Source organism: Myotis yumanensis, unplaced genomic scaffold, assembly GCF_028538775.1.
Source record: "Myotis yumanensis isolate MYYU_CA2020_CCGP unplaced genomic scaffold, mMyoYum1.0.hap1 SCAF_7, whole genome shotgun sequence".
NCBI lineage: Eukaryota > Metazoa > Chordata > Mammalia > Chiroptera > Vespertilionidae > Myotis > Myotis yumanensis.
The window spans coordinates 84,400,074-84,688,431 of record NW_027223758.1 but is presented as its reverse complement, the minus strand read 5'-3'; the positions used below and the strand labels follow the sequence as shown (position 1 = coordinate 84,688,431).

General features: G+C 46.1%; 4 protein-coding genes across 7 annotated transcripts in view; 1 reads left to right on the top strand and 3 right to left on the bottom strand.

Moving 5' to 3' along the window:
• The window catches only part of ELAC1 (elaC ribonuclease Z 1), a 23,378-nt gene extending 2,200 nt beyond the window's left edge, over positions 1 to 21,178 (bottom strand). The window contains exons 1-4 of the mRNA XM_070421165.1: positions 21,107 to 21,178; positions 14,712 to 14,876; positions 8,701 to 9,168; positions 1 to 7,316 (exon numbers count right to left, since the gene is read on the bottom strand). The exon at positions 1 to 7,316 is cut by the window's left edge and continues 2,200 nt beyond it. Of these exons, the coding sequence (XP_070277266.1) occupies positions 6,850 to 7,316; positions 8,701 to 9,168; positions 14,712 to 14,868 (1,092 nt within the window). The 5' untranslated portion in view covers positions 14,869 to 14,876; positions 21,107 to 21,178 and the 3' untranslated portion in view covers positions 1 to 6,849. The remainder of the gene's footprint in view (positions 7,317 to 8,700; positions 9,169 to 14,711; positions 14,877 to 21,106) is intronic.
• A 10,183-nt stretch (positions 21,179 to 31,361) lies between these two features.
• ME2 (malic enzyme 2) lies at positions 31,362 to 82,128 on the bottom strand. Its single transcript, XM_070421164.1, has 16 exons — positions 81,966 to 82,128; positions 66,904 to 67,023; positions 59,406 to 59,539; positions 57,200 to 57,349; positions 54,706 to 54,781; positions 53,412 to 53,573; positions 53,002 to 53,105; positions 50,276 to 50,385; positions 50,080 to 50,177; positions 49,678 to 49,791; positions 44,839 to 44,953; positions 43,469 to 43,611; positions 39,243 to 39,345; positions 34,313 to 34,383; positions 33,570 to 33,668; positions 31,362 to 31,606 (listed from the first exon to the last, which is right to left on the bottom strand). The coding sequence occupies exons 2-16, from the start codon at positions 67,009 to 67,011 to the stop codon at positions 31,439 to 31,441; spliced, it is 1,755 nt and encodes a 584-aa protein (XP_070277265.1). The 5' UTR covers positions 67,012 to 67,023; positions 81,966 to 82,128; the 3' UTR covers positions 31,362 to 31,438.
• A 38,529-nt stretch (positions 82,129 to 120,657) lies between these two features.
• MRO (maestro) lies at positions 120,658 to 137,258 on the top strand. The gene is made up of 8 exons (XM_070421630.1): positions 120,658 to 120,725; positions 121,004 to 121,107; positions 128,197 to 128,299; positions 129,944 to 130,090; positions 131,629 to 131,811; positions 134,555 to 134,710; positions 135,646 to 135,753; positions 136,115 to 137,258. Exons 3-8 carry the CDS (start codon positions 128,201 to 128,203, stop codon positions 136,166 to 136,168), a joined length of 747 nt encoding a protein of 248 aa, XP_070277731.1. The 5' UTR covers positions 120,658 to 120,725; positions 121,004 to 121,107; positions 128,197 to 128,200; the 3' UTR covers positions 136,169 to 137,258.
• Positions 137,259 to 159,928: 22,670 nt separating this feature from the next.
• MAPK4 (mitogen-activated protein kinase 4) lies at positions 159,929 to 285,352 on the bottom strand. Of its 4 annotated transcripts, none has more exons than XM_070421160.1 (6): positions 285,269 to 285,352; positions 201,790 to 203,227; positions 169,267 to 169,411; positions 168,335 to 168,496; positions 163,916 to 164,117; positions 159,929 to 162,375 (listed from the first exon to the last, which is right to left on the bottom strand). In XM_070421160.1, exons 2-6 carry the CDS (start codon positions 202,333 to 202,335, stop codon positions 161,682 to 161,684), a joined length of 1,749 nt encoding a protein of 582 aa, XP_070277261.1. In that variant the 5' UTR covers positions 202,336 to 203,227; positions 285,269 to 285,352; the 3' UTR covers positions 159,929 to 161,681. The 4 variants fall into 4 exon arrangements, with proteins under 4 accessions (XP_070277261.1, XP_070277262.1, XP_070277260.1 ...); XM_070421161.1 differs by lacking the exon at positions 285,269 to 285,352 and adding an exon at positions 285,083 to 285,116; XM_070421159.1 differs by lacking the exon at positions 285,269 to 285,352 and adding an exon at positions 284,823 to 284,937.
• Between the last annotated feature and the right edge of the window lie 3,006 nt (positions 285,353 to 288,358).

The following is a 288,358-nucleotide window of genomic DNA, read 5'->3' as shown; positions in this document are numbered from 1 at the left end:
AATATTTTGTGGTAATCTGTTATGAAGCAACAGCAGTGGCACTACTGTTGAATTCTAGATCCAAATCCTTTATCAGCTCTAGGTATTGCAAATATGTTCCACCACTCTGCGGCTTACCTACTCACTCTTTTGATAGCGTCTTCTATGAATATAAGTTCCTAATTTTAATGTCCAATTTAACAATCTGTTTTCTTTACTGTTAGCACTTGTACTATTCTGTTTAAGAAATCTTCCCCTACCCCAAGTCCAGGAGTTATTCCATCTTATCTTTACATTTACACATAAAGTCCATCTGAAAATGATTTTTGTGTATTAAGGGAGGAATCAAGGTAATTATTTTTCACTATGGACATCTGATTGACCCTCATTTATTGAAAAGACAATCCTTTCCCTATTGCATAGCAATTTCATATTTGTCATAAATAAAATACTATATATGTGTGGTGTTTTTTTTTTCAGGACTTTATTTCACTCCATTATGTCTTCCTTACAACAATAACGCATTATATCTGGTAGTGAAGTCTCCTAATGCTGTTCTTTCAAGATTTTCCTGGCTATACTTGGCCCTTTGCATGTCCATATAAACTTCAGAAACAGCTTATCAATTTCCTCATCTATATCCACATAAAAACCTGCAGAGCTTTTGATTGACATTGAAACTACAGATAAATTTAGGGAAAAAATGACATTTTTCCAATACTAAATTTTCCAAATTTATTAAGATGGTGTGCTGTTCTGTATATTTGAGTCTTCTTTAATATATCTGAATATTTTGTAATTTTCAATAGAGAGGTCTTATATATTTTTCTTTAGATTTATTCCTAAATTTTTGATGGCTTTAATGCTCCTGTAAATGGTGTCATTTAAATTTTTTCAACTTGTTTGTTGTTGGACTATAGAAACAAAATTGTTTTTCTTTATTCTAATTGAATACCCAGCATCCTTGCTAAATTCACTAGTTAATCCTAACAGGTTATCTGCTTTATTCTTTTGGATTTTCTATGTACATAATCATATCATCTGCTAACAAAGAGTTTTATTTCTTCCTTTTATTTATTTATTGATTGAATGACTTGAGAGGGAGAGAAAGAGAGAAACATCAGTTTGTTGTTCCACTTATTTATGCATTCATTGGTTGATTCTGGTATGTGCCTGGACCAGGCAATGGAACCCACAACCTTGATATATTGGGACGACGCTCTAACCAATACAGCTATCCGGCCAGGGCAGGGTCTTATTTCTTTTTAAATCCTTATACCTTTTATTCATTTTTCTTGTCTTACTACACTAAGACCTTCAAAACAAAGTTGTATAGAAGTGGTACTCAGTGGGCATCCTGTCTATTTCTGATACCAGGAGGAAAGCTTTCAATATTTTATTATTAAATATATGTAATATTTATTGTATTTTTTGCAGATATTTATCAGATTAAGGGCATTCCCTATTCTTAATATGCAAAAGTTCTTATAATGAGTAATAGGTTTTTATCAATAATGTACCTATCAAGATCATTTTACCAGTTTTCCCCCATTAATTAAATTAATGTGGCATATAATACTGATTTTCAAATGTTAAACAAACCTTCCCTTCCTGGAATAAACTCCCTTTTCCAAGATATCTTATTCTTTATACATTACTGGATTCAATTAGCTAATTACTTTCTTTAGGGTTTTTATAAGAGAAATTAGTCTGTAATTTTCCTTTCTTTTAACATCCTTAAATGTTGGCATCAAGGTTATACTGACCTCATAAAATGAGTTGGGAAGTGTTCCCTCTTTTCTATTTTCTGGAAGTGTTTGTGGAATAAAGGTATATTTCTTCCCTAATTGTTTAGAATGAGTCTCTAGCAAAACCAACTGGGCCTGGAGGTGGTTTGTTTTTGTTTTTAGAAGAGTTTTAATCACAAATTCACTTTCTTTAATAAATAGAAAATCTGAATAGTCACCATTTTTTCCTTGTGTCACTTCTGGAAAATTGTGTTTTTCTTTTAAGAAAGTTGTTTTAGTAATTTTACCTAAAATTAAAGTCACTTATAGTATCCTCTTTTAACTTATTAATAAGATCTGTAGCAATTTCTCCTTTTTCATTCCTAATGTAAGCATATTGTAAATAATCTATCATTGGATTGACGGATGAATGGATAAAAACATGTGGTATATTCATACAATGGAACATTTGGCCATAAAAAGGAATGAAGTACTGATATAAGCTACAACTTGGATACATCTTGAAAACATTATGCTAAGTGAAAGCCAGCCACACAGGACCACATATTGTATGACTCAATTGATATGAAATATCCAGAATAGGCAAATCTATAGAGACAGAGAGTAAATTAGTGGTTAGAAAGTAGATTAGTGGTAGAAAATAGCTTAGGGCTGGGAGCTTGGGAGGAAAGTGGGAGCGACTGCCAAAGGGTATGGGGTTCCTTTGGGGGATAATGAAAATGTCCTAAAACTGACAGTGGTGATGACTGCCCAGCTCTGTGAGAAGATGAAAACCCACTGAATTGTATGGTATGTGAATCACAGCTCAATAAAGATGTTTTTAAAAATCTATCTTTAGACAGATGAGATATACTCCTTGATCTGGATTTGATTAGATCCTCCTTCAATTTTGTTCAAAGCAACAAATTGGAAACTACCCAACTTGCAAAAGAATGTATCTAATCATTCAGGTTTCAACCCCAATACCAGTATTCCAGCTATCCCTTTCTTTGGTATCCCAGCTGCGTGTCATCTGGACTGGAGCACTGTGCAGTGGAACCGGCAGACCCTGTCTACGCTAGTTCCCAGGAAGATGGACTTTAGGAAATATTTCATGTGAAAGAATGCCCGTGTATCTTCAGAAAAGTCTTTGCCTAACCCCAGGGGTACAAATACCCTCGTTCAGCGGTTTTCAACCTGTGGGTCGCGACCCCTTTGGGGGTCGAATGACCCTTTCACGGGGGTCGCCTAAGACCATCGGAAAACACATATATAATTACATATTGTTTTTTTGTTTGTTTGTTTGTTTTTTTTTAAAATATATTTTATTGATTTTTTACAGAGAGGAAGGGAGAGAGATAGAGAGTCAGAAACATCGATGAGAGAGAAACATCGATCAGCTGCCTCCTGCACATCTCCCACCGGGGACGTGCCCGCAACCCAGGCACATGCCCTTGACTGGAATCGAACCTAGGACCCCTCAGTCCGCAGGCTGACGCTCTATCCGCTGAGCCAAATCGGTTTCGGCAATTACATATTGTTTTTGTGATTAATCACTATGCTTTAATTATGTTCAATTTGTAACAACGAAAATACATCCTGCATATCAGCTATTTACATTACGATTCGTAACAGTCGCAAAATTACAGTTACGAAGTAGCCACGAAAATAATTTTATGGTTGGGGGTCACCACAGCATGAGGAACTGTATTAAAGGGTCGCGGCATTAGGAAGGTTGAGAACCACTGCCCTAGTTTGAAGACCACGGCAGCAGATCATACTGCGTTTCAGCAAAGGCATATGGGGGAGGAAACCTATCGTGTTCCAGGACGCACTGGCTGTATGAAGGTGTGTTCCATGGCAAGGCTCCGGGTGAGCCAGTGAGGATCAGCGTTCGGGCTGCTCACCCAGACGTGGGTGTTTCGACAAGGTCAACCCAGTCCAGGATGTCTGACAGGGATGTGGCCTCCTGTGGACAAGCCTATGACCTCTGGAAGGCACGACAGGTAGAGAACCACCTAGACAAAATAACCTTGGTTTCATTTTGGTGACACTGAAGGACTAAAGGTGGCTCAGCTCTACCTGAGGCTGCCTGCAGTTTCTGGAAGTGGCAGGGGGATTTATTTAGCTGGGAACTTGATCCCTTGCCTTTCCCTTTTTACTTTTTTTGTGGGTGAATTTAATCTTTGTACCTGCCAAGTCTGCTGCGTATATAATTAGCACGCTGACATCTGAGCAACGGTGTTTCTCTGCTAGCTTTATTTAGGAGTCGAAATATTTTTTCTCTTTGGGTAAACTTAGGCGCCCTCCTTAACTTCCTTGTTATCCTGGATATAACAGCTTTTTAATCCGGAAAATATGTCCATCATTCTGTGTCCACATGTCACCTGGAGTTACCCTGTCCCAACACAGGAAAGCCTGGCGTTTAGTTGGTTTTCAGTGAACGGGACACCACCAAACCAGGTATTTAAACACTTTTGAACAAATACAGTAATGAAATGGACGAGGCACAGACCTTAACTTGAAACCCTAAAGTTTGCACATTCATGATATCAAGACCTCATTTCTTCCAATACACATTTCTGGGTGCTCGCTCTGGGTGGGTGTTTCTGAGAATGGAGAGGTGACTAAGATACAGTCTTTACCCTCAAGAGCTCCATGCAGCAGAGGTACCAGTATTAGCCATTCCCTGTTGTACAGGTTTGGTCACAGAGTAAGTGTCTAATAAATGCTTGTTTGAAAAGAGTTCAGGAACCAAGTTTCACTTTAAGCCTGGTCAAACTTTGGTACTCTGCCAGGCCGGCAGCCTAGAGTAGGGCAGAATCAGGCTGTTGTGAAGACGGCTTCAGAATGACTGAGATCCTGAGTTACTAGACCATCTGATCACTACGCTAGGGACTCCAGAACCATCCAGGAGTCAAAAAATTTTACTAGAGAAGCCCCAGAACTCAAAGGAATTTAATAGTATACACCATCACAATACTTTTAAATACCCTATATAATAAAAGAGTAATAGGCAAATCGACTGAACGGCGGAACTACTGGAGGGCGGGGGGAAGGTCGGGGCTGGCGAGCAGGTGGCAGCAGGCCAGCTAAGGAGCAAGCCAGCAGGCAGAGGGAAGGGACAGCCATGGGGGGCAGCAGTGACCAGCAGTGGCAGAGGTGTGATGAAGGGGGTGGGGCCGCTCAGCCAGCCAGTGCCGTCCCAATTGGCCCACCTGGTAGCCTCCCGCAGAGGCTCCCAGACTGCCAGAGGGCACAGGCCGGGCTGAGGGACTCCCCCAAGTGCATGAATTTTCGTGCATTGGGCCTCTAGTGTACTCTAAAACTCTCTGGGTTCTTGAGATGGAAATAGATAGTATGTGGTGAAATAGGACTGAGAAGGGGGTTCGATAGAGTCGACAGCCCTGTACTGCAAGACGTCTCAACACCGTGAAGCAAGGTGCTGTGCTCCTTTTACGCACTGTCTCACTTAATTTTGGCAATGATCCTGGGAGGCAAGTCTTATTTTTTCCTATTTTAGAGATGAGCAAGCGGAAGCTCAGAAGGAGTAACTAATCTGCCCCAGACCACACAGGTTCTACCGTAAGGAACAAAATGGAACCCAGAAATCAGGTCTTCTGACACCAAAACTGATCTATGACCACTCAAGCAGTACTGTTTTTAATATAGCAAAGGGCATTAGGACACTCCCACAGGAACACATAGCATAAAGGATTTCCCAAACTGATTTGATTAGGGAACCCTTTTGAATGAACCAGTACTTGAGACTAGCTTTCCATAAAAACATTTTGAGAAATATTGGGGTCTAATGAGTTAGATACCCCATGGCAGAAAGGAGGTAGAAGGCATGTGAGAAGAAAAAGCTATTCTAGAAAGGACATTTATTAAAAATGTGCTCAAAGAATTATTAATAGGAATATGTAAATTAAATGCAGTTGAATAAGTATCATTTCTTTACCTCCACATTCGTAAGTTCCAGCTCATGGCTCATTTCTGTCAAATAATATTTGATATTACATTCCAATTCACTTAGCTAGTTCTTTAGGATTTGTTGTAGAATATGCTGTCCCTAGTAGTTCAATTCATTATGTCATGAATTTTGATAAAGTATATTCATATTGGGAGCCTACATTTTAATTTGCCATGTATCTCAACAGGCCTGCAATTTGTATTTTGGGGTGAGATAATTCTTCATGGTACAGAGCTGACCCAAACTTTACAGAATCTAGCATCCCTGGCTCCTACTGCTAAATATCAGTAGTACTCTCCCCCCACCTCCCGGTCATTTCTTTGTTGTTGTTGTTAATCCTCACCTGCGGATATTTTTTTCCATTGAGAGAGTGGAAGAAAGGGAGGGGGAGAGAGAGAGGAAGAGAGAGAAACATTGATTGAGAGAGACACATCGACTGGTTACCTCCTGCACGCACCCCAACTGGGGCTGGGAATCGAACCCAAGACCCTTCGGTTTGCAGGCCAACACTCTTAACCACTGAAAAACACCGCCAGTCATTTTGACAAGAAACATCCCCACAATTTCAAAACTCCACCTAGGGGAGTGGTGTTACCTGAGCTGAGGACCACACGTTTAGAGCAAACAGGAAAGTTCAATAACACATTAATTAAAGGATAAACACCTAGTCTGACCCTGCAGTCAGCACTCCAGCCAAGAGTTCAAGATTCAACATGCCGGCTTCAATCCTGCCGTGTCCAATGTCTCCTATACGTCTCTCTATCCTGTTAATAGCATGAACAGGTTCAACACAAACTGCCAAAATACCATTTTTAGCCACGAGGGCCAAGCCCTGTGTACTTTGCCAATAACAGCAATAAAGCTGGCAGAAGCTAAGCCCAGGACTGCCTGGGGTACATCTGAGGCAGCAGCCCAAAACATAAAGTACACCTGAAGAGGCTACCATTTTGTCAAATTGGGCTTTAAAAAGGATGCTAGCTTTTGTTTTTATTTTCTGAAGTGATTTATTATAAAAACACTTGCTCCCTCTCACTGCTGGATCAGTTCAGCAATGACACTCCATCATTTTTAGGATTATGGGACCCAAATAGTTTTAGACCAAGACAACAAACTTTGTTGGTTCAGTAACATATTCGTGGACATGTCGGTATGTATCCAGGAACGCGGGCTTCACTTCTTGATTGGAATTCCAATCACCATAAAGTCCTCTGCTAGAGTCACCTCTTGGAAATCTAAGACTGATTCGGCCTGCTTTTTCAGTTCTACAGTCCCATCTGCCTCTCCTTCCCTGGCCAAGGCAACCGGTTTGTACCTCTGACTGAAGTGAGTCAGAACCAGCCTCCTTGCGCGGCACCGCTTCGCGAACGCTGCTGCCATCTGGGGCGTGCTGTGGCCGTGCTCCTTCGCCTTGTCCATCTGGGCGTCATCCAGGGTCGCTTCATGGATCAACAGGTCTGCTTCAAAGCACAGCTTCACGCCTCCATCGCCCACAACCCCGGAACAGTCACCCAAAATGCAGATTTTTCTTCCAACAATAGGCTTTTTTAAGACATCTTGGGGAGAAATTGTAACTCCATTTTCCAGAACGACAGAAATTCCGTTTTTCAGCTTCCCATAGGCAGGACCTGGCGGAACACCTAACGATGGAGGCAGATAACATCACATCAGGGGAATGGAATTTATGACTTGTTAAGAGAGTCTGTTTTAGCAGCAACGCAAATAGCAAATGGAAAAGGCATCTATTTTTTTCATAATTTGTCTAAATATTTTATTATTTGTGGAAAACTGGAATATTTACACTTTGTTAAAAGTTCTGTGTTGGCAATGCCATAGCACTTAAAACATTTCCCAAGCACATGTGTCAGATAAGTTTTAAGCTCAGTCCCACTGCAACATTATTACCGTCAAGATAACAGCCTCGATGCTCCGCTGTGCACGGGAATAACAGTTTTGGAGAGTGCTTTATTTAATAAGCTCATCTCTGGGCAAAACGTAAGAGCCCATTTAAATAATGACAAGGTACTTATACACTGAATAGCTTAATAAAATAATCTTCTTCATGTGTAGTGACGGTTCCACCTTTACCAAACAGGGCTTAAATCTCATTAATCTAGAATAGTATCTGATTATCACTGTGGATAATACCTACAAACAAATAGAAAGTGCTTACTAATCCCAACGTAGATTATGTTTAAAATTTCCCAATGTAAGAATATTTCCACAGGTTTTTAGATAGTAAAAATACTTTTGGCCTAAGTTTATCTTTCCTCATTATTTCGCATTTTGTTTTAGTTGGAAATGAAGGAAGAGGTTGAGTAAATAAAGTAACAAACAAACAAAAGACTCCATCATGCTTTGCAGAGGCTCTGCACTGGCCATGCCAAGGAAGGCGGAGATGCTGGAGGTTCAACACGCCTGGGCACCGCTTCCAGAGACGCTGCAGACCCCCAGGCATGAAGGCCTCGCATGCAGGAGGTAGAAGCCTCGGATGGGCCCCAGGCCTAGCTTTGTGTGCTTGTATTCTCCCGTGATGAACCCAGGTACATAAAAGGGTGAGGCAAAGGATACAGAACACCACACTGACTTAATCACGGCAGAAAAGGAAAACCCTGAAAGTAAGTGGTTGCAGTTGAAGATTAAGATATGGCAAAAATTCTCAAGGCGAAGATGTCATTGAAAACATCTTTTAAGAGAGACATGAAAAAACAAAAAGCCTAGACCTAAGACAACAACCACTACCCTGCCAAGCAAGCAAGTGTAAGCTGAAGATAAGCCACACTAAGAATGGGCATCAGGGGAGCAGCAGAGAGAAGGATTAACATATATATACTTGGGTTTTGCTCTGAATGGCATCTTTTGGTGCCAGGAATCTCCCTTAATAAACAAACTTTGGGCAAAGGAAATAAGTGGAGAAAAAGTCAATTTTAGGCCTGGGAGACAGGAAAGGAAGGTTGCTATAACACTTCCCAGAGCTGCAGTTACCACCAGCTTGATTGATGAGAAGAGAAGAAAAACACTTACCGAGGTCTTTCAGCTTCTGTGCATTGAGTTTACCTGGGCGCTTCTTCTCCACCACTGAAAACCCAAAGGAGGGGATTCGGTGAAAGAGGCGAAATGCTTTTACAACAAACTGTTCGTCATCGACCAGAAGGTATGAGTTTTCTTCCGAGTCCAGCAGGATAGTCCTTCCTTGTCCCTCTTTGGGAGAGCTGTCTGCTCTACCCAGGTGTGCAAATTCTTTCAGTTCTTCTGCAGGACACTGATCTGCTGTAGGCACCAGCTCATGGACCACGTACGGGAAGACCAACTCCGTGTGAGAGAGTTCCATGGTTCGCCAGATGAAGTCCCGAAGGCCTGCGGGGCCATAGATTTCAATGGGCTGTTTGGTGACCGTGGAGCCACTCTGCAGGCTGATGGTGCAGAGGAGGCCAGGAAGGCCAAAGAAATGGTCTCCATGAAGATGTGTGATGAAGATCTTGGTAATTCTCCCTTTCGATTGAGGGAAAAAAATAAAATCGGAAATTTTTCAGAAGTAAAGATCCATACAAAGGTACTTGAAAGACACATAACAACTTACATAGAAAGCAGTAAAATGAATTTAGAGCCTTACTTATCACTAAAAATTTATTTTTAAATATTTTTTCTATATGATTCCAGAAGCAAGAAAGACAGGCTTTCTTTTACTAGGTGGTTTTAGTAAGACAACTTTTTCATAAAACATCTTCAAATTACATAGTGTTACAGTTTTCAGAGTATTTTCTTATATATCCTTTTACCAGAAAAAAAAAAAAAAGTTGCAATAACAAAGTGTACCAAAATAATTCACTTAAGTAACTAGATAGGCCTCAGGTGCCAAAAGCATCTGAGTTACACTGCCCCCTACTGCTCCCCCTGAGAATAGCAAATATGTATTTCCAGCAAAACAAGTTCTCGGGCTTCGATCAACTGGACCAGTGCCTGAACCCCAAACTGTCTTTTAAGGACTCTCTACACTGGACAGAGATTAACTAACCAGGTCAGAGCCTGCTTGTCTGAGTGAGGTTGATGGGGAGGAGAAAAAGGAAGATGATGAGGGAGGCAGAGGCAAGGAGAGAGAGAGAGGGAGGTCAGAGAGCAAAGGGGTAAAGAATGAGAGGGGAGGTGGGCAACAGACACTAGAATGCAGCTCAGAGGGCAGTGCTGGTGTTACTTATGCCAAGGAACATGGGCCCATCTCTTCCCTTCACTCTGAACTAACACAACAGCTTTATCAGTGCACATTGGCTTAGGTTATAACTCGATTTACCTAAAGGTAAACTGACTTTACTGCTGGTATGTGGCAGGATGCCACATCAGCATTTTTTTGAGATGCACAAGGTATTTTAAAAGTAACAATCACAATCACCATAACACATGTTTAGGGTAACAGAGGCTCTGGTCTGAGCTCATGGCCCACCTCTTTCAAACATGTGCTGCCATCAAAGAACAGAAGCTTACTGATGCCATAGGAGAACAGGGGGAGTTTACTGCCACGTGACTGTCCTGTGAGGCCAAGGCAGAAGGGTTCTCCAAGCGAGTCCTCCCGTCCTGCACCGAGCCCGGGCCCGTGGCTAAGAACAACAGGGTGGCAGAGGCAGGTTCTGAACCTCGAGAATCCCTCCATTTGCTCCTTTTTCTTTTCTCTTTCAGTCCTGTTTTTGCTGTCTTTTTGACTTTTAGAACCCTGGCCTTTCCCCTTCCCGCTGTCCGGGATGCCAGGCACTCACAAGTGGACCTGAGGCCTCTGCAGACAAGAGAACTACTACGGTGTTGAGTCCTGATCCACGCTGACCTCGGGTTTGCCACCTCAGACGCCCTGGGCCTCTCCCTCTCTACTGCAAAACAGCGTAAACTGAGCACCAAAACCACCTGCGAACCCAAAGTGAGCGAGACAAAAGAAGTACGTAAAACACTGCTTCCCACGTCATCAGTTTCAGGGAAGACAAACATTTCATTTTTCAAGAAACTTGATTTTAGAGGGAGAAGGAATGGCAGCCACCCTTATCAAAGGTAAGAGGAAGCCATCCAATGAAGAAAGAAAAATGCATGAGTTCCCTTTTACCCAAGAACAAGAAAGTACAAGGGAATACGTCATCCACATAGGAGTGGAATACTGAGCATCCTCTCTAAGTGATGCCGCAGTTATATCTACTGCCCTTGGAAATGTCTGCAACATAGTCCTCATATACGTTGTTCAGTTGAAAAAAAAAGCAGATTACAGGAAGTATAGTGATTTCATTTATGCAAAATTATACACACAAACACACACACTATACCTATACTGTTACCTTATCTGCATGTACAGAAATTTTACTTATGAGATGCAGATTTAGGCTTTTCTTTTTTTTTGTATTTTTTAATAGTTTATTGATTTTTAGAGAGGGGAAGGGGGAGGGACAGAGAGAGCACAATATCGATCAGCTGCCTCCTATATACCTCCTGCTGGGGATCAAGCTGGTAACCTGGGCATGCGCCCTTGACCGGGAATCGAACCAGCAACCTCCTGATGCACTAGGTGACATACAACCAACTGAGCCACCCCGGCCAGGGCTAGGCTCTTCTTATTTACACTTTTCTGCTTTGTTTGAAGTTTTACAATGAGCATGTATACTTTTTATAATTATTTTTAAGGGAAAAAAAGGAAGGCTAAGCTAAGTCTTTAATGTTATGACAGAAATGGACATGGCAAACCTATACTTGTTAATCAGATGCTTGCATTATTAGGACCATGGAAGCTTGAAAGATGTATATTTAGATAAATACAAAGTACTTCCTTATGAAATTCATAAAATATTATTATCCCAGGAGGTAGTACAAACTGAAAGGGTTTCAATAAATCAAATAACAATAGGCCCGTATTGTGTTACTGAGAGAAACCAATTGTTATTGGTTGTTGTTCTGTAAGTCCCTCCCCTTGAGTGTGGGTGGGACCTATGACTGGCTTCTAACCAGTAGAATATGACCCAGAGATACAATGTGATTTCCTTCTGTTTTGAGACTCCACATACTGCTTGTAGATTTCCTCTTGAGTTTCCTTCTCCTTTGCTGGTACTACTCTAAGCTACATGAAGCACAAACCCACGTGACCAGAAGGCCTCTAGGAGCTGTGGGAAGCCTTGGTCCTACAACTGTCAGGATTCTGCCAACAGCCTGAGTGAGTTCTGAAGCAGATTCTTCCCCACTTGAGCCTCTGATAAGACCTCAGCTTCAGCCAATTACAAAACTGCAGCTTAGTGAGACCCTGAAGCAGAAAACCCAGATAAACCAGGCCCTAACTCCGTAACCCACAGAAACTATAACATAATAAATGCAAATAGGACACTAAATGTGTCATGTTTTGCAGCATTAGATAAATGATGCAGCATTAAATAAAAAGGAAAGACTTATCCCCATACCCAAACCTCTAATACCCACACTTAACAGTTTCTTCTATTTTAATCACTTTGCCACATCAACCCCTGCTCTCTGAACAGTTACATATTATAACCTCCACTCTGGTCTGTGCCTACCCGGACAGTTTTCACAAAAGAACACCTGTGAGACCCAAGGGACACAAAGCACAGTACCTGCCGTCACCTCAGGGCTGCGGTACAAGGCAATGTGTAATTGGGGCTGACCATGTCCCAGGTGAGAGTCATTAGTTCATTCCTCCAACGACTCTGTCCATGACACCCAGGTCTGAGACACAGCCATCTGTAACTTGTAATAATTCCTTACTTCTTCACACTCTACATATTTAATCAGTCACCACCTCCTGTTGGCTCTACAAGTACCTCTTAGATTACGTGTCTCTTCATTCTATTCCTGCTTCCTGCTTCAACATCCTCATCTCTCTCTTCTCTCAGATGAATGCAATTGCATTGAAACTGGTCTCTCTGATGCTATTCTCTTCCTGCCACAGGAAAACTCTGTCCTAAAACACAAATCAGACCATGTCACCCCTGCCTAAAAAGCTTTAATTCAGTGGTTCTCAACCTTCCTAATGCCGCGACCCTTTAATACAGTTCCTCATGTTGTGGTGACCCCCAACCATAAAATTATTTTCGTTGATACTTCGTAACTGTAATTTTGCTACTGTTATGAATCGTCATGTAAATATCTGATATGCAGGATGTATTTAGGCAACCCCTGTGAAAGGATCGTTTGACCCCCAAAGGGGTCGCGACCCACAGGTTGAGAACCGCTTCTTTAATTGTTCCCTTTTGCCAATGACAAGGTCCAAATACCTTAGCATACCACAGAAGACTTCACAGTCTGCCCACATTTATTTTTAGCATTCTTTTTTTAAATATATTTTAATGATTTTTCACAGAGAGGAAGGGAGAGGGATAGAGAGTTAGGAACAATGATGATGAGAAACATCAATCAGCTGCCTCCTGCACACCTCCTACTGGGGATGTGCCCACAACCAAGGTACATGCCCTTGACCGGAATCGAACCTGGGACCCTTCAGTCCGCAGGCCAATGCTCTATCCACACAGCCAAACCAGTTAGAGCTATTTTTAGCATTCTTATCTCTCTTCTATCTTAGCCAAGGACTCAATGCTCTGGATGGCTTAATATCCCCCAAACATGTTTGGAAACTTCCTTACTACTTGCTCACTTTGTTGTTTGTTCCTTAAATGTCCCGCCATACTTATCTCCCCAGGGAAACTTCTCTTAGATCCTAGCTCAACTGTTACTTCTCTGGAATGCTCCCTGAACACAGGAATACGCCAAAAGGACTTAGAAAACACCTCCATTATTCTCCTTATCACATTACATTACGACTGCTTGCATGTCAGTCTCCACTATGGATGATCCTTGGATGCTAGAACTCTCTTTCTTTTAGTCATCCAATGCCATGCACTCGCTGAGTCATAGGGAAAGTAACTTCAATAATCACCATTTGTCAAGACCTAATAAGAGGGAGGCACTGCACTAAGTACTGAACATGTTATTCATGCTTTTATTGAACAAATATTTACTGGGCGTCTACAAAGCACACAAGTGACCACTGAGCTTAGTACAGGGCGACAGTGCACATAAAACAACGATTTAAATAACATCATTTTAGATACTGATAATGCTAAGAAGTTAATAAAAATAGAACAAGCCTGTAGAATGCCTGGGGTGAGAGGAACTAATTAATTATAGAGATTCAGGAAAAGCCTCTGAGGAAATGGCATTTGAGCTAATAGTTAACTGATGAGAAGACAACCACACAGAAAAGAGATTATCACATACTAGAGGCCCGATGCACGAAATTCGTGCAAGAATAGGCCTTCCTTCCTCCAGCTGCCAGCACCGACTTCCCTTTGGCACCCGGGCTTCCCTTGCAGCCCTGCCTTCATCCGGAAGGTTGTCCAGAAAGACATCCGGTCTAATTAGCATATTACGCTTTTATTATTATAGATAATTCTCACAACATGCCTTCTTAAGTAGAAGTTTTTATCCCCATTTTCGAGATGCTGATCTGCTAAGATCACAAGCTGAGTCACAGCTGGGACTGGGACGCAGGTCTGCCTGACTCTGACTAAGGCTTTTCATCCGTTTGCCCGAGTTTCCCGGCTGCTGGGCCTTTGCTCACTCCACTCCCTCTGGCTGAAATGCCCTTCTCCTCTCCAGCCCAGGGAATCCCTCCTCTTCCTTCAACAACTCACAAGTCACCCTCCAAGCTGCTACCCTGGTAACCGAGTGGGAAGAGCGTCTCCTCCCGTTGATCATCTACTGCCCTTTGCGTTCTCTCATGAGACCTACATCTCCTGGTGGAAAGAAGTGAGTACACACACACCGTTCTTTTGCTTGGGCAGCGTCCCTCTAATAAGCTTCATGTCTCTCACTGCATCCTCTATTCTGAGCCTCTATAAATCTTTGCTCTCAAAACTTACAGGAAGAATGACAAGTAAATAAATAAATGAAGAACGTTCAGTGGGTGTACCAGATGCCTGAGGGCTTTCCAAGGCCCAAGGAAGGCCAGGAAGATGCAGCAGAACAAGAGATGCTCTTACTGAGATAGCTGGATGCACACTGACCTGCTTTAAGCTGGCTTTTCATAAGCTGCGTCTGGGTTCCCTCCCCACAGTCAAAGAGCCAGCACTCGCCCTCACACCGCAGAACCAGAGCAGAGGCACCCCGGGTTGGGGATGGGTATGCCGCGCCTGTCCCCAGAAACGTCACATCCATGGACATCTTCTACCCTGCAATGGAAAGATCACCTAGGGGTTATTGCACATCACTGCTCAAAATCACCAAAAACGGGTTCCCCAGGGACTAACTGTTAGTTAGGGCAGTGAAACTATTCTACTGCGTGATGCAGTAGAGACAGACATCATCGTTATACATTGGTCAAAACCCACAGAATGCACAGCTCAGAGTGAATGAACCCTGATGTAAACTTCAGTCAGTAATAATGTGTCAATGTTGGCTCATCAACTGGAACAAACATACCACACTACTGCAAGATGTTAACAACAGGGGAGAGGAGTAGGGAATATAGAGGAACTCTGTACTTCCCAAGCATTACTTTTTTTTTAAGTCCTTCTAGTAAGCAATAAACAGCAATCACCACTCTATTTGAGGTTCTGACATGGGATTTAGTTACATTTACTAAGTGGTATGCCTGGTGCCCACCATGATGAGCCCTTTCTCTGAATGATCATAAATAGAGCAATGCTCTACAGCATTTTCAACCAGTGCGCCGTGGCACACTGGTGTGCCGCAAGAATTTTTAAAAAATGCAATACCTATTTAGTCAGGGGTATTGGCCTCTTCCCCCTTAGATTGTAAAAAAAAAAAAATGACAACAACCAACCCAACAATAGCCATCCAGTGTGAATGAATCAAAATTATACCTATTTTTTATTAAATCAGCAAAAGATATATTTTTTGGTGTGCCGTAGGGTTTTAGTAATTAGTCTGTAAACCACGAGATGAAAAAGGTTGTAATCGCTGCTCCGCAGCACTATAGCAACGCCGAGTGAAGGCCTCACTCCTCTAAGTAACAGGGTCCATACTGGTCAGGATCTGGGTTGCTGCTCTAAGTGATCAGCAATAACCTGCTGAGTGTGTAGGTTTCTGCCAACTCCTGGCATCTCTTGTTCTTTTCACTGTTTCTGGGCACATCTGCCATCGCTGCTATACTTCTGTGATGGGAGATGTGCATCAAATAGAATAAATGAGAATAAGCTCAAACTTGTACATAAACAATCATAGATCATCCATACTGAGGGCTGGGAACAAAAAAAAATACATCATTTTAAGAAAAAATACTAAGATAAGAACATCTGATAGAGAGCTGGATAAATATACAAAATTGTCAATAAACTTCTCTCAGTCTTAGCAATAACCAGATAAAAATAGAAACGGGAAAGATCTCATTCACAAGAGAGAAAAAACTTATAGAATCACTATAAATAACAGGAAATAAACAGGCTCTAAAAGACCCAGATGCACGTTAAATCTCTTAATAAGACTTAGTATTACAGAAATGTTCATTTTTTCACAATTCGTATAGATATACTTAATGCAAATTCTGTCAGACTTCAGTGACAGTAATCTTGGAACAAAAAACAATCAAAAGATGGGAGAAAATAATGTCTGAGAATGGGCAAGAAAATTACATAAAACAGTAAGTAGAGAATCACCTTTCTAGATATTATACTCACTATACTAGGTAAGTGGATATAATTAAGAGAATAATATTGGCACAAAAAATAGAGGTGAAAGAGAAGGAATAGTCTAAAATAAATCTGGGAATTTATGGGAATCAATATGTAACAAAAGTATAAAAAGGGTGACATTTAATAAGCAGCACTGATATAAATGGCTATTTTTGCAGAAAAAAAGTAAAGCAAGATACTCACTTTGCACTGCATATAAAAATATATTCCATGAGGTTTAGAAATTTAATTGTAAGAGGTCCAATAAAATATGTTTAAAAATATTAGGAGAACATGTATATAATTTGGGGATTGGAAAAGCCCTTTTTAGCAAGACAGAAAATTCAGAAAATTTTTAAAAAAACAGACGTTTTCACTATATATAAACTTTCATATATCAAGACTCAGAGTCAAAGGACAAAAAAAAAAAAAAAAAAAAGGCACCTGGAGAAAACTATTTACACTGTATGATAAAGAGTTAATGCCCCTTGAAACAAATTCAAAATATCAGACATCTGATAGACAAAATACACAAACAAAAACCCAAACCAAAAAACTGATACAATAGATAAATGGGTATATACAGGAAATTCACAGAAGAAATCTAAACAACCAATAAGCATGAAAAGTGTTCAATCTCCAGGTAGAGGAAATGCAAATTAAAGAAATGAACACCATTTTCCCCACATCCACTGGCAAATATTAATGCTAGCCAGTGCTAACCAGAACAAGATTGGCATTCATATGTTACGAGTGGACTGCTATTATGTTTGGGAGAGTAATCTGGCAATATATATTACCAATAATAATGATGCTGTTAACGACACACTAACCCAACACTCCCATTTTTGAGACTCTACCCTACAGAAATAAAGGACTTATGTGTAATGGTGTTTATTGTGGTACGTTAAAGGTGGCTAAAATTTGGAAGCAAGCTGAAAAAAAAATCAATAGGGAAACAATTGAGTATTTTATTATACAGTCATGCCATGAACTATTTGTTCTGCAGCTAAGTCAGGTCTATAACTCTTGTCCTGAAGGGATGACAGTGAGAAAATTTACAGATGGCTATGGTATGATCTCATTTTCATAACAATGTCCAAAACCCCCACATTTATATGACAGAGAAGGTCTGGTGTGGAGGATACACACCATATTGTTAATACCAGGGGTGACTAAAATGGAGAGGGGAAGAGATTATTTTTTCTTTTAAATCTTTGAATTTTTAGTTGCAATAAACAGCATTTATTTAATTTTAATTTATTTTATATATAACTAGAGGCCCACTGCACAAAATTCGAGCACGGGTAGGGTCCCTAGCAGCTGTCAGCTGCTGGCTGGGGCCTCCCTTTGTTCCGTGATGGCCCCTGGTGGTCAGTGCAGGTCATAGCAAGCGATCGAAATCCTGGTTGGTCAAACTCCCGAGGGGACGCTTTGCATATATATATATAAAGATTTCTTTAAAAGTGATTATTTTTTTAAAAAATGTGTCATATGGCTGAACATGCTTTTCAAACTACAATTCACCTAATCTTCCTTTCCATTGGGGATACAGTCTACTCCCCCGACTTCCCCCCACCCCCCTCACACACACACCTTACACACACAGATGGTACATCCCTCTACCCCACACACAAGCCTTTAGGTTACTGCTAGTGTCTCTTCCATATGCTACTCCACACTTTCACTTTCAAGATCAAACCTTCCACTGATAATTAAGTAGTTTAATCTGCAGAGGTTTCCTATTGGATTGCAGCTTGCAAGACAGATAAGAATAAACAAAAAGAAAATTAAAAAAATTAAAAGCTAATAAATACAGGAGGAATAATCTATATATATAAAAGCCTAAGCAACCATCATAACCAAACGGACGACTGAACAGGCTGCGTGGGGCGACCAGGCCAGCAGGGGGGTTAGTGAGGGACGACCAAATGACTAAGCAGCAGGTTGCAAAGATGGCGGGGCCCACAGCCAATAAGGAGGGGATATGCTAATTACTGCCACGCCCTCAAAGATGGTGGCGCCCACAGCCACAAGATGGAGGCACCCAGTCCCCTCAGCCCTGCTAGGGCGGAAGGCGGGGGCAAGGCCAGGCCCGCCCCCAGGAAGGCCTGGCCACTCTGCGCGCCTGCCTCCGGAGTCCCCCAGTCCCCTCAGCCCCCCGGCTGCCCAGGGCTGGCCCGAGGCACAGGTAACCAGGGCCAGCTGAGGCTTGCGCTGCTGGCAGTGGCAGAGCAGAGGTGTGATGGGGCATCGCCTTCCCCTGATCACCGGGTCGCCTCCCACCCCTGAGGGCTCCAGGACTGTGAGAGGGGGCAGGCCGGGCTGAGGGACCCCCCTCCAGGGCATGGGTTTTCATGCACCGGGCCTCTAGTAGAATATAATCACTTTGCAATCCCTAAAAATAATGGATCTAGGCCAGTGGTATATAACCCCAGAGCGTATTAGAATCAGCTTTTAAAACATCAATGATTGGGCTCCATCCCAGAACACTTAAACAGGAAATTCTGAAAGTGAGATATGTGTTTTAGTATAAAAAAATGCTTCCCCCGAGATTCTAATGTGCAGTCATATTTGAGAACCACTTAATGAGAAGATAATGAAGAACAGAACTATAATGGATGGATCAGCCAACTTGAACTCATGCACTAGTCAATTTTTTAAAAACTTTTTATGAAAAAATGTCAGCCACACACAGAAGTAGACATTAGTGTACTGCATTGCCATACACCCATCACCGAGCTTCAGTAATTATCAACTAATTCGTGGGCAATCTTATTTCATCGGTATCCCCTACCCATCATCCAAGATCTGGTAAGTGTATTGGGCACTCCCATCAGGAAATACACACTGGCTGGCTGTCTCTCTTTTTCTGATGTGAACAGGCCCTGGTGAGCACTGCCAGAATCCATTATTTCATTCGGGGTTGCCAAAAGGTGGTGTTCTCTCATGCCTTCGGCAGTTATTAGCTGGCATCCTTCTGTAACTCCCTGGCCAATTATTTAGTTGCCCTGTGGTGCAATTTGTTATTTTATTTTATCCTCACCGAGGATATGCTTATTGATTTAGAGAGGATCGAATCCACACCCTTTTGGTGTATGGGACGCTGCTCCAACCAACCGAGCCACCCAGCCAGGGCACCCTGTTGTGCAATTTGTACAGTGTCCACTAGTCAATCTTAACACCAAAAGACAGACAAGACCTTATCTAACTCCTGACGCGATGCCATATGAAGGACATAGAAACCCGACCAGGTTTTCTTGCCAAAAAGTAGAACCTGAATCCTCTACGTCTGTCATCGAAATACCAGTTTACTAAAGGATCCCACAGGGAGGGAAAAAGCCAAATCCGGAATATAGGAAACTTTACAGGACAAATGATTTGACTTCTTCAACAAGTAAAATCTGTGTGTGTGTGTGTGTGTGTGTGTGTGTGTGTGTGTAGGAAGGTGTAATAAGGATGGACGAGATAAAGAAATTAAAACAGAGATGTGTGGATGGTGATTTGGAGCAACTGATAATGGGTGGGGAAAAGAAGAATTGGGAAAATGTGAATACTGACTGGTTAGGTGATCATATGAAATGCTTATTAGATTAATAATGGCTTTGTGTTTTTTAAAAGGAATTGAACCCAGCCAGTGTGGCTCAGTGGTTGAGCCTCCAGGGAAGAACCAGGTCAGTTCCATTCCCAGCAGGGCACATGCCCGGGTTGCGGGCTCCATCCCCAGCAGGGGGCGTGCAGGAGGCAGCCCATCAATGATTCTCTCTCATCACTGATGTTTCTCTCTCTCCCTCTCCCTTCCTCTCTGAAATCAATAAAAACATATTTAAAACAAATAAAAAAGGAGTTGTTTTATAAACAAAAACAAGTATTTAACGGACGCAACCGCGCCTTCAGATTTGCTTTAAATAACCCACTGGGGTGAGGGTAATAGATAAAACCAGGTTGGCCATGAGTAGGGAATTCAGTACACGATCTTATTTTCGTATGTTTGAAAGTTTCCATAATAACAAGTCACACACCAGCGAACAACAAACCAACTCATCACAACCCCTCTCCTGGGTCGGGAAGCCATCAGATTTGTATTTACTGAATGGCGCGTTTTGTGACATGTGCCATTCATTCTAGACACGCGGCATTAAAAGGCACCAAACCCGGTTTGGGCCCCATCTTCTTGGACAAAAAGCCCCAGCCGCCCGCTCTCTCCCGACTAGACGCTCCCGGACCAAGCGCACAGCCGCCGGGAACGCACCGGGACGGCGCCTCGCTCCGGGCCGGCGGCTCTCATCCGGCCGCCCACACGGCCACCCGGCGCTTCCGGGGCCGGAGCAGGTGGGAGGTTCCCGGGCAACCCCACGGGCTGCAGGCTGAGACCCCGGGCGACCCCACGGGCTGCAGGCTGAGACCCCGGGCGACCCCGGGCTGCGGGCTGAGACCCCGGGCGACCCCACGGGCTGCGGGCTGAGACCCGCGGCGCAGGCGGGGCAGACGCGCCATCCTCTATTTTAGGGGAGAAGGAGCCGGGCCAGGGGCCGGGGGCCAGACGCCCTCCGAGTCGGTGTCGGGGTCCCCCAAGGACCGGTGGGCGGCGGCAGGAGCGCGGGCAGAGGCGGCTCCCGGCCCCGGCGCTGGACGAGGCGCGCTCGCTCCCGGGCCTGGCGCGGGGCCCGGGCCGCGAGGCGGGAGGAAGCGCGCGCGCCTGGCCGCGCTGGGGGCCGCGGCGGCGCAGACCCTGCCCGCCCCCCGCCGGTGCGCGCGGCCCCACTCACCCAGCCCGGCCCGGGGCAGCCGCGGGAGGCGCACCCGCAGCGAGGCCGGCGGTCCGCGGGCGGCGACGGCGCGGGCGGAAGTGCGCCGCCGGCTGGTCCGCGCGGCCGCTCTAGGACGCGCCGGAGGTCCGCGCTCGGTGGCGTCCACCCGGCCCCTCCGCGGGGGAGGCTCGGGACCCCTCCCCTGGCCCGCCCGGGGGGCCCGCACCGGTGAGCTGGGCAGGATGGTGGCGGAACCCGTGCGGACCGGGGCACCACGAGTGCAGACGTTTACTGTTCTGTTTTTTTGTGTGTTTTTTTTTTTGTTTGTTTTCTGTGTCATATTTTCAAACAGGAGCCTTGTCCCCGATGCTTTGCTCATGCACTGGTTTGTATGATTTCCCTTATTTCCTTGGGACGAATCTTTCAGCCACCAAACCTAAAACGTTCAGCTGGAGGCGCCCGAAGAGGAAAAAGCAGTGCGCTTTGAACCCGAGTTCACATCGCATTACCGTGGATCGTGAGCCCCGGCTCTTTCTCCACCTGCCGGTCCCGGAACGCACGGGAGGGCCTGCTTAGAACCTGCAGCCGCCGTGCTGCACCCGCCACCAGCATTGCGGGCGTGTTCTCTTAGGTGTCACACGGCCTGCGGAAGTCCAGGGTGGTGCAAACCGCTAGGAGTCAGATCTCATTCTGGTTAAATTCTAGCATTTGGAAAAAGTATTTCAAACTCCCAGGCAGTGCCAGATTCGCTGATTTTTGCTCGACATACTCGAGGTGGTCAAAGTATGCAGTAGCCAAATATAAGCAATAGGGGAGCTATGTATGCGGGGTGTTTTGAAAGTATCAGGGAGCGGAATCAAGAACACTGGCCTCTCCCCCACCTCACCCCACCCCATTGCTTTGCTCAACAAGCCATTAAGTAATCCACTTTTTGGCCTCTTCAAAGCCTTTGTTTCTTCGAGTAATAATTGAGCTCCGACTTTGTGGATAGTATTATTTTGATACTGAGAGCATTTTAAAAATATGTCATAGCCCCTGGTTTCAGGAGCATACACTGAGATTGGGAAAAACTGTTATCAGGAAACAACTAACAATATCAGGGAACAAATGACAAGCCAAAGGAGTGGTAAGAATATGGAAAAAGGAGGATCACTAGCCATGAGATCAGTTAAGAAAGGTAGGACTTGAGCTGGGTCTTGTAGAATGGTTGAGACTGAATGTTGTAGTAATGGAAAAATAATGCGGATTGGTCACATTGAGACTGATTTCGCATAGTATTAAACATGGAACGTAGCAGAAAACTTGAACTGTAGTTATCCTGATCTTTGCTTAGCTAAGAAATGCTCAAAAGGACTAGATCATTCTCCAGCTAGCTCTTGATCGAAGCTTAGTTAGGGTCCCCCGCAGCAGTGCCTTCCATAAACCTGTCCATTCTAGAGGTTCATGGTCTGTTCCTGTCCACCTATCAAAGCTTCCTACAACTCCTTAGAAGTTATTACATTTTTAGAAAATAGTGGATAGAAATTTTGTTCACTTTTAAAATTTTCCATTATGGGAAATTTTATACATACACAAAAGTTGAGAAAATGTTGTGTGAACCGTTTAGGTATAACCATCACTCGCCTTCAATAGTTAGTAACATCTGGTCCATCTTTTTTTAGCTAAAACCCGTGCACCTCCAAAAGCAACAAAACCCTGGAATATTTTAAAGCAAATTCCAGGTACAATATCCTTTTATCCATAAATAATTCTGTAAGTATTTAAGGATCCTTTTTTAAAATTTCATCACTACATAATGATGGCAGGCAGTCCAGTGCATAAGTAGAAAAGATAGGACTTAAAAAATACAACTATAATATCATTATCATAAAAATACAATAATTTAATAGCATCAAATCCAGTTACTGTTCAAATTTGCCTGATCAACTCATAACTTTATTGGTTTTAGAGAGAGCCAAAGGGAGAGGGAGAGAAAGAGAAACATCGATCGGTTGCTTTCCACTGACCCACTCTGGCCAGGGCTCTCAACTCATAACTTTTTTTGAATATATTTTATTGATTTTTTTACAGGGAAAGGGATAGAGAGTTAGAAACATCATTTGAGAGAGAAACATCGATCAGCTGCCTCCTGCATACCCCCCACTGGGGATGCCCGCAACCAAGGTACATGCTCTTGACCAGAATCGAACCTGGGACCCTTCAGTCCACAGGCTGACGCTTTATCCACTGAGCCAAACTGGTTAGGGCTCAACTCATAACTTTTGAAGCCTATTTATTCAAGTCAGAAAATTAAAATATAAATTTTAAAAAACTAAAAAGCTCTTTAAAAAACGTAATTACAATGTTATCTCACCTGAAAGTTAATAATTCTTTTTAAAAAAATTTTTTAAGATATTTCTTTTTTGACTTCAGAGAGGAAGGGAGGAGAGAGAGATAGAAAAATCAATGATGAGAGAGAATCATTGGCCGCCTCCTGCACAACCCCCACTGGGGAACAAGCCCGCAACCCAGGCATGTGCCCTTGGCCTGAATCGAACCTGGGACCCCTCAGTCGGCAGGCAGACGCTCTATCCACTGAGCCAAGCCGGCTAGGGCAACAATAATTCTTTAATACCTAATTTATTATGACATTCTTATCTATATTAATAATACAGAAACATGCAAATTGGTGTCACTCCGCTACGCCCACCAGCCAGAGTGACTATGCAAATTAACCCAACAAAGATGGCAGTTAGTTTGCATACGCAGGCACGGAGTGAAGACTGAAGGCTCTGGCCAGAGTGAAGACTGAAGACTGAAGAAGACTGAAGACTGAAGAGGCTCGCTGTGGCCGGAGGGCAGAGCCAAGCCTCATTGCGGCCAGACCAAAGGCCTGGGTCCTGGTGCCGGAGGAAAACCGGTGCCCGCAGCCAGGGGAAGGAAGACCTATTGCACGACTCTCTTCGTGCAACAGGCCTCTAGTTTATTAATATCATGTTCAAATTTCCCTAATTATCCCCAAATATCTCATATGTAATTGGTTTGAATCAGGATTCAAAGGATTGCACATTGCATTTGGCTGAAGTCTCTTAAGTCTCTTTTTCAGCTTAATAGTTTTTTTCTTCCTCTTTTTTCTTGCCATTTATTTGTGGAAGAAACTGGGTCATTCATTTGTTCTGTAGAATTTCCCAAACTGGCTGATGGTACCTCCACAGTATCATTTAACATGTTCCTCTGTCCTCTGTGTTTCTACCACATGGGACTTAGATGTAGAGGCCTGTTCAGATTCAGGGTCTATTTTTTGCCAGGTCGGCTTCATAGGTGATGCTGAGTACTTTCTGATTTAGTCTTCTAATAATTAGGGTCTTGGAATATATATGTGCTGGGGGTGAGAAATAATTCCTTTACTGCTATGATTAAATAAGGAGAGAAATAGAGTAGGAAGCTGAACAAAAGGAAATAAAAAGATGAGGAACTCGACTAGTGCTCCACTTACGAATTTAAGTCGAACAATATATTCCCATGGGGTCAAATAGTCTGGGAGGTGTGTGTGTGTGTTTGTGTGTGTGTGTGTGTGTGTGTGTGTGTTTTAAGGTTTAATAATACCAAGTTTTAAAAGTGCCTTATATACAGGAGCCTTTAAAATCAGGGTCATGGGGTGGTGAACACATAATACAACATACAGATGATGTATTATAGAATTGTACACCCGAAATCTATATAACTTTATTAACCAATGTCACCCCAGTAAATTCAATAACAAGCAAAAAAAAAAATCAGTCACATTTTAAACAGTTGAAAACATAAAAGCAAAGTCATAATGCATTTTTTATGTATAGGAAAATTTTATTAAGAAAATACACACATCTCATTACAATATCACAAAAGGGAAAAAACAATTCACATCTTTATGAAGTTTTTAGACTGATTCCTGGAACCACATGTCACAAGTCGATCTGGTATAATATACTACTCTACACAAGGCATTCCCCTTAACTAGCATTCCCATAAGCAATTACTGCAAGACTATCCCATCTCTTTATCTTTTTTAAAAAAATATTTTTTTATTGATTTCAGAGAGGAAGGGAGAGGGATAGAAACATCAATGATGAGAGAGAATCATTGATCAGCTGCCTCCTGCACACCCCCCCCGCACTGGGGATTGAGCAGAAACTCAGGCCTGTGCCCTTGACCAGGAATCCTGAACTGTGACCTCCTGGTTCAGAGGTCACTGCTCAACCACTGAACCACACCGGCTGGGCTCTTTATCTTAAATATAAAGGTGAGAAAGGCTAAGCCGTGACTTTTGCAACTTGTGGTTTCCTTGAAGTCAATAATTAAAGCTGGGTAAGTTAACACAATATCAATTGCAAAAATATGGTTTTAATTTCAGTTAGTTTTAAAGGTCATTAGATAATAAATCCTTAGGCAAAAATTTTACCTGGTCAAATATTTAGCTAAAATTGGTCTCTTCAGAAATTCTTTATTCCACACATACATATTAGTACTTTCTAACTGTCCTCACCTTTTAATAAATAAGTTATATATGTGCATATAATACAATAGATATCATTTAAAATAAACTTTACAATTCAAATTCACATTGACTTTGGCAGATTCCTGAAACCAATTTGCCCCAAAGTGATAGCAGTTGGTGGTTCTGTGAAGATGACCAAATCAAAAGATGTTAGAGAACTGGCTACTGAGAATGTTGTAATTTATCATATTCAAAACCACATCTTTTATGTTACTATGCAATACCTAAAGTGCTGAAGACTAATGTTTACATTGTATTTGAGTTATAAATGGGAACAAAGTAAAAATCAAATGAACTGGTAAAGTGCATTAAAAAGGACCTAAGACTAATCTTATAAGAATAGGCTGGTTGCACAGTGGTTAGTGTTGGCCCTCAGACTGAAGGGTTGTAGGTTTGATCCCGGATCCTGGTCAGGATGTGTGTGGGAGGCAACCAGACACATCAATGTTTCTCTCTCTCTGTCTCTCCCCCTCCCTTCCACTCTCTCTGAAAATCAATGGGATAAAATATCTTCGGGTGAGGATTAACAATAAAATAAAACACATAAAAAGAATAGGTGACGATTGTCATCTGAAATAACAATTCTTGAAGATAAGGTATTTAAGATTCAGATAATATCATCTAGCACAGAGGCCCTTCTTCCCTGAGAGGGGCTAAGGCTCAGAGCCTGTGCTCTGAGCGCCTGGCCTGGAGGCCTTCTCTCTAGAACAGGTGGGGTGACAAAAGTGATTGTAAAGATTAAACATAAGGACGCATGTAGGATACTTAGAACAATGCCCGGCACAGAGTAGGTGCTATTCATAAAATGTGTTTATCGTTATTCACTAACTGCTTACCTAACATGTTGGTGATATTTCAATGATTACGTAGGAATCAATGATTTGCTAGAATAACAACTTAAAATTAGGAAAGGGAAAACAATTTTTCTGCAACATACTGAAAACTGGGGAATAGATTTCTCCTTAGTCTTAAAACTTTAAACAGTATGTTGAATGTGGGGATAACTTCCCCAACAGCAAAGTGGCAAGTAAGTATTTATTTGAAAAAAGCAAGATTAAATAACCATATGAAAGTTTATTGGCAAAAGATGCAAAGCATGCCGAAACCGGTTTGGCTCAGTGGATAGAGCGTCGGCCTGCGGACTGAAAGGTCCCAGGTTCGATTCCGGTCAAGGGCATGTACCTGGGTTGCGGGCACATCCCCAGTAGGAGATGTGCAGGAGGCAGCTGATCCATGTTTCTCTCTCATCGATGTTTCTAACTCTCTGTCTCTCTCCCTTCCTCTCTGTAAAAAATCAATAAAATATATTAAAAAAAAAAAATGCAAAGCATCCAAAAGTCATTTACCTTCATTTGTATATTTTATGCAATTGAACTAGGAACACCTTTTGTATCATACACTGGCTTACTTTTCTCTTTGAGAAGCATAATTTTCCTTGTCCAAGAAAGGAAAAGTTATTATTTTAAAATCTAATCACTAATTTATCTGAGTAACTCCTGGCAAGGATTAAAGGAATTAGGCACCGAGAGTCATGTCCTAATTAGTCCCAGTTGAATTTATTAAAATTTTGAAACAAAAGCATTTTTTTTCTTTGTTTAATGGAAACATCTTATGCTCATGTCTGATGAGCAGTAAATTTTCTGCAGTTGAATTATCTTGACTGTTTTAAATATTAAGGATGTTACTTTATTTAGCTTGTCTGTAGAGGATTTCGTTCATTTTAATGTTTAGTTGCACATCAAATTGCAAATCACAAATCAGTGGAGAGCCGGATAGAATGTGACTTTCTATGGAGTCACAATGTGCCTGCACCGGAACAGGTGTGATCCTGCCTGGGAAGGAAATATGACATTGGTTCTACTTCATTCATTAGGGCAGTCCCTTTATCAGCGGTTCTCAACCTGTGGGTCGCGACTGCTTTGGCGGTCGAATGACCCTTTCACAGGGGTCGCTTAAGACCATCCTGCACATCAGATATTTACATTACGATTCATAACAGTAGCAACATTACAGTTATGAAGTAGCAACGAAAATAATTTTATGGTTGGGTCACAACATGAGGAACTATATTTAAAGGGACAGAAGGTTGAGAACCACTGCTTTAAATGGAACCCTAATAGAGAGCATTGGGATTTATATTAATGTTCTCATGTATTATGTATGCTCAACAGAGATGATTCCACTTTGGTGAATTCAACAGAACACTAGAGCTGTTCAACTGTATGAAGAAATTATCTTTGAGGGATACTGAATGGGTTTAGGAAAACCCATGCTAGAGAAGCATTTGGATGAAGTATTTTTTTTCTAAAGAAAGGCTTTTCCTATTCCCCTATCATCCCCTTTGGGCTTTCTTAGTTATCTCTCAGCAGTAAATAATGCCCCACACCCCTTAATAATGATTATGCATTGGTATTAATTTGCTAGTAACTCCTTTGCAAAGGAGAATGCAAAATCTTATTTCTCCAGATGCTGATAATTTAGAGAAAGAAAAGACAAAGGATAGGGTTAAGTCATAGCATGAGACAACCAAAAATAGAGAATAAACGAAGATTCATTTGATGGCTAATCTTTTATAAATGAAAACTGGTTGCTAGGTTTTAATAAGTACATGTAAAATCAATAATTTGGAATTAAACAGTATTCAAGTTATGCCTTTTCAGGAAAATGTTTAAAAGTTCTGTATTAATTTTTGCTCTTATAAACATCCTTTAAAAACTATACGTAACAGAAATAGGTGGACCCAATTCTTTGTAAGAACATAATTTGTCATTTTTTTCATGTGCAGTACATACTCTATGAGCACTGAACTCAAAATGCACACCACCTAGGACTCTGGAGCAATGCCATTTGGACCTTCTCTGTACCAGCAGCACGGGCATCACGGGGCATCACCAGGGAGCTCGTCAGAAGTGCAGAATCTTGGGCCCCACCCCAGACCCAGGGCATCCACAGGAGGAATGGGCCAGCTCTCCAGGAGACTCAGACAACCTGCTTTAAGGCAGTGACAGGGAGGGCAGGGGAAGTGTGCGCTGAGAACACACCTGCCACGACTCTGCCTAGGGGGTCCCGGGGCCCAGAGGAGGGGACAGAGGCCTCCGCATTTTAAAGAAGCTTCTTAAAGAAGCCTCGCAGTGATTCTGAGGCAACTTTCTGGGTAAGAATCTATCCTTTAGAAAGGTTTTAACCAAAATCTTTAACACTTTCCCCATTATCGTCAATAAACCTTACTCTCACTATTTATCCAATTTGTTTCACACCACAGGTGGTACTGCCAGATTAGAAAAATGTGTCATCACTTTTTCCTATTTAATCATTTCTGACAGGCTAATCTACAGAATTTCTTTACTCAAAAGAATTAAAATGACTCTCCATTCCTGTTTTTCAAAACAATTACCTCCTTTCTAGGTAAATGTTTCCATAGAAACAGCTTATTTTCTAACTTGATGCCATTATGCCACCCCCCTCCCACCATGATGAGAATTCTTGCCTGTATTTTCTTAGCTTTAATATTAAAAATGGTTTCATTACTTTACATCCAACACTTATTAAAAAATACTGGTTGGTAAATAATACATAATGAGAATTAAGTAGCTTAGAAACATATACATATAAGATTTCTTATTTAAAAAAGCAATATGCTATTTGGCCTTGTTTTTTTTCCCTTGAAATACTGATAATTCCCATGAGACCTGTACTAGAGATATTAATAAGTGAACATCTTAGTCAAATTACTAAGTAAAATTCAGCATGTGTTCCTACCTTTAGCAAGCACAAATCAGGTTTGTAATATTTATAATGTTAAACTAAAATCAAGATTTCAGAGAATATTTTTGGGAGTGATTGTGTTTTGACAAAGGTAGTATGAAAAACATAAACCTTTCATATTTAATTAAAAGAAACAAATTGTGACCTAGTTGCTTATTTTATGAAACAGATTTATGTAACAGACTTCTGACTGTTAAACAAATGAACAGATTTGCATTTCCCCATATTTTAAATGGCGATGACATTTTGAGCATTCTTAAAATGAAGAATTTACTCAAAATTATTGTGAATTAATCTCTGGCTATAGGTAGAGGAAAATATGAAAATAAATACAAAGCCCTTTTTTCTCTACAGAACGTTATATTTACCATTTCAAGGACTGTGGGGAGAAATGTCAATTAATGTGCATGCTAAGTAGTTGTGAATACTTTTTTGTAGTAATATTGTAGAATGAGCATTTAAAAATTTAGTTCCTTCCAAGCAACTGTGTTAGGCACATATATAGCCATACTACTACTTCTTAAAATGATTCTGGATTTTTCTTTAGAACTCTCCAGTTTGTAAGCCACACAAAAAACTAGTCTCACTAGTCAATTATTATCCATTTTACTGGGTTGAAAATGGCATGAAAATGGACTATTAAAAACGGTCTGAACACCTACCTTATTTATCCCACTTGGCTCTAAATTAATTTTGATGGCTTAAAAAAATTAAATTCATTTTTAATGGAGAAAGAATTGTCACTAATGATATTCAAAGGAATGTCTCGTAGGAATGAATATTCCAAAATTATCTCAAGTAGAGCATCACTATTGGGAGAGGGGTATGACTTCTTCAGTTAAATATGACTCAATTTAGATGTGAAACATCTGACTAATTTGTTAAAAGTCATGATGTTAATCATAATTTATGCATCTTATACCCCCCTCCTTAGAATCATCTCAAAATTAAGATGATGAAAATATGTGTTTTTCATAATACGCAAAGCTAAATTTCTACCTGAGCAATAAAATAGCATAATTGAAGCAATTAAATTGAAGTTATTATCTTTATTAAATAAAAAAGTTACACTATGATTTTTATACACTGTTAAAAACAATGACTTTTTAAGTGTTTTAATGTTGACGTTATTACAGGCTCAATGACTATTTTTTTTATTTGTCTAAAGGCAGCAGTAGTTTCCATTTCTCTCTTACAATGTTATAGTAAAGCCTTAATTTAGTTTTAGGAAATAAATAATAGGGTATATTTTTCATATTTCTCTAACTCTATATACTGGAGAGGAATTTCAGAGCATGAGGAAGAAATAAATAAAAACATTTTAGATAGACAATTTATCCTTAGAATTTGGTTAAATTTGGCTTTTCCCTCATACTGTGTGCTCATCTCCACAGAAGTCAGTTAGTATATTAGTAGCCCTCAAAAGAGCTCAGTGAAAGATTATTACCTACTAGAGGCCCAGCGCACAAATTCATGGACAGGTGGGGTCCCTTGGCCTGGCTGGCGATTGAGGCCTATCGGGCTGTAGGAGGTTGGCCGGAGGGAGGGGCTGAGGGAGGTTGGCCGGCCAAGGGGAGGGGCCATGGGATGTTGGCTGGCTGCAGGAGATTGGCTGTGGGAGTGCACTGATGACCAGGGGGCAGCTCCTGTGCTGAGCATCTGCCCCCTGGTGGTCAGTGCACATCATAGCAACCGGTCAAGTTGTCATTCGGTCGCTTAGGCTTTTATATATATAGATAATAGTAAATAGCAAATTCTTGGGCAAGTGTGATCAAGAGCACAGGTGAAGACATTCAAAATATATTTTTAACATCTCTTTGATGTGGTATAAACTACAAATCAGAATGAACGCATTATGGCTATTTGGTGGCAGGGTGCCAGTGGGCATTAACAATGTAGTCGACACATCTACCCACACAGAAGTGTAGATTCATGGGAAAAATAAGTCTGGCAAAGCAGTGGGGGACAATAAAACACAGAAAAAAAAACCCATAAATTTGAGAACATTATATTTTTGTCTGAAAAGAGGGGTTCCCTGAAGCATGGACAATATTTATTTGTGGGCGCTTCTATTCTGGTAGCACAGGAGGGTTTTGTCCAGATTCTGGCCATTCATACATATCTGGCAGCATGGAGTCATATTCACTTCGCCATATTCTTTCTCTAACATACTTGGCCTTGTCCTCAGGTTCTGGGTATCGGAAAGCCATTTTATTAGCATACAGGTATTCTGTAACCTGAAAAGTAAATAAGATTATATAACAGAAATGACCAGCGAGGAATCTTATTTAGAAAAAAATGTAAATATCTAGGAAAATAATAAGAGACATGCCACATTTAGGTGAAGAAAACAACAGAATTATATTGAAAGACTTAAACCCCAAAAACCTTGAGTGGAGAGAGAGACTGAATGGGGATTTGTCAATACTGAAAGACTCAATTTTACCTATTTAATTTATAAATATGACATAGTTGTATACATAGTTGCAGGGTTTTCTTTAAACTCAAAGAACTGATATAAAAATTCATCCAAAAGAATAAACAGTTGAGAACAGACAATACTGAAAAACCATAATGTCAGAAAATATATAGTATCAAATAATATACTCTATACATATTATAATAATTAAAACAGTGCATAATGATAGATAAATATGGTTAGGAACAGATTCCTAGTAACAGATTAAAAAATTTTATACTAATAAAAGCAGTAGTCTTGATCAACTGGTGGTGAAACAACTGGTTACCTACTCAAAGAAAAAGTTTCTGTCTCACAACATACACTAAAATAAACCTGTGTGATTAAAAAGTTTCATGTTATTAGAAAACACAGGTAGATATTTATATAATTTTGGAGTGGGAGAAGGCATTAACACTCACAAAAGATGAGAAACAACCTATAAATTAACAGATAATTTCATGAAAAAGCTTTTGAAAAATGGTACATAAAACAATTCTAAGTTTAGAATAATGACAATGGACAACACCTGCACCACAGCAAACAGAAGGATCACTATCCTATATAATAAAGAGCTAATATGCTAATTAAACAAACAGCGGAATGACCATCCAGAAGACCTTCCGGACGAAGCTGGGGCTGCGAGAGCTGGCCGGGGCAGCTGGGACTGTGAGGGCTGAGCCCCTTGCCTGAATTTCATGCATCCGACCTTTAGTCCTTAACAAAGAGCTCTCATAAGTCAGTATCAGAAAGTGGAAAGAGCTGGGTGGCATGGCTCAATGGTGAGTGTAGACCTAAGAAGCAGGAGGTCATGATTTGATTCCCAGTCAGGGCAGGTGCCTGGGTTTTGGGCTTGATCCTCAGTGTGGGGCGTGCAGGAGGCAGCCGATCAATGATTCTCTCTCATCATTGATATTTCTATCTCTCTCTCTCTCTCTCTCTCCTCCTTCCTTCCTCTCTGAAATAAATAAAAATATATTTTTAAAAAAGGAAGAAAGACATATAACATACAAACAAGCACAGGCCATGAATAGGCAGTTCACAAAAAAGTATGATTGCTCAATAAACACAAAATATTCTTCAATCTAATAATAAAATAGTGCTTTAAATAAAAATAAGATAATTTTCATCTATTAAATATATAAGATTTAAAAATAATAATTCTAAGTATGGGCAAAGGTGTGGGAAAACAAATACACTCATATCTAATAGGTACTATGTAAATCAGTACTTTTTTCTGAAGAAATATTTGGCAATATGAATCAGTAGCCTTAGTGTGTTAACACTGTTCATCCTTATGATTAGAAATTTATCTCAAGGAAAAACAATCACAAATGCACATAAAGACTTATCTGAGGATGTTCACTACCATATTATTTCTACCAAAATGAAAAACACTTAAGTGTCCAAAGAGAAATGGTTAAACTAATTATGACATAATAACAAAAAGAGAATTATTATTGATTAACAAGGGGAAAGACTTATAATACATTAAGTGGGAAAAAGTGCAGTGACAACCCAATTATAAAAATAGGTACTGGTGACTGGGCATGTGTGTGCTTAAAAAGACTAGAAGGCAACAAACTCAAAATAACAATGTGGGTTATATTCTGGTAGAATATGGGCGAACTAAAATTTCTTCTTTGCACTAAATGTTTCAAACTTTTCTTTAATAAACTTGTGTTACTTACATAAGAAAGTTCTATTAAAATTTATGTGAAGAGGTATAAACTATTACTTACTTTAATAGCAATGTTAATGGAAACTTCCTGAATATTGGAAAAAGGGGGATAAAGTCTCCCTTGAGCTAGCTCTTTATCCGTCAATTGACTTGTCAGTGCCTAAAGAGAAAAAGAGAACTTTATGTTTGTTTGTTTAAATAACACAGACTAATAAAGACCTACTGAAACAGAAAGGGTTGAGGAGCAGAAATACAGATAATATAATTCTCCTATTTCTAGCAGGAATACACTTAAACTACTGCAGAAATTAAAACTGTTCACTACTAAACAATAAAGAAATAACCAGATTTAAAGACTTAATATATTCTACTTAACATACAGAGTTTAATTACAACAGCTACTATGAAAATAGACATTAATATTTGTATTAATGTGAGTTCTTCAAAACTCATACTGCCAAGTTTGGAATTGCAATTATTCCAAATAAATCTGTAATTGTCATTAAAAACTCACAAGGAGTTATATTTTATCTATGCTGTCACAATATGTTACTTTCAGATATATATAATACAGGTATAGATGTGTTATAAATACAAAAGGATTCATAGCTTACCATCACACATTTGAAAAATCATGCTAAAAATAATTTTATGCAAAAGTAGATGGGCAAATCAAAAGAGCAATGGGTGAGTAACTTCCTTTACATTCATAAGGCAGATTTAACCCCTTCTCTTTTCCTTTATGCTTTTAATCTTTATAATTTATCCTTTATAAAATAACTATACAATATTAAAAATAATTACCTTTGCAGCTTCTAGGAAAACATGGTCACTAATATGCCGGGTGTGACAGAGAATAACAGCTAAAGCCACTCCTAGAATACAGTTTAAACAGTTTATTTAGTAAGGTCACTTTTCAAATTGTGAAAGGAGCCAAATAAATTCCCAGATTTAAAGCAAGTGAATGGCAAGCCATCCCCACTCCGAATACCCTCTCCAAAAAAAACCCCAAGCAGCCAAGAAAATAAACACAAAAATCTGAGAGTTAAAATCCAATGATCGTTATTAACCACTATAATTCTTATTTACTAGAAAAAATATTTTAGAAAATATCAAATAGCTTTCCCCAATATTGTTTTTACATTTACCAAAATTACAAATGCATACAGTTTATCGACACTTTTTACAGTAAACACTATTCCCACACACCTCCAACCCTCTGTTTCTTGCTCTACAGAGACAACTACTTGCAATTCTTTTAGCTGATTGTTTCAATATTCATTTCTCACTCTTACACAGCTTGCTTAGAGTTCTGACTGACTTCTGAGTTTTAAATATCACTGCTTCCTTCCTGTGGGAAATAAGCAGTTAGCTTTCGGTCACATTCCCAGCCTTTTTTCTTCTTCCCATCATTTTGATTGAATGAACATTCAGTGTTTATTATGACTTCATAAATGCTATTCACAGCTGAGCTATCAACTAACACTGTATCATGACTTTTCCTCTTCTGTATAACTTTGTTTTCCCTAAAGTTACTATCCTATTTTTTTCTTGACTTTAGTGGTTTTTTGGAATTTGAAATAACTTCATGACAAAACATTCATTCACTTGTCTAATTTTCTTCTAATATTTCAGCTACCTCACGTAGTCTCTCATTTCATCCTCTAGAATAAATGTGATCTGGCTGCAATCCACTTCAGATATGGAGTTGTCATGCTGGAAAATCCCCCTATCATCGGGATTCCCTTTGCTTCTAAGTTGAGTTTATTTCCTAAATCCCACTTCTTCCTAGTTTTTGTTACTACCTCTTCCTGTTAGCATATGTTCTCCTGTAGTTTTCTGAAAAACAGTACGTGGGAGGTATATTTTTTGAAATCTTACATTCCTCAACCATCTTTTTCTTCTTTTCCTACTTTCCATTTTGATAGTTTGAGTTTAGAATTCTAGTTTAGAAATAAGCTTCCAGCATTATTGGTGATGATCCAGTGCCAATGTGATCCCAGGTACTTTTTCAGTGATTATTTTTAGTTCCTCTCTGGAGGTATGTAGGCTATGTTTGTGTGTGTGGCTAATGTTCTGTAATTTCATGATCTGCCCTGAGATGCATCATTTTCACTGAGGTGTTTGGCACACAGTGGGCAGGCCTTTCCTATCTGGAAACTTGAGTCTTTCCGTTTGGGGAAATGTTCATAAAGCTTTTGATAATGCCGTTCATAAAGCTTTTGATAATGCCCTTCTGCTCTCTTCCTGACATTTCTATTTCCTGCTATTGTACCTCGTGGACTATTCCTCTAATCCTCTCCTCTATTTCTATCTCTGTTCTTTGCTCTATTTCTAGGTGACTTCCTCAACTTTTTCATCTAATCCTTCTGCTACTAAAATTTTTTTTTTTAAATATATTTTATTGATTTTTTACAGAGAGGAAGGGAGAGGGATAGAGAGTCAGAAACATCGATGAGAGAGAAACATCGATCAGCTGCCTCCTGCACACTCCCCACTGGGGATGTGCCCGCAACCAAGGTACATGCCCTTGACCAGAATCGAACCCGGGACCCTTGAGTCCGCAGGCTGATGCTCTATCCACTGAGCCAAACCGGCCAGGGCATGCTACTAAAATTTTCATTTTCAAAACTTTATTTTTGTTTTATAACTTTAAAAAATAAGTCTTGTTTCAGAGATGCAATCATTTGTCTCCATGATAATATTGATAGTTTTTAATTTTCCTTCTTCCCACATAGGACTAGTAATCTTTTAAAATATATTTTTTATTGATTTCATAGAGAGGAAGGGAGAGGGAGAGAAATAGAAACATCAATGATGAGAATCACTGACTGGTTGCCTCCTGCATGCCCTGACTGGGGATAGAGCCCACAACCTGGGCATGTGCCCTGATCAGGAATTGAACCATGACCTCCGGGTTCATAGGTCGATGCTCAATCACTGAGCCACGCCAGCTGGGCAGTAATCTTTGACCGTATCTCATATGCAAGGGTTCGGAACTAAAAAATGATTGGTAGTTATGAACACAAGGATGGGGCTTGCCTACTCTGTCACTATTGAGTGATCTGGCTTTTAATCTCCCACTTTCTGGCACCTCTGTCCTCAACTATGTCTGTTGTCTCAAAATTTAGAAATTTTGTTTTAAACTATCCCAATAGAGTGGGGAGGACGGGAAGATCAGATGGTTAATAGCTTCCTTATTTTAATCCAGCCTCTGGAAAATATAGAAAATTTTAAAGAAGAGTAACTGGTCCATCTACATTTAATGCAATTATTTAAATGTCTGGGGCAAAAATGACTGTCTTCTTACACGGGTGGGACAAAAGTAGGTTTACAGTTGCTTATATGAAAAATAAGAAAATAATTAAATAATAATACAAGAATAAACTATGTTTTTCATACTCACAACTGTAATTGTTGAATTATTTATCTGTTAAATTACAACTGGAAACCTACTTTTGCCCACCCCTGTATGAATAAATACATTTTCAGAGGAAATAGAACAAGTTGGATCTGCTAAATTTCTTTTTTTAAAAAAATATATTTTGAGGAGACCAAGATGGCGGCGTAGGTAAACACCGGAGACCGCTGCCGCAAACAACCATTTCAAAAATACAACTAAAAGACTGAACGGACATCACCCAGAACCACAGGAAGGCTGGCTGAAGAGAGACTCTACAACTAGAAGGAAAGAGAACAGCAAATCGAGGCTCAGAGGCGGCGCAGTGTGGAAAATACAAAGGTACCGAGGTGCGCGCGCAAAGCGGGCTGGTGGCTGAGGGCGCGGTTGTCGTTTTCTGTCGGGAGTGAGTCTCAGACTCTGGGCTCCAGATCCGGGCGAGTCTCTAGGGACCCAGACTCAAACGGGAGAAGCGGGATTATCCGACATCAGTTGGAACCTGAGGGCAGCTTTCTCTCCGAAGTTTGCAGCGGCTGCCGGGGTTCTGAGAAGCAGAGCCTCTGGGAACGGGACTGAGCGTGGCCATAACTGCTCCCTCCGCCCGCCCTGTTGATCCCGCCCCGCCCAAACCCTGTGCACAGCCATTTGCCGATCGCCTCAGGCAAAGGCTGGATTAGCGCCTCCCTAGAAGGCAGACGTTTTCCATACAGCTGATTCCTATAGCCAGTCGGCCTGGTGGTCAAACCCCTCTAGTGTTAACTACAACAATTAAGGCTTGGCTAGAACAAGACTGCGCACAGAGACCACAAGGGGGTGCACCAAGAAAGCATAAAAGATGCGGAGACAAAAAAACATGACAGAAATGGAGGATATGGAGCTAAGAATCGCAATTTTGAGGGCTTGCCATAAATTTGTGCAGAACCTCACGAAAACTAATGAGACCCTCGATGCTACGATAAAGAAATTAGAAAGTAAGCATACACGGACTGAAATAAAGAATATTATACCCAATAGCAGACCAGAGGAGCACAATAATCAAACAAAAGATTCGACAAAAAACACCCAATTGGAAAAGCAAAATGAAAAAAGAATCCGAAAGTGTGAAGATAGTGTAAGGAGCCTCTGGGACAGCTTTAAGCGGTCTAATATCAGAATTATTGGAGTGCCAGAAGATGAGAGACAGCAAGATATTGAAAACCTATTTCAAGAAATAATGGCAGAAAACTTCCCCCATCTGGAGAAAGAAATGGACTTACAGGTCCAAGAAGCGCAGAGAACCCCAAACAAAAGGAATCCAAAGAGGACCACACCAAGACACATCATCATTAAAATGCCAAGAGCAAAAGACAAAGAGAAAATCTTAAAAGCAGCAAGAGAAAGAGGCTCAATTACCTACAAGGGAATACCCATACGACTGTCAGCTGATTTCTCAACAGAAACTTTGCAGGCCAGAAGGGAATGGCAAGAAATATTCAAAGTGCTGAATACCAAGAACCTACAACCAAGATTACTTTATCCAGCAAAGCTATCTTTCAGAATTGAAGGTCAGATAAAGAGCTTCACAGATAAGGAAAAGCTAAAGGAGTTCATCACCGCCAAACCAGTATTATATGAAATGCTGAAAGGTATCCTTTAAGAAGAGGAAGAAGAAGAAAAAGGTAAAGATACAAATTATGAACAACAAACATGCATCTATCAACAAATGAATCTAAGAATCAAGTGAATAAATAACCTGATGTACAGAATGAACTGGTGATTATAATAGAATCAGGGACATAGAAAGGGAATAGACTGACTATTCTTGGGGGGAAAAGGGGTGTGGGAGATGCGGGAAGTGACTGGACAAAAATCATGCACCTATGGATGAACACAGTGGGTGGGGAGTGAGGGTGGAGGGTGGGGTGGGAGCTGGAAGGAGGGGAGTTATGGGGGGAAAAAAGAGGAACAATTGTAATAATCTGAACAATAAAGATTTAATTAAAAAATATATATATATATATTTTATTGATTTTTTACAGAGAGGAAGGGAGAGGGATAGAGAGCCAGAAACAACGATGAGAGAGAAATATTGATCAGCTGCCTCCTGCACACTCCCCACATGGGATGTGCCCGCAACCAAGGTACATGCCCTTGACTGGAATCGAACCCGGGACCCTTGAGTCTGCAGGCCGATGCTCTATCCACTGAGCCAAACCAGTTCTGGCCTGCTAAATTTCTTGAGTTTCCCTGTGCATTCATACCAAAATCCTGTAAATTCCATCGTTCATTTTAATCTTAAACTCTAAAGAATTTCATTAATGATTACTCTGAAACATACATGATGGTGACATTTACCTGGGAAAATATATGCATTGTTGCCTTGGCCTGGCGTGAACACTCGCCCATCACTTAGTTTCACCGGCTCGAATGGACTGCCACTGGCAAACAAACACCTTCCCTGCGAAGAAATGAAATGGCCTTGATTCTGTTACTTGATGTGGCTTAGAAAATCGAGGTAATCTCAAACAAGATTAAATCCTATAGGAAAGCAGACCAACATATTATTTGCAAACAGGAATAATTTACTATATAACATAATCCTGTCACTTAATTTTTATTGGAATAAAGTTTGTTTTATGCATACATTCTAAAGTTGAAAAATGCCCATTAATCATTTTTCAAAAACCTTACACCTTCCATTTCCTTTGAAAATTTTTAAAGATGTAGATGGCCAATAAATACCATCCTAAAATATTAAAGATTGATGTAAACATCTGTGAATGAAGGGGAAAACATCAAAAATTAAACTGCTACCATTTACTGTACATCTGCTGTCTCAGTACCAGGGGCTCTCTGTGTTAACTCAGTGAACTTAGCCTGCATGAAAACCTTAGAGGTTGTCACTATCTTGATTTCACTGATAAAATAAAATGAGAAAACTAAGGCTTAGATATTCCCAAGTACTCTGTAAAACAAGCTTGTCAAACTTGCGGCCCGCAGACCGCATGTGGCCCACAACGAATATTTTTGCGGCCCAGCCAATATAATGATACGTAAGAAATTTTGATAAAAATGTTGTAACTGAAGTTTTACAATATCCTGTTATACATAATTATTAATAACGAACTACAACGTTCTCTAATGACTGATGACTATAATCATGTTGCATTCATTTCCCTTACGCGCCTTATGTGCAGGCGCACCATTCTCTCCACTAAAACTAGCAGCGAATATTTTAGCAGCCGATCATCACATCATTAGTCTTGGATTGACTTGTTTGGTGTGTGCAACAGGAAATATATCACTTTCAGAACAAGAAAAATAGGTTTATTTGAGTTACGCTTATTAATTTGTGTAATTATTCAGTGTCTGATAAGTTAATGTTCAAGAAAAAATATTAAATTTTATTAAAATGTTCTATTATTTTATGTTAACAATTACTCATTTATTTCAGCCCTTTGTATTCAGCATGTCTCTATAGAAATAAGCCGATGTTTCTAAGAAAATTGAAGCTTTTGTTTTTTTGCGGTCCACATAAACTTAAACCTTGTTTATTTGGCCCGTGTTAGCCTTTGAGTTTGACAAGCTTGCTGTAAAAGGTCAACTGGAATCCAGATATTTAAAACTCTGAAGCCCACGGTCTCTTTCTGTTATGCCATAATGCCCCCTAGCGAGGCAGTTTAGAAAAGAGGCATCGATACAACCACACTATCAATCCCAGAAAAAAATGGCATGTTGCCTTGTTAAAAAAAAGTCTCCAAATTTGTCGTAGTCATCCAGCCTAGTACTATGCTCTATAATAGCACATAACAAATGTTACTGGTACATTCTGTATTTCTAAGAGAAGTAAATGCCTGTGAAATTGAAAAATATCTGAACATTAATTTATAAAATGAAGTCCTTTATGTATAAAATCCCTCAACAAATACTACCACCCCCACCTTTCCCTGGAAAAAAAATAAGACAAAGAGCAAGAAGAAAACAATGGTTCTCTAGCAGGATAACCTATCCTGCAATAATCAAGGCATAACATATATATGTCCTGTTTTAAACAGCTCCTTGGATTAAGTTAAAAAGTGATTTACAGAAAACTGAACTATGTCCACATGGTAGGATGGACAAACTGCCACGAATACTTGAACATTCAAAAGAATTATGTCTAATAACCTAAAATCCCAATTGTAACAAGAGTGTAATATCCAAGTGTTATTCTTTGAAGTAGAGCAGATCTTTGGCATTAGTGGTTTAAACACTCAAGAATTTGACCTGAAGGTCCATGAAGTACAGTAATTACTACTTTTACAAGATATACTTTCAATTTCAAAAATGATACAAGGTTTATGGTAAGTGTTGAAGCAAGTCAGCGACAGGCTTAGTGGTAGGCTTGGGTGACTAGCTTGGACCTACAACTACCTACAACATTTTCTACAGATAGCTCTTATCATTCTCAACCTATTTTAGGCATAACTACGTGTAACAAAAGTTGTGTTTGTTTGAACATTAACATTAGTTCCTAGCTAATGCCATACATGTTACCATAATAATAATAATTTATACTAATAATAGAGGAATATGCAAATTGTCTGGGACACTGTCACAGTAACAGTAATGACCAAAAGCAGGCTGCGTGGGGCGACCAGGCTGGCAGGGGGGGTTAATGAGGGATGACCAAACAACTGAACAGCAGGCTGCATGGGGTGACCAGATCGGCAAGGGGGGCAGTTGGGGGTGACCAGGCAGGCAGGGGGGCAGTTGGGGGCGACCAGGCCAGCAGGGGGGCAGTTAGGGACAATCAGGCTGGCAAGCAGAGGTGGTTAGGGGTGATCAGGCTGGCAGGGGGAGCAGTTAGGGGCGATAAGGCAGGCAGGTAGGTGAGCAGTTAGGAGCCAGCAGTCCCAGGGATTGGGCCTAAACCTGCAGTCGGACATCCCCCGAGGGGGTCCCGGATTGGAGAGGGTGCAGCCTGGGCTGAGGGGACCCCCCTCTCATGTACTAATTTGGTGCACCAAGCCTCTAGTCTATATATATATAAAAAGCCTGTGGCCGTAATGCCCAAAGATCGGTCACCAGGAGGTGCATGGAGCACCTCTCGTTCCCGCGGCCCACAGGCTCCGGCCCACAGGCTCCAATCGCAGCAAGGTGGTGGTGGGGGGGGGGGGGACAGCCGCGGTGAAGAGGGCGAGGGGGATGGGCGCCGGGCAGGTGGGGGCAGGGAGTGTGGCATGGGTCCCCAGGTGGTGAGCGGAGGTGCTCCTGCTGTGGGGGCGGGGCGGGGGCATACGTGGTTGGCAGTGCGCGGGGGGAAGGGCGCAAGCTGGGAGAGGAATTGAGGCAGAAGGTAAAAGCTGTTACTAAGGGAAAGAGCCAAACAGTTCAGAGCAGCCAATGGCTCAGACACTCAACACTGGGGAGAGAGAAATGGGGACTAGCAAGGCACAAATGAGCTCTCGAGGCCCATGGTGGTGGCGGTGGCAGGGTCTGGGGTCCTGCCAGTGCAGCAGGTCTGGGGTCCTGCCAGCACGTGCAGCGGAGGGAGTCTGGGTCCCACGGTGCGAGGAGGTCTGGGTCCAGTGGCACAGGGGTCTGGGTCTTGCGCGATTTCGCGCGCTGGGCCTCTAGTGTGTATAATAATAAATATTATGGGGGCACTATTAATTTCAATAGCTCCATAAAGTAGATTATACAATATAGTTCTTTATGGGGAATGTGTTACATTCACATGATACCAGTAAATCTGGAGATTTAGAAAGATCTTGGGAATGTTCTCTAGAATGGTGAGATTCTACAGCAGTTCATCTTTTCCAAACCATCTGTTCTTCCCCCGTCATATTCCACCTATTGCTTAAGTGTGGCCAGATCTTAATGGTAACAGTACTGTCACATTCTGAGGCCCAAGCTGGCCTATTCTCTGTTCTACAAGAAACCGCTGCTTTCTCACTAAGCATCGAGGGTGTTAGAGTAACACTAAGACATCTCTCCACTAAAAACAAAGGAACTAAAAATTTAAGAGGTGACTGCAAATACATAAATATGTCATTATTTTATGTAACAATAAGAAATTATATAAAATTAAACTATAATGAAATTCTTTTTAAAAAATCATTTAAAAAAAAGAGATAGCAGTTTCAAAGTTATAAAAATTGTGAAAAATGTTCTATCTCATCTGGCTGGTGGGTGAGCATAGATCTATGAACCAGGAGGTTATAGTTCAATTCCCGGTCAGGGCAACATGGCCGAGTTGCAGGCTCATGGGTACGTGCAGAAGGCAGCTGATCAATGATTCGCTCTCAATGATGTTTTTATCTCTCTCTCCTTCTCCCTTCCTCTCTGAAATCAATAAAAATATATTTAAAAAAATGTAAAACAGCACAAATGGCATAAAGGTATTAAAAAATAGAATTATGAGGTAATTACTTTCCAGAATTGTTACAAGCAATAATTAATACCAGAATTTGATGATCCATGGACAAATGTTGTAATCTCCAGAGTAACCATGAAAATTATGCAAGAATGTATAACCAACAGGCTAACAGAGGGAAAATAAGACATAACTAATTCATTAAATTATTATTGATTAATACCTCTGTAAGTGTATATGCTTCTTCAGCTGTACACTCAGCCATTGCTGTAGGATTACTTAATGCAAAGATTATAGGCCTTTCGTTGATATCAGCCATGGTTTTGATTACACCAGGAGTGAAAAGTCGGCCAGCTCCTGCAACTCCTGAAATAAATAAGGGGAAAAACAGCCAACTTCATTACAAGTAAAATAAAGCAATTCTTTTTTTAAAAAAAATATTTTCATTGATTTGAAAGAGAGAAAGGGAGAGGGAGAGAAAGAAACATGAGTGATGAGAGAGAATCACTGATTGGCTGCCTCCTGCATGCCCCACACTGGGGATGAACCCACAACCCGGGCACATGGCCTGACCGGGAATCGAACAGTGACCTCCCAGTTCATAGGTCGATGCTCAACTGCTAAGCCACACTGGCTGGGCTAAAAGCAATTCTTATAAACAGCATTTCTACAACAGGTTTAACATAACAAAAGCGTAGGTGAACTCTATTACAAAGATGGATTTTGCACTGCTGAAATAATGTTATATGAACATAATTTCAAATGTGAAAAGAAAAACAATAAAATGCTAAGTTTTCACTTAAAATATTTATTGTCCCCCACCCCAGACATAGTAAATTGTGGGGGGTAAGGAGGAGAAGAGTATAAGATTATCTATATCACTATGTCTAATTAAAATTGCTACAACATGGATGAATCTTGAGGATATTATGCTAAGTGAAATAAACCAGTCACAAAAAGACATACTATATGATTTCACTTATATGAGTTCTAATCAATGAAGAAGCTAAAAAGATGTACTTTTCCTGATCATAGACACTTACTGTTTGTGACTATTTTGCTATTTGGCATTCAATAGGGCTTGTACATGAAACAGATACAATTAAAAGAAAATGATAGATTAAAAATCTTATAGCTACATTGGAAAGAAAATAGCTCCCCTTTTAAAGACTGTTACATTTTCTGCTGTGAACTTAATGCCATGTTGTCATAGTCTCATGTCAGCTATGCAATACCTGACTCAAAAGGTACCAAACACTTTCAGCTTTGTTGCCAATGAAAATCTTGGACTCTGCATAGGATGTTCCTGGGACAGTGTGTCAAATGACCTTGGTCTTTTTAGGTTTTGAGCCCAACAGTCATACCAACTCTAAAAATAAAATGTGATAAATCCCACAGCTTCTACACTTAAAAATACAAGCAATATACATTAACTGAACTTTCACTGCACTCTGTAATAAAAAAGCTATTATGAAAAATATCCTATATGCTGAAAGCTAGTTAAAATCTACCATTTCTTTTTTAGTAATCCTGATGTAAGTTATGATTGGCAAGATACAGTAAAGTAAGAGAATAATCTGCAACTTTACTTACCAATTATAGCTGAAGGTTTAAGTATCTTTACTGCATCTTCAAAAGTACCAGGTATACTCTCTGGGGCTGAGTGAGCAAATGATTCCTGATGACTGTCTATTTTAGCTTCCCGCCCCTGAATTATTACATAAAAATACAGTATTTTGGTAAATGCTTATTGAGGATTAAGTGAAAAGACATCATTGAGTCACATATTGTTTCTACAATAGGAATGTATTTTCATTTACTTTTCTCTTCAATCCTTATCTTCTAATTCTATCTTCATAGTGTCTATAAACCCCAATATAAAACATAAATCAACCTTATAACCAGAAACTGTAATCCCTCTCAAAAACTCATTTACTCTGTGAAGTCCTCCTAAATTCAATATGGTACAAGTCCTACAATCCCTTTTCTGGGCTAGATGCAGTTTGGAAATCAGAATTTTTCATATTTTAGAAATATATTATGGCAATATGTAAAATATTACAAATGCCTCCCAATGGGTACTACACAACTGAACAAAATTTATGACCAGTGTGGTTTTGCAGGTTCGATTCCCAGTCAAGGGCACATACATGGATTGCAGGTTCGATCCCCACCCCTGGCTGGGGCAGTGTGGGAGACAACCAATCCATGTGTCTCTCTCACATCGATGTTTCGCTCTGTCGCTCCTTCCCCGGCTCCCTTCCTTCTACTCCCTCTAAAAGTCAATGGAAAAAATACCCTCACTCCTTGGGTGAGGATTAAAAAAGAAAAGTCACACCAACACAAAAGGTGAAGACTACAAATGACCTCTCTGGTTTTGTTACCAGAGACGTTCAGGTCAGTCAGATGCGTCACTAACTGGATGCAGAACTTTTAGAATTACAGAATTGTACCTGGACCCCCAAGACTTCAGAAACAAGAGGAACAGAGACTTCTGGCTCAACTTGGTTGACTGAAGAAACGTGCTTTCCTCCCCAAGTCCCCAGTCAAAACGCTTAGGAGTGTCAAATTCTTAGTGTCACAAAGCCAGGAGAGGCACCAGTGACAAAGGAAAACAATGAAACGTTTCTCAATGATTTAAAGCTGGCAAAACATGGATGAAAATTTAACCAGGCTGAGAAATCCACACCTTGACTTTGGCAAAAGAGAAGACATCCCCTGCAAATGTTTCCATCAGAGCTCCAGAATAACCCAGATAAAAACCAGCAGGGCTGGGAAAATCTGCACAGCACCACTGGCTGGCTGGGAAGTGAACTAAAGGACTAAGATACAGCCTCACCAGGTGGAGGCTCTCAGAATAATGGCTTCGTATGCTATGTTTGTCTCCAAGAGAAACACAGCTCTCCACTACGATGGTTCAACAGGGCAGTCTCAAAAAGGAGGGCAGCATTAGGGACACCAGGAGAGACTGGAAGCCTAAAATCATTAGGCCAAGCTACTTAGACTAAAAGGAAAATACACTCAGAAGCTGCAGATGAACAGGGAGGGGCTTCTCACTGTGCTAACCAATACTATATGCATTCTAGAGCTGACTTATCCTATATAATAAAAGCCTAATATGCTAAGTATCTAGTTGACCACTTGGCCATTCAACCAATCAAAACGTAATATGCTAATGATATGCTAAGGCCACTCAACCACTCAGTATGATGTGCACTGATCACCAGATGCTCCAACCAGTAGGTTAGCTTGCTGCTGGGATCCAGCCAATTGGGACTGAGCAAGATGGGCCAGACATGCCCTGGAGCCCTCCTGCGGTCCCTCCTTGGCTGGTCAACCTCCCCTGTCCCTCCCCGGCCCCGATCATGCACCAGTGGGGTCCCTCAGCCTGAACTGTACCCTCTCGAAATCCGGGACCCCTCAGGTGATGTTAGAGAGCTGGTTTCAGCCCGATCCCGCAGGCCAGGCTGAGGGACCCCACTGGTGCACAAATTCGTGCACTGGGACTCTAGTCTATATATAAGGGCTAACATGCCAAGTGTCTGTCCAGGTAATGATGTCACGGAGCAATGCTCAGCTTCCTCTCCCTAGCGACTAGCCTCTTTGCAGTTTCTTTAGCCCAGGAACATGACTTGCTTTATAGCCAGATGCAAACATTTCACACTTTAACCAAATGCCTGTGAGGAGTTTTCCCATGCCTCATCTCATTTGATCCTCACAGAAGTCCTGGAGTAGGTAGAGAGGAGACTTGGTGGAATCCTATTTTCATTAGCCAGAAAATGGAGATTTAGAAAGTTTACAAACCTGACCTGACTGAAAAGAAGAAATGGTGGACCTTGAAAATGACTTTAGGTTTTTTCACTGTGCAGAATATAGTCAAACACTGCTGCAGCTAAATATTTTACCCTTTGTTCTCCCTGCATGATCTACAATAACAATCTGCTTCGTGTTGATATTTACTGCTGTGCTGCTGACAATTACCTGAAAGAGAAGTTGGGGTGCTTCACTGGGCTGGAAAAAGTTTAGCTACATCAGAAAGCAGGTCTAATTAAGCAAGTTTATTCTATATCTATAAAAGGCTAAAAGTTGACTTGCACATGCGAGATACACATAAAGTTCCCGCTGGTGCCAATTGCACTCCTCGGTTTGATCTGTCATTGTCAATCGTGAATTTGGTTGACACTTCTATTATAGAGAAAGGATGAATAGCAATACTAAAATATTCTTCTAATTAATTTCCTTTCAACAAGGGCCACTAGTTACAAATATGATAAAGAATCACATTTGTAAAAACCAATATCACAAAAAGAAACACCCATCTACTGTGTACCAGTAAAACTACATATCCTCCCAATAGCTTTCCAAAAGTATGTCTTATAATCCTTGCATCTAATATACAAGTTAATACAGCAGTTATAGTTTACTTGAGAGGGAACTTAGTTGAATGGTTAAGGGCACAGGCTTCATAGGCTACTTGGGTATGAATCCTAACTCTATCACTTATAAGCTGATGTCCTTGAAAAAGTCACCTGACCTTTCTAACCCTCAGTTTCCTCATTTGTAAAATTCCATAGGTTTGTGTGTTTTTTGTTTTGTTAATTCTCACTGGAGGATATTTTTCCATTGATTTCTAGAGAGACAGGGAGGGGGAGAGACAGAGATAAACATCGGTGTGAGAGAGACGCATCGATTGGTTGCCACTCACACACACCCTGAAGAAGGCCAGGAATCAAGCTTGCAACCGAGGTACATGCCCTTGACTGAAAAAAAAGCCAGGGATCCTTCAGTCCGTGGGCCAATGCTTTATCCACTGAACCAAACTGGCTAGGGCAGTGTTGTTGTTTTTGTTTGTTTTTATTTTTTTATTATTATTTTTTAATATTTTATTGATTTTTTACAGAGAGGAAGGGAGAGAGATAGAGAGTTAGAAACATCGATGAAAGAGAAACATCCATCAGCTGCCTCCTGCACATCTCCCAGTGGGGATGTGCCCGCAACCCAGGTACATGCCCTTGACCAGAATCGAACCTGGGACCCTTCAGTCCGCAGGCCGACGCTCTATCCACTGAGCCAAACCGGTTTCGGCTGTTTTTTTTTGTTTTTAAATATATAGTTTTATTCATTTCAGAGAGGAAGAGAATGGGAGAGATAGAAACATCAATAATGAGAGAGAATCATCAATCAGCTGCCTCACTCACAGCCCCCACTGGGGACTGAGCCGCAACCGGGCATGTGCCCTGACCGTGACCTCCTGGTTCATAGGTCGATGCTCAACCACTGAGCCACATAGGCTGGGCTCCATACAGTTTTTGAGATTAAATAAAATAATAAATGTAAAGTTTTAGCACAATGTCTAGTATATTTTTAAACAACTATTATTTTATTATGTATAATTAAACCACTCATGACTTTTTACTCACACATTTTTTCATTTTATCTTTTGATAAAATGTACTAATAGAATATTGGTACTAGTTAAGAAGAAAAGATTACAGAATTGGAGCAAAGTACATTGAGATAAGCTTGCTCCAAAGATGTAAATGACAAGTAACTGCTATATCATTATACAAGGCAAAAGTACAACACTGTGTAGGGATAGGTTCAATTATGATATAGTTTACCTACATTTCAATGTGTTACAGATCTAAGCTATAAGGCATTTCTTAAACTAATAAAATGACAATCAACGCTAGGAAGGCAGGCATGTCAAAGGACACTAAGTCAATCTCAGATAGAAGCTCTTTATTATCCATGAATTGGCCTTAAGAATATATATGCCTTGCCCTGTCTGAGTAGCCAGTTGGTTAGAGCGTCATCCTGACATGCCAAGATTATGTGCGGGTTGGATCCCCAGTCAGGGCACATATAAGAAACAACCAATGAATGCATTAATAAGTGGAACAACAAATTGATGCCCCCCCCACCCCCCCAAAAAAAACAATTAAAAATTACTTTTTTTTTTAAGTAGTAAAAAAAAAATGTGCCTTTTTCTGGGGAGAGGATCCATAGATTTCTATTAGATTGCTAAGAGGATTATGACCACCAAAGGGTTAACGAATTTTGTTCAAATATCAGATGTTCTAACAATTTAATTAGAATAGTCTGAGTTCCAATTAAAAACCTAGTCTTAGAGGGGTCAAGTACAATATTATTTGCATGATTATCTGATCTCTTAAGAGTCTGGAAATCGAGGAAGGAGTAAGTCTGATGCCAACACAGACACTATGATCTGAATACAAAGCAAGAGTCTTTATAAAAGACGAAAGTTTTAGACTGGAGGATTTCTGTTGAGAACATACTGTAAGATCCCCAACTAGTACAATTTGGATAGTCGAGTGAGATATAAATTTTTAAAAATTGATGTTTTAAAAATCAAACTAAAAATATCATTATAACAACATCGTTTTGCTTCTCCAAGTTTTAAATACCTTACCTTATATAATAAACCAAACTTGTCAACCATCCAAATTTTCTTTTGTGCCTCTTCTTCTGGGAGGCCACTTTCTACCATAGCCATAACTATAAGATTTGCAATTCCAAGAGCAGCCTGTCAAACAGAACAAAAATTTAAAAAGTAAACATAAGAATATGATGCAATGCTTGAATTATAATGTTTTGTTATGAGGAATATTTGGTTTATTCTTCCCTTACAAATCACACACAAGCTGATTCTTTGTAATATTCTCTAAGCATATTTTAAATTATCTACTTTACAACAGAAATTTTAAATTACAAAGATCTTATCTATCTCAAAATTATAAGCTCATTATGTCCCATTTTCCAATTCTAAAGATGAGTGTTGGTTTTAAATTCAAAACAGCTTATAGAAACTTACCTCTCCTGCTCCAAGAAATAAGATTTTGTGTTCTGAGAGTGATTTACCAACAACTTTTTGTGCTGCAAGAAGACCTGCGAGAGCTACTGAAGCTGTCCCTACAAGAAAAATAAAGATTTTTAAAAATAAAAAAGTGGTCACATAAAAGGGTTTAAGAAATAGAAATTAAAATCCTGAAGTTCTCTTTTTGCTTTACCTTGAATATCATCATTGAAGGTACAGTATTTTTCTCGATATTTTCTCAAGAACCTGAATGCATTATGATTTCCAAAGTCTTCAAACTGAATAAGTGTGTTCCGTCCATACCTAAAAAAGAGCAAAACCCATAATGGTTGTGTTGAAAAGCCACTACTAAACAGCTTTCCTGTCTAATATTCCTTACGATAGCATTACAAAATATGTTGTTAGTTCATTTAATGCCATGTTGCAATTTTCAGAGTCTGTGAAAGACTAGACTCAAAATGTAGAAATCTATCTCTCATTCAGAAAATTTACAGGGTGCTTCAAATGAATGTAGTACCAGGGTGAGCCTATGGAATATCAATCTGCATAAACTATTTCCAAGTGCCTATAAGGGTGCCCAGTACATAAATGCACCAAATAACTTCTTAAAAAAAGAGAGATTTTGTTTCTGAATCTCAAAGGTATAATATTAGCTATGTATACTCATTACATTAACAGTTAAACAGCAACACAGGAAGTATATACATAAAAGGTTAAAAAATAATCGAGAAGATTAAATGAAATAACAAATGTAAAGTTTTAGCAAAATGTCTGCTATATTTTAAACAACTGTTATTTTAAATTATGTATAATAGAGGCACTCAAGATTCGGAGGCTATTATAGCATGAGTTCATGAGCATTCAGAAAAAGACGTCAATCATCTTGGTGAGATGGGGTAATAAGGGAAGGTTTACAAAGGAGGTGGGACTTTATTTGGGCCCTGAAAGAAGAACAGAAAGTCAAAAGGTAGGAAGAAAAGCAAGATATATTTTGGTGACTCTAAATTTTCAACAGTCTGACTTTATATGAAAAGATAAGGGAGAAATTGGTTAAGGTGAGTTGGGCCGGATAAAGGAGGATCTTGCATGGCAATTAGGGAATGGGGACTTCATTCTGTATCTGGTGCAGAATCAATGAAGGCTTCAGGGAAGGAAAGAATTCATGTACAACTCCCTTTAGGAATGATGCACCTGCCATTAATGTGCCGCACAGATTGGTGTGGGGAGAAAGGAGAAAGCCAGGAGACGCAGCTAGGAGGCTGCTCTAGCACGAGGACCAAAAGATCGGAAGCAGAAGCCATAGGAAGTAAAAAGGACGATTATGAGACATTAGAATAAACAAACAGAACTTGATGAGGAGGCGAATTGGGAAGTAAGGAGGAAGTCTGTTAAAATACCAAGGCAACCTGGATCACTAAGAAGCTACCATTTGATTGTCTAAGATAGAAAAGTAGGGAAGATGGCAATTTCTAGGATAATGAAAAGTTTAGTTTTTTTAGATGTGTCAACTTTGACTGAAAAATTTTTAATTTTTAAATATCTTCTATGTACCAGTAATTTAAAAGGCAGGGCAAGGGCAGGGCTAGGTCATAAATGTAAAGAATTTGGACTTTGTCATAAAAGTAAAGAGTTCAGACTTTACCCTATGTCAATAGAAAACCAATTAGAGATTTCAAGCAAAAGAATGACATAATGATGTACAAGTTTTAAAAAAATTTAATCTGGTGGTAACGTGGAGAAGAGCTGGAAAGGAGAGAAATTGGAAAATGGTTTAGAAAAATCCAGAAGAGAGATGAGAATCTGCAGAAAGACTGTAGCAATGGGAGAGAGGAGATCTATTTCTGAGGCATTTGAGTGGTACCACCAACTGGATTTGAGGATTGGAGAAGGAGAAGAGTCAAAGATAACACCAAGTTTAAAGGTTTGGCAATAGAGTGAAGGTTACTGCCATTAATAGAGACTGAATACACAGAAGATAATGAGCAGTTTGGAATGGGAAGGAGTTGATTTGCACATGAATATGAAAGAGCAACAGAATGGCTGGTGGAGAATTCCAGGTGTTAGAAATACAGGCCTCAGAGGGAGGTGGGACTGCATAGATGGGTTTTCATGGGGGGAGGAGTCACATGCATAAAGGTTATAGCTTACGATGTACTCATTCACATGTAATAAAAATGAGCAAGAACCAATGAAGATAACTAAAGAAAGAAAAAGGTGGGTGAAAGACCAAGTTAGGAAAATCTTGGTAGTCAAGAGAAGAGGGAATTTTGAGGATTGCAAAACCTGGTGAGATGCTGCAGACAGATGGAAAGAGAAGAGGACCAAATGGTTGGGAATTTAAAACATGAAAGCGGCACAAGAGTCTCACCAGAATGGGGAAATGAGCGTGATGCCAAGGGCTGAAAGAACTGGATAGTGAGGTTCTGACAGGAGCAGTGAGTACAGACTTCCCTCAAGATGTCAGACAACTTGCCCTGGCCAATGTTGCTAAGTGGTTAGAGTACCGGCCTGCACAACGAAGGGTCACGGGTTCGATTCCCAGTCAAGGGGTCATACCTGGATTGTAGGTTCAATCCCAGGCCCCAGTTGGCCGTGTGTGAGTCTCTCTCACACCGATGTTTCTCTCTCCCCCATCTCTTTTCCCCTCCCTCCCTCTCTTCCACTCTCTAAAAATTAATGGAAAAATATTCTCAAGTGAGGATTAACAACAACAACAAAATATATTGGACAACTCAGGGAAAGCAAGGCAGAGTGGGTAGGTTATCACCATGTATCAGCACATCTGATCTGCAGGAAAGAACCAAAGTTCTCAAAATTTAATCTCCTACCTACTTTTATAAGAGGTGAACAAAACAAAACAAAACTGTGATTTTTTTCTTTAATTAAAGATGCTTTTATATACTCAAACGTAAAAAATACCTGTCAGTAATGGCCTTCATAAACTCATCGATTAGATCATCATAACGTTGTGATCGATCTCGTTTCTGATATAAGCCCATGTAAAATGGATCTTTTAACAGTGCCTATAAAATAGACCAAATGTAAAAATAAAATTACTTTGTTACATAACCAGTTTAAACATATTTTTAAAACAATAATCACAAAATAATTAATATAGTTTTTTAAACCTTACTGCCCTGCCCTACTTCAAGATACTTTTAATAGGCTAATTTACTAGTATTTGCATAGATATTAAAAGCGGAGTTTGAGACAAAGACTAACATCTAATCACAAAATTTCCCTTCTTATATTATCTTCAAAAGAGGAACGTAACAAAAGTATTTTTTAATATGGAAGGAGGGTCAGAGGGGGGAAATGGTTTTACTCACTGGGTTATCAGTCCCTACATCAATGCACACAGGCAGGCACTTGTCAGGCCGTATCCCTGCACAAGCTGTATACAAGCAAAGTTTTCCTACTGGAATTCCCATTCCATAGACGCCCAGATCGCCAAGACCCAGAATTCTCTCGCCATCAGTCACCACAACAGCCTTAATTATAAAAAATAATAATAATTAATTAAAAGTGGTAAAAAAAAGAAAGGTACATTACAGAAAAGCATTTTAAAAAAAGTTCTTGATATTTGTACACTCACTTTAAAAAATAAAATTGCTTCTTAACTATCTTCCAAAGTAAACCAACCAAGCATACTTAAAATTCTAGTATTTCTAGAATGTAGACGTCAAAAAGAGCACTAACTAGATTTGACTTCCTAGCTTTAGTTTAGGAACATAATGCTTCTGCCTGGAGGATCAACCAAATGCCTCACAAAGACTAAACAGGGAAAGAGAACAAACTTCTGGTAAAGAGATTAACCATAACAGAAAAATTAGAGTTTAGAAATAAGCAACATGCTACTCCAATAAAATAATCTAGACCAAACAAGAAAAACCTTAGCCATGATGAAAGAGAAAAAGATCTAGAGTAAAAAATATACCTACCTACAAGATTTTAAGATAATATAGTGAATTTAATGATCTGACCAAATTTTCTTTAGATCATTAGAACTAATGATTATTCATCAAAGGTTATTTTGGTGAAGAAAAGGTACTAAAGGCAAGTAAGATTATTGCATGTAGTAAATACTAAAACCTAACAGAAGATCTAAGTCATTAGATTTTATTATTTTATGAAAGGCAGCCAGATTGATCAACACATTTGCTAAATTTGAAACTTTAAGAGTTTTATATTTGCTTAAGGATCTAAATCTACCTTAGATTTAGAAGAAAAAAGGCATAATGAATCCTCCCCACTACTCACCAAATAAAAGTTTCATGTTATTTTCATAATATGGCATTATTACGTGGTTAATATTAAATAAAATAGGAAACATTAATACTAATTGAAATAGAAAAGAAATAAAGAGAAGGCAGGAGACCAGTGGTATCGACAGTGAGCAAGCTCACCTTGTATACCAGCTCCAATTTCTTTCCCAAAGGCTGAGTTTACACCAGTTACCCATTTTGTAGCTATTACTATCATGATCTCCTCAGAGCACTAAATCTGCATGTATATAAGTGCAAAATAAATCAGAGCAACAATGAAAAACTGTTCTTGGAAATTTAGAGGTAAGTTACAAGGAAAGAAATAACATTGTGAAAAGGAAGGTTGTGCTATTAGTACCTTAACATGATTTTCTGGCCAGTTATCCACAATTGATCTAACATGACCTCTGTCTGAGATTGAAATAAATAATCCCCTGCAACAGAACAAAAACACCTTTGCATTTCACAACAGTTTTTTGTTTTTTTCTAAGTCTTTGTTCATAACTGGAATATTTATGTATTTTAATAAAACATCAAGACACAGTATAATTTCCAAGCAGAATTAGCTAAATCACACTGGTTTATTTTCAAACATTTTCAACTACATCTTCAAACATCTTCAAACTGTAATTACATTGCTCACATAGTAGTTGCCACAAAGATTATTATTAAATGATGTGATCATTTTACACAAGAAGAAATGCATCCACATATCATTTTCAAATAAACCCAATATACCTCCAGTAAAAAGCAATTTAAAAATAAACCACCAATTCAGAAGAGCATAATATACTACTGCTAAAACTCACTGAACTGAAAAAATTGAAATATGAAGAACAGGAAGGAAGAGAAGAAAAGTACAGTAGTTTCATATAAAAGACATTACCTTGAGGCATTAGGAAAAAGTGAAATTATTTTAAACACACAGTATACTGCTATCCAACTGAGATAATGAATCCAGACTTCAAAAAAGGAAGAGGGGAGGGAAGGGGCGAAGAGGAGGGGATGGGAAGGAAAGGAAGGAAACCAAAACCAAAACACAGGTTCTAGAAAACTGGGCAGGCAGAGATGAGGTCCAACAGGTATCAAGTGACCTTAAACCAGTGGTTCTCAACCTTCTGGCCCTTTAAATACAGTTCCTCATGTTGTGACCCAACCATAAAATTATTTTTGTTGCTACTTCATAACTGTAATGTTGCTACTGTTATGAATCGTAATGTAAATATCTGATATGCAGGATGGTCTTAGGCGACCCCTGTGAAAGGGTCGTTCGACCGCCAAAGGGGTCACGACCCACAGGTTGAGAACCGCTGCCTTAAACTGCTTCTTATAACTAACTTTCTCATTGGTATCTTAACTTTGGCTTTACTATCCTAGCTCAAATCAGTTTAGTTCAAGCGTTTCTCAACCATAACTGCATAATAGAATCATTTGATGAGCTTTTTAAAAATGCCCCAGGAATTCTGATTTAACTGGCTTGGAGTTTAGATCAGATTTACTGACCATCCTTTATGTAAAAAGCAAACAAAAAACCACCGCAGCAGTACACCACATAAATGACACAGTATCTGCCCTCATCCAGAAGCCATGTTCCTTATGTTTCACATCAGCTCTCATCTCTGGTGCTCATTAGAATCACACCAGGAGCTTTTATGAAACACCAACACTTGGGTCCAACTCTAGACTAAATGAATCAGGATCTCCACAAGGGGAGCCCAAGAATCAGTATTTTTTATGTTTCCCTTTGTTCTTTAATCTGGATTGAGAACCACTGTTCTACATGAAAAAGAAACTATAAAAGAGCTGAAAAGCTGGGTAATATCACAGAAATGTTTCAGACCCACTAACTGATGGCAGCACACAGAACAGTGTTCTCAAAGAGTCTTCCAGTGATACCTGACCACCACCACCCATGATGCTCATTAAATTCACACTTCCAGACCTTTCTCTTTGTCTTCAGACTCTTGGGAATTAAAAGGAGAAGAGTTGGCAGGGATCAACATTTCAAGTGAGTCCCACAGGTGTGTCATGCACATGAATGCTGAAAGCCACTAGACTAGATGAGGGGAGATTGAAGAGAAATGCTATCACATTTTGTTTGAATTTCTACATTTGTGTCAATATGCAAGTAAGACATGAGAAACATACAAGGATTGAGGAAAATAATAGGTAGAAGAACAAGACAAGAAAACTCAAATTAAGTAAAAATAGCATTTATATAATGCTTAGAAGTTTACAAACAACTGGCAGTCACACCAGTTTCCTCATCTGACCTTCTCAGCAGCTCTCTGGTAGGTACTGGTATCACTATTTTATGATGAGAAAACAGATTGAGAGGGATAAGGTCACTTATTCAAAGACCTGAGTCAAGACCCATTCCAGTCTTTTTCCACTTAAAATAACTGGAAGTGCTGGAACTATGTGAAATTAAAACTTTATAACACCCATAAAAACAACAAATGACAAAAATGAATGCTGACAAAAAAATGAGAATCAATTTTTTAATTTGGCCAGATTGTCAAAAACATTAATGATAATTCTGGAGAATCTGCTACCATGAAAAAAAAAAAAAAGAGCACCTTTTCTTTTGGTACGAAAATGCACAGTTCTTCTAACAATAATAATTTAAAGAAAGTTAAGAAAGAATGATACTATTTCTACAAAAATGAAAGAAACGAATGTGTTGGGTTTTTACTAATCCCTTTTTGTCCAAATTAAGCTTTTGTGAGGTGAGAAATGTGGATGAGATAAGACTGCAACAAATAAAACAGAAATGTAACAAGTGTCACGGAGTGATATTTCTCCTACATAATAATCATTTTCAAATATATATATTTAAAAATAAGCCTTACTTAGGTCTTCTAAAGATGTGTCCATATTGGGAGCAGGCAAGACCAACTGTTGGTGTATATACAATTGGCAACAGATTTTCGATATCATCTTGCAGTATTCTATAAAACAACTTTTCATTTCTTTCTTGTATTCCCATTATATAGATGTATCTGAAATTAAGCACAGTAAATAATATCTACATCAGCCAGTAATACATTCCAAGTTTTGTCCTCTGAAAGGTAAATGTAACCATCTAAAATAGAGGGCCAATTCCCTCCCAGAAAGCAAATCCCTAAATTATCATTATTTAACACCCAGGAGTAAAAATCAACAAAAATTAAATAGGCTTAAGCTCCAAAAATAGTTATCAAGACCTCTAACTACTTCTCACCCTTCATAATGAATTTACTTCAGTTCCTCAATGCATCACAACTCTTACCTTGGAGTTGCTACTTACGGGGAACCCTTTGCCTGGAAAACCCTATACTCATGCACAGTCCTATACTCATGCTCTCCGAAAGCAGCTCAGGGTGGAAGGCTCTCTCGGTTCCTTTTCTGCCTCTTCCCAATCCCCATGACACATATAGTCACATTAGGTTTCCTGTTTTTAGGTCCCAAAACAACCTACTTTTCTTCTGTAACTCACTCCACTTTCTGTCTCCCCTCCAGCCTATATGAGATAATGAGTTAGGGACTATCACCTTATAAACTTCCACAATTCCAGGAACTAGCAAAGTATGTGGAATATAACTGATGTGCTAATTTTCAGTGAATAAATAGGCAGGACAGATTTCATTTAGAAGAGGAAAAATTGCCCTAACCGGTTTGGCTCAGTGGATAGAGCATCGGCCTGCGGACTCAAGGGTCCCAGGTTCGATTCTGGTCAAGGGCATGTATCTTGGTTGCGGGCACATCCCCAGTGGGGAGTGTGCAGGAGGCAGCTGATCGATGTTTCTCTCTCATCGATGTTTCTAACTCTCTATCCCTCTCTCCCTTCCTCTCTGTAAAAAAATCAATAAAATATATTTTAAAAAATAAGAAAAATAAACATGCTCTTTCTCTCTCTCTCTCTTGAGCAAGCCCATGCCTTTCCCCACCCTCTTCTTTCCCAGGGCAAGCTCTCTCTCTTTGGAGTACACCCACCCCCTCTCCTCTTCTTCCCCCAGGCATATTCTCTCTGCCTTTCCTTTTCCTAAGCTCCAAGGGCCCATTTTTCGTTTCTGTAAATCCTTTTTGAGCCCACGCAGCCCAGCTGGCTCACCTTTTTTTTTTTTTTTTTTTTTAACCTCTGTGACTTTCTAAATAAACTTTCTCTTATAATTTGAGTTCCTTGCAGACAAGGCAAAGAAAAAAAAAAGAAGAGGAGTAATATTTTCGATATAGTTACCATGGGCAGAAATAATACCAATAGGTAGATATTAAAGGGAAGGAGATTTCTTCTCAACACAGGGAAGAAAACAAATAATTGGGCTATAATGACTGAATAGCTTTATGAAATAAAAGGCAGAAATGTTGCCCGTCTGGCGTGGTTCAGACATAAACACAACTATCTACTGATGAGCTCCTAGAAGGAAGGGTTGTGCATTATTGTAGAGGACATACATTTCGTTTGCCTCAGCCAGGTTCAGTTACTCCTCTTTTTCACTCCCTAAAGTGTCCTGGATTGAATATTACCAACTTTATATCCTCAGTGGCCAGTAGAGTGGCACACACAAAGTAGATGATCAATAAAAGTTATTGAACAGACTGGATAAAAATTAGATGATAGCTTTGCTTCTAATATTCCATTCGAACTTGAAATGCTCTGTGATTCTGAGCATAAAAAACTGATTTCTGCTACTTTTTAAAAAAGGATATTTCATTGGGGGTTATTTATTTTTTATTAAATTTATTGGGGTGACATTGGTTAACATAAACATATAGGTTTCAGGTGTGGGTTTCTATGTTACAAGATTTGTATATTGCACCGTGTGCCCACCACCCAAAATCAAATCTTCTCCTGCCACCATATATTAGGATCCCCTTCTCCCTAAATTTTACAATAGGGAAAACAAGTGAAGCATTCACTGCAATGAAAAATACATTATCATTATAAAAATAACAGGAATGGACTACAACACAAACTTCATTATGAGACTGTATGTTTCTCATGCCATAATAACCACAATACTCCCAATTTTTTTGGTCATAACATCAATAAAAACTAAACATCTAAGCAATTCTTACTTTTCCAAAGGGCAATTTAATTTTTTCACATTTCTATGGAATCGTAAGGCTTGAATATCTTGTGTCTCTATTTTGGGAGGTAGAAGTCCTTGAAGACCAAGCATTTGTCGTTCTCGTAATGTAAATGCCATTCCCTAAAAAAAAGGAGTAAAAAAATATTAAAAATTATTACTTACTGAGGTAGCAGTAGTGATGTCCCAGAATATATAATTTAAACATATATATATATATATTTTTTAAATAAGTGAGATATTTTTGCCCAGATTGTCAAAAATGTGTAAGATTGGTCATATCTAGTATTGGAGACGGTGTGATAAAACAGTTACTCTCACATACATGCTGGAAATGTAAACTCATTTAGGCTTTTGGGAAGACAATTATAAAGTAATCTTAACATTTTAAATACACATACTCTACAATAATGCAATTCTACTTCTGGACAGCCATCCTAGATAAATATTCATACATAAAGAGGCATATACAAAGAGATTTGTTCTAGCACTATTTCAAGCTCTCTTGTCTATTACAAACTAAAACACCATCAATTATGGAACAGTTAGGGAACCCATGGTATTTCGATATCATGAAATACCATCACACTTAAATGTATATCTCTGTGTGTCATAGAAAGATCTCCCAGACACGCAGTTAAGAGGAAAAAAAAAAGGCAAGTCGAACATCAAAACACACTTACTGTAAACTGTAATGTTTAGAAAACCCCCATAAAGTACATACACACAGATGCATCATACATTAGAAATGAAATCAATAAAATATGGTTTGAAAGAACATAAAACAAGCTGGTAAGATAGGCTACCCCAACTAGAAAGGAGTGAGGCTGAGTAGAAGGAGGAAGAAAGAAATGATACTTAAGAAAAAAATTAACCCATGTTCTAAGAAAATCTTTTGCAATTTCTGGAATTCAGGTATGGGTTAAATTCTTTGAATCAAAGTGATGCCAGTGAAAACGCCAGACTAAGGACTTCCAAAAATCATTTCCTCCATAAAAAGCAATAAGAACACTGGCCAACTGATCAGAATAAACTTTTTCAGAATTGTAGAAATAAACCAAAGACTTTAACAATAGGGAGCATTTATTCAAGAAAAACTGCTGAATTTCATCAAGAATAGCAAGCTTTGTGCCTTTTTAACTTGCCTCATTCACTCTCTCCTCACCAACTCCACAGCAGCCTTGGAAATAGCAATCACCGTCTGGCCAGTGTGGCTCAGTGGTTGAGCACCGACCCAGGAACCAAGAGGTCACCAGCTGGACTCCCAATCAGGGCTCATGCCCCGGTTGCAGGCTCCATCCCCAGCAGGGGGTGTGCAGGAGGCAGCCGATCAATGATGTTTCTCATCGATGTTTCTATCTCTCTCCCTTCCCCTCTCTCTAAAAATCAATAAAAACATATATATTTTTAAAAGAAATAATCTTTAAAAAAAGAAAATAGCAATCACTGTGTAATAATCACTTTGAAAACTAGAGCCTGACAGCCACTGGAGAGGGTGGAAGGGGTTAGAGATTCTTCTAAAACTCCAGGGCTCTGTCATTCTTTGACCTGTTGGATGGTTCCCTGGAAGAACCCTTTTGCAAGACTGTCTTTATTTGACTTGATTTGGAGCTCACCCAGAGTGAATAGCCTTTTCCTCAGAAGAGCTTGTTAAAAACAATAAGAGGCAATTATATAACATGGCAACTCCCTACCTTGGGGAGTAACAAATGAAGCAAACAACAGACTAACCAAAAAGTGGAAAAGGAAAAGCTGAGGAGCTAGATGTCTATGGAGGAGCTTTGAAAACCTTGGACTTATTCCTGAGAATCTAGAAGTCATGTGCATGAACTGTTTTCATACCCAGCAAAGACTTAAGAAGGCTCTAAACTCCACCTCTGGCTAACCTTGAGGCTCTGCATACACAGAAAGTGAGGGCTGAGACATAGTTGTAAACTACTTGGCTAAGTACTGAAGCCAATGTCCCAACATGTACACAGAGCCACTTGGCAAATAATGGAAGACTTATTGAGAATGTCAGTAAAGAGACAAAAAATATAAAAAAGGAACTAAACAGAAATTCTGGAGTTGAAAGTACAATAACTGAAATTTAAAAATTCACTAGAGGGCCCAGCCGGTATGGCTCAGTGGTTGAGCATCGACCTCTGAACCAGGTGGTCATGGTTAGATTTCCAGTCAGGGCACATGCCCAGGTTGCGGCTCGATCCCCAGTAGGGGGCACACAGGAGGCAGCCGATCAATGATTCTCTCTCATATTGATTGGTTTTTTATCTCTCTCTTCTCTCCCTTCCTCTCTGAAATCAATAAAAAATATATTTTTTAATTCACTAGAGGGGCTAGATTCTAACAGATGAAAGAATCAACAAATTTTAAGATAGATCTGAGATTATCCAGTCTGAGAAAAAACACACACAATGATTAAATACGAACAAAGCCTCAGAGACCTGTGGGATACTATCAAGAGCACTAACATTTGAAAAACACGAGTCCCAGAAAGCCAGGGGAGAAAAAGAATATCTAAGAAATAATGGGCTAAAAACTTTTCAAATCTGATCAGAAACATTAACCCCCACACCCAAGAAGTGCAACATCTCCAATGAGAAAAAAATTCAGAGATCTACACCTAGACACATCAAACTGTCAAAAGACAAACACAAAAGGAGAAAATTGAAAGCAGAAAAGACTCAATAGGCAAACAGGAAATTCCTAGGAAGAGAAACAGCTAGTTTCTTTTTTTTTCTTTATTAAGGTGTTACATATGTGTCCTTATCCCCCCATTGCCTGCCCCCCTACTCATGCCCTCACCCCACTGGTGTCTGTGTCCTTTGGTTAGGCTTATATGCATGCATACAAGCTAGTTTCTTACCAGAAATTATGACAGCCATAAGGCAGTGGGCAGACCTGTTCAAAGTGCTGGAAAATGGCCTGTAAAACTGCAAACTACAGTTTTCAAAGCAATTTTAAGAGGATCATGGCAAAATAAAAAAAGGTGATATATTAGCATGGTAAAATATGATTTTCCTTTTTTTATTTGTCATAACATTATTTGTGTAAATAGTAAGAATCACAAGAAATATTTAGTTTTTCTCAGAGAACTAGCTTGGGAAATTAAAAACAAACAAAAATCCTCAAAACTGAGAACCATAAAACCAGAGCTCCAGAAACAAATTAGGAAGTGAAAACTTCCCACAGGAAAAGATGAAGAGTTCAATTTCAAAAAAATAATAGGAAGGTCAGTCAAATGAGCACGGGGAGAGAAGGAGAAATCCAACCGTACACTTGTACAGCCCTTTAAATGTTTCAAAATGCTATTATTACTACATTATTTAGGTGAGAAAACTGAAACTTAGGTTTAAATGACTTTCCTAAGTTTCTTGGCTAGTAAATGGCAGAGCTCAAATTAGCATCTAGTCTGCACCATAAAGATGTCCAATCCTTTAAAGTAGAAGGACTTCTAAAAAATATTAAAAATTTCATATTCAAATTCATACAAAAAGAAAATAAGCAGTGGTTGCCAGAGCTAAGGAGGGAAGGGGGGAGTGGGGGAGAGACTGCTTAATGTGTACTGGGTTTCCATTTCGGTAGTAAAAAGTTTTGGAAATTGATAGTGGCAACATATGCACAATACTGAATGTACTTAATGTCACTGAATTGCATATTTTTAAATCATGTTCAATTTACCATAATAAAAAAGTTTTATAGAAATAATAACAGGTATACCTTAAGTAGACAGTGATTGCAGATATACATTTGGTGGAGGGGGGCAAAAAAGGGAGAAAACAGGGGACATCTGTAATACTCTCAACAACAATATAATAATAAAAAGGATTAAGAATTCAGTATTAAAACAATCCCATTTACCATCGCACCAAAAAAATTAAGCTACCTAGGAATAAACTTAACTAAAGAGGTAAAAGACCTCTACTCAGAAAACTAGAGGATGTTGAAAAAAGAGATAGAGGAAGACATAAACAGATGGAAGAACATACCGTGTTCATGGATTGGTAGAATCAACATCATTAAAATGTCCATACTACCCAAAGCAATCTATAAATTCAACACACTTCCCATTAAAATACCAATGGCATACTTCACAGATCTAGAACAAACTCTCCAAAAATTCATCTGGAATAAAAAAAGACCCCGAATAGCTGCAGCAATCCTGAGAAAGAACAAAGTTGGTGGGATCTCAATACCAGATATCAAGCTGTATTACAAAGCCACTGTTCTCAAAACTGCCTGGTACTGGCACAAGAACAGACGTACAGATCAATGCAATAGAATAGAGAGCTCAGAAATCGGCCCGAACCAATATGCTCAATTAATATTTGACAAAGGAGGCAAGAACATACAATGGAGCCAAGATAGTCTCTTCAATAAATGGTGTTGGGAAAATTGGACAGATATATGCAAGAAAATGAAACTAGACCACCAACTTACACCGTACACAAAAATAAACTCAAAATGGATAAAGGACTTAAATGTACGACAGGAAACCATAAAAATTCTAGAAGAATCCAAAGGCAACAAAATCTCAGATATATGCCGAAGCAATTTCTTCACTGATACAGCTCCTAGGGCACTTGAAACTAAAGAGAAAATGAACAAATGGGACTACATCAAAATAAAAAGCTTCTGCACAGCAAAAGAAACCATCAACAAAACAACAAGAAAACCCACTGCATGGGAAAACATATTTGCCAATGTCATATCTGATAAGGGCCTAATCTCCAAAATTTATAGGGAACTCATACAACTTAACAAAAGGAAGATAAACAATCCAATCAAAAAATGGGCAAAGGACCTAAATAGACACCTTTCAAAAGAGGACATTCAGAAAGCCAAGAGGCATATGAAAACATGCTCAAAGTCACTATTCATCCGAGAGATGCAAATCAAAACAACAATGAGGTACCATCTCACACCTGTCAGGCTGGCTATCATCAACAAATCAACAAACGACAAGTGCTGGAGAGGATGTGGAGAAAAAGGAACACTCGTACACTGCTGGTGGGAATGCAGACTGGTGCAGCCACTATGGAAGACAGTATGGAGTTTCCTCAAAAAACTAAAAATGGAACTCCCATTTGACCCTCTGATCCCACTTCTAGGAATATATCCCAAGAAACCAGAAACACCAATCAGAAAGGATATATGCACCCATATGTTCATAGCAGCACAATTCACCATAGCTAAGATCTGGAAACAGCCTAAGTGCCCATCAGTAGATGAATGGATTAGAAAACTGTGGTACATCTACACGATGGAATACTATGCTGCTGTAAAAAAGAAGGAACTCTTACCATTTGCAACGGCATGGATGGAACTGGAGAACATTATGCTAAGTGAAATAAGCCAGTCAATGAAGGAAAAATACCACATGATCTCACTCATTCATGGATAATAGAGACCATTATAAACTTTTGAACAATAATAGATACAGAGGCAGAGCTGCCTCAAACTGATTGTCAAACTGCAGCAGGAAGGCCGGGGAGGGTTGGGGGGCAGGAGGGAGGGGGGTAAGAGATCAACCGAAGGACTTGTATGCATGCATATAAGCATAACCAATGGACATAAGACACTGGGGGGTAGGGGAGGCCAGGGGATTGTCAAAGGCGGGGAAAAAAAAAAGGACACATATGTAATACCCTTTGTAATACTTTAAGCAATTAAAAAAATATATATATAAAAAAGAAAAAAAGAAAAGAAAGAATTCAGTATTGCCTTTAATTACTAGCTTATTAATCACAGCAGCAACATACTCTTAAAACAGTACTTATAAACATTTAAAAAGTCATTTAGTCTACAAGGTTTGACGCACGAACCTGCCTTCTTTAGGTGGTTAAGTCCCCAAGGAGCTCATGACCCTCAAAATGGGAATCACTAGTCTATGTTCCTCCTTAAATATACAACCACAACAAAAAACTCTTCCTGATGCTTAAGAGATTTCCAGAAGTGGTCCTTCACTGAGGTAACCGTATAGATGCTATTCCACCGCAGAGGTTTCAGAAGGCCAGAGTATTAGAATTTCTTTTCTTTATAGAGGTACTGTAATGCATTTAGACTATCTTCCTCCTTAAAATTCATTCCCTGCAACATACTTTATAAATTTCTTAAAACCCCCACAAAGTAGGTTTATATAGTTTCTATAATAAAAGAAAACCAACGTATTTATCAAATGTTTACTATGCCCATGGAGTTATAAAAGATATGAAGAAATTTTGAATGGTCCCTGCTCAAAGAAGAACCTGGAATATAGTTAAAAAATACAAAGTCATGAAAATGTAAATACTATCAATTATTTCAACAGCAGCTTATGACATGAAAAGAAGCACAAAGCCAACATCCAGATGACGTGCCACAGAAGAGGAAGATAGGCACTGCTACAGGGTTTAGAGAAGGGAGCAGTTATCCCAGTCTACGGGGTGTGCAAAGGCTCTACAGAGCTGGATTCTCAATGAGTTGCATCTTGAAGAGCAAGTAAGATGTGTGGAGAGGCGGCAGAAACAAGAGAGGATTAGAATATGCCTCATTAAGCTTCATTTACTTCACTAACTGCTTGCTCAATTTTCATTCTAGCCAGGTACCAAAAATGCAGAGATAAAGTGCTCTGTGTGACCCTTAGTCAAATTTCCCTTTGTAGACCCCAAACCCCTCAAAACATATACTATCCAATTATTGTCCCCCCAACCCATAAGAGAAAACATATGGGACTGGCAAATTTCTTACTGTTGTTTTAAAATAAACCACACCTTAATACGAATGCACCATTCTCAAAAGGTAAATTTCATATACTGTAATAAACCTATGTATCCTCTTGCAAGCTTCCTGTAAAAAATCTCATTCCAGAATTATTTACTTACTATTTCATTTACTTACAATTGTTCCTGAAATATGGAGAGGGAATGCCCACTGAACCCAGCATGGATAAGGAATAAAGTCACAACTAGATCTCAATATTGCCCATCATCTCTTCCCCAAGAATGTAAAGAGAGTGAGATGTCTCTGTCTTTTGAAGCAAGAGTGTGATTAATGGGCACAATCACTTGCTTGTAATGATTTGTGTGCAAAAAGCTATGCGAAGGTGGGGCAGATGCTACATAAAATTTCATTTTACAATTCTGACCCCATCTTACAAGGACCCAACTGATTGGTCCAGGATGAGTGCTTGATCTAAATTGGGTAAATCTAAATATCCCACATCAAAAGTCCTGGCCAGACTGCTATTCTGTGGGTTTTTCTGAGCTAGGACTAGGAAATAGTCAGTCTTTCCTGGTGGTAGAAGTTGTGAGTTGAGAGATATAAAGCAGCCATGATTCTTGCCATATGGAGAAACATGAAAAGTTCATGCAGAAAAAGCAAATACCTCCGAATAGTTTTATTGTAAAGCTACAAAATAGAAAAGTTTCACTTTATCAGTCTAAAATATATAAATCAAACTGTCATTGGGACAAGAGAAAATGTACGTCACTAGTCACGTTACTAACCTTGTTTGTTCTTGGGTTCAACATGAGGGGCTTGCCTTTCTCTTTTGTGTGTACATACCGGCATGCCAGAGAACAAGGAGTGGCAACTACTCTTAACCGGGACAACATCTTTTCTTTCACCTGAGAAAAACAAAGCAAATACAGTCAGACTTCAGTTCTCAGACATCTCCCATCTCAAATAATTCAGTTCTCGACCAATTTGTTCATGGAAAAAAATGTCTCAGTTGTCAAACAAAACTTCGGTTCTCAACTTAATAACCTGTAATAACCTTTAATATTCCTGCTGATAAGTCACGCATCACGCCGGTGACAAAGGAGATAATTCAAGAATATGAATCAGTTTACCGCTAAACCTTGGCATTGTTAGCATCTCAGGGAATTGTGCTGTGAATATTTTCTAATGGAGAAAATGATTCGGTTTTCAAACAAATTGCTTCTCAAGCAGCATTCTGGAACGAATTAAGTTTGAGAACTGAGGTTCCACTATACACCGTGGCTGAGACATATTATAGAACTGCATGTACATCAGGCTTCAGTTTTCAAAAACAGATTTAGAAAGCTTAACTTTATCCGTGTGAAAAATATTTTTCAAAATACATTTATGTTTCTATAGACTGTAATGGTTGCAAAAGAGTAACATTATAGTAAGCCAAGACTTACTTTTCCTGACAATACTCTTAAATCCTTGGATAATCATCATTGCTACGCTTAGGTATCTATTATAGTGTGCTAAACATTTGCCCGTCTTCTAATCCACACAAGTGTATGGCAAGGTATGTATCTCCCATTTATGAGAGAAAGGAATTGAGAGGTTAAGAAACAAGGTAGCACTGGCCAGGTGGCTCAGTTGGTTGCAGCATCATCTGTATACAAAATGGTTGTTAGATTCCTGGTCAGAGCACATACCTAGGTTGCGGGTTTGATCCCCAGTTGGGGCACGTACAGGAGGTAACCAATTGAGGTTTCTTTCTCACATTGATTCTTTCTCTTTCTTTTTCTTTCTTTCTTTCTTTCTTTCTTTCTTTCTTTCTTTCTTTCTTTCTTTCTTTCTTTCTTTCTTTCTTTCTTCTCTCTTCTTTCTCTCTCTCTCTCTCTCTCTCTCTCTCTCTCTCTCTCTCTCTCTCTCATCAATAAAAATACATCCTCAGGTGAGAATTAAAAATGAACTTTTTTTAAAAAAGGAAAGAAACAAGGTCACATCTAGTAAACAGTGAAGTGAGTTCCATGTGGGAGTTTAGCTTGAAGGTAAAAAGTAAATAATAGGAAAACCTGGACTATACACATTCAGGGGAAGAGAAGCGATCCAGATTCTTACCTCGACTTAGAATTTTAACCTACTGTAGCTAATGTTTAAATGTAATGAACTAATTTTTTTGTTCTTAGAAAAACTGTTATTTAATACTAAAAATTCATTCAAATTGGATTTTTGTCTTTTCACATCCATCCCAAACATGGGAATTTTTCAAAGTGCAAAACTGTACATAATACATTAAACTTTAAATATTTAATGATGGGAATATAATAGATTCTTCTGCATATCAATTCTGCCACCAAAAATCATTTTGCAATTCCTATTTATTATTTTAATCATTAGAAATCACTGCAATTGTCATGCAATTTATTTTTTAATGGAATTTCTATTTGCTGAGAAATCTGTGGTCTGTATATGGGAATGTAGCAAAATCATTTACACACTGGGATTTTTTAAAGTTAATTTTTAGGTGAAATTCACATAATATAAAAATAACCATTTTGAAGTGAACGATTCAAAGGGATCTAGAAAATCTATAAGGTTGTGCAACCACCACCTCTATCTAGTTCCAAAACATTTTCGTCAATCATTCCAGAAGGAAACACATAGCCATTTACGCAGTTTTCCCCCCTCCTCCAGTGCCTGCAACACCAATCTGCTTTCTGTCTTCATGGACTTAACTATTCTGCATACTTCACATAAATGTGGTACCTAAATAAGGCCACAAAAACAAGAAATCATAAGCACATCAAGAATCACAAGAAACAGGGATGGGGGTGAGGTTTAAGGGTACAAACTTGCAACAAGTAGCAAGTAAGTCATAGAGATCTAGCACAGAGTATAGTGAATATAGCAATAATATTGTAGTACAATCGTCAAACTTGCTGAGACTACAATTTAATTATGCCAACCACCAAAATGAAATGATTATTATGCAATGACAGAGGAGCTAATTATTGCTACAATGGCAATCATATTATATGTAAGTGTATTAAATTAACATGTACACCATAAATGTACAGTGTTATATGTCAAATATATTTCATGAGACATAACTGCTTTTCTTAAAAAAATGTTAATGTCATGAAGGACATGTTAAAAAAACAAAAATTCAACAGAGTAAATTTGAAGACTCTAATTGACTTTATTAAATGATTCACCAATCAGGCAGCATCCCACCCAGCAAACAGAAAAGATCTCTGAGGAGCTGTGGGAAGCACAAAGTTTCTAAAGGCTAGAAGGGGGTGGGACAAGCAAGTCACCTTCCTGTGGGGAAAGGGCAGGGAGTCTATCATGCAGATCACTTCAGTAGTGCTAATCAGGAAATGCCATATTGATTGGTTAAAGGCCACAAACCTGGGAGAGATGGAAACTACAATAAAATCCTGATTTGCTGTTCAGGGACAAGTGACTCTATTTTGTGTCTGTTTGTTTGTTTATTTATTTATTTAAACAATTTCGCCCATTTTGCTCAGAGTCTCAGCCTGAGAGATGTGATTAAAACTTAAGGCATTTGCACACTCTCAGCGACCACTATTCTGTAGTTCTCACAGCTTTTACTGATCCTCTGTGTGATTTTTTTTCTTCTGATTCTCTTTGGTATTCGCAGATCATGACTTCAGGTTCATTTTTGTTTGTTTGTTTGTTTTGTTTTTGTTTCTGTTTTATTCTTCAATGGATTCCCATTAGTCAGATTTATTCCAATGGATACAGATCAAGATCTCAAACAAGGCCCACAAAAACCTTTTGTGACCTAGCTCTGACCTACATCTCTAGCCTTATATAGTAACATAATTGGATGCCATATTATCATTGTTTCAGTTCCTTTACTTAATCTTCAAACCAGCCAAAGGCCTTTTCATGTCTTTTATTTGCAGGGAACACCCCTTAACCCTCTCCTCTTCCTCTCCACCCACCTAATCTTTAAATCTTGCTTCTGCTTTCACTTCTCCAGGACACCTTACCTAACCGCCTACTTTAAATTTTCATAGAAAACTATTTTATTATAAATAATTATACTTTTTATATTTTGTATCATTACTTAATATCTGGCTTTAAAATTAGACTACACTTCATAAAGATAGGAATTTGTCTATTTTTGTTTTTCAGTACATCCCTTGCTTTTCTTTTTTTTTTCAGGTTCATTTTTAAGTTGGTTATTCTCTTCATTTCTTTTTTGATGTTCCAGGCTTAGGAAGATCATCTGCTTGGTGGTGAGCCACTGAGAACATGCATTTAAAGCCTTTGAGAGACTACAGTGTGCTAGGATGATTACTATGATTACTGGGAGCAAGATAATTCCACTGTCTGGAGTGCACTTGGGAGCCAGTCATAGCCAGATATTTGAGGAGAGGAGAAGTCAGGATCCAGTCCAGGTTACAGTATATGACAAAACCTCAAAGACAATCAATAGGACTAGAAACTAGTATCTACAAAGGTACCAACATTATTTTTTTCTCCACAATTCTTTTTTTTTTTAAAACCAAAGATCATCACAGTAAAACTAATTTGTTTGCATTAAACTTGGCTTCATTCGTTAATATAAGTGCAGCAAAAATAGAGACTGATCATATCATCTCTTTCTAACACTGCTTTCTGGACCCTTTCATGAGGAATCTCAGATTAAACTCTCAAAGCCAATGACTGGCCATCAGATTGGACCTGCAATACCATTTCAGTCAAAGCCTTGGTAATACAGCTATTCTTTTGGACTTCAAGTAAATGTTGATGCTCAGAACTAGTTTTCTTGAATTTTTTGGTGACTTGAGACTTTTAAAAAAATGTTATTGTTGAAAGTATTACAGAGGCAACCAATGCATGGATCTCTCTTACATCAATGTTTCTCTTCCCCCCATCCCCCATTCTCTCTCTCTCTCTCTCTCTCTCTCTCTCTCAAAAATAAATAAATAAATAAATAAATAAATGAATGAAAAAAATATCCTCGGGTGAGGTTAAAAAATGCTACTAATAATAAGGGAAAGTAGAATACATATTTTCAGTTATAGAAGGTAAATATGGAAATGCATATATAGGGAATCATGAGGAAAGTTGTAAGTAGGTGAAAAGAAATCTTTTTTTTTTTTTAAATATATTTTATTGATTTTTTACAGAGAGGAAGGGAGAGAGATAGAGAGTTAGAAACATCGATGAGAGAAAAACATCGATCAGCTGCCTCCTGCACATCCCACACTGGGGATGTGCCCGCAACCCAGGTACATGCCCTTGGCCGGAACCGAACCTGGGACCCCTCAGTCCGCAGGCCAACGCTCTATCCACTGAGCCAAACCGGTTTCGGCAAAATCTTTTTTTTTTTTTTTTTTTTTTAAAAAGCCTTGACCAGCCAGGGTTGATTTCAGAGAGGAAGGAAGAGGGAGAGAGAGATAGAAACATCCATGATGAGAGGGAATCATGGATTGGCTGCCTCCTGCAAGTCCCCCATTGTGGGGAGGGATTGAGCCCACAACCCAGGCATGTGCCCTTGACCTGAATCGAACCTGGAACCTTTCAGTTCACAGGCCGATGCTCTATCCACTGAGCCAAACCAGCTAGGGCTGTGAAAAGAAATCTTGAGAAAGAAAATTTTGTGTATGATCAAGCTGGAATGTATTATAAGCTTTAATATCAACTGTGTACTTACATAAAATTAAAACTCAATGTTATTTCATCTGCTAAAAAGACAAAGTCTTCCTGTACAACTAGTATGTTATTGCTATCATCAGAACTTCGATTGCTTAGGTAAACCAAGTCTTAATATTAAAAAAGCAAAATTTGCCCTAGCTGGTTTAGCTCAATGGATAGAGGATTGGCTCATGGACTAAAGAGTCCTGGGTTCCATTCCAGTCAAGGGCATGTTCCTTGATTGTGGGCTCGATCCCCAGTAGAGGGCGTGCAGGAGGCAGCCGATTGATGATTCTCATTATTGATGTTTCTCTTTCTCTCCGCCCCCCCCCCCCCCCCCGCCTTCCTCTCTGAAATCAATAAAAATATATTTTTTAAAAAAGAAAAATTTTGCTAACAACTATTTAACTTTCTGTATTGTCTGTAGTCTTTGCCATCATGATAATTATTATTTCACAGTAACCTATGATCCTACTTGACCAAATGTTTTAAAACTTGTATGTTTAACAAATTCAAGAATTAAAGTCTTTTTCTTAACTAGAACAAACTTTTTCAGAAGGATCCCTGCGCCATTTCAAAGAAGATCTAACTGTCTCCCTCTCCCCACTCTCTCCCCCTGTCCTTCCCTCCCTCCCTCCCTCCCTGTTTTTTACTAAGGGGAAATTATTGTTATTGTTATTAAAATAAATGTTATGTTCTAGAAATTATACAAAATGTCTAAAAATCCAAAATGTCCTGATACAACTTTTTCATTTATAATTCTAGCTGGTATCTTATATGGTGTATTGCAGAGAAAAGCAAATTGTTTTGTCAATTCAGATCATACTTTCAAACTGGGTGAGGACTGTAGAACACTAAGGAAAAACTGGATTCGTAAAACTGCTAATAAAAAGATCAAGATCAATAAGAATATGGGACTGAATGAACTTAAGGATAATTAAAATATCCATGACTTTATTTGAAATTATTACTGTTTTTTTAAATCTTTGTTTTCAAGATATAAATAAATTTATTTTCTCCTAAACTACCTAAGACATACAGCAATTTAGTAAATTATATTTTACTAGAGGCCCAGTGCACAAATTCATGCACCAATGGGGTCCCTCGGCCTGGCCTGCAGGATCAGGCTGAAACTAGCTCTCCGACATCCCCCAAGGGGTCCTGGATTGCGAGAGGGCACAGGCCAGGCTGAGGGACCCCACCAGTGCACGATCGGGGCCGGAGAGGGATGCAGGAGGTTGGCCAGCTAGGGAGGGACTGTGGGAGGGCTCCAGGGTGTGTCCAGCCTGTCTCACTCAGTCCCAATCGGCCGGACCCCAGCAGCAAGCTAACCTACCGGTCAGAGAGTCTGCCCCCTGGTGGTCAGTGCACGTCATAGCGAGTGGTTGAACAGCCTTAGTATATCATTAGCATATTATGCTTTGATTGGTTGAACAGACGACTGGTTGACTGGACACTTAGCATACTAGGCTTTTACTATATAGGATAAGCAGAATTAAAACATTTTTCTTTTCCTCCCTACCTGATCCCTCCAATATTGGGAAATTCTTCATAAATGTGTATTCCCACTGTCATAGTTCAATACATAAGCTCATAAGCTCATTAAGAATCTGTTCTCCTTGCAACAGGACACAATTGGAAACAATGGATATATTACCAAGGCTCATGGTATTTTTTTTTAGAAAAACATGAATATTTCCAGACATGATTAGACAGCCTTAAGGAACAAAGACTGACTTAGGGAAGCCTAATTGGGAAAAACCGGTCTAGTACCTTATTTACAGAATTCACAAAAACCTTACCACATCAACTTTTGCATTCAGCATTCTCTGCTTGTGATATGAAGGAAATGAAATTAAACACGATATTTTACAACTGGAAAAGACACCTTCATAGGACTCTACCAGCAAGATGGAAAGGACCACATTAGGTGCTCTCCTACCTACTCTGTGTGAGGCCAGGTCTGCAGGTGTTGACTCTTGGATTCACATTTCCCATGTAAAGAAAGCCCTTGCAGCCCAACCAGTTGTTTGAGCACACCCTACACACTCAAATGGCTGCTGGTTCAATTCCCCGTCAGGGCACATACCCGGTCAGAGTAACGTATGGAAGGCAACCGATCAATGTTTCTCTCTCCCTTCTAAGTATGTCCTTGGGTGAGGATTAAAAACAAACAAAAGAAAGCCCTTGTACCTAACTGGACTGTTGAACCAACAGAAGATTTGAAATTAAAAATTACTAAGAAGTGAAGGAGACAGTATCTGTTGTGGCAGCTAACCCCAAATTCTGGATCTATACCTTCATTTTTCCTTACTTTAGTTCCTCTCTATCTTACAAATAATACGAGAGGCAAAGCATACTAGTATACTATAATAGTTATTATTTCCCTTTTTCCCTTATATTTCTGCCTGCAAAGATAACTCAACATTGGACATTACCTTTAAAGCTAGTTAACAAGTAAAAACATGCAGAGGTGGTAAACATTGTCAAGGGTGTTCAATGGCTGGCAGTGTCAATCCCAGGAAGGGTGCCAGACTGGGAAGAAAAATTTTTTCTTTAAGCAAGCATTGCAATAAATGAGTACATAATTAGAAACTTTATCATAAACCTTAGGGGAAATTGCTGGAGCTACCACCAAAGTAAAAGCCAACTAGAAATATCATTAAATTCTCTTACAACAACTTGTGTTAGATAACAGAATTGCTCTTGACCATATCCCAGCTGAACAAGGTGGGGTTTGCTTTGTTGTTAATACCTCTTAGAGTACTTGGATAAACATCTGATGAAATACAGATGGAACTAGATAAAATCCGGCACAAGTCAAATGATAAATACAGAACCTCATGATCTTTTGATATCCTTAGCTAGCTGCCTTTAGGTATTGCCTCCTGGCCTAACATTTCATTTGTCATTATAGGAATTTTTTTTTGTTATAACACTTTGTTTTGTATAGCTCGATGCACCACTCAGATAATGGTTTGCTCAACATTTTGAGATGATCACTAAGACCTATGAGACATTATATGAGAAACCTCAAGAAATGATAGATATTTGGCCTGAAGGGAACATGACAGTAAAGCCTTCAGTTCTGGTGCTCTGACTGCTCAGATGTGGCCCCAGGCTCCTAAGAAAACCACTTTCCCTCCTATGTGGAACATGACATACTAGGAATGAGCCTTCCTGGCCATGAGGGACCAACAATGCTTTTAATAACTAATCAGTGTTGTTTTCCAATGACTGATCAATGATGCTTTCAAGGAAAGAACTGATCAAAAGGGGAAAATGTGAAAAATATAAATGGAACCACTTTAAAAATGGAGTCAGTGCTGCCACCCCAGAGGAACTGCTTTCCATGTCCTACTCCTCAAACCATCAGAGTGTTAAAACTGGGCAAATAACCTTTGGACTGAGCCTAAAGCAGCACTGTATCCCAAACAACTGTTTGTAAAGATAACAAGAGCCTACTTTATGACCAATGGACTGAAAACTAAAGACATTCTTTAGGATTAGCGTCACTATGTTAGCTTACCTGCATCAATAGAAAGTCCTTCCTTCTTTATGTAATCGTTGCCCTTCCCTTTCTCACAAATACCCCTTGCCTTCACCTCCTAATTGGAACACTATTTTGGTTTCTACCTGAATCAGTGCTTTCTAAATAACTAGTCTTTTGGATCTCAAATAAATGTTTGTTGCCTTTCACTTTGGCCTTTTGTTTTTAGGTTAACAGTTATACCCTTTTATAATAAACTGGTAAACATAAGTAAAGTATATCCCTGAGTTCTGTGAGCCATTTTAGCAAATTATCCAATCTGAGGAGGGGGTTGTGGGAAGTCCTGGTTTATAATAGTGGCTGGTCAGAAGTATAGATCACAACCTGGGACTTGGGAATGGCATCTGCACTGTGGGCAATCTTTTGGGACTGAGCCCTTAACCTGTAGAATGTGAGGCTATCTCCAGACAGACAGTGTCAGAAAGCAGTTAAATGCAGCACACCCTGTCAGTGTCTGCTGAGAACTGGAGAATTGCTGGATGTGGGAAAAACAAATTTGGTGGCCAGAAGAATTAAATTTGTGAGTAGGGAAAAGCAGTTTTTTCTCTAAGTAGTTAAAATCAACATTCTGATATATGAAATCTTCTATTTTCAGCTCTGCTTAAAAATTTGCTTCTATCAAATACTGAATTTAGCCTGTATGATAAAGATAACACTACCTGTCAAATCTACCTCATAACTGTAATGGTCAAATGAAAGATATGCAAAAAAGTATTATAAAGACTTAAAGAGTAGTGTTATATCACTCAAATTATTCTTTTATTACTAAGTGATAGACAGTAAAATATAAAAGTATAGTTGATGATTGAACAATGCACCTAAATCCTCAATGGATTTAAATCTGTGTATAAGTGGACCCACATAGTTCAAACCTACATTGTTCAAGGGTCAACTATATTTCTGACTAATGGCTGAGAACCTGTTTATGTAGAGGGCCGACTTGAGTTATAGGTGGATATTGACTGTGTGGCTAGGCAGCTCCCTTAACCCTCAAGTTATTCAAGGATCATCTATAAGTTTAATAGTGCCTTTAGAACAAGCAGGCATAAAAATAAATAAATAAGTAACTTAAGGAAAAAAACCTGCCAAAATTCGATCCAAGGACTGAAAGACAGACAGGTGGGCTTAGGACCAGCTGGAGACAAGATAAAATGAGAGAGAGGGCAATCACACCTAACTCTTATGTTTATATAGATACTAGTGGCCCAGTGCACGAATTTGTGCACATTGAAAGGAAATTAATTAGAAGAAATATTTTACTATCGCTATTTGCCCTTTCTTTATAATAGAAGTGTCAACCAAATCACGATAGACAATGACAGATGGAAACACATGTGTGCGATTGGCACCAGCGAGAGCTTTATATGTACTGCGCATGCGCGAGTCAACTTAGCCTTCTATAGATATAGAATAAATTTGCTTAATTAGACCTGCTTTCTGATGTAGCTAACTTTTTCTAGCCTAGTGAAGCACTCCAACTTCTCTTTCAGGTAATTATCAACAACACAGCAGTAAATATCAACACGAAGCAGATTATTATTGTAGATCATGCAGGGAGAACAAAGGGTAAAATATTTAGCTGTGGCAGTGTTTAACTATATTCTGTGCAGTGAGAAAACCTGAAGTAATTTTCAAAGTCTACCATTTCTTACTTCTTTTCAGTTGGGTCAAGTTTCTAAGCTTTCTAAATCTCCATTTTCTGGCTAATGAAAAGAAAACAGAATTCCATCTAGTTTCCTATCTACCTACTCCAAGACTTCTGTGAAGATCAAATGAGATGAGGCACGGGAAAACGCTTCACAGACATTTGGTTAAAGTGTAAAATGTTTGCACCTGGCTCTAAAGCAAGTCATGTTCCTGGGCTGAAGAAACTGCAAGGAGGCTAGTCTCTAGGGAGAGGAAGCTGGGTGTTGCTCTGTGATGTCATTACCCAGACAGACACTTAGCATATTAGCCTTTTATATACAGTGGGGCCTTGACTTACGAGTGTCCCGACTAACGAGTTTTTTGAGATACCAGCTATCTCTCAGCTGATTTTTTGCATTGAGTTGATAGAGTAATTTGAGTTAACAAGCTCCTTAATGAGCTCCTTAACAAGCTTGGTCTCGGAACGAATTAAACTCGTAAGTCAAGGCCCCACTGTATATAGATAGATGATGGAGAGAGAACTGTAAAAATGAGTGAAGTAAAAACGAAACCAAAAAAAGGTGGAACTTCTCATTCTGAATAAATATGTAAAATCAAGCTGCTTACTTGAGAATTTCTTGGATATTGAGATATACCTGTAGTTTCTCCCCTGATGTGTCATTCCCAGTGCCTTGCCCTGGGAGCAGTAGAACTCACTCTCTGAGTGCTGTTTATAAATTGGACTGGGACCGAAACTGCTAGGCCACTGGCTGCTGGAGACTACTCCACTGGCCCCCTCCCTACCTGAGGGGAGAAAGGAGAAGGTCAATGCACTGGAGATGCAAATTAGAGAGAGGTCATGAATTGCTGCAGTGAGCACAAACTCTGCAGTCAGACAGAGCTGAATCTGAATCTGGACTCAGCAAATAACCAGTTTGGAATCAGCTGTGTCACTCAGGCAATCCCAGATGCTCTTTGAATTGGTCTGTGACCAAATAAGAAAAACTAGGGCAATATAATATAGTTTTTCATAACACTAAATTTGTCTTTGTTTTCATGCTGTAATTATGATGTTCCTACTTTTTTTGGTGGTAACAATGTCCTTTATTTTATGAAAGGATGGGGATGATAGCTTGTAGTAGTATTTAAATAGGTTCTTACCCTTAACAGAATTAGGTTTGCAATCTTTTTTTTTTTTTTAATAATTTTTATTTCTTAAAGTATTACAAAGAGTATTACATATGTCTCCTTTTTCCCCCCCTTGACATTCCCCCGACCCCTACCCCCCCGCCCCCCCCCCCGCCCCGTGTCTTGTGTCCATTGGTTAATCTTATATGCATGCATATAAGTCCTTCAGTTGGTCTCTTAATCCCCCCCCAACCCTCCCCAGGCTTCTCAATGTAGTTTAACATTCTGTTCAATGTTGCTCTGCTTCTGTATCTACCCCTGTACATCAGTCCATACTGGTCCCCTTTATTTGTCCCAACCTCACTGGAGTAGTCTCAACCTCACCAGGGCCGTCTGAGCCTCACCAGGGCCGTTTCAACCTCACCGGGGCCGTCCCTACCTCACGGGGGGCCGTTTCACCCTCACCGGGGTCGTCCCTACCTCACGGGGGCCGTTTCAACCTCACCGGGGTCGTCCCTACCTCACGGGGGCCGTTTCAACCTCACCGGGGTCGTCCCTACCACACCGGGGCCATTTCAACCTGACCGGGGTTGTCTCTACCACACCGGGGCCGTTTCGACCTGACCTGGGTTGTCCCTACCAGACCGGGGTCGTCCCTACCTCACGGGGGCTGTTTCAACCTCACCGGGGTCGTTCCTACCTCACGGGGGCCGTTTCAACCTCACCGGGGTTGTCCCTACCACACCGGGGCCGTTTCGACCTGACCGGGGTTGTCCCTACCACACCGGGGCCGTTTCGACCTGACCAGGGTCGTCCCTACCTCACGGGGGCCGTTTCATAGGTTTGCAATCTTATGTCTGGTCCTAATAGCCCCCTATACAGACTTTCCTTTTTTTTTTTTTTGACTTGCCCACAAAGTCCAAAAGTCTGGGAACTACTGACTTAGAAGTCTCACTTTCTCATCAATAAAATAGGAGATGGAAAACTCTTTTGCAGAGTTGGTGTGCAGTGATGATGACATATATAAAGCGTCATCAGATAATAAAAGCACCTTCAGAGCTTTACTATCATAAAAAGCTTGACTACTTGACCTGAAGGTTTATTCAATAATATCCATATCCAGGCAGTGTAGCACAATCATCAAAAGCAAGCTCTGGGATCAAACAGCTGGATTTAAATCCTGGCTTTGCCACTGCTAGCTCTGTGATCTTGAGGAAGTCAGAGTAAGTTACAATCTCATCACTCAAGTGGGGTTGATAAACAACAGGACCTACCAAATAGGGCTTTTATAAGATTTAAATTAGATAATCCATGTAATATGCTTATCACAGTGCCCTCTAAGTGCTCTATACTTCTTAACTAAGCATCATTGTTAATATTTACTAATAGGTGGCCAGAAGTGCTTTCTAAATGCTTGTTAGCTTCTGCATCAACATATTCTAATGTGATGTTTTTATTAAGAGGCTATAAGGATAATCAGGGTTAATATTTATTTAAACTATTTCAAACTAAATCTCCAGGTCAAGAATGAGAATTTGGATGACATACAGATGCAAGCATCATCAAATGTCATCCTAAACAATATCTAGAAAATCAGTATTTTCATTGCTTTTGAAATTTGTTTATATTGATCAAAGGAGATATAATATAGTCATATAATGAAAATGGTGATTTTCAAATAAAATAGCTTTTAATAAATAGTTACCTTTTAATAAAATCAAATGTAATTTTTATATTTAGTATGAATTTATTCCTCTAATATCTTTAGTAAACTATAGGTTTTAGTGTTATTTATATTTTAAAATATGGCTAAGTTTTTCTGAAATTCACCAACATAAATTAGAATTTATTTTAGTTTATATAAGAGTTAATTTATAAAAGAAATTCTGAAATGATACATGGGTTTTTTCCTTTATGAAATTTTAATGTGTTTTCTTATATTTAAAAAGACAAAAACATTATACACAAACACCTTCTAAGGGAGAAATCCATTAGCAGTTCTTTCACAGGGGTAACTATTGAGTGAGAGTATGTTTTAATTCTCAAGAGAATGAAGAATGTCAACAAAAGCATGGCCCAACATTTCCTATTAATGCATGGTAAACGTTATAACAGAATTTCTGGTCTCTATGTCTAACTTTAAGTCTTTATAACTACCATAAAAATGTCAGATATAGGTTACAAAATTAGAGCTCACAGTTGATTATTTAAATGTCCAATGTTAGAAGATACAGTTAAACTGTTTTTTTTTCTGTATTTCTGCAAACCATGTAACATAGCAACATGTAACAACTAGTTATAGTAGTTATACAATAGATTATATATTTATCTATCTTTTAAAAAATATATAGATTTTTTTACAGAGAAGAAGGGAGAGGGATAGAGAGTTAGAAACATCGATGAGAGAAACATCGATCAGCTGCCTTCTGCACACCCCCTACTGGGGATGTGCCCGCAATCAAGGTACATGCCCTTGATTGGAGTAGAACCTGGGACCCTTCTGTCCGCAGGCTGACGCTCTATCCACTGAGCCAAACCAGTTAGGGTTATCTATCTTATGTGTCACTACTATATCTAGCATGTGTATATATGTATGTATATGTACATACGTAATTACACAATAGATTAAATATTTATATTTTGTGTAACTACTATTACTGACATGTGTGTGTAGATGTATGAGTGTATTTATATATATACATACAAGAAACTCTCTCTCTCTCTCTCTCTCTCTCTCTATATATATATATATATATGAAACAACTGTATCTTCTCTAACTTCCAGAACGCTTGGCAACTGAAGAGAAAAACTTTTGAGTAAAACATTGCCATTAGCTTTACAGGGTTATGAAGGGACTGGAGCTATTATGTTAGATTACTGGGTTTGAATGCAGGTTTTGCCCTTTAAAACCTGTAATCTTTGTAAACTGGACAGAATAACAGTACTATTTCAAAGTGCAATTTGGAGACAATTCGTGTAGAAAACAATACTTGCTTCTACCATCATCAATTGCAAAACTGAAAGAAACAATGCTATGAAATGCTTTGCTTAGAAGTGATTGCCGCAAGTGTTAGGAAGGTAAGTCAGATATGAAATAGCTTCAGTAGGGAAGCACTTTTGTTGCGATTTATTATTTTGGTTAGCCTCTCCTGAAAGGGCAACACATATTTCCTAGAATTATCTTCGGAATCAAGGAAGTCAAATCCAAGACCACGAGTGGAACCACACACAAGCAGCGATGGTTATCACCGGCTTGAGTCAAACACCTGCCAATCCTGGTCCACAGATGCGATTTCCCATGAATGGGCGGAACCGGCCCGATCTTAGAACTTTCTAGCCCGCAGCAAACTTCCTTCCAGCGAAGAACGAACGAACACACACACACACACACACACACACACACACACGCACCCGCCGAACTCATCATGAACTCACCCCTGCAGAAAAAGAGGCCAAGTTGCCAAAGAGGCTCGGAGCCTCAAAATCGGTCTGTAAAGGGCGCGGGAGGAGAGAGGGATGCTCGCGCTTGGGAGGCCACAGGGCCTCACCCCGCGCGGGAAAAGGGTCGCCCTGGGACCAGCGAGTCGAGAAACGGGGAAGTCACGCCCCCAAACCGGGCGCCGGGGAAGAGCGGTGGCCGGCCGAACTGGGGTTCCGCGACCTGGCCGCTCCCCCCCGCCCTCAGCGAACCCCTTCCTTTCACCCCGCCGCCCCAACCGCCGAGCGGGGACCTCGCCGGCCGCACGCGCGGAAGCCGGCGGCGGGTCAGGCTCGGCTTCCCGGGCCAGGCGGCAGGAGGCCGACGCCCGCTCGCCTCCCGGAGCCCCCGCCCGGCCCCGCCGCGCCGCGCCAGGCCGCCCGCAGCCGCGTGCCGCAGGGAGCCTTACCCGACGTCTCGCTCCGCGACAGGTGGTGCTGCCGGCAAAGAAGCCGCGGCCCTGCCCCCGCCCGGGCGATGATCAGCTCCGGCCCGGCCCTCCCCTTCGCCGGGTCTCCCCGAGGCAGTGCCAGCTCAGGTGCGCGGCGGCGGAGCGGCGAGCCCAGGAGCCGGCTGGCACTGAAGTAACGTAGAGAGAGGGCGGGATCCGGGAGCAGGGGGACCCGGAGGAGGGCCGGCGCCCCATGGGCGGAGACTGACGGGCACGCGGGCCAATGCGGAGGCAGGAAGTCGGCCCCGGGGGGCGGGGCTCCGCTCGGGGCGCGGCGGCCGCGCGTTCTGTTCCTGCCCCGCAGCACCTTCCTGCGTGGGGACCCTCCAAGTTACTGTTTTGAGGCCGAGCGCGCGCCCTGTGGACTCGGTCCCGAGGAATGTGAGGGGGGTCGTGTAGAGTCGGAGGAGTCCGGAGATAGTGGCGACGCCCGTCGCTCGACCACAGAGTCCGAGGCTGGCTGGCTGCGAACCTCGCATCCCTGGGCGGGCGGGGTGGGGTTGTCGCTGGTGCTGGCTGCGCGGTCGCGCGAGAAGAGGCTCTGCGCGTGCGCGGGCGGGGCCGGCGTGGTCAGTGGGTACCAGCCTCCCAGCCCCGCTACCGGAGGCGAGAGGAAGGCTGGGAGCTCGGGGCACCCTGGGCAGCCGGTGGAGGTTGGGCGAGGAGGGAGGATGGAGGAGGTGGACACAGGTCAGGGTTGGAGAGGCGCAGGAGAGGGGGCCCGGGAAATGCGGAGCCTTCGCCCTGTAGGAAGCTGTCTGTTCCTGAGCGGTTTTTGTGGGTCTAGGTAGGACTCACTCTTCGCCAGACGCCACTGCTGCTGGCACCGTTATTGGCCGGTAGGGAATTTACAAATGATCCCTAGCATCACCGTCACCATAACAGATAGTCACTGTTCTCGCTCAGGACAGCAACAGAACACTAAATTGCCATCTTGAAATGGGCCCTGGCCAGGTAGCTCAATTGGTTGGAGCACCCCCCCCCCCCCCATATGCCAGGGTTGTGGGTTGCCAGTCAGGGCACATACAAGAATCCACCAATGAATGCATATATAAGTAGAACAATAAGAGTCTCTCTCTCTCTCTCTCTCTCTCTCTCTCTCTCTCTCTCTCTCTCAATTAAAATGAAAAAAGAAGCAGGGACCATAACTTAATACACCTATACCCAACCACGGTTATGATATTGGAAGATATTTCTATACTCTTCACTCCTTTTTTCAGAAAATGTTATCATCAAAAATTCTTTGAATTTGTGTACTCTTAAAGTATAGTGATGATAATTTAAAAATAAACATGTAAAGGATAAACAAAGAGGCAAGGCAAATGGAATAAGAAAATTGGAAGTGATGGAAATGTAAAACAAAATTGAGTGGCGTTAGAGAAAAATGACTTGTCCCATCCTGAAGACTTTTGCAGTTATGTACATCTGCAGCAGCACTGCCAGTCGGAGGATGGAAGGGTGGGGCACGTTTGTGAACACTGTAGTTAGATGATAAATGATAGGTATGGCTGCTATAACCACTGCAGTTGAAGAGGGACTATAAATTAGCATGACCTACAATAACCTTGCATGCCAGAAATGGTCAAGATGCAGCAAGCTGAATGAGGGAACTTCAAATATTACATCATAAAGGCTTCATTGGTAGAGGTACAAGTATGTTGTCTTTCAAAGACAGTTTGTTCTACTTTAGAATAATTCCAAGTTGAAGGGTTGTAGAGAGCTATCATGGATGGGAATTATTTTGGTTAAATTGAGGTCAGTTCCTTCCTTAAATGAAATACCTGTTAATGTCAAGGAGGCAGACACTGCTATTTGCTATTTGGCTGGTCCACCCCATTCACTTATTTTTTTTTAAATATATTTTTATTGATTTCAGAGAGGAAGGGAAAGATAGAAACATCAATAATGAGGGGGAATCATTAATTGGCTGCCTCCTGCATGCCCCCCACTGGGGACCCAGCTGGAAACCCAGGCATGGGCATGTGCCCTTGACTGGAATCGAACCTGGGAGCCTTCAGTCCGCAGGCCGACGCTCTATCCACTGAGCCAAACTAGCTAGGGTTCACTTGTTATTCTTAGTCACTTTGGTGGTTGGTCTGATGTGTTCAGTGTCCAAGCCTGGTACATGTTTCCTACCCCCAGTTCTCTGTTGATTTGGACCTTGGTACCTTGTTTTACATGACCCCATTTTTTACGAACATCCTTTCAGGAAGAGCCCGTGTCTTCTTTCTGGCTCAGTATTGTCTGCATAGCTGTTTTGACAACTCAACAAGGCCCAGCGAGCTACATTCTGGGCACAGAGGAGGCACCAAGGAAGAAGCCTATAAGGAAGTCATTGGATCCACAGCTATTTCAGGGGCATTTACTGCAAAAGAAACAGCAATGCACAATGCAAATGGATCCTTGTATGTATTAATTCATGCAGTGAGGTGTGTAAAGTACCTCGCTCTAGCTTAATGAAGTTTTACATATGTAAACACCTGTGTAGACATGGTTCAAATTGAGATATAGAAAATTCCTTGTGCCTCTTTTTATCGCCTCCTCCCCCCTTAAAGCTAACGCCTTTTCTGACTAATACTGGAAGCTCTAGGGGAAGGACATGGGTGTGGGTCAGTTTGTATGAGTCCTGCATCACTGGGAGTTGAGGCTGCTATCTCAGGCTTTGTCTACAGTTTGGCTGGTTCATCTGTGAAGTGGGAGGGGCCTTGAAGGGCAGGCTGCTGAGGCATACCTGGCCACGTGACTTCCCTGTAAAACTCTTTAATGAGCAGAGTTTAAAGTGGCATATATGCCAGTTATCTCAAGATGGGAACACATTCACTTACCTTTCTCAAACTCAAAGGAAGATGTGTGGAAACCTTCCATATAAATTACCATAAAAATAGAGCAGTGTTTTGTTTTGTTTTGTTTTGTTTTGTTTTGTTTTGTTTTAATCCAAACATCACAGTGTGTTTCCTTGAGGAAAATCCATATTATTGAGTTTCAGAGAATTACAGAAGGTCATTCTTTTTGTGAGGAGAGTGTATATGAATAGGACTGTTGGCTTTAGGTTGACACATCATTTATAGCAAAAACAGAGTGTGCTAATCACATGTTTAGATTTACACAACTCCATCTGCCTTAGAATAGAAAACATTAATAATGAATGCTGACTGCGCCATGGGGAAATGTCCTCCAATAAACTAGAGCCATTAAAAATGCAAACTCTTTAAAAATACAAGAGAAAGTAAACAGTATATCTAAAGGCATTTGTGCTAAATACTGCAGAAGCAAAACTCCTGTCCGCCTAGTGTGGAAGTGAGACATAAAAGCATTTGGTGTAGGTTAGTACTGTCATTAAAAAACAATAATGTTTTTGTTATTCCCAAAATGCAATGAAGTGTTAATGATGATAATTGCCTCCAAAAAGTACTAAAAATTCTTTATATAATTAAATATAACTTCTCAGGCTATCTAAAAGTGTAAACTAATACCATAATAAGCAGTGTCTTCCTTAACAAAACATTTTAAGGAAAGTCCTATTTTTGTGAAGAACAAAGAATTTAATATCATAGGTTTATTAATAATAGAACTTTAACTCCTCAAGGAGAAATAACACTTTGATATTTATAGATAATGCTAGAGGCCCAGTGCACGAAAATTCGTGCACTGGGGGAGTCCCTCAGCCTGGCCTGCCCCCTCACAGTCTGGGAGGCCTCAGGGGATGTCCTACTGACGGCTTAGGCCCAGGAGAGCAGGCCTAAGCCACAGTCTGGCCTCCCTCTGCAGGAGGCAACCGGCCAATCAGGGGAAGGCGCTGCCCCCATCATGCCTCTGCTGCTGCCACTGCTGGCCGCCAAGGCTGCCTGAACCTCGGCCCTTGCAGCCACTGTGGCTTCCCTGAGCCTCAACCCAGCTCTCATTGCCTGAGCCTTGGGCCCTCGCAGTGACAGCTGCCATCCACAGCTTGCCTGAGCCTCAGGCCCTCCCAGCGGCAGCCGCCATCGGCAGCCTGCCTGAGCCTCAGGCAGCTGCTGCGACTTTGTCCAGAAGGACATCTGGAAGACGTCCGCCTTAATTAGCATATTACCCTTTTATCAGTATAGATTGTACCACACTTGATTTTTCTCTAGGACTTTTAGGTAACCTGGAAAGAGTAAGGCAAAAATTTACTAGCATCATGTCATTGTAGAAATAATATTTTTTACTTATGAAAGTGACATGGTCTTGCTAAGGAAAGCCTAGGCTGCTTGGTGTTATTTATAACCAAATCCTAGTCCTGGCTCCGTTATTGTCTATAAGCCCTTAAAAGAAGATTCAAGGAACAGCAACATTGGTATTGTTAACTAGAGGCCCAGCACACGAAATTCATGCGTGGGTACGGTCCCTAGGACTGACCTGCGATCAGGGCCATCTTCCCTGGCTGTGGGCCCACCACCCACCCTCGGTTCCCCTTTTTCCATTGGCTGATCGGTGCCTGATGGATGGGGGAAGGGACTGAGAGGTCAGCTGTTTCTGCCCGCTCGCAGGCCCCACCCCTGCTATGGGTCGCCCTCTGTGTGTGGGGTGACCAATGGGGTAAGGGCCTTGGCCTGGCACTGCCCACATCCCCTGCCATCCATCCCCATTCCCCGTTCACCATCAGGCAATCAGAGCCTGCTGGCTGGGGAAAGGGACCGAGAGGTGGCCAGTGCGCCTCATAGTGACTGGTCCAGCGGTCGTTATGGTCATTCCACCTTTAGGGTCAATTTGCATATTACCCTTTTATTATATAGGAATAGAGGCCTGGTGCATGGGTGGGGACCAGCTGGCCTGCCCTGATGGGGGTCCCAGATCAGGGTGGGGGTCCCTGCTGCAGGGCGAGGCCGGCCTGGGCGAGGTGTTCTGGTCTCTGGTCATTCTAGTCGTGACGGCGTTAAGGTTGCTGGCTTTTTATATATATAGATGGTGATGATGTACCTCGGTTCTTAGGTTCGGCAAAGAAAGAAAGAATTCAGAGCCCAGAACTCTAGTGCAAGAGGAAGCTTATTTAGCTAGCAAAGCAAAGTACACTCGAAGAGAAGACTCAAGTAGATTGCTTAGAGGACTGCCTTGGCCTTTTACAAAGAAAGTCACAGAGCCAGAAGTGAGCCATCTGGGCTGCATGGGCTCAGGGAATAAGTTACAGAGACAAAAGAAGGGACCTTGGAGACAGGTTCAGGAGGTTAGCCTGAAATGAGCTGCTCTCCTGATTGTAAGTCTCCTGGGAACCTTTAAAGCTTAGGAGAAAACAAAGCAAAAATTCGTGCCAAGGAAAGAATGGCTGGGGGCTGGGGGGGGGGGGGTGCAAGGAGGGATGGGGGGAGCAAGGACATGTTCCAGGGAGAGCACACACTGGGTCCTTTGTCTTAAGGGTTTTTATCTGTTTTCTAAAAACAGGAATTTTAGGGGTGAATCTCAATAGAATATTCATCAACCGTCCAGATGTGACCTTTCTGGGCCATGGCGCTAGATTAGGGGGTCATTAGTCATTGAGTCTGGTCCTGATATCAGCTATGGCAACACTCTGACTGGTTTTGCCACTTTTCTAGGCCTAGAGCTGAAATACAACTGAGGCCTCGATGTTATTGTAGTTTGACCAAGACTCTGTCTCTGTGGTCAACAGACCTGAGGCTTTGTTCCTAAGATTATTTGAAGTTGATCTGAATCTGATTGTCTTAATGCTTCAGGGAGTAGTTGTGTAAGGGAGAAGGAGGCAGGCGAGTCAGGGTGCTGGATGGGGCCCGTTTGAATCAGCTATCTGCCTATTTCCCCATTCCACTTGCCAAGGAATTTGTCAGAAAAATAAAATCTGGGCCCTGGCCGGGTAGCTTAGTTAATGAGAGCATCTCCTAATACACCAAGGTTATAGGTTTGATCCCTGGTCAGGACACATACAAGAATCAACCAATGACTCTGACCATTGTGGCTCAGTTGTGGCTCAGTTGGTTGGAGTGTCATCTCATACACTGAAAGGTCACTGGCTCAATTCCTTGTCAGGGCACATACCTAAGGTACCGATTCAGTCCCTGGTTGGGGCACGTATGAGAAGCAACCAATTGATGTTTCTCTCTCTCATCGATGTTTCTCCCTCCTCTCTCTAAAATCAAAATATAAAAAATAAGATCAGCCAATGAATGCATAAATAAATGGAACAACAAATCCATGTCTTTCTATTTTCCTCAAAGATTTAAAATAAAAATTTAAAAAAAAGAAAGAAAAATGAAATCTGAGTCCCCACCCCAGAGCTACTGCATCGGAATCCACCATGCCCAGGTGTTCCGTGCACATAAATTTTGAGAAGCATGGAGGAACCCTGAAGTTCTAGATGCTGTGAACTCGTGCTGCTGTGATTGGATTCTTATTTACATACTTTCTTTACCTTCACAAAGTTCTGTGCCAAGGCAAACATAGTTCTTTTTTCTTTCCCTCTCTGAGAATGTTATGCTTAAACCATGACCAATACAATTAAAAAAAAAAATCTTTAAATTCTTTATTAGTTAAGGAATTAAAAATGTGTCCTCATTCCCCCCCATTAACCCCCAACCCTCCCCCCCCCACTCATGTTCTCATCCCCCTGTTGTCCATGTCCATTGGTTTGGTTTATATGCATGCATACAAGTCCTTTGGTTGATCTCTTCCCCTTACCCCCAATTTTATTGTTCATTCACCAGATGTGTAGTTATGAACTAGGCACTGGACAGAACGTTTCACCAAAATCTCTGGCTGATGCCTGGAAAAAAAATAAACCCCAGGAATATTTGCCTTGGTCACTCAACTAGTGTTCCTGGTATCTTGAGCATAACTCTACATACGGGTCCTTAAATAGATTCTACAGGATCCATAGTTCTCAGACTACATAAGCTACCTCTTTGATTCTATCTCTTGGGGGCAGTACAGGGACATTTTTCTATGAAATGTTCAAGATTTCTTTGCCAAGAGAGTAGCTATAACAGATACAGTAATTTATGGGAGGCTGAATAGATAAATTGGCTTTGATTATCCAACATATTTTCCTAGTGAGCAATAAATGAGGGGTTCTTTGGGACATGAGCTATCAGAACTCTAAAAACAGCTTTGACATTTTTAAGGAAAATTTAGGATCTTTTAAGTCAACAAGATGTGGTCTAACCACAAAAGAAGTCTTCCAGATGTTCCTTTCCTCCCCAAGCTGTTTCACTGTGGACTTGCTAGCGTTCTGAAGTGCTTCCCCAAGTGCCTCACCTCCCACACCGAGCTGCACTTCTAGGCTGGGAATTTGTCCAGATGTTCTTTCCAGGGCCATTGGTTGCAGTAGGAATGTCTGGGGACCCCAGCATCTCCCTGGAGGTTTGACTCAAATCCCATGGTTCACATGGAGACTTGGCCACCTTGGAGTCTGTGCCAGCTACAACCATCAATCGGGAGCATTCTGATCTAACAGCCCTCCAATGGGAAGTAAAATATCTTTCCTTCCTTACACTGGAACCAAAATTATATTGCATAGACAAACATGGAATAAATGATTTGCCCTAAACAACACAATCTTGCAAAAATTATATGTGGATTCCAACTTACTAAGGACACCAAACGGTGCAAACAGAGTCTGTTGTTCATATTGTCATGCCTGCAAATAGAAATGATGAACCATAAGCTTTGTTTATAAAATACCAGGTCGGGGCTTCTTAATCTTTCTGTGCAATGAACCCCATTGGCAGTCCAGTAAAGACTACAGAATGGGTTTTTAAGTGCATAAAACAGAATACATAGACTAACCGAATAATCCAATTATGACATAAAGTTATCAAAAATATGTTTAAGCCCCAAATTTCTGGTGTAATAATGCATGTGCTTCTTTATAATGTATGTAATCAAATTCTAATGGCATATATAATAACTAGTAGTGATGAGTATAAAGGCAGTTTCAAAGTTTCTGCAACCACTATAAAGTGATATGAAAAATCCGTGATTTCAGTTAATTCTAGAGGTTTGTTGCCTAAATTCATAATGGAAGAAAAATACTAAATTCCAGCTAGAGATCAATGAATATAAATATACGTTTCTCGATCCAAGTTCACATACTCCCTGTACTAGGCTATCTGTTTTTATCTAAGTTCAAATAAGAACCTAGATCTATCTAGTGGCAGGTCCAACTTTTGATACTGAAAATTTTTGTTAGATCTTCAATTTCAAGGCTATGTGGAGACCTTCTCTGTCAATAGGTCTTTGTGGCTTTCGGTAGAGTCTACTGCATTTCAACTTACTAACTTTTGCTTGGGCCAGTGTTACCTGGGCTTTTCTGTCACCTGGTGACTCAGCTTTCTGACACAAATGCAAGTTTGCCTCATTAGCATTGCAGTGGTTGCTTTCAAGTTGAAAATGGGCCAAATTTCCAAACCTCCAAGGTTTACAACTTAGAAAAGTTCTCTTAGTCATCTCTGTTCCTTGTTAAGAGGAATTTGTTCATGATCTCCTTGTGCCAGGGGCAAATGCTGTTAGGTGAGTTAACAAAAACAACTTATTATAGCACTAGAGGCCCGGGGCACAACATTCATGCACTGAGGTAGGTGGGGGTGTTCCCTCAGCTTGGCCTGCACCCTTTAGCAGTCTGGGAGCCCCTGGGGGGAGCGGGCCTAAGCCATGAGTCGGACATCCTTAGTGCTGCCATGGAGGCAGGAGAGGCTCCCGCCACCACAGCTGCACTCGCCCGCCATCAGTCCAGCTTGTGGCTGAGCAGCGCTCCCCTTGTGGGAGCACACTGACAACCAGGGGGTAGCTCCTGCATTGAGCGTCTTCCCCCTGGTGGTCAGTGCGCATCATAGTGACTGATCATTCCACTATTTGGTCATTACCCTTTTATTATATAGGATTCTTATTCTCGGAGTATTTGTTCTAGAATACATTTTTGAAAGCCTAGCATGAGGATTTTTAAAAAAGCATTTTATATCTTTTCTTGGTAGAACAATGTATTTTAACTCAGTTAGTTGAGAACCAAAAGGTCACTGGTTTGATTCCCCATCAGGGCACACACACAGGTTATGGATTCGGTCCCTGGAGTGCATACAGGAGGCAACCATCAATGTTTCTCTCTCTCTTTCTTTCTTGCTCTCTCTCTCTCTCTCAAAAATCAATACAAACATATTTTAAAAAGAAAAATTGTTGTGTATTTTTATATTTCATTCACATTATCTGAATGGGCATGAAAAGCAACAGTGATCTTTGTGTAAGTTTGGAGAAGGAATAGAATTTTACTTCATGCCAGCTGTGAAAATTACATTCAAAAGACATTATGCCAACAGGGAGAAAATGGCAGTTGAAGTGTTCTGCCACGAATCCAGCCCATTCTGATCTTATTCGGGCAGAAAGGAGAAGTGAGAAGAAAATAGGAGAAGGAACATTCTGGGGCTCTTTTTACTTTGCCCAATGGGAGGGCTTGCCTCGCCTCCATGTTGCCCTTTCAACAAAGAGCCTGCAGCTCTGCTGTCTCTTATGAAACCAGTCCCTTCTTTATCTCATACAATTTGGCTTCCATCTCCACAACTTTATTAAAATTGTGCAAAACCTCCTCTTTTTTTTTTGATGGAATTCAACGCTTTTTCCAGTCCCTAACTTCCTTATCCTTTCAATAAAATTTGGCCTAACTGACCCTTCCCTCCTTCTTGAAATGCTTCCTTCTGTTTCCCTGGCTCAGAACTTCTCTGGTCTCTGTCCTCACCTTGGATATCGCCTCTTCCTCCTGCTCCATAAAGAAGGGTGATGCTCAAAGTCCAATCCTAGACATAATCCGTTGGCTCGTTTGATAGTCTCTGCCTGTAGTATACACCCTGACAGTTGTTTTTTCTCTTTTTTGTAATGCAAGTGCCTGACTTCAGCTTTGATTGCCATTGCACTCACTCCAAGAGGCGCCCACTTCAAGGTGACTATCTGGAATACAACATCACCAGCGACACAACCAGATAAAGAGCCTCTCCCCACGGAGGCTCCTTGGTTTCAGAGATCTTGGTTGATTTCAATAACTGACCATTTGGGCCATTTATCTCCACCCACACACTTTAAATTCCCACTCTTATGTCTTAAATTCATCAATACAGACTGAGCCCAGGAAACTGTAGGCCCTCAACATCATTTTTAAAGTCTTTCTCTAGACCTCACCTCTTCCTTTGTTCCCTAGTCCTAAGGGTGGGAGAGGCTTCCTGCAGTTACTGCTCTGAGCTGCCTCAACATTCTCCTTCACATTTTTTTTTCCAGTTTTCCAATGTTTTCTGTAACCAATTATCTGTATCAAACCCTTTTCTTTGAAAGGCAGTGTCTGTTTTTTCTGGTTGGACCTTGACTGAAGCAGACCCCTAGGGCAGTCGGAGGGAGAGGAGACAAAGAAGGAGGGGTACAAAGAGAACTGGTAGTGAAAATGGGACGGTGTCTCAGGAAACAGTGTAGCGGAGAGCAGAGAAGGAGGAAAGGATAGACTTTTAAAAACTGAGCAACCCATGGCTCAGTGGTTGAGCATCAATCTATGAACCAGGAGGTCTCGGTTTGATTCCCGGTCAGGGCACATGCCCGGGTTGTGGGCTTGATCCCCAGTGTGGGAATGTAGGAAGCAGCTGATCAATGATTCTCTCTCATCATTGATGCTTCTATCTCTCTCTCCTTCTCTCTTCCTCTCTGAAATCAATTTAAAAATATTTTTAAAAAACTGAGCAGATGATACCAGCCAGTGATACTACTACTGGGTGTATATCCAAAAGAATGAAAGCAGGGTCCCAAAGAGCAACATTATTCACAATAGCGAGAGGTGGAAGCAACCCAAGTGTCCATTAACAGATGAATAGATAAACAACAGGTGGTATATACATAAAATGGAATACTATTCAGCCTTAAAAAAGAAGGGAATTCTGACATGCAACAACATAGATGAACCTTGAAATACGCAGTCCAAAAAAGATGAATACTGTATAATTTCACTTATAGGAGGTTTCTAGAGTAGTCGAACTCATAGACGCAAAGTAGAATGGTGGCTGCAGGGGCGGAGGGAAGTGGGGAGTTGTTTAATGAGAACCGAGTTTCAGTTCTGTAAGATGGTTGCACAACAGTGTGAACACACTTAACACTCTTGAACTTCACTCAAAAATGGTCAGACGGTAAATTTTGTGTGGCGTGTATTTTACTACAATTAAAAATAAAAATAGAGCAGAGAAGTCCAGGAAGATAAAAATTATCTGTGTCATTTAGGAAGGCATTTAAGATCTTAGGAACATAGTTTCGTTAGCTGGTTGGAAGTCAGACTGCAGTGGGCTGAGGGGCAAGGGCAAGGTGAGGAAGTTGAGACCAGGACTCTCTTTTGGAAGTTTGGATAAGCAGGGGAGATAAGTTGGGCAAGGGCTACGGGCCTGTGAGGTCAAGGAAGAGAGGTTGGAGCATGTTAAGAGAAAGGACATACAGTGCTAGGAAGGAACAGAGTCCTGAGGAAGCAGGGTAGGTTGGGGCCTAGCCTTGGGCAGAAGGGACAGCTGATTCTCCATCGTGGGAGGAAAAGCAGTAAGGAAGGGAGTAGGCCTTGATGGGAGGGTGATGGGGAGAGCATGATCTGGAGGATTTTTCTGTGTTATAGGAGGCAACAGAAAGGGACCCCAAGAAGGAAAGGATTGAGGGAGGTGCTGAGGAGCTAGGTGAGGTTGGAGATCATGGATAAGTGTTCTCTACAAGACTGAGAAAATTTTCTCTGGCAACTAAGTAAGTGTGAAGACAGAGTATAACACTGAGCCAAGCTTGGGGTGTTGTTTGAGAGATGCTACAGAGGGATGGGGAGCAAGGGAATCAGAGGTGCTGGTAAGAGCAGAATGTAGATGACCAGCCAAGGAGTCTAGGGTCATTCCGGGAGATGGAGAAACCTGGAAGAACTCATAAAAAATTGGAAGAAAATAAAAAGATCCAGAGACTGATATTTCAAAAAAAGTCAAAGGCATTTGTAAGGGGAACGAGACAACTGGAAACCTGGGCGGCTGGGGAGTCGTAGATAGAAAATAGGGTACTGGGTGAAGCAGTTGCCCAAGGTGGCAGGACAGTGTGTCCAGGAGGAGAAATGCACTGGAGGTCACACTGGAGGTCACAGGCTCTGTGTGAGTTGGGATGGAAAGAAGACTGAGCCAGGTCAGTACAGAATGTCCCCAATGGGATGTCCCACCATAGCTCATATCTGTGGGTCCAAAACCAAACTCAGTGTATTTCCCTATTGTGGGCCCCTCCTCCCAAATGTGCCCTTTCTGTAAATGCCACCTCTCTAGATTCATGTCATGAAGAGGACATGAGACTGGGAGGAAGGACAGCTGGATTCAAATTCTGCTCTACAATTTCCTAGCCATCAACCATGATGATTCTCTCAACATTCCCTATAACACTCATCTCTGCAGGGTTGTTCTGAAGAACAAATTAAATGAGCATCTGAAAGCACCCAAGTGTATAACCAGGAATATAATAGGTGTTCACTAGACATCGATGGAATCTGAACGTGATTTTTCCTTCACTCCCTATAATGAATTTAACACCAAGTCTCACTTTTTGTTCTTTACATGGCCAGATCCCATTGTTTATTAATCAGCACCTGGATGGGGTGACTCACCAACCACTTAGAGAACCAGCACCCCTGGGATCTCAGCACACACCCTTCTCCCAACTTTGCAATGTTCTACACCTAATCTCTGCCCTCATTTGCTGGGGACCTTGAAGCTGTTCCTTACTCATCTGGTTTCATTTCTTCCAATGACTCACAGGGAATACAAGAGTCGGTTCTTATGTAAAGTGCCAGGTAGGCACTATGCCATTATCTCATATAGAATTCGCTTGGATTTGCAATTAAAACTCATCCCTGTATAGTTTAACCTCTGGACTGAGAATGTAATTATATGATAAATGATTAACGCAATTTCCTGGAAAAATGTACCCAAATTAAAAAACTTTATAGCTTGATGTTGAATCTTTTTTTTAAAAAACAACAACAAACTTTATTGTTGAAAGTATTACATATGTCCTCTTTTTCCCCCCCATTGATGCCTTCTAGCGCCAACCCCCCCCCCCCCCCCCCCCGCCCCGCCCCGCCCGAGGTTGAAGCTCTTTAGTCAACAAAAGTTGTTGACTAAACCTACCACTAGCATATTAATAGATTTCCTAGAAGAGTTGTTAGGGGCAGGAGGAATAAGTAGAACAGTGGGACTAGCTATAGTTATAAGAAATATTAATCATGCTCTGTTAACCTTGATTGTTTTGTTTTGATTAAAGAAAGCACATTCTGACCTGGCTGGGAGTTGTACACCCTGGGACCTGGGACTTAACCTTGAAATGCTGTCCACTCTTCTGATCTGAGAACTGCCTCTCATCATGGAAAGATTAACAACCTTGTTGCCGAAACAATGGAGGAGGCACCCAGCCCTTTGCAACCTCCAGCCCCAATTGCTTGTAATCTGTAACCATTATACCCATTCTTGTTGTTTTTGCCTACTTCTCCATGCCTGTAATCTTTGCCCTTCTACCCAATATAAGCAACTTGTTTCTTGGGGGGCAGGGGGAGCAGAGCAGATTTTTGTGGATGACCTGCTCCTCTCCCATACTGCCGGCAATATTGGAAAATAAATGCTCACATACAATTCAACCCCGTCTCTGCTTAATTGGCTCAAGTAGTGACAGGCAGCCCAGACCCATTCGCTGCCTGGTTTCAGAGTGATTAAGTTCATTTCAACTTAATTTGGCTTTGGTAGCAACCCTTGGGTGAGAAGGGAAATAAGGAGGGGAACTCTGGCTTCACCCCTGGACTTTGCCACGACGGTGGGAGGAGAACCCAGCATCTGAGTTCGCCCAGGAAAGAAAGAGCCCTTGGGGCAGGGTAGGAGGAAGGTCATGTGGACTCCTGAACCTGGGAGACAGATTATGTTTATCAAGGACCGAGAAACCAGAAAGAAAAGCAGCCTTGGCGCGTGGGAAGGTGGAGGGTTCCATTCTGAGGTGCTGGCTCTTTGAAGACAGCTCTTCCATGGGGAGCCAGGTCTGGGCTGATGGGGCTCAATGGTCGAAACCAACCTAACATCCAATGAAAATAACATCTAAGTAGGGAAGGGTGGTCCGATAGGCAGTATGTGGGTGACATGACCTTTCTTCCAACGAGAGACAGAAGGTTCTGATCAATGCTCCTGCTGACTCGGGCTAAGTTACTTGTCAAGGCAGCGTCCTGGGTTGGGGAGAAACAGCCTGGCACTGTGAGCCCTGGTGTCGGCTTCTTGAAGAAATCATTTGACTGGACAAGATGTTCCGGTGATTTAGTTGTAGGACCAAATCTGCCCATTTGCAGTGGAGAAAAGTTGGTAACTTACTTATCTGATTGCTCTGAGAGAGACAGTGCTTACATTTTAGGAAGGAATGACATTGGCTTCTTGGAGTTTAACCTGCCTGTGGCTATTGCCTATGCTTAGCTCTGACTTCTTGAAGGATAGCAAGTAAATCCATTCAGCTGGCCTGGAAAAGCAAAGGTGAGAAAAAGGAAGTCGGGCTGTGAAGTAAAGTATCACCCATAAAGATCACATGATCCCAGGCCCATCCCCTTCCTCCTCTAGCTGCTTATTTGTTTAGACATAATCCCTTGGCTTTTTAAAAGATATTTTTATTGATTTTAGGGAGGAGGGGGGAGGGGGAGAGAGATAGAAGCATCAATGATGAGAGAGAATCATTGACCGGCTGCCTCCTGCACATCCCACACTGGGGATTGAGACTGCAACCCTGGCATGTGCCCTGACTGGGAATCAAACCATGACCTCATGGTTCATGGGTTGATGCTCAACCACTGGGCCACACTGGCTGGGCTCCCTTCGCTTTTAATTCACCTCTCTCTCCTCTTCTACTTCCTCACTTTCTCTTGAATACTCCCATAAAGGACTTTTCCCTGTAGGAAGGCCTCTCCTTTATGTGACAGACTCCTTTTTTTCTTCCGCCCTTGCTACATTCCACCCTCTATGTACTGAGAAGCCATTTCCTGTAGGATCCTCTGCTAAAGGTGTCTGGTTACATATGATGTCTAAAGACATAGTTCCTTTACAATCCCGTAGAAGAAATAAGATTTTTACATATTGTACCATAACCAAAAAGTGGAAGAAACTGGAAAGTGCCGTAGGCCAGGGTCAAACTGAGGAAATACAACAGAAGGCAGATTGCTTCTGACTAGGGGGGTGAAGAAGACTTCCTGGAGGAAGAGACATTTGCATTGAGCCATAATAATGGGGACCATTTAACCCGTTAACTGCCACCATATTTTGAATTTAATTAAAAAAGGTCTGCCGCTTGCGTCTATAGACGCTTATGGTGTACAGATGGTTAAACATGGAGAAACGGAGCCTTATATCAATACTACATCAAATGTATACACTAGGCTGCCTTCATGTCTCATTCCAGGGTGCATAAAGCACTGACATGGGATTTGTAAAAGGGAAGCTAGTGGGAAATAAGCATTTTTAAGCATAGCCAGCTGCTAGTGTTTGAATCCCACGTTAAGAATCAGAGATCTGCCGAAACCGGTTTGGCTCAGTGGATAGAGCGTCGGCCTGCGGACTGAAAGGTCCCAGGTTCGATTCCGGTCAAGGGCATGTACCTGGGTTGCGGGCACATCCCCGGTGGGGAGTGTGCAGGAGGCAGCTGATCGATGTCTCTCTCTCATCGATGTTTCTAACTCTCTATCTCTCTCCCTTCCTCTCTGTAAAAAATCAATAAAATATATTAAAAAAAAAAAAAAAGAATCAGAGATCTGGCCCAGCCGGTGTGGCTCAGGAGTTGAGCATCAGCCTATGAACCAAGAGGTCAGGATTCCCTGTCAGCGTTCGATTCCCGGTCAGGGCACATGCCGGAGCTTCGGGCTCAATCCCCAGCGTGGGGCATGTAGGAGGCAGCCGATCAATGACTCTCTCATCATTGATGTTTCTATCTCTCTCTCCCTCTCCCTTCCGCTCTGAAGTCAATAAAAATATGTTTTTAAAATAAGAAAAGAATCCGAGATCTGCCCGTGACAGCTGTCAGTTTGGATAACTGATGGGGTAGCAGAAAGAATGCAAACATTTTTCTGACTATCCTTACTTCTAATTTAATCTAATTCCAATGCTGAAATTTTAGATTTCATAATATTTATAGGTGATAAAAAGGTGGATTTACTTACGTCCCTGTGTTTCGGAAGGGGGAGCTGGGTCTACTCCACCCTAGTTCAAACATAGGGAAAAAGATGGTAGATCAGGATGACCACTGATATCAAGTTGTGACCAAGTTTTCACTAGTCTGGGGTAGAATGACCAAAAAAAAAAAAAGGATGGTTGCAATCTTTTTTTTTTTTTTTTTAACTAAACTAAATGTATTAAATATAAAAATTATCTTTTATCTAGAAATTAAATTTCTGGTCTTAAACTGGCTTGTTAAAATGACATGATGCCAATGGTCGGTAGTAAAAATTAAAAAAACCCTCTTTTCTTGTCAAAATAAAAGGCTGCTAACCCTATGAAGAGCCACTGGAAATAAGGGAAGTTTGCTGGTCTATGAAAGCTTAAAAGCAAATGCTCAAACTAATAAATTTTCTGGTTTTCGGAGCAGAGAGTGGATTTTTGCATACAGAATAAAATAACATCAGAAGTGAAGGGAACACAGAGCTCATTTAGTTTGTGCAACTTCCTCATTTTCAGAGGAGGAATTTGAGGCCCAGAAACATCAACTGCTTGTTCAATGTCACTGGTCCTTTTGTTTGTATATTTTTAAGTGATCCTAAATATAGTGTTTCTGATTCGTATGTAAGCACACATGATAAAAGAAAATATATCAATGAGCTCTTATGAGACAGGTATTTATCATAACCTCAAATTATGCTTAGAAAACTCTAAGGAAGTTCTATATCCAAGCCTCTAACGTCTGTGCTACTATTTCTGAGTACCCACAAAAGAATTCTTTTATTGTTTTGCACTCAAGAAGTGTGAGCCAAGATAGGGAACCAGAATGTGATTGGACCTCAGTCCAGCAGCCTTGGTACTTGAGTTTGGCAAAGAAAGAATTCAAAGCCAAGGGACTCAAATGATAAGAGAATGGTTAGGTAGACGGTCACAGTGCTAGAGACGGTGAGCCAGCTGGGCTGCGTGGGCTCAGGAAAGGAGTTACGGAGCAAAAGAAGGGCCCTTGGAGCTCAGGAAAAAGAAAGGCAGTAAGGACACCCCTTGGGAAGGAGTGGGGGAAAGGTGCTGGGTGTGAGTTCGAGCAGAGCGTGAAGACATGCACCCCGGAGAAAGAAGGGGGTTGGGGGAAAGGCACCTGTGCTCAAGAGAGAGAAAGAGCATTTGCTGAGTCCTTTGTCTGGAGGTTTTTTTTCTTTTTCTTTTTTAATCCTCACCCAAAGATATTTTCCCATTGATTTTTAGAGAGAGTGGAAGAGAGAGGGAAAGACAGAGAAATATCCATGTGAGAGAAACACATTGATTGGCTGCCTCCTGCACACACCCTGACCATGGCCAGGGCTGGGGAGGAGCCTGCAACCGAGGTACATGGTCTTGATTGGAATCAAATCTGGGACCCTTCAAGTCTGCAGGCCGACGCTCTATCCCAGGGGTCCTCAAACTACAGCCCACCCGGCCACATGCAAATACAAATATTGTATTTGTTCCCGTTTTGTTTTTTTACTTCAAAATAAGATATGTGCAGTGTGCATAGGAATTTGTTCATAGTTTTGTTTTGTTTTTTAACTATAGTCCGGCCCTCCAACGGTCTGAGGGACAGTGAACTGGCCCCCTGTTTAAAAAGTTTGAGGACCCCTGCTCTATCCACTGAACCAAACCAGCTGGGGCTGTCTTGAGGGTTTTAATCTGGAAGTCTCAGGGGAGGAGCTCAACAGAATATTCATCCCTCAGGGTTGTGGTCTCTACTGTTTGGTCAGTGCCAGGGCAGGGGGTCATTAGTCATTGCACCTGGGCCTGATGTCAGCCTTGACATTGCTCTGTCTGGTTTTGCTGCTTTTCTGGGCCTGGAGCTGAAACACAACCGAGGCCTAAATGTCACCTCTAGTTTGATCAAAACGCTGGCTCAGCCTGTGGTGACCAGACTGGAGGCTTTGGTCCTAAGGCATTTGATGTGGGCCAGAACCTCATTGTTTTGAGGGCCTAATGCTTAGGAGAGTGGTTGTGCAAGGGCTTGTACGGGAGTCATACAAGGCTACTCTCCAGCCCCCTTGTTCCTCCTCTAAGGTGCTCTATCACTGGCTAGCGACATGCCAAGGAAGGGAAGGTGGGGGGGGGGGGGGGGCGGGGGGTCTGAACTGCACGACCAGCGAAATGCTAGTAGATGAAAGGTCACCCTCAGGGGGAGGTCCATGTTTTCCCATTGCTAGGTACATGGGGCTTTCCGCCCTGGTGACATTCCATACCTGGCCTATGGTTCCTGCTCTGCTCATACCTGTCTAACTGCCGACTACGGGAGGATCTCAAGACCTTATAAGATCAAGCAAAGCACTGATCCGGCAAAATGCCCTTCCCGTGCTTTCCTACCTGCACAAAAGCAAAACATCCCTACCTCTCATTAACAACTCGGTTCCAGTGCTTATGATCAGCTGGCAATATAACCTGTTCCATGAGCTTCAAGGTTTGTTGGGTCACTTGGTGTTAATTTACTCCCTGCCCCCTCCCCGTCGCACACTATGCCGATTTACAAAGGGGATCAGCAAGACCAACCTTGCCATCCAGGAGGTGAAAGTCTAATGGAAGAATCTAAATTATGTAGGACCTTGAATTATAGTGGACTAGAGGCCCAGTGCATGAAATTCTTGCACGGTGGGGTCCGTAGGCCTGGCCAGCGATCAGGGCCGGTCAGGTTCCCCACCTCCCAACCTCCCCACCTCCCTGCCTCCTCCCCGCCTCCTTCCCTCGCCGCCCATGTACACCACCACCCATCCCGGTTCCCATTCCAGCCTGGGGCCTGGCCCTGAGCGGGTGATTGGGGCCTGCTGGCCAGGAGGAGGAATGGGGGAGGGACCCGGGAGGTTGGCTGCTGGCCCTGAGGAGGGAGTTGGTCCTTGGCCCCCCTGGTAAAGGGGCCGTGTCTGCCTCCACCCACCCTCGGTTCTCCATCCCAGCCAGGGGGCCCAGCCCCGATCAGGTGATTGGGACCTGTTGGCTGGGGGGAAGAACTGGGAGGTTGGCTGGCAGGCCCCATTGGCGATTGGGGCCTGCGGGCTGGGGGCAGCTCCTACATTGAGCTTTTGCCCCCTGGTGGTCCATGCACGTCATAGCAACCGGTTGTTTCGGTCGTTCCATCGTAACAGTCGCTTAGGCTTTTCTATATAGAGATTATAGACCGATGTTGGAAGTGCCAGTAGGAGTTGGCAGTGGCGGGGGGAGGGGAGGATTTGCTGTTCTATGTGTTTGCCCTGAGGGATGTCTCAAACAAGGTGGCATTTCAGGGATATGTGCCAAGCAGGTGAGATGGAGTAAGGGTTGTAGTAATACACAAACGTGTGATTTCGAAAGACCTGCCCTGGCTGAGAGCAGATGAAAGAAGGACCTGCGAGTGTTTAAGGAAATACTAGGACAGCCTAGAAATTGATGAATAATGGGATAAAGGAGACACAAGAGGAGAGCGGGTCAAGGATGCTGCTCCAAGTTTCAGAGTTTTAGGTGATTGAGAAATGGGTGATGGCATTAGACAAAGCTGGGGGTTGGGAGGGAAGCCTCTACCCTAAGCTGAGGGGAAGGAATTTTTTGGGTCCTGGTGCTTCTTGCTTCTTTTTCTTGTTCATAGGAATCTGTACTATCAGGATTCTATATTTCAATGAGTTCATCTGAAAGCCAGTTAATGCTGTTAGTGGTAGCTTCTTATTTCATCATTGATAGGAGTTACATCATAGAGAAACAAAACTATAATAGGTATGTAAGTTCTGGATTAGCCTTTGTGATTGCTGTCCCAGGAATAGGCAAGTCTGTGTTTGTTTGCAGGTGGGAGAGGTATACAACCTGGGCAGAGGCATGCACCGCTATAGGATCCCCATCTTTTTTTGATAGTTAATCCTCACCCAAAGCTATTTTTTTCCATTTTTTTTTTTTTTTTTTTTTTTTAGAGAGAGAATGGAAAGGAGGGGGAAAGACAGAGAGCGAGAAACATGGATGTGAGAGAGACACATGGACTGGTTGCCTCTCACATGCATCCTGACTGGGCCGGGGATTGAATCAGCAACCGAAGTATGTGCCCTTGACCTGAATCAAACCCATGACCCTTCAGTCCTCAGGCCGATGCTCTAACCACTGAGACAAACCGCCAAGGGTGAATTCCTCTTTTTCTAGAATGAGGGCGGTTCAAAGTGTAGCTATAAGCTATCTCACGGCTATGATTTGACCCTGGTAATTGGGCTATAAATTTGAGTACTGCCTTCAAACCACAGGTGATTCTAGATAATTCTGCAACCCTTGGATGTGTCTTATATGCTCTGAGATAGTTAAAGGAAGGACAAAAACACATAGCTGCATTTATAACAGTGAAGAATCGATTGTTCCTAATTTTTGAGGCCCTTAAGTTTAGTAAACTAGGTTCCACAAAAAAATACATTAGTCCAATTGACAGGTGCCTGCTTCCATTTTCACCAGCATCTAGGCCACCACAAGGAGCTGTGAACAGTGTTCTTCATCTCTTCTAACTTCTGTCTCTTACCGTGCTTCCTTTTATGGGAACCCTACCTCCCCAGAATAATTTTGCTTATCCTATATAATAAAACCCTAATGTGCAAATTGACCGAACAGTGGAACGACCCGTCGCTATGACGCGCACTGACCACCAGGGGGCAGACGCTCAATTCAGGAGCTGCCCCCTGGTGGTCAGTGCACTCCCTCCGGGCAGTGACGCTCAGCCAGAAAGTGGGCGATAAGGAGTGAGGGGTCCCCGACTGTGAGAGCCCCAGACTGCAAGAGGAATGTCTGACTGCTGCAGGTGGACATCCCCTGAGGGGTCCTGGTCTGCAAGAGGGCACAGAGGGGACCCCCCCCCCCCCCCCCAAGTGCATGAATTTTGTGCACCGGGCCTCTAGTTTGTTTTATAAAACAGTAGTATCCTGGGTGAGCATCTTCAAACTGCACAGTGACAATGCTTGAAATGTATGAGGCTAGAAGCTTGAAGGCAGCTGCTCAATGCTAGGCTTGAAGTCACGTCTGTGTCTCTAGTGCTTTGTCATGGGGACAAACAAACAAGTGGAATACATTGAAATGCAATCAATCTATTTACTTCGAGGTAAGGACCCAGCTCTATAAACGCTGTATCATTTGTCTTTGTCTTAATTACCATACTTACTTTCACCTATTCTCATCATTGCTAACAATGGTAATAGTAGCAACTTAACACTTACTGTTTCCTTTACGTCAGATACCCCATACTCGGTGCTGAATATAGGTTCTCTCAGTCAATCCTCATAACAGCCTAATGGGTTGGCTTTGGAATGATCCCCATTTTATAGACAGAGAATCGGAGGCTTAGGGAGTCGAGTGATGTGAAGTGGCAAAGCTGGGATTTGATTCCAATCTGATTCCAAAGATGAAGTTTTTAGCCAGTTTGCTACAGTGCCAAAAACCAGACAACGGACAGCCTAAAAATGCCTTGCAGGTGGCTGGGGTTTCTAACGAGAGGAAAATTCTAGAATGCAATTGATCGTTTAGATCACACAGCAGTGACCGACCATTTCTCCCTAGTTTCTGAAGAGGTGCTCCTTGGGGAGTTTCAGGGTTCCATTTCTTCTGGAATACGTCTGTGGAGCTCCACTTCTGGGACATCCACATTGAGGCCTGGAGCGCTGGTTTGCTCTGAGAGACAGACACCGGGCTGGTGGCATGTTTGGCTCTGGGACCAAGGCTACAAAATGGACCCCTTGGCAGACCGTCCGGGGAGCGTGTCCCATCCCACCAACCACTCTGGCTCTCCATGCTCATGCTCTCCCTGCAGGAATCTAGAGGCCCCTTGAAGGGCTGTAGTTTACAAAACAAACCAGGCAAGATCCACGGGAGGGAACTTGTGAGGACGGAGGAAGGACAAGCGGCGCTGCCTTAGGGGCGGTTCAGCCCTGGCTGCCTTCTGCCGACTCAGATGGGAAGGAGCTCCCAGGAGAGGCAAGCAGGCCGGCAACAGAGGTCCCTGGGGCTGCCCCAGCAGGGGCCGGGGGAGGTGTTTAGGCAGGAGAGGAGGAGGGACAACCAGCCCACACCCAAAGCTCTGGTTGCAACAAGGCTGAGAAACACCTGCAAACCCACGCGCCTTCAGTGTAAAGGATATGAGTTCAGGACAGAGGGAATGATGACTTGCAGACTGCCCGCTGCTGACAGTCTTTGCTTGTTGGCCCGTGGCCTGTTGGAGGTCAGAAAGCTCGGGAGGAAAGCAGCGGGGCAGGTCTGGAGCCTCGAAGACGCAGGCTGGACTTTCACAAGGTCACCTGGGCTTCGGAGCTCAGGGGGCTGGGACAGGGACGAGAGAAGCCCCGCTCCAGGAAGCACTGGCTCCCGCACCGTCAGACTACAAACCCTCACAGCCCTGTGTGCATTCCCTTAGAGGAGGGAGGGGAGAGAGGAGGGGTTCTGGGAGTCTTGCCCAACCCCCTGGTTGTGCATGTACCTGCTGATCATCAGGGTGTCTGACCTCCACCGGGCTGCAGGCGGCCAGGAGGTCAGGGGCAGTCTTAGTGATGCTGCAGAGTTAACCTGGTCCCCTGCCACAGCTGGGCCTCCTTGCCCACGGTGGGCGGAGAACGCAGGAATGTGGAGGGGCTGCCCCATGCAGGCAGGGGGAAGAGCAGCTGCTGGAGGCGACTTCGGGCTGGACCCAGGTCTGGTAAGATGCAGGCTCCTGGGCACAGCACAGGACCCTCAGGGGCACATCCTGGGCACGCAGAACGCGATGGCGCTGGACCGCTGAGGGACAGTGAGGATGTGCATGGCTTCCAGGGCGAGCAAAGCCCTTGGTGGCAGGGCTGGTGGGGGTGGGGTCATTGCAGCCCTAAATGAGGAGCACTAGGGGCCTGAAGCCTGTGATGTCATCTCTGCTGGAGGCAAGGACGCCATGCGGATGGGCTCTGATCCACTGTGAGGGAGGGTTTGGACCAGAACAGGACGGAAATGGGTCTGAAGGCTCTTTGCTGACCCATTGCAACTCATGCATTCATAAAATGTTTTTTTCTGGACACTGTTTAGAGACCTTAGGGTCTATTTTACACAGCGGTGGGAGTTAAGTCAGATTAAAGATTATGAAGCAGTCCTGGTAAATGGAATGATTTATCCCTAAAAAGCAACATTTCCTGAATCTGATTAAGATGTTGAGGGCCTGCTGGTGTCCTGTGTTTTCACAAAATTTACAGGAGGGGTTGCCCAGGTCACTGTTGTGTACACAGTGAGACTCAGTAAATATTTGTTGGGTAAATCCACACAAACATATCAGATCCATCCAATTCAACAAATATTTGCTTGAAGGCTGATCAGTGTCTTTTTGGGGATTAGAGTCTAGTTCAGTGGCTTAGCTTTCTCGCTGTGGCCCAGTCAGAAATAAATGTTACACTGTGACTCAACACGCACACGCACACACACACACACGGACAACTTTGGACATGTGAGCACACCGTGAGGTTACACGTGTGTGTGCACCAGCCAGAGAGGACACGTGTGTCATTTACCAAAAGCTGCTGGTGCCCATTCTGCTCAGTGTGGTAAAAAGCTGATTGAGCCTCGCTGAACTGATTTCCTGACCTGCTAATGGTCACAATCCACCGTTTGGAGAACTCTAGCTGATACATGGAGTTACTGGATTTCTAATTTCATCTTTATTGAGCTAAGAGCTGAGGGACTAAACGCAGAAGCTGGGCATCATGAGAAGATGCCCACTCACTCCCTCGAGTCTGGTACAAGTGTGGGTCAGGTGAGCCACATGGTGGCCAGGAAGCAGGAAAGTGAGTGATTTCCCATCGACCTTGAAGGAAACTGGGAAATCAGTTTTTCCCCTTTGGCTATCTTCCCACAAACGAGGGATCACCATGATGGGCAACGGTACAATCTGGCATCACTGAAAACCCAAAGGACTTCCCCTACCAACAAACCTGTAACCAAAGAGTTCCTAACGTCTGCAATTTTTAATTAAGGCAAAACACATCTGAACAAGCTCCCTGAAAATACAATCCATCCAGAAAAAGTTCTGGAGAAGGCCTCTCATGTTAAAGACTCACCCTTAGAACTCCTACTCCATTAAGAACTGACCATTCCTGCCCTTCTCTCCCGATCACCTCTACAATTTCTCTATTCCTTGTACAGTGTTAGTTTACTAACCTGTCTCTCTCCCAGAGTATAAGATGTTTGTATACAAAAAAAAAAGGGTATCTTCTCCATCTTTACATTTCCAAAGTGAGGCACTGAGTAAGCACTTTTTAAGTGTTTTTAGAATGATTGAACGAATCTAGGCTCAAATTGTTTAGAAAGGTATTGATAGAGTAAAGTACATATTAGTTAACTTATGGAGGAAAAATAAGCTGAAAAAAAAATATTGGACATTCTAAAAAAGTTCTTGACATTCTAACTGATCATAACTTGAATAAGGTCCAGGTAAGGGCATAATATGAGATATTCTCATACTCATATACACAGTAGCCCTGGCCGTGTGGCTCAGTTGGTTGGAGTGTAGGCATAGAAAATTATTTTAATAATCTCTAAATGAATAAAGTCTTTAAATGAATAATGTTTTCATTATTATGAAATGAATTCATTTGCACCAAACTGAAGGGGATCTAAATTAAAGAAAAAGTTAAATTATGTAATGAAAATGGATTTTGATTACTTTGAAATATGTATAGCATCTCAAGTTAATAATTCTAGATTACTTTTAAAATCTTGCTTTAATAAATATATAAGATTTGTTTCTAATTAGTACACCAGATGTTTTCTTTTTTGTGTAAAGAATATTCCTAAAACACTTGAAGCAGCTCAAAAAATATTTCATCTTTGGTTCTGGCCAGGTAGCTCAGTTGGTTAGAGCAGGGGTCCTCAAACTACGGCCCGCGGGCCACACGCAAATACAAATATTGTTTTTGTATTTGTTTTTGTATTTTGTTTTTTTTACTTCAAAATAAGATATGTGCAGTGTGCATAGGAATTTGTTCATAGTTTTTTTAAAACTATAGTCCGGCCCTCCAACGGTCTGAGGGACAGTGAACTGGCCCCCTGTTTAAAAAGTTTGAGGACCCCTGGGTTAGATTATTGTCCTGATACAACAAGATTGGAGATTCAATCCCCAGTCATGGTACCTGCAACAATCAACCAATGAATGCCTAAATAAGTGGAACAACAAATCAATGTTTCTCTCTAAAATCAACTAAAAGTATTTGGTCTTTTAAGATATTTAAACCTTTCCCCCACTAAATTTGCTTTTATATTAATTGCTGTGATTTGTCAGTTAGAAAAGTCAAACTTCAAATTAACCCTTGTCTGCATATGTTCCAAATGATAAGAATCAATTAAGTTTTACTACTGTCAACGTAAGAAATGTCCAAACCTATAGAGAATTTTTATGGAAGTTTATTTGAGCCATACTGATGACATATGCCAGGGAGCAAGATCTCAAGTGCTCCAGAGAATAACAGTTTTGCAGCTTCTTTTATGCATTTGAAATCAAGGAGGGACTGTTAGGAAGGTCATGTGGAGTTGGGAGGAAGCAAGCATCGATCAGACCGTCAAACCTCAGAGGGAAGGTAGGGGAAGGTGGGGGTAAGGGGGAGAGATCAACCAAAGGACTTATATGCAAGCATATAGGCCTAACCAATGGACACAGACAACAGGGGGGTGAGGGCATGCATGGGAGGGATGGGGGGTAATGTGGGGGTAAGGACACATATGTAATAACTTAATCAATAAAGAAAAGATTATGTGTTCTCTTGAGGGGTTTAAAAGCGGGTATTTCAAAGGTGCATTAACCTAGATGCACAGACACAATGGATAGGGCTTCTTTAAGGCAAAGATAAGCCTTTTACTAACAGTTATATGTCTGGGGCATGTCTACCTACTATGACCTGCCCCGACAGGAATTTATGATAAGATCACCTTGTGAGGTTACTTTCCATAGAACACCCCCCCCCCCCCGCTTTTTTGGTCCACACTACGTATAAAAGGTTATTATTTGCATAAAGATGGGTCAATTTAAAGTGAGGAGATGGAAGCTAATTAGCTCAGATCCCGCAGGAGGTTTTTTAAAAAGGTGTTCATTCTCTAGAATAGCGATTTTCAACCTTTTTCATCTCATGGCACGCATAAACTAATTATTACAAGTCTAGAGCACAGCAAAAAGTATATGTTTCGTCAATCTGACAAAAAATAGGTATGATTTTGATTCATTTACACTGGATGGCTATTGATGCGTTGGCTGTCGTCATTTTTTAATTTGACAATCTAAGGGGAAAGAGGTCAGTGCCCCTGACTAAATCGTCAGGTAGTGCATGTTTCAAGAATTGTTGCTGCACGCCAGTTGAAAATCGCTTGCTCTAGAATCATGTCTTAAATAAAGCCTTTGTTGGCTAGTAGCAATCTTTGATGAGCAAAGACTGGGAGGCTGGACCAAACGTGATACTGTGGAGGTCTGGGCTACCTGGAGCGAGGGTGGGTCTGGGGGAGATGGAATGTGGGTCAAACTTGACTCAGACCAGGGGAGATACGGTTGGGGAGGTGAAATGGGGCAGAGCCTGGGAAGCTTTGAGGAGCCATATGAAGTCCTTGAAAGTTTTCGAAGATCAGGTGGGAGATTAGAAGACCCTGGCACCCTAGTTTAGAAGATTGTGGGCTCATGTGAGCTGCACAAAGACTGAAGTCAGGGAAATTTGTTTTGATTCTTTAATTCATCGATGAACTTCTTAAGGGCAGAGGCTTCATCTTTCATCTATTTGGTATTGTGCATATGCACCACCTTATAGTCAGGTTATGTATCCAAAAAGATTTCACAGAATTGGTTTTTTAAAAAAACCAATTGATTTCAGAGAAGAAGGGAAAGAGAGATAGAAACATCAGTGATGAGAGACAATCATTGATTGGCTGCCTCCTGCACGCCCCCTACTGGAGATTGAGCCCCAAACCCAGGCATGTGCCCTTGGCCAGAATCGAACCCAGGGCCCTTCAGTCCGAAGGCCAATGCTCTATCCACTGAGCCAAACTGGCTGGGACCACATAATTGTTTACACAACCTCAAACCAATGCAATGACATTACCAAGAAACATGCTCAAGTTTGAAGCAATGAGACTGGAGTTTTTGCAATTCTTTCTAGGACGTCTCCGAGGACAGACGAACAACAATTGGGATGAGTTCGTTGGTGTTAGTTTGTTTGTTCCCAACAGACACTCTCAATTTGGTGATTTCATGATAATGCTAATCTTGGTTTCTGAATCCGCTGAGGCAAAGAGAAACAGAAGGTGTGATCACAGAGACAAAAGCCAAGACAGAGGTGAGAGCATTCTTCCTTTCTCCCATTCCCACTTCAAATGAACGGTATGATCCCATAGTACTTGGCACTGAGTGACTTATGTGTAGATTCCCCTTCATCACTTTCTCTGTGGATCAAGTCTGTGTTCGTGGAACCTGGGCCTCAAAGAACTGGGTGGCTACTTTTATGTATGTACTAGAGGCTCAATGCATGAAATTCGTGCAAGAATAGGCCTTTGCAGTCGAGGCGGCTGCCTGGATCCCACAGCTACAGCCCTGGCTTCGTCTGGAAGGTCGATTGGAAGAATGTTTGGTCTAATTAGCATAATATGCTTTTATTATTATAGATGTTCCAATTAAACTTTATTTATGGACACTGCCATTTGAATTTCATATCATTTCCATGAATCACAAAATATTCTTCTTTCCCATTTTTTTTAAACTGTCTTCACCATTTACCCCAGCCCCTGCTCCTTGCCTCTGGCAACCATCAATCTGTTATCTGTTTCTTGAGTTCATTTTTTTTTTTTTTTTTTTTAGATTTCATATATAAGTGAGATCATACAGTATTTATCTTTCTCTGCCTGACTTATTTAGCTTAACATAAGCCTCAAGGTCCATCCATGTAATTGCAAATGGTAGGATTTGTCTTCGTTTTTTATGGCTGAATAATATTTTATGTTATACAAATATAGCTATACACACCCATCACCTTTTCTTTATCCATTCACCCATGGATAGACACTTAGGTTGTTTCCATGCCTGGCCTAATGTGAATAATGCTGCAATAAATATGAGGGTGAAGTTACCACTTCAAACAGTGATTTTGTTTCCTTCTGATAAACTCCAGAAGTGGAATTGCTGGATCATAAGGTGGCTCTAATTTTAATACTTTGAGGAACCTCCATACTTTTAGAAAGCCCTAAAGTTAAAGCTTGGAAGCAGATAAAATTGGTTCTTCATTCATATTTCCTTTAAAACAACCAACTCCCAATTAATGAATTTTAAAGTCTCATTGATTTTACAGAATTTCAGTCTTTACACACCTTTCCAGAATCACATTTACCGAACAATGTTTCTCTTTATTTGCTCCTACGCTGCAAACTTGCTATATTTTAAGGCACATCTGAGTGAGATGGTATTGGGAGGTGGGCCTTTGGGCAGTGATTAGGTCATGGGGTGGGTCCCTCAGGAATGAAATTAGTGCCCTTATATGAAGAGACAGGACAGGGTTTGTGTCCTATCCCTGCTTTCTGCCATATGAGGACTCAGTGAGAAGGCAGAAGTCTGCAAACCAGGAAATCTGTCTCTCACCAGACACTGCTATTGCTGGCACCTTGATCTTGGGCTTCCCAGCCTCTAGAACTGTGAGAAATAAATGTTTACTGTTAAGGCACCCTGCCTATGGCAGCCTGAAAGACGAAGACACCCACCATACACAAAGCACTGTGCTGGATGTCGTGGGTTTGGAGTAAGGTCCCGTAGAAACTGAACACAGCAGTGCCTTTCACAGGCTCACGGCCTCGGGTTGGGGGCATAGCTTCCTATGTAATCATAAGAGTGCCAAGTGCAAGGGGAGACACTGATAAGGCCGTTAGGTCTAAGGAGACCTTTCAGTGGGGGGGGTTGAACAAGGCCTGGAAGAAGTGCTTACAAGGAGGGTTATGTACTCCCAGGCATGAGAAGTAGATGCTGGGTGCAGACATTTTTGGAGAAGTGGAAGATGAGGTGAGATTGGGTGTGTCTGTGAGATGAGAGAAAGGCAGCAGAAGGGAAGAGGAGGCCATGCGGAGAGGCTGGGCCGCAAGGTGGCAGGTTAGAGTACTGGCCAGCCAGGAAGAGGGTGAAGCCAGGAGCCACAGAGCTCGACATTCACCTGGGCCCTCACGCCCAGGGGCCCACCTGCACGGGCGTCACCGAGCGTGGGTGCCTCTGGCCTAGAGCACATTGATTCTGTTAGTGATGAGAAGCCATACGATGGTCGTGGCCCTCCTGAAAGGCAGCCCCAGTGACATGAGGGGGGGCTCAGGAAAAGATATCGGTTAGGAAGCTTCCACGGGCATCACACAAGAGCCAGCACTGGAGCAGAGGTGGGGAGGGGAACAGACTCAAGTCAAGATGGAAGAGGAAAAATGAAAAACCGCAGGCAAAGGTGAACAATTAAGAACCACTGTCCCCCAATGCACCTGATGGGGATGCTCATGCATTTTGTACTGTGATGGCTAATTTCATGTGTCAACTCGGCTGGGCCAGGGTGCCCAGGTGTGTGGTCAGACATGATCCTGACGCTTCTGTGAAGGTGTGTTTTGCATGGGATTGCACTTTGAGTCAGTGCCCTTGGAATAAGACTGATTACCCTCCCAAATGTGGGTGGGCCTCATGCAAGCAGTTGAAGGCCTTAATAGAACAAGGACTGACCTCCCTGAGCAAGAAGGGATGCTGCTAGAAGATTGTCTTTGGCCTTTAACTCTCCCCTTGGCCTTAAGTCTGCCAGATGACACAGATGACACATCAGATTTTGGATTCACCGGCCTTTCTCTCTTTCTCTCCTTCTCCTTCTCTCCTTCTCCTTCTCTCCTTCTCCTTCTCTCCTTCTCCTTCTCTCCTTCTCCTTCTCTCCTTCTCCTTCTCTCCTTCTCCTTCTCCTTCTCCTTCTCCTCCTCCTCCTCCTCCTCCTCCTCCTCCTCCTCCTCCTTCTTCTTCTTCTTTCTCTCTCCTCTCCTCTCCTCTCCTCTCCTCTCCTCTCCTCTCCTCTCCTCTCCTCTCCTCTCTCCCTCCCCTCCCCTCCCCTCCCCTCCCCTCCCCCTCCCCTCCCCTCCCCTCCCCTCCCCTTCTCTTCTCTCTTCTCTTCTCTTCTCTTCTCTTCTCTTCTCTTCTCTTCTCTTCTCTTCCTCTTCTCTTCTCTTCTCTTCTCTTCTCTCTCTCTCTCTCTCTCTCATCTCTCTCTCTCCTCTCTCTCTCTCTCTCTCTTCTCTGGGAACCCTGACTAATACATATAGCATCACTAAGGAAGCTGGGAGCCAGAGTCTTCGTGTCCAGCTTCTGCCACTTAATATCCATTGTAGTCCCAGTTACGTCTCTCTGAGTCTCTGTTCTGTCCCATGTAAAATGACACAAAATGATCTTGCTTTGCCTGTTGATGAAACTACTGCATCCAGGGCTGGGGTGAGGGCAAAGCTAGGAGCCTCAGAGCTCAGCATTTCCTGAGACGCTCTCCCTCCGGTGCCCCCCACACCCCTGAGCTATCTCCTGGAATTTTGACCTGGGTGTCTCTCTGGCCTTGGCCCTGATTGTGCAGAGGACACAGAGTGGACATTGGACGGAAGAGCCCATGGCCTCCCCAGCTTGTGCCCTCTCTGAGGGCAGGGCAGGGAGCATACAGATTTTATCCATATGTTTATCTTTATATGCCCCATACCCTCACGCTGGGTAAAGAGCCTGGCACCGAGGAGAGGCAATAAATGTTTATTGAATAGTATTTGTCTAATGACACAGTCAGGGCAACCAAGGCAAATGGGGTAAGCAAATAAATACTGGAGGCGCCAAACTGAGATCAGCAAGGTCTAAAGAGCATTTGTTACATTGATATGTTGCGAGAAGAATGAGTTCAGTATTTAAGCCCATTTGCAATGTGTAGCAGGAATGGAGGGCATGTAACACAATCAAAATGTGTATAACTTGTCATCAAAATCAAGGTCTGATGCCTCGACCTAGAACAAAGGCATGATTCAAAATGTAAAACTCCAAGAAGAAACACATTTTGTAAAATTTATGACATTTAGAATACTCTGCTCCTACATCCTTTCCTGAAGAGAATGTTTTTAAAAGTACATTTTTAAATTTTTTTTAAAAAAATATATTTTTATTGATTTCAGAGAGAAAGGGAGAAGGAGAGAGAGATAGAAACATCAATGATGAGAGAGAATCATTGATCAGCTGCCTCCTGCACGCCCCACACTGGGGATCAAGCCTGCAACCCGGGCATGTGTCCTGACTGGGAATCGAACCGTGACCTCCTGGTTTGTAGGTCAACACTCAACCATTGAGCCATGCCAGCTGGATATATATATATATTAAAGATACAACTGTCACTCTATTTCTAGATTTGGGGTTGCTATGTCACTTAATTATATTAAACTAGAGGCCCGATGCACAAAATTTATGCAAGGGCCTTGGCCCCAGCCTCCGCCCATCCCTGCCGCAGCTGGGGTGGGGGGCTCTGCCGCCTCTGCCTCAGCCCCCCCCTGCTGCGGCTTTGTCCAGAAGGAAGGACATCTGGTCTAATTAGCATATTATGCTTTTATTATTATAGATGTCATTTCTGCTCATCCAAGAAAAATCTTTCTTTTTCATCAACTCTTTTTTGGAATAGTGTATGTGTAACCTAAATAAATGTTCATTTGGGGAAGTGAATTATTGTAACAATGGATTTAGTTGTACTTTTATTCTTACAGAGGCTTAAATTGCAGGAACAAATAGAAAGCTAGATTTCTCTTTTCTCTAGAGACCAAAATCAGAGAGAGAACGCCAGCTAATCTCTTTCTTCTGCACCCACTTAGACCCATAAAGTGAAGTAACCACACAATTAGTAGCTTTCTAACAGGTCCCTGAGTTTTTATTTTTATTAATAATTCTTTATTGTTGAAACTATTACATGTCTCCCCTTTTCCCCCATTGAACCCCTCCAGCCTGTCCCTGTCCCCCACTCCAGGTCTTCAGCACTCTATTGTCTGTGTCCATGGGCCATACATATATGCATACAAGGTCTTGGTTGATTACCTCCCACCCATCTAGCCTCTCCCTTCTTTCTTCCCTCTCAGATTCCGCACTCTGTTCCATGCTTCCATGTCTCTGGATCCACTCTGTTCATCAGTTTATTGTGTTCATTAGATTTCACATATGAGTGCGATCATGTGATACTTGTCTTTCTCTGACTTATTTCGCTTAGCATCATACTCTCCAGGTCTCTCTGTGCAGTGGTTCTCAACCTTCTGGCCCTTTAAATACAGTTCCTCATGTTGTGACCCCACCATAAAATTATTTTCGTTGCTACTTCATAACTGTAATGTTGCTACTGTTATGAATCATAATGTAAACATCTGATATGCAGGATGGTCTTAGGCGACCCCTGTGAAAGGGTCATTCAACCGCCAAAGGGGTTGCGAGCCACAGGTTGAGAACCACTGCTCTATGCTGTCTCAAAGGGTAAGAGATTCTTCTTTTTTACTGCTGCATAGTATTCCATGGTATAAATGTACCACAGCTTTTTTTATCCACTCATCTCCTGATGGGTACTTGGGCTGTTTCCAGATCTTAGCTATTGTAAATTGTGCTGCTATGAACACAGGGGAACATATATTCTTTCTGATGGGTGTTTCGGGTTTCTTAGGCTATATGCCTAGAAGTGGGGTCACTGGGTCAAATTGCAGTCCCATATTTAATTTTTTGAGGAAACACCATACTAACAGGTCCCTGAGTTTTTTAAATGATGGCAACTTTGGGGGCACTGATTTCACACTCACCTAGAACTGATTCATAAAAGAAAGAGAAGTTGCTGATACTCATGTTCTATGATTAAATGGATTTGTTGCCTAGTAGATAAGTGAATGCGGTATTTGTTTGATATCAGAAGCAAGAACTGAGAGGTGAAATGCCTGAGAGAACAGGGGCAGAGAGATCTCCACCTCCCTGCTTCATCACCACCCGCCTCCCCCTCCCTCCTCCGCCCCATCGCCCCATCGCTATCACACTCAACACAGCACAGAACCCCCCTCCAGTCTGTTTGTTAAATGTATTTTTTAAATGTGTTTTGTGGGGGGGGGGGGGGGGATGTTCACAGCAATTAAAAAACATTTTGATTTTCTTTTATGTCAGCAAGTGTAAGAAAAGCAAAGACCTATAACTCTCTATTCTGGCAATCCCTGTTGATTTTTAAAGTTGAAAGCAATAAATACTTTTGGTAAGAAAATTCAAACAATACATAAATATATACTTTTAGAGCTGAACGCTTTCTCTTTCACCTAATTATTCTCCTCAGAGGAAACTCCTTTTAATGATTTCTTGAGTGTCTTTTCAGAAAAAAATAACTTGCTATCCCCACATATATTTCTTTTAAAAAATGTACATACACTGAATTAGACTATATTCCCCTCTGCACTTGCTGTTTTTTCACTTAGTAATAGACCTTGAACTTCTCTGTATCACACATCGACTGTATTCTCTCCATACTGCGCCCCTAGTACTCAGTGCAGGACGGTGCCCAATGCGTTTATTCAGCCTGTCCCCTGCTGGCTGCATGGCCACGAAGGAACAGCCACAGCGAACTTAGCCAGAGAGGAGGGCGGTGGGGGGAGAGGGGGCAGAGAGGAGACCAGGTGAGCCGGGAGGAAAGGGCGGGAGAAAGGAGGGCCACAGAGAGTAAGTGTGGCCTTGGAGGTGAGGGCAGGCTCCACAGAACCACCCTGGCCGGTCCAAGGAGGTCAAAGCAGGCGGGGATGCAGACCGCTGGGACCCCAGTCCATCACCTCATGTGAGACTCTAGGCAACTGCCCCCTCACGCTGCCGGCCTCAGTTTCCCTCCCTATCAGAGGCCTGAGAGCCACCCCCTCCTCAGATGGGAAGGACAAAGTGAACAAACAGCATACGAGTGCTTTGGGGTGCCGTTAAAAACAGGGACACAATGACCCGGGTCAGCCAGTGGGGCTGGTCCAGGTCTCCTCAACAGGAGAGCACGCGGGGCTCCCTCCCGGCCCCGGCCCCGGGAGAAGGAGGAAACCCACGCGGGCAGCCTCCGCGTGGGCAGTGGCCTGGTCTGCGATGTGTCTCTAGCTCTTATCAGGGGCGGGGGGGGCCTGAAAGGCCTCATTGTGCGTTTCCTCTCACAGGCGCTCGCCTGTTCTCTGTCTCATCCTCAAGGACAAGCGCAGCTTCCGTGTGTCAAGGACGGCGATGTTCCAGGGATGAGTCCCGGCGCCCTGGTGGACGCGTCAGGGTGAGCCCCGAGGGCCGGCGCGGGTAAGACAGCACAGGCCTCTCCTAACCGTGTGGCCACGCAGCTCCTGCCTTGCCGTAGACTCACCGTGGGGCTGCAGGTGTCTGCATGAGTTCCGATTGCTCTTGGCAGGAGGGGTTGGTGATGGCGCGGGAGTAACTCCTGTCTCCGACAGGCCAGGTGTTTCAGCTGGAACATCTTTTTTTTTCTTAACTTTTACTTGCATTTATTTTATGCTGGATCTATTCCCGGGCCAGATGCCTTTGTTTCTTCGGGGATAGCTTTTTCTTCCGGGAGCAATCTGCTCTCCCTCGGTAAGTACCGGCTCGCTGGGCGGGAGGGCGCAGGGGGGCGCAGGGGGCCGCGGGAGGGCTTCTCTGAGCCTGGAGTGCAGTGTAGGGGTGTGCACCCGGCCGGCTCCGTGGCCTGAGAACTGACATGGAAACTCTGAAGCTCAGCATTCCTCTGCACTTTAAACTCGGGCAGCAAGGACTCGGCGCTCTTTAGGGGCCATCGACCTTGCGCCCTGCCCCCCTGTTGGGCTCGGGCACCCCACCACCCACCCCGCCACCGGATCATGGAGGGGCGCCCGCTGCTGTAAAGTGACATGTTTCAGAGACACGGTGGCTTTTCAGATTAGCGCACCCGTGATGGGCTGGCAGCGTCAGGGTGTCCCAAGGTGAACATGGAGATGTGAACCTCTCCATTTGTGTGTGTGTGTGTGTGTGTGTGTGTGTGTGTTTTCTGGGTCAAGTGAGTAGCAACCCACTTTCAGAGGTCAGTTCAGGCTGCTTGCGAAAGCACGTGCTCTCGTTCCTGCATTGCGGGCTCATCATGACCATCAAGTAATACAGTCAGGAAGCTGGAAGGCAGGTGGGCAAGATGGTGGGCTGGGCCAGGGCACGGCTGAGAGTTTTGCTCATGGAGTTTGCGGAACCGGGCACCTTCGGTCCACCCCCCATGGGGCGTCAGGAGGCGAGTCCGCAGGAGGCTCCGGCCTCCCTGAGCCAGAGGCTGTTTGAAGCCACGGGGTAAACCGGGTGCTTCTCCATGTGGCATCGACTGTAGCCAAAGACCACGGTTTTAGATGCAAACAATCCAGATGTCTAGTCGAGTGGGAAACAAGGAGGCCTGCAGTCTGTGAAGAGGGCTGTCCGCTCCGCAGGCAGCACTGGGCTCTCCCATGGGGCAGGTGCCTCCTGGAGGCTTGGGGAGCCTGAGGTTACCTGGCTCATCTGGGCCAGCTGGCTGGGCCTCACATCTGTCCTGTGCTGCCTCCTCCAATACCTTCTCTTCTCTCCCGGCTCAGCTCTGTCCCTGGGAAGCCCAGGTCCTGCTGACCCCACACTCCATTGACTCCTCTCTATGCTACACCTTGATTCCTATGGACACGCGAGACCATGTCCCAGCTCCTCTGCCCGCCAGTCCTCTGGAGTCAGTGTGTGCCGGCTGGCGAGCCCTCCGCCTTGCTGAAAGCTGGATCTCAAAAAACATGTGAAGACTGCAGGGTGAATGAATGAGGAATTGGTATTCCTAAGTCGTGGCTGAGGAAGTGGCCGATTTTATTTCTTTTTAAAAGAAAAAAATCAAGAGAGGGTTTGGTCTGGCTGGGAGTATATCCAGAAAGGAGATGAGAGGGAGAAACTAAAGACCATCGGTCTTAGATAAGTTTCCTGATTAGACAATGTACAATCACAGAAGGAGGGTCTGAACGTCCTGACCCTGGACAGAAACGGGTTTGATGGGTGACGGTCATTTGTCTTCCTTTCCCAAGTCTGAATTGAGAGAGAATTACTGATTGGTTGACGTTTGCCATTTTCATCAGGGAAGCAGACTAAAGAATTACCCGGTATGCCTTTTCCGGTGGCATCAGCCCCAGTGCTGACCATAGGGAAATACTAATTGGGGATAAAAAGAGTCATTAAACAACAAAATGCATAATCAGGGTGTGTGAAGGATGCCATGTCATCGGTCTATGGATATGTTGCAATCAAATCATCCCGGAAGAATTCCCTAAGGCCACGTGAGGAGAATTCTTGTTCTCTGGACCATTGTGTCCTGGTCTGGATGCTCCCCAAGTGTGTGCTGCGTCTGGGCCTCTCTGGGGCCATTCGCTACATCCATGGTGTTAATGGAGGTGATGTTGAGTCGGAAAGGCTTCTGGGTCCCAATTCTGGTTTTCTTTGTAGCTTTAAGCCGAACAGGAAAACTTTGGTTTTCCCAAACGAGAAAAACACTGTTTCTCTGGCAAATATCTCAACCCCGGAATACAAAGAAACTTCAGACAGAGGGGCCATTCATCGTGAAAGTGTTATTCCCCCTCTTGGCAGGCAACTCACCTCTGGTTTTACTGGAAGGAGTAAGGCTAATGTGATAACTTGAACTTGCTCATCCTTCTCATTTCTATTGACATATCTCTGTCTCTGTGGGTGGCTTCCAATTTCAGACAGAAAGGAAGGCGCCTCTCCCTCCTACCAGTGCTAACTCTTTCCCCGGCCCCCTGCCCCTGCCCTCGGCCTCTCCCTATGTCACTCTTCACTACTTGCACCAACCATCACACCTTAGGTCTCCCTTGCAACCGTTTTTGTTTGTTTGTGTTGTTAATCCTCACCCGAGGATATTTTTTCCATTGATTTTTTTAGGGAGAGTGGAAGACCGAGAGAAACATCGATGTGAGAGAAACACATCGATTGATTGCCTCCTGCACAAGCCCTCACCAGGGCCCAGGCCGGGGAGGAGCCTGCAACCAAGGTACGTGCCCTTGACCGGAATTGAACCCAGGATCCTTCGGTCTGCAGGCCGATGCTCTATCCATTGAGCCAAACCAGCTAGGGCTTCCCGCCCCCCCCCCCCCCCCCCCCCCCGCAACGGTTTTCTAATACACCCAAGCTTTATTCTACTGGAAAAAGCCCACAAGAAAACCAAAGTGTTTTTGCTTGACCTTGCTGTCACTTCCAGTCTATTTATTGCTTTCCCTTTGCAGCAAGACATCTCAATTTCCTCTTTTCACTTAGCCCCTTAGATTTGTTAGCTTCCTTTCCCCCCGGCTGTTGAAACTGCACTCACAGAGGTCACCTGTGGTGCCCTGGTGGACCCAGTCCAAAGAGGGTACTGTTTAGCCTCATTCTTGTTTTCTCAGAAGCATCTTTCTGTCCACATTTTTCTGTCAGCCTCCCCTTCTGATGTACTTGTCTGCTGACCTCCTGGTTAGATTTCCCAGACGTGCCCACTGCATAGCACTGTGGCTGGGAGCCTAGGCTCTGACCTCAGCCGGCCTGTGGGTGAATTCTAACTCTGCCACTAATTAAATGCACGGCCTTTAGCGAGGTCATCTCTCTGTGTCTCAGTTTCCCCATTTTTAAAATGGGGGTCAAGCTCTAGCCAGTTTGGCTCACTGGGTAGAGCGTTGGCCTGCAGACTGAAGGGTCCCAGATTCGATTCCGGTCAAGGGCACATGCCCGGGTTGCAGGCTTGATCCTCAGTAGGGGGTGTGTAGGAGGCAGCCGACCAATGATTCTCTCTCATCATTGATGTTTCTGTCTGTCTCTCCCTCTTTCTTCTCTGAAATCAATAAACATATGTATTTTTTAAAAAAGTAATAAAATAAAATGGGGATCACAGTAAGAGTGCTGGCCTCAGGTTTGCTGTAAGAATCAATCGGATAGTCTATGTCATATATACTCCAACGTTTGGCACCTAGAAATATGTAAGATGTATCATCTATTAGCATAACCATCTGCTTCTAGAACTTTGAATATGTAACCCCCCCACCCCCCTTCTAGGACATATTGCCCACTTTATCCAAAACGGGGCCAGACAATAAGTAATTATTGATGAATGGATGTATGCAGTGGTTGGAGAGTCCAGAGAAGGAGGAATGATGGGGTGAGGGAGGCTCCCAAATTCTGCCCGTTACATCCAGGTTTTTGGGTTGGTTTGTTCTAGCAATAAGTCATTTAAATTGTTGGGACTTTAAATCAGTCCTTTCGGGACCTGCAGTGTTTGTTGAGCAGGAAGGGGCAGCAGCAGTTAAAGCTCCAGTTGCTGGTGCAGCCATCAGTCACGAGGAGGCCGCTCGGCCTGGAACAAGGCGTCCAGTCCTCAGATTAAACGCTGCTCCAACAGGATTAGGGCGGGAAGCGGCGCAGCTGCGGCGCTGGCCCAGGCTGTCGGGAACTCTCCACTGAGCGATGCCGCCATCTAGCGGCGGCGCGGGGGACGGCACTGGGCAGAGCTGTTCCATTCGGTGCAGAAGAGCCTCAGAACTGCAGTCCTTTCTTTAGAAAGTGCGGGTGAGACCCGGCACGAGGGGGGGATTGGGGGGAAAGCACAGCCAGGCGGCGGCGGAGAAAGACCTCAGCACAGTTTGGGGAAGTAAAAGGCGCAAGTGATGCTCGTGCCCACCTAGAACAACTCGTCCGTATCAGAGGACAATTCCCTCCCCCTCCCCCAGACCATCTACACTTTGACCCCCCCCCCCCCCACGTCCCCCTTCACTTTCCAACACTCTGTGCTGACCCTTTATCCTGATCAGACCCTGCTTCACCTTCTCATTTCCCTTCTGTGCTAGGCATTCGGGGCTGGGAAAATTGAGCCGAGTCATCCCATTTGGCTACCGTCCCAGAGCCGCAGTCCCCGGACCCGCGCACGCCAACACCTCCGCACGCGCCGCAGGTAAGGGGCTGGGGCTCCCCAGTCCCCTCTGCACTGTCATTCTGGTCACTGATATCATATCTGAGCGGGTTGATGTTCTCTTTGCAAAACTGAAGTGGGTGATGTGGACCATGATAAATGGATCACAAGCTCTGCCAATCCAATCATTATCGATCCACCTATGATCAATACATGGGTTGTAGATCATTATGTTCCATCAGCTAAGAGCTTCAGGATGAAGGGAGCTGAAGGGAAGATACTGGTGCTTCAAACGCGAGTGTTTCCGTAGTGTGTCAGCACAAGGCACCATCTAAGAGCTGGACCTGTCCCAGAATATAGTGATGGACAGTACCAAGCCAGGGGCTGCTTAGCAAGAGGCATGGGGCTTGTTTGAGAGAGTTTAGGAAAGTCTGAGGCATGAGCCAAGACAGGCCATTTGCATGAAAAAATTGCTGGACGTGGGCAGGCAAGTTGCATGGGCCAGGGTCTCAGGGAATCACCAGGGCAGGGTGAGCGGTGATAGCTGGTTGATGGAGATAGATATGGTGCCCGCCAGCCAGCTCTCTGGAGGGTGCAGCAAAGGAACAGTGGCTCTGCGGGCACTTCTGTCTGGGAGAAAGCTGCCTCCGGCTCTCTCCCTGAAGCCAGGCAATTCAGTTTCTCCCTTCCGTCCTGGTGCCTTTCCAGCTGCTGCCCCGATACTGGAGCTCAGAGCTAGTGAGTCTGAGTGAGTGGTGCAAGGGCCCTTTAAGAGGAACGCCTGGGCCTCCAATAGCCCTGTGTCTTTCTCAGTCACACTTCCTGCTGGTTTTTTACAGCCAAAAGTTATGGGGACTTCTCTTCCTGGCACTGGAACCTGGGCTGGGGGCCTGGTGTGGGGCTGAGACCTGCGCTCCCCAGGGGTACCTCCGCCGCCGAGATATCCCTGCTGATTTTCATCTGCCTCACGTGGGTGTGGGAAAGGCCCATTTATGTGTCTACCAGTCTCCACGTGGCCTCTTTTGTCCTTTGTTGTAGGAATTCTGTCCAGCTAGATTTCAGGTGGTCCTGAATGATGGTTGTTCTGTAGGTTATTTGTGATTTTGATGTGGTTTGGGAGGATGTTAGTGCCACGTGTACTTACGCCATTATCTTTAAAAAAAAATTATATATTGACTTCAGAGAGGAAGGGAGAGGGAGAGAAAGATAGAAACATCAATGACGAGAGAGAATAATTGACTGGCTGCCTCCTGCAGGCCCCACACAGGGGTTCAAGCCCACAACCTAGGCATGTGCCCTGAGTGTTACCAAATCACCTGGGGGGAGGGGGGGAGCAAAGATGGTGGAGCAACCCAATCCCCACGCACCTCCAGGTCAATCGGCGTCAAATGTCCCAAAGCATTTACCAGCTCCTGCATTTAAATACATTCAAGACTCAGGAGTAATCAGTAGGGTGGCCAGCTGATTCCGGTTTGTCCAGGACGTTCCTGGCCTTAGCCCTGGAAGTCCCATGTTCCAGGGAACCCCTCAGGCTCAGGTAAACCAAGGTCACCAGTTACCCTAGCTCAGTGACTGCCCATTAGAATTTCACAGTAAGCTTTAAAAATTCCTGCTGCTGGGCCCGCCTCCAGAGGTGATGTTAGACTGGGGCTGGGAGCAGCCAGGGCATGAGGAGGTTGAAAAGTTCCTCTGAATTCTAATGCTGCCAGGGTAGAGAACCACTGAAGCTCCTTGCCTGCCATTGCTCCTACTAAAAATATTTCTAAACCCAAACAAAGTCAATGATTCTAATGAAGTTGGACCCATACCACACACCATATACAAAAATGGACTCAAAATGGGTCAACAGTCTAAATATAACTAAAACTATAAAAATCTTAGAAGAAAACATAGGGATAAATCTGTTTGACCTTGGATTTGGCGATGGATTTTTAGATAGAACACTAAAAGCATGAATAACAACACTGAAAATAGATAAATTAGACGTTGTCAAAATTAAAGACTATTGTGTATCAAAAAACATTAATTTTTTTAAGTTATTGATTTTAGAGAGAGAAAGAAAGGGATGGAGAGAGAGAGAGAGAAACATTGATTTGTCGTTTCACTTATTTATGCATTCATTGGTTGATTCTTGTATGCGCCCTGACTGGGGATTGAGCCTGTAACCTTGATGTATCAGGACAACGCTCTAACCAACTGTGCTACCTGGCCAGGCCCAAAAGACATTATTAAGAAAGTAAAAAGCCAATCTACAAAGGGAAAAGTATTTGTAAATCTTATATCTGATAAGGGTCTTCTATCCAGAATATATAAAGAACTCTACGACTCAAAAGAAAAAGATAACCCACTAAAAAATGGGCAAAGGATATGAATAGACATTTCTTTGAAAAAGATACACAATCACCAACAAGCGCACAAAAAATGCCATTAGTCACCAGGGAAGTGCAAATCAAATCCACAGTGACATAACACGGCATGCCCACTAGGATGGCTATCAGAATAATTTGAAAAGCTGGAAAATAACAACTGTTGGTGATGTGGAGAAATTGGAATCTTCGCACATTGCTGGTGGAAATGTAAAATGGTACAGCCACTATGGAAAGCAGTTTGGTGGTTCCTCAGAAAGATAAACATAGAGCTATCTTCTGACTCAGCAATTCCACTCCTAGGTACGTACCCCAAAGAATTAAAAGTAGATACTCAAACAAATGCCAGTGTTCATAGCAGCACTCCTCACAGACTGTGAAAGCAAACCAGAAGGTGGAAACAACCCTAGTGTCTGTCAGCAGATGAATGGATAAACAAAATGTGGTATATCCATGTAACGGAATATTACCCAGGCATGAAAAGGAATGAAGTAGCAATATGAACTCCACCATGGATGAACCTCAAAAACATGTGAAGAGAAAGAATCCAGCTCAAAAGGTCACAGTATTGGATGAATCCACCTATATAGAATATCCAGAACACGGTAAATTAATAGAGATAGAAAGCAGATTAATGGTTGCCAGGGGCTGGAGAGGGCAGAATGGGGAGTGACTTCTTAACTTGTAGGGTGATGGAAAAGTTTAGGACTAAATAGAAGTGGTAGTTATACCACACTGTTAAAATAGTTGGTGGTATCCACTCCTGTTCAACATAGTACTGGAAGTATTAGCCATTGCAATTAGGCAAGAAGAAGAAATAAAAGGCATCCAAATTGGAAAAGAGGAAGTAAAACTGTCCTTATTTGCAGATGACATGATATTATACATACAAAACCCTAGAGACTCCATCAAAAAGCTACTAGACTTAATACATGAATTTGGCAATGTAGCAGGATACAAAATTAACCCCAAGAAATCTGAGGCATTTCTATACACCAATAGTGAACTTTCAGAAAGAGAGATTAGAAAAACAATCCCATTTACCATCGCACCAAAAAAATTAAGATACCTAGGAATAAACTTAACTAAAGAGGTTAAAGACCTCTACTCAGAAAACTACAGGACGTTGAAAAAAGAGATAGAGGAAGACATAAACAGATGGAAGAACATACCATGTTCTTGGATTGGTAGAATCAACATCATTAAAATGTCCATACTACCCAAAGCAATCTATAAATTCAACGCACTTCCCATTAAAATACCAATGGCCTTCTTCAAAGATCTAGAACGAACTCTCCAAAAATTCATCTGGAATAAAAAAAGACCCCGAATAGCTGCAGCGATCCTGAGAAAGAACAAAGTAGGTGGGATCTCAATGCCAGATATCAAACTGTATTACAAAGTCACTGTTCTCAAAACTGCCTGGTACTGGCACAAGAACAGACATATAGACCAGTGGAATAGAATAGAGAGTCCAGAAATTAGCCCGAACCAATATGCTCAATTAATTTTTGACAAAGGAGGCATGAACATACAATGGAGCCAAGATAGTCTCTTCAATAAATGGTGTTGGGAAAATTGGACAGATATATGCAAGAAAATGAAACTAGACCACCAACTTACACCATACACAAGAATAAACTCAAAATGGATAAAGGACTTAAATGTACGACAGGAAACCATAAAAATCCTAGAAGAATACAAAGGCAACAAAATCTCAGACTTAAACCAAAACAATTTCTTCACTGATACAGCTCCTAGGGCAGTTGAAACTAAAGAGAAACTGAACAAATGGGACTACATCAAAATAAAAAGCTTCTGCACAGCAAAAGAAACCATCAACAAAACAACAAGAAAACCCACCTCTTGGGAAAACATATTTGCCAACGTCATATCTGATAAGGGCTTAATCTCCAAAATTTATAGGGAACTCATACAACTTAACAAAAAGAAGATAAACAATCCAATCAAAAAATGGGCAAAGGATCTAAATAGACACCTTTCAAAAGAGGACATTCAGAAAGCCAAGAGGCATATGAAAACATGCTCAAAGTCACTAATCATCCGAGAGATGCAAATCAAAACAACAATGAGGTACCATCTCACACCTGTCAGAATGGCCATCATCAACAAATCAACAAACGACAAGTGCTGGAGAGGATGTGGAGAAAAAGGAACACTTGTGCACTGCTGGTGGGAATGCAGACTGGTGCAGCCACTATGGAAGGCAGTATGGAGGTTCCTCAAAAAATTGGAAATGGAACTCCCATTTGACCCTGTGATCCCACTACTAGGAATATATCCCAAGAAACCAGAAACACCTATCAGAAAGGATATATGTAACCAGATGTTCATAGCAGCACAATTCACCATAGCTAAGATCTGGAAACAGCCTAAGTGCCCATCAGTAGATGAATGGATTAGAAAACTGTGGTACATCTACACGATGGAATACTATGCTGCTGTTAAAAAGAAGGAACTCCTACCATTTGCAACATCATGGATGGAACTGGAGAGCATTATGCTAAGTGAAACAAGCCAGTCAATGAAGGAAAAATACCACATGATCTCACTCATTCATGGATAATAAAGACCATTACAAACTTTTGAACAATAATAGATACAGAGGCAGAGCTGCCTCAAACTGATTGTCAAACTGCAGTGGGAAGGCCAGAGAGAGTTGGGGGGCAGGAGGGAGGGGAGTAAGAGATCAACCAAAGGACTTGTATGCATGCATATAAGCATAACTAATGGACATAAGACACTGGGGGGTAAGGGAGGGTAGGGGTTTGTCAAGGGCGGGGGGGAAAAAAGGACACTTATGTAATACCCTTTGTAATACTTTAAGCGAAAAAAAAAAATAGTTGGTGGTATGTTATCTGAATTTCACCTCAATAAAAAAATTAATGGTTTACTCTTATCTACAAAATACAATTGAGACTAAACTCTTTAGCGGTCAAAGTCCTCCACAGCTGATCTTTACTTCCTGTAGCCTTATCTTTTATCACTCCCATGATGCTAACTGCCTGTTCATGGCATTCCACTGAAATCCCAGCGTGTCAAATACACTCTGCCTCGCCTTGAAAGCTCACCCACATGGCGAGGGAGGTCTCTACCAGCAGTTCCAGCCACAGTCCTCTCTTGATTCTTGTAGCTCTTAACTTTACACCCTTGCACTCAAAGCCTGGTCCTGGGACCAGAAGCATTGCTGTCCCCTGGGAGCTTATCAGAGGGGCAGAACCTGGTGCCCAACCCCAGACCCACTGAGTCCAAATCTGCATTTTAACATGATCCTCTGGTGGTTAAGTCTGAGAAGCACAGGCTTATACTAGTGGGCCTCAAATTAGTGTAGATCAGCATCACTTTGTGAGCTGTATTTATTTATAATATACTAGAGGCCCAGTGCACGGATTCATGCACCAGCGAGGTCCCTCAGCCTGGCCTGTGCCCTCTCACAATCCAGGACTCCTCAGGGGATGTCGGACTACCAGGGATTGGGCCGAAACTGGCAGTCCGACATCCCCCGAGAAATGTAGTAGTGCACAAAGTAGCAGGTAGCTGGGGAGGAGCCCAAGCCTTGGCCGGGCACTGCGCTACTCCCGCTCATCCGGGCCCCACTTCACCTGCTGCCGCTGCCACCGCCTAGAGGCTCTCACCGCAGCAGCTCCGTTTGACAGCTGTGAGCCCGGCTTCTGGCTGAGCAGTGCTCCCACTGTGGCAGTGCACTGACCACCAGGGAGTAACTCCTGGGTTGAGTGTCTGCCCCCTAGTGGTTAGTGTGCATCATAGCTACTGGTCGACCGGTCGCTTAGGCTTTTATACACATAAACATTTTAAACAATATATACACATGGTTAAATGACAAATTATATATATATATATATATATATATATATATATATATATATATATTTTTTAAGTAGTGAAAAAAGTCTCCCTCCTACCTCAGTTGCTCAGATTTCTACCCGGATGCAATTTTTGTTCAAGTCTCTTGGATATTCTCCCCTGCTCTATGCATATGCAAGCATACATGTCCATATTGGTTTCCTCCCTCATTTTGTGATTACACAGAGGTTAGCCCACTTACACACTGATTTTCACTTTTCACTCAACAGTATATGTTGAAGATCACTTAAGCACACGTAGACTGCACAATATTGTTTTAATGGCTGCATAGGAGCCATCCTATAGTTGTATAGTTGTAGTATATATGTGTAATTTCTTTCTAGTACTATTAAGGACATTATAGTATGTTGTTCATTACAAAGCTCCGTTCCCTATCCTTTGTGAATATCTTTGAGTGTATGATGTGTCAGTGATGAAAGATTTGCAGAAAGATAGGTACAGTTTAAACATTGTAAGAGATATTAAAATCTCCCCTAAAAAGCAGAACCAATTTACATTCTTGGGAAGCCTTAAAGAATTTTTCAGGCTACTTTTCACTTCAACTCCATGGGTGGGGCCCAGAATCTGTATTTTATTTCTTTGGTGATTCTGATACTACAAGACTGTGGGATGGGCCGGGAACCAGGGCAGACCATCTTGAACCCTGTACTGTGATTCCCCTTGAGCTGCCTCAGATTGCTCTTTATCATTTTATGTGACTGTTTAATCTTCTCACCAAGGTGACAGGTTCCTAAGGACGGGCCTCAGGGATGTTGCTTCTTTATATTCTTACCCGATACAGCACTATGTATGATGATGCTTGTTGATGATAAGGCTTTGAAGAATGTGAGTGGCTCATATAATGATGATTTTTTTTTAGCTCCATGGACCAAACACAGAGAAGAATCCTGGGCCAGCCCCTTTCTATGCCCACCGCACAGCCCAAGAAGAAAAGGACTTCCATGATGTCTTTCTTTTCCAAGGTCTGACACAAAATATTGTGAACGAATGTCCCTCCCAGCAGCCACTGTGTAACCTGTGTGCTGGCCTGGTCTGCACTAGTCCAGCTGGCTCCACAGAGGTTCCTTCTTCTGAAAAAATGTCTGATGATAGTTCTTTAAACACGGAGAGAATGTTTATAGAGTCACAAGATGAGTTGAGATGAATATAGCTTGCTGTGAAATTAATAACAAAAATATAGACTGAAAAATGAATATCCAGAGATAATGGCGAGACGTGGTAATCACCCAAACACCAAATAAGGCTGTTGATCCCGTGTCCAGCTCCCCACCCCAGCCCATTACTAAGGATGGTGAAGAGGTGGCTTTTTCTTGGTCTCATCTGCATCTTGCATCGTCTTGGTTCTGACTCCAGGACGTGTTGCCATGTCCTGTGTTGTGCAGAACCCAGGGCCTTCCTGGTCTCAGGGCTCAGAGGCTCACTGCAGAGGTAACCATCTCTTGATCCGCAGTCACTTCGAGTTCAGTCCTTGAAGTACAGGTTTCTGCATTGGCCACAAAGCATTGCCCAATTTTTTATTTCTCTGCACTTATTTTCCTAATTGTAAATTGCTCAGATGTGTGCATTCTGGGGTGGGACATCCTGCAGGTGCCCGGAAACGTTTGTAGATGTGCGTTGCTCTTGCATCAAAGGCTGTTGGGAAGTTGAGTAACATGAGTACTGAACATTGACCCTTGGATTTAGCCATATTGCTGCCTGGGGAAGGGAGCCCATCAACCTGACTGCAGAAGGTTCAAGGGAGAATGGAGAGGAAGTGGAGAAATCAAGTATAGGCATGATTTTCAAGGTGTTTAGCTACAAAGTAGAGCAGAAAAAATGGCGGAGGAGGCAGAAGAGTCCAGGAAGCTCTTTTTTTCTGAGATGGGAGGAATACAGAGATCCTAGTCCAGTCAAAGGGCTCCCTACTCTCAGCTCACACCAGCTCTTCCCCATCCCCTTTTCTTTACAGTTCTATCAAGCCCTCCGCTGGCCTAGAGCACCTCTGTTCTTAATTCCCCCAAGCCATCACCAACACCAGGTCTGCATTTTTTAAAAATATATTTTTATTGATTTCAGGGAGGAAGGGAGAGGTAGAGAGAGATATAAAAATCAATGATGAGAGAATCATTGATCAGTTGCCTCCTGCACGCCACCTACTGGGAATCTAGCCTGTACCCGGGCATGTGCCCTGACCGGGAATTGAACCATGACCTCCTGGTTCATAGGTCAACACTCAATCACTGAGCCACACCAGCCGGGCTGCATTATTTTTTTTTTACTCCCTTCCCCCCCCCCCCCCATCAATTTCTTCATTATGTAGATAAAACTACATAAATATAGAGCGTGGGGCAAGAGTAGGTTTAATATAGTTGTGAGTATACGAAACACAGAGTTCATTCTTGTATTGTTATTTATTCATTATTGTTATTATTTTCCATACAAACAACTATAAACTTACTTTGCTCCCACCTGTATTTCCAGCAAAAAAGTCAGGTGTCTTCAGAAGGAGAAAGAATGTGTAAAATTGAGCTGGCAACACAGGGCTTTCTCTAGAGGAAGGGATTGGGGTTGGGGTTGGGTATGACTCTGAACACTCCCAAATCGATACATTCTGACTCACTACCCAGGTCTCTTGGAAACTGAGGTTCCAGAAGAGGGAGCATTTGAAGAATGTGCTTTACATCTTGGCAGAAAGAGCCCGGGACCCCAGTGCTAAAAAGCGTCACATGGCAGTGAGAGGCCTGGGAGCCATGGCCTGTGAGAACCCCGACAAGGTAGGAAGGGACGGTGGCCTGGAGTCCCCAGGACTGGGCTGTGGTCTCTCAGATACTAGTTACTATTGCTGTGTAACAGATCACCACAGACCTAGCATTTATTAGCTTGCCGTTTCCTTGGGTCAGGAGTCCAGGTACAGCTTAGCTGGGTCCTCTGTCCAGGGTCTTGCAAGGCTGCAATCAACGTGTGGGCCAGATTACATTCCTTTCTGAAGCAGGGAGTCCTCTTCCGAGCTTATAGGGCCATTGGGAGAATTCACTTCCTTCCAGTTGTAGGACAAAGGTCCCTGCTTCTTTGCTGGCTGTCAGTTGGGGGCCACCCTTAGCTCCTAGAGGCGCCCACTCATAACATGGTAGCTTACTTCTTCAAGGTCAGCAAAGTCTCTGCTAAGAAGGAGTCTTATGTCATGTAAGTAACCATGGGAATGACATCCCATGAGTGTTATCATCTATACTAATAAAAGGGTAATATGTTAATTAGACCAGACATCTTCTGGACATCCTTCCGGACAAAGCCACGGTGGCAGGGGCCGAGGCAGAGGCGGTTAGGGGCGATCAGGTCAGCAGGGGAGGGCAGTTAGGGGTGATCAGGTCAGCAGGCAGAGGTGGTTAGGAGTGATCAGGTAGGGAGGCAGGTGAGCGGTTAGGAGCCAGCGGTCCCGGATTGCGAGAGGGATGTCCAACTGCTGGTTTAGGCCCAATCCCGCAGGTGGACATCCCCTGAGGGGTCCCGGATCAGAGAGGGTGCAGGCCGGGCTGAGGGACCCCCCATGCACAAATTTTGTTCACTGGGCCTCTAGTCCTATATAATAAAGAGCTAATATGCTAATTAGACCAGACGGCAGAACGACCTTCTGGAACAGTCTTCCGGAATGACCTTCTGGAATGACCAGTGGGTGGGGGGCGGGGCCATGAGGCAGCCGGGATTGCAAGGGCTGAGCCCCTTGCATGAATTTCATGCATCGGGCCTCTGGTATTCAATAAGAGGCTAGAAGTAACTCACCAGTTCCTCCCACACTCAGGAAGGAGATCGAACAAGGACATACTCACTGGGGTCAGAACACCTCAGTATTCTCAGCCTTGGGAAAGAGTTGCAGGCAGGATTAGCACACAGCTGGACATCACCACTTTGGTGAATTCAAATTATTTTCTAATAATTTGTTCTTGTTTATCATCTCTTCTTTTAGCATCTGTCAACTTCAGTGACCATTTCATCATGTCCCCAGTATGCCTCAGAAACCTAGATTATCCAGTCCAACCCCCTCCTTGACACGCCCTGCCTAACCTCATCCACCCATGGGCCACGCTCCAGATCACTCTGTGATCTCCTTCTAAGACTGACTTGGGCTCTTGGGTCAGATGAATGGAAGCATTTGTTATTTATTTATTTATTTTTGAAGTGTTTGTATTTTGATGAGAGTTGTTGTGGTAGATCCTGAAGAAAGTCCTAGCTTATTGTACAATTAGAAGTGGAGTTGCTTTTCAACTTACGGGGAGCAATTCCTGTGCTACTAATGCTATTAAACCTTTGATAACAGGTGAGAAAATATAAGAAAGTTGTCCTAGACATGCTGGTGCATGGATTGTATGATCCCATGAGTTCGGAAGTCATCCACGAGAGTCTGGAGACTCTGACCATCATCCTGGGCAAGATCCAAGGGAAAGGTTTGGGCTCCTTCTTCATAGACATCACTCTGCAGACCAGGACTCTACTAGATGACGTAAGTGAGATGACTCAGAAAAATTACAGGTTATGAAAACCAAATTGGGGCTTGAAATGTGAGGCCTGGGTGTTGCTCAGGGAACAAGATCTCTATTATTCACTTATTTACTAACAAATCTTTTTTTAAAATTAAATTTATTGCGGTGACACTGCTTAACAAGATTACATAGGTTTCAAGTGTACATTTCTGTATATTGCATTGTGTGCTCACCACCCAAAGTCAATTAATCTTCTGTCACCATATATTTGTCTCCCTTTACCCTTTATTACCCCTCACCCCCCTTCCCTTTAGTCACCACCAAACTGTTGTCTGTGTCTATGAGTTTCAGTTTTATATCCCACATATGAGTGAAATCATGTGGTTTTTAGTTTTTCCTGACTGACTTATTTCACTTCGCATAATATTCTCAAGGTCCATCCATGTTGTCACAAATGGCAGTATTTCATCCTTTCTTATGGCTGAGTAGTATTCCATTGTATATCAGTGATTCCCAAAGTGGGCGCTACCGCCCCCCCTGGTGGGCGCTGCAGCGATCCAGGGGGGTGGTAATGGCCACAGGTGCATTTGGGGGCGATGAGTAACTGCTATTAAAATTTTTAAAAAATTAATTTCCAGGGGCTGAGTAATATTTTTTCTGGGAAGAGGGCAGTAGGCCAAATAAGTTTGGGAACCACTGGTATATATGTATCTATCTTCTCTATCCAATTATCTGTCAAAGGACACTGGTTGTTTCCATATCTTGGCCACCATGAATAATGCTACAATGAACTTAAGGATGTATATATCTTTGGGAATAAATGTTTTCAATTTTTTTCAGGTAGATATCCAGAAGAGGGATTACTGGGTCATATGGCAACTCTATTCTTAACTTTTTTGAGGAACCTCCATACTGTTTTCCATAGTAGCTGTACCACTGTATATACTCACCAATAGTGAATGAGGGTTCCTTTTTCTCCACAACCTCCCCAACACTTGTTATTACTTGTCTTGTTGATAATAGCCATTCTAACAGTTGTGAGGTGGTATCTCATTGTGGTTTTGATCTGCATTTCCCTAATAGCTAGTGGAGTTAAGCATCATCTCTCTACATAAAAGGTTAATATGCTAAGTGTCTGACCATCTGACCGGTCTCTATGATGCGCACTGCCCACCAGGGAGCAGACACTCAACACAGGAGCTGCTGTGATGTGCACTGGCCATTTACAGAGAAATGGCACTGTGGACCTAGCGCCAACAAAGCAACACTTGGCTTCCCCAAAGTGGGACACAGCCCTGCCACCACCCTGGAGCGACACCCCACCAAATCACAGCCAACACTGCCGAGACCCCATAGCGCAAAATGTGGCCCACAACCCAGCCCAGCCCAGAAACGGTGGCTGTGGGCGCCGGATAATGACATCACGTAGCAACGCCCGCTTCCTCTCCCTAGCGACTAGCCTCCTTGCAGTTTCTTCAGCCCAGGAACACGATTTTAACCAAATGTCTGTGAAGCATTTTCCCATGCCTCATCTCATTTGATCTTCACAGAAGTCCTGGAGTAGGTAGAGAGGAGACTTGGTGGAATCCTATTTTCTCTTCATTAGTTGGAAAACAGAGATTGAGAAAGCTTAGAAACTTGACCCGACTGAAAAGAAGTAAGATATGGTAGAACTTGAAAATGACTTCAGGTTTTCTCACTGCACAGAATATAGTCAAACACTGCTGCAGTTAAATATTTTACCCTTATAGTCAAACACTACTGCAGTTAAATAATTTACCCTTTGTTCTCCCTGTGTGATCTACAATAATAATCTGCTTCATGTTGATATTTACTGCTGTGTTGCTGACAATTACCTGAAAGAGAAGTTGGGGCGCTTCACTGGGCTGGAAAAAGTTTAGCTAAATCAGAAAGCAGGTCTAATTAAGCAAATATATATATATATATATATATATATATATATATATATATATATATATATATATATATCGCTCTCGCTGGTGCCAATTGCACATGTGTGTTTCCATCTGTCATTGTCGATTGTAAATTTGGTTGACACTTCTATTATAGAGAAAGGGCAAATAGTGATATGAAAATATTTCTTCTAATTAATTTCCTTTCAATGTGCACAAATTCATGCACTGGGCCACTAGTTTCATATATCTGTTGGCCATTTGTATATTTTCTTGGGAGACGTGTCTGTTCAGGTCCTCTGCCCATTTTTAAAAAAATGATATTTAGAGAGAGAGGAAGGAAGAGAGAGAGAGAGAGAGAGATACACATCATTGTGAGAGAGAAACATTGATCAGTTGCCTCCCATAAGTGTCCTGACTGGGGATCAAGCCCATAACCTAGGTCTGAGCCCTAGCTGAGAATCCAACCTGCCACCTTTTGGCGTATGGGAGGAAGCTCCAACCAACTGAACCACCAGGCTAGGGTGAGACCTACTTTTTTAAAATAAACCTTTTTAAAAAATTTTTGAACCATGTAAATGTATTTTATCTTTGAATCAATAAGAAATGAAAAAGAAAAGTTGGGAAGCTGAGAGGAGCACTGGTGATCCCCAAGTCCAGTCCTCTTTCTTGTCTGCTGGTGAAGAGGTTCATTGAAGACTCAGGCCCTTTCTACCTCATCCCACCCCAGCCAGCCAGTGCTGCGGCCTGGATCTGACGGCACCCCTCTAACATGCTGTGGTTTTCTCGGATGCAGTTGCCTTTTCCCACTGACCTGGGTTTTGTTGTTTTGCTCACGGGGAACCCGCAGGAGAATGACAGCCTGAGATACTCGGCCTTTGTCTTGTTTGGACAATTGCCTGCCTTTGCTGGGCGGAAATGGAAGAAATTTTTCACCAATCAAGTTAAGCAGACTCAAGATTCCCTCCTGATCCATTTACAGGACAGAAATCCCCAGGTTGCCAAGGTAAGTCCGTGACTCTCCCATCGACCGCTAGGGATCTCCCTGCCTTTCCTACAGGGAGTCCTGACGCGCCAGACTCTCAGCTCCTGCCAGTTCAGTTACAAATGCTTAGCAGCCCATCCACGTGAATCCTGGGAAAAGTATCTCCTCCGCGTGTAACCTCGCTCTGAGCAAGTGTCCTTTCCCATGTGCTCCTGCCCCACTGCCCACTCCCAGCACCCGGCAGTGCGAGATGAGTTCAGGTTAATGCCGGGTGGGGCAGAGAGGCTCAGGTTTAAGCCACGGGCAGTCCCCATAATGAGACATTTATTCATGCCTGTTAGCTTCTGTCACTGCACCTAGTATAGACTTCCTACCTCTGGCTTCTCAATTCCCTGTGGAACTTGTGTCTCATTCTTGGAGAAAATGTGTCCTAACAGCTTTGGATCAGCCATGGGGATGCTCTGGAGTGGGACAGGGCGAGTGTGTCAAAACCACTGGGAGCAAAGGGTCCCACAAAACCACTTTTCTTCTGAGAGAGAGGCGGGGTGGGGGTGGGGGGGTGGGGGAGAAATATTAGGTGGGTTAAATTTAGGAATCCAGTACCACTTTTGATGGGACAATAACAAAGGCTGTGGTAACCTACAAAGCTATGTCCTTCCTATCAGCCCCAAATGATAGACATGGTCGTTTTATGAGCATAAATCCTTTAAGGCTCAAGGTTTCAAACTTCCTGGAAGTCGCTTTCATACTCTCAGGGACCACCAGGCCCGACTGGGTGCCATCCTCTTCCTTGGTCGGGATTATAGAATTCTCTAATAAAGTATAAGATTGTCTAACCACAATGCTGTAGACCTGAAACCAATACAAAATAACATTGAATGTACACAGGGATTGAAAAGATAAAAAGAATTTCCCTAATATTTTGGGCAATGAGACGGGAACCTTCTCTTTCTCAGGCTTGCAAAACCACATTCCGAGCCTGTTCTCCCTACCTGAGGCAAAGGAAGGAGCGCAGCTTCCAGAGTGAGGACGATCAAAGGAACCCCAAGCTCTGTAGGCAGCTGGTGAGTGAGGGGCTGCGGGGAGCGGGGGCAGGAGAGAAGCCTCCCACAGGTCCCTGCCGCCCAGTGTTAATGCAGAAGGTGGCCTGGCCGGGCACACCAGGAGTTTGCCCCCCATCAAGCACTCACATTCCGATTGTAATTGACCCATAATGCAATGTAAGTGACAAAACGCCTGGAAGATGATGCACAAGCTCTATTGGCAGTTCCCGTCCAGGTCATTTGATGGACACGGGCAGTGACGCCTCAGGAATCTGCAGGTCGCTTGTGCCCGTGGTCTGCACTGGACGCGGCCTGCTCATTCTGTAGTGGGGGAGGTTTGGTAACGCCCTCCCTCACGGGGACCTTTGCTGATTTCTTTCAGAGCCTCTACCATCCCGAGCTCCTGCAGTACTTCTACGCAAATAAGATTCTGTAAACACAGAGCCGCGGGGAAATGCTTCCATGTGAGCAGATTGTAGGAGGGCTGATCTCTCCCTCTCCTAGCTCTTCAGATGCTTCTGCCGGCCTCTTGCAATTGTGATAAAAAAGGGGGTGTTGGGAGAGCAGCTGATGGCAAAGAGAATACTGCGGTGTTGTATGATGATGTCCAAAGCAAAGCTGAAGGCTTTCCCATGTCCATTTTTCCCCGTGCAAATTTGATGAACAGGTCCATATTTTCTTTAATGCATTTAAGGTCTACGTTGATTCAGTGCTTATTTCTCAGCTTGTTCCTTAAGTTCAATGCTATCACATAATCTTTTTTAAAATATATTTTTATTGATTTCAGAGAGGAAGGAAGAGGGAGAGAGAGACAGAAACATTCATGATGAGAGAGAGTCATTGATCGGCTGCCTCCTGCACGCCCCACACTGGGGAGTGAGCCGCAAGCCGGGCATGTGCCCTGACTGGGAACTGAGCCGTAAGCTCCTGGTTCATAGGTCGATGCTCAACCACTGAGCCAGCTGGTCAGGCACATCATCTATTTTTAATTTTATTTCAATTTCTGAGGCTCAGAAGAATAATGATTACTTTAAGTGTTTTTAAAATCTGCTATTGATGCTTTGCTATTTGCTAATGATATCTTTTCTCGGTAAGACCTACTTAAAGTTGGTCAAAGTACCGAGAAGGTGGTTTGGAGGAGTAGCTTCAGCTTCTCCTAACCTCCAACAGCCATCGCCTCCAAGATCATTCCAAACAAGAACTAATCAAGGGAAAACAACCTATAAAGCATGTGTTGTAAAACCTCAGGCTGATGGCACAATAGGGAATACTAAGTAACATTTATTGAGAATGTTTATGCTAAATGCTGGGCAAGTACTATTTAATACAACAGCACTGTGGGGAAGGTACTCTGAGTATCCTCATTTTATAGATAGAAAAACAAGGTGGGGACATTAAGTAACTTCCCCGAGATGACCCAGTAACGATGGAGCCAGAATTCAAACGCATATGGTCTGACTTTTGGAGCCGACATTCCACCACCACGTGGTACCGCCTTGCTAGGGAATAATTGATGGATGGTAAGAAATGTGAAAAAAATAAAGTTAAAAAGAAAAACTCCTCAGCTCCTGCTCTTCTCTTTAACTCACTTAACTTTGCTTTTTTATGTACTAAGTATACATTTTTATTAATTTAATTTGTGAGCTAAGTGTGTATTTTTCATTAATTACCTATTAGCTATTATGTCAATTTTTTGGTGATCAATCCTAGTTCCATGAGAAGTCACAGCACTCTTATAAAAGGTTTCAAGAAAATTCTCTTAGTCCCTCCCCTCTCCCCTCCAACCAGATTGCTCCCAGAGCTTCTCCTATAGAAATTCTGTTATTACCATTGAACTTGGCATTCAGGGCATACCCTAGACCAGTGATGGCGAACCTTTTGAGCTCAGCGTGTCAGCATTTTGAAAAACCCTAACTTAACTCTGGTGCCGTGTCACATATAGAAATTTTTTGATATTTGCAACCATAGTAAAACAAAGACTTATATTTTTGATATTTATTTTATATATTTAAATGCCATTTAACAAAGAAAAATCAACCAAAAAAACGAGTTCGCGTGTCACCTCTGACACGCGTGTCATAGGTTCGCCATCACTGCCCTAGACTATGTCCATTTTGAAAATGGAAAACACAAGAAGGTCATAAATGCTACAGAGGGACCTTGATGTCATCCTTAGAACCAGGAACTCAATTTTCTGCCCCAGCTCTCCAGAGATAGGACCGTGTAACACAGATGAGGCGTGAGGTGTGTCCCAGGAGAGAGAAGGATAACAGAAGGGGTAGGAGGAGGCAGGTATGAATGGGTTTTCTTTCTTCTTATTTTGCAGCTGGGGGCCCCCAGGTATAAATCTGGTTCTGCCACTTACCAGTGTGACTTTGGGTAAGTTAGCCCACCAAGCCTCAGTTTGCAGATCTGTGAAATGGGCATAATAACCCATCTCATAGATTTGCTGTGCTACAAGAATTCAATTAGATAACACTGAGCTCTTGGCACAGTACTTGGCACATGGAAGGTGCTCAGGAAATGTTAATTTTGCTCCTGACCTCCAATAGGCTCTTCCAATATTGTCTCTTCTCTTCTTGTAGCTGCCCAAGTCTCCAGTGATGCCCATTCTTGCAGTCTGGGGATTTGAGTATTATCTTGGTTCTCCCCAGTGAATGATTGTAGTACTAAGGGCAGCCCTGCATCCTGCTCCTCACCAGAACCCTAAGAGTGTAGCTTTGACCTTTACCCACCATGGGTGTTTAACAAAGATTGGTTGAATTTATTGGATTGCAAGTAAATGCTGGTGCCTTGACCAAGCGTGAATCTGCCACCTCCTGGATTTTGGAATGGCTCAATACATCTAAGTAAGTATGAGGGTCATAACTGAATGAGCATAGCAGGTCGTTCTTTCCACTGCACTCTTGTAGGGGTGTTGTTAATGATCACCCTGTTTTCCATTGATTTTTGGAGAGAGTGGAAAGGAGGGGGAGAGACAGAGAAACAGCGAGACACATTGATTGGTTGCCTCTCGCATGAGCCCATGAGCCCCGACCAGGGCCAGACAGGGGTTGGAGTTTGCAACTGAGGTGCATGCCCTTGACCAGAATTGAACCTGGGACCCTTCAGTCCACAGGCTGCCGCTCTATCCACTGAGCCAAACCAGTGAGGGCAGGAGCAGTGCCTTTTATGCTCCTCAGATGGCTCATGAGCTCTACTCTGTCCTCACAGTCCCAACAGCTCCGCTAATAATTCTGTGCTCTATCTTTTCCGTGATCTTTTGTTAATAATTAATGTCCCACCTTCTGTTTTCAAGTGTGACTGCTATAATCATGTTCCTTTCAAGCTAATGAATTCCTGCAGCAATGTGCAAATGTTAACCAGGTAACGGCCCAAGGGTCCCTCTGCAAGAAGAACATGTTTCTGAGAAACGTAGATCAGACAGTTAACATGTGACTTCCTAAGTCACGCTGCTGGAGGCACATGCCTTTGCCCTAACACAAATGCCGCCCGAAATTCAAAGCTTTTCAACATCGTGCATTGACCGCATCAGCAGATGCAGCCACAGAGGGGAGAAGCCCATTCCCAACCGTGACATCACGTGTGCTGGAAGGACACACGATGTGGTGTAGAAAACCAGGCTTTGCGCCCTGGCATTAGCTCTTAACTTGCTGGTTATCTTCACAGCCTCAGTTTTTTCATCTGCAAAATGGAAGGGAGCCCCACTACACAGTATATGCTGGTGATCAAATGAGACAGACTGTGTAAACTGTAAAATGTCACCCCAAGAAATGGGGCATTCTTATTTACGTGGTAGCTACTCATTATTGGAGCCTGTTTGTACAGGCAAAGGGTGAAAAGAATGAAATGCAGTATTGATGCAGACCCCAATTAAAAGCTACGATCCATCTGTGAGAACCTTAGAAAGAGAAAGATAGCAGAATTAGGGACCACGCATTGGTTTACACCAGCTGCTTCTCTAGATAACACATAACCCGGTCACAGTGTGAACTAGGATCCAGTTTACAAGCTGAACATGCATCTACTTTGTACAATTTATTTACACCCAAACTTTCTCAATATGATGGGAAGCATAACCTTCAGAATTTGTGGAAAGCCTGGCAGCCTTCCTTTGGATTTTTCTAATATTGGAATCAAATTTAACTGAAACTGTTTATGTCTTTGTTAGGGAAAAGTGAATGTTTCGGTGTGTTTGGCTTTAAACCTGCTAGAATGACAACTTATTTACTGGACCCTTAGAAGCCCAGTGAACCGGGGAACCTGCACAATGTGCTGAATCCTGGGTTCAATTAATTCAAAGCTAGTGAGCTCACTCCACAATGTTAGCAAACAAATGCAATTTCCTAAACAAAAAGTTTATGACTTAAGAGAACAAACACAGTTTCTTGTCTTAAGCATGATTTACTTGTTTAAATGGCTAACCGACACTATTTGTGTTGCTTCTCAGTAACTATCAGTAACCAAAGAAAGGATTTGATTATGAAGACTAGAGGCCCGGTGCACGAAATTTGGATCAGTCCCTCAGCCTGGCCTGCACCCTCTCGCAGTCCGGGAGCCCTGGGGGGATGTCCCACTAAGCCATCAGTCAGACATCCTTAGCGTTGCCACGGAAGCGGGAGAGGCTCCCACCATTGCCACTGTGCTCGCCAGCCGTGAGCCCAGCTTCTGGCTGAGTGGTGCTCCCCCTCTGGGAGCACACTGACCACCAGAGGGCAGCTCCTGCATTGAGTGTCTGCCCCCTGGTGGTCAATGCACATCGTAATGACTGGTCATTCCACCATTCGGTCATTTGCATATTAGCCTTTTATTATGTAGGACAATGGAATATGCACAATTAAATCTGTTTAATCTGCAAAGACCTTTGGCCTACCTGGCTCTGTGTTTAGGCCTGGACCTAACTACATATTGATTATCCTCCTTGCTCTCACCTTTTCCAAGAAAAGGAATGGCTGGCCCAGCATGTTGGCTTTTAAATAAAGACAATTTAAACTTACATGTCAATAAATGAAGTGTGCCTGGCCGGGACAGTTGTAGTCCTGGCTTGAGGTGGCCCTCTCCGGCTGGGAGAGCAAGGACAGGCTTGCAAGGTCGATTACTTTGTCCCTCTGCCCCCAGGGAAACGGCAACTAAGTCATTCTGGTATCTGGGACGCTGAACCAGGCTAGGGCATTAGTGTCCCTGGCAACAGCTCTGTGACCTTGAAGGAGTCATTGGGCCTCATTTTGTTGATCGTAGATCAAGGGAGGTGCGCACACAGAACCCCTCTGATTTTGCACCCTTCACAAGCTTAACACCCTGGATGGGGATCCCCTCCAGGCAGAGTGACCAACCACCCCAGTCTGCTTGGGACTAGGGGGTTTCCTGGGTCATAGGACTTTCAGGGTGAAACCAGGACAGCTTGGCTCAGAAGCCAGGCAGCTACTGAAGGGCTTGCCTGGGAGAGGACTAGAGGGGGGGACACGGGCAAAGACCACCCCCTTCGTCTTCCTTCATCAGCAGCTGCCCCTTGGAAGGATTGAGGGGCCCAGGAGTGGGGAGAAGGTGTACAGATGGGGTGAGGGGGAGGGAAGGCTCTCACCAGGATGCTGAGATCTGTCGAGGTTCCCACAGCCTCCCACTCATCGGTGTGAGATCACAAGACCCTGATGTCTGCTCCTGTAACTTCTGGAATCTAAACTACTTTAGGGAAGTGTGCAAATGGCCATTATTATTGTAAAAAACATAGGAACTTCTCCCCTCCGCCTCTTCCTTAAAGAGCAATTTTTCCTTTGCTGTTTCCACAGCTCCCAGTGGGGACAGCCCCCTCGCACGTCAGTCAGTGCAGCTGGGTACAGGCTGCTCGCTGAGTTCCCGCGCCACAGGCTGGAGCCTGACCCGGTAGACGCCTCCCAGAGGCTGCTGGGTCGGGGCCAGCCGCCTAGGAGTCCCTCAGAGTGTGGCTTAAAGCGGTATATTCCTGAAAATTCTGAATGGGCAGGTCCAAGGTGGGGTGCGGGAGTCTGGGAGCATCGCAGGTGAGTCTGACACAGTCTGGTTTGAGGGCGAGCTAAGCCTGGCTGAACATTAGAATCACCTGGAGGGTCTTAAAAACCTGACATCAGCCTGCCTAGAGGTCAGGCCAGCCGTGGGCAAACTACGGCCCGCGGGCCGGATCCGGCCCGTTTGAAATGAATAAAACTAAAAAAAAAAAAAAAAAAAAGACCGTACTCTTTTATGTAATGATGTTTACTTTGAATTTATATTAGTTCACACAAACACTCCATCCATGCTTTTGTTCCGGCCCTCCGGTCTAGTTTAAGAACCCATTGTGGCCCTTGAGTCAAAAAGTTTGCCCACCCCTGGGTCAGACCCAGGTGCATTTGAAAGATATAAAAAGGAATAATGAAGACATTATGCAAAGTGATATACGCCGGAAACAAAAGGACAAATACTATATGATTCATCTTCTATAAGGTACCCAGTATAGTCAAACTCATAGGGCTGTCAGGGTCTGGGGGAGATGGCATGAGGGGGACATGGGGGGGGGACATATTTTAAGCATTTACAAAAACTTATGAATATGCGTATTTTTTTCCATTTAATGGAAACATTATACTGTTCTACATGCTACCTTTTATTTTTAGTTCTCACCTGAGGATATTTTTATTGGAGAGAGAGAGAGAGAAACATCAATAGATAGCCTCCTGTATGTAACCTAACCGGGGATTGAACCTGCAACTTAAGTATATGCCCTGACCGGGGATCGAACCTGCAACCTTTTGGTGTATGGGATGACATTCAACGAACTGAGCTACACTGGCAGGACTTGGGGATACTTTCTTATTTGAGCATATAAAACAACCTCATTTAACCCTTTGCACTCCGCTGTCCCCTCTCAGGGGACATCGGAATTCTAGCATATCACTCGGATGTCCCCTCTCAGGGGACATTGCAGTTTATTAGTGATTACGGGGAATTGAGTTATTTCAACGCAACTTTTTGAGACATGCCTGAAGTTTTATCTTGAAATGGCACAAGAAATTAAATCAAAAAATCGTAAAATTACTAAGATATATACAAGAAATGTCAGCGGGTTTTGTGTCGGATTAAACAATAAACTACATATTCCCGACGTGGGACAAAGAAAACGGGACTGCATTGTGTGTTCTAACAGGAAAACACCTGGTGGCAGGCGTCAAACCACTTATTACTGTCAAACATGCACTAATCAGCCTGCAATGCATATTGGGGAGTGTTACAAAACTTATCATACTGTACAAAATTATAAACAATAAAATATTGTTTTTCTTGCAAATATACATTCCTCGATGTCACCCAATTCATATAAGTCCAATATCATTATAATACGTTAGTTGGTTCCAAAATTATACTAAATAATACGAGGGTCTGTAAATGCACGTTTCCGCGGCAAAGTAGCGTCGAGTAGCTGGTAGCCAATGTCCAGAATGGTTCGGAGTGCAAAGGGTTAAACAACTGGGTACATGAAGGCCAAGAGATCAGCTGGTAAGGGAAGTCCCTTTGAGTGGGCAAGATCTCGACGGTCATCCTGAGTGGGCAGCTCCTTATGTGCATGAAAGGCCAAGCCAGCTCTGGTGCAGGAAGTAGGGTGGGAGTTCTGGTGGACTGGACCGCACCCCACTGAGCCTTTTTGTTTTTTTAATTTCACATCCCTTTTTTTAAATTTACCTTTAAAAAAATATATATGTATATTTATTGATTTCAAAGAGGAAGGGAGAGGGAGAGAGAGATAGAAACATCAATGATGAGAGAGAATGATTGATTGGCTACCTCCTGCACGCCCCCTACTGGGGATCGAGCCCACAACCCGAGCATGTGCCTTTGACCGGAATTGAACTGGAGACCTTTCAGTCTGCAGACCGACACTCTATCCACTAAGCCAAACCTGCTAGGGCCCCCGCTGAGTCTTCATAAATGAAATTAGACCACCTGAGACCCACCCGGACCTTTTCACTGGCCTGGGAAGAGGAGCCCTGGTGGTGAGGAGACCCTCTGGACAGGAGGAGAGGATGTTGCAAAGTTCCCTCCCCAGGAATGACAGCTGGGGCGGGAGCCCAATTTCCCCTTGAAAAGGAGGAAGTCAGACATTATCAATGGGGAGCATTCTATCTTTGTAGGTTCTGCAGGTTCTTGGGAGGGAGGGGTTATCAATGAGTCTCTTACACAGAAAGGGCATGGACTTATCGTTCAAGCAGTGAGCAGAGGGGTGTGGTGGCAGCTGGGTCCTATGGGAGAGAGGGTAGGCTGGGACCCAGGAGCTGTGTGTGTGTGTGTGTGTGTGTGTGTGAAGGGGCAGGGGACAGCAAAGGATGTGCTACCTGCATGACCCTGGGGGGGGGGGGGGGGGGGAGGCAAGAGGAGCCTGCCCAGCCAGCCCTGTTCCAGCAGGGGGTGGTATTCGCCTTAGTCAGAGGGAGAAAACCAAAGCTGCTCCGTGACCAGAGGAGGGCGACAACATCCCGTCTTTCCCCTTTGAGAGCCCTTCTCCAGGGGGAGGGCGAAGAGTGGTGGAGGGCTCCCAGGCCACACTTGGAATTCTGGCGGTGAGAAAGGCTTTATTCTTCCGCTGCAGCCTTTCAACAGAAATCTGATGAAGGCTTTTATGTGCTTAGCAGGTAATCGCCTAAGGGCCACTCTGCTTTGTTTTGTGACAGCCACAGGTGGGCCTTGGGCTGTTTAGGTGCCCCTGCCCTGCCCACCCACCTTGTCCTGGGCTGCCCCAGGGGAAGTACCTCTGGGGCTGGCTAATTCCTCCTCATGCTTCCAGAACCCCTCTCTTTTGGGGGGGAGGGGGGGCGGGGAGGGCAGGGCAAAATTCACAAAAGTCACCATTTTAATCATTTGAAAATACACATCAGAGGCATTTAGTTCATCCACAATATTATGCAATCGTCACCACTATCTAGATCCAGAACTTCATCACCTCACCAGAAAATGAACGAATAAATGAGCTGTGGTACATCCAGACAATAGAATATTAATTATTCAGAGATAAAAAGGAATGAGCGATGAAGCCACGAAAAAACATGGAGGAAACGCACATGCCTATTCCTAAGTGAGAGAAACCAATCCACAAAGCCTTGTGCCATATGATTCCAACTACAGGACACTCTGGAGAAGCACAGCTATGGAGGCAGTCGTAAGATCAGGGGGGCATGGGGGATGTTTAGGGCAGCGACGCTATTCTGTATGGAGCTGTATGGTGAGTGTGGGTCAGCATACATTTGTCAAAATCAGAGAGCTGCACCAACCAAAGGGTGAACCTCATGTAAACTATGGACTTCAGTTCATAGTACTGTATTCCTATTGGTTCGTTAATTTTAACAAATGCGCCACACCAATGCAAGATGTTAATAATAGGGGAGCCTGAGGGGGGGAAGGAGAGGGACTAAATGGGAACTTCAGTTCCCCTGTAAACTTAGAACTGCTCTAAGAAATAGTCTAGGAAATTAAACATTTAAAAACCCTCACACAGCCCCCACCCCCGCCCCCAATGTGCCGGAGTGATGTGCCTTAGCCCCCTTTGTGTTTATTTGACGCTGTTTACCTGGGTGGAAGGCTGAGAGCCACTGCATCTTCTTGGTTCCGAGAACAACACCAACACCCTGCGGGAACAGAGTAAAGGAATAAAACACAGCCCTGTCTTTGAAGACATGGAAGGGTACAATGAACGAACCCTGAAACCGCCCATCTCCAGATTTCTTGCTGTAAGAAATCGCTCGCTATTACTTCTCATTGGTCTTCATTTGCGCGCACAGTTAAAGGCATCCTGAATCATGTTTGCAGATAACCAGTCCATTTTACACGTAAGCAAACTCCATTAGGAGAGATCCAGCTACTCGCCCGAGATCACCCAGCTAGAAGTGGGTACGGCTGGGACTCAACCGGCTTTCCTAACTCTTAGGGCTCCAGAGTCTTTCCACTGAATGTCCCTGGAGTGTGGGTGGGACATGTGAGTTGTTCCCAACCAGCAGAATATGGCAAAGGGCTAGAGAGACCCTCCGTGCTGGCTTGAGGACATAAGTGGCCCTGTGGGAGAAGCAGGGAACTGCAGGAGGTCTCTTAGACCCCAGGGTGGCCTCCAGCATATAGCAGGCAAAAACGGGGTGCGGAAGGGGGCTTCAGGCATAGAGCTCAAGGAAACGAATTCTGCCAACAACCCAATGAACTTGGAAATAAATCCCTCCCCACTCAAGCCTCTCTGAGAATGCAGCCCAGTTATCACGCCGATGACAGCTTTGTGACCCTAGGCAGGGGACCAACTTAGCTGGGCCTGACTCCCGACTCCTCACCCAGAGAGACTGAGATGATAGAGGGATGGTTTTTAAGCGATTAAGTTTGTAGTAATTCGTTAAATGGAAAACTAATGCTCTAGCCCAGAGGTTCTCAACCTGTGGCTCTCGACCCCTTTGGCGGTCGAACGACCCTTTCACAGGGGTCGCCTAAGACCATCCTGCATATCAGATATTTACATGACAATTCATAACAGTAGCGACATTACAGTTATGAAGTAGCAACGAAAATAATTTTATGGTTGGGTCACAACATGAGGAACTGTATTTAAAGGGCCAGAAGGTTGAGAACCACTGCTCTAGCCCCTGCATGAGCCAGGGTTTGATTGTCCACTATTATCTAAATTGTGTTTTCTAAATCTTGACATTGCTACAAATTTAGACGTATATTTCAGATGGGGAAACACCGATTCTGGAATGAAACAAGCTGCTAGCCAGCGTTCTTATCTTTTTGTCTTGAATTGCAGGAAAACACAACAGAAGTGCGTGTGGTTGGAAACAGCGTAATTAGATTGTCTTTCTGGAAACCTCGTGTCAATCCAATTAGCAAGCAACGTACTTTTCCTTTTGGCTCCCTGGGTTGCAAATATTCTCTAGCCTCTCAGTCCTTTTTCCAGAAGGGATTTATGACATTAAGTAACGGAGTGCTTTCGGGCCAAATGATTTGCTTCCTAGTCTCTCTTTCAATGAAAAGCTTATCTCATTTTAAAAAGACCCATGCATCTGACTTTATATTTCTCTTTCGAAAATAGGGACTTAGATACTCAAACTACATAGCTCTCATGTAAGTGATGTCTGTGAATGGCTCTCCACCAGGCGAAGGAGGACGTCTCTTTGCTCATGAACATGTGTGAGCTGCAGCCTCGAAGGGAGAATCATCATTTCCCAGCCTGGTCACCCAGGTTACAGGTTTGACTTACAAAGTGGGGTGCCGTTAGACTGAGGGACAGCAGGGTAGACAGAGCTCCAAGGCCAAGGCCAAGCCTTGGGAGGGAACCCATCTCTCAGAAATTCTAGACCACAATACTAAAACGAGCCAAGGCCTGGCCGGGCATGGCTCAGTCGTTGAGTATTGACCTATGAACCAAGAGGTCACAGTTCGATTCCCAGTCAGGGCACATGCCTGTGTTGTGGGCTCACGCCCTGATGCAGGGCGTGCAGGAGGCAGCAATCAATGATTCTCTCTCATCGTTGATGTTTCTATCTCTCTCTCTCCCTTCCTCTTTGAAATCAATAAAAATATATATTAAAAAACAAAAAACGAGGCAAGGACTCTAGTTTTGAGTTGCAAGCATGTGGGATTGACTGGAAGTCTATATCAGATTAAAGATGCTCTATTGCCACAGAAACCCCAGAGCTGGCGGACAGTCCGCAGGCCAATCCTCAAGCTGCGCACAGAGAACGGGCTGCTGAGCCTGAGGGATCCCCAGGAAAGACGTGCGTTGCGATGCCCAGCTGGGAAGTGGTGTGGAGGACGAGCTTCATGGAGATCCCTTTAGGCATCAAAACGGCGGGCAGCCCCCGGGCCGGGCTGACACCAGGGTAGCGAATCCTTGCTGTTTCTGTCCCAGGGGCCCCCATGCGTGGTTAACCACCGTCCCTTTTTCCAAATGGGGGTTTGCATCGCCGTTGTTCTCGCCACCACGGTCTTTCGGGCGTGCTGGAGCGTCTGCTTTAGCCTTAGGCCGTTGACCTGTGTCACCAAGGCCTTGGGAGGGAGCCCCTCTCTCAGAAATCCCCGTCTTGGAGGTGGATGAGCTAACAAGTTAGGCCTTGACTTGCTCGAGGGCTGTCGTGTTAATGGGTTTCCCCCGCCCCGGCCCAGACCCGGGGGTCGAGTCCCCCTCACTCCGTGCTGGCTCACTGAGGGACTGACTGACGCAATGTTTATTGTCCGGGTTTTGCAGGCAGGACACCGAGGCACGGGAGGATGAGAGGCCAGAGCTCTGGGTGACGGAATGTTTCCGACCGACGCCTGCCGATCGCCCTGGTCTCAGCCTCCGGATGTCCTCATGTCTTACTATCCGCGTCAGCTGGACAATGAGGCCCACAGGTCACATCCAAACCATGGCAGCAACAGAGTGCAACCGTATACACCAGCCTTCTCATTCTCTCTCTCCTCTCCTCTCTTCTCCTCTCCTCTCCTCTCCTCTCCTCTCCTCTCCTCTCCTCTCCTCTCCTCTCCTCTCCTCTCCTCTCCTCTCCTCAACCCAGTTGGTTCCTGCTCGTTTATACACCAGCTTTCTCTCTCTCTCTCTCTCTCTCTCTCTCTCTCTCTCTCTTTCCTCAACCCAGTTGGTTCCTGCTCGTTTATACACCAGCTTTCTCTCTCTCTCTCTCTCTCTCTCTCTCTCTCTCTCTCTCTCTCTCCTAAACCCAGTTGGTTCCTGCTCATTTATACACCACCTTTCTTTCTTTCTCTCTCTCTCTCTCTCTCTCTCTCTCTCTCTCTCTCTCTCTCTCTCTCCTCTCCCTCTCCCTCTCCTAAACCCAGTTGGTTCCTGCTCATTTAATTTCTTCCCTGATTCTGATGGGAGTTTGGCTCTGGAGCTGGGTCTGCACGTCGGGGTCTTGCAGGCGGAGTGGGTGTTTCTGGCCTGACTGCGCAGGAAAGAGCCGACACCCGCCTGCTGGGCGATGATGGGCAGGCTTCCCCCGGCAGGGGCCTCCTGCCCAGGGCAGGAAAGGGTCGCTCCCCATCTCTCTCATGCCCCCCGGGTTTCCCCCTTGCTGGGGGCCTTCTGCATGTGTCCAGATAAGTGCCGGCTCTTGGCCTCCAGCAGGACGGGCTGTGAGCGAGGGGAGCTGGTGGGGTATGAGCTGTTAGGGACACGCATTAGAACAAATAGTTCATGAGGGTAAATATACAAAAACCCAACTGAGCACCATTCTAATCCATATGAAAACAAGCCCCGGGAGCTGGTGCCAGATGAGGAAAGTGGAAAACATGATGTCACGGTTCAGGCAGGAGCCTCTCCCTCGCCCCTTCCTCGCCCCCCTCTTCTCGCTGTCTCTTCTCTCTGTCACCTGCTCTTGCCTCTCTCTCTCTCTCCCCACCCCTTTAATCTCAGAGCAAGCTTCCTTCTTGCTCCCTCTCTCTATCACTTGGGGACATCTTATCTCCTTTCCCTGAGATAGGACCCATGCGGGCTCTCTCCCCTCCTTGAGATGAACCCTTTAACAGTGAGGTGCCAATGATGGATCAGGCATGAAAGCTGCTGGTTTGCAAGGGTTCTAGGTTGGCCTTTTGACAGGTGACAAGCATCACAAAACGCCCTCCCCAAGGAGGAAGGGGTCTCTAATAGAGGAACGTCCTCCCTCACCCCATGGGGTGCCTTTTGTGTTTGGGCCAACTTTGGAGGCCTTGAAGTCACATCATAGACCTACAGGCTAGCAGATTCTGAATTCAGCTCAGTAGAAGCCCTGGGAGAGGGGACAGGAAGGGACAAGGTTAGCTGGGTCCGGAGCCAGTCTGGCTGGTGCTGTGGGCCTGTGGGACCCTTGCTGTCCCCTTCCAGCCGGGAGCAGGTGGCCAATAGACCCCGGACGCAGGGGCATCAGATCTCATTCTCTTCTCCTCCAGCCCCTGCAGCTGCCGCCACCGGCTGCATGCTCCTCAACTCTCTCCCTTCCCTTCTGCTGCCTGCGTTTCTCCCCCTCCCAGTGCCCCCAGGACTTGATGCTCCTGGCACTTCCTGGTAATTCCATCACCAGCATTTGATCCAATTTTGGGTCCACAGCTTCCTGGCAGTGGCAGATGGACGGTATGAGTCCCCAAGTGAAAAGTCAGCCTGGGACTTTGCCTGAGTCAGATGGGAGATGCTAGAAGCATAGAAGCAGCCGTAAATCTCTGCCTGCCCTTGCCTGGCTGTGAGGCCCTTCCAGCAGGAGTGGGTCGGTTTTGTTCATGCTGCCTCCCCAGCCCTCAGCACCTGGTGTTGGGCTGACCATGGCGGGTCACAACATGCTGGGGGCTCTTGTAGCCGTGGAGTCTTGCCCAAAGGCCTGCTCTTGTGGGAGCTAGAGCCATCCATCCAGGTGTGTGTGCCCCTTCTCTCCTCCTTTGAAGCCATCCTTCCGCCTATAGTCTGTGCGTGCAGGACTCCCAGCGCCATCATCTATCTCAGTGGTTCTCAACCTTCCTAATGCCACGACCCTTTAATACAGTTCCTCATGTTGTGGTGACCCCCAACCATAAAATTATTTTCGTGGCTACTTCATAACTGTAATTTTGCTACTGTTATGAATCCTAATGTAAATATCTGATATGCAGGATGTATTTTCATTGTTACAAATTGGACATAATTAAAACATAGTGATTAATCACAAAAACAATATGTAATTCTATATGTGTTTTCCGATGGTCTTAGGCGACCCCTGTGAAAGGGTCGTTCGACCCCCAAAGGGGTCTCGACCCACAGGTTGGCGACCCACAGGTTGAGAACCGCTGATCTATCTCCTTGATCATCTCCATTGTGTGATGCAGGCGGGACAGGGTCCACACTCCCCAAGATGCAGGTGGGCAGACCCTGGCCCGGAGGTCTAACCCCCCCACCCCCCGCCCCCCGCCTCCAGGCTGGTTAGGAACAGACAGCAGCTAAGGTGGAGGTTTGTGGTTCCTATAACAGTGGTCATTGTTTCTTCCACTCCCCTCCCCTCCCACCACAGCAGAAGGGAACTGGGAGTCTTGTGGGGGGAGGGGGCAGGTTACAGGCAGGTCAAGGGTGCTCTGGGCAGGAGGGTGCACAGTGGGACAAGGGGCTCCTGGTAGAAACCTGGAGTGACCGCTCTTGAGGCAGCTTCTCCTGGGACTGTTTGCTGAAAACTGGCCTCTCTCATTTGCGAAGGAGACATGAATATGCCATCCTAAAACGCTCCACTTTGGCATAAAGATGAATTGGGGCTGAAGGCAATTGAGAATCAAATGATGCAGAAAGGAACCTGCTTGGGGTTTTCCTTATCTGACTAAAAGCAGCAAATTCTGGGAAATGAGGCTGCCGTAAATTCCTTCTTCAGGGAAGACTTGGCCCCGAAGGGAGGATGTGAACAAAGCCTCTCCCCATTCCCTCCTCCAGGGCCCGAAGGAGATGGAAAGTTGGCTCATACTTGTATTGACAAACGTTGTCACAAGATTTATTTCTTGATTGTTAGAAAAAACCCACTTATTTTTCCTAAAGCTCATAAGAGCATTTTATTTTCTCTCCCTCCCTTCCCCGTACTAAGTTAGGAATATAATCTTCTAACTGCCATTATTTAACAAGCCAGCGACTTCTTTTGTTGGCTTCCATGTGCATACAAGTAAACCTTCTCTCCCATCAATCTGTCATTTGTCAGTTTAATTCACAGCCCCCAGGTACAGAACCTAAGAGAGGAGAGGAAAAGCTTTTCCTCCCCAGCAGTTGCATGTCATCATGTGGAGAGTGACAGCCAGTGGCCTGGACTCTGGTATCAGCTGTTATGTCTTTGGTAGTGGGAGTCCTTTTCCAAACCCCCACCTTCCTGTAGAGACCACCGCCCCCCCCCCCCCCTTACATTTTCTGGACTACTGTGATGACTTTAACTTAGAAGAGCACACTTTTCCTCTGCCAATTATCTCAGCTCCCAAAGTGAATGTATTTCTCTTTCATCTTCAGAAATACAGAAGTGGATTCACACGTAATACAGACAGTCTTTCTGCTTTATAATCGTCTCACACACCAGTCCATACGCACAATCATTATTTTCCCCAGCGTCCCTGACCTGGAAGGACAGCTATTAAAATGGAGGCCTCCGACACGTGTGGGTTTGTCTCCAAATCCCACCTTGATTGTTTTTAACCCACCAAGTGTGCGGTTCTCATTAAACGCCTGTAGTGCTGCGAGTCGTGTGAACAGACAGATGAAAAGAAGCATCACACTTCGTGTGCGGAAGGTCAAGGGCTGGCCTCTGCACAGTGCGGGGGGGGGGGGTGGGGGGGTGGTGGCCTGCGGAGGGTGAGATGCTGGGGCAGGGGGCAGTCTCTGGCTTCCCAGTCTCTCCTCTGTCACCATCATTCTTGCCTTTGGTTTAAGAAAGACCATTCACGGTGCAAATCAGGGGCCCAGGAAGAGGAACTGTGTGGTGGGGTTACTCCTAGTCATGAATCCTCTCAGATGGAAATCCCTTCAGATGCCTGGATTCTGATCTCCCCACTCGCACACGTCCCTACGACAGCCCCCCTCGGTCCTTTACCTGGTTGATACCTGGTACGAAGCCAGCACTGGCGGCCTGAGCACTCTTGGGCAAGTCGGCCACACCTGGGCAGCAGCCAGGACTGGCAGGTGAGGCCCGTTTGACAGAGATGGGTCTGAGTCAGCACTTCTGAGCATGGTTCTCACCTGTCAGCCCCGCCCACCCAGGAATCATCCCCTAGAACAGGGGTCCTCAAACTATGGCCCGTGGGCCACATGCAAATACAAATATTGTATTTGTTCCCGTTTTGCTTTTTTACTTCAAAATAAGATATGTGCAGTGTGCATAGGAATTTGTTCATAGGTTTTTTTTAAAACTATAGTCCGGCCCTCCAACGGTCTGAGGGACAGTGAACTGGCCCCCTGTTTAAAAAGTTTGAGGACCCCTGCCCTAGAACTAGAAGAGTCAATTCCTGAGCTTCCGGACCAAGACTATTGGTGGCGGAGCTGCCATCCCTGCTGGTTTGTACAAACAAAACGTTTCCCCCAGGCTGGGCTGAAGCAGGTGAGAGAGTCAGTGATGGGAAGAAACGCAGGTGACTGATTTGGGCCAGTGGCTCCTCGGAGGGTGTGAAAGGGGAAGGGAAAACAAAAACCCACACAAAGCAACCGGGAGGTGTTACCTGGGAGCGTTCTCGCTGGGGACCGCTCTGGGCATGGAGGCCGGACTCCTGCTGGTCTGTCCGAAGCGAAGTGGCGTGGGGGAGGCTGGGGGAGGCTGGAGCTGATGGGGGAACAGCAGGTGGGCTGCGGGTCATGGACCTCACAGCCAGGCCATGTTCATAAAACTTTAACGGTAGCTGCACAGAGCCTACTTCTATGACTTAGTAGGCGTCCCCCCTCCCTCTTACAAGTCATCAGACTTTCTTTGCAGAGGAGAGGAGCCTGGAGTGACCTGTTGGTCCTGCACAGCAGAGACTCTGGCGAGAGCCTGAGAGAGGTCTGCGCCTGCTCAGAGGCGGGTGGGAGGGCCCTGCTAGGAGCCGTTGCTTCAGGGGACTCATTAAACCTCTGTAGTGCTCCCCAGTTCTCCTCCCTCCCTCTAAGGCAGGGGTGGGGAACCTTTTTCCTGCCAAGGGCCGTTTGGATATTTATAACATCATTCGAGGGCCATACAAAATGATCAACTTAAACATTAGCTGCTATATTTGGTCAAACATTTAATTAACTCACCTCTAATCAGGGCCAGACCAAATGGTTTCGAGGGCCTTATATGCCTGTGGACTGGACCCCCCCCACCCCCGCCACTCCTGCTCTAAAGGAAGGAGTCTTGGAGTCGTAGGAAGAGGCAGGAAAGGGTAAAATGGCCATATTTTTGGGATTTCTGAGCGCCCTCTGAAGCCACAGGAAGGGGCTTTACCATAACTTCCCCGGAGCTTCTGCTGCCCTGGCAGCTGCCCGTGGACATTAGGTCCCTTTGGTCTTAACAGTAAACTTGGCCTTTCGGAGCCTGAGCTGAGGAGGGGACGTGGTAGGTGTCACAGTGGCCAAGGTGGTGTGGTCAGTGCCCGCGTGGAGAAGAAATTGGCTAAGGCTGGAAGTGCCGCACTATCAGGCCAGAGAAGAGACAAGAAATGCCGTCCCTGTTGTTCTTGCAACCACAAGGCTGGCTTAGCTCTCAGGCTACTGGGGCTGGGAAATGTGCTGCTATAGTTTTTAGGAGAACAATCAACTCAGGTTTCACTAAAGATCCAGGACAGGGCTTCAGATTAGTAACCAGGCCAACCTAGGGAGACCGCCCCAGGCCAGCCAAGGCGGGTGCTAGCGGCCCCCTTCCCCCCCAATTTCCCCGGTGGTCACCCCGCAGAGGGAGGCAACCAGCAGTGGTGGTGGAGGGCGGGGCTGGCCGGCAAGTGGGCAGTGGTGGGGGTTGGGGCCGGCCGGCAAGTGGGCCAGTGCAGCCCCCTGATCGCCCTGCCAGTCACCTCGTGCAGAGCATGGTGCCAAGGCAGGTGCCAGTGGGGGCCCCCTGATTGCCCCGCCGGTCGCCCCACAGATTGGCCCTCATAGCCAACCCGGCCTAGGGACCCTACCCATGCACGAATTTCGTGCACCAGGCCTCTAGTTTCATATAAACTACTATGACTTCTGTCCCTTTCTCTTGGGCCTTGCTCTCAATCTAGCTAAGCTGGTGAGGGATCTCATGCTTGTGCAAGGGGTTGTTCCTTCCAGGCCGCATGCAATAATGGAATGGCTGTGATGGGAGAGACGCTGGCACTCTGGGACAGACTGGAGTAGGATGGACAGGAGAGTGGGTGAGGGGTCTTCTCTGTGGAGCTTTGTTCACCCCATTTGGGAACCCTGCCACTGTCGTGAGAGGTCTAGCCGTGGCTGCATTTTTATCTGACCAGGTCATGTTAGGTTTTTAAGGGGTGAAGTTTTATTTCCACAATCCTCCATATATGTAGATCTTTGCAATTATGAGTTGCCATACGGGTGTTCCATCTGTTTTGACCCAATTTTGCAAGCAGAAAGCTGAGCTCCCTGAGTGTGAGGAGGCTCGCCTCCCATTAAATCAGTGGCCATCCTTGGAAGCAGCTCCTTGCACCTTCAGGCTCAGACGGAAATTTCCTCTGCATGCACAAGGCAGACTCATCTCATTGTCAAGTCTAATAAATAAATCACAGCTCAGAGCCACGGGACCCAAATGAAAATGCACCGTCTGGCAGCAGGGGAGATAAAATAAATTACCTGTAATCTGGTGAGCAGGTCATCTTGATCCTCTACTCCGTGCTGGTGACTTCAGTGATTGATTTTGCTAAACTCAGATGAAGTAGAAGGATGTTCAGGTTCAGGCCTTCACGTGAAATGAAAGCGGATGGGCCAAGCTGAGGTAACAAAACCATTTGCAAAGGGAGGAACCTTGACTCGTGGCTTCTCACGGGCTTATGTTTAGTCCCTCAAGAGGCTCCGGTCTGCTTCTTGCCTTCAGATCGAGAAACACTATTGTATCTGTTTGATAAATACTTCTCTTTGTTTGTTTAGGGCAGTTTAGGTGGGTTTGCAAACAGTCTTTAAGACAAGAGGCCAATGCTTTTATGCTTTGATTGGATTTGGAAGAGACCAAAGACTGTGTGGGGCTTGGAGTTCTCCTGTGAGGGTTCCTCCTTTAGTGTGAGAAGATGAAGACTTTGCTGAAATGAAATATCACCGTAAAAGGATTAAAGGCTTAATCGGCTCATAGCATTCTGTGCTGTCAAATAGAAGTGCATGGGAGTCACCTATGTAATTTAAAACTTTTGTGTTAGCCAGCCACACTAAAAAACGCCAAAAGAGACCAGTGAAGTTAGTATTAACACATTTAATTTAATAGACGATATCAAAATATTATTGTTTGAATATGTAATCGATAGAAATAATTATGAATAAGATATTTTACACTCTTTGGGGGATACTAAGTCTTTGCAATCTGGTGTGTATTTGAGACTTATAGACATCTCAATTCTGACCGGCTGCATTTCAAGTTCTCAGGGAGGGAGATGGATAAGGTGAAAAGGGTGTTGGGAATGCTTTTGAATAGCCAACCACAGTGAATGCCTTGTGTCCCAAGCTAAGGCATCCCAAGGAGAAGCAGTAGATTATGAGCCAGGAGCCACCAGCGTGGTATGTGACCTTGACCTTGACATTGTCCCTGTCACCGGCCTCTCTGACAGGGTGACTTTCTAGGGTGAGGGGTTGGATACATTAGAATGTTTCTGCTCGAACACCTCTGATTTTATTTAAACTCCCCGAGGGCATTGGATGAGCTGTCCGGTGTAATGCAATTAATTTAGTGTGATCCATTGGGTACAAACAGCTGTGGCTCCTCTCCTTCCTGTGGTCAGGGGACATTTGTTGGCCGGATAAACTCTCATGCTCACAGATTTTGATGGAAGTTTAATTACACCAATAACCTGATGTCCTTGGTGTCTGTTCCCAGGGGGAATGTCAGACGCTGTGTATGTGCTTAGCTAAAGGGACTCCTCTTGGCGCTGACTGACCTCTGCCCTGCTCAGGTCCAGTCAGCCCCAGGCAGGACTGGGGAGGAGATGAGGCTGGCCTCTGAGGTCCCTCCACATCGTCCCCTCCCACCTGGCATTCATTACTCTCCCATGTTTGGGTTCATCCAACTCTGGTCCATGTGGCCTTTCTCTAAAGCAGGGGTGGGCAAACTTTTTGACTCGAGGGCCACAATGGGTTCTTAAACTGGACCAGAGGGCCGGAACAAAAGCATGGATGGAGTGTTTGTGTGAACTAATATAAATTCAAAGTAAACATCATTACATAAAAGGGTAAGGTCTTTTTTTTTTTTTTTAGTTTTATTCATTTCAAACGGGCCGGATCCGGCCCGCGGGCCGTAGTTTGCCCACGGCTGGTCTAAAGCCTTATGAGAGCCCTTCACCTCAAGGAACAACTCAGCTTCCTCCCTTTTCTCAAAGTGCTGCTCACGGGGGGCTGTGGTGATGAGCTCCCTATGCCAAGTGTTCATGAATGCTGGGGGATAAAGCTGCCCCCACAACCAGGTCAGGTGTGGGTGCTCAGCACGGGCTCCTGCCGGCCAGGCAGCCAGAGGAAGGCAGCTGAGTCAAGTCTCTTCTCAGAGTCCACTCAAGCGAGATGCACACAAAGGGGAGTTATATCAAGGTCATGGGATGTCTATCTATCTATCTATCGAGAGATTTATTTTATTTTTATTTTATTTTTTGTTAATCCTCACCCAAGTATATTTTTTCCATTGATTTTTTTTTAAAGAGAGTGGAAGTGGGGGTCGGAGAGAAGCATTGATGTGAGAGACACATCAATTGATTGCCTCCTACATGCGCCCCAGCTGGGGCTGGGGATCAAACCTGCAACCCAGATACATGCCCTTGACCAGGAATCAAACCCATGACCCTTCAGTGTGCGGCACCAGCCAGGGTGAGAGAGATTTATTTTAAGGAAATGGATCACACAATATGGAGGCTGGTAAACTTGAAATCTGTAGAATAGGAGAGAAGAGCTGATGTTGCAGTTGAAGTCCAAAGGTCATCTGCTGGCAGAATTCCTTCTTGCTCAGGGGAGGTCAGTCTTTTGTTCTATTCAGGACTTCAACTGATGGGATGAGGCCCGCCCATATTATGGAAGGCAATCTGCTTTCAATGTTAAGCTCATCCAAAGACAGTCTCACGGAAACATCCAGAATAACATTTGACTAAATATCCAGGCACCATGGCCCAATCAAGTTGGCACATAAAATTAACCATCACACCTTCTAATCATAACTGGTTGGAGCCCATAAGTGAGGATCTGATATCTTCCTTCCTTCTCACCTCCAGAGCCCCCAGAGAACCATCTTCCGAGGGTTGGGGCAGGGCATGGCTCAGCCTGAGGTTGACACCCTCAGGTCTCAGTCTTGCCTCTTGGTTAGCATGGCCATCCCTCGGTGGGCTGCACCGCCAGAGAGCTCCCTCGGCCGCAGAACTGTGAAGCCCTCAGCTTGGTGTTGAGGACAGCTCGGAGGTAAGTGGAAATGAAGCTTCCTAAAGCAATCCATCATGCATGTGCCATTATTGCCCCAGTGGTAATAACCATGACAGAATGAGCAGGGAGCTAGCTTGCAAATCTGTTGACAAGCTTGGCTTCCATGGGCAACCATGATTCAATAAGAAAAGGCATCTCAGGTGTTAGATTGCCTAACACCTGCTTCAGCATGCGTGTTGTTATTATTATTATATTTTTTGTTAACCCTCACCCGAGGATATTTTTTCCATTGATTTTCAGAGAGAGTAGAAGGGAGGGGGAGAGAGAGAGAGAAAAAACAACAACAACCATTGATGTGAGAGAGACACAGCAATTGGTTGCCTCTTGCACATGCCCCAACCAGGGCCCAAGCCTATAACTGAGGTATGTGCCCTCCTTTGATGGGAATCAAAACTAGCATCCTTCAGTCTACAGGCCTACACTCTAACCACTGAGCCAAACCGGCTTGGGCTTATTATATTTTAATAATGCTGCATGCTGTTAAAAATATGTAGGCATATTCTACCAAACAAGATAGCTGTGTTGCCTCAGCTTTGCTGTAATGTTCACATGAGACACACTCTCACACAACTTTAGAAGTACAGGAGACACAACTGTATTCAAAGTCAGTAGAGGTTAACTCAGCAGGCCCTCATTTCTCAAACCTTGTATATTGTAAAGCAGGGGCCCATGAAATCATTTGGTTGGGCCCTGCCAAGGCATTAGGGGTGAGTTAATTAAATGTTTGACCAAATGTAGCAGGCTAATTTTTAAGTTGATAATGTTGTATGGCCCGTGAATGATGTTACAAATACCCAAATGGCCCTTGGCAGAAAAAAGGTTCCCTACCCCTGCTGTAAAGGAAGGCAGATCTTCAGAGGACTGGCCCTTCACTAGCTCCCAGGCCATAACCTCTGAGCCCCTGAGATACCCTGCCTGTAAGAGTGTTTTTGCAAGTTGGAGGTCCTAAGCCATCCTGCATCAGTTTGATCTCTGAGGGACTGAAGACTGAGTAACTCAGATCAGTCACAGAGTCCTACACGAATGATCTCCAATAAAAACTCTGGACACCTGAACCTCAGCACTCAGGTGAGGTTCCCTGGTTGATAGTACTTAACATGTGTTGTCACATATTGCTGCTGGGAGAATTAAGTATGTCCCCCTGCAATTCCTGTGGGAGGGGACACATTAAAAACATTTTTTTAATTGATTTCAGAGATGAAGGGAGAAAAAGAGAGAAATAGAAACATCAATGATGAGAGAGAATCATTGATAGGCTGCCTCCTACACACCCCACACTGGGGGTTGAGCCCACAACCTGGGCATGTGCCCTGACCAGGAATTGAACCGTGACCTCCAGGTTCATAGGTTGACACTCAACCACTGAGCCATGCTGGCCGGGCAGGAGGGGATACTTTTTAGTGCTGTTTGCTATTAGGGATTCTCAATTCCTTCTGCCTCAAACCCCATTTTCTACATTCTAGCAGCCCCAGGACTCAAGGCTTCTCAAATACAAAATTTCAATCAGGACTCTGCCCTGGCTCTGGGCCACTCTCTTCATTTGCATCTGCCCAGCTGGGAGATAGTTACTCTCCACTGACACTTTGGAGAGAATCCCAGTTGACTTAACAGGATGCTCCTCTTGGCTCAGATGCATTTCAACAGCAGAAAGTTCCTTTAATCAAAAGGTCTTTCAGGGAAATCAAAATAAACAGAAGCCAATTATTAAAACCCTCTCTACTGTCTACTTGTGGAATAAGGAATGAAGTTTGGGCTAATGCTTTGACACAGGTATTACAAAAGGGTGAACTTCAGATGGGTGGGTTCTCAGGCCTCTGTAAGGTGTGGCTCAGGCTGGTATTTCTGGGTGGTTGGCTCCCCCAGATCTCATGATGTTGGCACCTTTTGTCACTGGAGGAAAGGATGAGTCTTGGTCTGAAGGTTTGGAATTGGCTCCTAGATTTGGTTTGAAATCTACAATATAAACACCAGGCCAGACCCAGATGATTCTGGAATCACTTTCCTGACTACCAATCTGTGTAGGTTCTCATCTCTCCTCCAACTGCAATCCCTCCAAACACCAGCCTTCACGGGTGCAGAGAGAAGCCAGCCAGGCCCGATGGATCACCCACAGCTAGCTAAAGACAAGATCAGATAACATACATGAGTGAGATAATATGCAAATGAACAAATGAATCCATGTTCCAATATAACTTTATTTGGCCCATCCTGATCAAGTTTAATAATGCTTAATAGATTTTTTTAAAAAATTTGAGTAGTAATAACAATTCCTCTGTAATAACAATTATATATGAACTTCTGGTCAAGGTCAGCAGCTTGTTCCTTTACCAAAAATGTAAAGCCGCCCTCTGAGGACAAATGGCACATGAGGAGCAGTGTACATTTCCTTATCTTTAAAATAAAACAAACACAAAACCAAATACTTCATATTTACATATTTTCCATTTAAAAATCGGTCAGTATGATTAATTCTGTTTTTAAATATAAGTTTCTAGTATGTTGCAGGTTTCAATGTACAAATCCTAGTTAGCAGATTAGATTTAAGGTGCTGTTAAGGTGAGGGTGAACACAGCCAAGACCAAGACGAGGGGACCTTCCGCTTAGAGTGTCCAGACTTCCTGTGGGTATCTTTGGGCGTGTTGGGGGTGGGGGAGGGGTGGAGCTGGACACCAGTGATGGAAATGCTTCTGCAGAGGGTCTGCTGTGCCCACACACCATCACCCCAGGCTCTGGGTACGAGGGCACCTCTGGGTTTGTAAGTTCCGAACTCATCTTGACCTGAACTAGGAGGTGGCTTGAAATCCCTTCCTTTGGGGTCCTCATGGTTGGCACCCCCCTTTCACACATTGCTACCTCCCTGGATTCCTTGTCCCCAGGCCACTTGCTCTCCAATGCACTTCTTCAGGGCCTGCTCTTTGCTGGGGCTAATGGATGATCAGAACCAAGGGCAGAATGAGTGAAGCCTGATAAGGATGAATTAATCCGAAATCTCGCCTAACATTTGCTCTATGGTGAGCCCCTCATTGGGTATGGGGGTGGGGGGCCTTGGAGGGATTCATGGACTTGCTATCTTCACACTCACCCATGTGACAGCCCTTGGGAACGAGAGCTGTGTCTGTGTCTGTGTGCGTGTCAGGAAAGTGCATGAGGAGTTCTGGAAGAGGTGCGTGCCCAGGCCTGGGAGAATGAGTTCTGTTACCCACAGACCCCAACCCAATCTGATCTAAACAAGGATTTCAGATCATTCAGGAGCGAGGCAAAGACAGGGGCCTGGCAAGTGAGAAGTGATGTATTTGAGGCACCAGAATCATATGCTTGATTAGGGAAAAGAAACTGGCTCAGTTTCCCATTCTGGAACACGAGACACATAGCCCGGAAGAAAAGAACATGGTGATGGACAGGGAAGGTGCATCTTGGACTAACTTTTCTGACTGAAAAGCCCGCGGGACCCCAGCAGAGGAAGACATTGTGTAGTGGACGGACACTGGCCTGGGGCCGGGAGACGGGGACTCGGGGCTTGCCCGGACCCTGGCTGGACGCTGCTTCTCTGGTTCTCGCTGTCTTTCCGTGTCTGTCCGTTGAGGCTCTCTGGCCAGTGGGTGTCTACAACAGCCTGCAAGATTCCGCGGCCTCACCCCACGCGGCGGGGCCTGCGGACTGCTTCCTAAGACTCGCTTCTTCCACTTACAAGACGCAAGGGCCTCCTCTTCGCTGGGAAGGTGATCAACCCCCAAACTAGGTTCCTGCTGAAACCCGCTCCCAGAGGTTAAAGGCTAGTTATTAAGGCAGTTTAAGAAATGGACATTCCTCTCGCTCCTCGGATCCTTCCTGTGTCCTGCTAACCCCCAGGTGGCGGAGGGGCCAGGCCCGCCTTTCCCGGGTGGCCTCCCGCGGAGGGTGCAGGGGCCTGCAGCGCCCCCCTCTGGCCTCACCAGCGTTCTTTGGAGAAGGTGTCTGTCTGCACGAGATCAGCGGGGCACTCGGGGATGCACGTGCCGTTGAGGTCGCCCAGCGTGTTGTCCGGCAGGTCCTCGGGCTTGGTGCAGAGTTTCAGGGCGCGTGAGATGAACACGTCCAGGTCGAACTGGGGGCTGGCACCGCCGTCCAGGGTGGCAGGGCGGCCGGGCGGGGAGGCGGACAGGCGGCGCTCGGGCCCCTCGCGGGGCGGGCTGGCCGGCTCCGGGCCGCCCTGGGTGCTCTGGACCCACTGCGCGATCTCCAGGAAGAGGCTGGCCGGCTCGTCCTCGCGGCGCGCTCCGGCGTCCAGGGCCCCGGCGTCCGCGGCCCCGGCGGTGGAGGCGGCGGGGGGCGCGCCGGCCGCCTGCTTCCAGTGCGACAGGTCCAGGATGAGCTTGGGCTCGGAGTAGTGGTGCGGCTTGTTGTCGCGCCACAGCAGCTTGTCCAGGTAGGACGGCGACCCTACCTTGTAGTCGCAGGAGCGCTCCATGGACGAGTGCGACTGCTCCAGGAAGCGCTCGGAGCTGCTCTGCGAGTCCTTGCGCGGGTCCACCTGCACGTCCTCCGCTGGCGCCGAGCCCGCGCGCGGGTCCCGCTGCACCTCGCTGGCGTCCGGGCACCGGTCGGGCCGCCACTCCAGGTCGGATGACAGGCTCACGGGGTACCTGCAAGGGTGCAGACGGACCGGGGATTGGGTCCCCAGCCCAGCCCTCCGGCTCCGGTCCCCACCGCGCCGCAAGCGGGGAGGGTGATGGGACATGGCAATGGCGAGGCTCCAGGGCTCGGGGTGAGGGGCTGTTCTCTTACCCCTGATATTCTTGGTATCCATTCACTACCCTACGCGTTATTTCCTGAGCACCGACTCTGTACCGGGCCCTGCTCTAGGCGTTACCAGACACAGCCGCGAACAAAACAACACAATCTCTGTCCTCACGAACTAACTTTCCAGTAAGTTTCTAAATTTGGGGGGGTGGGGGGGGGAGGTTGCGGCGGGGAGGGGCTGCAGGGACCACAGTCAAGGGCAGGCCACACACAGCGGGCAGCAGAGGAGAGTCTGCCTTATTCTCCAGTTGCTGGCAACGCTTGATACCAACCATCCACGTGGACAACCCAATAACCTGTCCAAACTAGCGATGGGGCATGGCCTTCCCTCGCTGCCTCCCTCATCTGAAACCCATCCACTGTCACATGACTGAAAAGGAGGAATCGCTCCTCGGTCACTTATGTAGCTGCTGTCACACCCCCACCACAGCGGGGCTCCCACTGGGGCCCTCGGAGTCGGAGTCTTCCCTGCCAAGCCCTGGACTTTGTTACTAGATTGAGCAGCCATCTGCTGTCGCTCCCAGGAATGCACACGGGGATGCCCGCACGTTTGTTTAGCTGCGCGATCTAAGACCACCAGGCCAGGAAGGGACCTAGGAGGTCACTAGATGCCTTACCGACATGGAGATTGCTTAAAGTACCTGTTTTTAAAAGCGTCTTCCTTAATCAGGAACTTCCATCCAACTCTGATTCGTTGGTAGTGACGCCAGGGCACACTGCTGAGAAGGACTCTCATCCCCAGCCCAGTTTAGCAGGAGAGAGTCCTGTGATGCTCAGCAGTGTCTGACAGGGATGCAGATTGGGGAGAACCCCAGGTGGGCCAAATACCAGCTGTGTGACACGATGCCCATCTCTACCCTCTCTGCGCTGTAGCTTCCTCATGTGCCAACGGGCAATGCCAATAACGGTGCCCGCCTCATGGCACTCTGCAGAGGTGCAAAGGAGGTGAACACAGGGACGTGCTGTGTGGCGGTAAATTCCACACTGTTCTCTGGCTTTGCGTGGCTGCAGTTTGCTTTTCCAGGGCAAATTCCCAGCCCGCCACAAGGCAGCTCCTGCAGGGGCCCTCATTCAATGCTAGCGGAACACTGCACTGAGCCTGGTACATGCGGGGCAGGAGGGGGGGGCCGCGAGATGGGGGGGGGGGGGGATGCTGGTGGTGCCAAAGGAAGGGCCCTGGCCCACATGTAAGACAGGCTGCTCCTATACTGAGCGCCAGGGGATGGGAGAGGGAAAGGCCGGCAGGTAAGTTGGGGAAGGCGCCCCAGGGCTATACAGCGTGGGAGACAGAGGGAAAGGTCACACAGAATCAGAGGCAAATAGCAATGGGAGGACAGGAACGTGGGCTCTGGACTCCAGGGCTGGACACGTCTGGAACCACACCTGTCCCAGGTGGAGAGCTGGCTCTGGCTGGCGGCCATCAGCAGGATGTCGTCAATCTCATCCTCAATGCGGAAGGGGTGCTGGGAGGTAGGCTCGTCCTCGGGGCATGAGTACGGGCTCATGTAGGGGTGCTGCAGCCCCATCTCGGCTGTGAGGCGATCCATGGGGTTAAAGGTCAGGATCTTCTCCAGAAAGTCGATGGCTGTGGAGCAGAGCCAGACAGGAAGGTCATTGGTTGCCGCTGCCACCCTGAGAAGGAGGCCCCTCAGCGTGGCGACGATCCTGTGTACTTTTCCGTTTGTAAAAAGGTGTTTAGTCATTTTCTTTCTCATGATTCTCACCACAATCCAGCGATAAATTCGGGGCTGATGCTGCTTTTTGACTCACAAATCTAAGTAAGAGAGGCCCCGAGGGGGAAAGGGACATGCTCAAGGTCATGGCTGGTGACAGGAGGTCCAGGGCTAGAACTCTGCCTTAGGCCTGTTTCTCCAGAGATAAGGATTGAGGGGTAAGTCATGACCTGACGGTGATCCCCAAAGTGCATTGGGAGGGGTGGGGGGAAGAAGCCAGTAGAGCAGTGGTTCTCAACCTTCCTAATGCCACGACCCTTTAATACAGTTCCTCATGTTGTGGTGACCCCCAACCATAAAATTATTTTCGTTGCTACTTCATAACTGTAATTTTGCTACTGTTATGAATTGTAATGTAATTATATATGTGTTTTCCGATGGTCTTAGGTAACCCCTGTGAAAGGGTCGTTCGACCCCCCCAAGGGGTCGTGACCCACAGGTTGAGAACCGCTGCAGTAGAGGATGTATCTGTGAGCAGGTTCCCCTGTGGGCACCTAGGGCTCATGTCCACTGGGGTCTCCTAGGAGACAGCGTGGGGCCTGCAAGGGGCTTCACTTAGGGGTGCTGGGGTATCTCTACACCTGCTCCTCGTGTTGGGTTGAGTGCTGCTGGGGTGGCTGGGGACCCCCTGAGAGGAAGGTCACGGAAGTGAGGCGGGTGGGACAGGGCCTGACAGGCCAGAGCTTCTAGTTTACATCCAGAGCGCCTCCCACCAGATGTTGCCCGGGGAGATCTAACACATAAAGGTAGGCTGGATCGTCCTCTCTGAAATCAATAAAAATATGCATGTATTTTCAGAAGTGCTAACATGCACGCAGGTGGCATGGCCTAGACCCCAGAAAGGATGCCTATTTGTAAAGTGAGGGCTGCACCAGGCCCAGGCGTGGCCTCCGTGGACCTCCGCTGGGCACGTGCACATGGGGCCACTCGGGTTTTTGGCTGTTCTGCTCTGCACGTGTCAGCAAATAGCAGTGGAAGCGCGATGGGAATTGATTTGGGGGATTGAAAATAAATATCAGTGGGCAGGCACATTGGCAAATACAGACGGAACCCGTGGATCATGAGGATTGCCTGTACTCTGTTCCAGAAGGGCTGTGAGGAGGCACTCGGTCCATGTCTGTGGAATTGAATTGAAACTCGAAGATGGGGGAGAAAATGAATGTGGGTTGACGAGGCGAGGGTGAGACGCTGGCTCTGTGTGAGAGGGATGGGAGGGGGAGGGACAGCGAGGAAGGTGTGGTCGGATGGGGGAGGGCTGTGAACACCAGGATATTTCACCACCAGGCTGAAGACCCCGCCGTGCCAGGCAGAAACCCTTTAGAGGCTGGACCAAGGGGAGGTCCTGGCATCTGGAACCTGGGATGGGGAGGGTCAGGCGGAAGCCTTGAGCAGTCAGTAGTCATTTGCCAACCAGCATGACAGTATGTTAGGGTCTCAGGGCGTTCTGGGTGCACACTGCTGGACATCGGCTCTGGGCCCAGGCACTGACGCTGTTTCCTAAGTAGGTAGGGGTCCCCATTGCCCCGTGAGCTTGGTGCTGCATTATCTGGGCAAGGTCAAGCTTGGGCGGGGGGTGGGCATTACTTCTCAGGGCTGGAGGTCCTGCTGGAATCCTGACCTGGCTGATGATGGGACAGCCCAGGTGCAGAGGGAGGAGGCAGCTGAGCTCAAGGCCCAGGCCGCTGTCCCCTTGGAGGGGCTCCTGTGGGGCCTCAGCCTCACCGCTACCCTGCCCCTCCCGCAGCCCTGGAGCTCCTTGCAGGGAGATTCATCAATGATTCAGGAAATGGATGGGTCACTGGCCTCCTAGAGGAACTTAGTGCTGCTCTGTAACCTTAGAACAGACCAGTGAAGCAGCAGCCACTCTGGTTACCCCCAAATGCTCTGGGGCCCAGGGGCTGCTTCTGGGCCAGGGCTGCAGACCTGAAAGAGGATCAGCCTTCCAGGTGCCCAGGACTGGGAAGGATTGGCACTGCCACTGGGCTGCAGGCTGGGCAAGCCTGCCCCTCTTTGGGCCTCTGGCCCTCCCTCAGCTCCACCCTATGACACTGGACCTTTTGACACGGAAATGGAGAGTTAAAGCTTTAAGGTATCATCACCATTGTCGTCATTACTAAGAAAGACCCAGCGAACCCTGAAGTCGGACAGTGCCTACCTGAAGGCCACTCCACTGACTAGTAAGCGTCTCCTCTTTCCTCTCCATGTCCTCTAACAGGTGCCCAGACACTCCTGGGAAGCCCTAACATTAAAAAACCCTTTCTCTGTCCAACCTACATCTGTCCCTTTACCTTCCACCCCTGAGCCTAGCTCCGCCCTCTGTGGTCCCCCCACCTCAGCTGTTCTCTCTGCCCCACACCTGCCCCTCTAGCGCTTCAAGGTGGCAGTCATGCCCTTGTAAGCCCCTCTCCACCTGCCTCACACTGGCCCGTCTCTCAATTGTCCCTGTGGTTCGACGAGGCTGTGACGGAGGCCGTGGAATGGGGGTCAAAGTGATGTGTGTACCCCATTTCCAGGCCTGAGCCATGAAAACCTCCTGCAAAAGTCTCTGCAGAACAAGACAGAAGGACCTTGGGCCCCTGGACAGCTGTAGATCAGGTCCACCATGTTGGCCTTGGATTGCCTGGTTTTGGATTATTATATAAAAGAGAAATAAACTTTTTTTGTGTTACTCCTCACCCGTGGATATTTTTTCTATTGATTTTTTAGAGAGAGAGTGGAAGAGAAAGAGAGTGAGAAACATCAACTTGAGAGAGACACATTGATTGGTTGCCTCCTGCACATGCCTTGACCGGGGCTGAGAGATGAACCTGCAACACAGGTACCGGCCCTTGGCTGGGAATCAATCCCATGACCCTTCAGTCCATGGACAGATGCTCTGACCACTTAGCAACACTGGCCAGGGTGAGAAATAAACTTAATTTCTTTTTTCTTAAGAATTAAATCTTATTTGAGCCTGAAGAATTTTGGTCTCTCTCACAATCGGCTGTAGAAGCTTCCTGGCAGGTATGAGGCCCAATGATAATGTAACATCTAAGATGACAGAGCAACCCTCCTATGCCCGGGCCTACAGATCCTACTTACTTATCCGTCATAACGACCGTATGTGATATGTATTATTATGCCCATTTTATAGTCACGGAAACTGAGATGCAGAGAAGTTAAGAAACTTGTCCAAGGCCAAATGCTGGAAGCCAATTCCAGCATGCCATAATTGCAAGAGTTTCATCAAGAGGTTGATGGAACTTGGGGACTCAGTAAGGGCTGAGTCACATCTGTTATTGCCTGTTGGGAATGGCTAAAGGCATTTCCCCAAACCTTACTGCCAAACAGCTAAGGGCATCTCAGTCTACATGTTATTGCCTCCTACTGGCCAAACACCTGAACAGCCGTAGGCAGTTTCACCAATCTGACAGTGGACCCTGTAGACTAAACCCTGACCTTTGAAGTGTATATCTACCTTGCCTTAGGACAATTTGTGTTAATAAATAGCAAGGGGTCCTGAGACAAAGGAAGAACTTGGTTTCTTTAGCCAAGCTTCTCTGGCCCCCAAATGCCTTTCAAAATTATGTTTCGTCTCTGGACTCTTATTTAATTACACACAACACTTCTCCAGATTCCTGAAACCTTCTAGATGCTGGATTAAGACCGCCGGCATTAGCCAAACGGCTAGGCACTCATTGGTAGAACTAGGAATTGCGCCTGGCTTTGGCTCTCAAGCTGATAAAGCCCATGTTCTCTGCACCACACCACACCATGCCTTCCAAGGAGGAAAAAGTAAAGGGGGTGAAGGAGGAGAAGGAGGAAGCAAGTGAGAAAGACAAGAAAGAAAAGGAGGCAAATCAGGGGTGGAATATGGAGGACCCCTAATGACTGCCTTGAGGTTGCCTGCTGGCCACATTCCAGGGGCTCATCATCTGGAAGTAGCCCCAGCAAATGCTGGCTGCCAGGGGTCCTCACTTCTATGCTAAGGACTATGCTTGGTCCTTCTGGAAGGACGCTACCTGGCCCCGCCCCCAAGGGGACGCAGAGTGCAGCCTGCAGACGCGGGCCTGGCTGTGGGCGCAGGTACCTTCACTGTTCACTTCAGGGAGCAGCTTGCGCAGGGGCCTCTTCACCTCCCAGGTGCTGTTGACGAAGGAAGGCATCACCTTGAGCAGCTCGTCCTTGTCCTCCTCCCGGATCACAGGGATGGTGTCCAGTATGAGCTGCATCTGCTCCAGCTCGTGAGCCCCTGGGGAGGCAAATGCCAGGTGGGTAAGTGTGCTGCCCAGGTGACTGGTGTGTGGAAGCCCCACAGCAGTTCCAGGAGGCCTGGGAGGGGCCACACAGGGCAGTGGGGACAGCCCTGGCCCTGGCTCTGGTCTTCCTTCTGCTGCTAACTTGCTAGGTGACTATGAGCAGATGGCTTGCCGTCTCTGGGTCTGGCTTTGTCAAATGCCTCTGCCTCTGGGATGAACAGTCTGATACAGACTGGCAGCCAGCACCAAAGTGATGGGGACAGCCTGGCCCCACGCTTTCCAAGGGCCCCCTCCCATAGGCCCCTCTGCATGTTCTTTGCCAGGCTGGGGAAGCAAGTGATTTCAAGGCCAGGAATGAGTCTGACGCTTTGGTTTCCAATGAGGAGGATTCCGATGAGGAGAGGAAATATTAGGAATAACAAATGGGGTTTGGAATGTGTCCTGAGCGCACTGCCTCTGTGCTCCGTTGGGCAGAGGGAGGAAGACAGGCCATGCCCAGGGTGTGGATCAGGATGGAGGCAGGCACTCATTCATTCGGCAAGTAATTATTTATTGAGCACCATCTCCCTGCCAGGCATCATGCTGGATGCTGGGAACGAACACCTCTCTCATCTGTAAACGCATATATGACCTCCAAGCAGTGCCATAAAAGCCACAGAGGTTACTTCAAAGGGAAAGGCTGGCATGTTCTGTGCACCCAGTTCTCCCTTGGTCTAGAAGAATGACACCAGAGGAGAAGGAAGGCGAGTGATTAGCAGCTTACCTGCAAAGAGCATTCTCCCTGTGAGCATCTCCGCCAGGATGCAGCCGGCCGCCCACATGTCGATGGCTTTGGTGTAGTTGTTAGGGGAGAGGAGCAGGCGTGGTGAGCGGTACCACTTCGTTACCAAGCCTTCTGACAGATAACCCTGAAAGGCAAAATCCCGCTCCATCCGTCCGTCATGCAGATGCCCTCCCTCCCACGCCTCTTCTCCTTTCTCTTCACCTGGAGACAGGGCCCCTTTCAGGATTCCTTCACCCTTGGTCCTTTCCTGTTGGTCTGGGAGGAGCATTATGGAACAGAAGTCTGACTGTAGGGATTCAGACTAGTTTGTGGGGTTCAAAGGCTTTGGGGGGGCATCTCAGGAGGCCCTGGTGTTCTCCTGTGTAGAAAGGATACCAATCTTTTAGAAGAAATGATATCCTGCCCCAGCTTGATGCAAGTATGCAAAACAAATCTGTCCTCGTCTAGTAAGAAGATGGATAAGTAAGAGCCATACTCCAGTTCATTATGGCCGTCAACAGAATAACAATGAGACACTGGAATTTCGTTTATCCAGTGGCTGGATCTCACACACAGCCATACCTTTGAAATCAAGCCAGTTGCTTTGGCGTTAATGGTTAGAATTAATGCAGCTACAACGCCAGGGCCAAGCCCCTGATGCAAATGGCTAAGGCTAGCTTCATAATGGATACAGGCCAAGGGCATATGACAGCAGATCTAATGGCCAAGTGGACACAGCTTTTGCTCCAGGGATTCTGGGAGTTCTACACTGTGTTTTTTGGGGGGATAGATGTTCTAGCTGATTTCAGCCATTGCTCAATGATTTCTGGGCTGGGCTGGAATCCCTCCCCACAAGATACAGTGATGGCCTAGGTGTTTTAGCACAGAAAAGAAAACATAGCCAGGCAATTCGGAAGTTATTCTCTATATAATTCAGAAAGCTAGCCCAACAGTGAAACCCAGGAAATTTGGATCAACTGAACAATCTCTCTACAGTGAGAAAATAGACCCTTTGGGGTTCAGGGTAAGATGATTCCGATCGGGGGGCTCTAATGTGAGGCTCTAGGGATGGTCTTGGTACTTGCTGTAATCGCTCGTTTGGCATTTGAATTTGCCTTTTTACTGATGTAGAAAGTATATCACAGACTCATGTTAAAATATATGAAAAGTTCAGAAGCCCAAGTACCCAGGAGCTTTTTATCAGTTAATCTGACATCTTTTCATTTGTTGAGCAAAGATTTATTGTTTAAAGCTTCTGAGAGCCCTGAATTAGGACAGCAGTTTTCTCTCCTCTGTGACACAACTTTTTTTCAGGGTAGGGCCTCAAACTGGTGGAACAAGGAGGAAAAGAGACACCCCCTCCCCCAGCGGGAAATGGCTCCAGCAAAGCCATTCTCCGGCCTCAAAGCTCTCACCAACATGAACTCCTTACAGTTTTTTAATGTGTCCCTCTTTCTCTCTCCTTTGGGCATCTACACATGTGCATCCCATGGACGGAGGTCCTCACACCTGCTGCCTCCCTGGCTGACACACACTCAGGCCGGCTTCCTCTCAGGAGCTTCCCCATTTGCTGGGATGAGATTGGATGCCCCTCCGGGAGTCCATGGCCCCTGTTTGCTACTGTTTCTTTACTTCTATGAAGTTGCCCACTCTCCAGTCCCCTAGATTCTACGCCCCTCACAGGAAGCAGCTGGTATAGGTTCACAGTCATGTCCAAATTGCCTAGTCCCAAGTCTGCCTCTTAGGATGTGTTCAATAAACACTGTTGAATGAGTGAATGAATGAATAAATTAATGAATAAACAAGGAATGTCTCCTGTGGTCTAAACCCCTTCCAAAATGAGGCACGTTTGCAGGGACCACTGACCCTCTTCTTTGACATACTTGACTTTCCAGAGAGTTCCAGTTGCCACTTTCAAAGGTGGGTGGGAAATTCACAGCAATTGACAGCCATTGATACCTTGCCTTGTTCCAAAAAGGATTGGCAAATGGAAGTCATTTTTAAAAGGTCAGGCGTGTTGAGGTATAATTTACACACAATACAATTTGCCCCTTTTTGGGTACAGTTCCATGAGCCTTGACAAAAGCAGAGAATTGCATAACCACCATCACCATCAAGATAATACACCAATTCCGTCTCCTCCAACAGTTCCGTGTCCCCTTCTTGTCACTCGTTTTGCCCTGCTCAGAATGTCTTGTAAATGGAATCACAGCAGGAAGCTTTTGGAATCTAATTGCTTCTCTTAGCATAATGCATGTAGACTCACCCATGTTGTATGTACAGTAGTGTGTTAGGGGCTGAAGTCTGATCCTAAAAATGACAGAGACAAGCCAAGCGGTCTGCGGAAGGAAGGTCACTTCTGGGTGGGCGGGCTATACACCAAGGCTGTCTGATTTCATCTTCCAGTCAGAGGAAGACTAAAGCAGAGATCACCCAGAGGGGAGGGGACTTAAGGAAAGTTTCCCTTGATATGTAAATAAACAGTCTTTTAAGGAATGGAATTCCCTATAATTAACATAATTCACACCTGCAGCTTTGGGGCTGAGAAGTGGGACCTGGGAGGGGTGCGGGGTGGGTGGGCGGGGTTTCCTTTGGCAACACCTGCTCTGAAAGTGAAAGATGTTCTTTGGGGCAAGGCTGCCCCTGGGTCAGAATTATGGGCCAGACCTTGACAGTAGTTGAGGAAGTTAACTCCTGGCTCTTTCTTACCTTTGAATGAAAACCAAGAACCTGCTGGATTTCTGTTAACTACTACCAGCTACTTCCCTATGGCTACTTGTCCCTCAGTCTCCTTGTGAAAATAAAGGGGGTTTACTGATGTGTTTCAGAAGCCAGGGGACAGAGGGGAATCTGGGAAGGTGCAGTGCCTTCTGCCTGACCCTGGGGAGGGGGAAGGGGACCAAAGAGTGGCTCCCTTCCTGGGTGGGGAGTCTGAGCAGGGAGGTACTGGGGTCCACAACACGCTACTGGTGACCTAAATTCAAGAGAGGTGTTTCAGTTGAGTAGATAGGGTGAAAGTCAGAATTTTCTAGAATTAAAAAGAAAAATCTTTAAAGAATACCCAGGAATAGAGACTCATTTTTTTAAATAAATATTTTTATTGAGAGGAAGGGATGGGTAGAGAGAAATAGAAACAATGTTGAGTGAGAATCATTGATCGGCTGCCTCCTGCACACCCCCATTGGGATCAAGCCTGCAACCCACGGAGGCACAGAGAGGATAAGCAACCTATCCCGGTCGGGCATGTGCCCTGACCGGGAATCAAACCGTGATCTCCTGGTTCATAGGTCGACGCTCAACCACTGACACCACACTGGCTGGGTGAGGCTCAATTTTACCAGAAGGGCTCATACATCAGTAAGTATATTGGCTCCCAGAAATCCCTAGATGGCTTTCCTGCTGAGCCTGCGGGAGGATAGTTTCAGCTCCATTTGGACGTGGAGGGCCCTGTCTTCAGTGAGCAGACCTGGTCTGCAGGGGGCTCTCCCAGGGCAGGCTGGGAGGACAGCAGGCCCACGCAGGACACACTGTCCAGTGAGCTCTAAGACATTGCGCTCTGAGAAGACACGAAGCCAACACTGCAATTCTCCACGGCCCCTCTCAGCAGACTAGAGGGAGACTGGAATTGCCCTGTCCCTTCCTTCTGTCCTGCCCCTGCCCTGTCCCTCGGTGCTCCTGGGGAGAAGCTGTCTCTTCAGGAGGCGCCACTGGGAGGCAGTCGGACAGAGTTTCCTGTCTAGACCCTGTCAGGAGCCTTCGGGGTTTCTTCAGCTATTGCTCCAGCCCCGTTAGCTGTTCTCTTAGGGCCGTGGTCGGCAAACTGCAGTTCGCGAGCCACATGCGGCTCTTTGGCCCCTTGAGTGTGGCTCTTCCTAAGCCTTAGGAGTACCCTAATTAAGTTAATAATAATGTACCTACCTATATAGTTTAAGTTTAAAAAATTTGGCTCTCAAAAGAAATTTCAATCGTTGTCCTGTTGATATTTGGCTCTGTTGACTAATGAGTTTGCCGACCACTGTTTAGGGTCCTGTACAGCCAATGGGAGGCTTTGACTTTGAAAGCTTCAAAGGTGTGTGAAATAATAATCTAGCAGCAGCTGGCCTGAGTGAGGGAATTAGGGACCCACAACAGATCCAGAGGGAAGGTGTCGGTGAAGCTCTGAGCATTCCTTTTGCTGCAGAAGAAGCAGGGGACTCCGTCCCAGATGCCTGCAGGAAATTCAGGCCAGCCTTGCTCAAACTCACCCCGAAGGTGGGCTCCCCTCTGCTGCCTCGACCAGCCAGCCCTGGTGCGTCCAGTTGTGAGGGGCTTGCCCTCTCGGTGCCTCCACTTCCTGGAGCCTGACCTCATGGATCTGGGATTGCAAGCCTCGGACGTCACCCATTAATGATAATGTACCTTCTGGCCGCTCACAGCCATGGGGGGAATTTAAATGGGGACAGGGGCTTAGAGTCAGTGGTCCCCAAAGACCCTCTGCATCAGAATCAGGGAAACTGCTTGTGAGATGTGCCAACTGCCCAAAGCTACCGATGTACATATTTTTTTTCTGTTAATCCTCACCCAAGGATATTTTTTCCATTGATTTTTATAAAGCGTGGAAGGGAGAGGGAGAGACACAGAGAGAGAAACATCAACGTGAAAGAGACATATCCATTGTTTGCCGCCCACATGAACCCCGACCAGGGCTGGGGATCGAGCCTGCAACCGGTGCTCTTGACCAGAATCGAACCCAGGACCCCTCAGTCTGTGAGCTGACCTTCCACTGAGCAAAACTGGCTCAGGCACCGATGTACATCTTCAGTAAGCGCCCTCCTCCCAGTTTGAGAACCCCAGGAAGAACAAAGGGAGATGAAGGGTTGCAGAGGGAGGAAGGAGGGACGTTGGGCAGGATGGGCGTTTCCGTGCAGGCTGTGGTAGGGCCCCTGCCCAGGCTTACAGTGGGAGGAGCGTTCATGCAGCCAGGCGGTTGCAGGCTCTGCACTCCCAGCCTGGAGAGGCTTGCCAGCGGGGCTGCTAGCAAAGATGCTGCTCTCTGGAAAGCAGGGGATTAACGGGCTCAGGGATGCCCCTGGCACCCTGCTTCTTTGGAAGGGGCTAGGAATGCATATATGCACCCCTGTCTGATCGAGGAAACTAGGTCAAGTGAAAAAGAAATCGGGCTGTGGAGAAGTCATCCTTGCAGCCTCAGGGGTGAGTGGGGCTGCTGCGTGGGGGCTGTGATTCTTGTGGAGCCAAAGGCGTGTCACACAAAGTGGTGAAGACTGGACACTTTGACCCCGGAGGACATGGGCAGGGCCAGGAGAGTTGCTTTAGACATTTGCAAGGCTGTCGTGGGGACAAGGAGTTGAGCTTATTCTTAAAGACCCTAGGGACAGGCGAAAGCTATGAGACATATCTATGTAGCGTACATAATACTAATAGCTAGCATTTACTGAACTTTTCAAACTGCTGTAACTGCTTTATATAGATTAACTCATTGCATCCTTGCAACAACCCCATGAGGTAGAGACTCGCTCATAGTCATTTTTCAGTGAGAACACGGAAGCACAGAGAGGAAAAACAACCTACCCCTGTCACACAGGGTGTAAGGGGCAGAGCCGGGGTTCAGCCCCAGGCTATGAGGATGTAGCACCTTTGTGTGAATAAGGGGCTCTACTCCCTTTCACAGAAGAGCCTTCTACAGCCATCAGAGCTGTCAAAGGCAGGGGACTGGGTCCTAGACAGGCAGAGGTCCAATCACAGAATGGACAGCCCCATGAGGAGGCGTGCCAACACCCACTCGCCTGGTGGATGCCAGAGCACAGCTGCTCAGACTTGGGGGCTGCATGCGCATACTCAGGGGCTTGGGTTACATGCAGATTCCATTTCATCCGGCGAACAAGGCGATGATCTTCAATGCCCTGGCCCAGGATTCACGATTGCCTTGCTCATGGCCGGGCAGCTCTCTGCAACCCCGTGGCAGCCTGACCTATAGCAGGGGTGGATGCTTTGTGTCACAGACACTCATCAAAATACCATTTAGGAAAACACCAGCATCCCAGAGGCCCAGTTTAGGCAGAAATAGCTGGCCTCCCTTCCCACCGTCTTCTCCCTCTGAAGGTGTAATTTTTATTTGTGCTAATATCCATATCAGGCACACGTTAGAAGCCTTTGAAAAAGGAAGAACGCCGCAGCCAGATAGCCTTTCTTCTGGCTGACTCCAAACTCACTCTATGAAACTCATTTCCATGAAAACAGGCAGCAGGGACTCAGTCTCTCAGGCGGAGGGAAGGAACACACCATCTTCACAGCCCTGCACAGTCATTTGTAAGTCACCTGGTACATTCTGTTTATGCGGCTAAAATACACAGGGGCGAGGAAACAGCCCATTAAATCAGCTGCCCCGAGTTTTCATTAACTTCCAAGGTGCCCTAGAGGCTGATCCGCTGCCTCCCTTCTCACTCCAGGCTCTGAAATTCACCGGCTCTTCCCAGGTTTCCATGGAATCAACCAAAGGCCCAGCTAAGTTCCTGCAGCCCCCAGGTGTTTATTTTACTTTTAAAAAATTACGAAAGAACTGCTTTTTACGAAGTAATTTATTTTTAAATGTGGTAGAATGCACCTAACATAATGTTTACCATCTTAACCATTTTTTGTGTTCTGTTTTGTTTGTGTTGTTAATCCTCACCTGAGGATATTTTTCATTGGTTTTTAAAGAGAGTGGAAGAGAGAGGGAAAGACAGAGAGAAACACTGATGTGAGAGAAACACATGGATTGGTTGCCTCCTGCAGGAGCCCCACCAGGGCCTGGGCCAGGGAGGAGCCTGCAACCAAGGTACGTGCCCTTGACCAGAATCGAACCCGGGACCTTTGGTCCACAGGCCGATGCTCTATCCACTGAGCCAAACTGGCTAGGGCCATCTTAACCATTTTTAAGTGTGCGATTCAGTGGCATTAAGTACATTCACATTGCTGTGCAACCATCACCACCCTCCACCTCCAGACTCCTTTCATCTCGGAAAACTGAGTCTGAAGCAACTCCCCATCCTCCTTTCCCCCGGGCCCCTGGCAAGCACCCTGCCGCTCTCTGTCTCTAGGAACTTGACTCCTCCAGGTGCCTCATGTAAGTGGAATCAGACAGCACTTGTCCTTTGGTGAGAGGCTTCTATCACTCAGCGTAGATACTTCCCCTTACTTTTAAACAGCAGGGAAGTGAGAGCAATGCAGTTGGGCTTCTTTTTATATTTTTTAAAATATATTTTTATTGATTTCAGAGAGGAAGGGAGAGGAAGAGAAAGAGAGAACATCAATGATGAGAGAGAATCATTGATCGGTTGCCTCCTGCACGCCCCCTACTGGGGATCAAGCCCAAAGCCCAGGCATGTGCTTTGGGAATTGAACCGTGACCTTCTGGTTCATAAGTTGATACTCAACTACTAAGCCAGGCCGGCCTGGTGAATTTGGCCCCTTTTCAAAAAGCACTTTCTCGAAACGCATTTGTCCTCTAATTCAACGATTGCTCACCGTCGCAGATACGACCTTGAGACCTCATCCTCATGGGGTCCAATCACGAACTCTCAATTCTATTATAGTTCAAACACAAGGCAAAATGTTTTGTGCTCGGAGCTGTGCCAGAATCGCTGTCCTCGCCAGGCCCAGCTGCTGGGTTGATTAGAGAGGGGGGTGGGGGAAAGGCTTGGTTCAGCTGCTCCAGCCTCAGTTTGCCCATCTGCTTGTGCTGCTGGTCTCCCAGCTTTCCTCTGTGGGGACTGGAGTCCCAGGAAGCTGCATCCCAGGCAACAGCCATCTGTAAGTGGTGGGCCCTGCTGGGCTGCAGTGTTTAATGTTTAGTGGGCCGGTCGGTCTGTGAGAAAATGGCTCCTTTTAGGAGGACGCATTAACTGCCATCAGCAGACATCTGTCTCCCTGACTTTTAAGGGGAAATCTGGTGGTGCTCCGGAGCCCCAGTTCTCAAACCTGCTACACCTTAGAAGCACCTGGCGAACTTAAGAAACTTCTGATGCTCAGGCCACCTGCTGTACTGCTCACATTAGAATCTCGGGAGGCACATCCAGGCATCAGTAATGTTTAAAATGCCCCAGGTGATCCCACTGTGTAGCCGTGTTTAAGAACCAGGGCCCCAGAGATCTTTACTTCACCTGCTCTGGAAGGTAAGCCGTACTTTCACGGTTCCCCAGTTAGTGGAGGCCTCTATTTCTAGCTCCATTCGAGATGAGAGAAATCCCTGAGCAGCCAGAGGTCTTCCCCAGATGGCTGACCCGCAGGAAGTAAACATTTACTGGAATATAACCACTAATAGCTATAGCTGCCATTTAACGGGCACTTACAACACACCGGGCATTGTGCCAAGTGCTGCTTTATTATTAGTGCGTTTAATTATCAAAATCACCCTGTGCAAAAAGAGAGGCGAATAGCTTGACCAAGGCCAAATTGGGTAATAATTGGCAGGCGGAGGTTTGGTCCTGGCAGTGAACAAAACAAAGTCCCCCTAGCCACAGAACATACATTTCAGTAGGACAGACAGCTGACCATGTGAATGTATCATATGTCTGGTGGAGAGAGCGCTGGGAGGAAAAATGAAGTGGGGTAAGGAGATTGATGGGGTGGGTGGTCTGGAAGGTCTTTATAGAAGGGGACACGTGAGCAGGTGAACCAAGGAGTGACCCATTCGGGGAGAACATAAGAGAAGTTCATCTCTGAGCCCCAAGCCTTCCTTTACTGCCCCCCGACTCCGTCCCCATATGAGGGCAGCACTCTCATCTTCCTCCTCCCACCAGGCAAACCCTCCTGCCAGACCCCTCGTTAACATCCAGGTGTACATAACTGGGAACAGCTTAGACTGGGGGAGGAATCTAATGATTGGTTGAGCATTCTACACAAGAGGCTTTGCCAGCATGAGCTCAGCTGACCTCATGGCAACCCGTAAGAGGTATTTATTTTTTCGTTTTAAATCTGGGGAGATTACTGCAGGCCCCTCCCCTCTGCCTGGCCTAGCTGGCGAGGGCCTTTGTGTCCCTGGACCTCTTCACCTCCACATCCAACTCTGGGGCCAGCTGCTCTATCTCTGTCTGTGGTGCCCAGGGTAGAGGCTCACTTTAAATGTGTTGCGCAAATGGAACAACAACCTTAAGCTAAGGAATGATTGATATGTCTGTGGTGGAATTTCAGGAATTGACCGCTAGTCAAGGGGAGATTATTTTGAAGTTTGTTGTTAAAATCACAGGACAGCCCTAACCGGTTTGGCTCAGTAGATAGAGCGTTGGCCTGGGGATTGAAGGGTCCCAGGTTCGATTCCGGTCAAGGGCATGTACCTTGGTTGCAGGCACATCCCCAGTGGGGAGTGTGCGGGAGGCAGCTGAATCGATGTTTCTCTCTCATCGATGTTTCTAACTCTCTATCCCTCTCCCTTCCTCTCTGTAAAAAATCAATAAAATATATATTTTTTTAAAAAATCACAGGACAGCACTGGCTGGTTTGGCTTAGTGATTGGAGTGTCTGCCCAAGGACTGAAGGGTTGTGGGTTCGATTCCCAGTCAAGGGCACGTACCTGGGTTGCAGGTTGGATCCCCATCTCTGGTTGGGGCACCTGCAAGGGGCAACCAATTGACGTGTTGTTTCTCTCTCTCCTCCTTCTCCCTCCCTCCATTCCATTCTCTCTCTCTCTCTAAAAACAAACAAACAAACAAAAAAAAACAGTGGAAAAAAATACCTCTGGTGAGGATTAACAACAAAATCACAGCACAAAGGGAGTCGCCATGTTCAAGTCCAGCCCTCAGAAATCCAGGGGCTCCTCAGGTGGGTGAGGCCGTGATTTTGATTAGACATTGTCTTGATGCTACCTAAGGTAGCTAGGCCCCTTGGGCAGCTAATCTTGCCAGGAGGGACAGCTTGGAGGTCAGACTCAGCACTTTATTGCATCCATTCCACCTCCACTCTCAAAAACAAGGAGACTGTGAACTCCCAAGCTCTTCTGAGTGGCGTGTGTAATCATAATGCATGTTTGCCAGGTGCTGACCATGTGCCGGTACCGCCCTGAGCTCACTCAGTGTTCTTCCTTTGATTCTCATGACACTCTCACAAGTGGGCACTGCTACTGCCCCTGCTCTTAGGTGGGGGGGGGGGGGGGGGGGAGCTGAGACAGGAGGTCAAGGACAGTCCCAAGGTCACCAAGTCTACCCAGCAGACAGTTCAGTCCCCCTTTCTGCTCTCCCTTCCAGCGGCTCACACACCGGCCCTCCCCAGAGGATAAGCGTGCTCCCCCCTCAGCTTGCAGAACACGCTCAGAAGACTGAGAGGAACTTCCTTGGAAGCCAGTGTAGTAGAGGCAGAGGGCTAATAGGTCAACATGGTTCTCTTCCAAGTGAACGTGTTAACAAGGACCTGGCTCGGTGTTTCCTCAGTGCTCTGAGCCTTCCTGTCTCAGAAGGCTCTGGGGTCTTCACCACCACCGTCGCTGAAGGTAACTAAGATGGAATTAATCAACTAAGAAAAGTAATGAGAGACATTGTCATGGTGTTGCTTCTCTCCGCGGACGCAGGGCCGGGGACAGGTTTCAGAGCCTCCGGGTGGCCTGCGTGTACAGATGGCTGGGGGAAGGGACTGGCCTTGGCCCCAAAGGAGCTCATCCAAGGGTGTTAGAAGCTCCTCTCCCCCAGGGTCCTGCGAAGGGAAGGGGCCGGGTCGGTGCGGGGCTCCTGCTGCCAGAAGACCCCTGGCCAGGCCCTGGTCTGGGTAGGAAGGGAGCAGCCACCTGTGGCACGTGGTAGGAGGAGCCCGAAAAGCCCGCGGCCCCTGGAGTTGACGACCTGCCTGTGCTGGTGCTGAAAGTTCCCGCTGTCTGCTAACATCACTGCTTTTAGTTAGAACAGTGTTTCCCCAAAGGGGTTCATAGCCACAGGGTGCGAAAGGGGGAAGCTAAAGTGCGGCCAGACACCTCAGGACAGGTCGGCAACATCCCATACGTTTACTGACCATCTCGGGATCTCCTCCCGGGACTCTGGGATGCAACACCCTGTCCACATAACCACACCTTCCCAGGTGCCTCGTGGGGACCAGCCTTTCTCAGGACACTCAGGAAATACCGAGGAAGGTCCTGGTGAACACGTTTACTTGGAAGAGAAGACATATTACCTCTAGCTCACTGCCCATACTCCCCTGGCCAAGACAAATGTCCCCATGGCTCCTGCTGAATGGGCTGCGAGCGAGTGGAAAACCGCACCTCCTCCCTCACTTATCTCTGAGCCCCGTGGGCAGGGCAGGGACTTGCTGTGCCTTCTGGGACCCGAAGGCAGGGTGGCTGCATGCTACAAATGCCATTGGAAGTGTGTGTGGAGGATGGGGGCCTGTTGGGTGAGAAGCACTGAGCCCCCTCCCCCTGCAGGGAGGAAGCAGAGGCTCCAGGGTGTGTGTGTGTGTGTGGGGGGGGGGGGGGGGGGTTGCTGGGTGAGAAGCACTGAGCCCCCTCCCCCTGCAGGGAGGAAGCAGAGGCTGCAGGGCACTGAAGAGGGTTGTGAAGAGGAGGGTGGGAGAGGCCCTCAGACCCACTCTAGCCCCCACTCCAACGTGGCTTCTGTCAGGGTCCCAACTCAGCTGCCTGACCCTGACCTTCACAAGGGGCTTCTCTCCGTGGTGACCAGTCAGCCTACCCAGGTCAGATCATCAACCAGGGACCACATCTTCTCTCAGGCGAAAGTCTTCTTCCTAGAAAAACGGCAGGTCCCGGGGGCAGGTCCCGCTTCTGAAGATGCCCACGTGCGGAAAGGATGCCAGGTCCTCTGCTCCACGGAACGTGGGTCCCACGTCAGAGGCTTTGCTGGCAGGTGTGTATTAAGGGTCTCCAGTGGGTCTGGCCTGTGTATGGTGCTTGGAGTTGAGGGACTGTCCCTCGGGGAGCTTACCACCTGGGCTGGGCAGTGAGCTTGCTGGCTTAACCTCCAAGTCAATCATTAAATCAGGGCAGTCAGCACTGCGGGGAGGAAGGGAGGATGGAGCAGTCATCACATGAAGACGAAGCAGAGAGAGGGCCAGGGTAGATCCAGGTTTGGGGGGGGGGGTGCTCTTAAAAAATTATGAGGTATTAAAATGATGTTTATTTTTGAATCAGAAAATTGCAGCATATTTTAAAAAGCTGGCAAACACCACAAACATCCCCAAATTTGTAAAAAGAACATTTTTTACTAATTAGCTTCTTGGCAAACTGCAGGTAGCAAACATGTGAACGCCTTGCATAATCTCGGATCATCTCTTCCATAATAATTTTGTAAAATAATTTTCAGAGACAGTGTTTAAAGCTCGTTCAGGATTTTAAAGATAATTGAAAAGATAACTTAGTCTTTCCTGTCATATGGTGGATACTTTAGTACAGTTGATATTCTAGACATTTCTCTCCCCTTCAAAACTAGTTATTGGTAATGTCATATAAATGTGTAGGATTATTGTCAAATGTGGGGAAACCCTAGTGAGTATTCTTTTGTATATGAGCTGTGAGATTTGGGGCATTTCCTGTTTCCTCACGTGGTGGATAAACGTATTCTTTGCATTGACGATACTCATTAACCAGGATGTCCCCGTGATGTCCTAGTTGTAGGCCTATGGTTGTAGGGTGGGCCACAGAAGGAAGATACTTCTACACCAAGACGACTGGTTACTGAATGTAGAAGAAACTGCAAACCGTATAAACATACCCCATTAAACCCGAACTAAATGTATCCTTAGCTCAGCTTCTGCTTAGTCAGACCCTCCCAGCCGCACCACCACCACCCAACATGAGGGGAACATGATGGAGAGCGTGTCAGGATGCAAATAGACCACTTCCTGACAAATTGCTGCCCACATATCTTACTTTGCAAATATTACAACAAGATGTGACCACATGAACATGTTGTTAGGGTCTCTCCCAGGGCCTTGGGGGAGGGGGGTCGTGCAAGCGAGAGGCCGAGCTGGGCTTCCCGAGCTACGTGGTAAACAGCTCTCTCCAGGAGTGAGGAGGCCGCAGAGGAGGCGAGGCATCCGGTCAGGGCTTTCAAAGTGGGAAAGCAGGCACATATTCTAGGAACCCTCTTGGAAGTGAAGCAGACAGGGCCTGTCTGGTTTGTGTAGTGAGGTTCTATTCTCTATAAGAGTTGGATAGGATCAGAATTATTTATTGTTTAAAAGTTTGGTTGAGCTTGCCTGTAAAGCTGTTGGGTCTGAGGTTTCCAGTGCAGGGGAATGTAGGGATCCCCCTGGCAGGAACAGCTCGGGCTGGAGAAGCAGCCCCCCGTTCAGGGGACCCTGGGTCACTCTCTAGTGACTCTGACTGGCTCCATCCTTGGCTTCCAAGGCCCAGAGGTGACCAATGCTGTCCTGCTGCCTTCTGTCCCCCTTCGTGGTCTAAATGACAGTCTGCTTCCTTTCCCGTCCATTTAGGTATATTCACAGAGGCTGTGGGTCTCAGCTTCTGTCTCCGCCTCTAAAAGAGAAGCTGTAGGTAATTGCAGTCAAGTTTCTCTTGCAGAAGAGGGACTCCTTTCATCTTTATCACCATCACCGTCACCGTCACTGTCACCATCATCAATAACAGCCGGGATTGCAAGCCCTTACCATGTGCCTCCAAGCACTCTATCAACACTTTACATAAAGAACCTCAATGCGCACTGCACAGTAGCCCCTTCAATTATTAATCTAGCAATAGCTACTGAGCTCCTACTACGTTTCTGCTACTTTCTTGGGTGCCGGGACAGCAGTGAACAAAGCCAATAAGCTCCCACCTTGAGACAGCCAGCTGGTACGCATATGGAGTAGGTGTTTTCCTTCCTATTTGACAGAGGAGTCAAGTAAGGCTTAGAAAAGGACATGGTGACCCAGCTCATGAGTTGATGAAGCTGTGAATACACCCAGGTCTTGTTTTGATCAGCTCTACTTCGCTCTACATCAGCAATTCTCACACCGAAGCCCAGCTCAGTCACCTGGGGAGCTTGTTAAAACTCACATGGCTGAGCCCCACCTTCAGTGTTTCTGATTCAGCGAGTCTGGGGTGGGGCCAGAGAATGTGCATGTCTAATGAGTTCCCAAGTGACAGTGCTGGTCTGGGGACCACACTGTTCCGTGTATAGAACCAAGTGTTAGAGCCTTGAGTAAGGCAAGTGCACCCTTCACACCCACCTCCTTCTCTCTCCATCGCGTCTCTCCTCCTTCATGGGCCAGGGAGCCCACACCAGGCCGACTCCCCGCATGATCCCAGACTCCACCCAGCCCCGCCTGCCAGCTCTGGTGTTCTCTGCCCTCACCATCGGTGTCTACACGTATAATTACCCCAATGAGACAGCTTCTCACTTACAGTCCGTGTGAACATGTTTCACTGCTGGAAGGACACCTGCTCTCTCAGGCTGTGTTATGGCCAACACACAACTCACGCCTGCGGAGGCTGCCTGCTTTGGCTCTCAGCGGATGATGGAGTTCGCTGCCAGAAAAGCCATGCTTGGACCAACGCAGTCTCCCAGGGTCAGGCCGCCGAGTCGTGTTCACTCAGATCCGCAGGTTCTGCTGTGTGACTCCTGTGTCTCCCCAGGGAAGCCCCCACCACTGCAGCCCCTCTGGTTGGATGGAGGGATTCAATGTCAGGGAGCATCGTCCCATAATGCTCTCTGGCTCTCAGCTGTTGGAGCCTCAGCCAAGACACCTCATCAGGTGTCAGGACCTCATCATCTGTGTTCCCCCACCTGCTCTGCTCAGCAGGTCCACAGACAGGCGACGCGCTTTAGAAGTCCTTAGGACTGACACCATCATGGCGCCCCCTCTCCTGTACGTAATTCAAATCAAACCCATGCAAACTACAAAATAAGTGCAAGGATGTCTGTTTTGGGTTGTATCATGTCCTACAAAATTTGTATGTTGAAGTCTTAACCCCCAGAACCTTAGAATGTGATCTTATTTGGAATTGGGTCATTGCAGATATAAAAAGTTAAGAGTAGGTCATCAGGGTGGGCCTTAACCCAGCATGACTGGTGTCTATTAAAAGGGGAAATCTGGGCACAGACACGCTCACGTAGAGAACGCCATGTGAGGATGAAGGCAGAGATCGAAGTGATGCACCTACAAGACAAGGAACGCCAAAGCTGGCCATCAAACCCCCAGAGGCCCGGAGAGAGGCAGGGAGCACATTCTTCCTCACAGCCCTCAGAAGAAACCAAACCTGGTGACACCTTGGTCCTGGGCTTCAGCCTCCAGAACGGAGAGAGCAGGTGACTAGCAGTGGTCTGTGGTTGAAGGCCCTCTGTCTGTGGTTTTGTTACAGCAGCCTCAGCCAACGAATACAAGGCCAACAAAGGTCTTCTTTTCTTCCTACAATGACTATGTTGACTTTTTTAGAATAGCAAAAGTCAAACTCTGTACAAAACTTTGGGATGTCCCTACTCTGCTGGGCCCTGGCTCTTGGGGTGCTCTGAAACACTGCTGGGTTTTCTTAGTGGGAGGGCCTGGCTCTGGTCTTACCCAGGGTAGCCTGGGCTCCCCTGCCAGACACAGAGAGCTCGGATGCTGTGTATCTGTGTTGAAAACATGTTTTGGACCTGGGTTCAAATCCTGGGCCAGCAACATACTTGCTGGTGACTTAAAGCAACTTTCCTAACCTCTCTGAGCTTCTGATTCCTCATCTGCAAAATGGAGATGATACTTCATAAGGTTGCTGCCAGGATAAAACAGAAAACAAACAAGAAGCACCTGCCCTGAGCAGAGATGCTGCCCTCCCTCCCTCTCTCCATCTCCATTTTGATGGAGACTTGAATGCTCCCCTTTGGTTAGATATTATGCCCAAACTTGGCAGCCTGATTCCTCAGGTTCTTCCTGTCCTCCTCTCCCTCCCAGCCTTCCCACGCTCTTCTATCCTGGGGCCACACTGGACTGTGTAGGACATGTCCACCACCTTTGCCTCACCTGAATATCAAGCCCCCCCCCCCCCTCCTAATTCCCAATGTCCCACAAGGCTCACTTTATGCCTCATCTCTTCGAGATGTCCTCTTTCCAAATGACCTCCAACTTAGAGGAGAAATGGCCCAGGAAGGGAGGGAAGGAAAGAAAAGGTTCTGACACAAGACCCCCTGTGTATCACTCACTCCCTCTGGGTACAGGCCAGCTTGGCTGATGTGCTAGGACTTTAGCCCATGCTCTGTCTTTCCAGTTTGATCACCCCCCACAGGCTGGGAGCACTGGAATGGTGAAAACTGCCATTTGTCAAACACCTTCGGTTCTGACGGCTTTCTTAGAGTGACAGGAGAAGGAGTACAATGTCCCTCTCACCATGCTCAGTAGAGCTTCCACCTTCAGGAGGTGTCCGCTGACAGTGGCGATGTCAGTGGCTCACATCTGGATCTTCCTCCTCTCAGGGAGGGTGCTGTGGGTGCGGAGGGCAGGAGGGAGCAGAGTCGGAGGTCGCCCATGAGGAGAGAGGGGCCAGATCTCCCTGGGTAAATCAGTGGCCACCCATGCGGTGTCACCAAAACCATCTCTGTGCAAATAACTCTTCCTGGGAGTCTATTGTGGGGCAAACATTCTCACCATCAGAATAAATGGTGTGGGGTAATGAGCTGGGTGTGCAGAAGGACACCTGTCACTCATTCAGTGAGTATGAAGTGTTCACAGTTGGGGGCACAACGCAGACATGAGCCCACTCTAACGAGTTTGCCACGGGCTCTGTTGGGTAGAGAGGACACCATGTGACATGCTGTCTTAGTTGCATATCATTTAGGAGTTAGCCAGGTGTCTGTCATTGGGACTCTGAGGACACAGAACACCAGAGGTGAGGAGGAGGAACATGCTTGGTGCAAGGGATAGAGTGTAAAAGGCATCGATGGCCCTGAGTGGCCTGAGGACCCTGGGTATACTGGGGCGGGGGGCGGGGCGGGGGGGAGAGCTCCAGAGAACACAATTTGAAGATGTCTGATGTCTGTGGTGGAAAGAACACTGGATTTCGGGTTCTGGCGTAAAGCCACTCACTAGTTACATAAGCCTCGGCAAGTCTACGAAGCCTGTTTCCTCATCTATAGAATGGAGACAATAATGCGAGCCCTCCCTATATCACAGGACTCTCCCGGGATCACATGATAATCTGTCAAATATGTGGAAGGCAAACGCGTGGAAGTACATGAACCCTTGAAAGTGCCCCTCCCCCGAGGTCCTCTTGTCGCTCACATTCTACACACAGCAGCTCCTTCACATGCACTGGCCGTGACTTCACCTCCTTCTGCAGGGCCACGATTCAGGACGCCTGATTCTGAGTCCGCACACGCAAGCGCTCAGAAATCAAAGGGAGGCAGATCCTCCTCTCAGGGGCCTGATGGCTCTGACCCCACTAATTCCACCATCCGCCCCTATAGTCTCTCTTACTTTTCAGGTTGTCACTTCTTTCTGCTCTAAGGGGGCCTGTCTCGTCGTCCCCTTGTGGATTTGACAACCAGAGAATGAAGTTTATTAGAATCGTGTGTAAAGTGGGGGTACACTGGCTCAGGCAAAACGCAGACACCCATGCCGGCGCTCCCCACCAGAGCAGCGTAGGATCTTCACTCCCCTCTGGCCTGTGGCTCCGATGGATGAGGCTCCAACGCAGAGGGCCCCGCTGTCCTATACTCGCCCTGGGAGTCGCCAGCCAACCCTACTCAGTGCTGCCCCATGCGGACAGCAGAGGAGACGCTGGGCAGCAGCTGAGCGGATAGAAACAGGGGTCCTTCCCCATGTCCTCCAGCCCCAGCTTCTAGGGGGCTCTGGGCCTTTATTCTCTCCTCCCACATGCCTGGCTGAGAGCTCTCGCCTGCTGAGAGCTTCCACCCTGCTAGGCACGGTGCCAGGCACACTGCCTTCTCCTCTGGTCCTTAGAACAACCCTATAAGGTAGACACCGTCAGTGCCTTGTTGCAGGTAAGAAAACTGAGCTCTGGGAGGAGAAGTAACTTGCTAGGTCATGTGATTTTTAAGGAACAGAATCAGGGCCTGTACCCTGACTGCTCCTCTCCAGGGTTCTTTCTCTTGGGCTCTTACTAGTGAATGCAAGGTGCTCCTGGCTGAGAACTGAGTCCAGATTCTCTCCTACAAAAGGTGCACTGGACTGTACCAGACTCACGGCACCCTTAGTCCCTGGGGAAAGATGGGAGGTTTCCTCCTGAGAGCAGAGGGGAGGCCCTGCGCTGAGGCTCCAGGTGAAATTCCCCAGACCCAGGCGACGGGTGGTGTGATTTCTGGAGCAGCAGGAAGGCTGCTTGAAAAACCCTGCCTCCGCTGCTGGCTGAAGCCTGAACTGTCCTTTCCTTGGAATTCAGCCCTAGAGAAATGAAAACCTACATCCACACAAAAACCCGTGCACGAGTGTTCATGTCAGCATCGTTCACGACAGCCAAAAAAGGAGGAGCAACCCAAATGTCCATCAGCTATGGAGCCGATGAAACAAAATGTGGTGTGCCCATAAATGGAATGTTGGTCGGCAACAGAAAGAAATATAAGTACTGGTTCCGGCCACCAGGTGGATGAGCCTTGAAAACATACCAAATAAAAGAAGTCAGTCAGGAAAGACCACACATTCTATGAGCCCATTTACATGAAATTTCCAGAATAGGCAAATAGATAGACAAATCCTATATAATAAAAGGCTAATATGCAAATCGACCAAACAGTGGAAAGACCAGTCCTATGACATGCACTGACCACCAGGGAGCAGACGTTCAATGCAGGAGCTGCTCACTAATGGTCGGTGCATTCCCACAGGGGGAGTGCAGCTGAGCCAGAAGCCAGGCTCACGGCCAGTGAGCACAGCAGTAGTGTTGGAAGCCTCTCCTGCCTCTTTGGCAGCACTAAGGATGTCCAGGAGCTGGCCTAAGCTATCAGTTGGACATCCCTCGAGGGCTCCCAGACTGTGAGAGGGCACAGGCCAGGCTGAGGGCTCCCCTTGCTCCTCTCCCCCGAGAGTGCACAAATTTCATGCACCAGGCCTCTAGTTAAGTAGATTAGTGGTTGCCTAGGATTGAAGGGGATGGAGGCTTTGGGAACTGCTGACTCAGGGGGCGGACTTTGCTCGAGGTGATGAAGACTTCTAAAGTGGTTTCTGGTGAGAGATGCACAGCTTCGAGAATGCACTAGAAGCTACAGGCTGTGCACTTTAAATAGGTAAAGTGTATTGTATGTTGATTACATCTCAATAAACTTGCTTTTGTTTTTGTTTTAAAGAGTTTTGAGGCAAATATGAACCATTATTCTATGGAAAGGAATTCCCTCATTGATAGGCTTTTCCCAATGGGCTGTACATGGTGCAGGGAGCTCTTGGTCCCTCAGCAGGAACCCGTGTCCCTAAGAAGCAGTCCCTGGGCTCAGTGAGTCTCCAGGGGGGAAAATGGAGGGAGAGAACAGCATGGGAGCGACAGAGAGGACAGCAGGAGGGACCTGGGAAGGTGGGAGTGCAGCAGGAGGGTGGGAGATGGGGCCCACAGAGAGACGGAAGGGCCCAGGACACAGGGGGACCAGGGAAGGTCACAGAATGCTCTGTTCTCCAGCGTTCCTCAGGACACTTTCCACTCCTCCTCACTGAAGGTTCCAGGGAGTCCTCCAGGCCTGGAGCCCAGCCTGGTTGCATCAGCTGCTCCAGGCCCCAGGAGGCGGCTCTGGTCTCGCTCTGCCCCTCTCATTAACAGCAGGGCCTTAGCCGAGCTCTTTAACCCCAGGGGACCCTAGTCCTCACTACCAGGTGAGGACAATAATGAACCTGCCCGACCTGCCTCCTTCCGAGGTTGGTGTGAGGATTCAGAGTTAGCATGCGTGGGAAGAACTCCCGTGGGAAGAACTCCTGGTGCAGTACCGAGAGTGGAAGGAGCAATGGCAGGGTAGATGTGATGGTGTGGATCCCCCAGCTGCAGGCTGCTCACTCTCTCACCAGCTTCTGACCCACACAGCATTTGCAAATTGCTCGGGGGCAGGGCTGAGGGCAGCTGGTGACCACAGAACAGAACTAAGACAAAAGGCCTTCAGAGAACCAGACGCAGAACTCAGTCCTCCTGTCCCGGGTTCCTCTCAGCTCAGCTTGGGCGCTGATGACCCCCTCCCCGGCCATGGTGATGCCTCAGGCCTGTGCCGCTAGGCCAGGCAGGTCATTCTGGGCTTAACCTCCTGCACAGGGAATGGTGACTCCAATCCCCAAACAAAAGGCATAGGGATTAAAAAAGGGATGAAACATTTCGCCCCCAGAAAAATGAGTCCTGCAAATCACAGCGGTTTCACTGGCTCGCTGCCGGGCGGACACGTGGTTTCTGCAGGTGGCAGCAGTTCTGCATGGAAGGTACTGCAATGAAAGCTTCACCCTAGAGTCCCCACACCCCAGAAACCTGCCGTCCAGGTCACCTGGGGACCCGGGAGGGGCCAGCAGGCTGCGGTGGGGAGAACGAGGATGGCTCCTCTTTTCCTGCTGCCTCCGACAACAAGGGTTCCTGTCAGGTGTGTGATGGACAGTTGAGGGTGACATGCTATCATGAAAAGCAAGAGCCGGAAGCAAGGATAAGAGTGTTGGGGAGCTGTGGGACAAGGGCCTAACTCTGCCCAAACGGCTGGGCCAGGCCAGGCCTCCTGGTGCTGCTCCCACACCTGGGCATGGGAGTCGCTGGTGGACGTCTAAATGAGCACCTCTGGGAGACCCGGCCCTGCTCTCTAGGGTGAAGGGGGAGCAAGAGGAGTGATGGGTGCTCACAGCAGAGATCCATTCTGATTGGTCACCGCTGGTGTCTATCCTGTGTGATTGGTCCCAAAACTTACCAATCGTTAAATACTTTGCATATCACCCCCAGTGTGTGACCTCAGTACCAGAACGAGTCTTGGGCCAATTGGCAAAAGTGTCAACATTTAGGGGCTCCCTATTTTGGTTTCCTTTGGGTTAAACACACTCCCTCCAGCCCAGTGCTTCCTGATGAATTCATTTTGACAAGTTCATTCAACTAAAGGTTTTCTCATTTGTTCCCACTCTTCTTCATCCCTTCAGTTTGTATCTTATTTATTTGTTTGTTTGTTTATCTTTTCCAAGAGAGGAAGGGAGAGGGAGAAGGAGAGGGAGAGAGAGAAACATCAATGATGAGAGAAAATCATCCATCGGCTGCCTCCTGCACTCCTCACACTGGGGACCAAGCCTGCAACCTGGGCATGTGCCCTGATCAGGAATCGAACTGTGACCACCTGGTCTATAGGTTGACACTCACCACTGAGCCATGCCAGCCGGGCTCAGTTTGTATCTTAGAAGAGAAACTACAGCATGGTCAACTGCCTCAATAAAATTTTCTGTTAGAGGTGGGATTTCAGGGTCCTGAGAACAGAAGCACTCCCCCCAGTAGTGATTAAGAATCATAGTAAAAAAAAGAACTGATATTTACATAGTGCTTCTCAGAGGCCTGACACAGTGCTAAACATTTCACACACGGCATCCACTCCTCACACAGCCCTGTGAAGTAGGACCTGTTAATGTGAGAGGAGGAGCCAGCCCAAGGCAGGTGAATAACTTCCTGGGGTCACATGACACCAGTCAGCACCTGTGTACCTCACCTGTGAAGAGGTGGCCTCACCTTGGCCTGTCCCAAGGCATCAGCCAAGACAGGAGTGCATGCTGGGTAGGAGGTAAGACTTACATGTGACACAGTGGCCACCGCGGAGAGGGGTGCAGTGAGGGTCAGCATGCACATCTCCTGGCCCAGGTGCTGGTGTGCTTGACCCTTCTCTCTCAGAAGCCGAAGAACTCAGACTTACTACATTTTTTTTTTGGTAATAAACATGTTCTTGGTAAACTTTCTCTTACAGCAACTCTCCCACCCTTCCACCTGAAAAGCTCACTGTGATAAAACTGTGCATGTCGTGTTGCACATTTTGGGGAATTATGGACAAATAAAAGGGGCAGAGGGGAAGCCATGCATTGTCCAACCATTGTTAACATTTTGGAGATTTTCCTTCTAATCTATTTTTTGTGTGTGTCCTCTTTTGCACCTTGTATTAAACTGTTATGATCCATCTATACAATTCTATATCTTGCTTTTTAAACCTAATCATTATTACATACACATTTTCTGTTATCATAAACTCTTCAAAAACACCATTGAAAATTCTATATATATATAAAAGCCTAAGCAACCGTTATGACCAGACAACCGGACAACCGGCCAGTAGCTATGACATGCACTGACCACCAGTGGGCAGACGCTCAACACAGGAGCTTGCCCCCTGGTGGTCAGTGCGTTCCCACAGCCAACCTCCTGTGGCCGGCCAACCTCCAGCGGTCCCTCCCCCCAGCCAGCTGGCTCAGGACTGGGCGAGACGGCCCCAATTGGCCCTGATCACCGGCCAGGCTGAGGGACCCCACCCATGCATGAATTCATGCACTGGGCCTCTAGTAGTTGTATAATATTCTATTTAGTAGATGAGCCATAGTTTACTTAACCATGAGGGTCTAACCTCCAACATGAATTTATTAAGTTTAGATTTTCATGTATCAGGTTTTCTCCAAGTAAATGGTAGTGTTTGCCAACATCTGAGTTCCATGTATCTAGGAATTAAGGTGTCACAGCTGGTCATGCAGTTTGAATTGTGCTTTTTCAACTTTAGGATGAGTTTAAAATTGTATTGAGGTAGAATGAGAGGATTCTATAGACAATGTCCCTGAATCTCAATACAGCACAGCATTTAGCTAAAGCTCCTCGGACATCTGTGAGGACAATGAAGAAACATGGGCCAGACAACTATATAACTATGTAAATTCACAACTGGCTAGACAACTGAACCTGAAGAATGCTAGCTTAGGGTTAGTGTCACCCTGGAGAGAGGTGTCTAATAGCCATGAGGCTAAGCCTTTCACTTAATCTCTCGCTCTCTTTTTCTTTTGAAATGTCAAATTTTATTGATTTTTTTTTTTCCAGAGAGAGGAAACAAGAGGGATAGAGAGAAATGTCGATGAGAAAGAAACATCATCAATCTGCTGCCGCCTGCATTCCTCCTACTGGGGATGGAGCCTGAAACCTGGGCATGTGACCTGACTGGAAATCAAACCAGTGACCTCTTGGTTCATGGGGTCAATGCTCAACCACTAAGCCACACCAACCTGGCTTGCTTAATCTCTTTATACAAATTTTAAATCAGTGATATGGATGAAGTCCTGGAAGGCAGGCTTAAAGTTACAGAGCTGCAAAGCATAAGATTATGTGACAGAACAAAGATCCAAAAAGATCTCATCAGGTTGGAATATTTGCCTGAAGTCGTAAGATGAAGTCTATCAGGGACAAGCATAAAGTCTTATATTTGGGCTAAAAAAAACTATCAACCAGGTAGCCCTAGTAGGGGGTGTGCAGGAGGCAGCCGATCAATGATTCTCATTATTGATATTTCTGTCTCTCTCTCTTCCTCTCTGAAATTAATAAAAATATATTTAAAAAAATAAATAAAAAGCAGAAGAGTTTTAAAAAATTCAATCATGTAAATGTAAAATAGAGAATACTGAGCTTAACAGAAGTGATTTGGCTCCAAGCACAATATGAACTACCTAGAGGTCCGGTGCATGAGATTCATGCACTTGGGGGAGGGCGTGGTCCCCTCAACCCAGCCTGGGCCCTCTCTCAGTCCAGGAGCCATCAGGGGATGTCCGATTGATGGCTTAGGCCCACTCCCCGCCTAAGCCGTCAGTTGGACATCCTTAGTGCTACTGCAGAGATGGGAGAGGCTCCCGCCACCCCCGCTGCGCTCGCCAGCCGTGAGCCCAGCTCAGGGCTTCTGGCTGAGTGGCACACCACCTGTGGGAGCATACTGGCTACCAGGGGGCAGCTCCTGCATTGAGCGTCTGCCCCCTGGTGGTTAGTGCACGTCATAGTGACCAGTTGTTCCGCTGTTTGGTCAATTTGCATATTAGCCTTTTATTATATAGCATAGTGTGACACGGTTACCAAAATACCACCTGCAGCATGAACAGCAAGTCACTTACAGAGTAGAGGTGCCACACTCCCAACCAACCCTGCTGGCTAACCCACAGAGCATCTGTTCTGAGAGACACCTTTTAAGAAATGGTCTGACAAGTAGGAGGAGCTGAATAAAAAGGCAGTCAGGATAGTGTGGGCTCTGGAAACACTGTCATCTGAAGAGCCAACAGGACAGTGTAGCATAGTGGCTAAAAGCATGGCCCCCAAAGGGACTGCTGGGCTTTGAAACCCAGCTCTGCCATTTACTAGCTGGATGAACTCGGGCAAGTTACTCTCTGTGCCTCGGTGTCTTCATCTGTAAAATGGGACAACACAGCACTCATTACATGAGGTTGTTATGAGGACTCGGTAGGTGAGTAACTCTCGAGCACTTAGAACAGTGCCTGAGCATTATTGTGTGAAGACGTGGGGTTCTGGGCTTCAGAGGTTGGAAGGGGCATGATAGATGGCTTCAAATATTTGAGAGCTTTACCCTGAGAAGTCCTTAAGGAAAACACTCTACTCAGTGTAAAGGCAGAGGCTTGGCTTTTCAGACAATAAGCATGCATTATGGGCCAGATGCTGTGCTAGGTGCTAGGAATACAGAGATAAATGAGACCTACACTCTTTCCTAAGCTCCACGGTCTATTGGGGAAGAGGCATGTGAACAGATAATCACAACAGAGTCAAGATAACGGCTTTGGGCAACCAGAGGAAGATGTAATTAATTCTCCCCTGGGGAGCTGGGTGAAGCTCTGCAGAGGTGGAGCTTTTGAGCAGGATCTGCAGGGATAAGTAGGACTTTATGTGGGAGCAATGAGAACAGTGTGTGGGACTGGAGCTGTCACCGAGTATGATGTTTTCTAGGGAACGGTGACAAGTCAGGGACTTTACAGCACAAGGTGAGTAGGGTGGCAGCACATGAAGCTGCAGCTAAGAGCTGGTCTCTCCCAGCTCAGAGAAGTGTGGTCCTGATGTGGAAGGTAGCCAGCCAAGTCAGGACAGTCAGAGCAATCTGATACTGCCCCTGAGCCTTCCATTCCTATGCTACTGTCTTCCCAACAGGCAACCGCAGCAAAGCCTGAATAAAGAAGCCATATTTCAGGAGAAAGTTGTAAAGGATTTGATTCCATTTTCTAGTCATCCTTCATCAGTATAGACACAGGAATATCTGTCTAGATAGCGAATAAGACAGCATCATGCTCCTGGGGCATTTACAACCTGGGGATGCCCAAGTGGAGAGACTGTGGAGCAAAGACTGGAGGTTGGAACTCTCTTCCCACCAAGACTGGAGATATTATCTAAAAGGGAGTTCCCTTACCAGCTTCTGTTCCAATCCCCTAGGTTGAATTTTCTCTTTTGAAAAGGGATAGCCTTTTAAAGAAATCTTTTCAGCTCCACTGACTTGGAATAACATGCTTAGTGGCCTCAGAACTTCTAGCTGAGCCCTCAGCAAGTCGTCCTTCCCCGGGTCTGTTTTCTCACGGGCTCTGAGTATGGCCGGGCCTCTCAGTGGGTTCCAGCCCTATTCTGGGATCCTAGGAAGCTCTTGCTCACTCCTTACACCTTGAGGTTTTCCACTTGCAACGTGGAGACCTTCCAAACTATAAGCACACAGAACATCAAATGGACACCCCCTTGATCACTAGCAAAGATGCTATTTCAGCCAAAGAAAAAAACAGTCCTCCCCCGGGTTCAGTTTCAAAGGAATCTGTGCTTTAGGGAAGGTTTCTGTGTGTCTTCCCAGGTGGACAGGGGAAGTTATCATGGCCTAGACCAGAGGTGGGCAACCTTTTTGTGAGTGCGTGCCAAAACAAGCAAAATCTCTGACTCAAAATTCTTCTGCGTGCCCATTTTTTGAGAACATGTTACACCTACTTGATATCTCTTAAGGTGTACGTATGTGAAGAACCCTGAAGAAATAATAAAATTCATTCGAGCGACAAAAACCAGTATATGATGATGAAAAATACATTTATTTTTTAATGTACACATGTACACTGATAGTCTGACAGAAAACTATATGACTCCGCTTGATATTATCAGTGGGACTTTTGCTGCTGCATCACTGATGACAGAGATTTTACATCAGGTTTATATTTCGTGACCTTCAGAGATATGCACAAGCTACTACTTTCATCCGTCAGGCTACTCCTATTATGAGACTTAACAAAATTCATCACTGAGAACAAAGATTCACAAGCGTATGTGGATGAAACCAAAACACTGGTCGGACCTAGGAAGGCAGGGAGAGTTAAGGCAGAGGCATAGAAATTGCTCTTCCCCTCTCTCGTCAATCCATGTCTATGGTCTTTAAGATAACTTGTTATGTAAAATTATTTATTTATCTAAGATGCACCTACACTGAATTTATCTGAAAAATAAAAAAGTCGATATTAAGAAAAAAATTGTAAATGGAAGATTATAAGAGAGGGTTTCGAGTGCCAGCAAAAGTTACTGGTGTGCCATGTTTGGCATGCGTGCCAGGGGTTACCCACCCCTGGCCTAGACAGATCTTAAGGCATCCAAGGAAGGCGGATTGACCAGGAGAGGGAGGAAGGAGGTGAGGTTGAGCAACATCATGAAAACAGCATAAATGCTGCCGACCAAAACTCCACGGCAAGCCTGTGGAAGCTGGCTGTATGTGTTCAACATCACGTACCTCTTTGCCTCCTTTGGGACCTTGAATTGAACCACAGGCCTTAACAAACTACAGTATCATCTTGCTGAGCTGTCAATCAAACACTCAGTCTCACTGAACTGTGAAAACCAGTGCCTCTGTTTTTACAGAATATCTAGCAAAGTCGTTTACACCAAAATTAATAATATATGTTTTCTAAAATCATTGTTTATATCACCTAACTATTGTTAAGATCAAACCCTAACAGAGCCAACATTCCCTTTGGTTTAGGTCAGTAATCAACAAACTGCGGCTCGGCAAACTGCGGCTCGCGAGCCACATGCGGCTCTTTGGCCCCTTGAGTGTGGCTCTTCCACAAAATACCAACTTCTGCGCATGGGCCACAATTGCACTGTACATGCACGCCCGTAAGTGGTATTTTGTGGTATTTTGTGGAGGAGCCACACTTAAGTGGCCAAAGAGCCGCATGTGGCTCACGAGCCGAAGTTTGCCAACCACGTGTTAGGTCCCTGATGTGTACAGCTTTCTGTCAAACTTGAGTGATGGTTGACCAATCAGGCAGTTTCAGTTTACAATGGGATTGAGGTCTTAACACTCAGCCTAAAACCATCTTCCCAGCTGCTTGTCCTAGTGCCTGATATCCCCACCTTTAACGGCCCTTTTTAGTTAAGGCACCTGCTTCAAATACACCTGTGTTATCGGGGAGGCGTTCTTAGCCTTCTTCTTTGGCCTGAAGTTTGAGAACCACAGCTTTAAGCATCAGCAGACACAGTAGGAGCACCAGCTTTCTGTCCACACACAAGCTACTCCACGCCTTCAGATCAATAGTTCTGAACAGTTAAGCATCAGAATCACCTGGAGGCTTGTTAGAACACAGCTTGCTGGGCCCCACCCCGAGTTCCCGATTCAGTCAGTCTGAGATGAAACCTGAGAACTTGCATGTCGAACGAGTTCCCAGGTGAAGCTGATGCCGCTGGCCCAGCACCCACTGGGAGAACCCCTGCACTGGCTGGTTCCTAAGGAGTCTCCATGAGATACAGAGGCAAAGTGGGAAAGCGTTCTGATCCTGAAGGATGTAAGAAAACAGAGGGTCCCGGAGTAGAGGGCCCAGGACCCAAAGGCAGGCCAGACGTTCTCAAATGATCCACCAAAACACAAGAGCCTTTGGTTGCCCAACTTCTGATGGGCCTCCTATCTTGCTTTCTCCCTGGGTATTTTCTGTCTTCTGCCCCGGGAAGGGCTGGCAGTCTCCTGGCCACCCCAGTGAGGATGACAGGTGGCTCCCTCCCCTGGCCAACGGTGGCCCCTCCAGGAGGGGAGTGTTCACACAGCGAGCCAGGCTGTCACGCGCTACTCAGCCCAGCACTCTGCACAGTTTCCTGGGGCCTCCTGACATGTCTTAGAATTTACACAGGGCTCAGCGAAGTCTTAAACAACATTTTTTTTTTCTCTTTTGAGATCATCTGCTTCCTAATAGAATAAATTCAAAGGAAAACATGCTCTGATCCTTCACCTGCCTCTTCTCCACATAAACACTAGTTCATGACCCACCCTAGTGCCGTGGTCGGCAAACTGCGGCTCGAGAACCACATGTGGCTCTTTGGCCCCTTGAGTGTGGCTCTTCCTAAGCCATAGGAGTACCCTAATTAAGTTAATAACAATGTACCTACCTATATAGTTTAAGTTCAAAAAATTTGGCTCTCAAAAGAAATTTCAATCGTTGTACTGTTGATATTTGGCTCTGTTGACTAACGATTTTGCCAACCACTGCCCTAGTGCTTTAGGTAAGGAACTAATCAGGACACCTGCCAAGGAGGTGGGCAGCAGGGGTTCCTCTCAGGACCACAGGCTGGGAAGCCTCAGGACTCTGGTCATCATGTGGGGAGTTGGTTCCATATTTCAGTGTGTGGAGGCAGACTGACATCTGGGTGTATGCCTGTTCCCCATCCTGTCATATGGCACTTAATGGGCAGATAGTTCTGTTAGGGATCTAGCCTACATCTGAAAGCACTTTGACTTCCACACTTTAAACTGGACTCTAACAAGAATCCTATGAAGTAATCAGAATGGGAGCAATGACCCCCTTTGGCAGAGAAGACAACTGAGAAGAGAGGCTCAGAAAAATCCGTGGGCATGGAGCGGAAGCACGGGCGTTGTGCTTCTGGCTCAGCCACTCATTGTGTGACCTTGAGCAGGTCTCTTTCCCTTTCCAGGCCTCGGTTTTATCATCTGTGAAATGAAGGGAATGAATGAGGTGACTGTGAGGTCTTCTTACAGATCTCTTCGTAAACCGCACAAGGAAAAGGCCTTGCCCGAGGTCATGCAATTAGTGAGGTGAGTAATGATGATGCAGAGACATGCTCCCCAAGCTGCCTCTGTTGAGAGACAGCCATCAGAGCACCCCCACTGCCACCACTGCCATATCCCTGACAGTGTGGGCTGCTGGAGCCTCTAGTTCCCTCTGGACATCACAAGGACCAAGACCACCAGGGGTGGGGTGGTAGGGGACATGTGCTCAGAATGCGCTCTGTGACTGGAGCCCCAGTGCTCCCAGCTGCTCATTAAAGAGAAGACAGTTTTCTCTGGCACCTCCTTCACCAGACAAACACAATGGGCACCTACCCATGCCAGACTCCATGCTAGAGGAGGGGATGTGCAGGTTCATGAGACTTACTGTCCACCCGTGAGAAAGTCATGATGAGGACAGTGAGATTCCAGCTGCTGCTTAGTGCTAGGTGGGTCGTGCTTGGCTGAGGAACCAAGTCCAGCCCCCAGTTGGATCACGAAGCCAATCACAGGCACTGAGCTGAATCAGCCTGCAAAAGGGGGCACCTTTTTTTGTAACTCACACCAAGGCACTAGCTGCAGCCCAGGTGAGCATGACCACTTCAAGGTGAGTGCAGGACCCATAAAACTTTAGGAGGGGTTACATTTAGAACAGTTCATATGTAAACATCCTCCTCCATGCACACCAGGGGGAGTCGATGCACACATCTCACCCAAACCAATCCATTGGCTGGGAGAATTATGTGCTCTCTTTTTCCCCCTCTGATAATATATATGCTTGATATATACATATATATGTGTGTGTGTGTATATATATATATATGCTTTCATTATACATGCTTACACTGCACGCTAATTTTTCATCTAGTTAAGATTTGAAGGCATATATTTTAATGCCTCTCCTTTGAATGTGCTTTCTTTCTGAGAGTCAAACCTTCTAACCACATGGAATCAATGAACTCAACTAGCTTCCCATCAGTAATGTGCTGGTAAATGACTAGTCTTCCATCTGTTCAAGGCAGCCAACCAAGTCAGCTGGCCATGTCTCAGGCACAGTGATTAGACTGCCTGGAGAAAACCAAGATGAACATGAGACGGCCCACAAGGAACCAAGGGGCTCTCAGCCTAGAAGAGCACAAAAGACACAGACACAAATAAATACCCGTAAGACAGAGCAGAGAATGGTCGTCGGTGCTAGAAGATCTGGGGTCTGGGATGGGGAGAAAGCGATATGGAAATTCAAAGGAAGGAAAGATCAATACCCACCGGGGATCCAGAAAGCCTTCATGAAGGAGATGGCTCACGGAAAGACCACCCATCAAGACACAAGAAGGCCCAAGTTCCAAAGCCCCTTCGACCACTGTTGGCCAAGGAAGCTTGAGAAAGCCAGGTCTCTGTTTTAAAATGGACCCTTTTTCCTAAGTGCCTCCCAGCAGTCTGAGGATTAGATGAGAACGGACTCACTAAATGCACTTCATGTAAATAAAAGCATCAAATGTCAAGCCTCCGTCATCACTCAGGGAAGAGAAGGGAGGAAGCTAAAAGCAGAAGGTAATGAGGGAGGAGGTGGGTGAGGGTAGGTGGCCCCTGCCAAACACAGGACTGACGTGAACACCTACTGGGCTTGCAAGTGGCTCCAGTGATTTTTTTAAAAACTCCAATAGCTGATTTGATTGAAGAGAGCCCACCAAGAGTAAGGCAGAGCATTTACACTCCCCTGCATGAGGAAAATGAAAGTCCCATTCAGAAACGCGGCTCCTTGCCCTGTGTAATGTGGTAACAGCCACTCACGGTCAGCGGGCAGTGACCCTCCCAGCTCCCAGAGCTGGGCCTGGGCCCGGTGTGCACTCAGAAAACACTCAAGAAATGAATGGATGGGGTCCTCACTACTCTCCAAGGGGCTTTACGTTTATCCTCCTCTTTTATTCATAACCACAAGCCTGTGGGACAGACAGGGCGTGTGTTATCAACCCTGTCGAGAAGGGGAAAATGAGGCTCCCAGGCGGGGAGCATCCACATCCCAACTTAACACCATCAGAAATGAGCCCAGGTATCTGCCTCCGCACATAGCGCTCCTTCCTCACACCGTGCCCCTCCCAGGAATGGTTACTACAGCCCATCTTTGCCCCAGATCACCTCCCCTGACTGTCCCTGAGGGACTGTTCTGAGCTGAAATACTTCACTTACTCAGACTCTGTAATCAAGGGAGGTCCTATTATTATTCCCAGTGTACTGGATTATTCCAATTCAGAAGGTGATTTTGTGTAACAGAAATAAGAGTGTCATGGACTCTTATTACCAAATAAAAACTAATTTGGGTTAAACTCTTTGGTTCAATTGCTTGGAGTCATTGCTCCTTAGAGGACGGAGAAGGTAGAAACAGCATCGGGCATTAGGGTGACAGGAAGATGTTTTGTTTGTTTGTTTGTTTGTTTGTTTACCATGGACACTCCTGCCTACAGAGTCGGCTGTCAGTTCTGACAGATGGCCGGGCTGTAGGAGGGGAGCACAGGGCAATCTCAGGGCTAAGGCGGCACCAAGGAGCTAGAGCCAGCTGAGCTGATTTGGGCTCTGAAATCTGGGCTGGAGCCCAAGTTCCAGCCTGTCAGGGTGGGACAGGGAGCCCTGCCTCCCTCTCCCCCAGACACCCTCCCGCTGCAGTGGCACCAGGCAGGCCAGTGCCTTTCTATGCATCTGTGACCTTCTGGCTGCAGGCAAATCGGGTGCCAAAGCATGTTCAAGGTCGGAGCTACCCTTCCCTTTCATGACCCACCCTAGCCCTTTGGCTGATAACGGTTTATGGTGCACCTACTTCCCAGAGGATGTTTTCATTCTAATAAAAATCTGTGGCACGAAGGTGTTGGCTGGAGGCTGGGAATGACACTCACCCCCCAGCTCTGGTGCGGGGAACCTGGTGACGTGCGCTCAGGCTGAGCTGCTCAGAGGCTCCCCTTAATGGCAGGAACCAAGGAGTGAGGGGAATAGAATGTCAGAGAATTTCCAGCTCCTAAAGGGAGCAGTGCATTAGGTAAGAAGAGGTCTAGAGGAGTGTCAGCTCTGATCTCTGCATTTAGCCACCCACCACATGGGGTCTCAACAGTACCACCCAGACATCCATGCTTCATCACACTCAGGGACCAGGGCATTGTGGGACCTGGGAGAGCTGAGCCATTTGTTGGATAATGGACACTGAGGATGAGTTGATCAGTTGAACTTATCCACTGACAGAGAGAATGGGACACAGAGTGGGTCAGCTTTGTTGGGGGGACGAGGAGGAGGAGGAGGAGGAGGAGGCGGCAAGATGAACCAGCGCATAAAGCTGGTGTGGTGGAAGCCTCATTAGGGGATGCTAGAGGCAAATTCACCAACTGCACAATTTTAAAGTCACAGAGTTTGCAACTGGAAGAAATCTTAGCGATAATCCAGTCCAACCCCCTCTTGCACAGCCTGGAGTTATTGGTCATGGCCACATGGCAGAGCCAAAATCAAGAACCCAAACCACCCCCTCAACAACTTTTCAGGCCAGTGATCTTTCTAGCACCCTCCAGCCTCCCCCAGACACACACCCCAGGCCGCTGATTCCCAGGGAGCTAGGGATACCCTCTGGAACACTGTGCGCTTCCTGAGGATCCCATGGGCCACCCCTATCCGCCATTCCGGCCAGACATACCTTGTGGGAATAATGCTGATCGACGATCCTCGCCAAGCCGAAGTCCCCGATCTTGAGCACGAGGTCCTCGGTGCTGATGAAGATGTTGGCGGGCTTCAGGTCCCTGTGCAGCACGTTGGCCGAGTGGATGTACTTGAGCCCGCGGAGCAGCTGGTACATGAACAGCTTGGCGTGCTCCTCCGCCAGCGTGCCCTGCTCCAGCAGGCGGGCCAGGTCGGTCTCCATGTACTCCTGCACGATGTAGGCCACGCTGAACTTGAACAGCTCGCCCTGCAGGTTGGCGCCCTTGGGCCCCAGCACCTCGTACACCTTCACGATGTTGTCGTGGTCCAGGCGCCGGATGATCTTGATCTCCCGGAGGGCGTGCTTCATGCTGCGGGCGTCGCTCAGGGTGACCTTCTTCACGGCCACCTTCCGGCAGGTCCTGCTGTCCGTGGCTGACAGCACCAGCCCATTGACGCCGAAGCCCAGGGGTCGGAAGTCAACAAAGCGCCCACCGAGGTCATAGCCGTAGACACTGGCAAAGCAGTCCCCCTTCTCGGCCATCGTTGGCTCAGTGGTGGTCAGGGGACGCCTGTGGGATGGAGGGGCCGTCGGGAAAGGCCGGGTCCCAGCTGGTGGCCTCCCCAGCACACCTCATTCTGTCAAGTCCCGAGGCTGAGGGATGCTTTTTCTCGTGGTGATGTCACTGCCACCAGCTCCCTGGAGACAAGAGTGGCACATGTCCATGCTTGCTGAGCTGCAGAAGTTGGAGGCTCATGCTGTTTTCTTAACAAGCCCTGGGAGGGCTGTCCACCCACTCCTGCGTGTCCCGAGCCCTTCCCCACGCTGAGAATGGCTCATGCTTCTTTCACAGGGAGCATCTTGGACAAATAAACCGATCGCGTTATCTATGTGAACGTCAAGTTTTCTCTCCTAAGGGACCACAAAGTAAAGATGCAGAAACTCTCCCCTGTAAGTCCTTTGTTGAAAGAAGTTCCTTCGGGCTGAAATGCTTTTGCTGCTCTGCGTTCCTTCACTGACGATGGTCCGAAGCTTGGTTGTATCACAGCCTCTGGCAGCTTCGCAGCTGCTCTCTGCTTCCCGGGCAGACTGAAGGGATCCCAACAATGGATTCTGGAGGCTCCTCGGGGCTTCTTTCTACCTCGGCCAGCTCCCCTTTCTGCCGGCTCACCTTAGATCCTGCAGCCCAAACCAGCTGGTGGGCATCGGGGAAGAAAGCCGGAGAACCCCTGCCCCTCCCATGAGCTGCACACCAAGTTACACCCCAAGTCCCAGGTCCGAGGGGAGCTCAGCTGCCAGGCCAGGCACCTCTGGAGGCTTCAGGGGGCAGCATCCTCTGTCACCCCCTCATCCATGCCTCTTCGAACGAGACTGTGCTCTGCTGGACTCCGAGAGGCTGCGGGAACCCGGCATCTTTCACACGGAGTCTCCTTCCCTGTCAAAGAAATAACGTTGGTAAATTTCCACACTCGGCTCCCAACACCTTCCCACCAGCGCATTTTGTTAACCAGCCCTGGTGTTATTTGATCTGTCCAGCCAGCCACTGAAACACTGCTTGCTCAGGGGATTCCGGGCTCAGGCGCCCAGCCCCCGCCTGCTGTGTGCAGCTCCCCTGGAAGAGAGAAGATGGACTGATTTGATAAGATCATCAAGCGGTGTGCCTTTTATGTAAATGCCTGCTCCCCGAAGGTTAACACTCACAGATTGTAGGAGGGAATGATCAGCTCTGACCTTTGAGAAATTCATTCTTTAAGCCCTCGGAACACACATATCAGCACTAGCCGGGGAGGGTAAGAGTGGACAGTAACCAGTAGCAGGCAAAGAAATAAAGGATCAATCATCTTGTTCTTCCACTTGGACCCCTTTTCTTCCCACTTCTGCAAATGTCTTTGAATATTTTAATAACTTAATGTGCAAATGAGCAATGTAATTAAATGGCGTCGCTTGCTTTCCATGTAGATGACATAAGCACACATACCAAATTGCAAGGAAATTGTATTGCTGCCCCAGTAAAGGGACTCTCTGTCCAGCTGAGCATCTCAGCATGACACCAGGGCTGGCATGGTGGACTGTATTCTCTTGGAGGATGGGGACCTAGCTCTTCAAAGCAATGGGTCAAATCCAATCCTAACTGCTCCCCGGTGGCTGCTGACTCCAATTACAGGCATAGGACCCCAGGGGGGAGAAAAAAACTGCAAAACTAGGGATATAAATTCAGCCTGAGGAAGTCACAGGTTTTATAAGTTTATTAAGTCCACAGACTCACAAAGAACAAACACCGTGTCCAGAACAGAGGTGTGAATCTAGCCAGGGCTGCTTCTGCGTTCCCATCCCACGGCAGGGTGCCCTGTGGGGATACTTTCAGGTCTGAACCCCGCACAACTCTGCAAATGATAACTGAAGCAAAACAATGGCCAGTGCTCTGAAACTAAGCAGGCAAATTAGGGGACACAGATGATACGAAGTAGTAAATAATCAGATCACCTCTAAAAACTGATGAAAGAAATTTGCCACGGGTCTGGGACACAGTCCTTGCTCAATAGATGCTGCCTATTGTTGCTGTTGTTGAAAATCCCCTTACACTTAAATAGGAAGTAGCTCCAACTATTCTGGTATCTCAGCAAACCTGCTCTGCATGTTTTTATTGGGCCCCGCAGCAAAATAACCATCGACTTGCAGAATTTCAGACTGGGAGGCAATGTAGCAGACAAGTTTCGGGTCCTTAGCAGGGGTGGTCCTGCCCTCCTGGGCTCATTTGAGGAGGAGCCACTACTGGCCTTTAGCAGGCAGGGCCCGATTCGCTAACCATCCTGCAGAGCATCTCCATCAGTGAGGAACCTGAACCCACCCCAAGGCCAGCCCCTCCACTGAGAGGCAAGTCCTCATCTGCCCATGAGGGCACCGAGGCTCCGAGAATACCAGCTCAGTGCGTCTACAGAGAGAGGGTCAATAAACATGGGATGACATGATAAATGAATACCATTCACCCTGAGGACTCCCAGCCAATTGGAGTCAGCGCTGGGACCACCCACTGAGCTACGGCCTAACATCTGTGCTAGTGAAGTCCACCTGGATGTCTGATTCAGGGGAACAAGAGAGGCGCCCCAGTGCCCCACTCCGTGCCTCCTCTGACCCTGCTGCCCAAGGCAGGTAACAGAACCTAAATTGGAGCTTCTTTCACTTTCTCCCCATTTGCCTGGTGTGGTTCCCAAGGGCACAGCAAACAGAAGCATTCATATTTACATATTTTGCTTTCTGAGGAGAGTCTTAAGCCTTCTTTCCATTCCAGCCCTCGCAGGGCTGTAAACAGAGACGGGAATGGGCACCTAAGCAGAGAGATGACATCCCCAGCAAGCCCACAGCAGGATTTGGATCAGCTGTGTGAGATCAGCTGCAATGCAGATAATCTGTGAATAATTAAGAGGTGCTTTATTTATGTTTCAAAACTCTTTCCTTTTCCTCTCACAGGGGCGGAGGGACTGTCTCCCGTGTGTGTGTGTGTGTGTGTGTGTGTGTGTGTGTGTGTGTGTGTGTGTCTCAGTGGATTCCCAGCACACTGTCAGCTTCAGCGGGCAGGTACCAGGTTACCTTGCACACCCTCTCCACCTTCCTCGTGGGCCTCTTAGTTTACTCTTTCAGCTCCTGCCTGGCCTCTCTGCTTGCACCTTCCTGGTTCCTGAAATGTTCTCCTGCTTCCTCCCCAAGTGTTGAAACCCTGCCCATCACTCAGAATTCAGGCAAAGTCCCACTTCCTCTGTGATGCATCCATCCGGTCCTCAGTGACACTTCTCCCCTTTCCAAACTCCTGTGGCGTTCCTGTGTATACTGTACTTGACACTTGCCATATCCTCATTTGGGCTATTATTTAACTTTTGATACATGTCCACCTCCCAACTAGACTTTAAGCTTAAGTCCAGGGTTCAAAGTAGCACTCGGAAAATAACTGGATTGGAAGTGCCGAGGAACATCGGTATGTCTCCACTACTGTGATGCCCACATTCCCTAGGCTTCCCCTTCCTGTGCTTGCCGCTCCAATGCAACATGCTCAACAGGACCCTTCTCACAATTAGCCCCAGCCACTCAGACAAACCAGCATTTCTGAACTTCAACTCCTTTAGCATCATCTTCGGCTTCGATGCTGCCTCTCTTAGAATGTCAACACTGACCAGGCAGTCTTCATCTGACCATTTTTCTGTTCCCATTTGAGTTTGTTACTATTCATTTCTTCTCAAAACTCTTAATTTTCTAAGCTTCTTTCTATCATCTATATATATAAAAGGCTAAGTGACCGACCATCCGTCCGTCCCACTGTTCGACTGACCAACTGGCCAGTACATATGACACGCACTGGCAATTTAAAAATAAATGTTGACTTGCCCATGTGTGATACATATAAAGCTCTCTCTGGTACCAATTGCATGTGTGTGTTTCAATCTGTCATTGTCAATAGTGAATTTGGTTTTTTTGACATTCTGAAGCTGAAAGAAAGTGGTGTCGTGGACAGAATATGCGAATAGTGATATTAAAATATTTCTTCTAATTAATTTTCTCTCAATGTGCATGAATCCGTGCACTGGGCCACTGGTTCTTCTATAATTTCTACTGTCAACCCTTTGATTTTTCCACATATGGACTGATTACAGAACACCTATCACCTAAGAAGTCTTGGGTTAGTGTTCATTGCTTGTGTGATATACCAAGAGGTGTGGGCCCATCCATCCTGGTGAGGGGTAGACCTGGCATCTGTGTGTGCCCGCCTGGGCAGAGGATTGAGTATGGCAGCCCTTGGCATGATGAGCTTCAGGGAGAAGCAGCATCAGTCTCCACTTGGAGCTGGTGGCTCAGAGCTGCTCTGAATCACAGTGTGACTTTCAACCAGGGACTTGGCATTCACCTTGAGAGAAAGAAAGGTCATCGGTTCAGCTGTGCTCAAATAACACCCAGCAAGGAGAAGGCAGACTAGGCTCCCTGGAGTTCATGGGGAACAAACACAGGAGTAGAAATATCTACCCCAGCACTTCACCTCTCCACTGATTTCTCACTGGTTCTCCAGAAATATCTTATTTGAGGCCAATTAATTATCCTCTCATGCATCCAACCTTCTAACATGTGGAGGCAAACCAGAGACGAGGTGGTGTGTGCCAACTGTCCTTTCTGGGATTCCTGAGGCTCTGGTTTACAAAGCAGCTTCGGAAAGTCTAAATTTAGACTCACCTCCTCGCCTGCTCAGAGCCTCCCAAGCCTCATGCTGTTGACTTTCAGCAGGAACTACGGCCCCCAGTGAGGTGCTGACATTTCCCAGACGCTGCTTTCTTCCCTCTCCTGAGCCCCCAAAACGTGCAGGAAATCCTTCTCATACAGGGATCATGTTCATTTACAGGTGAACCGGCAGGACACTCCCAATTCTATGTGGTACCGTTCCCATCACAGCCAGGTCTGTGTGACTCTAAGGTTTGTGATCCCAGTCACTGTGGTCTATGTGAATGAAGTCCTCTAGGCCAGAGACCAGCAAATTCTTCTATGAAGGACCAGAGGATAAATATCTTAGCCTCTGCAGGACATACAGTCTCTTCTTCAACCACTCAACCCTGCCTTTGCAGCAAAGAAGCAGCCACAGACAATACCCAAATGAAGGGCATGACTGCATTTTAATAAAACTTTATTTAGGAAGATAGTAGAGAGCTGGATTTGGCCTGGGGACTGTAGTTTGCCAACCCCTGCTCTAGACAGTGTAGGAACTCCCTCTAGCTTGTTCCTGAGTGGGCACCGAAGTGTGTTGTAATCCAGGCTCCTTTCCAGCTCTTGTTGCACCGCCTCCTCCCTCTTGGACTCAGTCCTCCTTTTGTCCTTCATGGTGGCACTATTCCAGGACTGCCCTCCCTCCAAGGAGGTACCCTGAGCTTGGGACCCCAGGTTTAGTTAAGCTCACCCATAAGTTGCATGGGCTCAGGGCCCAGCTCTCTGCTCTCCACAGGCTACCTTCTAGTTCTGCAATTCTATGTCCTGTGGATGCACCTCACTCCTAAGCTGCACTTGGATTTTAACATAGGCTTTCTGGAGAGGTGGCGAAGACGACACACTGAAGATGTAAGTACACTATTCAGGGCTTACTGGGGACCAAGGGCTTTGCCTGACTACTTCAGTTGGGTCTCCCAAGAACCTTATGAGGTTGTTATTCTCCCATGAAGTCTTCAATGAGAAGTGATTTGCCCAAAGTCACACCACTAGCTGGGATGTAAACGCAGGTCTGTCTGACTCCAAAGCCCATACTTCTCATCATCATAACACATGATCTGGTTCTCACCATGAACCATCTAGGCCCAGGGTGACTTCCCAGGCCTACCAAAGGACAAGCTTGGGGTAGGCACATCTTGTGGTGCTTCCCAAATTAAAGCGAGAAGCAGCCCCCTTTCTGCCTGTATCCAGTCCAGTGTGGAGGCCATGGTGAATAAGCTCACTTTATGGAAAGACACTGAGAAATGGGCATTGAGATGAGAGTATGAGTTGAGAAAAAACAACAACACAAAACTGATAACACCAAGTTCAAACAACCATAACCCTGCCTTCTAAGCATTTCTCGATTTCTTCTTCAACTGTAAACCTCAAATCCACAGGAGTCTGTGGCTGCCGGGACTGGCCATTCTAGAGGGGAGCTGAGCTGAGCATTCGCCCAGCTGGCTGATTGGCAGAGGCCCTCTAGTTGACACTAGCCACCAACCCAGAAACCACTCCCGCTTCCCCTGAGTGAACAAAACACCAGCTCTGGGACAGGCATGGAGCTGCTGAGCCCAACTCAGGGATGACTCATGATGGGGCTAACCCAGGGTTTCAACCTCAGCACAACTGACATTTTGAGCAAGATCATTCTTAGCAGGAGAATGTTTAGCAGCCTCCCTGGCCTCTGCCTACTAAATGCCAGTAGCAACCCCTAGGGTGACACCAAAAATATCTCTAATCTTTAGAAACTACCACCAGTGGAGGAGGACGAAACCACCCTTGGTTGGGAACACTGATCTAAATCAGCAGCTTCCAGCAGAGACAGTATTGGCACCTGAGCAGAGGAGCCATTGGTTTGGGGGAGCTGTGCAGTGCCCTGGGAAAGTTTAAGCAGCCCTGGTCCCGACCCACTAAGGGCCAACAGCACTTCCTGGGTGCTGTGCCAGCCTCACACATTTCCAAAATCCTAGAGGCCAGTGGTATCTCCCACACCCATCTCTGTTGAGGGCCATGAGTCTAAGCCAATCGTGGTAATTCAATTCCCCTTTGGCAGTGGCTGGTTTAGGGGTGGTCACATGATCCAGTTCTGGACAATAGGCCTCAAAGGAATGTCCCCTGGGAGGCCTCAAGGGAAAGTTTTCTTCCTCTACTCCCCATCTTTGAATGCTGTTTTGGGAGAAAGTTGTGTTGGTGCTGCAGCCGCCACCTTGAGACCATGTGGGGACAAACCTGGGGACAAAGGCCAGCATGGAGTTGGCAGGTGAGCCGGGCCCTTGTTGACATCGTTGAGTAGCTGAGCCAAGCCTGGAAATGCCTACCTCCAGCTTTCTTGCCAAGTGAGGTCCTCAAGCCCAATTGTTAAGACATTTTCACTGTCTTTTTTTTTTTTTTTTTTTAACTTGAGGCTGACAAAATAAGTCCAGAGACATGGAGGCATGGAACAGACTGACAGATCTCAGAGGGAAGGGGAGAGGGGGAGTGAGACTCGATTAACCAGAGGCTGAATTATCTAATGATAGTACCAGCAAGGGTACACGGTCCGTCTAATAGAAAGATGTAGAGCACAAGGCTCCTGACCGCCAGGAGCTTACATCCCCACAGGGAGAGAAGAACCACAACAATCACAATCACAGAGGCAGGAATCTTCAGCTACAACATGATCCCCCTGCATGTGGAGTAGGAGTTAGGACAGGCGAGTCAGAGAAGACGCCTGGAGGACGAGGAAGGCAGCGTCTAAGGCAGTGATGGCAAACCTATGACACGCGTGTCAGAGGTGACACACGAACTCATTTTTTGGTTGATTTTTCTTTGTTAAATGGCATTTAAATATATAAAATAAATATCAAAAATATACATCTTTGTTTTACTATGGCTGAAAATATCAAAAAATTTCTATATGTGACACAGCACCAGAGTTAAGTTAGGGTTTTTCAAAATGCTGACACACCGAGCTCAAAAGGTTTGCCATCACCGGTCTAAGGTGCCACCAATGATCGCCCCTCCTGGCTTTGGCCATGTGTAAGCTCCTCCCCTTAACAGTATGCTGGACTTATTGACTCACTTCTAAGGGACAGAATATGGCAGAAGTAATGGGATTTTCCTACTGAAATAGGTTATTGAAAGACCGTGGCTTCCATCTTGGGTGCTCACTCCTTGGGAAGCTGGTACCACGTCAAGAAGCAGCCCTTCAGGTGGACCCAGGCGAGGGAACCTAGAGGCAGATCTTCCCTGAGGGGAGCTCGAGAGGCCTACGACCCTGGCCACAGCCCTGCTAAAGTCTCACAGAGACCTTACCTCACAGGCACCTGGCTAAGTTGTGCCCGGATGCCTGACCCACAGAAACTACGTGACAATAATGCTGTCTAAGCTGCTAAATTGGGGGTGTTTGTTACACAGCAGTAGATAGCTCCTGGGGAGGAGGGGCTCGGACATTTGCAGTTCTTGCTTGTTCCAGGATGACGAAGTGGCAGGCTTGCACTGAGACCTTGGGAAGTTATTGGGCTGGGGTCCTGGGTCTTACCTGGCTTGGATCTCATCAGATTCCAGAGCCAGACAGAACCTCAGGGAGGGGAAGGGAGGGGAGGTACCTTCCTGCTCTTTCTCACAGATGCAGCCCCAGGGTCTGGGATCGAGGATCTCAATAAATAAATTCCAGTGGACACAGAGTGGCTACATGTTTGCAGTAAGAGTTTGGTTATGACAAAATATGACCCAAATGGAAAGAGAAATTAAAATGTGTCCCTGCTGTCCAGAAATAAAAGCTTTCGACTCTCCTAGGGTGGTGGGAGCTCCAGCAAGGATGGCACACAGGCCCCAAAAGAGCAGAGGAAGTGGAAGGCAACTCCTCACCAGTGAAGGAACTGCTGGCCCCAAGGTCATTGTCATTGTGTTATGTCATATTTTTAAAATATACACTGAGTGGCCAGATTATTTTGACCACCCCATCAGTACTTCATTGACACTTCCAAAAATACTGAATATCGAAAACTTCCTAAGTAAATACTCTCAAGGTTTTATTATTATTATTATTTGCATAACTAATTCACTTCATTGTACTGATGGGGTGGTCATAATAATCTGGCCACTCAGTGTATATTTTTATTGATTTCAGAGAGTAAGAAAGAGAAACATCAATTATGTGAGAGAATCATTGATCAGCTGCCTCCTTCACATCCCCCACTGGGGATCAAGCCCGCAACCTGGGCACATGGCATGTGCCTCAACCGGGAATCAAGCCGTGACCGCCTGGTTCATAGGTTAAAGCTCAACCACTGAGCCTCGCCGGCTGGGCTTATGTCTGATTTTTAACAGTGACTCAGCTGGGTTTACCATGCGACGGTGGTGCTCCCAGGAATTAGGAGAACAACTCTTCTGGTCTGCCAGCTTTTAAAAGAAGTACCATCCCCTCCACCCAGGAGGGGAGCGGGCTGGAGTTCATATGAAGTAACCTGCCCGGAAGGCCTTTCTGTTTGGGAAAACCCAGGTGCACGGGCAGATGGCTGCCCCTCAGGTGCTCAGGTGGCACTTCCTGTGCTCCGTGCCTCCATGCTCAGGACCTCTCCCAGCTGAGGTCTAACCCTTCACACACCAGCCACAGGACAGCCGGTGACCAGAGCCCGAAGCCTGCTTAGGCTAAAATAAATGTCTCACTGCCGGCCCTGAGCCCCAGGCCCCATGGGTACCCTCCCTGGGACGCATGAACATCTCAGCGTCCCTGCGGGCAGTGATGCCGCCCACACGGGCTTGTTTGCCTCCAGAACATGCTGGTGGGGGTGCTGCCAAGGAAGAGACAGGAGGGAACCCTGCTGCTTTGATCTCACTGGGAGGGGATGAGAGGAGGTACCGAAGGTGGGAAGAAAAAGTGAGCAAAAGAAATATCAGGCCCGGAGAGGGGGTGTAACTCTGGGAGCGTTCTGTTCAGTCTTTGCTCGGCCTTTTTCCTTGAAAATTACATAACCAGCCGGGGGGAACAGAGGCTGCCCAGGCCTCCCAACAGCACTGAAATAGCAGAGCAATCCCGGCAGCCCCATTGGAGCTCCAGGCTGACGTCACGCAAAGCCGGGGAGACAGGGCAGCCTGAGTCCCGCAGGTGAAGTGTAGATGCTGGTCACCATGGAAACGGCACAGCTGTCGAGGCTACACCTGCATGCAGGTCACAAGTGTGTGAAGGAGCGTGTGTGTGCCAGCATTTTGGTCCATCTGGGTTCAGACAACTCCGACGTTTGACCTTTGTAGGTTCAAGGGGAAACTTCTCACTCCCTCTTTTAAGGAAATAAACCTGGGATCGCCGAGGACCTTGGCTTCTTTCGAAATCTAAATCAGGACAGTGTGACTTTAGCGGCTAACTAAGGGGAGGCCCCATTTGGGACTTGCTTGGCTTGGACTGGGATCTAAGGGCAGAGATCCCAGCCAGGGGCTAAGCTTCTCCAAAGCAGAGCCGCATCTTTAATTTCTCCCCCCTACCCCCACCCCGTGACCTGTGCCCATGGACCCCGTGCCTTCCCTGAATTCGGAGATTCCTCGCTCTGAGCCCAGATTTATTTTTTTAAATATATTTTATTGATTTTTTTATAGAGAGGAAGGGCGAGGGATAGAGAGTTAGAAACATCGATGAGAGAGAAACATCGATCAGCTGCTTCCTGCACACTCCCTACTGGGGATGTGCCCGCAACCAAGGTACATGCCCTTGACCGGAATCGAACCTGGGATCCCTGAGTCCGCAGGCTGACGCTCTATCCACTGAGCCAAACTGGTTAGGGCCTGAGCCCAGATTTAATCAGCCATCGTGGGAAAGCACAGCCACTGACCCTTTAGGAGTCAGTGTTCAGACCTGACCTCTCCTGCCGAACGCTGGGACCTCTTCATGGGACCCCTTACTCCCTGTGCCATCTCCTGTGGGCTTCCGGTTGCAGACCCCCAGCCTGGCTCTCTCACACTTGAGTGTCTGCTTTTGCTTTCTTAGTTTTCCCAGTTCCTTGGAGGAGGATTTACTCTGCTCCCTTAAGTCATCTTGGGAATGGACTTCCTTTCTAAACTTCTCCAGCCTCTGATCTCCTGGTTTGCTCGACTCTCCTCACCAGCCATACAGAACGTCTTTCCTTCACTGAAAGTGTCCTGTCCTCCCCGCCTCTGGGCCTCCACACAGGCTGTTCCCGCTCATCCTGCCCTGGCTAATTCTTACTTATCCTTTAGGCCTAAGTTTAAATGCCCCTTCGCCCAGGAAGCCTTCCTTGATGCTCCGTTCCGTCTCCAAACTATCTTATCTGTGTCTCCCTGTCCTGCCCAGCTCATGTCGCTCTTTGTTTCAGCTTTAATTGCTTGAATTCAGTGTTTGACTTGGAAAGGACAGGATACCCTCATCGTCTGCATCACGATTGGGCCCTGCACCCAAGGCCCAATTCCTAACCTACTCCATCATAAAGAATAATATTTGGGCAGAACAAACACATTCTGAGAAGTGCCCCATTCCAGACCATTGTGCACAAGTTCAAGTTTGTTAACAGACTGTACTGTTTCTTTCCTCCCTTTGAGAGATGCCAACCAGATGTGAGAATTTCACAGATCTTGTCTGATTCGAATCCTGCATTCTCTTTAAATTTCAGAGTCCTTGACTGCCTTTCACCAGCCCTGCTTCTCACCCAGTCACCTGGCCCATTATCCAGGGAGCGTGCGCATCGCGACCTCCTACTCTTCCCATGGAGGCTAATCATTTACAGGGGCTGTGCTCCGAGGTAGAAAGAAATCATTTGTAGGGCAGAAAAAATGTCCCTCAGCAATTCCATCTCCCTGCTCATAAATGATAGAAGTGGTCTTTCCACAGCACAGATGATAGCAACAATCCCTGGGCCCCAAGGGGCTGACACAGCCAAGGAGAAAAGCCATGGGATGGGAGCCACGAGGTCTGGGTTCTAGTCCTATGAGCCCTCGGGCAAGAAGTTTCAAATCTGGGAAGTGGGAATCACCACACTGTCCCAATGACCCACGGGGGTATGGGGACACTTTCAAAAGTATAAAGCTCAGATGGGAGGAAAGTCATGACCACAACTCAATTATACTAAAATTATCCATTTTAAAATTAACGCAGTGACTTCAGCTGGGCCCTAGTGGGTTGGGATTGTTACTTTCTCATCTCTCGGGCTCACCCCTTCACATTCCTCCACATGGAAGGTGAGTATTGGCCCACCGGCTATTGCACATGTGTTTTGAGTCTGTTTGTTTGCTTGTTTGCGGGTGGCAGGATTGGGGGGACTTTAGGCTAAGTTATCCCTATCTAAAAGGTAATGAGGATGGAGCCCTCCTCAATGGGATTAGTGCCCGGATATAGGGGCCCTTGACAGCTCTCGCCCTCTTTCTGCCAGGTGAGGACACAATGAAAAGTCAGCCGTCTACAACCCAGAAGAGGGCTTTCACCAGAACCTGACCATGCTGGCACCCTGATCTCGGACTTTCCAGCCTCCAGGACCATAGGAAATACATTTCTGTTCCTTACATGCCACCCGGTCTACTCTTTGACAACAGTCCCAACTAAGACACTAACCAAGTCCATTGCAGCGAGGCCATTGCTCTGATCTAACTTACTGAACTCCGCCACTGTATGTCCAAAGCCCTTTCTCTCCTGCTCTCCTGTGAGTGGCTCCTTCACCAAAAGGTTATTAGGCTCTGAAAGTCAGAGCCACGTGCTATGGAGATCACATCGTGGGAACATGACCCACCGGAGAGGCAACGAGTGCTGTTGGGTGCTTGCTTTTTCACTTGCCTTCCTGATCTGGCAGGAGAGCTGCAGGGAGTGTCTCTGGACCCCAGGCGAGCCTGTGAGGGGTTCCATACACAAATAAGTCTCTTCTGTCTTGATGGGCAGGCCCCGTGGTCGGTCACCACACCCCACTGGACATGGAAGAGCTCCCTGGAGAAGAAGACAGACGGCTCCACTGCCTGGAAGGGATGTGCAGGAAGGTTGGAAAAGAAAGCAAGGAAGCAATAGAAGAAGGGGAACCAGCGAGGTGGGCAATGGACTGATGAACCCGCCTCTCCCCCTGCCACCCTGGGGCTCTTAAAGGAGAGCCGGGTCCTGGATGGCGACAGACGCTGGGTTTCCCACCGGCTGGCATGTGCATTCGGAGCTGGTTTTGATTCCATTTGGAGAAAGATGACCATCCTGGCCTTCGGGTGTCTGATCAATCCCAGGTCAGTTCATACTAACCGAAATAGGGACCAACCCTCCCTCCACTACCAGGTGAGGAAACTGAGGCCCAGAAAATGGAAATGACTCTCCCAAGGTCACGCAGAGAGGCAGGGACCAGGTGCTTCTTGGGCCTCAAGATGGCTTTGCGGATCACCATCAAATGAGCAAGGGGATCCTGACCCAGCTGGCCAAGAGCTGGGCAAGGCAGGGACCGGCTGGCTGCAAAGGAGCAGCTCTTCCTCTTCAAACTATTAAGTAACTGCTCTGTGTCAGGAACAAAAAGTCACATATGGACCATGTGGCAGCAGCTGCCAGCCTTCCCCACTGGGATCCTGTCCCTTCACTGAGAGCAGAGCTGGGGGCCAAGCTGCCTTGGGGGGAGGCAGGGAGGAAAGGGGATTGTGAATCGGTCCCTGTCCCACTGAGGAGGTGTGGAGCTGGTGCTCAGCCTCTGAGGGGCTGAGCTAGTGTTTGCTGCATAAGCAAAGCTCCAATTTCATTTAGTCTGAGAAGAACTAGGCCCCTATAGGGCCAGGAGCAAGACACTTCTGTGCATTGAGGCGTAACAAAGACAGTAAATGAATCACAGCAACGTGGACAGTCCTATGCGTGTGCATCGGTGGGGAACCCAATACTCAGAATTCTAATGATACAAGGCAAGGTCCGAGCCCCAGTTGGGGGAGCAGGGTTGAACAGGAGGAACTAGGAGGGGAGAGAGAGAGAGCAGGAGAGAAGGAGGGAAGCAGGGAGGGAGGGAGAGAGAGAAGAACAGAGTGGAGGAATAAGGAGAGAGAACAGGAGAGTTGTGGGAAGAAAGAGGGACCTCACCTTCCTCCCAGAGGCGACTGTCTGCCTTCTTTGTCAGTTGCTCAACTATTGTTAGCACTTGGCACACACATACCATCCTCACTGCCCAGGAGCCTTTGCCACACACATCGATAAAGTCCTCACTGCAGAAAATGCTGGAACCCTGACAACAGCAGCCACATGACCAACACTACACAGTGCATTAGCTTGACAAATGTGACCGTGCCGCCAGCCAAGAACTCCACAGTTCCCCCAGGTATGGGGAGTCCTGGGCCAGGAACTGGATTTTACCTGCAGAGTAGTTAGCTGGAAACCTGGGCCAGGGCTGGTGGCCCAGCCAACGCAGTGTGCGTGCCCAGGCTGGACAGTGGCGGAGTAGAGCAGTCCAGATAACAGACCCTCAGGGTTTAATGAGTTCCGAAAAACCAGCCCAAACCAGGCTGCCTCCTCATTATGACCTGGAATGCTCGTGTGCCTGGAACAAGCAGGACGTCAATGGGTCTGGGCAGAGGGCGCCTGGGGAAGGTCTCAGCCACCCCCAGGCTTATATGCAGACGCAGTCTCCAAGTCACGCTTCGGGATGAAGACTGCTAGATAGAGGGTACCATCAATATCTATCAATGCCACGGGGCCAGGGCAAAGTGGGGCTCAAAGGAGTGGGTAAGGCAGAGCTGCCTCTAGAACACGCGGGAAGAGGTAGAGGCGGATCGTAAGAAGGGGTGGTCGGAAGGAGCTCCTCCTCCTGCACTGGTCACCTCCCACTTGGGGTGAGCTGAGGTTACTGCTCACCGAGGGGACAAAACCCCTACTTACGATGAGAACCGCGTTGGTGGGAAGAAGGTTGCTTTTAGAATAAGGCTTTACATTGCCAATGACCAAATAATTCTCTTTTTTCAAGTTGCAATGTAAATTGTTTTTAGCTCTGAATCTGTTTCAACCATCTACTTGCAAATGAGGATCCCAAGTATGGGCAGATATAGGGTCTTGGACAATTCAGGAGGCTTGGCCTCAGAAAGCCTGAAGAGAAATACATGTGGTGTGGGGAGCAGCTACAGTGTTTGGACAGGTTCAAGCCTTGGACTGATGAGAGGGCACAGTCCTCTCATGGCCACGTGCAAGTCCCAGCTTGGAGGGCAGAGCCCTCCCAGCACAATTATAGCCAACAGCTGTAGTTGTGAGCTTGAACCTGTGGTCCGAACACGTGGCCCCATGTGCCTGAGTGATAGAGTTCAGGTGCATGTAGTTGAGTGGGATTGAAACCCACGAGAATGTTGAAAACATCTTGACCACGCCCTTACTTTGCCTCGTAGCATCTGCTATAAAATAAAGGCATGGTTGTGGGCATTGTCGCTGTCTCTCAGAGAAGCAGCGTCCCACCGAGACCCAGCTTTCATTCTCATGTCTGTCTTTTCTAAGCCTTTCAGCTGCCCCCACTCAGGTTCACCCGTGGTTGTGCCGGTGCAGCACAATGTGGGCCTCAAAGTTCTGATCAACCAGAACCGAGGTGGAGGGTCTGGGATCCACGGCCTACCCCCATCCCTTTGTTTAGTTTATAAGGCAAGCATTTCTTTGAAATAAAACAATAAACAAACCAAAGCACTGGCTTTGATAGGAATTCTGTAGACTCTGCGGATCAATTTGTTCTGTCTTTCTTTGACACAACTGCAGAAAGGCCTGAAGGCCAGCTTCCATGCTATGCTCATGGATCAAAGTTTGCTCTGATTCTTTTGAATTTTGCCAGAAGAAGCGATTGGGACTAAGGCCTGGGGAAATCTTGGTGACCTTTCAACGCCTGCGCCTGTGCTCAGGATGTTCTCTTCGGCTGGACTTGTTCCTTCTCTTTCACCTCCTTCCAAGGCCTCGCTGGGAGATCAGGTCCCGGGGGAAGCATGGTGAAGGCTGTGACCAGAATGAACAGGTCAAGGGAGGGAGGTAAGACTCCGTCCTGGAAATATTGCCCTAGTTTTGGTCCTGGATATCCCTCTCTGTCCAGGTCTGCATCCTCCTAGCCTCATTGCAGCAGCAGGGGAGATAACCATGGCATCTGTGGCATCCCTCAGTAAACATGCTTAGAATGAACAAATGAATGAAGTCCCAACAGCCCCCAAATGCTCTCTCTGCCACCTTCAAGGATCTTCTACAATCCATCCTCCCCCCAGTATTTCTAAAACACATCTAATCATTTTATTCTCCTCTAAACGTTTTAATAGCTCTCCACTGCCCAATGATTAAAGCCCAAGCTCCTCACACAGACCCCACATCAGACCTGCCCCTGTCTTTCCACCTCATGTCCAACCACGCCCATAAACTGCACCCCATAGACTGGGGTGATCACCCAATTCACGTTCCAAGCACAGGCAAACCCTCTTTGTGTTCCTGGAGCGACCCTATCCATGCTGTGCCCAAATGTCACCCTGCACACACTATGCACACACATATGGCAGTGATCTCATGGGACTGTACCTCTCTGTGGATCCTTCTTCCCACTCAACTGGGAAACCCGAGAGCAAAAGCACAGTGGCTGGTTCATTTTACATCCCCAGCCTTATGCAGTTCCTCACACACAGTAGGTGCCCGTAAAAAGTTGATGAGATAAAGAGACGGGGTTGGTGGGAAATGTTTGGAAGAGGAGCTTGCGGGAAGTGATCTATGAAGGTGCATTCCCCGGAGGGGTGACCTGCTGGCGGAAGCACAGTCAGCTCCCTAGGACAAGAGCAGATGTTCAGGTGGGATGACACAAGGAAGCAGTGGAATGGGTGGGTCCTGAGGACCAGGCTGGGCTTCCAGAGAGCAGAGGGACAGCGCTCAGGAACTGAGACAAAGGTGTGAGTAATGGTGAGGTCAGGTGGGGGCTGAGCGGAGGTGTGGCAACACTTCTTAGTAGGAGTGTTAGAGAGTCCAGCAGAACTGAAAGAAACTGGGACCAGAGAAGGGATTTTTCTGGTAGAACCCTGGTAACTGCACACTCCCTTGAGCCCACACCGAAGGCAGGTGTCATCCACACGGTAGCAACAGACTCGCTTAAGCAAAAATAAACCCAGAGAGCGGCTGCATGCCATCCCCTTGGGTGCTCATTCCTTTTTTTGCCTCCTGGCTTTCAGATCATCACACTGACAATGTGAGGATGCTAAATTCAGGTTGTTTATCAAGACTGAGTCCAAGCGACCTCCTCAGGCTCACTCGTCTACGCCCCTCCTTCCGGAGCAGCCACACTGCAAGATACTGCACAGCTGAGCTGCTTATGGCCCATGCCTGAAGCCTCAGCTGCTGTAGGCAGTCCTTTCATTATTTGGTAGTCCCATGGATAGCAATAAAATTAAGATGAAAACACATTTGCAGAGCAACTTTCCACTGGCCAAAGCACTTGCATGCAGTGTTATTTAATATTTAATACTTTCATGTAATATTTACTGAGCATCATTATGTACCCGGCCGTGGGACCCAGGGGCAAATAAAGCAGACACAGTCCCCGCGCCATGCAACTTAACTGTTCTGGGGGTGAGGGGAGTGAGGGGGCAGATGGGACACAAACGGTGGCACAAATAGAACCTATGTATGATGACAATTGTGATAAGTATATGATGGGAAAGTACAGACGCTCTGAGTAGAGCTGACAAAGAGATAATTACTTTGGGGGGAAATGGCAGATTTCCTGAAGAAGTGACATTTAAGTTGAAGCATGATGGAGTAGAGGCTACCCAGGAGGTAGGCTGGGGAGATGGAGAACCCCCTGGTCAGAACCATGAGAGCCTTGAGAAGTCTGATGTTGGAGGAACAGAGACGGTTGGTGGGATGGATCTGCTGGGCCGCAGGTGGCATGGAGGAAAGTGAGGCTGGAGAGGAAGGTGAGGCTGGACTGGGACCACCTTTCATTCCCTCTCCTAGAGCTGGAGCAGGAGGTGGTGTCTTCCTCTGTCCTGTGAGGAGCAAGAGGCCCCAGGGTAGCCTTCTCCCAAGTGCTGCCTGCCCTGAGGGTGTGGACCGCCTGGGGAGAGGGGCCCATTGAGGTCCTCCCATGGTCCTTGCACAAACCCACAGGCCACAGTTCTGCCTTGTCTGTGCTTGAGTGGTCTGAGCGGAGCCCACCTGCTCCATTCGACGCTCCTCACTCGGTCGAGATCTCTCACTCTGACCGGCCAGGTGTGCTCCTCCCAGGTGTAGAGGACCAGGTGCAGCGCAGAACAAAGTCACCCCAACCCCTGGCAAACAGTCAAGGGCAAAGGACCCCCGTCTTGATCCTACTAACTTTTTATGAAGAGCCTCATCTAATTTGTTGGAAACTGCCAGGAGGAGGCAGTCCACTCCCACCAAGGGGGGACTTCAGGGACTGCCTGGGCTTGGGCTGGGGCTATGGAAACTCGGGGAGAAGGTGACTGTGAGGTGCAGTGGAGTGGAGGACCTTTGGTTTTATGAAAACACACTGGGTTCAAGTCTGACCTCTGCCACTAATAGGTTACGTGAACTTGAGCCTGTTTCCACATCTGTTAACCCAAATATTAATGCCTTCCACATTTATCTCACATGGTTTTTGTGAGTGTTCAAAGCAATAGGCAGGAAGGCAGTGTAAAAAGTATATCACACAAAGGACTGCTGAAATCATCATCACATAGATGTTATTCACCTGCCCACCCTAAGTAGTAACAGCAGGTCACAATGTGCTTTATCTCATTTAACCTCACAATATTGCTAGAACATGTCAGTATGACGTCCACTTACAAATGGGAAGTCGAGGCATAGATTGGTGAAGAGACTTGCCCAAGCCTACCGAGCTGGGAAGTGCCAGGGCTGGGCTTGGAACCCCAGCAGTCTGCCACCAGACCCCTTCCCCTTACCACGAGGCTGCCTGAGTGAATTAAATGCCCCAGCATGCTTCCTGTTAGGAGCTGTCCCAGTAATGAGACCATGAAGCTGGTGTGCTGACACCCCTCACTTGTCATTTGCTTGGCATGTGCCCCTTGACAAGGGACTGCCTTCCCTTTTCTGTGTGACCAAGATGCCAGGTTCCCCCTCTCTTGGGAACCTGTATTTAAGCCTTGTCTCCAGCCTTGGAGTGAAAACCTGTGTCCTGGTTAGAAAAGGTTAGGCATTTATGGAATATAATGAACATCATAAACTGATGAACCGAAATAGATACAGAGGCAAAGAAGCATCGAACAGACTGTCAAACTACAGCGGGAAGGCAGGGGAGGGTTGGGGGGGTGGGGGGTAAGAGATCAACCGAAAGGACTTGTATCTTGTATGCATGCATATAAGCATAACCAATGGCCACAGACACTGGGGGTGGTGGAGGGGGGGGTGAGGGCATGTGCTGGGGGGTAGGGGAGGCGGGGGGAGGTCAATGGGGGAAAAAGGAGACATATGTAGTACTATTTGTAATACTTTAAACAATAAAAAAATAAAATTAAACCAAAAAAAGAAAAGGTTAGGCCTCACCTTGGCTATTTGAGGAAATTGACATCATGGAGGTCATTTCCTGGGATGCTGAGAGAAGGAGAAGAGAGGGTCAAGGAGCCCCTCTAAGCAGGGGGTAAAGGATAATGTAACTAAAGCAATGCCCCTCCCCTCAAAGCACTGCTGTCTGTTCTCGTCTCTCAACCCCGGAGTCTTGCTTGCATGACTGAACAGGTTCGGGGCCCTGCAGAAACTACTGACAGGTGTGACTTTGTTCCCAGCCACTGCGCTGGTCTAGCCACTGAGTGGTTCCTATCTGGTGATTACCTTGCCTTCTCCCATCAACCCCCTGCCGGTACCTCTCTGCTCCTTCATCCTCCCCAGGTGTTATTTACAGAGGGAGGCTGTTACCAAGACAACCGAATGTGGACATTATTTCACACTATCATATTGTATTCTCCCCTTCCCTCTCCCCCGCTGGCCTCATGAAACGTTAGCTAAGCAGAAATCCCAAGGCTTCTTGCATTCAAGTCCTACTGGGAGTCAGCTGCAGCAGAGAAGGGCAGACAACTCAGATGCTGCACTAAGGTGCAGACCAAGCATTAAAATGAGAGCCAGGGGGTCTTTCAATCAATCGAAACCCACAACAATGAAGAGAACGAGGGAAATGACCAGAAGACAAAGGATTTCAACACATTTCTGAAAGGTTGAGAATGTGGAAGTCTCCGCCCAGAGTGCACGGTGAGGGGGGGTGGGGCGAGGAGCAGCGGGCAGCGGAGGAGGCTTCACTGACACCTGGAGAGGCCCCAGGTTGAGGTCAACAAGGGCGTGGGTGGGAATTCCTTGAAGGTTTGCAGGTGAAACCACTGGACACCCTTCCCCACCGCGGCAACTTCTGCAGGTATAAAAGCAGGCAGTCCCTCCCTCCCTTCCTATTCTCTTCTTCCAACCGTGTACTTCTTAAGCCCTTAAGTCTCTTCTTCAACCCCCAAATCTCTTCTTCAACCCCCAACTCTCTTCTTCAACCCCCAACTCTCTTCTTAAACCCCAAGTTCTGAAGGGACACTGTTGAGGGTTGCCATGGAGAAAAAGGGATGGGATGAGAGTTAGTGAGCAGGGGGAAGTTTTTCTTTTTCTTATTTTTGTTTCCAGCAAATTCATGAAGTAGATGATATTTAGTAGTGTTCAACTTTTAGAATCAATCTAGAGACAAATATGTCATAAGCAAGATGTCAACGCCATCTACTTTGGCATGTAAAAGATTCCGTAGGAAAAACGGCTGGAGAGGTGGAAGGGGAGGAGGAGGGAATGAAAAGAAACAAGATTCTCTCATACCGAGTTGAGAGCCACGGCTGAAAGTTGACGGAATGAGAAAGAAAGTTAACGAATGTAAGCACTTGAGGCTAAAGGATAATAAATATGAGCTCTTTAAAGTGATAAATACTCTTAAAGTAAATACAGATGCTGACCAGGATCCCAGTGAGGGAGGCATTAAGGAGGCACAAGAAATAAACACAGGACATAACAGATTGTTTAATGGGCAGGCAAGCAGGTTTGCCCTTTCTATTTAAGGGACTCTTTCTCGTTTTTTTACCAAAAAAACAAAAACAAAAACAAGCAACAACAACAACAAAAAGCACTAATAAGCAGCTAATGAATATTAGAGATATGGAACTAACCAACAGAACAACTTAAAGAAATACTTGAAAGTTAGGGGCCAGGGATGGGACAGGAATGGTAGCTTTTCATTATAAGCCTTTTCTGAATCCTTTTTTCTAAGCCATGGCTTGCACTGATTAAAATTAGAAAGGCCCTGGCCAGTGTGGCTCATCTGGTTGGAGCATTGTTCCCATGCACCAAAGGGTTGCCAGTTTGATTCCCAGTCAGGGCACATGCTCAGCTTGTGGGTTCAATCCCTGGTGGGGGGGACCTATGGGAACCAACTGATCAACGTTTCTCTCCGCCCACCCCCTCCCCTTTCTCTAAAATCAGTAAAAACATATCCTCAGGTGAGGGTTTAAAACAATTAGAAAGACCTACAAGTATTCACTTACTGTCAACCCATAGGGCCACCAGGACAAGGTGGGAGGCTGCTCCAGAGATGAGAGGCTGACTCTGTCCCAGCGGACCAGATGTTGGGAAGGGAAGGACCTAGCTTGAATCTTGCTGCTGGGAGGAGAGAAGCCACTCAGTGACGGCGGCCTGGGGACCAGCTCTGCAGAGCCTGGGCCTCACATCAATGACGAGGCTTTTCCCTCAAGCCCTCATCTGCCCTCATCCTTGCCTCCTTCAGGCGTCCTTGATATTCTAGCCCTTTGATTCGAAAACTCGGCGGCTATTAGAACCACTTTGGAAGTTTTAAAATCCCGATGCCCAGAGAGAATAAGATAAGCCTAATGTACCACATGAATAGGAGAAGTTGGTAATGGGGGAGGCTGGGGGTCTATGGGAAGTCTCTGTACCTTCCTCCCAATTTTGCTCTGAACCTAAAAGTGCTCTAGAAAAATAAAATCTTAATGGAAAAATAATCCCAAAGCCCAGGCTGCACCCTGATCATTAAATCAGAATTTCCAGGGAGTGGGGAACCCAGGTGATTCCAATGGGCAGCTGAGTTTGAAGACCACAGCAGATGAAGACTGGCTTGCAAAATGGCTATACTCCCACATAGCACAGAGCAAGAGGAGCTATTCTTTCACTAGTATAGACAATCCCAGAATGCCCTGGTCCACGCACCTGTGTGTGTGTGGGGGGGGGTGGGGGCAGGAAGGCTCCTTTGGCAAGATCACCGATACCATTTTTCGTAAGCGTTCTGTCCAGAACCAGAGCCAGGTGAAGTTAGGGTCTAAGCCCAAGGGTCCAGTTGGTATGACATCAACAGAAGTCCCCAGACAGGGGCCCTGAATGGGAACTCAAGTGCCCTTTCCATCTGAGTCCCAGAGCAGTGGCGCTCAGACTTGAGTGAGCGTCAGAATTACCTGGAAGGCTCATTCAAACACAGGTGACTGGCCCCACCCCCAGAGCATCTGCCTCAGGAGGTCTGGGGTGAGACTTGAGATCTGATTTCTAACCATTACCCAGGTGGTGCCAATGACTCTCCTGGTCCTGAGACCAGACTTTGAGAATCACTGACCTGGAGAGACTTGGAGGAAAAGTGGGTGCAGACACCCCCTCTCCCAAGGCAAAAGGCAGCCATCGAGAGGACGAAGGCAGAACAGCCCCCCTCGTCTCACCGAGAAGGCTCCACATGGGGGCTGATCGATTACCAACACTCCCCTGCAGGCTGTACTCAGAGGGACCACTGGGCTTTGAACGCTCTATGTTGAACCCAGTTACAATGCTCTCTGTTCAGATGTGTGATGTTAGATCACATGCTCCAGCATCATGTGACTCACTGAGGGGCATCTGTTTTGTCCAGACCCTTCCCTGTGTTTACAGTATAGGATGAAGTTGCTCTTGAAAAACCTCCTGATAGTCCTGACTACTTGAGTTTAGGCAATTTCTTAAATTTTTTCTTCGCTAAATATGTTGGGTGGTTGTTTTATAAAATAAGATGAAGGAAGGAAGGCAAAAAGCGCATATAGCAAACTTGATCTAAACCACATTTAGAGCCAGTGCTTAGTATTTAACTCAGAGCAACCGCCCCAAACCTGTTCCCTAAAATTCTGTGGGTGGAATTCTTGAGCTCTGGTGCTAGGCTGGCCTTGCAGTCTGCATGTTAACTTCTCCTTCCCAGATATGTTTCAGCTGACAACCACACAGTGGGGAAAATAGCTAGCAAATTCGTTCATTAGGGCTCTGCTTGCACTTCCTTATAATGGTTATCACTTACTCATTTTAATTAATTATTCTAATCCCCTGCCTTCTACTAGAACCATTAATGGTCATTAGTATGTAGTATTATATTGGGGGGGGGGGGACAAATATATTTTTTTTATGGGTAAAAATATAATGGATATAGAATGTCAGGTCTGAAGTGTTCTCAGAGGTAATGTTGCAGAACACTTGAAAAACACACCACACAATCTTACAGGAATCCAAATACATATGGTGGAGAACTGCTAACAGTGACTAGACACTTAGCTACAGGACAGACACTGCACAAGGCTGTGTAATTTACTCAATTTTAGTATAAATTCTAACCATTTAAGCTGTTTCTCTTAGGAGGAAGAAAGAATGTGAAGTGGCTATAAATACCACATATGAACTCTCACTCAGATCTGTTTGTTAATAATTACCTCTAATATCAACTGAGTAAATTATATGTCTATAGCATAGATTCCCCAAAACAGGCACCCTCTTCTGCTGGTAGGAGGTTCCTAATGGGATATCCTACCAGGTGAACTAATCAAGGGAGGGAACTCTCAACCATCCCCATGCCCAACAGGGAGGGATTAATTCAATGATGGCACATCCCCCAATGGGGAAAAGTTCTGTTTGAAAAGAACATTGCGGGGGGGGGGGGGGGGGGGGTTGAGGAAAGGGGGTTAATGGAGCTAAAAAGGGGACATCTGTAATATTTTCAACAATAAAGATACATTTTTTAAAGAGAACATCAATCTTCAAAAAAAAAGGACATTTAAAGATACTGGAAAATGTGCATGAATAGCACTAAGTGATACAAGGTTCTGAAATGATGCAAAGTATGGTTCCTTTTATTGTTTTAAAATTATAGAGGGCACCCTCCCCTCAGGATCATGGCCACATCTCTCCCATCCCTCCCCCCCACCCCCCACCAGCCTGTTACCTTTATCCTCCTCTCTCCGAAGCATCCAGGGCCCCATTTCTTCTACCACTCACTTCTTCTATCTCTGCGATTTTCTAAATAAACTTTCTCTCATAGTTTGAAAAATAAAATATATAGAAAAGAGACTGGGAGGGTAATCTATTAAAGTGTTGGTGATTATCTGCAAGTAATAGATTACAGAAAAATTTTCCTTTATAATCTTGTGTTTTTCTCCCTAATTTTCTGCAATGACCATAATTTTACAACCAGAAAACAACAACAACAAAAACGAATAAAGGAAGAGGGTCTTGGCATTATGATGAGAGCTTTTTCACATTTCCTCCCAACCTTCCTTAACAGAACCCTAAACTCTGAGCCCCCTCAAGTGAACAACAGTGACCTGAGTGAGTCCTTTCATGGTGCCAACCACACACGGATGACAAATTCCTGTCTTAGCATTTAGCTGATTTGGCTCAAGTGTGAAGATTTCTGCTCTCCAGGTTCACTCCCAATTCCAGTCATCAAGCTGGGCACCAGCCCTCAGGAAATTGCTTTAGTCCCTTTAAGGCTGCTCACTTCTTTCTACCCAGAGGCGGAGGCCGGCCGAGGTGGGTTTTACTCCATTCCGGGAGATCTGAAGGGCAAGGTCATGTCAGGTCTGGGGACCAGGCACTCTTTTCTGATTCAGGTGACAGCTGTTCTCCCCATCCACCTGGTCACCGACATGCCTTTCCCAGGTGGTGCCGTGGGAGCCCCTGAGCGGTGAGTTGTTTAGCACCGCTGAGCCTCAGTTCCTCTCTGAAGACGGAGCATCATTCACCTACTCTCAGGGCGGCGTGAAGGTTGGAGACGGGGCACCTAAGGGTCTCTGCTTGGTGCCTGGCAGGTGACAGGCACACAGTTAGTCAAAGCAGCTGCTATTAGCATAATGATGCTGCTGCTGATTCTTCCAGAACTTGATCTTTCTCTAAAAAGGCTCCCACTGTTTCTTATGTTCACTTCACCGTGCTAGAGCATCCTCATTAACTCAAGTGCTAAGCGATGTTTCGCCTCCTTGGCTCCTCTGGGAAGTTGACCTCTCACCTGCTGTGACTTCCGAAAGGAGGGCTCCCAGGAGGGAGTGAGGCCGGAAGTAAACGCAGGAACCTTCAGGGCACAGCCAGGGCAGCTCCCAGGTGCCTGTTGTTGTTGGTATGAAAAGTGCTAATGCCTGGACGATGCAGCTGCAGGGGGAGAAGCTGCCTTCCGGGGCAGAAGGATACACCCACATTTGAAAGGCAAGCGAAAGGCCTTGGATAAAACACGTCATGCGAGCCGGAGGGGTTGGGATTCATCACAATATTTTTCTAAGACTTCAAGTCCTCCCGTGTTAACTCTAGGACTGTAAACCATGCCATACGGGATGTAAAATGAAGGAGAGATTTCCCCCCCCCCCCCCACTCTAGAAATAGCTGCCAAGCAGACAGATTCCACCCCAAGCTCACACTCATGCTGCCAACAGAGCATCCATCGGATCTCATTGTTACGCAGGGAAAAATGGATGGATATGAACTCGGAACTGGCAGAGGGAGAGGGAGAACCTGGGTTAACCACCTGCCTACACTGTGTCAGGCACTTCACACAACACAGTGAACTTGAAGGTGCACAAAACTCTCCTGTCATGGGCTACATTGTGGTCTCCCCCGCCGCCCCCCTCCCCCCGCCCCCCCCCCCCCACCCCACTCCAATTCCATTGTGGAAGTCCTGACTCTCAGGCCCTCAGAATGTGGCTGTGTTTGGAGATAGTCAATGATAAGCCTTTAAAGGTTTGATTAAGGTAAAATGAAGCAGCCTGGCTGAGGTCAAGAAGCTGGTAAGTCAGTCCTGAAGCCAGGTCTGTTGGACTCCAAGGCCCAGTCTCTGTCCTCTATGCCAGCTGGTGAGAGTGGGGGCTTTGGAGTCAGCGTTCCCGGGTTTGAATCCCAGCTCTGCCCCTTCCTGGCTCTGTCGCTTTGAGCAAGCTGCTTAATTTCACTGTGCCTAAGTTTCAACTCTGCAAAATGGAGCCACAGAAATTTCTTCTTCATGTGCTTGTAAAGGGGATTCATGAATTTTACAATGAGCTAATACATAGACATATATAAAATGAACAATGCGGGGGTCACCAACCCCCACCCACAATTGAAAATCTAGTTCTAACTTACTATAAGTCAGCCCTCCACATAGGTGGATTCCCAACTTGGAATCAAAAATATTATATGAAATAAGAAATGTGTATATTGGTCTCTGCACCCAGTTCCTGTTAATATCTGGTCTTTTATCTGGTTCCTGACCCTGAACTCCTAGAACCTTGTGATTCCAGGGCGACGGCCTGTCTGACACAGAGCTGCCGATCCTTTGGGATTTCCCGGGTGATGGGAGCATCTTTTGTTCTAATGAGGTGACTCCGGGTGGGTTCCTGGATGGGGCTGGTCACCGGCAAGACCAAGCCATGGTTGGACGTGTGGAACTTTCTGGAGAGGGGAGAGGAGTATAGTGAAGCTAATAAGTGATCACATCTACGTGAGGAACCCTCCACAAGGATCTCAGAAGTAGGGGTGGGCTCAGAGCACCCAGGTTGATGAATCAGTGCAACCATGTGTTGGGAAGGTGTCACACCCCAAACTCCAAGGGACAGGAGTCCCCGTGCCTGGGATCCTGCTGGACCTCAGCCTATGTGTCTCTTCCTCTGGCTGTCCCTTTATATCTTTTCATATCCTTCATAATAGCCTGCTCATTTAGAGGAACTGTTCTCCTGGGTTCTGTGAGCCATTCTAGCAAATTAACTGAACCTGAGTGGGGTTTTGTGGGAACCTATGACCTGTGGCCAGTCGGTCAGAAGCACAAGTAACTACTTGGAATTGCGATTAGCATCTGAGGTGGAGAGAGGTAGAGTCTTGTGGGACTGAGCCCCTAACCTTTGGGCTCTGATGCTAACTTCAGGTAGACAGTGTCAGAACTGAGTTGGACTGTTGAATACTCTGTGTCACAGAAATGGTCAGTGTGAGAGAAAAACTCCCAAACCTCTGGTGTCTGGAATGTTGTGGGTGACAGTAAAGGAAAACAGTATTTTTTCTCAACAACATAAAATGCTTAGTGCTTGACACACAGTAAGTGCCCAATAATTATGCTAGCTAATACTTACTATTATTACTATCATTATTATCATTACTAGTGTCCCGGTGCACGGATTCGTGCACATTGAAAGGAAATTAATTAGAAGAAAGATTCCTGTGGTAATTACGTTACTGCAAAAAATTACATGTCAAAATAGTATATATAATATAGTATTATAAAATTAAAACATGTGTGTGATTGGTGTCAGTGAGAGCTTTATATGTATTGAGCATGTGTGGGTCAATGTTTATTTCTAAATTGCCAGTGTGCATCATATGTACTGGCTGGTTGGACAGATGGTCGGTCACTTAGCCTTTTATATGTATAGACTAGAGGCCCGATGCACGAAATTCGTGCAAGAGTAGGCCTTCCTTCCCCTGGCTGCCGGCACCGGCTTCCCTCCAGTACCCAGGACCTGGGCTTCCCTCTGGCCACCCATAGGTACCCAGGACCTGGGCTTCCCTCTGGCCACCCATAGGTACTCAGGACCTGGGCTTCCCTCAAAGCCCCAGCTTCGTCCCGAAGGTCATCTGGAAGGAAGTCTGGTCTAATTAGCCTATTACGCTTTTATTATTATAGACTAGAGGCCCGATGCACGAAATTTGTGCAAGGGGCTCAGCCCTCACAGCCCGGCTTCATCCAAAAGGACACCTGGAAGGTCATTCAGCTGTCCGGTCTAATTAGCATATTATGTTTTTATTATTATAGATTCTTGCTGAGGATCCTTAATAACATGGTCCAAACTTCTCATTTTACAAAATCAATAGATTGAGGCCCAGAGATAGAAAATGTCTTAGAAGTTCTGAAAACCAGGTCCTTGAAGACTAGTCCAAGGTTCTGTCCCCCGAGGCTCAAGGAAAGAAAGGCTTGAACGCGGAGTTTTATTTCTAGTGCCTTTTACAGCGAGGGGAGGGTGTGCAATGGAGTAAGGGCACCAAGGCTGTTGGGAATTGGGAGACTGTTACTGCACCTGTCTTCTCACACACTCACCCAGCCACCCCCAAGCATCACTGTGAGGCCACAGACAATAATGTCTGATGACACAGGACACTGTAGCAGGGCATTCCAAACAAGAGCAACCCCTGAGAATCCTTGTGGGTCAAAGGACAGAATAGAGGAGATACCTCAGGTCAAGACCTGGAAAAGTAAGATCCAGGAACGTTCTAAGGAGAGTAAGAAACATCGAAAGATTCCCGCAGAAAAGCAGTTGATGGGCGTGGGTATTAATGGATCTTCAGGAGGTTGTGAAAGTAGGGCAAGCAGACATGCCATGTGAGATGTCTTATGAAACTGGGTCTCAGACAGGAGAGGAGCCCCTGCCTAAGAAGGGAGACAGGAGAAGCCGGCAGCTACCCCTGGTCACGAGCTCCAGGACCAAAGAGGCCTGCAGCTGTTCCCAAAAGGCCTTCAGGTGTTGGTCACCTAGTATTCACTGAGCACTTTCTGGGTGCTGTGCCCTTTGCTCTGCCCTGGGGATAAAATGAGCAAATCAGACACAGCCCCGCCCTCGTGGGCCTCTGTCAGGCGGGCAGGGAGACGTGGGGCAAATGGTCACCCAGGCGGAAGGGGAGCTACGAACAGAGGTAACCTGCTGCAGAGAAGCAAGCCTGATGCTACACGAGCACACGACACAGGAGTGTTTGGCTGGGGCCTGAGAGCCATCACTAAATAAGGGCTCTTAAGCTGAGAACTGAAGGATCGGCAGCAATTAATGAGGCAAAGAGGGAGACGGAGATGGGGAGAGTCCTCCAGACCAAGGGAAATGCATGTGCAAAGACTCCAAGACTGGAGGGAGCATGGGGTTCAAGGAAATGAAAGCAAGCTAGAGGGGCTGGAGTGCAAGGAATGTGGGAGAGAGGGGAGTGAATTGAGGCTAAGAAAGTAGGTCAGACCACAGGGCCCGAGGACCGGGCCAGGGACGCCTGGGGACCGGACCAGGGAGGCCTGGCAACCAGACCACGGGGACCTGTCCAACAGGTTACAGAATTTCGTCTCCTAACAGCAGTAGGAAGTCATTGAAGGGTTTTAATCAATAGATCACAGATCGTGTTTGTATTTTATAAAGATGATTCTGATTGTAGTGCAGAGGGTGGATTGGTGGGGCTGGGCCTTTGAGGAAGTTCAGGGGATTAATGATAGTAGCTTAGATGAGGGCGAGAGTATGGAAACCAATGCCCAGATACGAGAGATTTATATGAAAATCACCACACACCTCGCAGGCCTGGAATGTGGGGGAAGGAAGGAGGGAAAGAGCAGAGCGACGATGAATCCTGCGTTAGATGGACGGGGATGCAGACACTGAGGCAGGGAGCCCTGGAGAGAGAGACAGGCCCCGGGCTTGGTTAGAATCACGTTGTGTGAAGTTATGTGACATACAAGACGAGGCGCTGATAGGAGGCGTTTGCTGAATGCTCGCTCTGTACCAAGTACACTGAGAGGCCCTGGAGAGAGAATGATTAACAAAACAGATTCCTTGTCCTCATATAGCGCGTGCTCAGCCTTCGCTGCACATGGACTCACCTGGGAACCTGACAGCTGCTGATGCCTGGCGACCGCCCACAGGGAGTCGCGTTAATGGGGTGTTGGGGTGTTTAGGGGCTCCCCTGGCGCGGCCAAGTGCAGTCAGGGTGGAGAATCACAGCATTCGAGCCTGCAAAACCCAGCGTGGCCTGCGTCTAATCACATGAAGAGAAAGTAGCAAAATGACTCGATCTTAGGCTTTCAAGACTTAGAACAGAAACACCGAAACACATGGGCCAAGTGGGAATCATATCATTTGGATATTAAACCAATATCTCTTCATCCTTAGTAATCCCTGGTTCCCAGTGGTCCCTGGCTCCCTTATGAAGAGCAGAGCCTGGCTGGCTCAGATTGCAGGGTTCCTTCCGGGACACACAGAAAGGTTTCATGCCCCCTGTGCCTACGGGGAATGGAAATGGATGACAGCTGATCCCGTCTCCAGAAAAGGTGAAGCTCTAACACAGTGTTTCTCAACCTTGGCTACACATGAGAATCACCTGGGAATCTTTTTGAAATCCTGATTTCTGGGCCTCATCTCCGGAAATTCTGTTTCTTTGTTACTAATGCTGTGGCCCCACCCCATAACAAAGATTCCCAGGTGATTCTAATGTGCAGCCAAGGTGGAGAACCACTGCTCTTATACAAGAGATAAGTCCAATGTAACACAAGCAGGATGTGATCCATATCAGGGATCAAGGAACACAGTCAACGCCAAGGGGTGTTGGAGAGGCAAGGGCGCTCTTGTGTTTTACTCCAAGTCCCTGCAATGGACCCCTCGGGTCTCTCACTCCTGGAACTGAACTCGCCCTTGAACTCGCTCTGAGAGCACACGTTGCTCAGTGTTCCTGGAAAGAAAGAAACCTGACAGCCGGGCAGAGAAAACGTTGGATGTGCCAGGCAAGCAACACTTCAGCTACATTGTGCCAGGTGCTCCTGTCACGCTGTCTGCCGACCGAGGGCCCCCCCCCCCCACTCCGCTGCAGGCTGGTGGGAAGGGAGGCCCCGCCTTCATTAGCCTTTTGGAGAAGGAAGGAGGGAAATGAGGCACCTGGGAGGTATGCAGAGGCCTCTGTGGGAACGGCAGGGACCTGGAAAAAACAAATCCTGAACTGCAACCTCCAGCTAAAGTACTGCTCTCCCGCCCCTGCCCCAACTCAAACTGTATGTTTACTGCCCAGTGTTCCCTGAATTCCTCCTAACAGCCCCCGCCACACACACACACACACACACACACACACACGGGATTATCCGCAAACCCACCGCCTGAACGCGCTGGGCTGTGCTTCCCACCTTAGGGTGGACACTGGCCCACAGTTCTGTAGTCTCGAAGGTCTGCCCAAGTGACAGCAGATGGAAACCAAGCCAACACTTAGCCTCCCACCCATGGCCCTCTCAGGAGACCAGTCAGGGTGTCAGATGGAGCCCTGGCCTCGAGGTCTTCAGAGGAAGATTTAGGAGCTTAGATCCTTGTCCCTTAGCCTGAGTAAGCGGCGTGGGGTTTCAGGGTGATTGGATCGAGGCGTTTCAATGAGGCTGATCTGGCTGCATCGTGCGCAGGGGGCTTGGCCGGGTGAGCCCATAAACAAAGGCCGGCCGCTGACAAGAACCAAACCCTCAGAAGCCCAAAGTGGCGCCAAATCGGCTGGAGATGCACTAGAACGTTCCCCGAGCCAGTGAGTGGATGTTGTGTTTAAATCAGCCAGGGCACCTGCTCTCGGCCGCAGGAAGCGGCACCTCCAGGCTTCTCTGCCGGCCCAGCTCAGGCTCCCCTGACGGGCCCGGCCATGGCTGCGCCAGGACAGACAGGCCCTGTTTTCGGGCAACGACTCTAGACGGATGGATGTCCCTTTTCCCCACAGAGTCCCCGCGAAGGGGACCCCCAGTGCTCTGAGGCACTCCCAGAGTCGAGGAGGACTGTCCTGCGTCCTTCCCACCTCTCTCCTGCCACACTGGCCTCTGCCCAGCACAGAATGGAGAAGTGCTGACGGACTCCCCGTCGCACAGACACCTGGGACAGAGGACTGTGAGTTAGACAGCCCGTCTCCTATTGCCCCTGGACCCAGACGTAACCTTCAGCTCTGTGAGGGCTTCCGTTCAATTCCTCCATCAGTTCAACAGGTGACAGTAATACAGCCAGGACACTCTGGCACGGTGCCAGGCACAGTGGTGCATATAAAACAACAAACCAGACACAGTCTCTGCATGCAAGGGATGACTGAAGTCCAGGAGGTGCTTAATACTATTCACAAACGTTCATTAGGAGAAACAGAATATGACAGGACGTGAAAGAATCCCAGGGAAACCGTGGAGGGAAAGGCCAGAGGCAGAGGGGGTGCTGAAGTGACTCGTCCCAAAGGCATAGATTGGGGGATAGTAGATTCTGACAACACACACACAAACCTTGCCAATCTAATACTCAGGAGGCAAACAAGGAAAAGGGGCTTCTCCGGACTGTAGAGAAGAAACGGGCGCCTGTGCCCTGCACCCCATCACGGCCACCGCCGGGTACTCCGGGATCCTTGCAGGAACTGGGCAGCGGCGCCCCCACCTCTCCCCATGCTGGGCTCCGTGAAGGTGGCCTGAAAACCACATGGTCTCTGCCTGAGAGGGGGCGGGCCCGGCAGGCAGCTGCCAGGGTACTTCTAGCTCAGGGCCATGCGGAATCACGTGCTCCCCCAGCAGCATGAACCACTTGGCAGGTCTGACGCTGTGGGGTGTGGGGTCCTGGCTGGAAAAGCACCGAGTCAGCCTTTTCAGGCCACACAGGGCCCCATCGGCCTGGAGGCCCCCCAGCAGCCCGCCTGCCGTCCCTTCCTCAGGGCCGCCCACCGACGTCAAAGCAAAGAACATGCAACACCCCGTGGCACCTTCAAAGTTCGCTTTGTGCTTCTACAAACATCTGATAGTCACAGCACCCCCAGGGGCGGGCGCGCTGAGGTTTCTCTTGCGGATCAAGTTTCTGTTGTACTGTTTCCTACTGTGTCCACTCTCTACCCACAACACACTCTGTGCCAGCGCCGTCCCCACCTGTGGCTTCCGCACGCCCTCACTGCCCACCTCCCTGGGATGGACACTGTGAGGGCCAATGGTGTGTGGCCCTGAAAGGACTTAACTGTTCATCCCGGGTTCCCACCTGGAGAATTAAAATAACAATTAAGCCCAGCCATGGTGGCTCAGTGGATGAGTGTCGGCCTATGAACCAGAAGGTCACAGTTCAATTCTCAGTCAGGGCACACGCCCAGGTTTTGGGCTCCATCCCCAGCGGGGAGCATGCAGGAAGCAGCTGATCAAAGATTCTCTCTCATCATTGATGTTTCTGTCTCTCTCTCCCTCTCTCTGTGAAATCAATAAAAATATGTAGTTTTTAAAAATAACAGTTAAGAGGCATCAGAAGGCAGCATTTGAGTGTGCATCAGGTACAGTGGGCTGACACTGATGGGAAATGGGCTCCGGGACCGGTAAGGCCGTGGCCTGGGCCAGCAGGAAGCCCCAGCGCCCCAGGTTGGCTGACGTCTGACACTTAGTAGAAACGCAACTTTCTTCTTCTTCTTTCTTTCTTTCTTCTTTTTTTTTTTTGGACAGTCGATCCTCATCGTTTGTGATAGTCATGTTCTATAAATTCGCCACGAACGCTGAATTAGTGACTACGGAACCATGGCTCCCAGGGGAAATACAGGGTTAGGTTCCTTCCAGCTTCTGATAAAACAATGGAGCAGCCTCACATACATTTTGACGGATTTCCCCTTTCTTTTCCTGGATGCAGCAGATTGTTGATTCATTGACACTGAGCTCATGGCCAACAGCACTAGAACACATGCCCGAGTGAAGCTTATCCAACACACCTGCTTCTCCACAAGGCACAGCACAGCCTTCTTGGGCTCAGGGACACTGGACAGCACTTCACCTCTACACTTAGGGGCATTTTAAACAGAGAAATCATCAACAAAAAGTCCTAACATGCACGCAGGTGGCATGGCATCGACCCCAGAAAGGATGCCTGTTTGTAGAGTGAGGGCTGCACCAGACCCAGGCGTGGCCTCCGTGGACCTCCGCTGGGCACGTGCACGTGGGGCCACTAAGGTTTTTGGCTGTTCTGCTCTGCACGTGTCAGCAAATAGCAGTGGAAACGCGATGGGAATTGATTTGGGGGATTGAAAATAAATATCAGCGGGCAGGCACATTGGCAAATACAGACGGAACCCGTGAATCATGAGGATTGCCTGTACTCTGTTCCAGAAGGGCTGTGAGGAGGCACTCGGTCCATGTCTGTGGAATTGAATCGAAACTCAAAGATAGGGGAGAAAATGAATGTGGGCTGATGAGGCGAGGGTGAGACGCTGGCTCTGTGTAAGAGGGATGGGAGGGGGAGGGACAGCGAGGAAGGTGTGGTCGGATGGGGGAGGGCTGTGAACACCAGAAGAAGGGCGTATAAGCTTCACCCGTAGATTACTGAGAACCTGACAGGTGCAGAACCGGAGGAAAGCAGAATACCACGACCTTGTGATGGGTCAGGAGAGGACACTGGATGGAGGGGTCCTACATCCAGGGCACTCCTGTGTCCCCAGGATGGCGATGAGAGATGGGTCCAGAGGGAGCGAGAAGAGGAAATGGCTTTGTTGTGTAAGATCCCCAAGTCTCAGTATCCATCCAAAAAGAACTAGAGCCAGGATCCAGGCAGGATGAATGCTCCACGGGCAGCCCCCACCCCGTCGCCGCTTCCCCACAGGGTGGCTTAGCTGCCTGTCTTCTTTGCTAGCATTCCCTGAAGCCCTTGACATGCCCAGACACTGGCACATGCCTGATAACGAGCTTAGTCCTCACTACAGGGGTGGGCGTTATCACTCAGCCCACTTACAGGTAGGGAACAGACAGGTCAGGTGGAGCTCTTAAAACTCTCTCAGAGCTGCCAGTCAGAGGCCTGAGCCCTCCCATCACCAGGGACCTGGCAGATCTGCTTACTCACAGCTGAGTCCCTGCACCAGGAATAGAGTTGGGGCATCTGAGTGGCTCCAGAATAGAGGCTGAATATCTTTCCTCCCTAACCTTCCAGGCGAGTAGCATGTGGTGCGCTCAGAACCCCAGGCGCACATCCTCCATTCTCCAGTGGCTTCCAAAAGGGCCAACTCCAGGGCATATGGCCTATGCGGTCCCCCAGCGCCCCACCCACGCTCAGAGGGACCATGCATCTGGCTTAACGCTCTGCTGTGGCCGCCCTGAAATTCTTAAATTTCAAACAAGCGGCCCACGTCTTCATTTTGCATTGGGCCCTTCAAATTCTGTAGCCAGTCCAGCTCCTGCCTCCCCGATCTCCTCTCCCACTGAGGGCTTTGCTGCTGGCCAAACTCGGGGACCAGAGACAAGTCTGTGCAAGCAGCCGCTGCTTTGCGGAAAGCTTTCCATCCCAAGTTAACATGTGCATTTCTATTCTGGTGATGGAGCCAACTAATGCGTGTAACTTAATCACACTGTTGTTTGTTCAATCTGCCTGTAAACCGTGTCAACGCCGTCCCCCCCGGAGCTTTCGCTGCCGTCGGGGAATTAACACACGTCAAGCTCCTTACACGGCCCTCACAGATCGGAGAGAGCAAAGCCAAACAATGAAGCTCTAGTCACATATTGTTTCTATCCTTCCGTAGTAGACTCTTTCCATTAAGTGTTTTCAAAAACAGATAAAGAAAATGCACCCTTTTCTCCTCCCCAGTGTAATCTGAATATAAAATGAAATTAAAATAAATAGCCATCTATCCCTAAGACTTCCTTTATCAATCAAACAAATGGGTTGAAGAATTTTTCTAAACTTAATACCATGGAAGACAAAACAGCAGTTGTCTGTTTAGCCATAAGATACCAACGTCTGGCACTCCTGAGAAATACAGCGGCGTCCAAAGGAAGGCTGTGGGTGGCAGAGAGGCTGCAGGGAGGAGACCCTGGTCTGGCCCTAGTTCTGCTACTGACTAGCTCTTGGAGTTGGGTTTAGTGAGATTAAATAAGACCATGGATTCAACAAACACACTGTGAGGCCTTAAAGTTCTCTTCTAAGCTATAAGCTGCCCCTGGGACAAGATGCTGCACCATCAGAAGGTCCACGCTTGATTCCAGCGGCTCCCAGGGAAATTGCCAGGACCCTGGACGGAGTTCAAGGAACCCAGGCACCAGGGAGGCAAGATCATAGTGCAATGGAAAGAATTTACACCCCCGTGGCCTGCCAGCCCTCGGCCTCCTAACGAGATCAGACGCCGCATTTGGAAATAGCCAACCCGATCATATTCTTCACACTTCTAATTATTTCATGATTTGTACACATTTTGGCAGTGGCTTCAAGGCTGTTTTATTAATTCACAGATTTTCACTATTTTTGCTTCTCCTCTTCTTGCCAATTAGCTGAGCATCTGGGGAGAGCTACAATGGCAAGCAGCGCTCCCTCCTTCCCAGCCCCCACCCCCACCACCAGGGACCTTACCCCAGAGTGAGACTCAGAAATCACCACGGGAGACAGATGGATGGGGGTGGCCTGGTGGGAGCTTATTCCCCAGTGATTAAATGTCTGCTTGCTCTGCGTTGAGAGAACACCTCGGGTCACCCCTCCCACTGCCTAATGCTGACACCACGCCTACCCCAGCCCTGTGGCTCACACTCAGAATTGAACATCTTGGGGAGACTGCTGCTGTCGCCAGACTTGGTTCGCTAACCTCATGAAGATTTTCCCATTAGGCTGCAAAAAAGTGGAAGAGAGCATCCACTGCAGCCAGGGCTCTGGGGTGGCCTGCAAACACCATCCACATTCATCCACGGGAGACCCGCCCTCCGTGCCATTCCTGGCCAGGGACCTGGTTCCAGTCCTCACCTCGGCTCTCCACAATGGGGCTGAGGGAGGGTCTGTCCTCCTCGTGGGTCACTGGGAGAACCAGTGTTAAATGCTGTGAGTGCTAATGCAGACAAGGGGCCATGACAGGCAAGGGGCCATGACAGGCAAGGGCCCACGACAGGCAAGGGGCCACGACAAGCAGACGACCTTGGTGCTTGGGCTCCATTTTCAAATCAGAAGGGCCTCAGGCTGAGGTTTGGCACGGAGTAGAAAACATGGCTGAAGCCTCCCCTCTCCCTGGGCTCCGGCCGACTCGGACGCTAGTGGTAGGGAGCAGGAAGGAATGTTCTGGAAGGGGGAGTCTGTGGGCTTCCTTGGCCATTGCTATCTATTGTACCCCCCTCGGATAATTTGTCAGCTTTTTACTTTCAGAATCTCCCTTCAGAGGGAGATCCGGGTGGGATCCTGCCAAGGAAATGCCACAGGCGCTGACATGGAGGCCCCTTGGCCAAGACGAGGGCGGGAAGTGCATACCTGCTGAGCTGGAATAGTAACACTCTCCCTCCCTCCCTTAGCTACAGGGCTAAGGAAAACACCCATTTGTCTCACAGATTGATGGGGGCCTGAGTAGCCGGGAGGTGGTTTCCCTGTGCTTAGAGTATAGAGAGCTCCTTAAATTATTATAAGTTATACCCGCATGATGAACCACATCACACACTGATTAACATGAGCAAAGAGCCCCTCGGGCAGTGGTCAAGGAATAGCTGGAAGGACAGGACAAAGCCTCCTTCTGAACATCACCGAGACCTGGGTGCAAGAGGAACACCAGGGACTGAGGCTGGGGTTCGTTCTGTGGATTTGGAATGAAACTCACTTTCTGGAGTCTCTTGGGACCTCCAGTGAGCCAGACAGACTTGTCTGGCCTGAGTTTTAAATGGAGGGAGGAGGGAAAAGACAGGAAAAGTGTGAGGAGGAGAAAAGGGAGGGGAAGGAGGACAAGAAAAAGGAAAACAGGCTCTGATGGTGGGACCATATGGGGACAATAGGCCAAAAGTAATCACCTTGATGACCACTTGGAACAAAGACTACTGACCGGCCCTTGCTGGTTTGGCTCAGTGGATAGAGCGTCGGCCTGTGGACTGAAGGGTCCCAGATTCGATTCCAGTTGCAGGCTCAGTCCCCGGTGGGGAATGTGCAGGAGGCAGCCAATCAACGGTTCTCTCTCATCATTGATGTTTTCATCTCTCTCTCTCTCCCTTCCTCTCTAAAATCAATAAAAACTATATTTTTTAAAAGTCACTCTTTAAAAACAACAACAAAAAAACTTAGAGCTGACTCAGCACTCTTTTAGTGGGCCATTGGGTGCTCAAGGTCATGTTCTGAACACTAAGTTCTCTGAAGATCCCACAGTTGCCAGAACTCCCCAGGAGGCCACCGCAGGGGGGCGTGTCAGTGGGCCCTCCAGGAAGGACACCTGCGTCTCTCAGAAGAGGTGTTTCTTAAAACAACATTATCACCAATGACACCAGCTCCACAAACCTAACTCAGCGCTTATGTACAGAAAGCAAGGTATAAAACATTGGATTTAGGCAAAAGACAAAGATGGTGCTTACTCTTTACTCCACAAAAGGAGTCACCATTGGTATGTTTAAAGAAGAAACAACTGCTGCTTTTGAAAAAAAAATTACAAATTTACTGTATAAAAATCAGATAATAAAGATAAGAAAAACAAACCAGAGAGAATAACCCCAACACCCCACACAATCCTGGATAACACTTTGATAACACTTCTAACTTTTGCTGTATGTATATAATAACGTTTTATAAAAGGAAAACTAGGATGGTACAGTATACATGTTTTATCAGCAATCTATATATATAAAACCCTAATATGCAAGTAGACCAAATGGCAGAACAACTGGACAACCAAACAACTGGTCGCTATGTGTGCGCTGACCACCAGGGGGCGCATGCAGAACATGGCCGGTGTCGGCAGCAGGCAGCAGAGCACAGAACATTGCAGGCATCGGCCGCAGCGGGATGGTGGAGCAGGGGAGCCGGGGAACCAGACCGAGGTGGGGCGCCAGTCACTGTCATCGGGGTGAGCCTCTGGTGGTTACTGAAAATTCTTTGCTCCCATGCGCCGCGGTCCCAATCGCTCAGAGCCGTCAGCAGGTGCGAGCGGCAGCTGCTGGCCCCAATAGCCCCTGAGGGCTTCTCCACTTCCCCCTGCTCCTGAGGGGCGATCAGGGCAGCAGCCGCCACTCGAACCTGCTGCTGGCACCAGCCCCAATCACTTTGCGCCGTCCGTGGGTGTGAGCCGGCCCAGCGCCCTCAGCGCGTGGGAGCGGCAGTGGCGGGAGCGGGGCTGCCAGCAGACAGGGGACTTGGGGCCGTGTCAGGAGGGGCCGGGTGGGGGCATGGAGGATGGGCCGAGACCCACCCCTGTGCCCACCGCAGCCTCATGGCCCACAGTTCCTTTCAAGGTGCACGGATTCGTGCACTGGGCCCCTAGTTCACTATAAAAATCTCTGAGGAGACTGCCACATCATTAAATCGCTCCAGGGCATCATCACAGTTTGCCCATGTGCTGACTTCCTTTACATAGTGTACCCTTCTAGAACCTTCAGCAAAGTATTTGCAAATTAAAACAATGTACAAATCTCTAGGAATGCAATTAGGAAATCGCAATTTGGCTGGTGCTCTCCTATTCTGTTTCCATTTGTACAGCAGGCTCCTCACACAGGCATCCATTCTTCACCAGATGCTGATTAACACCTACTATGTTCCATCGCTGTGTTAGTGCTAAGATACACCAGTACACCAGTAAACAGACAGGTCCCTGCTCCAGGGGACACTGCAGGGAGAGAAGACAGATAGCACATAAGAAAACGGAGATAAACAAAATAAAATCAGATTTCAATAAGGGCCATGAAAGTAATAGACAGAGACAAGTGATGTAACAGCATCTCTCAGGGGAGAGAATTATGTTAGCTAGAAGCCCTCTGTGGAAAGATGTCGTTTGGGCTGAGACCTGGAAGAAAAGGAGGATCCATCCAGGTAAACAGCTGGAGAAGAGTAGTCCAGGCAGAGAAAACAGCAAGTGCAAAGGCCCTGGGGCAGGAAAGAGCTTGGTGTGTCAAAAAAGAGACTAGTGGGGCTAAAGCAAGAGGAGCAGTAAGAACGAGGTTGAACAGGCAGATCACACAGAGTCTTGTGTGGCACAGTAAGGAGTTTTAATGTCATCCCAGTGTACTGGGAAGCCATGAAATGTTCCCAGGAGGGCAGTCATGTGATCTAATTTGCATGTTTACAAGTTCCCTCTGGCTGATTCCTGAAATGTGAAGAATGTGCGGGGGCGGGGGAGGGGGTGCAAGAGTGAAAACGGGGAGACCAGTAAGGAGGCCACTCAGATGAGCCAGGTGGGCCAACTGGTGCCTGCCCTTGGATGTCAGGGTCAAGGTGGAAGGGTGAAGAGAGGTGAGAAATGCCTTCTGGGAGTGGGACTAGTAAGATTTGCTGACAGGTCAGCTGGAAGGAACAAGGACAGGAAAAGTTAAAGGAGGATTCCTAATTATGAAGCCTGGCTGACTCGGCATCTACGGTCCCACTCACACAGACAAAGTCTGGGGCACAAGCCGAGTTGGGAGAAGTCTGAATGAGTTTGTGAAAACTCTACCCGCTGCACAACGTCTACAATTGTTTCCAGGTCCATTGCCCCTGCTCCAAGGGCCTTTGTACTTGGATCCCTGAGACCTGCTGGCCAGGTTCCACCAGGGGATTAGCCGCTTCCTGACCTGAGGCCGCAGGGAACCGACCCCACTCCATGGAGATTTTCCCCATCTCTGACCAAATAAATAGAATCCATGCCGCCTTCTTAACTCCTACCTCTCTTAGAGGCTGAGCCGTGATGCCCACAGAACTACTTCAGCCCCTGGAAAGGGGGCACGCTATAAATGGTTTCCTTCGCTGTCTCCTGAGTTAACTAATAGTTGTGTACACGGGAGATAGTTATCTTACTCCAAAGGCTTTGTCTCTGAAAAAACCAATCTGTGGGGACAGTATCTGAAATGACAGCATTTATCTGACTGCCCAGGTCACCGATTCCTCCCCAGGGATCATTAGCTGACTTGGGGGCACTGGCATTCACGCTCCTTAGGAATGACACTCGGATTGCAAAGCCTGAAACCCATCTACTTGGCAATTTGTGGTGGCTGCTGTTCAACCATTTACAAAACGGTCTTTCTTGGCCTCGGAAATTATTGTTTTTTAAACAAATGCTGCCATTCCAAACCTTCTCTGCCTACATCACAGAAGCAAGTCAGGGACCCAGTGCCATCCGAGAGTGAACTGTTCTCAGTAACATGCCAACCGTTATGTGCCACCCAAGTCCCCCTTCAGGGATGAAGGACTTGCCACGGCCACAGGGGGTGCGCCCCCCCCCCCCAACCCCCCAAGAACAGCCTTGATGGAATAGAGTCCAGGTCATGCTCCCTTCCCGGGGCAGCCCACATTCAAGGACAGGCTGACATGAGGGTATAAAGGCCTGCAACTCGGGGCAATCCTGAAGGGCCATTCCAGCTGCAGAAGTCACCGGTGTCCCTGGGATTGGCTCACAGCCCAAAAGTATCCTCGGTCCCACTTCCCTCTTTCTCCTTTCCCAAGAGGCCTCCCTAACAAGGGCCCTTAGCAATGACCTTGTCACAGAGGCTGCTTCGCAGGGAACCCACTGGCCTGTCTCCACTGTGTGATGCACGGGGCAGGCCCCAGGAAGACGGAGCTGGATCCTGCGGTTGGACCGAGCACGGGCTCTGGTGTAGCAGAGAGAGGCCTGCTTGGAGCACCTCACTCCCCTCCTGCAGCACCCAGTGCTTCTGGCAAAGCTCCCACTGGGGCCATCTTCTCTGGAGGCCCAGGCCCTCGCTCCGCAGTCACGCCCAGGCCTCTGGCGCTCCCTCCTTCTCCTCTTAGGCTCACTTTTGATCTCTCTTCTTAATCTGTGGCCTCCCCTGATCATAAAGTCCATTGAGATCACAGGGAACCGTAAGGGCTGTTCAATGGTGTTATGGGCGAGGTCTGTCCCCCCAAACAGGCTGTAAAGACCAACGCCAGAGACGTAAGTGTCCCGTGCCTAGCCCAGCGCAGGGCACAGATGGTAACATCAGTGGCATCACTGACAGTGATCCGTACACAGGAAGTGGGGCGTGTGCTCACGCCAAGTGCCAAATAAATGGGGCAAAGTGTCGTGAAAACTGGGAGAAGGACAAGATGGAAGAAACCCCAGAGAAATCATAAGAACAACTTTTATAATAACTAACTCACCAGGGACAAGGGAGATTTCATTTCTAGGGAAAATTTTGTTCTTAGTATCACCTCTACTCTGTCTTCTTAAGAGCTTCATTCTCCAGCTCACCATCCCTCTCTCCTCCCATTTGGGGTCCTGACTGTGCTGATTAACAACTCTGGAGAGAAAAAAGAATCGAATCTCAAATCTTAAGGCTCCGGCAAAGGGTCTGTTTGGGGAGTCAGCCAAAACTGATGGCTTCATGGCAGACTGGGGCTCTCTGTGACTTTTCATCTCGCTGAATTACTCCCTTGCCTCCAACCCTTACTAGCTGCCTCTGCCATTAGGATCAAGCCCCATTTTTCTCCCTTGCACTGAAGGCTTCCAGCTCACATAGATACCTCCCTACTCTCACTCCCTACAGCACCATCTATCTTCAAGACACATTTTAGAATGTAAGGACACTTGTTATTTCTGTCCTCTAGTTGGGTTCTGTTTAGGTCTCCTTTCTTCATGGAGGTGAGGACCTGAAGGACAAGCATCTTCTGTCTGGAAGGCAATATGGTGGGAAAGAGCATAAGCGTTAAAGTTGGAGGGTTTGAATCTCAGCTTCACTGCTTACTTACCAGGATACGTGGTTCAAGCTACTTAGCCTTCCCAAGCCTCGGTTTCCTGATCTGGAAAATGGGGATAATAGGACCTTCTTCATAAGGTAGATGTGATTCAATGAGTGAATGTGTGTAAAACACTGAGCACAGTGGCCAGTAATGAACAGATGCTTGGTGAAATACTATTAAATACTATTTTTCTCCTTTCATAGTTTTCAAGGGCCCTGTTTCCTAGCAAAGCAAACGATAAAAAGGCTACTTGGCTCAAAAGAAATACAAATAAGGTCAAATACTTATTAGGTTGATAGTTACCTAATTACATGGGTAATCTCTCCAAAGATGGAAGAGAAGATAGATGGTTTGATGGGGCTGGACATTGATGGATTTCTTTCTTTCTGTATGTTCTTATAATACTAGAGGCCCGGTGCATGAAATTCGTGCACGGGTAGGGTCCCTTGGCCTGGCTGGCGATCAGGGCCAATCAGGTTCCCCGCCTCCCCACCTCCTCCTTCCTTCGCTCCCTCAGCGCCCCACTGCCAGTCACCCGCCATGTGCCACGCCACACCCTGGTGATCAGCGCACATCATAGCGAGCGATCAAACTCCCGTTCTCCCGGTCAAACTCCCGAGGGGACACTTTGCATATTAGCCTTTTATATAGAGAGATTCTTTGTGCTGTAATATTTTTAATAACTAAGAGTACACAACGATCTGCATATTGAACTGTGTAGCCTCGCTTCTTCCCTAGGAGCATACAGCAGACAGGCAATGTCGATAAGCCAGAGTGATCCAGTGAGTGCAGGTATCTCGGGTCCTGGGCCACAGGGAGGGGCAAGTTCAACAGGCAGGCTTCAGGCCAGACTTTCTAAAGAGGGACCTGTGCATCTGTATATTATTAGTCAGTTCCTCGGGTAATTATATGCTCCTGAAAGTTTGAGAAATTCTAGAAAGAACCCCAGATTTGGAATCAGAAGATGCAAGTTTTAGTCTTAGCTCTGCAACCATCTTTTAGCAAATCATGTGTCCTCCTGGGTCCTATTTTGCTTTTCTACTCTAATGCTTCCAGCCGGGTGATCGTGCAGGCCCCTTCGGAAAGGAGAAGGGGTCATGCACATTCCCCACGGGAACCCCTGCCAAAAGGGAAACGTTGGCCGGAGAGCCTGGGCTCCTGAGGATAACTAAATAATCTTTGGGACAAATAAATATTCAGCAAGTGATCAGGCCTCAGCAAAAGTGAAGCGCATGACTACTGTTGCCAACCCAAATAAAGAGGCTGCACCGCCTGCATTTCCTTGGGAGAGTCAACACCCCAGTTCTGGTTGTGGCCGGCCACTGTGCAGCACAGTCCAGCGTCCCTGCTCAGCCAAGCTCCCCAGGGTCTGGCCCGAGGTTGTGCCTCTGTCACCAACAATGCAGCCAGAAAGGACAGCAGAGGGGCAGGGGAGAGGCAGGTCAGTCTGGTTCTCAGCTTTGGTAAAAGGATGAAGTGGTTAAAAATAACCCCCAGCCCTACCTGGTTTTGCTCAGTGGACAGAGCGTCAGCCTGCGGACTGAAGAGTCCCGGGTTCAATTCTGGTGAAAAGCACATGCCCGGGTTGCGGACTCAATCCCCAGTAGGGGGTGTGCAAGAGGCAGCCAATCAATTATTCTCTCTCATCGTTGATGTTTCTATCTCTCTCTACCTCTCCCTTCCTCTCTGAGATCAATAAAAATATATATATTTTTAAAAATAAAATAAAAATAACGTCTAAAGGTTTCCCTGAGTATGAGTATGTCATGGCCCCGGGGCACGAAGGGTTCCTGAGAACACACAGGAAGTCAGGGGCACTCATCAAGGACAATTGAGATTTGCTCATCTCATTGGGCCAGTCAAGGATTCTAGGCCCAGTTTAATGTAAACACCTGAATTTTGATGAGGCAGTTCATGTGCTGGGGAAATATCATAATGACTCACAGAAAAATAAATCGTGGCTGGTCATTTCACTTTTCTGATGGAGGGTCAGACATCCGAATTGCAGACTGGTTAGTATATAATACAGGATCTCCTACACCTCCAGCTAGGAATCTCTGGCTGCATCATGTTAATCTAGGCTTATAGAAATTTGAGTCTTCACAACAGATCCTTCAAATAATTCTTTATTTTGCAGGCGGGGGGGCGGGGGGGCAGGGGTGTGGCCAGGCAGATCAGAAACATCATGATACATGAAGGGTGATGAGAGAACTGAGCATGTTAAGACTACAGATGGAGCCCGGCCAGCATGGATCAATGGTTCAGCATCAACCTATGAACCAGGAGGTCACGGTTCAATTCCAGGTCAGGGCACATGCCCGGGTTGCAGGCTCTATCCCCAGTAGGGGGCAGGCAGGAGGTAGCCAATCAATGATTCTCTCTCATCATTGATGTTTCTATCTCTCCCTCTTCCTTCCTCTCTGAAATCAATAAAAATATTTTTAAAAAAATACAGGTGGAAGTGAGTTGGCTTCAAATATTGGAAAGATTGCCGTGAAAAGAGGGATCAAATTGATGTGGGGTTGATCTGGGGGGTTAAAAAAGGGCTGTCAGATACATACATACACATTACAGAGGACATGGGGCATGTTTGAGAAGGAACAATGACCATTTGTCAAGGACGATATGAAGAAGTCTGGCATTGGATAATCTCTGAGCATCACTTCAGTGCGATGACTTTAGGATTCTATGAACAAGGAAAGTTACAGAGCTAGAAAACATGGATGAGGAGAGGTTAAAGGTCTATGGTTTCCGAGTTGGAGTCAACATAACAGGAATGTTCTAGAGAGGATTTTAAATCCTAAGATGAGTGAGTGAATCAGAAATGCTGTCCATTTCTCCCATTTGACTCTTGGTATAGCAACCAACTGAGCCACAAGGACAGCTGCAGTCAGCGGTCCCCACGCCTCGCAGCTCCGGGATCAGACAGTTCAGCAAAACAACTTCATCGGCTGTGACGGAGTTTGTAACGGGACCCCCATACGAGGAACTCCTGAGTGAAACCAACTGGAGTGTGTGAAGGGCTTAACAAGCTGGAATAAGCAGGAGTCTAAAATCAAAGGCAGTTTAATCCCTGGAAAGTCAAGTTTGACAGAAAGTAATATCATGGGGTTTTTCCACAGGCTTATCCTGCTCTTTAACGGTTTAAAGTGCTTTAACCCCTGTACTTTATTTCCTGCCATGCACAGCATTAAAAAATGGAATCATTTTTCTCCTTGAGTTAAAAGGCAGAAGTTGTTTTCTCTGTGAGAGAAAAAAGAGAGGTCTTCAATCTTGCCTCTGAAATGACAGAAACTACCTATTTGTTGTGTGTAAGTTGTTCTACCCAGCACAGGCTAACTCTAGTGTGCCTCATTCGAGAGAACCTGCAAAAACCTAAGCGCCAAGAGAGAACCCACTGGTAATTATTCACTTTATTAAAGGGTCCTCCACGTGGTACAATTCATAGAAACACCAAGCCTTAGAGCTGACACCTTAGAGATGAGGTTATGGTGGGGACAATCATTATCATTTATTTTACGCGCCATTTATGCCAGACTCGCCAATATGAGCCCTCTCAGCTATATCATCTCATTTAAGCCGCAAGACAATCCCAAGAGGTAAATGATAGCAGCAGTCTTTTATAGAAGAGGAAACAATATTTTATGATGAGGCTCGGAGAAGGTCAGTACTCGGCCGGAGGCCTCACAGAGGGCAAGCAGCTGAGCTGGGCTTTAAATCCAGGCGGTCTGACTCCACACCCTGCTCCGTCCACTACACACCACAGTATCCAGGCACTTTCAGACTTCCTTTTTAGCTGTAACAGCCCTCTTCCTTTTTCTTCCCACACAACCAATAAAAATAGCGGCGCTGTGACTAGGTAAGAAGAGTTCAGGGCCAACCATTAGCCCCTGAAATGACCCGGAGGAACCCTAAGGATCCTTGGAACCCAGTTTGTAAGCCAGCAGTCTAGTCCAAAGCCCTCATCTTACTAAAAGTAAACTAAGCCAAGGGAAGTAATGTAACTGGCTCAAGCTCACTTAATAGGTTGTAGCTAGTTGTGAATATGAACCTAGGTGAGGTTCCCACCCACACACACACACACACACACACACACACACACACACCCGCTAGGCATCTTGAAAGAGTTGGGAACCTCAGCTAAACACTTCAGGTAGCATCTGGCCTGCAATGTGCTTAAAACCATCCAAAGCTTATTCCTACGTGTCTATTCTTTTGACGGATTATGACCGAACGTGGGCAACCTTGTATCCTTGAATCTAAATTATCATTCTTCCTTCCAAACTTATATAAAAATACACACTTGTGGCTGAGATTACTGGTTGTCACCCCAGTTATGTTCTCCCCTTCTGTCATAGGAACATCACTTTTAATTGGACACGAGGACACCCAAGGGAAGACTATATTTCCCAGCCATCTGTGGACAGTGGGATGTGCACGGAATTGATGTGTGCAAATTCAGGGTCAGACCCTTTAAAAAAAGAGCATTGCCTGGCTGGTGTGGCTCATTGGTTGAGCGTCACCCCATAAACAAGAGGTCACTGGTTTGATTCCTGGTCAGGGCACATGCCCAGGTTTCAGGCTCGGTCCCCAATAGGAGGAGTACAGGAGGCAGCTTATTGATGTTTCTTTCTCATTGATGTTTCTATCTCTCTATCCCTCTCCCTTCCTCTCTCAAAATCAATTTTTAAAAACCTTTTAAAAATTAGGAGCATCCCCTGCTTATAACCTTTTCCCTTCCTTCTGGCTGAAATACAGATATGATGAGAACCATCTTGAGCCATTCAGATGAAGGCAACATCTTAGGAAAGGGGAGCAACAAGATAGAGGGAGCCTGGGTCATTGACTGAGGAGCTGCCATAACTTCATGGGGAGGAGCTGCCATAACTTCATGAACTACTTATGCCTGCAAGGTTATAAGAGAAGGAAATAAACTTCTATATTGATTAAGCCATTAATATTTGGGGCAGCAACCACTACCTTAGACTCAGGCAAGAAGAGCATGGGCATGGAGCCCCATTTCAGAAAGCCCTGGGTTTGTTGACCAAAGAACCAGCTCTGGGGCAGTCGACTCTCCCAAACCAGTTTTAAGTGTGATAGGGAAAACAAAACCTAACTACAGGCTAGAGAGGGCTTATAGCCTCGGAGGTCAATCCAGAAACACTGCCACCCAGGGGCTGAACCACAAACTGACTCTTCTGTAAACACAAATAAAGGCAGTCTGGAGAAAAAAAAACCAAAACAAAAAAACCCTGGGTTTGTTTTCTTTCTCTCTCTCTCTCTCTCTCTCTCTCTCTCTCTCTCTCTCTCTCTTTCTCTCTCACACACACACACAAATTATATTTATTTATTTAGTTAGTTAGTTAATCCTCACCAGAGGATATTTTTCCATTGATTTTTAGGGAGAGTGGAAGAAAGAGGGACAGAGAGAAATACTGATGTGAGAGAAACACATAGATTGGTTGCCTACTGCATGTGCCCCAACCAGGGCCTGGGCCAGGGAGGAGCCTGCAACCAAGGTATGTGCCCTTGACTGGAATCAAACCCAGGACCCTTTGGTCCACAGGCCGATGCTCTATCCGCTGAGCCAAACCAGCTAGGGTGTCACACACACAATCATGAAAGAACACTTGTCCTTAAAGAGCATGTGCCAGTCACTCAGGACCCAGGGCTGAGCACCAACACAGTGGACCAGTACCTTGAACGGTGCCTAACATCATTTAAGCGCCAGGGAAACATTTTTTCATCTCAAAACAAAAGGCCACTGTGTCCAAGTGTTGTGAAAGATTGGGGACTTTGCCATTGGCAGGATCAGGGGCAGATGCAGCTACAGAGCGAGGGAGAACCTGAGCAGCGCCAGCACTTGCGTATTAACTCATCAAATCCTTCCTCTCAGATGGCATCAGTGCAGCAGATTTCTGCATCATGAGGAAGTATTCTTTCCCAGAGGGCGAATACCCTTTCTTTTCTGCTTCTCTTCACCTTCCAATCCATGGTTCCAGAAGCACCACCGGATTAGTGTGGTATTCGCAGGAGTTGCATAGGGAAGTGGAGAGAGAGTTTGCAATATTAAACAATTCACAGAATGCTTAAATTTACACACATCTGCCCTAGCCAGTTTGGCTCAGTGGACAGAATGTTGGCCTGCGGACTGAAGGGTCCCAGGTTCGAATCCGGCCAAGGGCACATGCCCAGATTGCAGGCTCGATCCCCAGTAGGGGGCATGCAGGAGGCAGCCAATCAATGATTCTCTCTCATCATTGATGATTCTATCTCTTTCCTCCTCTCCCTGCCTCTCTGAAATCAATAAAGAAATATATATATAAAAAAAGATTTACACACATCTATGTAGGTCTAGAGGTAATATATGTGAAATGTAATCCTGATTCTTTACATTAGAAACTAGATGGACTTGCAGTTAGATGGACTTTAAGAGCTACAATTACAAACAGTCTTATTTTATCATAACAGTGTTTATTAAGATTTGGGGCTAAATGTTCAAGAAGTTAAATATCAATTAAGCCTTAGTTAAATCGTTTAAATTTAAAATGTTGTCTATAGTCGTAGCTGGTCACATAGTGTCCACATATGTAAAAAATCCGCCAAGCTGTGTGTTTAAGATTCATGAGCTTTACTTTAGGAAACATACTCCAACCTTCACAAACCTAAATTAAAGGGAGAGGAGGAGAGGCGTGTGCCCGAGGGCTCTGCGTAAAGAGCGCAGCCCGGGCCTGCACGAGGATCCCGTATTCTCATCCAGGGAAAGTGATGCCAGCGCTGTGCTCACCTGGAAGGGTCCAGCATCAGTCCTCCTCATCTGGGTAACGCAGTGTCCCCCGTCTCACGGTGTGGACAGGTGCCGCAGGAAGAATGCTGCCTTTCCTCTGGGCCACTGATCCTTTCAGTAGACCTTGCAGATTAGGTGCTGCTCATCCTCCCAGCTGGCAGAGGGGTGTGCATCCTCCCTGGGCCAACATCTGCAGGCCACCCTCTGGCCCGGGCCTAGATCAGGAGCTCAGTGTCGCCTCCCAGCCGAAGTCCCCGCTGCTCACTCACCGGGCGCAGGTACAGTGCTCCGAGGGCGTGTCTTGGTTGCAGACTTTCTGCAGCTGCCAACAAGTAACTGTTCTGGGTGTTCTCTCGACATCTCCACGTTCATTTATAAAACGTAGGAAGTTGCACATGATTGGCTCACTGGGGGGAGGTGAGGCAGAGGACAACTGAACATCAGAGGTGCCGGAGATGGCAGAATAGCTAGCTTCTCTCAAGCACATGTGTTGTTGGAGAAACTGTGTTTCTAAATCGTCCACGGGAGATTGATAAGAAACCACGCCTCTTGAAAACCTCCTACTTGGAGCACACGGAGTTCTCTCCCTTCTCTGAATTCAAACTGGGAAGCACAGGTAGAAAGAGAAACAAAACTGCTTATGTCGTTCTTATTCTTGATTAGGGAAAGGCATCATTTTAAAGAGAGAAAATGCCCATGACACTAAATAAAGAAATTTGATTAAGTGGGGCTTTAAGTGGGAACGATGGAATGATGCAATGGATAGTATCTTCAGTGGCAGCTCTTCAGAAGTCACAGGAGCTCATTAGGTGGCGTCTCAGGACTGGGTCCCATAGAGTTAGGCCATTGCAGCACAAGGCTGGCCAGTTATCTGCAAAACCATCAAAGATGACAGCCATAGCTTGCTTGTTCGGGGCTTGTCCAGGCCAGGAAGGGGAGTAACTCAATTTCCCCAGACGGCTCCAGAATATAAGTGATTTCTTCTCTTCAAGGGGCAGGGCTGGGAGTGGGAAGATGACAGCATGCCTCGGAGATGACCGATGGAAACTTACAGACACGCGGCCCAGAGCGATGCCTGAGCTCTGCCCGGTTCCAAAGCGGTCATCGCCCTGTGTCTGCCTGAACCCCCCACCGGATTCGTCGTCCGGCTGTTTCCATCTACCTCCTCCAGTGCTCAGACCAGCACTTTCCCGGGAGCAGGCCTCTGCCTCCCACCCTGCTGACAGGGCCCCTGCGGGTCACGTCCAAACAGCACGCAGGGCCGAGAGCGGTGATCAAAGAGGCGAAGAGATACAAGAAAAATAATCCCAAGACCTGAACCCAAGGCGGGATGCACAGAGGTGAGGGGCTCAGATTCAGAATGGGAAGACCTGGGCTCCGGTCCAGTTCCAACCCTGAACCGCCTGTGAGGTTGTGGGCAAGCTCTCTCGCTCCCTGCACTTCCTCTCCTGCCGCTGGAAGGGGTGTAATCCCAGAGCTCCGGGCCCAAGGTTCCGGGAGGGATTATTGAAGCCAAGTTGGCAAAGGCCTCCACATCGCCCGGCACAGAGGAGGTGTTCAGCAAGCGTGTCCTGCCATGATGAGGACTAAGAGCGCTTTGCACGCACAGATGACACCGTGTCACCCAGCAGGGGGGTTGTGCTCCAGGAGGAAACAACCTCAGCATCTCAGTGGCCCAGGAGGGCCCGCTAACATCTTACTCGCCGGTGTCCCCCTGGGTCCCACACTGCCAGAGGCTCCACTGCCACATGTGCCTCCGGTCACGCACACCACGGTCAGAGCCTCTGTCCCAAAGGGCCGTGGTCCAGGGGTCAGCACACCACCCACTGCGGCCGGCCGCCTGCTTTGCTCTGTGCAGTCTTAGTGCAACACGCTGCTCCTTCGCGCCTCGTCTGTGGCGGCTTCCACGCCAGGTGAGCAGTGAGCGATGGCAGGAGAGCCGGCAGGGCCTTGAACTGAAAGTTCTTGCGATCTAGACCCCGAAGAAACAGCCCCTGCACTGGGCTTAGCAAGTCACCACTCACACCTAACCTTGACAGAGACAGGAAAAGGCAATCCTGCCATGTTCCCGGCAGGCAGGGAAGGAGAAATATGTGGGGGCAGCACTGAGATGACCCCGGGGCCAGGCTCCCCATAGGGCACATTTTCACCAGCTCCCTCCAGGGCAGGCCTGGCTTTGCATGGAAGCTGATGGCCCCAGGCTCTTCTCCCCTGAGCACTGTTTCACTGGGTGGCATCCTGCTCGGGATCCTTGAACGGAACCCTAGTATATAAAACACGAAACTCCAACCCCTCTGCTTGGCACTCCAGACCCTAACGAGCTGCCCCTTTTACCGATCCTGTAATATTTCCCCCATGACCCCTTTGCCAGAATCCTTCTGCTTCTATCTGTCTAATCCCCTTTAAAAAAAAAACCTCTGAGGAACATAAATCCAGAACTCCTTGTCTCTCGGGATGCCTTACAGAGCATTGGGGCTAAGCAATAAACTGCTCACACCTCTTCCCCTGGGAGATCATGACCCAGCCACCCTTGACCTTTCCCTCTGACTGCCATTCACCTGAAGTTCAGGGAGACCTGGAAGGGCTGGACCAGGCTGAAGCCATGGACAGTCTGCCACGTTCCCGGGGGAAGCAGAGCAGCAGCCACATCCGCTGAGAGAGGACCAGAGGGCCAGGTCCTCCCAGGAGAGCCAGGAGAGCTTCCTGCTGGGGGAGGGGGGGGGGGCGGCGCAGCTCCAGGCTGCTGGGCCTCCTCTCCACCTCCTGAGAGGATGGCAGCTCAGCTGCCAGCAGATATCCCCAACCAAAACAACCTCAGGCTTGTACTGAATAGCTAAGATCAGCAATCACACTGCCCAGTTAGCAGTGACCCTGAAAAAGCCCCGAGTAAGGACACATCAGCCATGAGAGCAGGGGCCCAGTGGGAGGGGACATCATGCTGCTGTCATGTTTTGTTCTGGCCCCCAGAGCAGAGGGCAGAATTTCATCAGGGCCCCATCCAAAGAGATCCATATATTTGCCCCTGGCATTCTCTCCACGCAGCCCCTGCTGCCTCCTGGGAGCCCCTTCTTGGTGATTTTCTCACCAAGGCTGGGCTGGTCCCGGGGGAAGGAGATGTCACCTGGTGCTCACTTCGTGGTGAAAAGCCTGGCCTTGGAGGCAGACAGATCTGGGTTTCAACTTCAGCTCCTTCTCTAGTTAGCTGTGTGTCTTTGAATAAGTCACTTAACCTCTCTGAGCATAGATCTTATTAGATGAAGTATCTACCTGGTAGGGTTGACAGCATCTGCACTGAAGTGCTGATGTGTGCACAGTACCTGGTCCACATAAGAGCTTACTAAATGGCAGTGGCTACGGCAGTAACATCAGGCTGTGGTTCCCATCCTCCTCCTTAATGGGGAAACATCTGCAGGAATTTACGGCTCTGTCTCTTGCTAGACCATCTGTCACAGACTTTCAAAGTCCATTGCCCGTTGACTAAGTATGTATCACTGTGACAGATGCAAATCAAAATCCAGGCTGGCCCATGCACGACTCCCAAAGCCCCCCCACTCCAGGCCACTCTGCCCTCATGATTGGCGGCTGCTGACAAGCCGAGGCAAACTTGAGTACATACCCGGTGACAGTCTTTGCCACAGCAGAATATTCCACAGGCCTTTCCCTAAAATGTACCTGCTCCCAACTTAGCAAAACGAACAGCGGCTACGGCCTTCCCGGGCAAAACAAGAAGCAGACGTTAAAAACAGAGGCTGGGAAAGGGCCGCTTTATGGACAGGGAGCCGTCTCTTCCTCGGCCCGTTATCCTCAGGCTCGGAGTGTGCTCACGTGTCTGTCAAAGTCCTTCGGCTCCAACAGGAGTCGTTTGGGAGCTGTTCCTGAGGGTGCAAGCGAGCTTGCGCCTCATGGCTTACGGGGTGTTTGACAAACGTTTACTTCTGCCACCATGTGAAGCGATGCCGCATTTATCCAGTACGATCTGGCGACCAAGGATGTTCAATCCATTACCATTACCTTAACAAATGACAGAAGGACAATTTATCACTTTCGGCATCGCAACCTCAGCATCGCACCCGAACACTCACCACTTTGTTGGAAGTTCTGAAGCTTATCACATACTTTCCCGCCTCATTAAACAAAGCATGCTGGGAGTCTCTTCATCGTCTCCCATAACTCGGGGCCATTATTACAAACAGGCATCAGAACAGTGTCACTAATCAAAAACCACGGAGGGGCCGGGCTATTGTGTCTTCTTTTCCTACTCAAATGGCCCCAGAACTTAGACGTTCTCTTGACTGATTTTTATACTTCTGTGGCTTCCTTCACTATCAGCAGCTTTGAGTATGCCTGCCACAGATTCCTGTTAATGTGGTGTTCTAATCTCCTGCGAAGCAGGAAAGCAAATCACACTTACTAGAGCTCCGTGTCAACCAGAGCAAATAAACTCCAAGGAAGGGCCGAAGAGGCTCTTTTATGAGTAAAAATTAAGGAAAGCACCAGTTTGAACAGCTTAAGGTTCAAAGCTAAGAGAGAGAGAGAGAGAGAGAGAGAGAGAGGAAGAACACTTATTGGTGCTCACACGATGCTGGGCCATGTTCGAGGGCATTTGCTGGTACAGTCATAGCTCCTGCAAGAACCCCAGGAATGGGGGTGGCGGGGGAGCAAGAGGCTGAGGCAGGACACTGGCAGAAACTGGCTCGTGGTTGCCTAGCACGAAGGTGCCCTCTCTGAGGTGGTTGCAGGGGGAGAGGAGACGTGGGCATCCCTTAACCGAGTGCCTTAGTTGCTAAGAAGTCCCTAATGCAGCCTTTTCACTCTGTGGAGCTGAGGGGAGACAGGAAATGAAAGCCCATTGAGCTGGCACAGCTGGGGGGTGTCTGATGACTCCCTGTCCTGGTCAGCATCACCTTGAGACCTGAGGGACCAGGGTGGGGATTGAGCCCGCTGACTCCGCCTACAGGGGGGCTGACCACTCTGCTTTCTGGCCAAATTGTCTGCCAAGTTCTCCTGGCAACTACTGGCAGCCTCTGGGTTAGCTGAGGACTAGCACCCTACCTGCTACCTCCCTGCCAGGTGTACGACAGGATTGAAGCAAGTCTTAGATGAGAGCTGGCTAACTGTTTAATGTTCATTTAATGTTCAACACAGTCACACAGCCACCAACAGCTCCCGTAGCTCAGGGAAGTCCTCATCTTGCCCCTCGGACACCCCAGCCAGCACCTTTCTTCTGTCTGGACACAGGACCCCCAGGGCGCCCACCACCTGGGCTTGCAGATTCTCCTACCTCCTTCGCGCAGGAAGTGTGACCTGGACAATCTTCCTAACCAACCACTGGCCGCCACTCATTACACAGTGAGACGTCACTTCTCACATGCCTCGTGCAAATTCATCCTCGGGTGCAGGCGCAAGGATACCCGCAAGGCTGAGTAACTATCTCTGGAATGTTGGTTCCGGATGGGGCTGTATCGATACCAAGCACTTCCCCTGGGGTGTGAAGTGGAGTTAAGTTGTGTCTACACGCCTGCTGCAACTTTTATATGGGAATATTTTAAAGTAAATGATCACACAGGCTCCCTGGGCACGAGGCTCCGGGCAGGACTGACCATTCTGATACAAAGACAGGGAGTGGGGGACCCCCCAATACGAAAACTTAGAAGAGGCAGAGTTCAAACATGGGTTCAGGGAATTTTAAGTTCTGCTAGGTGGGTTTCAGGCTATTGGATAGACCTTGGGGGGAGGTGGAGAGCAGAGATGGGGGGAGTTATGATCAATAAGTTAAACAGTTGTCTTTTGTCTTCACACAGAGTTATCGGGACCCATATAAGGTGCTAATGTGCATGGTGACTGTGGGGAGGTAGGCAGCATTTTTCAAATGACTTAATCTTATTTTCTACAGAGCACCTTAAGGCACTCTATTCTGAGAAAGATAATTGAAGAAACACAGTATTTAAAAATATCCTATATAATAAAAGCCCAATATGCAAATTGACCAAATGGCAGAACGACTGGTTGCTATGATGAGCACTAACCATCAGGGGACAGACACTCAACACAGAAGCTGCCCCCAGCCCACAGGCCCCGACATGTAGTGGTGGTGGGGGTGGGGCTGGCGAGCGGGTGGTGCCAGGCCAGCCAAGGTGGATGCCAGCAAGGGCCCCTGATCGCCCCGCCGGTCGCCCTACAGATCAGCCCTGAAAGCTGGCCAGGACCAGGGACCCTACCCGTGCATGAATTTCATGCACTGGGCCTCCAGCAGGGGTATAAAGCTGGAGCACACCAATTGGGAAATATGGTGCTGTTGGCTGGAAAGAAAAAATATATTTTCTTGATACCAAATTGACGGGTCTTTTCCTCAGGATGGAGGGAAAACCAACCGAAGCGTCCCTGGAACCGGAGAGCAGTTCCCCATAAACCCCTCACAAAGCGTGACTGGGGGAGACAACAGGGAGAGGAGGAGGGTGTAGACCAGGGGTGGGCAAACTTTTTGACTCGAGGGCCACAATGGGTTCTTAAACTGGACCGGAGGGCCGGAACAAAAGCATGGATGGAGTGTTTGTGTGAACTAATATAAATTCAAAGTAAACATCATTACATAAAAGGGTACGGTCTTTTTTTTTTTAGTTTTATTCATTTCAAACGGGCCGGATCCGGCCCGAGGGCCGTAGTTTGCCCACGGCTGGTGTAGAATGTGCCCGGTGATCAGGCAAATGATGGGGGAAAGGTGAGCAACCATGTTCCTGGCTTTGACTTCCTATAGGTGTCAGCATGCAGAATCCTGATACAAAATAAAATCATCCCACGTTAATGTCATAAAGCAGCAAACAGGATCTCTGAGAGGCAGTGAGGGGTGAGGGGGCTCAAGGGCGGACTCCAGCAGCAAAGGGGCTCGTCCTGTTCTGAAGACACAGGCAGGCTGGGGCAGAGGCTAACATGTGTCAGGGAGGACAGCTCAGAGCACACCTACCCATATGAGGACGCCCAGGAGAGGGGGAAGAGGAGGGGCGCAGCAGTGGGAGGGTGGGAGGAATTGAGGCTTCTGGGGAAGAGTTGCATGTGTTTCAGAGAAGGCAACAATCTAGACGGTTTTGTGACCCCAGCTCCATTCATGCTATTGGCACACTAGACCAATCTACTACGCCCCAACTTTTTATTTTATACCCTGCAACCATGAACAGTACCAACGTTTAAAGTAACATTTAATGAATGCATTTATGAAAAAGGGATAGATAGGAATGAAAACTATATATTCTTTAAATTTTTCTAACTGCTATAAAATTGCTTTCCAAATTAAAGTGAACTAGTGCTTTTTATTCCGTTTTAATTTCTTTTTCCAAAGAGGTCCTTTGGCACTAAAGCCAATTTAAAAATTTTTATGACAATTCTGTATCATTCAAGATGCCTTTGGCTGCAAGTACCCAGACACTGACCTGAAACTGGCTTACACAGTAAGTACATTTATTGCTTCTCAAAAGTGGATGCCACAGCCATTTCCCTGTCTTCCTGCTCCGGGTGGAGGTGGGAGCTCCTGCAGCTCGGATCTGCACAGCGACAAAAGACAGTGTCCATGGGCAGAGGGACCACCTCGCCTCTCTCTGTTGTTTTGCTTAAGATGAAGGGAACTTTTCTCAGAAACACCCAGCCAGGCCCTCTCAGATGGGCTATTTGGGGTTCTGTGCACATTCCTAAGTTGATCATAAACAAGGACGAGTGCTCTTAAGCCAACGAGATCCAGCCCTACAGGTAACTGGGCCGGGGGGGGGGGGGGGGGGGGTCGGGTCAATTTCTCCTGAGATACCTGGTAGAGGAGGGGAAGAAGGTGTCTGAATAAATTGGGATTCTGTTCATAGAAGGAAAGATGCAAATGGATGTGAGATAGACAATCAACAACATCAACTGCAAGTGCCACAAGCTAATCACTATGGGCGACAAAACTGTAAGCCAGACTATTCTCCCCCCAAAAAAACAGTGTGTTTGGGGGAAAGCATATAAATGGAAAGTCATTATGACATGCAAGGCAGTGTCTGTGAAGCAACAAATACAATGCATTCCACTGGACTGAATCCAAGACAGATTCATCTTAAGCCAAATTCTGTTCTATTGGAAACCAAGGCTTAAGGACACTGGAGGTTTTTGAGAAGGCAGGCATTACCTAATTATGTATTATAATCAGCTTTGCACTCCTTAGAGAAATGCGTTCCAATTAGAGGTTGCAATATAATAAATAGATTAAAATCCGAGGCTATTTTTAACCAACGTATTCTTTGAAATGACTTAGGATAATGCTCCACAGGATGATGCTCCACAGGAAAGCAGAAAATACAAAGTAAAGTATCTGTGGAAAGTTACTCATGTGGAGGCTCTGTAGATAAGCTCTTTAGAAACACATCCATCGATAATAGACTTCACTGATACCTCATATAAATCTCAGCTTAGAAGTGAAGACTGATGGGTTTTTTAGAAAAACCGTTCTATTTACAGATGAGTGAAAGTGAGAATTAGTGAGATTCTGCTATAAGGTTTAATTAGGATTAATTAGCTAATGTTCTCAAAGCCCGGAGCGAGGATGATATGCGGTACACAGTTGGATTGTCCTGTAGTAAAGAAGCTGAATATTAATTCTGTTTGAGAAAGATTCATCCAAATAAGATATGTAGATACTCTGCTCAGGAGGTGAAGCTTAGGGTGTGCTAGACATAGTGGAAAAATCTGGAAAATACCTTCTTAACCAAGTGATCAAGGCTAACATCATCAATGATGTCTGTGGATGTCAGGTACCCACTGAGAGGATGTAATGAGAAGGCACCTCACCTCTGTGGTGTTCTTTCTAAAAACGCATAACCCACCCTACCCGGTTTGGCTCAGTGGATAAAGCATTGGTCCGAGGACAGAGGGGTCCCAGGTTCGATTCTGATCAAGGGCACATACCTTGGTTACAGGCTCAATCCCCAACCCTGGTCGGGGTGCATGCAAGAGACAACCAATCGATGTGTCTCTCTCACATCGATGTTTCTCCCTCTCCCCCTCCCTTCCACTCTCTCTAAAAATCAATGGAAAAATATCCTTGGGTGAGTATTAACAAAAACAAAAAAACCCATAACCCCAGTCTGATCATGAGAAAAACATCGGGCAAGCCCAGATCGGGGGACATGCTACAGGATAGTAGACTGCCAAGGTCATGACAAAAAAAGGAAAGCAAGAAACTGTCGCAGACCACAGGAGGCTGGGGAGACATGGCCCCTAAATATGATGCTATGCCCAGGACTGAATCCTGGAACAGAAAACAGGGCATTAAGTAAAATCCAAATAAAGTGTGTTGCCTCTTTTTTTTTTTTTTTTTAAGAGTCAGTTTAAAGCATGAATTATGAAGATAAAGGTGTGTGGCTATTTTTAGAACAAAAGTCATCCATAAATTGAGAACACAATATCAAGTTAGGACTTCAAAAGACACAATAATTAGTTGATTTTTTTTTTTTTTTTTTGTCTCATCTTAGAGATTCATGAAAGGATTCTTTCCTGTCTGGGCCACTGCTCTCTAGAAAAGAAAAGAAACTCGGGAATGAATTACTTGATGTGTAAAAAAGCAGAGACCGGACAAATCAAGAGACCCTAGTAAGATGACCATAGTGTTGGTGAGTGAGTAGAACAGGAGGGCACACTTTGGGTGGGATTCTTCACCTGAAGTCGGTGATGTGGCCACGTTGTAAATTCCTGGAGAGCAGGAGCTATTTCTTACTCGTTTTTATAACCTTCTCAGTGCTTGGCGCGCAGTAGATGTTTAATGTTAAAGTCAGTTAACTCAATTTAGGAGATCAAGTTTCAAGGTCCAACATTTCTCAGGGGGTGTTAGCCAGGAGGGGAGGGGCCGTGAGGATGAATGACTCCAGGTAAATTTCGAATTCAGAGGGACTGAAAAGTGGTTTTATGGCCCCAAACCCCACTAGGGTTTTTTGTTCAACCAGTTCAGCTTCTTCAAGGACGTCGTAGCGATGGCTTTAACTAGCAGTTCGCTCTGATGTCCCACCACTTTTATACATTTTCAGAGCTCTGACTACATATCTCATTTAACATTATCAATAATCTTGAGGCAGAGAAACAGCATTAATCTAAATTCTCAGGTGAGGACTTCACAGCCCAAAGAAGTGGAAAGTTACTCATGCTAAGACTCTGTAGATAAGCTCTTTACAAACATACCTATTTATCTATATATATAAAAGGCTAGTATGCAAAGTGTCCCCTTGAAAGTTCGTCCAGGAGACCAGGAGTTTATCACTCGCTATGATGTGCGCTGACCACCAGGGGGCGGCGCAGAATGAAGGAAGGCTCCAGCCAGCAGTCAAAAGGAAGGCCCCGGCCAGCAGCCAGAAGGGCCCAATCAGCCCTGATTACTGGCCAGGCCTAGGGACCCTACCTGTGCACAAATTTCGTGCACCGGGCCTCTAGTCCATAGATAATAGGCTTCATTGATAACCTCCAATGTCTATTCAGAGTTGGACATAGATGGAGTCCCTGGGAAAACCTAGGTATGCCTTCTCAAACAAGCATATGTATTAAGCTTTAGATATCCTCTTCATTGTTCTTTAACAGTTAGGTAGAATTTACACAGATCTCAAGTATTTAACATAATGAGTTTTTAGGACTATGTCCACCTATATAAGCATCACCCCAAACAAGATACAGAACATGTCTGTTGCCTCAGAACGTTTTCTCATGCCCTCCTTCCAGTCAATTCCCATTCACTCCTGGCAAAGGCAACCACTGTCCTCATTCCTATCAGCATATGTTAGTTTTGTCTGTACTTGAACTTCATATAAATAGAATTGCTTAGGAAGTATTCTTTTTTCCTGGCTTTTTTTCACTCACTATTATGTTTTTGAGATTCTGTTGCATGTATCAGTATTTCATTCCTTTTTATTGCTGAGTATTATTCCATCTTCCACGAACACAACATAATGTACTTATCCAGCCCTGGTTGATGGAGTTGATTCCAGTTTGGGACTACAGTGGGGCCTTGACTTACGAGTGTCCCGACTAATGAGTTTTTCGAGATACAAGCCGTCTCTCGGCCGATTTTTTGCTTTAGGTTGCGAGCTAAAACTTGGGTTACGAGCCAGCTTCAGATACCCCACTGCTAGTTGGCACAGCGAACGTCACAGTGAATGCCACAACATCAGCCCAGCATCACGTGTCTCACTCGTTCACTTTTTGATTTGGCATACGAGTAATTTGAGTTACGAGCTCCGTCACAGAATGAATTAAACTCGTAAGTCAAGGCCCCACTGTATTATGAATAAAGCTGCTATGAACATTCTCATATGAGTCCTTTTTATGGGCATACTAGAGGTCCTGTGCATGAAATTCATGCACTTGGGGGGAAGGGGGAGTCCCTCAGCCCAGCCTGTGCCCTCTCGCAGTCTGGGAGCCCTTGAGAGATGTCCAATTGCCAACTTAGGCCAGCAGGCCTAAGCCATCAGTCGGACATCCTTAGTGTGGCTGCAGAGGCGGGAGAGGCTTCTGCCACTGTTGCTGCACTTGACAGCCATGAGCCTGGCTTCTGGCTCAGTGGCGCTCCCCCCGTGGGAGCACACTGACAACCAGGGTGCAGTTTCTGCATTTAGCATCTGCCCCCTGGTGGTCAGTGCGCATCATAGTGACTGGTCATTCTACCATCAGGCCAAACCAGCTCTCCAACATCCCCTGAGGGGTCCTGGATTGCGAGAGGGCGCAGGCCAGGCCAAGGGACCCCACCAGTGCACACTCTGGGCCGGGGAGGAATGCAGGAGGTTGGCCAGCTAGGGAGGGACTGCAGGAGGGCTCCAGGGCATGTCCAGCCCATCTCACTCAGTCTCGATCGGCCGGACCCCAGCAGCAAGCTCACCTACCGGTTGAGCGTCTACCCCTGGTGGTTAGTGTACATCATAGCGACTGGTCAACCGATTGACTGTCTGCCCTCTGATGGTCAATGCACATAATGGTGAGCAGTTGAGCAGCCTTAGCATATCATTAGCATATTATGTTTTCATTGGTTGAACAGCCTACCAGATGACCAGACACTTAGCATATTAGGCTTTTATTATATAGGATGTTTTCCCTTCTCTTGTATAAGGATCTAAGAGTGAAATAGCTGGGTCAGATGTATGCTTAACTTCATAAGAATTGCCACACACTTCTCCAAGGTGGTTGTATCATTTTACACTTCACCAGTACTGTATGAGCATCCCAGTAATTCCATATTTTTGCCAACATTTGGTATTGTCAGTCTTTCTGATTTTAGCTATTCTAGCAATTGTGAAAAGTATCTCACTGTGGTTTTAATTTGTATTTCCCTTATGACAAATGATGTAAATCCCTTACTGGAAATTTATACATCTTTTTGCCCATGTTTCTTATTGGGTTGTTTGTCTTTTAATATTGGTTTGTGGGAGTTCTTTATTACATTCCAAGTCTTACTGAATTCTGCGTAACAAATATTTTCTCCCAGTCTGTAGATTGCCTACTCATTTTCTTCATCAACAGTGTCTCCTCATGAATACAAAGATCTGATTTTGATAAAGTCAAAAGTATTCTTTTTGTGCTTTTTTGGTTAATGCTTTTTGTGTCCTAATCTCTGACTAATCCCAAATCTCCTGTGTTTTCTTTTTGAAGTTTTGTGTTTGGCTTTCACATTAAGTCTATGATGGGATTCAAATTAGTTTTGATGTTACAACAAAGCTGAGGTCGAGGGTTATCTTATATGCAAACAGATAGCCACTTTTTCCAGCACCATCTGTTTAAAAGCCTTTGTTGTTGAACTGACTTCACATCTCTATCAAAAAGCAATTAATTGTACATATGCGGGTCTATTTCTAGATTCAGTTCTGTTTCATTGATCTATTTGTCTATCTTTATGCTGGTATCATACTATGTTTGTTCCTGTAGCTTAAAGTAGGTATTGAAATCAAATAGTATGAGTCCTCCAACTTGGTTTTCATTTTCAGTATTGTTTTTGCTATTTTACAACCTGTAAAGCTTCATATAATTTTCAGATCACGTTGTCAATTTCTTCAAATTAACATGCTAAGGTTTTGATTGAGATTTATGAATGTACAGGTCAATTGGGAGGGAATGAATATAGTTGTCATTGTGGCTAGTTACAGTTACAAGAATCATAGTTAACCTTTCTGGAGCTCACACTATGATTCTTGCCCTTTGCTCATCTTTACAATGACCCAAGGAGCTTAGAATTAGTCCCATTACACCAATGCAGGACCCTCTGCTCAAAAGACTGATAAAGTATCTGCTCAGGAATATACAGCTAATAAGTAAAGAGGCTGAGATTTCAATCCAGGTGGGTTTGACCTTAAATCTCAGGTGCTTCTCACCAGGCTATCTGAAATTGACATACAACCAGAAGAAGCACCAGAAACCTAGAAATCATGCCACGTGAGAAATTTGTGAGAGAACTAAAGATGGCCATCCCGCAGAAGAGAAGATGATAGGAAGACATGACAGTTTGTCTGAAAATGCTTGATGAATCATCATGTGAAGGGCACTGGGGTAGAAATTGCAAGAGGCCAATTTTGATGCAAAGTAAGAGAAAAACAATAATTACTAGAGATGTCTTAACAGAGAGGCAGCAACACCGGTGAGTAGTGCACAGACTGCGGAGTCAGACTGCCTGGGTTCCAATCCCATCCCTGTCGCTTACTAGCTGTGTGGCCTTGAGCAAGTCACTTAACTTCTCTGTGTCTCAACTTCTTCATCTGTAAAATAGGGATAAAGGTCGTGTTGGATCTATGACTTCGTAATTGTAAAGGACTCACAATATATGTCTGGGATATAGCAGGTGCTCTACTAGTAAGAATTAGTAGGTTAACAAATTTAGAAATGGAATGAGCAATCTCCTGAGACAGCAAATTCTTCTCTCGGAAAGTGTTCCAAAAACATTTGAATTGTCATCTACTCATGTAGCTGCAGAAAAAACTCCTGTGTCAGATGGAAAGTTGAACTGCAGTCTCTAAAGCTCCTTTTTCCAGTTCCAACAGCCAATGATTCTAAGGCAACTCCTCCAGACGTTATGAAGAAAACAACAGGCATGGCGGCCTGCTCACCTCAATCAACGTACATTCTTCTTTCAATCAAACAATTCCTCACATGCTTGGAAACAGGCGCCTCTAACTAGTGTAAGGAAATCTAAGTCGGTCCATGTCCTCAGGCACACAAAAGGGATGGAGAATAAAACAGGAAGAAGGAAAAGAAGACACCAAGAGGAGTTATAAGTAATTTGCTCACTACATGAGTCAGTTGCTTCCCTGTCTACGTGAGCCAGTGTCTGATTCTCTTGAGATCTATCAAAGGAGAAATAGAATTCTCTAACTCAGAGAAAATGGGTATTTTTGTCCTCAGTTCCATGCTGGGCACTGTTTCTTCTGCAGCTCTGGTCTTCACGTATTTGTATTTGTCTAAAACTTCTTACCCCTCTAACCCTCCTGCTCCAAATAAAGAACCAAACACAGCTTCCCTAGAGCCTTCTCCATGTGTGTTTGAACTCCTCGCTGAGCCTTTCTTTAACTTTTCTCACCCTCATGGGCCTCTGGTTTTTCCCAACAGCATTTCTTATTCATGATTGGCAGGGTCATGCAGGCCTTGAAAACACTCATTCCTAAATCCTTTGTCCTTCTCTGATCACCTTCTGCCCACTTGGCTCCATTTGAAAATGAGCTGCTTAATTAACTTCGCAGGCCCTTTGGGTCGATTAAAATCATCTGTGCCCTGTGAGTGGCCGCTGCACGTCTCACCCCTGTGGCGGTCAGAAGGTATACACATCCTTCTTCATAGAGGAGACTCAATCTCAGAATTTCATGAGGTGCTCATTATAAAACCACTGCCCTAGAATCAAACATCTCTCCCAATTTTGATATCATGCTGGAGAAACTCTTTGAAATCAGTAATGAGGGCTAAATATCAGAAATACTTGAGCTCTGAGTCACACGCTGCCATTTACTAGATGTGTCACCTGAGTAATCTCGTTAATCTTTCCGAGCTTCTGGGGGGAAATGGTAATACCAAGACCTCTGACAGCTACCTGTGCCCAGTCTCCCCATGCATCAAACATGGCTGCAAATAGACACTGCACGTAAAGTGCTTTGTAAACCAAAAAAGCACTAAATAAAGGTAAGGTTTCTTTAATGAAGGGGCTCCTTGGCCAAACTAAATGAATACACTAGCAACAATGCATGTCCTCGAGTAACCAAATTCTACGTTGTCACCTAGGTCAGTGGTCAGCAAACTGTGGCTCTTCCACAAACTACCAACTTCTGCGCATGGGCCACGAAGTTTCAATCGCACTATACGTGGTATTTTGTGGAAAAGCCACACTCAAGGGGCCAAAGAGCCGCATGTGGCTCGCCAGCTGCAGTTTGCTGACCACTGGCCTAGGTCATCATGCCACAACTTCATCGATTTCCTAAACTTTCCTGGGCGTTAAGAGAAACATCTTAAGTCAACATGGCATGGCCAGATACAGATGTTGGGAACATCTACAAGAGGCAGGATTAAGGGAAGAATGGAGAATCAAAGGTGGGAAACCTGGGTTCCAGTTTTAGGAGTATTATTGATTAGTTGTGGGATCCTCTCTGTATCTCTAGTTCCCCAGACTCTCCCACTGAACAGAGCTGCTGTGAGGTAAAGTCGTGCCTGAGAAATGATTGACTAACTGATACATACAGTGGACGATATTATTGTGAGGCATTTACGGATTTGTCCGTAAAGATTCACAGGCTTCTTTCCCTATGAGCTCAGCCAAACCCAAAGCCAGCAGAAGCCAGGTCAATGACGGTGCCAATATGAATCTGAATAAGCATTATTACTTTACAAAAGAAGCGCTTACTCAAGGAAAAAGCCCCGATTTTGATTTCTGGTGTCAAGAATAGGTTTGTTAAAAGCACAAAATGCACTTTGTGCTGCGGTTACTTCTCTGCAGAGGTTACTGGTTTGCCCAGGAAGGGAATTAACCTTTCTTGAGTGCCTACTCAGTGCTGAGCTCTATTCTTTGAGGACCATAAAACTTACCACTCAAACCTGAACATTTATGAAAGTAAAAGGAGACATTAATAATTACCCAGGGACAACAAACTGTGCTGAGACTGTCCCCAGCAAACCAGAACACATCGTCCAAGAACTCCAAGGACACCAGAATGACAATCCACACTAGAATTTTCCCATGTGGCTTAACATTATTATTCCACTCCAATGATATATCTATGTTTACCTTCCAGCTCTAATTTTAGCACAGCAAGAAAGCCCATTAGTTGTTTTGAGAGAATGTCCTCATTAACTGTGTGAGGTGGTCTGAGCTGGATTGATGGGTCCACGGACTGCTAATGGGGCCCTAAACTGTTCCCCTCCTGATCAGCTCTGATCCGAGGGGGCATCATAGGAGCACCTCAGCAGCTGATATGAGCGCTGCCCTTATCCCTCCTACATAATGCTCAGGTGCATGAATGAATGAGCTCAAATCCCTCCAAACAGGAAGCCGAGAGCAGGGCGGGGCCAAAACACTGGTGGCCCCTCCACTGGCTGCAAATAGCAAGTTTTTACACCACTAACTGAGATTCAAGTTAAAAATGCATATCTTTGCATCCTAGTCCTATTTCCATGAACATATAGAAGCACTTGCCTGAAGTAACTGCACTGAAGCCTTTATAATATCCTAGTCAGTCACACTTAGACTAAATTCTGTAACCGGGGATCCCAACCTTTTTCCACTCTCAAGCCACAGGCTCACGGAGTTTCCCGGACAGACCCCCAAGTCCACATGGGGAAGTGAGTCCTTAGCGGAGGACAGACTCAGCCATCTCTGCTCATCCACTTGGTCAAACTCAGGAGCCATACTTTATGTGATGGTTTAAAATATGTTCAAAATTTATCTGACACTCCCTTCCCTTTGTGTGTAGGCTGGACCTCTTGACTCACTCCTAATAAACAGGGGGGGAAAGGGGTGGGTAGCAGGTGATTTCAGAGCCTAGGTCATCAAAGGCACTACAACTTCCTGGTGTGTCTCTCTGGGATCACTTGCTCGGGAGAAGCCAGGTGCCGTGTTGTATGGGCCTCTGGAGAGGGGCCACACAGAGAGGGACTGAGGCCTCTAACCAGCAGCCCTGAGTGAACTTGAAGGCAGCCCCTCCTGCCCAGGGCAAGCCTTCAGAAGTCTGTAGTCCTAGCCAACATTTTGTCTGCAACTTCATGGGAGACTTTAAGCTAGAACCACCCAGCCAAGCTGCTTTCCTGACCCATAGAAACTGTAAGATAACAAATGCTTGCTGTTTTAAGCTTTTACATGGTGGAATTGTTTGTTACACAGCAATAGATAATTATTACATCTTATTTCCTCACTTAAGGAAAAACAGTGCATTTTTGGAACATTAAGAGGACCCAGAATGAATATGCAAACTATGAGCCGTACTGCTTGTGAAGTGAAGGGTGCACGAATGCATCCTGTACTCCTAGTGGGTGAGGATGAGGTGAAAGGCCCACGATCAGCACTCGATGGAAAGACAGATGTGTGCGGAAATGAGTTGGCTCAAAGCCAAAGGGAACTCAGGCACCTCCATCAAGCATCCAGTTGTACAACAGCTACTGCACAACAGTAAGCAAAACGGAAAGTGAGAGGGTGGTACAAAAGTTCTGTGATCAGTTTATGTTCCTGCCCTTAAGGTTAACCATGTACCTAAGGAGACAGAACTCGCACAGTCAATGCCATTTGAGAATAAGACAGTTCGTATTCTAGTGCTGGTCCATTGAGCGGAGCTGACAGCATACACCATGAAAGAGAGAGACAGAGAAGGCAGAGCCCCCTTCAAGTGACCCAAGAACAGACTCCCAAGATGGTACCCACCATGTGGCGCACTTCATTCAGAGACAAAGAGCAGCTCCGCGTGGCCAGCCAAAGGTCAATAAAAATCTCCTTGGACATTCGGCCAAACGTGTTAGCTGCTCCCCAGCAAGAGAATCTCAGTTGGGCCAGGTCATTCACAAACTGCCTGGGCAGTCCTCAGGGGGGCACTCAGGTTACACCTCCTTGGACAGCATCGCCTGCCCTGACCAGCCACCAGGGCAAACATCAACAATGGATCTCGCCCATTACTTTCTGCCCTTACCCACTCTTCCAACCTGAGGCCGGCAGCCAGCGCCCCGTCTGCACTCTCCTTGCACATCTGCAGTGCCGGTTTGAAGCCACAAAGCCACCTTGACATAGAGGACCTGTCAATCTTGCTGCCATTGCCTCAGAGCAAAGACTGCTCACTGACGCTGGTCATCAGTCTATTCGGGGCCACCCTGGCCTCCCCAGCAGCAGCCCACTCAGTCTTCTAAGGAAGCCCAACCTTGGCTGCTGGTGACACGCCCCAGCCTGAAGGAAGAAGGGGCTCAACGGGGGACCTGGTGCCCACAAAGTCCCCGGGAGGCTCTCTGGGTGCTGATGAGACCTGTTGGAATCGAATTCCCCAACAGCCACTTGTTGGAGATGTCTCAATCACAGGTGACGAAGAGCCCTTGGAGGGGAAACCACAAGTGACATTTCCATTAGCAGGTGCAGTGAGAGGTACCACAAGTGAACTCCATCACTGTTGATTTTTCTTGTTCAAGGCGGGCCAGGGACAGAGGAGAACTCATTCCCCAACTCCTGCATGTGTCCTTAGGGCACCGTTAGCTCGCTGCAGCCCTCCTTACGATGTCCTCCAGGTACAACTCGCTCATGACTGCCGTGGGTGAGGAGTGGGTCTGATCAGCTGTGGACATCCCTGTCCCTCCTTGATGCCTGGTACTAGAGCCATCATAAAAGTGCCATGAATTTAGGAGACTGCCCTGGGTCAGACTCACCCCCAAACTGAAGGGCTGGCGGGTAGGGAAATGCGGTTGTCAGCAGGCGGCTGGACTACCTCTTCAGGTAGGAGCAGGAGAGGAAAGCATGACTCCCAGCTAGAACCAAAACATAAACACACACACACACACACACACACACACACAAACGAAATAAAATTTAAAAAATCAGAGCTACACAACCTGCAGAGAGCATCACTCCCTGACCTCATCCAGGCTGAGTAAATGGGCCTGCCCCGCTCCCTTCCACACCGGCCCCTCTTGTGGTTGCCTTTTTGAGGTTCATCTGCTCCAAGGTTGACCTTGACATTCATCTTCACTTAATGTTCCTTGAAAAATAGTATCTGTGTAGGGGAAGCACAGGAATGATTGCCTGGTTCCCCTCTAAAAGCACACACAGTAGGTGCTCACAATGCTAGTCCATGCACTGTTGGAAATGGCTCAGAAAAGCTGGAAACATTCAGCAGAGGCAAGAGGGTGATGCAAGGGCAAGGTGATGTAAAGGTCACGTCCCCCATGGCCTCATCACTTCCCACGGGGCCTCCAGTAACAGTCTCCTGTGTCTCCCACAGGAGCACGCTCCCTCCAGTCGGCTGTTTAACTTGCCGGCAAATCTGATCGTGCTACTTGCCTGCTTAAAACCCCTCCACAACTTCCCTTGCTTTTCAGATCAGTCCTGGCTCCTCCCCCTGGAGGACAGGTCCCCCGGCATCCCACTCTGCCTGTCTGTCCACACGAAGCTCCCTCACCCCTCAAACTCTTCCCTCGTCACTGTAAACCATGTGTGGCTCCCCAGACCAGGCTTGCTCACCTTTGCCCATGCCACTCCTGGAACACTGCCCACCTTCTTCAACTGCCACACCCTAGTCATACTCTGAGATTCTGCCCGGGCATCCCCTGCCCCTAGAAGCCTCCTCAGAGCCAGCCTCCCTCCTGCCCATGTGTGTCCTATGGGGCCTGGGCACTCCCTCTACAGAGCATGGGAGACTTGGTACTGTGACTGTCCCTTTACTGGGCCATCACCCACCCAGCCAGAGTAGCTGCTCAGTGAATAACTGCATGACCTTCCTCCATCTAACCACAAAGCTTTCACAACACCTGCCATGTAATAGATGTTTCATCATTTTTTTATGTCAATTTATCAGTGTTACAGTTGGGTGGGAAGTGATTTCAATTCCTGGCCTTGTGACCATTAGGTAAATTTGCAGCAATCAGATAACGTCCTTTCCCTAAACAACATGGGTAGTATCTGCATCCTTCCTCCTGGGGCAGTGGTTCTCAAAGGGCAGTCTCTGGACCATCAGCATCAAGCATCACCTGGAAGGTGTTAGATGTGCTGGGTCTTGGGCCCCACCCAGTAACTACTGAATCAGAGATCAGGGCACCGCCCCAGCCAGCCGGAGTGTGACGCCTCCAGGGGGTTCCGATGCACACTGGGGTTTGAGAACCAGTGCTCTGGAGCCTTCAGAGACCCTTGGAAGCAGTTCAGATGCTGCTCTGAAAGCAGCTGCCTGGCAGTTTCCCCTTCTCCAGGCTGGCAGGCCTCTTCATGGGCCAGATGCGGAAATGCTCCCCTCCCAGTACCCCTTGGAATCAACAAGAATCACCGAGGGAACAAAGGAAGCTAGGCAACACGAGCTCCGCTCCAGGGAGTTCTCACTGACCCTGGCAGTGGGGCGGGCTCTCGCAGAGGTTTGCGGGCCTAGACAGAGTTCACCTCGGGCTAACTCCGTCACCTGGGTCTTACAGAGCAGGTGTCTGGTTTCTTTTCTCCAAAGAACTATGTTGCAAACGTCAGAACTGTGACAAGCAAATCTGCCTCTCCTGCCACAGGGAGGTACAACGGAACAGAGCAATGGGGAAGATCTTGACAGTCAGGTCCACAGAAAGTCCCGCTGGGAGCTACACTAAGGCAATGCGCACCCCACCCCAAATCACAGCATGATGTGCCCAAGGAACCAGAAATATACAGCTTTTCACCACTGACGTTTCTAATAAGCCCTCCCATCTATCTTTCATTTCATACTTAATTGTTATTGAACACCTACTATGTGCAAGGTAAGTCAGGTTTCACTCGCTTGCCTGGTGGATTGCAACCTTGGCTGCATATTAGAATCACATAAAGAGCTTTGAAAAAATTCTGATGCCCAGACCAGATCCTAAACTAATTAAACCAGAATTCCTGGAGTGGGACCCAGGCATTAGTATTATTTGAAATCTCAGATGATTCCAATGTGCAGCCAATTTGGGGGAACCATGATTTTAAATAACACTGATGTCTGGACCCGGTCCCAAATGACACAGATCAGTTTCTAGGACTGCATACATGCGGTGTACATATGCATGTGCGAGTGTGTGGTGTACATATGTTTCGGCTCATTTCACAACTTTGATGCTATGCACCTTGATTTGCCCAACAAGTGAAAATAGTTTTACTCCATAACAAAAGTACATGGTTGAAATATTTCTCATCTAATATGAGGGTCATGTGTTTGCATGTATGTATACATATACACATGCATGTGCACACACATATATACATACAGGTATCTATTCACACATATCTATATATGTATATAATCTCCAGGTGATCCTAATACAGCCAAAGCACCACTCCATAAACCATTCGTTTCCAAACTCGCCTGCACTTTAGAATCATCTCTAAAAATTCCAAAGCCCAGAACATCTCCCAGACCAACCAGCTCCGGGGCAGTAGCCTGGGCACAGACATCAGTGCTTTGTGAAGGGTCCCTGGATGATTCCGTGTGCAGAGAAGTTTGGAAAGTGCAGCACGATGCCGCGCTGCAGGAGAGGCTCCTACTATCGTACCGTAGCTGTCCTACGGCGCCCGTCTTACACACCTGTTACACCAAAATGAACTTGAGAGCCATCTGTATCACAGTGTCCCTTACCACCATGCCCAGTGGAGCCAGTGCCTTCCAGGACACTATGGATCCAACAGGGGTTGGTCCAAAAGGTACTTATTTCAGGACACGGCACTCTGCCTCCTCTCTTAGTGAATCCTACCCAGGACTCCACTGTCCCACACTTTGGGAACGGTCTCCCTCTTTGACATTTCTTCTGCTGCTCTTTTTAAAATGTGTTTTTAAAATTTATTTCAGAGAGAGGAAGAGAGAGGGCTAGAAACATCAATGATGAGAGAGAATCATTGATCGGCTGCCTCCTGCACGCCCCCTACTGAGGATTGAGCCTGCAATCCAGGCATGTGCCCTGACCAAGAATCAACCATGACCTCCTGGTACATGGGTCAATGCTCAACCACTGAGCCACACTGGCCAGGCTCTGTTGCTTTTTTGGGTGGCTTCAGACAGAACTATCTTTCGGGGCCCTTCTCATCATGTTTGAAAACTGGAAGGGGTTTGGGGGCACTCAGGTGCCCAGGGACGAATTTAGGAATTGGAGGATTCTCCCTGCCCTGCTGAAGAGGATAGCGGGACAGATGTGGCTCCCATTTTAAGAAGCCAGCAGAGAGAAAACACTATTAATTTCTCATTTCACAACTTTTTTTTAAAAATATATTTTATTGATTTTTTACAGAGAGGAAGGGAGAGAGATAGAGAGTTAGAAACATCGATGAGAGAGAAACACCGATCAGCCGCCTACTGCACATCTCCCACTGGGGATGCACCCGCAACCCAGGTACACGCCCCTGACCGGAATCGAACCCAGGAACCCTCAGTCCGAAGGCCGACGCTCTATCCACTGAGCCAAACCGGTTTCGGCTCATTTCACAACTTTGATGCTATGCACCTTGATTTGCCCAACAAGTGAAAATAGTTTTACTCCATAACAAAAGTACATGGTTGAAATATTTCTCATCTAAAGCAGGCGTGGGGAACATCCGGCCTGCCGGCCCTGTCAAGGCATTAGGAGTGAGTTAATGAAATGTTTGGCCAAATATAGCAGGCTAATTTTTAAGGTGATAATTGTGGATGGCCCATGAATGACGTTATAAATACCCAAATGGCCCTTGGCAGCAAAAAGATTCCTACCATCAATCCTTTTGTAGAAATGCTGACATTTATATAGCAAGTTTGCCTTAAAAAGAGGTACTACCTAAAAATCATTCATTAAAACTTGGAGAAATAAGCTCAATACCTCTTCTTCTCTTACCGCTGGAGTTTTAATTCCGTGTGACCTACTTTCTGCCAGCACTGGCCATTCAGCTATAAGTTTGATGACCAACAGAATTGTTCTCTGTAATGATTATTGCAGCAGGAGGAGGGCTGGGCTGGAAGTTAAGAAAACTGGGCTCTGTGCACCAATCCTAATTGCCTGTGTGATCTTGAGCAAGTTATTTGATCTTTGGGTTCCTCGTTTATAAACCAAGAGAATAAATACTCGCAAAGATGACTTTCTTCCAGCTCAAACATCATGTGGTTCTAATTCTCTTGTGGGCAATGAAATTCACCTTGTGGAAATGGCTAAGTTTATTAGTCTGTTTTCCTAAAAATGGATAATTATTTGGGATAAAGTCTCTTGAGTTTCCAGTTTCATAAAACAAAGATGAAGTAACTAATACATGCCCCATGATGTACTAGACACAGTGAGGATACAAAAAAAAAAAAAGAGACAGCCAATGCTGATAAAATTAATGAGGGAAACAATTACATAGCTAACCATGATCTAAGAGACAATGAAGTAGATGCTATGGCATGAAACCAGAGAGGAGGCAGCTTGGGGTATTGAAAAAAAGAGTGTCCAGGATAAATAGTACATTTCTCTCCATCAGGATTAAAAGAAGCAAACTTGGAATCAAACTTGGATTCTAGTTCTGAACATCCCAGGTAGTGACTATGTCATCTTAGACAAGCCACTCATCTTCTTCAAGCTTAAGTATCCCACCCCCACCCGTAAAATGGGAATCATCTAATACTGACCCAACATACCGGACAGTGCCACGGGGCGGCTCAAAGAAGACACTGGCCTGCTGCATGGTGTAAGTCACATAAAACCCTGGGGGATATACACAACGTGTGCTAAACACGTGTTCCTGTAGATTTTGATCTGATGATTTATAAAAACCAGAATTTCCATTGAGGAAGGCATCCAGACGTTAAGTTCAGAGCTGCAGGATCTCACATGCTCTTTTCACTCTTTTTTTCCTACTTTTTAAATTTTTCTCCTTAATTACTTATTAAATAAAAATATGTGCTTATTTTTTTAATGAAATAATATTCCAAGGTATAAAATAAAAATCTTTTCCCTCACCCCAATAACCTGCTACTTCTTCCTTTACCACTACTAACAATATCTTGTGTCCTTACAGGGAAAAAAAAAAGCTTAGGATTACCCCATAGTGATAACTGTATGTGCATATGTGCTCCTGTGTCTACAGCCATACACCTTCCTTTCTAGGTATCCGTTACTGGAGAGGAAAGATCTTATTTCAAATAATCTCAGCTTAAGGCGACATCGTTTCAGATTACTGAAATCTGACATTGCTTCTCGTGGTGATCATCAAATAATAATGCTCTTATTATTTCTTACCAAAAGGAAAGGTGGAACGGAAAATAAGAGGTTATTTAATATATTATGGGAACCAAATCCTGAATTCAGGAGTGTAGAGCAAAACACTGTATTGTGTGATGGTTAAATAAGAGAAACCTTTGGTCCTAGGGATCTGCTTCTGAATAAAGTGAAGAGAGAAGCCAAAGGATTTTTACTGCCTCTTGTTGCATAAATGCATTTCCGGTTCACTTTCAAAGACTGTTCATAAAAACGGGAAGGGGGGCGGTCCTCAGGATTTACAAATTCAATAAATTTGAAGAATGAAAACATGCACAAATATTTGGAAACAAGACTTAAGCCTTTTAACTAAAATACTTTAATAAACTAAGAGCATTTTCATGTTGGACTCATGCTCCCCATCCCCCTTCATTCAGAGACCCCACAAAATAAGGATCTATGTCTTTTATTGTCTTTAGTCTCCATTCAGCTCAAGAAAATGGTAAAGTATAGAAAAAAATGAACAGTTATTTAGGTCCCAACATGCCCAGAATTAGTAACCAGACATATTCTCACTCACAGTGTAAAATGATTGTCTCTCTCCTTACTCTGAATGCCCTAACGGGCTCTTTGTCACTTGGGTGGCACAGATTTCACTGGCTTTACTACATAGCAGACGGGTGGGTCATTAAAGCCCTCTTTGAGTCCCATAAAGCGGATAGTGGAACCCTATAATAATTGGTCAAAACATTTTCATTTTCCCTCCTCCAATCTGGAAAGCTGAAAGCAGTTCCCTGTAGTTACTCCATTGTAATATATTTCTCACCTCCTCTTTCTAAGTGCTTTATGGCAATCATCTTCTTCATTCTCCTCTTACAAATATCATATCAGATTTCTGAACTTTTCTGTCCCTTTTTTTTTTCTGTTGAATGAGCTGTCCTTTAAAAAGTTTTGCAGAGCTGATAAAAATAAACAAAAACATCCTTGCCACCGCGTCCTAAAGGCAATGTGCTGGTCTCTGTGACAAGGAAAGGAATTTATTCAGTTAACTTTGTCTGAACTCCCTGTCGCTCTCACCTTTTACCGAAATCACAGCATAATATATCTCATTAGCAGACAAAATGGTCCCAAAAAGGCTGAAAAAAAAAAAACCACATCAAATTCAAATAAATGGAAAATTTGCCAGTAGAAATATAAAAATGGCCTTGACCTCAAAACAATTGTTCTTTAGAAAAATCAGCATAAGAGCCAAAGTTCCTAAGAAAGGATTTTGCTGACACATGAAGTGAATCACGCTGGAGAAATTAATTTACTTGGTTTCGGGCTGAAGCGTTTTCAGACATCATGGTTTATAAGTTCTTGTGGCTGGTGGGGCTTTCTAGTAATTCTGCCTCTAAAAATAATCCCATATTCTGGGAGAATTAAAAATTTCCTTCTTCAAAATTAAGTTGTTTATCAATTTTTCATTTATTCCAAAGGGATAAGTCACAATCTAGAACTACCTGGAAGTGGAGGGACAGGTTTGTGCCTTTAAGGACAGTTATTAAAACCTGATTGGAGGATTTCTATTTCTAGCAACAGGTGTACAAAGTTGTATAGTCTTTTCTATGTGTGCAATATTGTAAAATTAAAATAAGTTGGACCGCTGGTATGGCTCAGTTGGTTACAGCATTGTCCAGTATACCGAAAGATTGTAGTCTTGATTCCTGGTCAGGGTATATCTAGGTTGTGGGTTCAATCCCCAGTTGGGGCAGGTACGACAACCAATCAATGTTCTCTTTTGAAATGATGTTTCTCTCTCTCTCTCTCTCTCTCTCTCTCTCTCTCTCTCTCTCTCTCCCTCTCTCTCCCTCTCCCTTCCTCCCTCCCTACCCCCTTCTTTCTCTCTCTCAAATCAATAAGCAAATATGAACAGAGGGAAGGAACTTTCAGTCCCACCTCCTGACTTCCAAGGAGGGGAGAGGGGCTGGAGGTTAAACTCAGTCACCAATGGCCAAATGAGTTAATTAATCATGCCTATGTAATGAAGCCTACTTAAACACCCCCCAAAAAAGGGGGTTCAAGGAGCTTCCAGGTTGGGGAACCAGAACCCTTTCACATGCCAGGCCCCAAACTCTACAAGGACAAAAGCTCCTTTGTTAAGGACTATCTCATCATCTGGCTGTTGATGTGTACCATTTAATATTCTTTGTAATAAACCAGTGATCTGGTGAATAAATGGGTTTCCTGAGTTCTGTGAGCCACTCTAGCCAATGAACTGAACCCACAGAGGAGGTTGTATAGCCAGTCGGCGACATCTTGGGCTTGGGATTGGAATCTGAAGCAGAGGGCCTGCCGTCTTGTGGGACTGAGCCCTTTACTGTGGAAACTGATGTTCTCTCTGGGGAAATAGAACCAGAATTGAGTTGAATCACAGGACATCCAGCTGGTGTCCAAGAATCACCTTGGAACTGGTGACCAGAACCCTTCTAAAAGTGTATGTGACGCTGGTGATTTTACCTTTCTGTGCATCACTGTCCTCATATGTCAATGCAAACAGTAAAACACTATCCACTTCCTGAGCTGTGAAGCACTGACTAAGTGCTCCCTGTCATGTTGGCTGATACCAAGGGCCAGTGTTCCCTATCCATCCAACTCGCTCGGGAACTGAATGGCAGCTCCACTACTACGAACAAAAAAAGGTCACCCTGAAACATAGTACTTGAAATGTTAGCGTTCTGAAACTCTTCATAAAATATCCATGAGAGTAGAGGTTTATTGTTTGTTTATTTGTTTTTTAATGGGTTTTCTACAAGCAGATCATTTTTTAAAAAAAAAAACCCACCTAAACAGAGTCCAGCCAGCATGGCTCAGTGGTTGAGTGTCGACCTATGAACCAGGAGGTCACTGTTCGATTCCCGGTCAGGGTACATGTCTGGGTTGCAGGCTTGATCCTCAGTGGGGGACATGCAGGAGGCAGTCAGTCAATGATTCTCTCTCATCATTGATGTTTCTCTCTCTCTCTCTCTCTCTCTCTCTCCTCCCTTCCTCTCTGAAATCAATAAAAATACATATACATAAAAAAAGAAAACTAGCTTTAAAAAAAAAATCCTGCCTATAGCAAATCTTCTTGCAGAGAGTCTTTTTATTTTGTTCAGTCTACACATCGCCATAGTGACAGATCAGTCTCCTGTACAGCCAGGCACATTTAGAATAAGCATAAGCATACACTTTCTCTCCGTTGAAGACAGACCAATTTAGATGAAGGGAAAAGACTGTGAATGAATTAAAAGTCTGACAGCCCAAGCTGGTTTGGCCTAGTGGATGGAGCGTCTGCCTGCGGACTGAAGGGTCCCGGGTTCGATTCTGGTCAAGGGCATGTACCTTGGCTGCGGGCACAAGCCCCAGTGGGGGGTGTGCAGGAGGCAGCTGATCGATGTTTCTCTCTCATCGATGTTTCTAACTCTCTATCCCTCTCCCTTCCTCTCTGTAAAAAATCAATAAAATGTATTTTAAAAAAATAAAAGTCTGATAAATAGGGTGTGTTTTTTTAAAGTTTTATTATTTTAAATGTTTAAGAACTGGTATTACTTGCCCATCTCCACTCCCACCCCCAAAGGTATTTCCTATCTGGCCTGTTTCAATGCAAGGAAAAATCTCATCCTCAGCTTGGGTCTTCCAAAATAGAAATTTGAATCAATGAAATCTCATTGGAAACTTTTCAGATACCATTATAGTGACCTGAGTAAAGAGTTCCATTCACCTTCTGAAGCAATAGCTTGGGCACGAGGCCAACCTCGCCTACAGCGTGCATGCAGTTCCTTCTGTCCACTAGCGGAACTCACGGCTGCCCTTGGAGAACTTGAGCTGACCCTGCTCCTCATTCCGTCCCACAAAGATGCTGCTGATGCTGACACAGACCTGGAGTTGCTGAAGATTCGGAAATTTCTACTTTTGAGGGCAGATATTCACAGAAGTACAGGCTACCCCGTATTTAACAAGTCTATTGCGATCCATGTTTTCTAATGAAGTCTTTGAGAAGCTTCTCTTAGCTCTTGCTAGAAGAACGTCCCTACTTTCTTCTTCCTACTTTACTATTCCTGCAGCCACACCTGCCCCACCCTTCCTCGAGTCCTTTTCGAGGGGCAGCTTTAGTTGAAACTAAGAAAAACAGACAGCTCAGAGCCTCCCTCTTGCACAGGACTCTTTTGGGCCTGAGAGGAGCCCCAGTAACCTGTTCACCTGGTCATTTTGTCTTTTCCTTAAAGAGGATCCCTCAAGTTACACAGCATCCTGCCAGCACTGGGCCCTCCCCTGCCACTTCCCTCACTCCTAGTGCCCACACAGTGGGCAGAGGTGACCCTGTGGGCACCTCTGGCATATAAATCAGCCACATGCTAAGGAAAGAATTTGAGATCTTTTTTTTTGCCTCAATAGATTGACTTGTTATGATGACCAGATTAGAACATGTGGCCTTAAAAAAAAAGAAGAAGAAGATGTTTATTCTCATTGGGGAAATTATTCATATGGAAAGTTCTACAATATTAACTACACATTTGCTAAGTCAACTTTAATAAAAAGAACCAAGTTACATTAAATAAGACCTCTCCCAGACATCTGGGAATAGTGATACAGCATAAGGCATCATAACAACACCCCTGAGAACAGTGGTTCTCGATCAGCAGTGATTTTGCTCCTCAGGGGGCAATAACTGGACACAGTTTGGGTTGACACAACTCAGGGAGGGGGCATGCGGGTGCTCCTGGCCTCTAGTGGGTAGAGGTTGGGGATGCTGCAGAACATTCTACAATGCACAGGACAGCTCCCCGCAACAAAGCATATCCAGCCCTCAGCATCCATACAGTCCATATTGAGAATCCCTGCCTTAAATTAATGGGCGCATGTAGGTAAAACTGCTAGAATTCTGGCTGGAAAACGATTAAAGAGTAGAAGCCCAAGTTAACAGGTAGCTCATGCAGAGCTGCTATCTCACATCAACCCTCCATCATGTTCAAAAGCAATGCCAGCTCCACACTTTCATGGGTCATGGGACCGCAAGGACCTTGCCAAGAGCGGCTCCATGAGGAGGCGGTAGCATAATTTCAGGAGCACCAGGAAAGGCACTTCGCCTCCCAATTACCTCCTACACCCACTTGCCCATGCTTAAAATCCTCTCCTGGTGAATGAAGCCTTTCGCTCCATAATGAGGCCCAAACTGCAAAGACACCCCTCACCCCAGCCCCCCAGCTCCCCCACCCCGGGAAAGACAACAGTGACCTACATTCATATTCAAGAGGAAGTGACTGATAACAGACTGTTCTCCCCGTGAGTTTTCATATAGTGAACAGCTCTGAACAGCTGCAGTGGAGAGGAAGAGAGGACAGGCCCCGATGAGGCAGGGAAAGGGTGAAGAAATGGGCCACACAGGGTTCTGAAACAAATGTCCCTACTCCACAGACTGCACCTGAGCCTGCAGACAAGGAAGGATGGGGGAACGAGTCACATTCTTGTCCTTCAAGGAGGTTAAAATCTCGTTCCACTCAGGTGAAAACACACACAGCCCAAGGATGCTCGAAAGAATGGTAGGGATGCAGTTCTACCATTGCAGCTGGAACAGGAGATGAGGGTCCTTGCCAGCTGTGGGGATCACAGTGAACCCCAAACTGTGCTGGATGAAGCCCCCACCTGACACCTAAAAAAGCCATGGACACAGTAAGATGCTCAGGCAGGGCCTCTTTGTTGGATGAATGGCAACTGTCCCGGATGAAGCGCTCTACAGATGGTCCTCCTTCGCCTCTGCTTATACCACTCCCTCGATGGGAGGTAGGCTGAATCCTAGTGCATCTTGTAAGACAAGTTCATGTTTTCTCTGCACATGCCTGGTTTGGGCCTCTGTTATTTTTTTCTCCCTCTTTTTATAAGTAAAGGGCCTCTCAGTCATTCATCTAGTGTCTGCCTTATTTCCTCTGTCTCTTTCATAAGGAGCCAACTGCCAGAAAAGATGTGGGGAGGGGGCGGTTTTTAAGTTCATAACAAAAAGTAGTATGTAGTTTTCAAAGAATTTAAATGGGAGATCAGAAATAAGTTTGGAAGAAAAAGATCATTGTACCAAGAAGCTAGGATAAAGCATTTACCAGGAATTGTTGGAGGCCAAGGTAAAAAAATAAACACACTAGACATGTAGAATGTTCTCAATCTCTGATGAAAGGAAAGCCACAATTCCATGAGGACAGAAATGTTTTTTCTGACATTAAATTCTAATAGGAATTTGCCCCTGATTTTTTTTAAAAAATATTTTTATTGATTTCAGAGAGGAAGGGAGAGGGAAAAAGATAGAAACATTAATGAGAGAGAATTATTGATCAGCTGCCTCCTGCACACCCCCTACTGGGCAACCCAGGCATGTGCCCAGATGGGGAATTGAACCATGACCTCCTGGTTCATAGGTCAAAGTTCAACTGCTGAGCCACACTGGCTCGGCTGCCCCTGATTTTTCATGTAAGCTGTGCAGTCTGTTAGGTCCTTTAGGAAAAAGACCATGTCTTAGACCAGCAGTTCTCAACCTGTGGGTCTCGACCCCTTTGGGGGTTGAACGACCCTTTCACAGGGGTCACCTAAGACCATCGGAAAACACACATATAATTACATATTGTTTTTGTGATTCATCACTATGCTTTAATTATGTTCAATTTGTAACAATGAAAATACATCCTGCATATCATATATTTACATTACGATTCATAACAGTAGCAAAATTAGTTATGAAGTAGCAACGAAAATAATTTTATGGTTGGGGGTCACCACAACATGAGGAACTGTATTAAAGGGTCGTGGCATTAGGAAGCTTGAGAACCACTGCCTTAGACTATATGCCCCTGATAACAGCGTGTATGTCCTATATAATAAAAACCTAACATGCAAATCGACCGAACAGCAGAACGACTGACGGAATGACCATTGGAATGACCGGTCGCTATGATGTGCACTGACCACCAGGGGGCAGACACTCAATGCAGGAGCTGCCCCCTGGTGGTCAGTGCACTGCCACAGGGGGAGCACCACTCAGCCAGAAGTTGGGCTCATGGCTGGCAAGCGCAGCGGCAGTGGCAGGAGCCTCTCCCCCCTCTGCTGCAGGTGGGCAGTAAGAAGCAAGGGTTACCAGACTGAGAGTCCCGGACTGCGAGAGGGATGTCTGACTGCCTCTTAGGCCCAGGGTGATCGAGCCTAAGCCAGCAGGTGGACATCCCCCAAGGGGTCCCGGACTGCAAGAGGGCGCAGGCTGGGCTGAGGGATACCCCCACCCAGTGCATGAATTTCATGCACCGGACCTCCAATAACATTATAAGTACTCAAGTATTTGCCAATAGACTAAGGACCCACGGTTCTCTTGCCAATCTGGATATTCCAGTATGTTTCAACATCACAAGATTATCAGAGTAATAGAGTCATCAAATTTCCTAGCAGGAAGAACCCTCAGACCATTTCATTTTGCCTCTAGGTCCCCAGTCATTTCAACAATGTGATTTTTAAAATACTTTTTCCCCAGCTGCTGCCACCAGTTTGCAGCTGGGGTCCTTCCGCCTCCGCCTCCTGAGTTAGTTGATTGTCCTGTGTCTTTCTGTCCCCACCAGATGCTCCACCCCTTTGAGTGGCAGAGCTTTGCCTTATTAACCTCGATTCCCCGTGACACTAGCACAGTGCTTTGCACAAAGGATCTACCTTCTTTTTTTCAATGGAAGGAAACTGAATTGGAAAGGGTAGGCCTTTCCTTATTCTGCCCTGCTCCCTCTGACAAACTCAGCTATATAGAAGCTCTTCCTACACCACATAAGCAGCCCAAAAGGTTAAAATGCAACCACTAAAGGGATTGAAGACCCTAGGGGCCAGAAATGTATTCTCTCACCCTTGTCTCCAGTCTCCTCTCTCTCCCCACCCTCCCCAAAGTACACTGGGCAACTCTTCAGAAAACAAAACAAAAGCCTCTACTCAGTAGGTGCTCAGTAAACATCTATTAACCTAATAGAAGCTATCCTGAACATAGTAAGTACTCGAAATATCTTTTAAGTTGAGAAGTTTGTAACACATCTACTTCGCACATAGTAGATGCTCCATCAGTATCTTTTAAATTAAGATGCCCTGCACACAGTAGGCCCTCTGTAAATGCCTGTTAAATAGAACTGTAGCAGCCACTCGCTCCTTAGAGAGCGGGGCGGGGGTGACAGTAAGCACATCCCAGGCGCATCCATGAATGGAAATGCGCGTCTGGAGCTGGCGCTTTCGAGAGTCCTGGAGAGGCGCGTGACAGGGCGCCGCGGCGGTGGACACCCGGCTCCCCGCGAGCCACGCACCCTCGGAGCCCCGCAGCGATTTCCTATCGGGATCCATCCCCCACCCGGGAGGGGAGCGGTCACCGCCTCCCATCGTCACTTCGGGGCGCACCTGGGGTTCCCGCCACGGCCCGCCCCCCCCCCCCCCCCGGGGCAGCCCCCTCCCTGGCTTCTCCCGGATTCCGGAGAGTTGCGGGCGGAACAAAAGCCAAAGCCAGCCGGGCTTCCGAAGGCTTTTCCGCTGGAGAGCCGCGGGCAGAGGCCGGGGAAGCCAGCCGGGACCCCGCGGGGATGTCAAACCCCGTCCTCGGCGGCCGGCCCCTCGCCCTCCCCGCAGGCTCCGCTCAGAATGGCCCAGCCCGGGACGACGGCGGCTCCCTCCTCCCCACGCCTGCGGCCCCGCCCTGGGCCCCCGAGGGGCAGAGTTGGGGAGTCCCTCGGGTGGGGTTTGGGAGGCGCTGCATTAACCCTTTCACGAGACCGGAGGAGGTTGGAGAGGACGGGGCGGACCCCACCACCAAGACCCAAATCCGAACTCGCAGGGCGAACTGCCTCTCGGCGGCCCCCAAACGCACCGAACTGCTCCCAGGGCGGGGTCCCCTCGCTGCATCTCGTCCCCACCTTCTCCTCCACTAAGCTGTCGCCCCAGGAGCCCAGCGGCCACCTTCCCATCCCGGGGACCACACGGGGTGACGCGCGGTGCGCAGGGCGAGGGGTCCCCGAGGCGGCCGGCGCCCCCGGGGACACGCACCGCTGGGGAATCGCTGCGGTCGGTGTTTGCCTGCTTTTCGCTGGGGTTGTCGGTGTGTTTTTCAGGGAGAGGCGAGGGTGGCAGACAGCGGGAGGTCTCGCTTCTCGCTTCCTCCCGGGCTTCTCCGGAGCCGGTAGAACTCCAGAGGCGGCCGGGGAGGCAGAGAGCGGAGGGAGCCACTTACCACGCGGAGCCCCGGAGCGCGGCGGCCGGCGAGCGAGCGGCGCCTTTGTCTGCGGTCCCAGCCCCGGCGCGCGGCGAGCTCCCCGGCACCCGGGCACCCGGACAGCCCGGCTCACCGCTCCCGCTCCGGCGCTGCTCGGGCTCCAGCCCCGCCCGCGCCCGGTCCCCAGCCCCTGCCCCCCTCTCCCCACCGCTCCCGCCGCGATCGCTGCCACCGGCTCCGCCCCGAGCCGGCCCCGCCCCTGGCCCGCCGGGCCCCACCTGCTGCGGCGGCGGCGGCAGGCGAGGGGTGCCCGGGGCGAGGGGTGCTCGGCCCTGGGCAGCCGCTTTCCCATGCGCTCCGCTCCCCCTTCCCACAGCCTCTGGGCTGCTCGGCTTCGCGTTCCCGGGCGGAGCTGCGCGGGGTGGACGGGCCTTCCCCGACCCGGCCCCTCGGATCAGCCTCACCTGCGCGGCCGGCGCCCGCGTTTTCCGGGAGCTCCTGCCCCGGTAGCCTGGCCTTCCCGCGGGGCGCACGATCTCAGGGACCTCTGCCGCCTCAGAGGCCCCGCTGCCTCTCGCGCCCCGGGAAGGAGAGCCCCTCCGCTCAGCCCCGGAGGGAGGGGGCGGGAAGCGGGGTCCTCCTCGCCGCGTGAAACCCGCCTCCCCGCGCTCGGTCAGCACTGCGCTGCTGCAGTGGCCGGGCGGGGGCTCGCGGGGACCAGGAGCTGGCGGGGACAAGGGGACAAGGTTGCGGGTTGGGAACCTAGCCCGTGCCCGGCGCGCGGGGGGAGGGGCGGGGAGCGGGGAGACCTGGGGGGGCCTGAGGCAGAACCGGGCGGAGGGTCGAGGGGGTGCAGAGTGCACGAGCCCGGGCTGGGAGTCTGCCTATTTGCACGGCCGGGATACAACTAGCAGCTGGGAACCAACAAAACTAGCAGAGGGGAACCGACACTTTGGAAGCAGAAGCCCCTGCCACTGGTCACACCTGGTATTTGGGTGGTGCCTTCCACAGATCCACAGTGGTCCACGCCAATTCGGTGCGTGCACCCCAGCGGAATGGTGGAGGAGCCAATTCTCCAGGCGGAGAAAAGGGTGATCACCTAAATATTGTATGATGAGGTCATTAGTGGCTTCAGCTGCCCATGAGCCCTGCTTTCTCCCCACTCCCAGAACATTCCCAGAGAGAACCTCACTTTGACCCTTCATAGGATCTGCTCGGTACTATGTTGCTTTTTCTGCTTCATCCCCCACCGCCAACACTACCACCTTCAGAGCCCAGTTCAATAGGTGCGTACTGGGTGCTCAATAACTGTCGGAAAAAATTAACCTGTGAGTCCTATTACTGTGCAAATTATAACGTGGGCAAAAACATAAACATTTTAAATTGTGGGATCACATGCATCAAGTAGGTAGGACAATGATGGCCTCTGCAGGGCAATAAATGTTAGCTGTACTTATTATGTAGGTAGTGGGTTATAAAGCATATTATGTAGGTAGTGGGTTATAAAGCATATTATGTAGGTAGTGGGTTATAAAGCATATTACGTAGGTAGTGGGTTATAAAGCATATTATGTAGTTGGGTTATAAAGCATATTATATAGGTAGTGGGTTATAAAGCATATTATGTAGGTAGTGGTTTATAAAGCATATTACGTAGGTAGTGAGTTATAGAGCATATTATGTAGGTAGTGGGTTATAAAGCATATTATGTAGGTAGTGGGTTAAAGGTTACATGCTAAGTTAGAGACAGTTATCTGAACCTTCCTAAGGAGAACAGGTAGGGATAAGGAGAGAGTGGGTAAAAAGTAAATGTGTGTACATCCATGGCTAAGGCGTTCCCATGTGTCTTCCCCAAAGAGAACACTTTAACGTTTCCCGTCTTGAATTTTCACTGTAAATAAGTACTATCAATTCAGTGAGTGTGCATCAGTGTGAACTGTTCTGTGTTGATTTATTCATTTTTACAACAACTTTTCTAGGAAGGAAGAATGAGAGGTCCCCAGGGTGCTCATTTTATCCACACAAAAAGCCAGGAAGTCAAATGTCACATTGAGCCCACTGGGGTGAGGGCCTGGAGGCAGGAAAGCTGCAGTCTCCCTCCCGGGTGTTTTAAATCAGCGTCTTGGGTCCGTGGAGCTGCTCTTGGGAACAATGCACTTTCCACGTGCGATAATTTATCTCTTCCACTTGGCACCTGGGAAAATGTAATTTTCGCCACGAGATGAGCATGAGTGAATGGCTCATGCATAGTGAATGGCCATCCTCTCCACTGTGGGACGAGGGTGTAAAAATGCATTTTAATATCGGAGTCCGTGACAGCACAAGGCCAGGACAATGAACAGGCACCCTCCGGCACATGCATGTCACATGCAGAGGGTCTCCTGTGGATGTTCTTATCAGGAAACAAATAGGTTCTTTCTTATTTTTATCCCCAGGGAAGATTCCTAGAGAAACAGCTGGCCAAGGTAGTGGTCAGTCAGCAGAAAACAACCACACAGAGCCCAGAGGTGGGAAGGTCACTAAGTCATTTTAGGACCTCTGTTTTTCTGGGGGTTGGGGTGGGGGTCGGGGGAAGTGTACCAGCATTTCCCCACTTCCACAACCTGCACCTTGGTGGCTAGGCCAGCTGTGCCAACATCTGTGGTGATTGTGGAGGACGCAGGGTAGGGAGTTGCTGCATTGAGCAGGAAAATAGCATGCCTGCCTTGCTTAGGGTATTTATATGTAATTTTTTAATATGTTGTTGAGCCCGGGCGGTGTGGCTCAATGGTTGAGCATCCACCCATGAACCAGGAGGTCACCGGTTGATTCCCGGTCAGGGCACAGGCCCAGATTGTGGGCTCAATCCCAAGTAGGGGCCATGCAGGAGGCAGCTAATCCATGATGTTTCTCTCTCATAGATGTTTCTATCTCTCTATCCCTCTCACTTCCTCTCTCTCTCTCAAAAAAAAAAAAAAAAAATTGACATATTTGTGTCTCCCAAAAAATCATGTTGAAACCTAACTCCCAATTTGATGGTATTTGGAGGGTGCGCCTTCAGGAGGTGATTACATCATTAGGTGGCGCCCTCAGGAAGATAATTAGTACCTTACCACAGTTCACCCTTGAAGATAGTGGTCTAAGAACCAGGAAGCCGGCTTTCAACACACATCAACTCTACCAGCACCTTGATCTTGTACTTCCTAGCTTCCAGAACTGTGAGAAATAAATGTTTGCTTAAGCCACCCAGTCTACAGTAGCAGCCAGAACAGACTAAGACAACTGTGCTGGCCAAATTCACCTTTTATGACACCCATTGTTGACTTGGGCCTAGGTAGAAGAGTGAAGGCAATTTAGATTTATTGGTTTCCCCACCCCACCTCTTCTACTCCAAGGCAACTTGACATCAGGGCCAATGACTTTGAATGTGGCCTCTCTCCCAGGGGTAAGGACTGGACATATTTAAGGAACCAACTGGCTTCTAGAAGATGAAGGCACCACAGCAGGGGCATATAAATAACCCAGATGTCCTCCTCCCTCTCTTGGGTTGTTCTGTTTGGGGAGAGCTCGCTCGC

What these genes read in the sequence shown, in the direction of transcription:
- ME2 (XM_070421164.1), bottom strand. Translation starts at nt 67,011, where the DNA reads ATGTTGTCCCGGTTAAGAGTAGTTGCCACTCCTTGTTCTCTGGCATGC. An exon ending in GGCCAGAAAATCATGTTAAG is followed by an intron (nt 53,574 to 54,705) that starts GTACTAATAGCA and finishes TTTATAATTAAG; the next exon opens with GCTGTTGTGGTGACTGATGG. An exon ending in AAGCATATACACTTACAGAG is followed by an intron (nt 39,346 to 43,468) that starts GTATTAATCAAT and finishes ATTTCTTCGCAG; the next exon opens with GGAAGGTGTTTGTTTGCCAG.
- MAPK4 (XM_070421160.1), bottom strand. Translation starts at nt 202,335, where the DNA reads ATGGCCGAGAAGGGGGACTGCTTTGCCAGTGTCTACGGCTATGACCTC. An exon ending in AGGGAGAATGCTCTTTGCAG is followed by an intron (nt 168,497 to 169,266) that starts GTAAGCTGCTAA and finishes TTGCCTCCCCAG; the next exon opens with GGGCTCACGAGCTGGAGCAG. An exon ending in CCCTGAAGTGAACAGTGAAG is followed by an intron (nt 164,118 to 168,334) that starts GTACCTGCGCCC and finishes TCTGCTCCACAG; the next exon opens with CCATCGACTTTCTGGAGAAG.
- MRO (XM_070421630.1), top strand. Translation starts at nt 128,201, where the DNA reads ATGGACCAAACACAGAGAAGAATCCTGGGCCAGCCCCTTTCTATGCCC. An exon ending in CCAGGACTCTACTAGATGAC is followed by an intron (nt 131,812 to 134,554) that starts GTAAGTGAGATG and finishes GGGAACCCGCAG; the next exon opens with GAGAATGACAGCCTGAGATA. An exon ending in CCAAGCTCTGTAGGCAGCTG is followed by an intron (nt 135,754 to 136,114) that starts GTGAGTGAGGGG and finishes GATTTCTTTCAG; the next exon opens with AGCCTCTACCATCCCGAGCT.